Consider the following 288,358-nt stretch of genomic DNA (forward strand, 5'->3'; position numbering starts at 1 on the left):
TATAGCGCTTTTCTACCTTCAAGGTACTCAAAGCGCTTTGACAGTATTTCCACATTCACCCATTCACACACACATTCACACACTGATGGCGGGAGCTGCCATGCAAGGCGCTAACCAGCAGCCATCAGGAGCAAGGGTGAAGTGTCTTGCCCAAGGACACAACGGACGTGACTAGGATGGTAGAAGGTGGGGATTGAACCCCAGTAACCAGCAACCCTCCGATTGCTGGCCCGGCCACTCTACCAACTTCGCCACGCCGCCCCCCAATTCAGTTCTTACTTTGGGGACGACAAATTGCAGAACATTCATTGAACGAAGATTGTGACTTCCTTGTTTCTTTGTTAAAAGACAAGACAGATAAGATGGAGTGATACCCAGAATGGTTTTGTAGATGAAAACATACCAATGATTGAGGCGTCGAGCACATAAAGATGTCCAGTTAACCATTGAGTATAATACGCAATGGTGAGTAAGGGGAGCGCAGTTGGTGATAAATCTCAGTGCACCGTGGTACACACTATCCAGCTTGTGGAGACAACCAGCAGTAGCATTCATGTACAACACATCTCCATAGTCAATAACAGGTAAGAAAGTTGTTTCCACCAATTTCTGTTTCACAGTAAAAGAAAAGCAAGACTTGTTTCTATAATAAAATCCCAGTAAAAGTTTCAGTTTTTTTTACAACATACTGAATGTGCTCCTTAAAACTCAAGTGGTCATCAATTAAAAATCCCAAATATTTAAAAGCACATACTAACATAATTTGTTGCCCATTTCTTGTTAAAATGTTCTCACACAGTGCTGATCTTACAGTTTTTGATGTGGTAAAGAACATATACTTTGTTTTCTCTGCATTTAAAACCAGTTGAAGATAGCAAAGTTGTTCTTGTACTCTGTCAAATGCATGTTGTAGATATTTAAAGGCCTCAGCAGGAGTGGGTGCTGTACTGTATAGTACATGACAGTATCATCAGCATAGAAATGGAAAGTTGAGTTCGGAATATTCTGTCCAAGATTATTTATGTAAATAGTGAATAATAATGGGCCCAACACAGAACCTTGAGGGACACCCTTTTTCACTTGCAGTACGTCCGAGGAAGAACCTTCTATCTGAACAGCCTGAGTTCTACTTGTGAGGTAATTTGCAAACCATCCAACTGCTTGCTGAGAAAAACCAATAGCTGAAAGACGTTTGATTAAAATGACATGATCAACAGTATCAAATGCCTTTGAAAAGTCAATAAAGAGGGACAGACAGCACTGCTTCTTGTCAAGAGCTTCAGTTACATCATTTATAAACTTCATAGCAGCAGTAACAGTACTGTGATTTCTGTGAAAACCTGACTGAAATGGTGACAGAATAAAGTTGGTTATTATTATGAACATACCATTTATTTGTAATGTTATATTTTAATTCTTACCAGGCTACATAATAGTAACAATAATGAAAATAATATTAATCATAAAATTATAATTATTACCTCTAAAATCAATACATGAATATAAAGTAATAACATTTTATCATAGGCACCTTTCAAGTCAAAGACAGCATGCAAGGTACACTAAAACATACACACCTGTATGTATATATATATATATATATATATATATATATATATATATATATATATATATATATATATATATATATATATATATATATATATATATATATATACACACACACTACCGTTCAAAAGTTTGGGGTCACCCAAACAATTTTGTGGAATAGCCTTCATTTCTAAGAACAAGAATAGACTGTCAAGTTTCAGATGAAAGTTCTCTTTTTCTGGCCATTTTGAGCGTTTAATTGACCCCACAAATGTGATGCTCCAGAAACTCAATCTGCTCAAAGGAAGGTCAGTTTTGTAGCTTCTGTAACAAGCTAAACTGTTTTCAGATGTGTGAACATGATTGCACAAGGGTTTTCTAATCATCCATTAGCCTTCTGAGCCAATGAGCAAACACATTGTATCATTAGAACACTGGAATGATAGTTGCTGGAAATGGGCCTCTATACACCTATGTAGATATTGCACCAAAAACCCGACATTTGCAGCTAGAATAGTCATTTACCACATTAGCAATGTATAGAGTGTATTTCTTTAAAGTTAAGACTAGTTTAAAGTTATCTTCATTGAAAAGTACAGTGCTTTTCCTTCAAAAATAAGGACATTTCAATGTGACCCCAAACTTTTGAACGGTAGTGTATATATATATATATATATATATATATATATATATATATATATATATATATATATATATATATATATATATATATATATATATATATATATATATATATATATATATATATATATATATATATATATATATATATACACCTATATATGCATATACATACCTATATTTATACATATGCACAAATGTACATACATACATACATACATATATGATACAGGTTGATTGGCATCGCTAAATTGACCCTAGTGTGTGAATGTGAATATTTTCCGTAGAAAATGGATGGATGGATATATAATATACATATATATATGGTGTATATATAAATATATATACTAGATATGTATTAATACATGGTATACATAGATTTTATAAATTACACACTAGTAGGATTATTAAACCATATACTATTTTTTTGAAATTATTATTTACATACATCACTTTTGAATCAATAATAAAAAATCCATATGCATGCTAAAACAACGGCAAAAGGTGTAATCGCAGCACATACTCTATATGAAAATTTAACTCAATTTCACATAAGAACAATTTCAAATAAATATTAAGTGTATATTCACTGCCAGAATGTATGTTAAAGGAATATTATCACAAATAGAAACAACACAGACATGGTTTTAACAATTGAGTGGACTAGCACATAGTTTTACTTCTGGATATACATTTATATATTCCATTGACAATATTTAACACACAAATTCCATAATAAAAGGAATCGACATATAAAAAAAAGGTCTGAAAACAATGTCAAACTGCAGCAAATACTGAAGGATATAACATAAGTTTGTTCAAGTTTTTCTATTGCTTGTGTTATCAATGTTTCCCCATAGGAGTAAAGTGTATTCTCCAGGTGAAATATAAAACTACAACAATAATCCTCAAGATTGTCTCCATCCATCTTCTGTATTTAGTGCTTCTCTTCTGCCAAGTTGGCCTCAGGGGAGTTTATGCCCCTCTATATGTCGACCCCTTAATCCTCTCTTTTCCTTTGATGCACACGGCAGGTCCAGGTTGGAATGTTTTGCAGTTATTGCAAATTGTTGTGTGCTTCACTTTCCTACAAGTTGCCCTTTTAAACGTTTTCTCAACCTGTTTTCCTCAAATACAGCCCATGAATCAGACTTGACCCGGAGGTCGGTTCAAAACTTGGGGACGACTAACCTCCTAAAAATACCCTAGAAGCACCAGAACACCTTTTTGCAGTGTATCCTAAAAAACATTGCAGAATACTCCCATTATAAAGAGATGCGATTAGTTAATTACAGTTAAATTTAGCATGTTATGGACCTGATCTACTAAAGGTTTGTTTTTATTAAAACACATGCCAACTTGATAGTGCACATGATTGCGTCTCTTAAAGGGTCTGTTTGCAACTTGCCTACAGTAACATTTTTCCAAGCAAAACATATAACAATAACACCATCGTGTTACAATTAGTGGTTTAACAGAACACATTTGTCTGTTTTTTACAATTACTAAATTTGTGTAGTAAAAAATGTTTACTGGTCCCATAAAAAAAAGATTGTTTTTTATTTCAATTTGCCATCATGTTGTTATAATGATAGAATATACACTACCGTTCAAAAGTTTGGGGTCACCCAAACAATTTTGTGGAATAGCCTTCATTTCTAAGAACAATAATAGACTGTCGAGTTTCAGATGAAAGTTCTCTTTTCCTGGCCATTTTGAGCGTTTAATTGACCCCACAAATGTGATGCTCCAGAAACTCAATCTGCTCAAAGGAAGGTCAGTTTTGTAGCTTCTGTAACAAGCTAAACTGCTTTCAGATGTGTGAACATGATTGCACAAGGTTGTTGTTTTCTAATCATCAATTAGCCTTCTGAGCCAATGAGCAAACACATTGCACCATTAGAACACTGGAGTGATAGTTTCTGGAAATGGGCCTCGATACACCTATGTAGATATTGCACCAAAAACCAGACATTTGCAGCTAGAATAGTCATTTACCACATTAGCAATGTATAGAGTGTATATCTTTAAAGTTAAGACTAGTTTAAAGTTATCTTCATTGAAAAGTACAGTGCTTTTCCTTCAAAAATAAGGACATTTCAATGTGACCCCAAACTTTTGAACGGTAGTGTACCTTCGATGACAGCTAATGCCAACTATCCAAATCGCTATCATTAACTGACTACACCCAAAGCTAATATGTGTGCATGTGTAACAGTAGGTTGTGCATAGTGTATACCGTTGCGTTCTAGAAGCCGTAAGGGATCGGGATATAACATGTAAACTGCATTGGAAAGTTAGCGCTTTCTAGACATCTATGTAAATGTTGCAAATAGCCCCTTTAGATGAAGAAAATAGAGAGTGCAATCCATTTAGCGTGTCTGTTTGCAGAATATATGCTGATTATTAGATGCAAGTATAATCATTTAACTCTCACAATATTATTTATCAAGACTTCAACTGTTCCGCTGCCGCTGTTTTGCATTTATATTTAGCACGTTTGAAATGTTCCTGCAAACTGGCACAGTTACGCACAAATGGCTGCAACAACAATGTAATGAGTTTAAATAAATATACCTCAAGTTGAGTACTTTTCTCAACATTTTGTAGGATGAATTAATTACAAGGGATGTAACGGTATTGTAGATACCGCGTTGTTGCGGTTTCAAAATCTGCAAAGAGTCCTGACCTGAACCCGATAGAACACCTTTGGGATGAATTAGAACGGAGACTGAAAGCCAGGCCTTCTCGACCAACATCAGTGTGTGACTTTAACAATGCGCTTTTGGAAGATAGGTCGAAAACTTCTATAAACACACTCTGCAACTTTGTGGAAAGCCTTCCCAGAAGAGTTGAAGCTGTAATAGCTGCAAAATGTGGACCGACATCATATAGAACCCTATGGGTTAGGAATGGGATCGCACTTCAAGTTCATATGTGAGTCAAGGAAGGTGGCCAAATACTTTTTGGCAATATCATGTATCTTTGGGCAGTTTATCCCATTCCTCTTTGCAGCAACTCTCAAACTCCATCAGGTTGGATGGGAATCATTATTTTTTATCCCGGATGTCTCCGTCTGTAGAATTCTGAGGACAAAAATGAATCATTTCCATTTTGGAATAAGGCTGTAACAAAATCTGGAAAAAGTGAAAACACTGTGAAGAATTTCCGGATGCACTGTCGGCGATCTCTTGCCTCGTATCTTAGCAGCAGGTCCTTAAACACAGCAGAACGCTCATGTCATTTAGAGGATAGTTAAAAAGTCGTGAAATATACTGTACTGAGGTAAAAGGGTTGAGACTGACAGTGAGTATTCTTCTTATTCAATGCCTCCAACGATGGTCTACACTTCCAGATCAGTGGTCCGTATATATTTTATGTGGAGCCGGCTGACCTTTCCGGGATCCAATTCTTCTGCAGAGGAGACACACGGCTTGACCATCATGGCTCAATGATGCGAGAGGTTAACACATACATGTAAGATATGCTTCTGCACACACTAAGAAAGTGAGGAAACAAACGGACCGCACTGTCAAACATGATAGTGTGCGCATCTGGGGAAAGGCTGCATAGACGATAATTTAGATAATACATTGGCTCTCTTGCAGGGGGAAAAAAGGGAAGAAACCCACTGAAATGGGCAATTTAATATCCCGCTCTATAACTCTGAACAGCAGTTTGCCTTATCTGCCTGGTCATGCAGGTAGCTGTGTTAGTGTGTGGACCGCATGTGTTCCCAGGGTGGTCGGTGATAAGGAAGAGAAGCTATAAAGTACGGAAACGTGACAGCGATACTAAAAGAGACGAGGGCGGTCCACTCGGCAAGACAAGGCGCCAGAAAAGATGAGAAATGCGTTTCATTTCTCTCAAACAGAAAGAGATAAAAACGAGTCCAGGGGGCTTACTTGTCAAAGGATATGCAAATATATTAACAAAAGGAAACACTTAAATATATTTTAATATCCCTGCCTTCACTGGTGGCTTGTACGACGTCATTTATTATTGGCTTGCTTAATGGGAATACATTATAATATGTTATCTTTTTGCCGTACTTCGTATACTCGTCCAAAATCTGTGATGTTGGCTATCGAGAACATTCAAACCCTTTATTTGTTAACTCAAACATATTGAAATTCAATGATTTGATGCATTTGCAAACCGCTAAGATTATTTACAAAGCAAACCATAACCGGCGGCTACCCAACACTGAACAAAAAATATTCTCAACAAGAGGAGAAATATAACCTCAGAGGAAAATCTAATTTCATTTGTATGCACGTTCAACACTTTAGCATATGAGTGTGCGGAATTAAATTATGGAATGGATTAAGCAAAGAAGTCAAACAAAGTACTAATATGACCCAGTCTTACTGTTCAAGCTACAAGTGTTTACAATGTACAAGGAAGAATTCTGAACAACATCTTGAATCCTATTAAACAAAAGATAATCTTATTCATCTCAGAATGTGAAATACAAATTATTTAACTATTAATATAGGACAACTTTATTTATCTATGTATTTAATAATTATTAACTTACTCATGTGTTTATTTATCTATTTACTTATTTATTTGTTCACTGTTGTGTTACAGATTGAAAACAATCATATGTGTTAAAAATTGCTATGAAACAAAAAGGGGTAGGAAGCTTGCTTCCTCCTACTTCTTTTCGGTCATGCTGTAATGAGAAACTGGATATATATGATGTATCATATTGTTATTGTATGCATGTTCGAAATAAATTAAACACAATACCATTAACCATGAGGGGTGTCAAAAAAAAAAAAGATTTTAGAATGAATCGCAATTCTTATTTGTAACGATTCTTAATCAATTAAAACAAATCAAAAAATAATTTAAAAAAAATATCGATGTATGTTTTTTTAAAAAAAATCTGTCCTGTCCAATGTTCCCTCTAATTGTTCATGTGTCTGAGCAAACACAAAAACTCCCTGAGCATTCAGTGGAGCACATGTGAGCAACATCACACATGGCAATACCAGCAGCACACCTGTCTCAAACCAATCTTTTATAATAACACTCAAATGAGAGGAGTCATTTTCATGAGATTGTTTTGTAATGTAAGTGAATTGGCCCACTTGTAATGAAAATAAAATAAATCTTGTTTTTCATAAGCTATGGATTAGTATTGTACAATATGTTTTGGTGGGGGTCCTGCTTTGGAAATCATTTGTACCCCTTTCAGAGATCACATTTAGTTCCCCTTAAACATCCTCAAGTTGCACAATGAAATGTAAGCATAGGATGAAGTGTGCATTCCTGTAACTTTCTCTAGTAACAGCATTCCATGATTAATATGAATAAATTAATGTTAATAATAAATGACAGCAGAATAAGCACACGTATGACTGAGGTGTCATAGTGTAACTTTGTGTGGTGTTTGATTTCTCCGACTTTTTGTGTGGCCATAAACGCACCAGTGGCTTAGTGTTATGCTTGTTGGTGACAGATGACAAGTTGGTTTTGGCCTGGTTTGTACGGCAGAAAATGACTAGTTTTTCGAGGTAGAAGTTTTTTACTCATGTTTTTGGTGTGGTTATGGCTGAATATAAACAGTTTTGCTCAATAAAGTGATCGATATAATTCCTGTCCTCGAAGCATCTCGATAGACGTTACAATAATTGAACGGTGTTCAATTGAACGGTGTTGACGAACACCGTTAGGGCCGCTTGTTGTCACTGTCACTCAGAGTTGCATTGCAAAATGACACAGAATAAATGTGTTTATTTTGTTTGGAATTCAGATGGGATTTGATTGTATTTGTATTTGCTGTGCGCAGAGGACGCTTGAGCAGTGCGCAATTGCGCAGGCGCGCACCTTAGAGGGAACGTTGGTCCTATCAAATTCAGTCAAATCAAAGTTTTGATGGAGATGCCCATATCTGCTGTAAAGATTTACTTTAGAAAAGAGACGTGTGGGATACATCTCTTGTTGCCTTATTTGTATTTAACTTTATAAAATGTTTAGGTAGAAACAAAACAATTTTTCTTTTAGATAACATAGAATGTTATCCATCCATCCATCTTCTCCTGTTTATCCAAAGTCGGGTCGCGGGGGCAGCAGCCTCAGCAGAGAGGCCCAGACTCCCCTCTCCCAAGCTACTTCGTCTACGTCAGCTCTTCCCGGGGGATCCCGAGGTGTTGCAAGGCGACCTGGGAGACATAGTCTCTCCACCATGTCCTAGGTCTTCCCCGTGGTCTCCTACCGGTCGGACGCTCCCAAAACACCTCCCAAGGGAGGCGTTCGAGGGGCATTCTGACTAGATGCCTGGACCATCTCACATGGCTCCTCTTGATGTGGCTCCTCTGAATGACAGCTTCTCACCCTATCTCTAAGGGAGAGCCCTGCCACCCGACGGAGAAAACTCATTTCGGCCGCTTGTACCCGTGATCTTGTCCTTTCGTTCATAACCAAACGCTCATGACCATAGGTGAGAATAGGGACGTAGATCGACCGGTATATTGAGAGCTGTGCCTTTCGGCTTAGCTCCTTCTTCATCCACGACGGACCGATACAGGGTCTGCAACACTGCAGATGCTGCACCGATCTGCGTGTTGATCTCACGATCCACTCTTACCTCACTCGTGAACAAGACCCCATGGTACTTGAACTCCTCCACTTGGGGCAAGATCTCCTCCCCAACCCGGAGATGGAACTCCTCCCTTTTCTGAGCGAGAACCATGCACTCAAACTTGTAAGTGCTGATTTTCATCCCAGTCGCTTCACACTCAGCTGCGAACCGATCCAGTGAGAGCTAAAGATCCTGGCCAGAATCCTGCAATCCTGCAGCCACCAAACCGGATCCTCTCAACGCCCTGACTGCGTCTAGAAATTCTGTCCATTTAAGTTGCAAAAAGAATCGGTGACAAAGGGCAGCCCTGGCGGAGTCCAAACCTCACTAGAAATGGGTCCGACTTACTGCCGGCAATGCGGACCAAGCCCTGACACTGATCATACAGGGATCGGACTGCCACAATCAGGTGGCCCGATACCCCATACTCTCTGAGCACTCTCCACAGGACTTACTGAGGGACACAGTCGAATGCCTTCTCCAAGTCTACAAAACACATATAGACTGGTTGGGCAAACTCGCATGCACCCTCAAGGATCCTGTCGAGTGTATAGAGTTGGTCCACAGTTCCACGACCAGGACAAAAACCACACTTCTCCTCCTAAATTCGAGTTTAAACTATCCAAAGTAGCCTCCTCTCCAGTACACCTTAATAGACTTTATTGGGAAGGCTGAGGAGTGTGATCCCACAATAATTGGAACACACCCTATGGTTCTACTTTTTAGATAGAGTAAGCACCACCCCAGTCTGCCAATCCAGAAGCACCGCCTCTGATGTCCACGCAATACTGCAGAATCTTGTTAACCATGACCTGTTTGTCAAAGCAATAGGTATAGGGTTCAAATCCCGGTCTAAGTTGATATGGCAAGGTATATACATTTATGTTTTAACTAATGATGTTAAAAAATTGTTTGCACACAAAAAGTATTACATTATTGAACAATTTATTTTCCATAAACTAATTTAAGTACTAAACATGCATTACATAAATTCAAGTTTGATTTTAAATATATATGTATACATAAAATTGTGACGAAAAATGGCGGGCCTCCAAATAAAATTCTCATTAGGGCCCCTTTTTAACCTGAAATGTCCCTGACTACAGAGGACAAGTAGGCAGGACTTTTCACCTTTGGTCGAAAGTCCCGCCCACTTGTCCTCTGTAGTGAACATTTTGACGTTTCACAAGCGAGGTCATAAATTTATAACAGATGGTCATGAATACAATTGTGACAAGAAGGGTATTCTATTTTCATTTCCTCAACTCTGTCCTGGCTGCTCAGTACCATACCTAGCAGACACAAGACATTAAAACAACGTTGGGAACTTGTTGAATTAGGTCCTGACATTGAGCAACTCAAACATAACGTTGAAACAACATGCTTTTTGACGACGTTTAATCAATGTTGGGTTCAGACGTTGATTTGACCATTGAAATTTGGTAATTTCCCAAACAATATTGTACAACGCAAATACAACGTTGGAACAACATGCTTTTTGACAACGTTTATTTGATGTCCGGTTGTGACGTTGATTTGACCATTGAAATTTGGTAATTTCCCAACTTACAACATGGATCCAACATTGGACATCAACGTTGTCCCAATTTACAAATACAACTATTTTGCAACCTGTTTCAAAGTCTGTTTTTTGAGGACAAGCATGTATAATCAACGTTGTATCAGTGCCGTGTGCCTACTGGGATAAATGCCAACAATAATGAAACAACATACTCTGGAAGATGTAACGTTCTAATGCAAAGAGACTCGCTCTTCACATGTTTTCAAAGCTAATGTTGTGTGTTATTGTATTCACATACATTATATATTTATTTTTACTAATAACAGTAGTTAACTCATTTTTACACTTTCGAGATCATTTTGAAAAAGTCAAAGACCTCTCTCTCCATCTTTCAAAATTGCGTCGCTGTCCGAGCGCCTAGGTACAATATGGACAAGCCAAAATAAAAATAACACTGATACTGGCTGCTCAGTACACTTTTTTTTCATTTTTCATTCCATTCATGTTTATTTCAAATATGTAGACAAAACAAAAACAACAAATTTTGAAAAAAAACAACAAAAAAGCCATTCAAGAATGAATAGCAAAAACAATAATAATAATAATAATAATAATAGTAATAATAAAAAGCAAAAGAAACAAGAAATGAAAATAAACATTAATGTAAACATATCCGAAAAGGAGTGAGAAGAAGTAAAAACTTATGTACTCCCACCCCTCTTATTACTTACTGTATGTTTAATAATAATCATAATAATAGTATATAAAAATGTTATGTCATATAAATACATATACATATATAAGTATGTACATATACATATATATATATATCTACAACACATATTTAACAAGTAACTATGAACAAGTAACTATGAATGTGACACAACAGCGTGTATACATAGTATACATATACATACAGATACAAACCTACTGACTCTTAGTGCAGTTCACTATATCCTGTGAACAATATATTTTTGTACATTCTTTTAAAAACATTGATGCTTGGACTTTGCTTATGTACTTCGCTCAGATTGTTCCACAACTTGACACCTGTGATGGAAATGCGAAAACTTTTCATGGTGGAATTTCTCATCTGAATTTTAAAATTGAGTTCTCTCCTCAAACTATGCCCCCCCTCACGTTCACTAAACATGTTTTGAGTGTTCAGTGGTAACAAATGGTTCCTAGCCCTGTACATAGTTATTGCTGTTTGATATGAGACAATGTCGGTGAATTTTAATAATTTAGACTGTAGAAATAGTGCATTGGTGTGTTCCAGATAGCCGACCTTGTGAATGGTCCTTACTGCTCTTTTTTGTAAAATGATTAGTGACTGTAACGAACTTTTGTAATTGTTACCCCAGACTTCAGTACAGTAGTTTAAGTATGGCAAGACTAAAGAACAGTAGAGAGTGTGGAGTGACTTATGATCCAGAACCTGCTTTGCTTTGTTTATGACTGCTATACTTCTTGCTACTTTGTATTTTACATGTGGGAAGTCTGGGCTTCCCTGCTTAGGCTGCTGCCCCCGCGATCCGACCTCGGATAAGCGGAGGAAGATGGATGGATGGATGGATGTGTAATATGTGCTTTCCAGCTGAGCTTGTCGTCAATTGTTACACCAAGGAATTTGATTTTGTGCACTTGCTCAATAGCCACCCCATCAATTTCTATATTTAACTGTGTGTTTAACCTGAACCTGCCAAAGAACATAAACTTGGTCTTGCTCACATTCAAAGACAATTTGTTCCAGTCAAACCATAATTTCAGTTTATACAACTCTTCATTTATGTTCTTTTGTAATGTATCTAGATCATCACCAGAGCAAAATACATTAGTGTCATCTGCGAAAAGTACCATAGACAGCAACTTGGATACTTGGCAAATATCATTTATGTACAGTATAAAAAGTTTTGGTCCCAATACTGACCCCTGGGGGACTCCACAAGCAATGTCCAAGCAATTTGAGCTATGGTTTCCCAGCTTCACAAACTGTTTCCGTCTGTCCAAATAGCTTTTTATCCAGTCTATTGCCATACCTCTTATACCAATTTTCTCCAGTTTATTAATTAATATATTGTGATTGATAATGTCAAAAGCTTTTCTGAGGTCAATGAAGATGCCAATTGCATATTGATGATTATCAATTGCGTCTGTGATTCTTTCAATGGATTCCATCAATGCCTGAGAAGTTGATCTTTTAGTTCTAAAACCATATTGACTCTCTGAGAGTACATTATATTTTTCCAGGAATGAATCTAATCTGCTATTAAATAGTTTCTCCAATATTTTTGAAAATGGAGGCAGTAGTGAGACAGGTCTGTAGTTTGTGAAGAGGTGTTTGCTCCCATTTTTATACAGTGGAATGACCTTTGCTATTTTCATTTGATTTGGAAATTAACCGGTTTGAAACAATAAATTGCATATGTGAGTAAGTGGCTTAGAAATCCCCTCAATGACCAGTTTGACCAATGACATGTCAATATCATTAAAATCTGTTGATTGTTTGTTTTTACAGTTTTTTACTATGTCCAATATTTCTTTCTCTTCGACTCTCTCAAAGAACATTGAGCATGGATTTCTCTTCACCAGATCCCCCATATGCTCTCCTTCCACCCCTCGATCCATAATTTTACTCTCTAGATCAGGGCCTACTTTAACAAAAAAGTGATTGAAGCGATCTGCCACCTCCTCCATATTGTAATTTTCAATATCATCTTCTTTTAAATATTTAGGTAAGCTGTTTTGTTTGACACCATCTCTTATTATACTGCTTAATATGTTCCATATCCCTTTTATATTATCTTTATTACGCTCTAGTTTATTCTTGTAGTATTCTTTCTTACTTATCCTTATAATACTGATGAACTTATTTTTATATTTTTTATATTTATCCTCAGCTTCTTTGGTTCTCTGTCTAATAAAATTCCTGTATAATGCATTGTTCTTTTTACAAGCATTTTGCAAACCTTTCGTTAACCATGGACAGTTATCATATGCTCTTGTTTTGTTGTATTCTTTGATTGGACAATGTTTATCATACTTTGACTTAAATATTTCCAAAAATATATTATAAGCACTGTCCACATCTTTTTCATTATACATCATATCCCAGTTCAGTGATACTAGATCCTGTATTAACATAGTAATTGATTTGTCTGTCTTTATTCGCCTAAATATTTTTTGTTTACCTGTCCTATTCTTATAAACATAATCAATTACCGTAAATACCGGCAGGTGGTCGGTAATATCGCAGACTAATAACCAGAGGTGTGGACTCGAGTCACATGACTTGGACTCGAGTCAGACTCGAGTCATGAATTTGATGACTTTAGACTCGACTTGACAAAATGTAAAGAGACTTGCAACTCGACTTAGACTTTAACATCAATGACTTGTGACTTCACTTGGACTTGAGCCTTTTGACTTGACATGACTTGCTACTTTCCCAAAAACCTAAAGCTTAAAAAGTTATTTGGGAGCGCTCCGTAGCTTTCATTTTGTACGTGTCTGTCTATCAGGGTGTGTGCTGCGTGTCAGTGTGTGTGCTCTCAGTACAACAGCCAATCAAATTAGATCTACATTGTTTTCATCACACAGCATTGATCCAATCAAATTGCAGGACAACCAATGAACAAGAGTTGTCAAACAACGTGCCAGTGAGAAAGATGTATACCAAAGTTGGTTTCGTTCGGGTATAAAAACTACGACTTGGTCAACGAATTGCCGTATGCAAATCACGCAGTTCGAATATTACAGACGGAGACGCAACAACTTCCAACTTCGTTCGACATTTGAAGTTGCACAAAGAAGGGTAAGTTTTGAATGTAAGATAACGTTTATTGGCTAAGTAACATGACTTTTATTTGCTGTGTAGTTAAATCAGTGAGGCTGTAAACTCACTGCTAACGTAATAACCATAGACATCTTATAAGGGTACACAGCATCGAGCGCTACTGCCTACTGGCGCAGAGGAGACGCGGGGCCGCCATCTTGGAGTGGTGATCCGCTCCACTCAGTGCAATTCATTTGGCAGGAGCAATGAACTGTCAACGCATTTAATTCATTTTACCTCACTGAATACCACTCATTTTCACGCGCTTTTTTGTCATACGTGTAGCTATGATAACGGACACATGTTTTATTATTCATAGTTTGCTTAACAGTAATAGAATATTCTTATACGCTATAAGTGACCAGACGTCCGAGATTAAAACTGGGAATATAATCCCAGAGAAGGGGGGAAAAAACGGTCAGATATTTTTAAATTGAAGAAACAATATGATTACGTTATATATACATGCTACATAAACAATGTATGAATACATTAGATATCTATATATCTTATAGACCATATCTCTGTTGCTGCAGCAGCAGAGAGTTTATTCTGTCATGACACTTTGTATTGATATTTTGTATTACATTCTTCCCTTAAATGATCATGTTTACAGTGATTGTTATATATGTATTTTTTATGTATGTCGCTTTGGATAAAAGCGTCTGCCAAATACTTAAACATATATAAACACCTGAAAGTCTTTATATCAGCTAAAACCACCAATCTGTTTCACTGGATTCAGAATAAAACCAAATTCTGTTTTACCCAACAATGTTAGTATTTGAATATTGTTACTTGAAGACTTATTCCTGGTTACAATTATACTGTTAAGAAAGTATTGTCTTATATTTTGCCTAAAATGAGAATGCATCATAATCAGTGGCGGCTGGTGAATTTTGTTTTAGGAGGGGCAGAAAGTTTGTAAACCAAACCCCTGTAGGGGCGTCATCCTCCCCCAGAAGATTTATTTGTGATTTTCACATACAAATATTGAAGATCTTTGCTCCTTCTCAACTCTGTGGTAATGTTATTTTCATAAAATACAACCAATAGTACATTAATGTTAAATCTTACTTGTGAAAAGTAATCCCCCGATTCCTATTTTCAACAGTCCGCTCATTTGAGCAGGAAAACGCTGAACACCAGCCCGGCATCTTTGTTTTCTACCTGTCAACTGTCAGTTTAGGCTGCTCGCCGGCTCCTCATCACCACTTCAAGATGCAAATTGCTCGCGTCACAGCAACCAATATTGTGTCTACTTATAAGATGTTTATGGTTATAACGTCATTTCAAACACGGCAATATGTTGCGTCCACTGCAGTTTGCTACCTTATTCATACTTTTTGTCAAGTGATTTTTTAAGCAGGGTTGCATGAGGTACCTAGACATAACGTTACGTTAGTCAATGTATCACACACAGTAACATAACGTTAGACGGCGGTCAGCAGCACCGCGTATTTTAGCCACCTACAAAAAGACAAACATAGTCAAATAAAGGTCACTTAAAATATATACTATATTAAGAATATGTGTACATATTGCATAGGGCCCTGACATCTAAAAAGTACAACTCTGTTCATTGTTATGTTCATGTATTTGTTATGTTTTTCATGTGTACGCACACATCAACACACATACAGTATGAGATGAGATCAATGAGATAAGGTAAGAACAGAATAGAAACTGCTGTGGAACTAGTTACAATGCAATATGCCATGGAAATACAATGTTAACACTTTTGTACAAATAAGTACAGTTGCACTTGTTTTTGCAAATGTGTTTATTCTGTAAAGGAATGAGTTAAATGTTTTAAATTGTTTAAACTATTAAAATGACTGGTTAATAGTGCTATTATGAATTGCAATGTCAGTACTATTTTCTTTCCTGCTATTTCAAATGCACTTGTTTTAATAAATAAATACAGCGGTTTAAAAGCATACACAATCTGTGTAAAAATATTAGTCTGTGGTTAAAAGGACTTGAAAGGACTCGAAACTCAAAATGCAGGACTTGTGACTTGACTTGAGACTTTCCAGTCTTGACTTTGGACTTGACTCGGGACTTGCCTGTCTTGACTCGGGACTTGACTCGAGACTTGAGGGCAAAGACTTGAGACTTACTTGTGACTTGCAAAGCAATGACTTGGTCCCACCTCTGCTAATAACCCACTTATTTTGTTATCAATTGGTAAATATGTTGTCTATGAGAGTGGCACTATGAGATGTAATTCTACTGGGTCTAGTGATTGAAGGAAGTAGGCACATACTGTGTATTGTATTTATAAAATCCTCTGTGCTTTTATGATTGCTATGTTTCAATATATCTATGTTAGTATCTCCACATATAAATATATTTTTATTACCTATTCCTGAGAACATGCCTCCCATCCAGTCCTTAAAAGTATCAATACTTGAATCGGACGCCCTGTTTACACAACTGATTAGCATCTTTTTTTTGTTTTCCATGCAGATCTCAAATGTAATGCATTCGAGAAGGTTATCAACCACCTGTGACATAGCCTCTACAATCTTGAAATTTAAATTTGTATCCACATAAATTGCTACTCCTCCTCCACCCTTGTTAATTCTGTTTTTATAAGTAAGTTCATAGCCATCCATCTCAAAGTCCATTCCCCTTTCCTTGTTGAACCAAGTTTCAGATATTGCTATGATATTGAATGGTTGTGAGAATGAGTACAAATAGTTCTTAATGGATTTAAAGTTTGTATATAGACTTCTACTGTTAATGTGAATAATAGATAACTTCCCATCTGCTTAGATGTTGTGATTATACTGTTCAGTAGTGTAGTATTTACAAGAGTTATTAATGTTGGAAAATACATTTATATCTGGGTCAATGTCCAGTTCCAAGTCCAGTGTGTTGTGCTCATAGTGATCCAATGTGTTAAATTCAGTAAATTGTTCATAGTCCATTATCCGCTGATTTAGATGACTGTCGTCACCCATTGTAGCGAAAGTCATATTGTTGTGTGACATGGTGTGTTGTTACCTTAGTTCAGTTAGACCAGAATGCCAGTCCCTTTGGCTCTTCCCTACTGGTACTTGTCTAACTCCTCCATGCTTCTGATGAGTACCACTTTTGCATTCATTCCGTTCAACTTCACAAAGATCTTGCAACTTGTGGTCCAAGTATTCTGTATTTTCCCCTGCTTCCTGAGGTAGCGTGCCTTTTTTGCAATGTCTGCGTTGTGCTTTGTTAAGTGCTCGTTCAGAAAGATGTTTGAGCCCTTTAACTTTCTCCCCTGGCTCAGTAGTGCGGTCTTGTGCTTTCGGTTTACAAACCTTATGATGACAGCTGGTTTGTCATTGCTGTCGTTGTTTCTCCTGGGCAGGGTATGGCAAGCCTCGATGGTGTTACAGTCCAGTGTGATTCCTTTGGACTGTAGAAAGGTAGCCACTTGTTGCTCCGTTGAGATATCCAGCTCACCGCCGGCGGTCACCGCCCGCGCATATGACCGGGGTTTTATGTGGAGACCCGATACAATCACATCATTTATCCTGCTGTATTGCTCCAAAGCTTGGACCCTGCTCTCCAAAAAGTCGAGTCGTTTGTCCTTCTCGGCGTTCTGGATCCGCAGCGTCTTCACTTCCGCAACCAGCTCCATGATCGTTTTCTGCTGTTTACTCACAACAGCCATCTCCTCCGTCAGAAAGTCAAGCGACTTTCTAATTTCGTCGATGTCCTCCTTGTTCTTCTTGGTTCCCATGTTGCTTACCACTCGGACACTGGCTTAGAGACGAGCCGCCCGAGGGTAACACGTTAGCAGTGTTTGTAGCAAAAGTTTAGCAGCTCGGTAGCTTGTTGTAAAAAGTAGTAGCCTTGTGTAGGCAAAGTCCACACAAACTACACTAGTCCAGCACACTCACTTGACCATGCATTGGCGGTTCCAAAGCACAATATCCAATTGTAGAAACAGGAAAAAAAAATGGTTAAGCTGAGAAATCCGCAAGGACGCTCTGCCGCGTGCTGCTGCTGCGTGCTGCCTGCCCCATGACCCTGAGACGGTTTTAAGTTAAGGCAACACGATTTTAAATGTTTTTAAGTATAATTGTTTTTTCTTTACCACACTTTTGTCACACTTTAAAATGCCTAAATTGTTTAAGTAATAACCATCCTGCCCCAACTTCGCTATTTGTCATCCTTAAGTACAGTTTTATAGTTGTTATTATCAAGATTCAGTATGTGATATAACAATAACAATATAACAGTATAGAGAATTTTTAAATGCAAAAAAAGAAATGCATGAGCATATAAAGTATGTATATTATGTGAAAAGAAACAGCTGCAAAAACACCACCAAAGTGTAAAAAATGAGGTTGAAAAATGACAAATGAAGTTTGATTGACTCACCGTGAAGAACAGTGATTAACTTATCGACACTTTAATGATAAAAGTGGGTTTAATGGTGTCTTTAAAGCAGTAATACTCACACCCAACTTTCTGTCTGCTACTCACAAGTACACTTTTTGTTGTTTTTACATTTACCTATTAACAGTTGTTAATTTCTCTTTATGATAATGGTTTAGATTTATATAGCGCATTTCCAGACACTCAAAGCACTTTACAGTGAGAACTGAGAAGCACATTCACATGGTGGTAAGCTACATTTGTAGGCACAGCTGCCCTGCATGTCTGCCAATTTGCTCCTATGGTCTCTCCGATCACCACCAAACATTCATACACCAGTGTGTGCGGCACTGGGTAGTAAGGTGGGTAAAGTGTCTTGCTCAAGACACCTAGAAGCTGGATTCGTACCAGGCACCCTCAAGTTTCTGGATGTATTTGACAAAACAAAAAATAGTGCAGCAGGGACGTGCACAGGAAGATATTGGGAAAGATATTCAGCATGGAGGTACAAAGCAGAAAGTAACATGATCCAGTCCAGAGGACAGGGCTGGCGTAAGAAGCAGCCTTATTGGCAAACAGGGACAGGTGAGGGAGCCAGCACTCAGAGTAAAGAGATGATGACCAACAGGAAGTGGTCTATGAGGTCATGACAATCGTGATACTGGTTAACTTATTTGTACATGTTTATAATTATTGTTACACTTTTATGATCATTAGACATTTAAAAAAAAATAGATCACCCCTTGGAAATAAATACCTGTACTGTATTTTCAATGGGAAACAATATGTCTAATAGGGCAGAAATAGGTCTAAAATAGATACAATTATGTATGCAGTATGTTCCTAGCATGCGGAAGAACAGGAAGAAGCAGCGCGCAGGCAAGAGAGTATTTAAGGTCCAAATGTACACAATCCAAAATAGAGTGCAGCAGGGAAGTGTGATTACATGCACAAGCAAAATAACAGAAAACAGTAGACGTCAAGCAGAATGTAATGCTTGAAGCAAACCCTCGCCGGCAGCGAGGCGAGCCTACATAGGGACATGATTATGATTGGGCACAGGTGCGAGTCCTAATAAACAAACAAAGGCTGTATTGTTCAATCAGCGCTACTACCAATCAAAGGTTTATTTCGGCCGAAACTGAATTAAACCTTAAACACAGAAAAACCACACACTAAGGCAGGGGTCGGCAACCCAAAATGTTGAAAGAGCCATATTGGACCAAAAATACAAAAACAAATCTGTCTGGAGCCGCAAAAAATTAAAAGCCATATTACATACAGATAGTGTGTCATGAGATATAAATTGAATTAAGATGACTTAAAGGAAACCAAATGACCTCAAATATAGCTACAAATGAGGCATAATGATGCAATATGTACATATAGCTAGCCTAAATAGCATGTTAGCATCGATTAGCTAGCATTAATGCAGTGACCAAATATGTCTGAATAGCACTCCACACAAGTCAATAACATCAACAAAACTCACCTTTGTGCCTTCACGCACAACGTTAACAGTGTGGTGGACAAAATGAGACAGAAAAAGAAGTGGCATAAAACACGTCCTAGAAAGTCGGAGAAAGTTATACATTTAAACAAACTGCGGTGAGTTCAAGGACCGCCAAAATCAGTCGGACAAAACGGCGCTCGCCAAATACTCCAATCAGTGAGGCATGTTTAATATAAACAGTGTGATTTATAACAATTAGGGAGGTTTGTGTGATGTTTGTCCTCCTACAGAAACCATATTAAAACAAAAAATATATTTTTCCCCCTCATCTTTTTCCATTTTTCATACATTTTTGAAAAAGCTCCAGAGAGCCACTAGGGCGGCGCTAAAGAGCCGCATGCGGCTCTAGAGCCGCGGGTTGCCGACCCCTGCACTAAGGCTTGAAAGTTTGCATGTTACGTAAGCTTCTCTTTATTGGCCTTTGAGAAATGTGTTAAACTATGATTTTGTGAACTAATGTGACGCCTCCCTCAGGCTCTCCCTCAGAGGGTACATGCCAAATATAGCTTCATAGACCATTTTTGGGGAAACTAACTCAATACAGCTGATTAAAAAAAATATAAACACACATTAGGTCAGACCTTCAGTTTGCGACTAAGCACAGATCCTTTATTAAACATCTCCAAAATAGCTTACTATTCTGAAAAAAACTCCAGATAATGATCACTGCTTTAAATTGAAAGAGTCCTTAATCTTTATTTTGGTAACACTTTAGTATGGGGAACATATACAACATTAATTAGTTGCTTATTAAAGTAACAAATACTTAATTTAGAGTTATTTGGACACTAGGGAAACATATAAGGGTTTGGGTTAGGGTTACTAATAAGCAATAATTCTGAGGTTATTGAGGGAAGACTCTTAGTTAATGGCTTACTGGTTGTATAATAAGGTCATGCACGATAAGGCATTAATAAGTACTTAATAATGACTAATAAAAAGCCAATATGTTACTAATTTGCATGTTAATAAGCCACTAATACGTGTTCCCAATACTAAAGTGTTACCTTTTTTGTTTTTTTACTAGGCCAGCACCTGAAGTGTATTAAACCAGTGGTCCCCAACCACCGGGCCGCGGCCCGGTACCGGTCCGTGGACCGATTGGTACCGGGCCGCGGCCGCACAAGACGTTAAAAAATAAACTAAAAAAATAAAATATGTTTTTATTTTTTTATTAAATCAACATAAAAAACACAATATATACATTATATATCAATATAAATCAATACAGTCTGCAGTGATACAGTCCGTAAGCACACATGATTGTAAAAAAAATAAATAAATACATTTTTTTACTACCCCTCCCCCCACCACCCCACCCCCCCACCCGGTCCGTGGGACAAATTTTCAAGCATTGACCGGTCCGCAAGTACAAAAAGGTTGGGGACCACTGTATTAAACAAATAAAGTATATTCAAGGTAAGCCAGTAGGTGACACTGTTCTCTATAAAGATCTTTAACTTTCCTGGGTGACTTTCTCCTCTAAAATATTCTAAGCAGAAGGGACAGTGATGGGCAGTACCTCATCATGTTGTATTCTTTTTTCCCCAAGACACTAATTGTCTCTTAACATGATTGAGGTCTGATTAGAGAATTCAACTTCCAGACAAGGCCACTGAGATGACACCAAAATACCACCACTTGTGTGTGTGTGTGTGTGTGTGTGTGTGTGTGTGTGTGTGTGTGTGTGTGTGTGTGTGTGTGTGTGTGTGTGTGTGTGTGTGTGTGTGTGTTACCTCGATTTAATTTGGTCCTGATTTACTCAGGTGGTGCACTGTGTTGCCATGTTATTTGGACTTATGCATCAAGGGTAATGAGAGTTGCACGCCACTGCTATCTGCGGGGTAGGCGGACATGGTGATGACTTTGAAAAGCCCTTCAGCAAGTAGACACCTTACGCCAGTGTTTTTCAACCACTGTGCCGCGGCACACTAGTGTGCCGTGAGATACAGTCTGGTGTGCCGTGGGAGATTATCTAATTTCACCTAATTGGGTTAAAAACATTTTTGAAAACCAGTAATTATAATCCGCAAATAATGTGCCGTTGTTGAGTTTCTGTGCAGTCTAGAGCTCGGCAGAGTAACCGTATAATACTCTTCCATATCAGTAAGTGGCAGCAGGTAGCTAATTGCTTTGTAGATGTCGGGAACATGGTTTGTCGTGATTACAATATGCAGACGACAGCGGGAGGCAGTGTGCAGGTAAAAAGGTATCTATCGCTTAAACCAAAAATAAACAAAAGGCGAGTGCCGCTAAGAAAAGGCATTGCAGTTTAGGGATGGCTATGCAGAACGAAACTAAAACTGAACTTGCTGCAAAGTAAACAAAACAGAATGCTGGACGACAGCAAAGACTTACAGCACGTGGAGCAGACGGCGTCCACAAAGTACATCTGTACATGACATCCATCCATCCATCCATCTTCTTCCGCTTATCCGAGGTCGGGTCGCGGGGGATAGTCTTCCCAACGTGTCCTGGGTCTTTCCCGTGGCCTCTTACCAGTCGGACGTGCCCGAAACACCTCCCTTGGGAGGCGTTCGGGTGGCATCCTGACCAGATGCCCGAACCACCTCATCTGGCTCCCCTAGATTTGGAGGAGCAGCGGCTTTACTTTGAGCTCCTCCCGGATGACAGAGCTTCTCACCCTATCTCTAAGGGAGAGCCCCGCCACCCGGTGTAGGAAACTCATTTCGGTCGCTTGTACCTGTGATCTTGTCCTTTCGGTCATAACCCAAAGCTCATGACCATAGGTGAGGATGGGATCGTAGATCGACCGGTAAATTGAGAGCTTTGCCTTCCGGCTCAGCTCCTTCTTCACCACAACGGATCGATACAGCGTCCGCATTACTGAAGACGCCGCACCGATCCGCCTGTCGATCTCACGATCCACTCTTCCCTCACTCGTGAACAAGACTCTGAGGTACTTGAACTCCTCCAATTGGGGCCAGATCTCCTCCCCAACCCGGAGATGGCACTCCACTCTTTTCCGGGCGAGAACCATGGACTCGGACTTGGAGGTGCTGATTCTCATCCCAGTCACTTCACACTCGGCTGCGAACCGATCCAGTGAGAGCTGAAGATCTTGGCCAGATGAAGCCATCAGGACCACATCCTCTGCAAAAAGCAGATACCTAATCCTGCAGCCACCAAACCAGATACCTTCAACGCCCTAACTGCGCCTAGAAATTCTGTCCATAAAAGTTATGAACAGAATCGGTAACAAAGGACAGCCTTGGCGGAGTGCAACCCTCACTGGAAACGGGTCCGACTTACTGCCGGCAATGCGTACCAAGCTCTGACACTGATCATACAGGGAGCGGACCGCCACAATCAGACAGTCGGATACCCCATACTCTCTGAGCACTCCCCACAGGACTTCCCGGGGTACACGGTCGAATGCCTTCTCCAAATCCACAAAGCACATGTAGCTTTGTGGATTTGGAGAAGGCATTCAACCGTACATGACATGACAATCAACAATGTCCCCACAAAGAAAGATAGCATCCGCACAACTTAAATGGTTTTTATTGCCAAAACAAAGCAAGTGCGGGGAATAGCCTTCAAGGAAGACATGAAACTGCTACAGGAAAATACCAACAAAACAGGAAAAGAAACCGAAATAGGAGCGCAAGACAAGAACTAAAACACGACACAGAAAAAAACGTCAAAAGAAGTCACAGCGTGATGTGACAGGTCGTGACAGTAGACCTACTTTGAGACAAGAGTCAAAGTGAAGCATTGTTGGTTATGGTTTGAATTCATATCCACACTTTGCGAAAACAACTTTTTATTGTCAATATCGGCTGTTGAGTTTCATTGTTCAATGATTTCTGCTGGTTGTGTGCCTCAGGATTTTTTCAATGAAGAAAATGTGCCTTGGCTCAGAAACGGTTGCAAAACACTGTCCTACGCAGCTAATTGAGCCATCGGGTGAGTAGAATGCATTCACTGGGGGACACCTCCTTGATAGTGTGTATCTATACCTGCAATGCCAGCCACTGCCAATAGGAGGTGCCCTGTACATTTCACCTGTGTCAGCAGAAGAAGAAATATGCCCACTTCTGTCACTTAATGGCCAATTGTAGATCTACTTTTCGTCATTAGAGGTAAATTTTGCAAATACAACCATATTTATTTCGAATGGTACTGAAACTAATCAAATAACAGGTTAAGGAGCGATGAATGGTGCATTTTGGCTGCTTATTGGTGACAAACATGGCGGATGCTATAGTTAGCTTGTTTGCTAGCTTGTTAGCTAACTATAGCTAACACAAATATGGGAGAGTTTAAAAAACATATATTTGGGGTTAAAACGATCTCCTTTCCACACAAGTATAGTTTCAAAACTGTCTATGTCTACACACAAACACATACACCTGCTGTCATGCACATTTTGTCCGATCAGAAGCCTGAAAAAAGCAGCAATATCTGTCTTGGTGGCATTACACCTCCTATTATGTTTATTTTGATCGACTTTAGACGTACAATGACACGTACGTTATCTTTTTCACGCCTATGCTGCTGAAACCCAACAGTCATAGAATTATAACATGTTCATCAACATGGTGATGTATTACATGTGCTGTGAAGTGTACATTATGTTACACCTTTCCTGCTTCCGGCTCCCAGACCATAGTCGAGGAGCGCAGGGGAGACGGTCCTCCAGGGCCGATGTACTTCGGGGGTAACACCCTTCACTTTACCCGGCAGTGGGTCTTTACAGCTCCGGACTCCAGGGTGAATGACGAGGCCGGCGGTTTGTTGCAACTTTGTGACTTTTATTGGTGTCTTGCACACAGCCATCCACCAAGCTACTAGCACCTATACGCACTCACTGTTACCGCTCCCTCACTTCTCTCGCCCACTCACTCACTGACGTCACTTACCTCGCATGCTGTCATATCTTAAAGGGCCACACACACACACACACACACGCTACTCTCATAACAATTATTTCTAAAATCAGCGCGCACTAACGAAACCCTTTTGCATGTTTAAGTACCAATATAAAGTGCACGGACGCACGTATACCGTTGTAAAACTCTCGTGGAATTACAGAGCATTTAATCATGAATATACGTAGTTATATAGTACATGTGTAATGAAGTGTATATTGTCTTTAACATCAGTACACACTACAAGGAGGACACTATTTTTTTTTAGTTGCTTAGTCGCTTTTTACGTACGAGCACGGTCTATCTACAAAAATGGAAGCAAGACACGTAAGTTAACTTCATATTTTGTTGTTAAATAAGGACTAAAAACATAAGATAACGTGGCACCTTTCTTATGACAAAGAGCGAGGTTCGACAGCGATCGTATCCAAAACAGCTGACCGTCATTACCGCCGGCGAGAGTGTCGCAAAACCCATTTTGATGTGTCTTTTTATTAATATTGAGTGAAAATGACAACATGTTTACGTTCAAACATACAGTAATTCCTCTTATAGTGTGTTTAACCCTTGTGTGGTGTTCATATTGTTGTTACTCAGCCAGTGTTTGTGGGTCTGATGGACCCGTTGCATTTTGTGGCTTTTAATGCCTCACAATCAAACACTTTTATGTTAAAATACTGACTTATCCCAAAAAATATCTGTAATGAAGTGCTTCGAGAGGCTGGTAAAGGAATACATTGTCTCCAGACCTCCCCCCACATTCGACCCATACCAGTTTGCTTATCGCCCTAACCGCTCCACAGAGGACGCCATCTCCTCTGCACTCCACCTGAGCTTAGCACATCTGGAAGGAAAGGACACACACGTGCGGATGTTGTTTCTGGACTTCAACTCTGCATTCAACACCATCATCCCGCAGCACTTGGTGAGCAAACTGGCCCCCCTTGGATTCAGTACCCCTCTATGCAACTGGCTGCTTGAATTCCTCACAGACAGACCCCAGTCTGTGAGAGTGGGCAACAACACCTCCAATGCCATCTCCCTGAGCACCGGCTCCCCCCAGGGCTGCGTCCTGAGTCCGCTGCTGTTCACGTTGATGACCCATGACTGCTGCGCCAGGTCCACTACTAACCACATTGTGAAGTATGCGGACGACACGACAGTAGTGGGCCTCATCCGTGACAACAACGACATGGACTACAGGGAGGAGGTGAAACATCTGGTTGACTGGTGCAGAACCAACAACCTGGTCCTGAACGTCGACAAGACCAAGGAGATCGTCGACTTCAGGAAGCACCAGTCCAGCCACGCTCCACTCTTCAGCAACGGCACAGCGGTGGAGATGGTAAGCAGCACCAAGTTCCTGGGGGTGCCGATAACTGACAATATGACCTGGTCCCTACACAACGGAGCTCTTGTAAAAAGAGCTCAGCAGCGCATGCACTTTTTGCGTCGGATGAAAAGAGCACAACTCCCTCCCCCCGTTCTCACCACATTCTACAGAGGCACTATAAAGATCCTACTGACCAACAGCATCTCTGTCTGGACTGGAGCCTGCAGTGCCTCAGACTGGAAGTCTCTGCAGAGAGTGGTGAGAACAGCGGAAAAGATCATCAGGACTCCTCTTCCTCCTATCCAGGAGATTGCAAAAAGCCGCTGCCTGACCAGGGCTCAGAAAATCTGCAGAGACTCCTCCCAACCCCACCAAGGACTGTTTTCACTGCTGGACTCTAGAAAGAGGTTCCGCAGCCTCTGTAGCAGAACCTCCAGGTTCTGTAACAGCTTCTTCCCTCAGGCCGTAAGACTCTTGAACGCATCATAATAATCCCCTCAATTCCCCCCAAAAATGGATGAACTCGCTGGAATATAAAGACAATATAACATACATCCATAAACGTAGATGCATATGCAAAAGTGCAATATATTTATCTTTACAGTAATCTATTTATTTATATCTGCACCTTATCGCTTTTTTTATCCTGCCCTGCCAACCAGCTAATGCAACGAAATTTCGTTCTTATCTGTACTGTAAAGTTCAAATTTGAACGACAATAAAAAGTAAGTCTAAGTCTAAGACCCACAAACGCTGGCTGAGTAACAACAATATGAACGTTGCATGGACATTTCAGTTTCTGCATCCCACAGGGATTCTTCTTTTGTGTTTCTGCACCTGCGGTTCCCACACAAGGTTGCAACATTGTTCGTCAACGCTGTCTGCTCTCATTTTGTCGCACATTTGACCCTCTGATGTTCTGTGTATCTACACTCTGTCCTCCCCGTTTAGGCCTGCTCTGTGTGTGTGTGTGTGTGTGTGTGTGTGTGTGTGTGTGTGTGTGTGTGTGTGTGTGTGTGTGTGTGTGTGTGTGTGTGTGTGTGTGTGTGTGTGTGTGTGTGTGTGGGCGTGTGGTACACAGAACATCAATTTCCACACTTCTATTAGCCCCGGGTCCAGTGAACCCCGGACATCTTATATGTAATAGAAATGTGTAGGGGGGGTGTATGGTGTGTGTTCATTAAATATGTATTCTGATATATGTTCTTCACAGAAAATGAGCCAAAGCCAGTGAGTCTCAGTTTGAAAAATTAATTAATTGTATCATTTTTCTTTTAATAAAAATCGAAAACGGGTCCCACAGACCCGAACACCACACAAGGGTTAAAGGCAGCAAGGCAGTGTTGTTGAGTTTGGAAATGACAGCGCACAACCGTGACGTCATCACACGTTTCCGTTTGGGCCGTGTACACGCACACGCTAAGCGGAGAGTTTTGGAACTCTACACCTTGGCCAGCGTTTGCAAAAGCCTGCGTTTTTAAAGACAAAAGTAGGCGTCTGCTTGTGGACAAGAGGCCTAAACGCAGAGATTGATCTGCCGTTTCTTTTCTTCTCTCCTCTTCTCCCCTGTCCCTTGCGAGGGGGAGTTGCATAGGTCCGGTGGCCATGGATGAAGTGCTGGCTGTCCAGAGTCGGGACCCCGGGTGGACCACTAGCCTGTGCATCGGTTGGGGACATCTCTGCGCTGCTGACCCGTCTCCGCTCGGGATGGTTTCCTGTTGGCCCCGCTGTGGACTGGACTCCCGCTGATGTGTTGGATCCACTGTGGACTGGACTTTCACAATGTTATGTCAGACCCACTCGACATCCGTTGCTTTCGGTCTCCCCTAGAGGGGGGGGGTTACCCACATATGCGGTCCTCTCCAAGGTTTCTCATAGTCATTCACCGACGTCCCACTGGGGTGAGTTTTTCCTTGCCCGTATGTGGGCTCTTTACCGAGGATGTCGTTGTGGCTTGTACAGCCCTTTGAGACACTTGTGATTTAGGGCTATATAAATAAACATTGATTGATTGATTGATTGAGATAAGTATGCATTTATTAAGTATCTGTGTTCGTGTGGACATGGCCTAATTGTGAACTTCACTTGTTATAGACAGTAAACATTGAAGTAAGGGCATTGTTTGCGTATTTGAACATGTATTCATTTATTTATTTATTTACAGATTTATTTACAGACAGACATTGTATTTCATTATTGTTTCTTTTGTTAATATCAGAGTAATCCCTAGAAGCACACACGTACAATACAATACATTTCAAAATTTACCCACCAATTACCCATTTACAATTTCATTTATAAATAAAAAAGTAATCTTTAAATCCACCAAATCAGTCCACATATCCTGTTATTCAAATTTGATTAAAAGGTTGCATCTTGAAGATCTGCGATAATCTCATACAGAGGTCAAGACCAAAATTATGCGACGAATGTGAATTCCTCAACCATAATGGGTGTGTTAAATGTACTAAGCATAACGTTGCGATAAATTTAGCTTAAAACGCTTTTTGAAAATGTTTAAAAAATGTAATTTTTTATAGAGCTATCGTTCTCATTCCAGGTCATATGGCCTCTATATGCTATAATAAAGCTTTTACACTTTAGCTGACAATGTTTCCCTCTTTACAAAGGTTTATTTCTAGTGTTATATCTATGAGAAGTAGTGGTCACTGAAATGAGCTGGCATTTGAATAAGATCATTTTGGTAGCATGTCATTGTTGTGGAATTACAATCAAAACTGTTATTGCGCTTTTCTAGTTTGGCACTTTTCGATGAATGCCAATTCCATAACTACTGTTAGTGAACAATGTTTTTAGCCTTTCTGTAGTGATGGGACCAAATGTGCCAAGGCTTCCAGGCGCGTGTCGAGTAATGGAGGGGGCGTTTCCGCTAAGCGCGTATCAAGGCTTGCTTCATTTAGGGGAAGAGCCGGAAATGATGGTGTGAAGCCTCGTTGCTAAGTAGTACCACGTGACCGCTTCGGGACACAGTTTAGCCTTGCAGCCCGCTTGTACCACGTGACCGTTTCGAGACGCGGTTCAGATTTTCCGGGAGATTCGACAACTCATAATTCGCCCAAGCTCCATTTAAAATGTGAGCTTTTTGAGACTTGTGGTCAGTTCGAAATATGGATAGAGAATAAAAATAGGTTTAAAAATGCCGCTAAAATAAAAAAGGACTACAACCTTCCATTTAATGAATATTTAATGACCATTTTGTATTGGGGATGTCATCAGAACTTTGATAGTACATTGGTTTGTGACTTTTTTTTCCACAAGACGTGGGTTCGATTCTTGGCAGCGTCAGTTTTCAAATGTGTTTATCACTGTAAACATTACTTTTATTAAAGTCAAGCATTCTGTATTTATTATTTTTAACCAGCTACCAGAAATCAATAGCTGATGATAGATGATAGTTTACTATCAATTATTACTCCCAAAAATGTATTGTCATTTCCGATTTCAATTTGGGTACCATCAATACGTATTTTCTGTTCGGACGTTATATTGCGATTTCCAAACATCACTATCTTAGTTTTATTTTTATTCAAGGATAATTTATTTGTGTCCATCCATTTTTTACTATGTTTAGTTCTGTGTTTACTGTATTTATGAGCTCATTACAGTCATCACTACTGTCGAATTTTGTGTCGTCTGCAAACAGTATACATTTCAGTACTTTGGATGTATTAAACATATCATTAATATACACATTAAACAGTTTTGGCCCCAGCACAGAGCCTTGGGGGACACCACAAGCAACATATCATTAATATACACATTAAACAGTTTTGGCCCCAGCACAGAGCCTTGGGGGACACCACAAGCAATTCCAAGAGTATCTGATAAATATTGACCCATTTTTACAAACTGTACTTTTCCTGTTAAATAACTTTTTAACCAGTCTCCAGCCAGCCCCCTAATTCCATATCTTTCCATCTTATCTAGTAGAATTTAATGATTAATGGTATCAAAGGCTTTTTTTTTAGATCAATAATGATACCAACTGCATATCTTTTATGCTCCAGTGCATTAGTAATTTCTTCAATGGCTTCAGTTATCGCCATTGAGGTGGTTCTTTTGGACCTAAAGCCACACTGACCGTCATTGATTATATCATGTTTCTCAGAAACGATTCAAGTCGAGAATGAATTAGTTTATCTAAGATTTTTGACAAATTATGTGGTTAAGATGCAGCTGTTTGTAATCATACATTTGACCAGTAGGTAGAGTCTTGTGCACTGCATGCACTGAAGCTTCGAGAAATTCTCAAACCAATTGGTTCAAGTGGTTCAATGCCTCATGAGGCTTCATCTGGCCATAAACTACCTTTTGGTATTGCTGCCAACAATGCATTGTGGGATATACTTCAGCCCAAAATCCGAAGCCCTCTATAGCAGTGTTTCTTACCCAAAGGGCCCATTGTTGAGCCGCGATCGTAGCCTAGAGGGCCGCCAAAAAATCTTTTTCTCAGCTGTGGTCTGTATGGCCTGCAGCGGTACTTATTAGTAATACAACTTTCCACCACTTGTGGCAGTAATGACATTTTCAAACAAACAGAAGAAGTCTTAAGCTGAAGTCAGAAGTGTTTTAAGTGCAAAAATTATGACAAAAGAGGTGAAGCTGTATTTTCATTTGCACTTACATTTATTGACAGTTTAGTTAAGAAACATTATTTATTACTAATTTAGTTTATTTTTAGCACTACAATTGTATATTTATTTTTCATCTGTGATTTATGAGTCCCTTTGCATGCAGTATATTTGGTTAGTACTTGTTTTTCCAATCAGCCAGACCTAAGCCTAATGTGTTGAATAAATAATATTGGTGATTAACACGTGGTTTCATATCATTTGAAAAAGATGTAAACTGCAAGTAGATTAGATATAATTATATAATATGATTAAAATCAAGAGTAACAATACTAATTCGGTGTTAATATATGAGTGGGCAGTGGAAAAGTTGGGCCCTAATGTCACAAAGGTTAAGAACCCCTGCTCTATCGTAACCTGTAATATGCCTTTTAAAAAGAAAAAATGACTTTCAGATAATAAACATTGTATAAAAACAACACATAATAATGTACTACAAATGACTACAGTATTTTTTAAAAGTAATATAATAGATCTTTTTGTTGACATTTTCTGCTGGCGTTGGACTCATTCTGCTTCAGGATGATGCAGACTACGTGGAATTGCTTCGCCAAGTTGGCGACATGTTCGCTCATGTTTTTGATGATTTATTTTTTAATTCAATGCATAGCATCCACTTCTTCTTCTCCACACTGTCCTTCACACTCACTTTATTCGTTCCCCAAAAAAGGTTAGCGAGTAAGACCAGATGCTTTGGGTGGATCTAATGGGGTTCACTGTGACATTTGCCATGCCAGCTAATGGTGGGGATGCTTGTAACTCAACGTTTTGCTTCCAACTTAAAACGTAAAATATAGCCCTAACATTTTTAAGTTGGGGTACTCTTCATTCAAGGTACCACTGTACTTCCTTTTGAATTCTATACTAAAATTGTCATTGTTGCTGATCAATGTCATAATCAAACTCTACATGCAATCTATATCCATTGATTAGGATTTTCCTTTTTTTGTTGCAATATATTTATAAATGTTTTCATTGAGTAATATTTTGCCGCCTTTTGCAGCATGATTTGATAATGTGAAAGAGGAAGACGACGGAGTCACTATCCTGAAGGTCTTTGTTGGAGCACTGGTAAGAGAGTACTGTCACAATATTACATCCTAGTGCAGGGGTCGGCAACCCAAAATGTTGAAAGAGCCATATTGGACCAAAAAAAACAAAAACAAATCTGTCTGGAGCCGCAAAAAATTAAAAGCCATATTACATGTGTCATGAGATATACATTTAATTAAGAGGACTTAAAGGAAACTAAATTAGCTCAAATATAGCTACAAATTAGGCATAATGATGCAATATGTACATATAGCTAGCCTAAATAGCATGTTAGCATCGATTAGCTTGCAGTCATGCAGTGACCAAATATGTCTGATTAGCACTTCACACAAGTCAATAACATCAACAAAACTCACCTTTGTGCACTCATGTACAAGGTTAAAAGTGTGGTGGACAAAATGAGACAGAAAAAGAAGTGGCATAAAACACGTCCTAGAAAGTCGGAGAAAGTTATGCATGTAAACAGACTATACGGTGAGTTCAAGGACCGCCAAAATAAGTAGGACAAAACGGCGCTCACCAAATACTTGAATCAGTGAAGCATATTTAATATAAACAGTGTGATTTATAACAATTACGGAGGTTTGTGTCATGTTTGTCCTCCTACAGAAACCATACTAAAACAAAAAAATTGATTTTTTTTCCCCCTCATCTTTTTCCATTCTTCATACATTTTTGAAAAATCTCCAGAGAGCCACTAGGGCGGCGCTAAAGAGCCGCATGCGGCTCTAGAGCCGCGGGTTGCCGACCCCCGTCCTAGTGTTATCTTAAATTATTTTTTGAAAAAATATAATACCTACGATACATTTTACACATAGTAGACTATTGGTTATTGATCCTAAAATGTTGTGAGGCGACCGTTAAAAATATTGATCATACATATTGCATACATTATAACAACCCTTGGTGAAACTGATGTGTGCATGTTCAGCACAATAGAAAATAAAATGATGCATTAATGTTGTCAGCTGATACCACCAATTAGAAAAAAACATTTAAAAGGGTTAGAACTATTGGCGGTGTTAAGTTCTCAGTTATGCATATCATAGCAGAGGGAATGGTTTTATAAGGAAGGACATCCATACCTTTTTTAAAATGTTTTTATTATTAAATATTTGGACCAGCACGATGATTGAATTGGCTCTATTTGTAAAGCCCTTGCTCATAAATACAATATAACAGGACTGTGTTTGAATGTAGCTCGTCGTTTCAATCGTGGTATAATAGATGGCTTTGTAACTGCTGCTTTAACACACATCATACACTCCGGCCTGGCAGAGAATGTGTTAGATAGATAGAAAGTACTTTATTGATTCCTTCAGGAGAGTTCCCTCAGGAAAAAAAAAACAAACACAAAAAAAAAACCTTGATACGTGTTGCAAACGTATCAACTTTGTAGCTATATTCAGCAAGTATTCAGACCCATCTAGCTTGACTTTTATTTTTTTAAAAGGACTCGTGACACATTTAGTGACTTTTCATGGGTTATTGGACACTTTTGTGAAACATGCGCAGCCTCACAACTTTGTCCAATGCCCGCAACGTCCCCGCACTTTATGGTCATCTGCGTCATTTTCGGTAAGCAAATTTGTCTCTGAGCGGCGCTCAAACGCGCAAGTCAATTGTCTAATCAGAATTTATATTTTCTTCTTGTGTAGAAAACGCAGGTACCGCAACATGTTACAATATATTAAGTTTCAATTGCTTAAAGGGCACAATTGTCGTCCAGTTTCAGTTCCTGTCTATAGCGTTAAGTCTTTTGAGTAATGTGGTATATAAACATTTAACAACACACCACCGTCCTCACTTCCTTGTTTACATTTATTCAACCTTTATTTATCCAGGTTAAGACAAGTAAGAACATGTATTTATTTGTAATGCCAACTTAGCAAAGAGGTGGCATTTACATGTTAGAGATGTTGACGTGTGATGATAATCTCTCATCATCTCTCTTTGATCAACACAATTTACTGTAATAGATCTCTCTCAACAGTTCACAGATGCTCTTTATGTGCGAGGGTAAATTAGTTGGCACATAAATGAATTATTAAGATGGATCAGTTTCGAGCATAAAATAAACATGGAGAGAGTCTGCAACTTTTGGACACCTATGGTGGTAATTTCTGTAATTATTACTATTATTAGTTATAAATAATTAAACTAGTACATTAATTTGACAATGAGGTCTGAGTGTGTGCTTGTACTGCCTCTACTATAGTGTCTATTTTTTAGGTATAAAACCAACAGTTTTTGTTTTCTAATTTTTGTTGTGCTTTTTGAGATTAAGGTTACAATGAACACTTAAAATTCTTAAAATCACAAGTTATTGAAAAAATAAGCCTAAAAACATCACAACTTTTTTGCAATTTATTGAAAAAGTTTCCACAATCGCAAAAATAGCCTGTAAAACCCCAGATGGACGGCTTATTGCTCACTTTTTGTCTCCTACAGCATCCATAAAAATGACATACACATATGCCATGGCCAATTATGCAACTAGATGTCAACATGTCTTTCTGTCATGCCATTCTGTTAGCTAAAGTACAGCTGTGGACACTGATTGGTGAAGGTTTAACAACATAGGATAAGGCACAAAACTCTAGAAGTGTTCTTTTAGAAAGATACAAAAACATTTAAATGCACCGATGGTTCCACTAATGGATCTCTTTATGCTTACTATCCATCAGGATTGATTTAGAATACGTGAACCTCAGATGAACCACTTTGTTGTGACTAACAAGAAACGCTTGATGGGTTTTTTTAGGCAATTAAAGACCAATTGACAACAAAAATGTAGAGACATTGTCAGAGAAACTACTTAATAGCACTATAAAAAGTTTATCTGGCAGAAGGTAAGTGTGGAGAAAACATCTGACAGCCCAAAGCAGTGTTTCCCTAACTGTGGTTCTGGACCTCAAATAGGTCAAGGGTAGGGATGTCCGATAATGGCTTTTTGCTGATATCCGATATTACGATATTGTCCAACTCTTTAATTGCCGATACCGATATCAACCGATACCAATATCAACCGATACCAATATATGCAGTCGTGGAATTAACACATTATTATGCCTAATTTGGACAACCAGGTATGGTGAAGATAAGGTCCTTTTAAAAAAAATAAAAAAAATAAAATAAGATAAATAAATTAAAAACATTTTCTTGAATAAAAAAGAAAGTAAAACAATATACAAACAGTTACATAGAAACTAGTAATTAATGAAAATGAGTAAAATTAACTGTTAAATGTAGGAACCAGAATATTAATAACAGAAAGAAACAACCCTTTTGTGTGAATGAGTGAATGGGGGAGGGTTTTTTTGGGGGGTTGGTGCACTAATTGTAAGTACATCTTGTGTTTTTTATGTTGATTTAATAAAAAAAAACAAAAAAAATAAAAAATTAAAAAACGATACTTATAATAAAAAAACGATACCGATAATTTCCGATATTACATTTTAAAGCATTTATCGGCCGATAATATCGGCCTGCCCTTGACATCTCTAGTCAAGGGTAATTTTTTATTGAGTCATCACACATTTCTTCAGCAATAGGTCTTATGTTTCATTTCTTTATGTACAGTATATCGCCATATGTGATGTATTTTAGTCAATAAGTTCAGGGATGAACTATGGAGACATAAAACACTAAGTAAATAACCATGTACAGTAGGTACCACTGTAATGTTGCCTCATTCTTGTGAGATTCTTGCGTGTGACTGAGGCATTAAGGAGTAGGACGACCCAGGACTAGCTGCAGTGTGTTCAAACAACCACCAGGTATCATCTCTTTCTCTTTCGGACTTTTTAGGTCTTATCAGGTCGGTAGTGCTTTCTTTAATCACGCTTAAAGTGAAAATTGAGGCAAAATTAAACCGGTAACATCTGTACTGGTATGTTTTCTTGTGAAGTGAAGTGAATTATATTTATATAGCGCTTTTCTCTAGTGACTCAAAGCGCTTTACATAGTGAAACCCAATATCTAAGTTACATTTAAACCAGTGTGGGTGGCACTGGGAGCAGGTGGGTAAAGTGTCTTGCCCAAGGGCACAACAGCAGTGACAAGGATGGCGGAAGCAGGGATTGAACCTGCAACCCTCAAGTTGCTGGCACGGCCGCTCTACCAACCGAGCTATACCGCCCCTATTTCTTCAAAATACACTCGAAACAACATTTGACACAATCCGCAAGGCAAAAAAGATGTCAATGTGCTCCATTACATTTATTTTTGATTAAACAATGCAAACCAAAATGTGTAAAATGGGATTCAAGACACCTCCAAACACATTACAGTGGTACCTCAATTTTCGTACATCCCACTCTTTGCAGGATTAGTTTTCCGACGAAAATGTTTGCCACACTTTGCCCCAGTGTTTGAATACCGTCTCAGTTATCATATAGCCAAATACTGCGTTTAGCTACCTAGTCTGTTTGCCCGTGTATTATGATGGTCACTTATCCATTTAATTTATTTTTATTTTTTTCATTTATTTATTTATTTCAGGCAATGACATAAAAAAGTACAAAGTTGACAAAAGGTAATGTATAGTATGTAATGCATGATTGTCCAGTTTTGCCTGAAAGGGAGTGGGAAGAAGATAATTTATTTAATCCCACCCCCAGTTCTCCATTCAGTGATTATTCACATGAGTTTCACTCTTACTTTGTTCAAGGATTATAACACAGATGTTGTATCATAGTGGCATTACCACAGGTAACAATAATTATTACACTGTAACAATAATTTGTATCAACAATGTAGGAATAATGAATATACCAACAATGGTAATAGACAACAAAGCAATAATGGTAATAGACAACATAGCAATAGTGGTAAGGAAACATTGAGCACATGTTAACACTTTGAGACAGAGTACAGCAGCAGGTCAAATTAAAGACCCTCATCTCTATATTTGAACCAGACCCCATGTTTGTATAATAGTTTAAATCCATCAATAGTTTGGCATTGTTTGTGTAGTAAGTCCAGTTTGTTCCATAGTTTTACCCCGCATACAGACACACAAAAACGCTTACGAGTGGTTTGACTCATTTGCATCTGGATGTAAAACTATTTATTCTCTACAAATGTGGTTTGGATTTATATTTTTAGATGTCTGGAACAGACTATCTGGGTTTGTGTTATTTTTTTCTGGGACAAATTGCTGTGGCCGGACATTTTGGAACGGATTACAAATGAAAACCGAGGTATCACCATATGTACATGTCAATTTTTACTAGTAATAGAATCAGAGATGGGTACAGAATTCACTACTTTTATAGGTTCAGTCGGTGCTACCATGTACCGATTTATGCGAAACGAATGGTGTTTGGATACATTTGTTGCACGTGATGCCTCGTCTGGTTGCAGACTCAGCACTGGCTCAAGCATTTGGCAGGCAAACAGGGGTACTCGAGGCCTCTGGGTAATTTTGCATTTTTTCATGCAAAGAAAGCAAGTATGCCTGATAGAAAGTGCCTAAAAGTTGAGCTCCGCTTTTCCCAAAATGTGCTAGCTCGATGCTAATTTTCATTGGGTATGCCATATTTATGCTAACAATCAGCATTAGTTATCCAAATTTGGCAATCAAAACTACTACTAAGATGCAGGTTAGATTCAAACAGCTGGTGTGTAATAAGTATCATACTTACAGTATAAACACTTTGTAGGGCTCCGCAAAATACACGAAATTCAGCTTGATGGCAAAAGACTACTTCCTGAGTATGGCAACACACACAAGGACACTAAGTAAATAACCATGTACAGTAGGTACCACTGTAATGTTGCCTCATTCTTGTGAGATTCTTGCGTGTGACTGAGGCATTAAGGAGTAGGACGACCCAGGACTAGCTGCAGTGTGTTCAAACAACCACCAGGTATCATCTCTTTCTCTTTCGGACTTTTTAGGTCTTATCAGGTCGGTAGTGCTTTCTTTACTCACGCTTAAAGTGAAAATTGAGGCAAAATTAAACCGGTAACATCTGTACCGGTATGTTTTCTTGTGAAGTGAAGTGAATTATATTTATATAGCGCTTTTCTCTAGTGACTCAAAGCGCTTTACATAGTGAAACCCAATAAGATGCAGGTTAGATTCAAACAGCTGGTGTGTAATAAGTATCATACTTACAGTACAAACACTTTGTAGGGCTCCGCAAAATACACGAAATTCAGCTTGATGGCAAAAGACTACTTCCTGACTATGGCAACACACACAAGGACAAACTGAAATGAATGCATACTTGCAAATGAGACGTAGAAGTGTAAAATAACAAGATACATATAACTGGACAGCACAGTTATTATTATTAGTTCACTGTTAAATGTTACATAAAAAATAGGCGTTACTATTAAACCAATTAACACAAGACACTTGCGTAAGTACCAAAAATTGGTACCGTTGAGTACTGGCATGGATTCCGAGCTACCGGAAATTGGTTCTGTATCGGTTCAAAAGAGAAAGGTTCCCATCCTCAAATGGGATTAACGATGGAAAGATTCGCCCTTCCTTATCTGTAACATCCTATGTGTTGCAACAAGTATGTCTTACGTCGTCAAGCTGAAAGGAAATAAATACATGGCAGTAAAAAAGTGAAGGTGCATTGTTGTATGTAAGTTTAAGGTCAGTGAAGCGCACCCTAACTTGGCCTCTCCCTGAACTCCTTATTTCGACATCAATATTACCAGGCAGACGATTTTTCCGGGAATCCTCCACTGACTTGAGACAAATTAGCTTTGCAAGTGTCGTGTAACCTCCTGGACTTGAGGCTGCTGGAAGAGTAATTACTGCAAAGAACCCTTCACGGCCCCGCATGCTGAACTTTATCCCTGAGGCTGTAAAAGGGGTCAAGTTGGATTTTTTTTTCTTCTACCTGAAAATGACATCAATGCAGTCTAGTTTGGACAGAGGTTGTCTGATGGCTGAAGCTCACGTTGATCTGTTTATAAACCTGCATTCCCATACACAACACAACTATACAATAATGAGAGCCATTGAACTTTTTGTGACAGTATCACTTTTAGATTATGCTTTTACAAGTTTGCGATTGCAAGCACTTTGCATTAAATCTTAAGACAACATTGGAAGTGTTGACTTGGGTTGAGTACCATGGCCAATTTTTCAAATGGTTTCGATTTCACTTTGTAAGGTTCTAAATCGATTAATCACAATTCAATTTGATTCGATCTGCACTTAAATATTGAAAATGTCTCAAATTTGTTCCAGAATACAATTGTATTTATTTATTGTATTTCTCCTCATCATAAACAACTTTGGACAGTTCAAGCTTTCTCAAAAGAACATTTTTGAAATAAGGAATTGCAAGTAAAAATGTACATGTATTGGAACATTCCATTGCTATAAATTGCATCAAAATATTTTTTGTTCATGTGCAAAATATTACCACGAAATATGCAAGGTATTCTTCTGGGACTCTTATTTTGTTAGCATATTCAAGCAATATGGTGCACAACCGACCACTTTGCGGCCTGAGCTCCGATCAGCTGCCTCAACAATAGAGGCATGGACCATGGTCCACTCAGACTCAATATCTAGCACCTCTCTAATAACATGTTCAAAGTTATCCCGGAGGTGGGAATTGAAATACTCTCTGATGGGAGACGCTGCCAGACGTTCCCAGCAGACCCTCATTATACGTTTGGGCCTGCCAGGTCTGTCCATCATCTTCCCCCAGCATCGCACCCGACTCACCACCAGGTGGTAATCGGTTAAAAGCTCCACCCCTCCATTTCTTCTGAGTGTCCAAAACATGAGACCGCAGATCCGATGATACAACCACAAAGTCAACCATCAAACTGCGGCCCAGGGTGTCCTGATGCCAGGTGCACATATGGACAACATTATGTTTGAACATGGTGTTTGTTATGGACAATCTGTGACGAGTACAAAAGTCCAATATCAAAACACATGGTATTTTTATTTAAAAACATGGTATTTTTATTTAAAAAATGTTTTTGTCTTAAAGAAATACAATCATGTGTGCTTACGGACTGTATCCCTGCAGACTGTATTGATCTATATTGATATATGATATATATATATTGTGTTTTTTATGTTAACAAAAAAAAAAATAAAAAAAAAAAAAAAATATATTTTTTTATTTTTTTTTATTTCTTGTGCGGCCAGGTACTAATCGGTCCATGAACCGGTACCGGGCTGGGGCCCGGTGGTTGGGGACCACTGGTAAAGGACAGCTGTACATGCATTTTTAGCATATCATATCAATAAGCTGTGCAGGTGCTGGTTCTAATATTGTAGCAAGCTATTGTTGCTGGTTATGAATCACATTAGCATACACATCTTTTTGTTGTTAAAACGATTTGCGCTTTGCACTCATATTTGCGAGTAATCACTGACATCTCCCGCACACTGAAACATGTCAATGTGAATGTTGATGAAATTTCCCCCTACTGCCTTGTGATAGAGAATGGCTTATTGTGTGTTTGAATTGGGCTTCAGAAAGGAATTCAAAATAAAGGACACACAGGCATCCTTTTGCAATTTTGATATTTGCCGAGTTACTTCAGCATGCTCTGTGATGCTGAATGCTTAAAAAAAACAATCCCACTGCAGCACAGTAGTTTGTTAGCATGTGTATCTCTCTCTAGTAAAGCCTTCCCCCTTTGGCGTAGATCCATCTAATTAGGACAAAAGGTAGATGCATGTTAATTAATCACAGTTTTATGTTTTCAAGGGATTGATGAATTTCCCCACAACATGTGCCTTAATTAAAGCCTGAAAGACATGTCTTGTTGAAGTTTGTGTCGTCACTTGCAACTACACCCTCTCCCCACCTCAATCTACCAACATACAGAAGGGGGTTACATGTTATATTTAGATTTCACAGTTAGTTAATTAATCCCACAAATTTTGTCAATCTTATTGATTATTGACATGGTTTATATTCTGACAACCATAATATCTTTTTCATTAGATTTTGTAAGGGGCAAAAACAAAGATGTTTTTGACTACAAGAATAAAGTCAAAAGCTTGAAGTCATAGGTCGTATTTTTCATACTACTTGGTGGTCTTCCGAAAATTAAGTCCTATGTTTAAAAAAAAAAAAAATACACTCTTAAATATGCAGTATTGCCAAAACTCCACAAACACACACTTTTTTTTTTTTTTTACTGCCGCCCAACTATTTACACGTAAAAAACAATTGCATGTAAACAAAAAAAAACGATTTGCAAATATATAAAAACAATTTCCTGCAAGTAAAAAAAAACAATTTGATAATATAAAAACAATTTTTGTCAAGTTAGAACTTTTGGCAGTAATATTTCACCCTGCGCGTCATCGGGAAAACAAGCCCAACCTGTAAGTTAACCTTTATGTTTCCCCTCTCTTTTGTCTGCCATTTTATTGTGCTCCCCACCCTGCTTCTTCTTCTTTGTTATTTTTGGCAGACATCGGCAAATAACAGCAGCTCTGACGGCCTTAAATTGACTCGGCAGCCACCTGTCGTTGTATAGTGAGAATTGCGGGTGCTCTGAGTGCAAGTGTGTGGGTCGCACAGGGTGGAATATTACTGCCAAAAGGGTGGAATATTATTTCCAAAAGTTTTAACTTCAAGAAAATTGTTTTTATAGTTTTAAATCATTTTTAATTGAAGAATAATGTTTTAGTTTGTTTATCCTTTTTTAATCTAAGTAAATATTTTTTATACTTGCAGAAAATAGTTTGTATACCTGTGAAACAATTTTTAATTGAAGAAACCATTTTAATTGTGAATTCATTAATAATTAATAAAGTTTAATATTCCCAGAGAGAAAAAAATATGGCAATCTTACAAGAATTTGAAAGAGAGTCAGCACTCGCATCCTCAAGACCGCCAACCTCAGCCTTCACCAACGCCAGACCGGACACAGCCCCATTGTAGTCCGCGCCATAGTTCCTTCTTTTTCTCTATCCTCTTGTTTTGGGGCATTCATCCTCCGCTGTTGCCATTTCTAATACAAAGTAGCGTACAGTTCGAACTTATATCTGTCAGTGGACTCAATATGGAAGTGCTAAGAACTACCGGTACAACAAAGATGACGGGGAGAAGACACTGTCGAAATAGAGCCACGTAAATATAGGGTGACACAAAAAAAGCGTTCATCACCTTAACTTAAATAACTTTTGAAATAATTAATCAATTATTTTTATTTTTCAGATTTACCAAGAATTAATGTTCTAAAAGTTTAGACAATTTCAACTTCGAGATGCCATGGACTACTAAACAAAAGACATTTATAGTTGAGGCTTATTTTCGGCAGAATTCTATCCACGCGGCTCAATTGCAATTCAAAGAACGGTTTGGATGTCGTGAATTTCCTGCCCACACAATGATCTACAGATGGGTCAACAAGTTCCGAACCCATAGGACTGTTAATAACCTCAATCCTAAAGATACTAACAGACAATCACATTCTGGACGACCAAAATCATCAAGGACACCACAGAACGTTGATGCAGTCAGAGACTCTGTTGTTCGCAGCCCACGCAAGTCTGTGCGTCGACAAAGTCAAAAGCTTGGAATGAACCGGGAGTCTGTGCGGAGAATTTTGATCGCAGATCTCGACCTCTATCCTTACAGGATACAGATTAAACAAAAGCTTACACCTGCCGACATGAGTAAACGAGTGATCATGTGCCAGTGGTTTTGCGATAAGATTGTCGCTGCGCCAGACTTCCTTGACAATGTCTGGTTTTCGGATGAGGCACATTTTCTGCTGTCAGGTCATGTGAACTCTAAGAACAACATCTTCTGGGGTAGCACACCCCCTGAGTACTGTCTGCAAAGGCATTTACACTCTGTCAAGTGCACTGCATGGGTCGCCATCTCCAAACATGGCATCATTGGACCATTCTGGTTCGAGGACGACAACGAGCGGTTTGTGACAATCAACACCGAGCGATATGTTCAGGTGCTTGGCAAATTCTGGACAGCACTTGGTCGACGAAGAGGGGTCGTCAGTGACCTCCAGTGGTTCCAGCACGATGGTGCCACCCCCCACACCTCAAACGAATCATTGGCATGGCTGCAGCATCGTTTCCCTGACCGACTGATCAGCCGCAGGTGTGACCCGGAGTGGTCGCCGCATTCACCGGATTTGAACGCCCCAGATTTTTATCTGTGGGGATACCTTAAGGACAGGGTGTATGGCAACAACCCCCAGACTATCCGTGATCTGAAGGCAGCAATCACAGCAGCAATAAGAGCGATCCCAAGGGAAGAATGTGGGAGGGTCATCGAGAACTTTGCCCGCCGGATCCAAATGTGCTTGCAGCAACGGGGAGCTCATTTAGAGCACATTTTTTGAGTGCCAGTTAAACAAAGAGTTTTTGTGGTGCAGACTTGAAACTTTAGAGATGTCTGCTACATACACTTAACCTAATGTAGCTGAATTTTTGTGTTAATCTAAATAACATTTTGGAAGTTATTAGATTTTTATTGATGAACGTTTTGTAAGACCGCCCACTAAACGGCACATCCTGAAGAGATGGTCAGAAAGCGGCTTGAAGATGTTCTGTAAAACACAATTTATGCAACATTTTGACTAAAGAATAATCATTACATGTTATTTAGACCACATGGAAGTGTTTATAATCCTTATAAACCAGAATCGACCCGCTCATCGGCACTGTGCCTTATAATCCAGTGCTCCCCACGGTCCAGAAAATATGGTATTTTAAATTATCTTTACAACATATCTGAAAAAGACAGAAACGAAGCTAATTTATTTAATCCTACCACTTTTCCACTTCATAGCAATTACTAACACATATGTTAACTTCCTGGTTTCAATTTGTAACACAATTTACCTCAATTTTTTCTAAATGGTGAGATTGATATGAAATGTATGCTTTCTAAATATGGCAAACATTTAAATAGAACTGATACTGTGATCGATCCTTTACATAACGTATAAGTGAGACCTTTTTCAAGAGAGCTGACAATTTATTCCTCAATGCTCTTCTCAACGTATTATAGTGTTCTATTTGCGTGGAATTTTGGCAGAGATATATTTTCTGTCATTTTCATGTCCGTCCATTTGTGTCGTGTTGAAATTTGATTGAATCGCGGAACATAAAAACTTTTTGCGTTCCTTTTAATGAGCCCATGCATGCTGCCAGTATTAGGAATGGAATGAATGCAGGAATGCCAGGAAATAAGAACAAAAACTAGAATTCCCAGCAAAAAATAAAAGTTATGACAAAAAGAGACATGCTGTTGGCGAGAGAGTGTGTGTGGATATTGTGTCAGCTGGTATAATAATTTATTATTTTTTAATTGACCGATACCAATAAAAGAAGGCCGATGTTGAAATACATCGAAATGCGAAATATTGGCACTAATAATCAGTCCATAATTGGTCGATCCCTATTTCCTACTCTAGTGTAGCTGCCTCTGTCTGATAAGTGTTTTTCTTCCTATAGGAAATATGCTAATGCAGGAGAAGCAGCACTCTGCAGAGTAATTCTTATTAAGCAACGTTTAAATGCAGGGGCACACCAGCAGTGACTTAAAATCCTTCAAACAGAATAGATAGTGTTGAAGTTTGACCAAAGACAAAATGTCGGAAGATGTAGAGTTCTACTGAACGGACTACAAATCTTGCCGTTTTGTTCAAATCACAGCAGAACGTCGGGGCACCTAGGGTATTCGGTTTTAGTACCCATTAAATCTAGTCATCGAGAAATTAGGACCACAATGACACCCTGAAGGTCGTCTTTTGTTTCATCCATCCTTGTGACAATACTGAATAAGATGCTGTCCTTTCTGCTCTAATGCAATCTTCATTATGACTGGTCAAAAAGGCATATGGAAATTGTCAAACCGTATAATGAAATCCCAGAAAATGTTAGCAAACTAATTGGATTTTATCATTCGTTCATGCTGTGATTTACTTGCATGTTTTATCTTGTCATGGCCTTATTGAAGCCAATAGTTATCTTGTTCCTCTTCTTAATTTGACCCTGCAAATCTAATGGTGTGGAAAATGGATGAAAATAAAATGTTTTAAAAAATATTTAGTCTGGGTTTGTGTCATTTTATATGTGCGCACAAGTTAAGTAAAAGTAATTTGAGCAGTTTTTGGAAAAAAAGGTGTCTCTCTGCACACTTCAGCTAGCATAAAAGTTCTGATTCTGCAAGCGTTTTGCTTTTCCTTAAACTAAAATAAAAAAAACATACATATTAGGTTTTCATACACCCCCTATAATAATGCTCCATCTTTTTGTATTATCATACGGCTAAACATCGCGCTTAACAAAGTTGGCCCTCATATTGTTCCTCTGAATCGATTGCCCAAACAAAGCATCCCAAGAATTAATCACTCAGTCTCTCTACTTCTTTTATTCAAGTCGAACTGCTAAATAAGCCACTGTGGGGCAAAAGAAAGTGCCAGCACTTTGACGAAGAAGGTATGAAACAATTCTGAAAAAAAATGCAGCACAATATGAAGGTACCCTCTCCCCTATGTTCCCCCACTCTTCACTCTAGGGCTGAAACTAACGAATAAATTGATAATCGACTAGTCACTGAGAATCTTAATAATTAATTGACTAATCGGATTATTAAGCGTGCAACTATACAGTGGCTTTGATTTAGCCATTGGCTTTTAAATGTACAGTATGTAGCAGAAACATATTTTGAGATCAGTACTGTCAAATAGTTACATATTTCAATCGGATTAACCACATTTTTGTATTTTGATTAATTGTGATTAATCACAGTAAATGACTTGAGGGAAAATAACTTAAAGGCCTTCATATTTTGACATAAATGCAATCTTATTGTCAGAATATCATACACGTGAATGGACATTCATTTATTGATACAATTAAATTTCATGATTTCATTTATTTGTTCAAAACTTGCTAACAGTTTTATGTAAAGTCCAATTGGGGTATATTTTGAAGCACAATTTGCCAGCGAGAACACAAGTCAGTCTCCTCACTATGCATTGACCTGATTACTGGCCACAAAGCAACCTACTATGCCTTTCAGGTAACCATCCGCAGTTAACGTTATGTTAAATCAATTGTGCAATTAGTCTGCGTTTTTACATGTTTAATGCAATAATGTTTTGTGATTAATCGTATGAGTTAAATGGTTAAATTTCACAGCCCTACTTAAAATACATAATTTTTTAATCAGAACCCAGTGTTTCCCATACATTCACAACGTCAAAAAAATAATACTATTTTTTCTACTTGTAGCGACCCTAAATTTATATATATATAAAATAAAATACAAAAATTAAAAAAATGTTTTTTTATTTTTTTAAGTTTTCGAGATACAACAGGATAACACTACACCTTTCAGGTGTTATGTGCTGCCATCTCCTTTCTATCATGTTCCACAAAATATCGACTAAGTTATTTGTTTTAAAATATATAGAATTTGTTTAAAAGCTTAAAACAATAGTGATGCTAATTTTCTTTAGCCTGTCAATGGGGCTAATGTTTTCATTATGCTCCCCTCACCTCCCAGGGGGTGAACAAGGGGATTGGTCAAATGCAGAGGACAAATTTCACCACACCTAGTGTGTGTGTGGCAATCATTGGTACTTTAACTTTAACTTTAAATTAAGCCAGAGGCATGAGGGCCAACCTTTATTCTGTATAGTTGTATTCCTTTTTTTTCCAGTTTATCGCAACTACATTGTTGATTAAATAGGATTCTTACATGTCTGTGCACTTCATGTGTAAGCTAATTTACTTTTCTTTGTGTGATTAGTCTTAGAGTATCTTGATTGCATACTGTGTAGACTATCAATAAGCACACTGTTGAAAGTTTAATCATCTCTAATATAAAGGACTGTTTGCCTATCTGCAAGACTACATTTCAACAATCAGGGAGTGCGGAATAATATATGTAAATAAACCAGTATTGTACAAAGTGCAGCCTATGTTACATTGTAGTAATAAAGTATGCAGGGACTATTAAAAAACACAGCATAATTATATGATAACAACAGGCACGGTGGAAGAGGGGTTAGTGCGTCTGCCTCACAATACAAAGGTCCTGAGTAGTCGTGAGTTCAATCCCAGCCTCGGGATCTTTCTGTGTGGAGTTTGCATGTTCTCCCCGTGACTGCGTGGGTTCCCTCCGGGTACTTCGGCTTCCTCCCACCTCCAAAGACATGCACCTGGGGATAGGTTGATTGGCAACACTAAATTGGCCCTAGTGTGTGAATGTGAGTGTGAATGTTGTCTGTCTATCTGTGTTGGCCCTGCGATGAGGTGGCGACTTGTCCAGGGTGTACCCCGCCTTCCGCCCGATTGTAGCTGAGATAGGCTTCAGCGCCCCCCGCGACCCCGAAGGGAATAAGCGGTAGAAAATGGATGGATGGATGGAACAAAGTAACAGTAAAAAGATATGCTGATACTTACAACATACATTAATCTTTGACTATATACACAGTATAACATTTCTTTGTCAGGATTACCCCTGACAGCTTGGACTCGATCACTAATCAGAGGGCTTTATTAGCCAGCCTTACTGTTTAGTTGGAGCTGGATCTTTGTTAATGTTTGCTTAAAGGCCTATTGAAACCCACTACTACCAACCACGCAGTCTGATAGTTTATATATCAATGATGAAATCTTAACATCATAACACATGCCAATACGGCCGGGTTAATTTATAAAGTGACATTTTAAATTTGCCGCTAAACTTCCGGTTCGAAACGCCTCTGAGGATGACGTATGCGCGTGACGTAGCCCGGCGAACACGGGTGTGCCTTCCACATTGAAGCCAATACGAAAAAGCTCTGTTTTCATTTCATAATTCCACAGTATTCTGGACATCTGTGTTCGTGAATCTGTTGCAATCATGTTCATTGCATTATGGAGAAGGAAGCTGAGCAAGCAAAGAAGAAAGTTGTCGGTGCGAAATGGACGTATTTTTCGAACGTAGTCAGCAACAACAGTACACAGCCGGCACTTCTTTGTTTACATTCCCGAAAGATGCAGTCAAGATGGAAGAACTCGGATAACAGAGACTCTAACCAGGAGGACTTTTGACTTCGATACACAGACGCCTGTAGAGAACTGGGACAACACAGACTCTTACCAGGATTACTTTGATTTGGATGACAAAGACGCAGACGTGCTACCGTGAGTATGCAGCTTTGGCTTCTAAACATTTGATCGCTTGACCGTATGTGCGCAACTTTTTTTTGCGTATGTACGTAACTTTTTAAAAATATATAAGCTTTATGAACCTTGGGTTAGGTGAACGGTCTTTTGGGCTGAGTGATTGTGTGTGTTGATCAGGTGTTTGAATTGTATTGGCGTGTTCTATGGAGCTAGGAGCTAGCAGAGGAGCTAGGAGCTAGCGTAACAAACACGCAGGTGTTTTTATGCAGGACTAATTTGTGGCATATTAAATATAAGCCTGGTTGTGTTGTGGCTAATAGAGTATATATATGTCTTGTGTTTATTTACTGTTGTAGTCATTCCCAGCTGAATATCAGGTCACCCCCGGCTCTCACAGCATCTTCCCTATCTGAATAGCTTCAACTCCCCACTAGTCCTTCACTTGCACTTTACTCATCCACAAATCTTTCATCCTCGCTCAAATTAATGGGGAAATTGTCGCTTTCTCGGTCCGAATCTCTCTCACTTCATGCGGCCATCATTGTAAACAATAGGGAACTTTGCGTATATGTTCAACTGACTACGTCACGCTACTTCCGGTAGGGGCAAGCCTTTTTTTTTTCTTTATCGTCGTTGTTCTATACTAAATCCTTTCAGCAAAAATATGGCAATATCGCGAAATGATCAAGTATGACACATAGAATAGATCTGCTATCCCCGTTTAAATAAAAAAAAATCATTTCAGTAGGCCTTTAACCTGGGCTTTGCTCAAACAATGCCATTCCTTGCTAATGACATTATGCTATGCCATGCTACATGTGCACCTCCTCGCCGCACTCTCCTTGTGTTTTTTGGGCCTTTAAAATGTAATTCTTATGTGGACGTCGTCTCCTGTTTCCGCATTTTGTGGTCACGCCAACTCCGCCATGAGGAAAAGTAATAGTTATAGTCATTTTGACACAACCAATTGCCGGCCTGTGGGAAACACTGACCCATGTATGTAGACAAACTATTTTATTTGGCTATATGAGCTGAGGTTAAGGCTAAAAAAGTATTGGAATTCAACCATAATGTCATATTTCATGTTTTTTCATTGTATGCCAACAAGTCAACAAGTAATTAATCTTTTTATCTGCACAAAACAATAAAATAATTTGTGTTCAAGCACCAACATCTACAATTACATTCTCGCAAGAAGTAGTTTGTAGCATACATAAACAACAATGGATGGATATGACATATCCCATTTAAAAACATGGATCCCTTAAGTAGCTCTCCACCTTACCCCTCAGAGAGCTGCAACTACAGCCCCCTTTTTGCATTTTAAATGCCGCTGGAAACGCGTCACGCTTTAGGAATCTTCCGACGTCATATGGCAACTGTTGGCTGTGGTTCAATTTTATGACAATTGATGCAGGGGTTTAACTGTAAAGCTTCAAGTCTTGTTGAAAGCTTTCCTCCATTTCTGATTCCCATGGCATCCTAACGAATAAACACAACATGGTTTTCCAATTCGGGCTGAATAATGAGTCAAGGCGGGCTGCTTTTGTCTTGCTTATATTGTACATGAAAGTGTTTGACACAATTCTTTCTATTTCTGTATTATGTATTATGAAGTCGAGGTTTCAGGGAATGAAAGAAAAAACTGGTACTGTGATAAATAGTACTTTAACACTATGAGTTACAGAGGTGAAGTGAGTGTAAGTGTGTCTTCAAGGTTTGTACTTTAGGGGGCTTGTTTTTTAGATGGTGGGAGCTGGGAATTAGCGGGAGCGGGTTGGTAGGGAATACCAGGAGCCAAGTCATAGGAAAAAAGTGGGCGTACAAAAACTGGTGGTACGACTCTATATGATAACAATCATAGGGCTACAATTCATAAAAAACAACTTTAACTTCACTGTGTAGGAAGCGTGCTGGTAGTTGGGGGGCAGTGCCCCTTATATATATAATGGTAGGGGAAACACCAGCTAAACCCAAATGTGATCCAGATAACAAGTACTAAATAGTGTGTGCAAACTATACAATTGTGTGTACTATTAGTGGGCGTGTTGCGGGTGATTTATACAAAGTCTGCACATACAGTTGATAGCAAGTGCAAATGTGGTGAATATGGTCCTGCTTTTGAGTGTATACCGGCTATTACCATGGATACACTTATTTCCCTCCACATTTATGGCACTACATTGTCCAACCTGTGTTGTTTTCTCATTTTGTTTACATGCAGCATACAAATATAATAATACTAATAATAATAGTAATAATAATAATGGATTACATTTTTGCACACAGCACAGTGTGACAGGGGTTATTTAGTGTGCCTCACAATATGAAGGTCCTGGGTTCGATCCTGAGGTCAGGATACTTCTGTTTGGAGTGTGCATGTCCTCCCTGTGACTGCGTGGGTTCCCTCCGGTTACTCCGGCTTCCTCCCAACTCCGAAGACATGCACCTGGGGATAGGTTGATTAGCAACACTAAATGGACCCTAGTTTGTGAATGTGAGTGTAAGCAGTTGTCTGTCTATCTGTGTATTGGTCCTGCGATGAGGTGGCGACTTGTCCAGGGTGCACCCCGCCTTCCGCCCGTGTACAGCCTGGACAGGCTCCAGCACCCCCCACGACCCTGTAAGGGACAAGCGGTAGAAAATGGATGGATGGATGGATAGCGCTTTTCTAGACCAGTGGTTCTCCAATGGGGGTACGCGTACCCCTGGGGGTACTTGAAGGTATGCCAAGGGGTACGTGAGATTTTTTTTTAATATTCTAAAAATAGCAACAATTCAAAAATTCTTTATAAATATAAATAAAAACCTATCTTTTTATCCAAATAGTTCAAGAAAGACCACTACAAATGAGCAATATTTTGCACTGTTATACAATTTAATAAATCAGAAACTGATGACATAGTGCTGTATTTTACTTCTTTATCTCTTTTTTTCAACCAAAAATGCTTTGCTCTGATTAGGGGGTACTTGAATTAAAAACAATTTCACAGGGGGTACATCACTGAAAAAAGGTTGAGAACCACTGTTCTAGACACTTAACAGAGAAATGAGAACACATTATTGTTTTCACTCCACATTCACACTTTATGGGGATAAGGTACATTTGTAGCTACGGCTACCTTGGTTTAGACTCACAGAAGCCTATGGCCCCTCCGACCACCACCAAACATTCATTTACATTCATACACCAGTGTGAGCAGCACTGGAAGCAAAGGGGGGTGAAATGTCTCGCCCAAGGACACAACGGCCATGTCTAGGAGGCAGAAACTAGAATCCAACCTGGAACCCTCAAGTTACTGGCACGGCGTCTCTATAATCTGAGCCTTAATATGCACCACTTTTTCTGTGCAGTATTCGAAGTGTGATCTAGAAAGCAGAACGCATGGTGCGCTCTAGGAGGCGCTGCTGTGTTGTGCTGGTCAGAGCCGTGTAGAGAGAGGGTTTGGATAAGGTGGTTTCAGACGATCTCCTCAATGATTGCTCAAAAGGTCACTCAGGTGACTTCAGAGCACCATGAATGCTACAAACTTTGATGCCGGCCTTATGCTGCACTGCACTTCCTCACTGGACATTTCTTTTTTTGAAGAGTTTTTCGCCGTTTAAACATGCCGTGTTGTGTGCTGGTTGGGGGCTAACAAAGCCGATGGGCTCACACCTGTATGGCTGTAACCTGTATCCTCTGAAGACCTATTTTCTCGATTGTAAAGACACGATTTGAGACAACTATTTGACCAGAAGCCACATATGGCTGCATAAGTGGTGACACCGTTCTCTCTACACGAGTGGCTCCCGAACACAGACGTTGATTTCATTTTTGGAGGGTTATCTAATCTTGCCAAGGAAAGTTTGTAGCAGGTGGAAGCTTAAAAGCGGTTCTCCGCTGAGGTGGCTTGTTTTGGGACTGTGAGTAAAAACTTAATTGGAATCCCTAATAAGTTAAAGTTAAAGGCCTACTGAAACCCACTACTACTGACCACGCAGTCTGATAGTTTATATATCAATGATGAAATCTTAACATTGCAACACATGCCAATACGGCCGGGTTAACTTATAAATTGCCATTTTAAATTTCCCGCCACACTTCCGGTTGAAAACGTCTAGATATGATGACGTATGCGCGTGACGGAATCAGTTGATGCGAAAGTATTGGTACCCCATTGAATACAATACAAAAAAGCTCTGTTTTCATTTCAAAATTCCACAGTATTCTGGACATCTGTGTTGGTGAATCTTTTGCAATTTGTTTAATGAACAATGGAGACTGCAAAGAAGAAAGTTATAGGTGGGATCGGTGTATTAGCGGCGGACTACAGCAACACAACCAGGAGGACTTTGAGATGGATAGCAGACGTGCTAGCCGCCGAACTCACCTTAACTTCCTTTGTCTCCGGGCCGCCGACCGTATCTGTGATCGGGTGAAGTCCTTCGTTGCACCGTCGATCGCTGGAACGCTGGTGAGCACGGGTGTTGATGAGCAGATGAGGGCTGGCTGGCGTAGGTGGATAGCTAATGTTTTTACCATAGCTCTGTGAGGTCCGGTTGCTAAGTTAGCTTCAATGGCGTCATTAGCAACAGCATTGCTAACCTTCGCCAGGCTGGAAAGCATTAACCGTGTGTTTACATGTCCCTTGTTTAATAGTATTGTTGATCTTCTGTCTGTCCTTCCAGTCAGGGATTTATTTATTTTGTTTCTATATGCAGTTAAGCACGATGCTATCACGTTAGCTACGTAGCTAAAGTGTTTCGTCAATGTATTGTCGTGGAGATAAAAGTCACTGTGAATGTCCATTTCTCGTTCTCCACTCTCATTTTCAAGAGGATATAGTATCCGAGGTGGTTTAAAATACAAATCCGTGATCCACAATAGAAAAAGGAGAGAGTGTGGAATCCAATGAGCCAGCTTGTACCTAAGTTACGGTCAGAGCGAAAAAAGATATGTCTTGCACTGCATTCTAGTAATTCACTCTAATGTTCCTCATCCACGAATCTTTCATCCTCGCTCAAATTAATAGGGTAATCGTCGCTTTCTCTGTCCGAATCGCTCTAGCTGCATTGAAAACAATAGGAAAATGTGAGGAGCCTTTCAATCGACTACGTCACGCTACTTCCAGTAGGGGCAAGGCTTTTTTTTATCAGATACCAAAAGTTGCGATCTTTATCGTCGTTGTTCTCTACTAAATCCTTTCAGCAAAAATATGGCAATATCGCGAAATGATTAAGTATGACACATAGAATGGGTCTGCTATCCCCGTTTAAATAAAAAAAAATCATTTCAGTAGGCCTTTAAAGTACCCATGATTGTCACACACACACTAGGTGTGGCGAAATTATTCTCTGCATTTGACCCATCACCCTTGTTCACCTCCTGGGAGGTGAGGGGAGCAGTGAGCAGCAGCGGTGGCCACACCCAGGGAATAATTTTTGCTGATTAAACCCCCAATTCCAACCCTTGATGCTGAGTGTCAAGCATGGAGGGGATGGGTCCTATTTTTATAGTCTTTGGTATGACTCGGCAGGGGATGGAACTCACGACCTACCGATCTCAGTTATTTATTTATCTGCGAGTCTGCCAAATATCTTTTAAATTGATCGATTCGCAGACTGAATTTTTGGACTCACCGAGTGCCTTTTTGTTTGTCTTGTTTTTCACAAATTGAGTTGCTGGTCCAAAGCTATTGAGGATTTTAGAAAAATTAGGGTAATACGTTTATTTTTGGTCGGCATGATGTGCTTTGCGCCGGTGGGAGCATATTAGAGAGCCAGCTGGTGCAGAGTGCATCAAATACGGCTACTAAATTGCCCCAAAATTATACTTTGACATAAAAAAAATCATGTTTTATAGTAAGTTAATAAGCTGGAGTATGTTTATAACTAAATTTAGACTTACAATTTTGGTTGATTTTGTTAGGAAAACTATTTGTGACGTGAAAACCAAGTTAAGTGGCGGGAATACTTCCAAACTGAGGAAGCACCTAACCAGCTCGATTTGTTGTACTGTGCTTTGTAATGTTAATGTAAAAGTTTTGCTTCACTTTCATTTGTAGTTTAATACTTTTGAAAACAAATTAATTGATCTTTATTTTAACTCCATCCTCTTTTGCTCATTTATTTTTAACTTAATTGCCTCCATGGACCCCCATCACATATTTTCCGGATGGAAAAAGAAGGAAGTACATAGAGCAGGGATTTATTTCGTGCAATACTAAGAAAATAACACTGCATTGTTGTAGTTAAATGTTATTATGTTGAATACATTTGCAAATCAATTGCAAACATGTTACTATACAAATAATTGGATATTGTTTTGATATATTTGATGATCAATTAATAAAGATAATTTTTTTACATTTAAACATTTTAAGATTGTAATACACAAACATTGTACTAATGGTGTTCATACACTATTTGTGATATATGCACCTAAAGAAATGCTAGTACAGTAGTGAAGGAATATGGGGTGCGGGAATTTTCTGGCTGGCTGAAATATTGTGTATATTCTTTTATAACATGTTCTGGTCGAGTCTTCAATTAAAATGATTAGCAGGCTGAATATTAGATTTAAACATTGCCATGCAGCAATATGACGACCATTAACTTGTACAACATGTAAAGTACAGAATATCATAAGCATTTACTCAGGTAGAAATATCACATATTACAGCTGGGATAGGCTTTAGCCCCCCGTAACCCTGAAAGGCACAAACGGTAGAAAATGAATGGATGGATATTACCAAACATATTTGACAATCAAAGCATGATCATAGCAAGCCACATTTTGTGTTATTTAAGCATAAAACTGTTATCTAAACATGGAAGTGTAGCACCTCATCTGAATGCAAGTGCTCCTAAAGCAGAAATACAAAGTACATTCTACAAAATACAAAATCTGGCAAGACACCAACACATTGTAGGCAATTTTTTAACATGAATTTTCATTCAATCGTGTTTTGTCCTTTTTGTGTTGAGCTGTTTAAAAATGTGTTTAAAACACATTTCGCTAAAGCAAATTAATTGTCCAGTCATGGTGTTAAAACTTGAAAATGATCCGTGTCGCTTACACATATTATTGATGCAAAAATATATACATATATCTGCGATTAATCTCGATTAATTATGAGTTAACTATGAACAAAATGCGATTAAGCGCTATTAAATAATTTAATCGTTTGACAGCCCTAGTTTTATTACATGCAAACCTTCAGTAGATTAAGCCCCTCCTGTTCAAATGATGTAATTAATAATGACAGTTTAGATCAAGGGATTTTAAAGAGTGAGGTGGGCCTACCCAGGGAGGAGGTAGAGCAATCTTAGAAAAATAAAGTTATAACAATTTTAAAACCTGCTAACTTCTGTAATTTTGTAATAACGCATATTACCGTGAGAGTGTAAAAGTCTGCGGTGAGCGTAAACTCCACAAAATATGCTCCAGGAATGTCGTTTTTTGGGTAGTAGAAGAGGCCCCTAATTGGGCCACACTTCAAAAAACACACTAAGCTGGGTTTTAACAGAATCCTTTGGAATGGTGCAAAAGTGAAGTGAAGTGAATTATATTTTTATATAGCGCTTTTCTCTAGTGACTCAAAGCGCTTTTACATAGTAAAACCCAATATCTAAGTTACATTTAAACTAGTGTGGGTGGCACTGGGAGCAGGTGGGTAAAGTGTCTTGCCCAAGGACACTACGGCAGTGACTAGGATGGCGGAAGGGGGGATCGAACCTTGAACCCTCAAGTTGCTGACACGCCCACTCTACCAACCGAGCTATACCGCCCCTCAAAAATGTCTAATAAAATCTTATCACAGTTTCTTAATCTAAAACCTCACCATGACTGTTTCCGTTGGTTCTTGCCCTAACTAAAATGTATACAACTGTTAAAACCACAAGTCAAACTATCAAAAGTTTTCCTGCGTGTTTCATTTATGAATAGCTGTACTAATGTCAAGATAAAACAACATGTCAATCTCTTATAATGACTTCACATGAAAGCCTTTCCATGACTTAGTTCATCAGTGTGAATAAGCAGCTGCAGCAGAAATAATTTAAGGCTGAAGATTAAACTCTAAAGCATATATTAATTTATTGGCTGCCAAGCTACTGGGAGTTGCACACAGTGACATTGAAAAAAGCTTTTATCCTGATCTCTATGATAGCCACACGTGTTGAGTGGCACTGTTTTAAACATTGCTGCCTCCAGCCAGCCTATGCAGCATTAAAAATACTGCATTGCTTCTGTTATGTATATACAGCAAATTTTCACATTTGTTTTTGCCACATGGACTTATTTAGTCAATTGAATGTTATCTGACATAGCCTACAGCAAGTCTTGAAATTGAAGGAAAAACATATATATACTGAATCCATATAAAGGAGACTTCTCACTGCATATTGTTATTAAAAGATGCATTGCTCTTCTGCTATCTATATCATGTGCCCTGCAGCCTTAATCATTTCCCCTAAAATCTATTTTATTGGCCTGCAGAGTCACACAAGGCTTTATCTAATCAAACCTGTAGCTTTTCTTTTTTCCAACATACTAATCTACACAAAGGGTCAAAGTTTAGACCACTAGCCATTAACTGCTGTCCTCTATTGATATGGATAGGACAGTCTGATAATTGGCAAATGCAACATTGGGAAAACAAAAACTCATGTAAATAGATGTCCTGCAGTGGTTGATAAATGTGACAACAAAGCTAGTCACGGTGCTAAAATGGACTATAACCCACAAGGTTGAATGTAATATATAATGTAGGTGTTGGACCAATAAGCAATATGGTTGGCAAATGAGCAACCAACGGTGGTTTTTGGACGTCACCCATATAATATCAGATTGGAACCTCTGCTGACCGGATACAAGAAATAATACCGTTTAGTACTCCATTTTTCCAATGGATAAACATGTACTGTAAGATCAGTGGTCAGGTGCTTTTTGTATTGTGCAGTGAAAAAGGGCTATATGGTTAGCAATTACTAGTTGATACTCTGGTCCAACTGTTTAGTACTCCATTTGTCCAATGAAAATGCATGTATATACACTTTTGTATTGTGCACTAGAAAAGGGCCATATGCTTAGCATTTCGTTTGATACTTTGCTCTGACATTACTGGGCCGTGGTATGACATTCATTTTTAAAAAGTCTAATTTCAATGTTTTTGCCTGCACACCAGCAATCTTTCAAACGAGGACCATAGAATAATACAGCCATATGTGTGTTTACGCCCCAAATAGCAATCAGGAGATTATTCTTGCGTTCTTGCTAAGTGATCATTACCGTACTCTCCAGACGGACTTCAGCTCTTTTCTGAGGCCTGTTATCACCATATAAATAGCCAGTAAGCGATAATGGGGAGCCATCGTAATGCAATGACTGCCTGCGAGTGTGATGGCAGCCAGTACGGTGCGTACGGCTGTCACGGATCTGCCGCCTATGATGATGGAAGGGTACTCGGCATGTACTGTCATTGCATGTTGACCACTTAAATGGCCGATCATTATGTATGCTGATGGCCTACAGCAGTTGCCATAAAGGGACACTGAATGACTCACACTCTGCCACCTGGCTTAGGGTCAGAACCAACAATTGCATTAGTTTGTTCGTGAGCTCTTGCTTTTGAAGGCACATTTCTATATTATTGTGGGGCCGACCATTGGACAGAACTTTCTGTAAATGATGTAATGTTTTTTAAAGGGGAACTGCACTTTTTTAGGGGAATTTGCCCATCATCCACAATCCCTATGTGAGACAGGAGCACACGTCTTTACCTTTTTTGAGCGTTCTAAAAAGTTAAAATGCTGCTCATAAAAAGCAGCTAACAATGCAGGTAATATGAATACAATATATTCAGCTTACAAAGCCCCCTAAAACACATCCAAAAATGTCCAACACTGTTTTATATACATGCTGTACATTTATATGTAATGTAGTAACAGGTACATTCATGATAACATATTTACAGTATTTTATTATATAAGCATTACCAAAACTTTTTTGTTGGGTGCATATATTTCTAAATGTTTCAAAAAAGGACATTAAACAGTGACTTACACTGTCTGCTCTCACTGGGATGCAACTGATGGGATGGTTGTATCTTTCATAACGCGTGCTCTTCTTGAGCTTTAAATCGTCACCCCTCAGATAAAAAAATGCTTCCTCGCAATGTTGCGGTCATCTTATGCTGTGTTCCATTTTTTGAGTGCCATAATGTATCAAGTTTGTAGTGTTTGTATTTACAAAGTTGACCACATTTGATGCTGCAACCTCCTGATATACATGTGAGATGCATGATTTACAATCTAGCAATCAGGTGAGTAGTGGTTAGTGCTTGTGCCTCACAGCCAGAAGGTCCTGGGTGCAATTCTGTCTTTCGGTGTGGAGTTTCCACCTCCAAAGACATGCACCTAGGGAAAGGCTGATAGGCAACACTAAATTTGTTCTAGTTTATGAATGTGAGTGTGAATGGTTTTGTCTATTTTTTGTGTTGGTGGCAACTTGTCCATATTACAGCATTGACTAATATTGGTACATTGATGCACATATTTACAATACTTGACTATTCCGACCACACATAAATAAGACATACGTAAGTCAACTTATTGCGGTCCAAAAGAGTAAATTAAAATGTGGAAGGCTTTACTCCGAATGTTGAAATAAACTCTGGGCACAAAGCCGTCTACAAAGGCTGGATATATGGCTCTCCCTCGGGGCAAAGAACACAGATAATTGAGGTCTCATTTTAACACAAATATATATCACTGCTGTGACACCAGCTTGACATGTTGTTTTTAAACTAATAAATAAAACTATACTTACATTCTAAATTTGCTCTTTCTGCTCCGCATAGTGCAACCATGTTGAAAATAATTTTCAGGGATTCGAAGGACACTTGGAGCTTTTTTGAATTGGGACATCCTTTGTGCACGGCGATGACGTCAGCACCCCAAAAATGCGCACAGCAAAGGATACAGCCACCGAATTGAGACACAGCTAGTATGTGAGCAAGCCAACGTGTCACCATGTCAGAAAAGTAGTTCCTACAATAACAAAGTTGCTCTAGTTTGGTTAATAGGCAGGTCAGGGAATATAAATGTGCCGTTGTTGGCGGCTTTTCAATTTTTGTTTTATAGGCCGAATAGATCAATTTAATTTAGCTCTATTTTTAGCTGCCTCGTACTCGCAGTATTTTAATATTTAGAACGCACAGAAATGCGAAAATTGTGTGTCGTTGTCTCACATAACAATTGTAATCGATGGGAAATATAAAATCAAAAACGTGCAATTCCCCTTTAAAATACAAACAACTTAACTGAATCAGCAATGCCTTTTTTTCTCAATTGCTTCAAGATCAATATACAACCAATTTCACACAATAAACAGAATTCTTAATCCATATTCAATGGTGACTTGTATCTCCGAAAAACACAAGGAGGTAAGGTTTTTATTCGCATAGTATTTGTTAGCGGAGATGTATTGTAATTTCCGGACTATAAGCCGCACCTGACTATAAACCGCACCAGCTAAATTTAGCGGAAAATACAGATTGCTCCATATATAAGCCGCACCCGACTATAAGCCGCAGGGTTTTGATGTGTAATTACCGTAGTATATAGGGGTTCCTGCTACCACGGAGGGGATTGCCGGGACAGAGATGACTGTTTGGGAACGCAAAGCGTCCCATTTATTAACTATAAATCTTTCAATCATTCAATCAAACTTTCACATCTTTGACATGGCGAACAGCATTCGTGCAGAGTACAAACAATACAACGGTGCAAAGTAATACAAAGTGCTCGCATGTACGTTATCAAAATAACCAGCCTACCGGTATATGAAAAGTCAGTCTTTAATCATTGTGTCATCGTCTTCCTCCTGCGTACTAAAACCACCGAAATCTTCTTCGTCGGTGATGGAGAAGAAGAGGCCGTATATAAGCCGCACCGTTGTATAAGCCGCAGGGACCAGAACGAGGGTAAAAAGTAGCGGCTTATAGTCCGGAAATTACGATAATTTTTGTTACGAATACATCACAAAGTTGCACTGGTATGAAACCCTAAAGTTTGACACCATAAGGGCTATTAACTTAAAATGTCTCACATACAGTATCTCAATGCACTCGATAAAACTCTTAGGGCCTGATCTTCTAAAGGTTTGCGTGTATTAAAACACGTGCAAACTTGATAGCACGCGCAAAGCTGATCTACTAAGGTTGTGTGCATAGGATTATGTTTCTTAAAGAGACGATTACATTGCATCTCTTCGTACGTACTCTTGTCAACATACTGTATATAGACTTTCCAAAATAAAAATATTAGACATATTGTCTATTCAGCAATATCATTTTGTAATTTTATAGGTGCTGGAAGACTTAAGGGACTGATTAAAACAAATTAAGTGGATGTATTTTGATGTCTGCTGGCGTTTTTTTAATGACGTTTGTTTTGTCATATGTGTAAAAACAACTTTAATAAACAAAATACATTTTCTTGCGTCTGGAACATGCAATGGACACCTGCAGTAAGTGCCAGCATTTTCCATGAACACACCTTCAACATGCTAAAAAAGTAGGTTTTGATGTGGATGCACAGCAGGACTGCTGTAGGGCTTCCATGGAGCACTAAAAAGCATTAAAAGTAAAAAAAAATGAACGCCTCAAATGGAATTAAAATGCATTAAATGTGATGCCCAGAGGCATTAAATATGTAATACAATCGTAGGACTTAGCCGATAGGTACTACGTCAATCCATCAAACGATAAATGAAAATTAATTTAAGAGCGTGGCGGTCATTGACAAAATTGTAATTGTAAATCTGTGAGTATATTTTCTTCGTCTCTGGCTTTAAAACTGAATACAAGAGGTCCGAAAGCAAGAAAAGGGCTGCGTCATCATAGCCGCCACTCCGCTGGATGGCAAAATCAACACACATGAGCTAACCTGGCTAACATTAGCAACTGTCGTGCTACTACAGAACGATATATAAATTCTCAGATGCAACAGTCTTGCAAGCCAATTCTAATTCAAGAGATTAGTTTATGTAAATTTTTCAACTATTTAAGATTATCATTTTTAATAAACATTTGCGGTTGAACGTGGGCATTATTTTTTTTTTAAGTGGCATTAAAAATGGCGTGAAAAAGCGTTGAATTACACTAAACATGGCGGTATGGCGTAGTGGGTAGAGCAGCCGTGCCAGAAACTAAAGGGTTGCAGGTTCGCTCCCCGCCTCTTGACATCCAAATCGCTGCCGTTGTGTCCTTGGGCGGGACACTTCACCCTTACCCCGGTGCCGCTCACACTGGTGAATAATGATGATGAATGAATGATAGGCGGTGGTCGGAGGGGCCGTAGGCGCAAACTGGCAGCCTCGCTTCCGTCAGTCTAGCTCAGGGCAGCTGTGGCTACAAATGTAGCTTACCACCACCAGGTGTGAATGAATGATGGGTTCCCACTTCTCTGTGAGCGCTTTGAGTATCTAATAATAGAAAAGCGCGATATAAAATCTAATCCATTATTATTATTATTAAACGCAACACTTTTGTTTGTGCTCCCATTTTTCATGAGTTGAACTCAAAGATCTAAAATTCATACTATATACACACAAGACCTATTCCTCTCAAATATTGTTTACAAATCTATCTAAATCTGTGTTAGTGAACATTTCTTCTTTGCCAAGATAATATATCCCACCTCACAAGTGTGGCATATCAATATGCTGATTAAAGAGCATGATTATTGCACAGCTGTGCCTTAGGCTGCCCGCATTAAAAAGGCCACTCTGAAATGTGCGGTTTTATCACACAGCACAATGCCACAGATGTCGCAAGTTTTGAGGGAGCTCATGTTAATTTCTCTACCGGAAGCTGTCTCCAAAGGAGTTATAGGGAATTTGGCAGTACACACAACCGCAGACCACGTGTAACCACACCAGCCCAGGAACTCCACATCCAGCAGGTGCACCTCCATGATCGTCTGAGACCAGCCACCCGGACAGCTGCTGCAATAATTGGTTTGCATAACCAAAGAATGTCTGCACAAACTGCAAGAAACCGTCTCAGGGAAGCTCATGCTTGTGGTCCTCATCGGGTTTCGACCTGACTGCAGTTTGTCGTCTTAATGCTCACATTCGATGGCATCTGACACATTGGAGGGGTGTTATTTTCATGGATGGATCCCGGTTTTCACTGTTCAGGGCAGATGGCAGTCAGAGTGCGTTGCGTCGTGTGGGAGAGCGGTTTGCTGATGTCAATTTGTGAACCAAGTGGCCTATGGTGGGGGTGGGGTTATGACATGGACAGGTGTATGTTATAGACATAGGAAGCTGTAGAAACCTAAAATGCCCTAAAAAAAAAGTGGTACGTGTCTGCTGCATGTTTCAAAACAGAACAAAACGTCACAGGTAGGAACATGAGGATATGAATGTGCAGTAAATAAGTGTCATCCCCTTGACAGATATTGTTTTTGTTTTGCTGGGTGTCTAGCCACCCTCCCCATCAAGTTGATGGGGGAGCCAGTTTAGTCGCCGACGACTCGACCATGGAATAGGTAGTACCAGTTTACATGTTGCCAGTAGCACTCTCTTGAGCGACCTGACTATAAAGGGCGGATGAGCACAAGAGTGCCAACGGCCATCTAGCAAGTTCCAGTACACCAACCTTTAAGCATGACTACCCCCAGGACCCAAGAAACCCACCTACCAGGAGTAAACTAGTCATGATGAAAAGTTTGGGAGAAGGAAGACAACCCTAACAGAAAACAAGACCTCAACGGCTGAACAGGCAACTGTGAGGGCGAATGAAGGCTGCAACAGACTATAGAAGTGCCGTTTGGCTTGGTTCTTCATGCCACGGAATCCACTTCTTAATCTGCCAAGTGCTGTGTGTTTGACGAAGCGCAACTTCAGATACATAAAAAAAAAGTCACGCGCAGGCGTCCATCACCTCATCTCATCTCATTTATGTCATCTATATCATCATACCACACTACAAGTCTGTCGGCGATCAAGAATTGGCAATGGGGGCAGGCTCGTGAGGCTGGGATCCCCTAGTCAGAATTGACACGTACAGTGGGAACATTTTGCTATAATGTCATTCTTGCTTCTGGATTCGAAGTGAAGAAGCAAGTTGGTCAGCGGTGTTCTGACTGAGCAGTCCTATTTAGGATCCACTCTGCTCACCCAATTTTGGGAGGGGGCTAGAAAAGTTGCCCTAAACATAGTTTCACTTAGCCTACTCTGCTTGGGACGCCGCGCCCAGGGAAGCACCACCCAAGCGGTAGGAAAAAGAAGGATATTTACAAGAATATGAAACTTGGAACTTGGAATATACGAACGTTAATGGACAACGAAAAGTCAGGCAGACCAGAGAAAAGAACAGCTTTTGTGGCAAGAGAACTTCAGAAGTTCAATTTTGATATTGTTGCTCTCCAAGAGACCAGGAGAGCGGAAGAAGGCCAGTTGAGGGAAGAACAGGGCAACTACACTTTCTTTTGGAAAGGAAAAGCAGCAGACCAACCCAGAACACACAGGGTAGGATTTGCCATTAGAAATGAACTACTTGGTCAACTGACAAAAAAGCCCATGGGTATAAATGAAAGACTTATGACTAAGAATCAGCCTAAAACACAACCAACATGCTACTCTCATAAGTGCATATGCCCCAACTCTAGGTGCTGAAGAAGAAACTAAGGAGGCTTTCTATGCGGAGTTTGATGAGCTCATCTCTACAACACCACAACACGATAAACGTATTATTCTTGGTGATTTCAATGCAACAGTTGGAAAAGATCACAATATATGGGAGGGTGTAATTGGACATAATGGTGTAGGTAAAGCCAATGCAAATGGGGCCTTACTTCTGACCAAATGTGCGGAACACAGTTTGATAGTCACCAACACCATCTTTAGACAAAGGAATTCCGTGAAAGTGTCTTGGCAACACCCAATATCAAAGCACTGGCACTTGATTGACTATATTATAGTGAGGAAGAGGGACCAGCAATATGTGCTTCATACCATAGCTGTAACTCGGGCAGATGAGTGCTGGTCAGATCACAGATTGATTGCATCAGTTACGAGGCTAAAACTAAAGGCTCGAAGAAAATTTCACAACAAACCACAAAGCAAAAAATACAATGTTGAATGTCTAAAGGAAGATGAGCATGCCATGGAACTACAAAGAAATCTGGAAGAAACAATACCCAACAAATCCCCTTACAAACATCACAGAACACTGGGAGCAATTAAAGGTAGCAATCAGAAAAGCATGCGTTAACTCAATTGGGTACAAAACCAGGAAACATGAGGACTGGTTTGACCAAAACAACACATAACTGCAACAGCTCATGAATAGAAAAAGGGAAGCTTTCATACAACTTAAGAATGACCCTAACTCCATTTTAAAGAAAAATCAGTATCAAGAAATCAAAAGTGATGTACAACAAACGGTGGGAGGCATGAAAAATAAATGGTGGCAGTCAAAGACTGAAGAAATACAACTCTTAGCTGATAACAACAATTGCAAGGCATTCTTTACAGCGACAAAATAGATATATGAACCATCTATACAAGGTCAGGTGCCCCTCAAAAGCAAAGACGGGGGTACCATTCTGAAGACCAACAAAGAAATCAATGCACAGTGGCGAGAGCATTTTGAAGAACTGCTGAACCAACAAACTGTCTATAACAGGGATGTCCTCAATGCCATACCCCAACAGACCATCAAAATGGACCTAGGAGACTTACCAACCCTGGAAGAAATGAAGAAATCCATCTCACGAATGAAAGCTGGCAAAGCGGCAGGCCCAGACTGAAATTCCAATTGAAATATTTAAGCATGGTGGAAACAAACTACAAGAACATCTATATCAAATTATACTAAAAATTTGGAGCGAGGAAGAAATACCACCAGAGCTAAAGAATGCCAACATTGTGAAGATATACAAGGGAAAGGGTGATAGAGCAGAATGTGGCAATTACAGAGGCATATCACTACTCAGTACTGCCGGTAAGGTCCTGTCAGGAATCCTCAACACAAGACTTCAGACCATTGCTGAGGACATACTCCCAGAATCTCAATCCGGCTGTAGACCAAACAGAAGAACAACTGACATGATATTCTCAGTGAGACAACTCCAAGAAAAATGCATTGAACAAAATAGGCCCCTCTGTATGGCGTTTATTGACCTCACAAAAGCATTTGACACTGTCTCCAGGAAACTACTTTGGGAATTACTGGCAAGATCAGGATGTCCTCCAAAATTCATCAGGGCGGCGTGGCGAAGTTGGTAGAGAGGCCGTGCCAGCAATTGGAGGGTTGCTGGTTACTGGGGTTCAATCCCCACCTTCTACCGTCCTAGTCACGTTCGTTGTGCTCCTTAAGGGTGTTGGTTAGTGCCTTGCATGGCAGCTCCCGCCATCAGTGTGTGAATGTGTGAATGTGGAAATAGTGTCAAAGCGCTTTGAGTACCTTGAAGGTAGAAAGGCGCTATACAAGTATAACCCATTTATCATTTATTTATAATCAGTATAGTCCGATTGATGCATGACAATATGACAGCTACAGTACTTGGGAATGGCCATGATTCTGCTCCTTTTGAAGTAAAAACTGGAGTAAAACAGGGATGTTTGAAAGCCCCGACACTGTTCTCCGTCTTTATCTCTGTTGTGATCCACATTGCATATTCACGAATACCAGCTGAGCTATTTCAAATTGCATTTCGGCTAGATAGAAAACTGTTCAACCTGAGGAAGCTGCAAGCCAGAACAAAAGTTTCAAGGTCCACAGTGGTATGATTTCAATATGCCGATGATAATGCAATAGCGGCCCAGAGTGCAGAAGATTTGCAAGTAATACTGGATGCATTTAACTATGCATACACACAACTTGGACTTAAAATAAATGCAAAGAAAACACAAGTACTCTACCAACCATCGCCTAGGGACATCGTCCTGCAACCACCAGCAATAAAGATAGAAGAAGTGGCTCTTGAAAATGTAGAAAGCTTCACATACCTTGGTAGTATAATGTCTTCAAATGCTAACATTGATGCAGAAGTCAATCACAGAATCAGGCAAGCTGCTGCAGCCTTTGGAAAGCTTAAGACTCGAGTGTTCCAAAATCATGACATCAGGCTAGATACAAAAATCAAAGTGTTCAGAGCAATTGTTATAACAACTTTGCTATATGGTTCAGAGGCATGGACAGCATATCAAAGACACATCAAAGCACTTGAAAGGTTTCAGCAGCGATGTATATGCCAGATGATGAATATTAAGTGGCAAGATATGAGAACAAACATCAGTGTACTTGAACAGGCCATGCTTCCCAGTGTAGAGAGTACAATTGTTAAATACCAACTACGATGGACAGGGCATGTCATACGGATGAATGATGACAGACTGCCAAAACAGAGGTTGTACTGTCAGCTAAATGAAGGGAAAAGAAATGTTGGTGGGCAGAGAAAACGCTACAAGGATTGCTTAAAGAAGACTTTGAAACAATGTGAAATAGATACTACATATTGGGAAGACCTAGCAAAAGACAGAATAACATGGAGAACTGCAGTCAGTGAAGGAGTGACAAAGTATGAGGAGAAAAGAACATCTATGATACTTGAAAAAAGGAGGAGGAGACTGGAAAGAAGAGTCATGCCAAAATGTATATTACCACCTGGTCTGATCTGTCCCATATGCGGCAGAAACTTCAAAGCTCATATTGGCTTGTACAGTCACTACAGAGCACATCATTCTTAGGGACGATTGGCCCCTATCTTCTAACAGAAGAGGAGCCAGCAAGCAAGAAAATAAGTGTCTCCATGGTGAAAGCTGCATAGTACACACAAATACCACATTTAAATAAGGCGACCTGCACCATTTGTATATTTGTTATCAATTGTACACATAGTCTTGGTTGGTCACACTCAACATGCCCAGTCATAGTACACTCAAATTTATATTTTGCTCACGCTGTTTAGCACTTGATATTTGGATCTTAGTTGATCGGGTCCATGTTATAATTTGAGCGTAATCACAATGTAAATGTGTACACAATACTCGGGGATCTACACACAACATTTGAGCAAGACTGATTGAAAAACATGGCCGCTATCAAGAAATAGGGATTTGCAGAGACATGGGCGTGAATTGGCAAGTTATTCACTATAAATGGGGAGTCCTGACCAATAAAAAAACAATTCCTGTTTGTTGCAAAGCCAGGAATGTATTTTTTACTTTTCATAGTTCGACCTTAGTGGCTGCAAGACTGCAAATGGGCAATGGTTTCGTCATGAGTCGAGCTCTTCCAAAAGTTTGGTGAAAATTTGTACTGAAAAGTAGTGTTTGTATAATTATACGTGAATACATACACAATTTAGCCTTGTTGAATTTATAAGCTCCCTGATTGCTCTTGTTTGTATGCAGCATTATGTGCAATAAAAAATAGCATAGTTAGGACATAATCTTTTAGCACCCATTTACATGGTCCTTAAGTTTGACGATTGCACTTGCCTGAAAAATGATGCTCAACGTTATTTTTTTCTTTTTAAACAAACCCCCAAAAATTATATATCACATAGAGCAGCTATAAGAACATCACGGTCATAAATCAAATAGTTCTGGCATGCATATCAAATAAGAGCAAACCTGAAGTGAATATTAAATAAATCTCGGATCACAGAAAAGGCCATAACTCTTAATCACTATCATTGTCTCATGTGTAATGAAAGGATGTTAGTAGATGATGGATGGCATCTCATACTGCAGCGCAGACAATAGATTTTCTCAGGGAAAAAAAGATAGTTATTAGAAAGTCTACATTGGATCTACCAATGTGTTTGATCAACCAATTTTCACAACCAATGTGATAATTTTATTTGGTCCCAGTGCTTGAAAACATGCGTATTTGAGGCAAATCTGTCATGTTACATCACACATTACATGTGTTACCTATCACGTCGGTCTGGACCTATCAGGAGCTTGTGTAGGAGCAGGGAAACATAATCGTTTCATCACTCATGTCAAAACGCACAAAACATAATATGAAAAATAATGAAACAAATCTGAATGAAGAAAAATCTACTTTGTCATGATTGTTATTGCTTTCTTTTTATGGCAAGGCATGTTTGTAATAATATATTTTTCCAACCATAGGGCACACCAGATTATAAGGCGCACTGTCGATGAACTGGTCTAAGTTTAAGTCTATTTTCATACAAAAGGCAGACCAGATTAGGCGCATTAAAAGGGTCGGTAACACTTTAGTATGGGGAACATATTCACCAATAATTAATTGCTTATTAACATGCAAATTAGTAACATATTGGCTCTTAATTAGTCATTATTAAGTACTTATTAATGCCTTATTCTGCATGGCCTTATTATACAACAACCCTAACCCTCTAACCTTTACCCTAACCCTCTAACCCTAACCCTAAACCTAACCCTAACCAAATAACTCTAAATTAAGTCTTTTTTACTTAGAATATGTTCCCCTAGTGTCCAAATAACTCTTAATTAAGTCTTTGCTACTTAGAATATGTTCCCCATACTAAAGTGTTACAAAAGGGTCATATTTTGAATAGGGATGGGATTCAAAAACTAAACACCTCAGGGTATTTTGGTTCTTGTTTTTAACTGTTCCCATTATATAAATTCCTTGGAATCGCTTGCCATTTTATAAAACGATTCCCTTAACAATTTTTGCGGGCGACATGCAATATGGCGACACAGCGCTACAAAGTTTGCCGACATATTACAAGTAAAAAATGCAACAGCGCCGTTTGTAATAATTGCAAGGTAGCTATTTCATCAAGGATGCTGAAACATTTGAAGACACAGAATACAATAAATTTAAATAAATGTTGCGGTTTAGAACTGCGCCTGGTGTAAATACAAAAGGTACTAATACCGCCTCTAATGTTAACTATTACCTGTTGAATTAAAATGAATGCTTTTTTATTTAGATAAGCAAGAGGAGACATATTCTGACTGGTTTCGAGGCGGGCAGTAATAGCTTCAGTTCACGTCTGCCGCTAGCTTTCACCGCGACAGGGAAAGACAGTTGTCACCGAGCAGTGACTAAATTTGTGGTCAAAAGCTTGCACATAATTGCCACAGTAGATGCTCCTTTGGTATGTGAATGTTCAATTGTAGTCAGAGAAAAGTTGAATGTTTTCCTCCAACCACATTTTCACTCAGTCATTATATTATACAGGTGGAACTCATAAAATTAGAATATTGTGTAAAAGTCCGTTCATGTCAGCAATTTCACTTCAAATGTGAAACTAATACGTGATATTAACGCGTTATATTTTCTGAGATATACAATTGACTATTTCATAAGCAGTAAGAAATAATCATCAACATTGCATCAAAAGAAGGCTTGAAATATGTTGTGTTGCGCGTTATGAGCCTATGTCATATATTAGTTTCACTTTGTAAATCTAAACAAACCTTTGCACAATATTCAATTTTATTTAGATTCACCAGTATATTTTCTAGAGTAATGATAGATCAGTGGTTCTTAACCTGGGTTCGATCGTACCCTCTGGGTTCGGGGAGTAGGCCTCAGGGGTTCGGCGGAGCCTCCGCCGCCGAGGTCAAGACACACCCAACTCATCGTGTAAATAAAAACTTCTCCCTATCGTCGTATAATGGATACCCCCAAACAATGTTCCCTCTAATTTCCGATCTGATTTGCAGGTGTGTAATTTGTTGTGGTTCATGCACAGTTCATTTGGTGCACCAGTAAAAAACATATAACATTTTTCTTGAATTTGAAAAAAATAAGTTTTTATCTTTTACTAAAGAAGGGTTCGGTGAATGTGCATATGAAACTGGCGGGGTTCCGAACCTCCAACAAGGTTAAGAACCACTGTGATAGTTTCTTAAGTTTCGAAAATGTTACTAAATGTCACATTCTTGTGTAATTTTCATGTTCAATTTTGTTAAATTCTATAGAAGAATATTTATTTCTTATACTTATTTTATTTTAATTTTTCTAGGCTATGTGCCTCTTAAGACCTCACGGTTGGCTTTGTAGGGTCATGCTACCTCTAACTGAACAAAATTGATGCTAATCCACCTTTTTGTTATTTTTCTTTTCCAAATAAGAACCGATAAAGAACCAAATCGTTAAGCACTTTTTTGTGGTCTACATAAAATGTAATGGTGTTTTTTTTGGGTCAAAATGTTGCATAAATTAGGTTTTACAGACCATCTTCAAGCTGCTTTCTGACCGTCTCTTTAGGATTCCCCGTTTTGTGGGCGGTTTTATTTACTTGTACCGGTAGTTTTAGCGCTTCCTCAGCGAGTCTACTGACAGATATAAGTTAGAACTGTACGCTACTTTGTATTAGAAATGGCAACAGCGGAGGATGTTAAAGATATGGATTTCTGTTTGTACTCGCCAGCTTTAAGCGGCTCTTTGAGGCGCTCAAAGTGAACCACCCAACATTATGATCATACAACAAAAACATCTGAATGAAACTCTTATTTTTATTGATTAGATATGTAACGGAGAGTCTTGAAAGGTGGCTGCTGATGTGTAAACTTACTATGAAGAAAAGACGTAACTCGGGAGATGGGAGGTACTTTTGTTTGTAAATTTCCCCAAACCCACACTGTTGTCAAGTGTGCTAGAAAAACATAGAACACAATTCCGGCGTTCACAATAAAATTGCTGTGTGTTACATTTAATCTGGCGGCAACTGACTGAACAAATAGGAACCCAGGAAGAATAACTTACATATTTACAGTTGATATTTTGCACAAGAAGAAATAATACCTTAATGCAATTTGCAGTCATGATATGATGCGATACACTTTCACTTGGAATTATTTTCTTCATTTAAAATTGCATTTATGGTGAAGAATAAAAACAAAGTGCAATACCAGCCCTAATTAGGACATGGAATCAGAGCAATTCCATAAATCTACTTTGCAAAATTTGCTCAGTAGCTAAAATCCAATTCCTGCTTACTTTTATAATGAACCAAAGGTGATCGGTGATATTTTGTTGCATGAGATTCAATCACGGGTTTATACATTTTGCTAGAGCATTGGTTATTTTTAAATTGTTTAAATAGTTATCTAAATATTATTATAAAAGAACAATAAAAGACTAAACATGTACTGTTTTTATAGTTCAAACACTTGTATACGTGTAGATTGAGTTTTATACATGGCGTCACATTTTATGAAAGCATGAACGATTGTGTGCGTTTGGTGTTGCATTTGTCCATGATCCTCATTTTTCTCTGTCAGTATTGTTGCCTAGTGACAGCACAGCTATTTCGAACACACACACACACACACACACACACACACACACACACACACACACACACACACACACACACACACACACACACACACACACTGTATTTTAGTACTTGTGTGACTAATTATTTCATTTTCAACAGATGGACGGTCCTGTCTGTTAGGTTATTTTTTCCCCTGCCTTGCCTTTCTCATCAATACATGCATACTTTTTAAAATCATACAACATTTGAGCACAGCTCGGGCTCCCTGTTGGAGTCACCTGGCACAGTCGACCCACAATGTGGCCTTCACAGTACCCTTCTTCCTTCACACACGTGACATGCATGCTGCGAATTGATGAGCTCATTCTGCCACTGCAGAACACAGGTCTTTTTTTTTTTTTTTTAACCATGTTCATATTCTGCACATTTGCAACCGTACTGGAGATCTCAACATGTTATGTATAAGAAAAATGCAAGCTAGGTAGGATAAAATACAGCAGTAGCTTGGTTTTAGTTAGCAGTCCTCTGCAAAATGTCAGACGAAAACCGAATTGTACGAAAGTTGAAACAATCATTCTCATAAAATGTAATTCTAATCTAATTTATTTGATTATTTGGTAGACATGCTCGTTAAAAAAAACACAGTCACTATTGCCTGAAATTCTTTGTTGGGCACCCAAGTCTGTGGAATCATACCCAGGCAAACAAGCTTATTATATTTTTGTTGAATCATATGACCAGTGGGTCGTACGAAAACAGAGGTACCACTGTAGTTGTGGAAAATAAATGTATATTTTTTTAATTTTCATAACTTTAGATGCATTCCAAAAAGGTCTTTTTTTTCAAAAACATACAAAAACCACTTGTAGCTCATGAAAATGTCTTGTAATTCCCATGTATTTCATTTTAAATAATATAGGTGATCCTTTTTTGCTGTACATTTCTTTTAACTTTAAGTTACCGTAATGTGTTTTTCATGAAATTCTCTTTAATAAAATGTTCTAGTCTACTCTTAGTGTATATGTTTTAAACATGCATGAATAAATGTCAAGTAACGGTAATGTTAAGTAAGGTCGATAAGAACTCATTAAATGGGAATCGCCCTTTTTTTGGAATATTGTCTATCATTCACAATCTATAAGACAAGAACACAAACGTCTTTCTCTTTTTTATGCATTCTTAATTGTGACTAAATGCTAGCAAGAGCCAGCTGACAATGTAATGGCAATTTGATCTATTCTGTCATGTCTGTGTTGATCATGTTTTTGTTTGGCCATGTGCTGTTTGTTTTTTGGACACTTTTTAGTTCCTGGTTGTTCACTCTCTTGTTTTGTCACCATAGCAACCCATTAGTTCTCACCTGTCATGTCACGCACCTGTTTCACGCTTTGAGTCACGTGCAAGTATTTGTTTCATTAGTCAAGTTTGTACTTCCGCCTTGAGCGCGCTTTTTGTTCCTTTGTTAGTGTAAAATAAAAAATGTACTCACATTCACGTCTTGCCCGAGCCAACTTTCCGTTGCATTCTGGGAAAACAAACCCCAAGGACCAAGTCCTGACATATTCCTCCTAAAAAGCCAAGTTAAAAACCTCCAACAATGTGTTTAAATGCTGTATGTATTGTATTAACAGGCACATTCAATAATAACATGTCATATTAACTGTATTTTGGTCATTTTAAGCATTTTTAGGTGCATTGATTTCCATCTACTACTATCATGACTAGGGTCGTAACTAGGATTTGACAAATGCAGAGGTTGAAAAAATTGGTTGTCCAAGAGGAACTATGAAAGGCTGAAATCATGGGTATCACAACACCATATAATTTATATTCCTTTGAGCAACACAATGAATTTCCAGAATGACTGAAGGTTTAATTGAGCTATAACTTTCACTCATCTAACATCTTTGATAATCAGCATGATTTTGTAACAGTCCAATTTTTTTTATTAATATCCTGAAGATTACCATATTAAACAATTTTAACATCATTAAAACGTAAATTTAAAAAAAACATACCAAATGTTCAACCACGACCAGGGTTCGAAGCCAAGATCTTCTGCTTTGCACTGCAAGTACTAATGACGACCGCCACGGAGCCACCGGAAGACATTTTCTTCTAATAATCTAATCAGTGACAGAGCATGACGTGGGCAGGAATACGTTTCGGGTAAAATATTATATGAAATGCATTGTGATTCAATAATTTACATTTTAACGTGCTTCTTCATGCAAAATGCATGAAGAAGCCCTACGTAGAGTGTGTGTTCTGCATTTAGGGCGGGGCGGCACCTGACTGACCCGACGACAGCATTAAATCAACATTGTTTCACATCAATTTAATTCAGGTGAAAGCAATGCAGAGAATAATTTCGCCACACCTAGTGTGTGTGTGACAATCATTGGTGCTTTAACTTTTAACAATAGTTATAACAGTATGATTTAATGTTAAAGGCCTACTGAAATATTTGTTTTATTTAAACGGGGATAGCAGATCCATTCTATGTGTCATACTTGTTCATTTCGCGATATTGCCATATTTTTGCTGAAAGGATTTAGTAGAGAACAACGACGATAAAGTTTGCAACTTTTGGTCGCTGATAAAAAAAAAGCCTTGCCCCTACCGGAAGTAGCGTGACGTCACAAGCTGGAGTGCTGCTCACATTTCCCTATTGTTTACACCAGCAGCGGGAGCGATTCGGACCGAGAAAGCGACGATTACCCAATTAATTTGAGCGAGGATGAAAGATTTGTGGATGAGGAACGTGAGAGTAAAGGACTAGAGTGCAGTGCAGGACGTATCTTTTTTCGCTCTGACCGTAACTTAGTTACAAGGGTCCATTGGATTCCACACTTTCTCCTTTTTCTATTTTGGATCACTGATTTGTATTTTAAACCACCTCGGATACTATATCCTCTTGAAAATGAGAGTCGAGAACGCAAAATGGACATTCACAGTGACTTGTATCTCCACGACAATACATCGGCGAAGCTCTTTAGCTACGGACCTCACGTGATAGCATCGTGCTTAAATGCAGATAGAAACAAAATAAATAAACCCCTGACTGGAAGGGTGGACTGAAAATCAACAATACTATTAAACCATGGACCTGTAAATACACGGTTAATGCTTTCCAGGCTGGCGAAGCTTAACAGTGCTGTTGCTAACGACGCCATTGAAGCTAACTTAGCAACGGGAACTCACTGAGCTATGATAAAAACATTAGCGCTCCACCTACGCCAGCCAGCCTTCATCTGCTCATCAACACCCGTGCTCACCTGCGTTCCAGCGATCGACGGAAGGACGAAGGACTTCACCCGATCCTCCGTGCGGTCGGCGGCTAGCGTCGGCTAGCGCATCTGCTATCCAAGTCAAAGTCCTCCTGGTTGTGTTGCTACAGCTAGCCGCTAATACACCGATCCCACCTACAACTTTCTTCTTTGCAGTCTTCTTTGTTCATTAAACAAATTGCAAAAGATTCACCAACACAGATGTCCAGAATACTGTGGAATTTTGAGATGAAAACAGAGCTTTTTTGTATTGGATTCAATGGTGTCCGAATACTTCCGTTTAACTATTGACGTCACGCGCATACGTCATCATACATAGACGTTTTCAACCGGAAGTTTAGCGGGAAATTTAAAATTGCACTTTATAAGTTAACCCGGCCGTATTGGCATGTGTTGCAATGTTAAGATTTCATCATTGATATATAAACTATCAGACTGCGTGGTCGGTAGTAGTGGGTTTCAGTAGGCCTTTAACCTTATGTTGACAGCACATTTCAGATCGGGTAATGTTTAAAGTAAAAGTGGACTTCTTTGCGTTACGTTGTTGGAGTTGTAACGGCCCGTGCATGACCAAAGATCCTATATTGAAAGAGGATGATTTTCGCATGGTTTTGTACAGCACACACGACGTCCTGAGACAAAGTACATTTACAGTCAGTCATATCATCATCCTTGAGGACATGACCTCGGTGTCCTCAATGGTAGTTACGGTCATGACAAACTTAATGAGGGCCAACAAAAAAATGGAAAAATTATTATCCAGAACCTTATCTTTTTTAAGCCTGACTATATGGAGGATGAGCTACAAGTTTTAGACGCTGGGCGTCAAAAGGTTATGATACAATGAAACACTAAGCATCATGTAGCAGTATTGCGTCCAAGGAATACAAACCACAAACATAATAAAACAAGCATTTATAGTTCAAAGTCTGCTCTCCTTGGGATGTCGGTTGATGGATGTTTATCTCTTTCAGCACATACTTGTCTTCTCCGTTTAGATGATTAATTTATCATAATCCTCTCTCCTTAGGTAATTACTGCTGGGAGCAAACAGCCGTCTTGCCGTATCTTCCTCGCAGTGTCTTGGGTTCTAAGTCCAATTTCAAAGTTTATGAACTTCTTAGCTAATATCCACAACCTTCTACGATACAAGTGAGAAGCATGATTTTTATAACCTTTCACAAACTTTTACCAACTCAGAGGGTAAAAGTAGTTCCTCGGTGTTAGCTCTTGTCATAACAATGTTGCTAATACTTGGTTAATATGCAGGCCACGGCATGTAAATGGAGTATTGTTGGCGATTTTTGGAGGTTTTTTTTTAGGTCTTTGTAGGCAGAATAGATGACTGCCATTAGCTTCATTGTTAGCTATTAGAGATGCGCGGTTTGCGGACACAACCGCGGACTCCGCGGATAATCCACGGGTCGGGCGGATGCATGACGAAATTTTTTTATTTTAAATAGATTCGGGCGGGTGGCGGTTGAACCAATTCAGAAAAAAAAAATACATACCGTATTTTTCTGACTATAAGTCGCAGTTTTTTTCATAGTTTGGCTATGGGTGCGACGTATACTCCGAAGCGACTTATGTGTGAAATTATTAACACATTTTTGTAAAATATCAAATAATATTATTTATCTCATTCGCGTCAGCGACGAAGCAAATGGCGGCCATCGTCACACACACGCCAACCAATAAGAATTTGGCGGGGGCGGGTCATGGCAGAGACGCATTGTGGGTTTTGCAATGCTAACTGCTATATGCTATACGCTACTGCCGGAGCTATTAAAATGGACCACATCAACGTTGGCAGTAACTTATAAAAACCGAGAAGGACTGAACTATAATGGCACCGAAAAGGAAATCATATACTGCAGATTACAAGCTGGACGTAGTGAAATATGCAGCAGAAAACAGCGATCGAGCAGCAGAAAGAAAGGACGCGGGGGGAGGTTTTTGTATGGGGGAAGAAATTTGGCGTGACAGCTGCAGCAGTGCCTGATGAATAATTGCCTGTTTCAAAGAGTGCTGCTCGTTTTTCGTATGTGGGTAACAACATTTAACTATGTATTTTTTGGCACGCATTGAATGTTTCTGCTGCATTAGATCAGTCTCCTTTCTGCCTTGCATCGTCTATATTAGATATATAACAACGGGTGGGTGGCGGGCGGTTGTGGTTTTGATAAAATGTTAGTTCGGGTGGATGGCGGGTGGATGGCGGGTGGATGACGACTTTTGTGATGCGGTTGCGGATGAAATAATTGCCTATCCGCGCATCTCTATTAGCTATCTAGTTTGAGCCGTATTTTATAATAATAATAATAATACATTTTATTTATAAGGCGCCTTTCTGGGCACTCAAGGACACCGTACAAGATCGAAACAATAAAATCAAATTGGATAAAAACAACAATAATAACAACAACAAAGATAGAGAAGAAAAGATGATTACAATGAATAAGCAGTCAGGAATAGGTGTGTTTTGAGTCTTGATTTGAGGAGGGATATTGAGTCCAAGTTTCGAAGGTCTGGTGGCAATGACTTTCAAAGATGTGGGGCAGAGCGGCTGAAAGCTCGGGCACCCATGGTGGACAGTTTAAATAAAGGGACAGTCAGATGGATGGATGAAGAGGATCTTAGGGAACATGAGGGCGTGGCGACATGGATCAGGTCAGAGAGATAAGATGGAGAGAGGTTATGGATGGCTTTGAAAGTGAGGAGAATTATTTTAAAGTGGATACAATGTATTTTACCATTTAAAATTCACAAAGAAGAGAGACATATGTCTTCTTGTCTCACATGGGGATTGTGAGTCCCTTTTAAATATTGTGGTGAGATAGTTACTAATAAAGGTGTTTAGATGGGATCTGAAATCATGGAAAACTACCATAAGTACATTAAGAATGGTAGCCAATGTATTGCTAATCAAGTCTTCTTTACAATTCATGGCTTTTTATGCACTCAGAACAGACTCCTTTTAAAAGACTAGCTATGAAACGTCCCTTTAATACTGTGGAGCTCCATGTACTCGATGAGCAATCACATTGTTATAGCCTACAGCTGCTGGATCCCCCCCTTCATCATAGTAAGGCACGTGGCGCAGAGCAGGCGGATTTTAAAACTGGTGAAACTGTAATGGAAATGTGATGAAACAGAGACGACGGCAAGGCGAGAACAAAACAAGCGCAGTCAAAAGGATTTGCGAGAGAACAAGAGTGGCACACATGAAAAGATAATGAGGGGAACAAAACAAAAAAAAAGACTTGCTAAGATTTTTTGGGTTGGCTCTTTGCTGCTGTGGTTGAGGAGAAAAAAACGTTAAAAAAAAAACATTTCCAGCAGGCAGAGACCCAACATGCATGTTGTAGCACACATGATTTAAAGTGACAATTTCAAAACAATAAATTAAATGATAAAGAAGGCCAAAGAGAACGAGATCCACATCGACACAGCAGGCCCATTAATGTAGATCACTATGGGTTGGCCCTTTTCCACCAAAGGTCCGGGAACTTTAAGTTCCTGCAACCGCTAATTTCTAGAAATATAGGTTCCTGTAGAAGTGTGTGGTTTGTGTTTCCACCGCATTTCACAGTTCAGGGTAGTTTATACAGTATGTAGGTGTGGTTTCGTATATTTCTACACTGATAGCATGTAAATCAGGGGTCTCAGACACACGTACCGCGTGCCAATTGCGGCCCGCGAGACGTTATTTTGCGGCCCGCACCTTAATATGAAAATGTAATGTTAGTGCGGCCCGCAAGTTTTATATGAATGGCACTTGACAGCGTCACACTTGCCAACCCTCCCGTATTTCAGGGTGTGCCGTGATGGCACTGCCGTTAGCGTCCTCTACAACCTGTACTAACAGCGTGACAGCCCAGTCACATGTTGTATTTGGCTTCTGTAGATACACGTAAGTGACTGCAAGGCATACTTGATCAACAGACATACAGGTCACACTGAGTTTATATGACGCCAGATAACACTGCGGGAGCCGTCACTTTTTTGCGCTCGCTATAACGGTACTTTCCGGCGACCGTTGTGTTGCTGTAGGGAGGAAAAGCGGAACGACACACATTGTGGAAATAACATTATTCTCCGTGCGTCGGCTAATTACAAATATATTCCACAACACCAAACATGTCTTTTTCAAAGCCTGCAGTGAAGAGAAAGGTTAGCGATGAGCAAAAACAATTCCAGGAAAAGTGGGAGATGCAATATTCCTTTGTTGAGCACATGGGCACCCCGACGTGTCTTATTTGCACAGAGAAAGTTGCGGTGCACAAGGAATACACTTTGAAACGTCATTATACAACTAGACATGCTGAGGAGTATGCAAAATACCAGGGAGATGAGAGAGTGATCCGGGTTGCAAATTTTAAAACCAGTCTACTGAGGCAACAAGATTTCTTCAAGAAAGCAACCGAAAAGAGCAATGCAGCAGTCAAAGCTAGCTACACGGTGAGTGAGATGGTTGCTAGGGCGGGAAAGCCATTCAAAGAAGGTAACATTCATTAAAAAGTGCATGTTAGATTTTTTTTAAGAAATCTTTTCTTGCAGCCCAGCCTCACCCAGTTTTTGCATCCAGTGGCCCCCAGGTAAATTGAGTTTGAGACCCCTGATGTAAATAAACAGACAACCTTAGGTAATTTATTTTACTAAAGTGCAAGTAAATTAAATACAAAGCAATAATATACAAAACAATATGATTTAAAAACAAATAAAAAGTTCATAAAAAGTCAGGCTTTTTGTCCTCAGTGTCTAAGAGTCAAAGAGTCGTCCTCTCAGTGAATGATGAATTAATGGTGGTCAGGTGAGTTCATACGGTCCATTTCAACTTGAGTTGAGGCTAATAACGACACACATGGAGTGTCACTGACGATTTTTTACAACAAGTAACAAACTAAAAGGTGAACACTTGACGTGATTTACCTTTGTTCCACTCGTGTACTGCCTCCTTTATTTCAAATGTATCCAAAAAAGTCTCAGAGTAATAAACAACTGAGATAGTTGCTTCGAATCTGGCTTCATACTCCTCCTCTGTAAATACGTTTAAAAGAGTCCGTCCACTTCTTGTCACTTTGCGTATTGAAATTAAGTTTGTAAAAAAAATAATAAACATCATTAAACTGCATTTTGTTTAAAGACTGTAACATAGTAAAGACACTACTAGATAGTTCCACTTATCAGCGTTCTTCAGCACAAAGATGCCCCACAAAAGTTCCTGCAAGTCGAAAGTTCCTTTCGTTATTGTTTTCTTTGTTGTCAAGTATGTTGTAATAGAAATACACAAGAAATAAGAAATAAAAAAGTCGTCCTCACATACTCCGTAATGGTGGTTGTGTGTTCTTAAAATAAGTTTTAGGAATGCCCCCATTATTGGGACTGGAGCAGCCCAGGCGTCATGGGCCGTGGTCACCTGCAAAGTAAGCCGTGCCCACCCTGGGCTGGAAGGTGTTTATTTTATTTATTTATTTATTTTACATCCGAGCAGGAAAATAATAGGACGATATTTAATGAAAACAAGGGCCAAAAAGGTTGACATAAATTAAATGGTAAATGGGTTATACTTGTATAGCGCTTTTCTACCTTCAAGGTACTCAAAGCGCTTTGACACTATTTCCACATTCACCCATTCACACAGTCATTCACACACTGATGGTGGGAGCTGCAATGCAAGGCCCTAATCACGACCCAACAGGAGCAAGGGTGAAGTGTCTTGCTCAAGGACACAACGGACGTGACTAGGATGGCAGAAGCTGGGGATTGAACCAGGAACCCTCAAGTTGCTTGCACGGCCGCTCTACTAACTAATTAAACGTAATCCAATCATGTTTATTTTTGTCTTGTCGATGGGTGGGACAAGTTCGGAGTATATCCAATCACAGCTCTATAATGGCGTACATTGAAAGAGGGGCAGGAGTTAGTTATTAATGATTCTGCGGCAGTTTGGAGAAGTCTAAGGGCCCTTACGAACTATAAGCCCAAAATCCCCCAGGCCCTGAATGACCGGACTCTCGCTCAGGGCCTCAACACACATTACTGTCGTCATGAACGGCCTTCAGCTCATCAAAGCCATGCTCCCCCCACCATCACCCTCCCCACCAATTCCAGCACTTCATTAAAGGAGTTAAAGGACTCAAGGACTCCAAGGACATCACAGGACTCCAAAAACATCATAGGACTGTAAAGGCCCTCTCCATCAAAGAAGAGGATGTACGCCAGCAGTTCTTGAAGCTGAATACGTGGAAGGCCCCCGGGCCGGATGGTGTCTCCCCCTCCACTCTCAGACACTGTGCGGACCAGCTGGCTCCTGTCTTCACTGACATTTTTAACACCTCTCTGGAGCTATGCCGCGTGCCGTCCTGCTTTAAGACCTCCACCATTGTCCCTGTCCCCAAGAAAGCACGGATCACAGGACTAAATGACTACAGGCCGGTCGCGCTGACGTCTGTGGTCATGAAGTCCTTTGAGCGCTTGGTCCTGCCCCACCTCAAGGACATCACCGCCCCCCTCCTGGACCCACTGCAGTTCGCCCACAGAGCTAACAGGTCTGTGGATGATGCAGTGAACCTGGCCCTCCACTTCATCCTGGAGCATCTGGACTCCCCAGGAACCTACGCTAGGATCCTGTTTGTGGACTTCAGCTCTGCCTTCAACACCATCCTCCCTGGACTGCTACAAGACAAGCTCTACCAGCTCAGCGTGCCCGACTCCCTCTGCAGTTGGATCAATGACTTCCTGACAGACCGGAGACAGCACGTGCGGCTGGGGAAGATTGTCTCGGACAGTCGAACCACAAACACTGGTACTCCTCAGGGCTGTGTACTCTCCCCCTGGCTCTTCTCCCTGTATACAAACTGCTGCACCTCCAGTCACCAATCCGTAAAACTGCTCAAGTTTGCAAATGACACCACCCTCATCGGGCTCATCTCGAATGGCGATGAGTCCGCCTACAGGAGAGAGGTGGACCGGCTGACGTCCTGGTGCAGCCTCAACAACCTGGAGCTGAACGCCCAGAAAACAGTGGAGATGATCATGGACTTCAGGAAAGTCACAGCCCCACCATCCCCCCTCACCCTGATTGACTCTCCCACCCCCGTCCCCATTGTGGACTCCTTCCGTTTCTTGGGCACCACCATCACCCAGGACCTCAAGTGGGAGCCGACCATCAGCTCCCTCATCAAGAAGGCACAGCAGAGGCTGTACTTCCTGCGGCAGCTGAGGAAACTTAAGGTGCCGACTGAGATGCTGGTGCAGTTTTACTCAGCCATCATAGAGTCCATCCTGACCTCCTCCATCACAGTGTGGTTCCCCGGTGCCACAGTCCAGGATAAGAATAGACTGCAGCGCATCGTACGTGCTGCTGAGAAGGTGATTGGCTGCACGCTCCCATCCCTCCATGACTTGTTCTCCTCCAGGACCAGGAGGCGTGTGGGTCGGATCACAGCTGACTCTTCTCACCCTGGACACAAACTATTTTCCCCTCTCCCCTCAGGCAGGAGACTACGCTCCATCCAGACCTACACCTCCCACCACCTGAACAGTTTTTTCCCCTCTGCCATCAGGCAAATGAACAATAACTCCTAACAGTTGCATTCCTTCTAAGTCTATCTGATAGCTCAGTTACAGCTCTTTTTATTACCAAATATGTGTTATATGTGTTTTATGTTGCACGATTGCACCAAGAAAAATTCCTAGTTTGTGAACCCGTTCTCAAACAATGGCAATAAAACTATTCTGATTCTGATTCTGATTCTGATTATGAAGGACGGCCAATCAAATGCTTTTTCTCTCCCGATTAGGAAGTCAGTAGTTCTCGCCAAAAACAAAACCAAAATGTGTGGCTTTTACATTGTTCCACATTGTAATATGTGTACACCTGGGATAAAGTGAAGAGGACTCATTTGAATTTTACTCCTATGGTGCCATCAGCAGGCAAGTCATCGATCGTGACATCACAACTGTAAGTTAAATCAGTCAATCATCCTTCAGCCCTTAATCACAAATGCCTCAAAGGGCTGCACAAACCACAGTGACATCCTCGGCTCTCACCCCACATCCGGGCAAGAAAAAACTCAACCCATAGGGAACAATGAGAAACCTTGAAGGTGACTGCAGATGTGGGGTGCATGCAGGTGATCAGACTTACAACAAACTAACCATACATTACTTAAAATCACCAATCAATCAAAGTTTATTTATATAGCCCTAAATCACGAGTGCCTCAAAGGGCTGCACAAGCCACAGCGACATCCTCGGCTCAGATCCCACATCACGGCAAGAAACTATTACTGTAGCTCTGGAGTTTTTCCACAAATGGTGAAAGACTCAGAAAAGATTTGAGAAAATGAAATCAGTGAAGTAAAGACACGTTCAACCTCACAGTACTCTGGTTGCTGCTATTTCGACCTATGGGTGGAGAAAAAAAAATGTGCCCGCCTTATTCCATTTGACAATCATATTACTCAGAAGATTTGGAGCTTAGTGAGAAAATGAACCCGGAAAAAGAGATGACCTCGACTGTGTGGTGCTTATTACAATGCCATGAAGAACTATCCTTTAAGAGCATTACCAAGTTCTAGGAGCTCAGAACTGTGGTTGTGAAATATGAAGGTTTCTTTGTTCTCAACAGATGGTCTTCTTTGCATTTTTGAGGGATTCACAAGTTAAAGTATATAATCTATAAACATATATTGCATTTGTTTTTGGTCATGAGTTGGTATTATTTTCTTTGTCGACGTCTTTCTGGGAGTGTTGCTGACGGAACCAGTGGCGTTCTAAGCCCAGTCCAGTTGTTATTAATATTTTTTCAGACTTTACAGACTATAAATTAGCCAGATTATCTGTAGTCCTGAAACAGAAAAAACAGGAACACAGAAAAAAAAAAAGACAATATAAATTTTAAAACATACAAATAAATAAATAAAAAATACAATTTGTGAAAGTGATGACTCGACTGGAAATCCTCATGCCATAGTTTAGGATGCTTTGTAAAAGTTCAGAAAGTGTGACATTCTCAAGTATTTATTGGGAGGCTATTCCAAAAACTACTTCCTTGGACTGACAGAACTGTCCAAAGGTTGTTTTTCTGTTGGGGGTGGAAAGGTTTTCTCTGGAGGAGGCTCTGGTGCCAAAACCTGTATCCGTCCTCATTAATGTACAGTATGTGTTAGGTGGGTTGGGGGGCTATTCCATAAACAACTTCAAAATGAATACAATTGTCAAAAAGAAAAATTGTATATGTTACTTCAAATTTAAAACAGCATTTCCATGCGTTTTAATATTGCATTCCAGTTAGTAACCAGGCAAAAAGTATGACACCGGTATCATCTTTTATGTAGATGATATTCAGTCATTTTGCAATAAATCAGACTAGAATCATATTAAGTTTGTTAAGGATTAATTTGGCATTGATTTTACCCAATTTGTAGAGAAACTGTAGATTTAATCTTGTCTACAATATAGTTTAAAGCTACATCGCTCGATATTGCTTTGTCGCTTTACTTTGCATTAACGTACACTACCGTTCAAAAGTTTGGGGTCACATTGAAATGTCCTTATTTTTGAAGGAAAAGCACTGTACTTTTCAATGAAGATAACTTTAAACTAGTCTTAACTTTAAAGAAATACACTCTATACATTGCTAATGTGGTAAATGACTATTCTAGCTGCAAATGTCTGGTTTTTGGTGCAATATCTACATAGGTGTAAAGAGGCCCATTTCCAGCAACTATCACTCCAGTGTTCTAATGGTACAATGTGTTTGCTCATTGGCTCAGAAGGCTAATTGATGATTAGAAAACCCTTGTGCAATCATGTTCACACATCTGAAAACAGTTTAGCTCGTTACAGAAGCTACAAAACTGACCTTATTTTGAGCAGATTGAGTTTCTGGAGCATCACATTTGTGGGGTCAATTAAAAGCTCAAAATGGCCAGAAGAAGAGAACTTTCATCTGAAACTCGACAGTCTATTCTTGTTCTTAGAAATGAAGGCTATTCCACAAAATTGTTTGGGTGACCCCAAACTTTTGAACGGTAGTGTACGTCTTCTTCAAATAATTTAAATTTTTAATTGAACATGAAAAAATGTGGTCATTGTTGAATCAACTGAATATTTTGCAAGGTGTATTTGCGTGGAACAGCATCAACAATAAGTGGCTTTAACTTCTGTATATTTGGTGTTTTCAGATAATAAAAACATACTAGATATGAAGAAAATATTTATATGAAATGCGGTTTGCAGTAATTAAAATGTACAAATGGAACTGTATACAATATTTATTGATGATGTTATCATTTCCATGTTTTTTTTTTCATTGTAGAGACAGACATTGGCTTTTACAGGGAATACCTTGGAGGCAGAGCTGGTACAGTTCTGAGTTCCTGGGAATGTTTCTGTGAGGGTCACATACAAAGATTTGTTCGAGGTGGATGGTGTTGAGAAGGTAAGAAGGATTGACGCCGCTCGGATTAAAAGTAGTCCAGGGCAGCACGAGTCTAAGGCTTCTTCTGTGAGTGTGTGCAAAAGTACACTGTCACCAAGATGAGTCATTTAGGCTTTTAGGCTGTCAGTCTGTCTTTCTCCTCTAGAGACCATTCCAAAACATTTCCACAAGCCTTAAGAGCCGTTTTTAAATCCATTGACAACCACAAAGAATCTTCTTTTTTTTTTTCCTTTTTTTTTTACAAGGGTTTCTGAAAGGCTTTCAAGAGCATACATGTTAATCCGCTTTCAGAGCCCCTTAAGGACAATATACAGTAGTCACTTTGTATAGTATAAATATGTGAAATTTAAATTTACAAGGTTTTGCCAAAGAGCAGTCTTTGCATTTTTTTTTTTTACACAAGTATAAAAATATATGAAACAAAAATGCTGTGAAGTACAAAGACATATTAAAGTGTTTGAACTTGAAGTAGACCTTACTTACATGCCAGTTGCCAGTGTACTCTGAGAAGGAAATACATACAAATGAAAAGATAAATATGCACAGTGCACTCTCACTAAAACATACTCCTTGTGATCTTACATTCACTAATAACTACTACCAATTATTACAAAGCAGTATTAGGGCAGCACTGAAAAGTTACAACATGAGGAAAACATAACAACTGTAAAATTAAGGGAATTAATTAAAAACATTTTCTCAAGAAAAAAAGCAATAATATTAGAAAAAAAAGATCAGCGCTCGTAATATCACATAATGTTTTCTCGAAAAAAAATACCATTTATTCTTGGAATTCGGTGATACTCTAGTAATATTATGACTACTGTCATAATATGATTAAGGTTTCCTTTTCAGTGTGGCCCTACTACTCCTTCGTAAATAATGATGACTAAAATTGAACATATTTAAAATGGCTGATGTTTTTTGTTTAGATTGAAACCGTAACGTATACTTAGTGTACCGTATGTAGTAAAACACTTGTAAACAATATTAACGGTGATACAACACAAATCTTCCACAGAAACATCTTAAACAAGTTCTCTGTCCTTGAAGTTTTTTGTGTGTAATTGTTATATTTTCAGTAGTGTGCATCGCCGTGACCTGAGATGATTCAAATTCGGGGCTACTGCTTGTGAGTGAAAACAAGGTACAGTTTTGTTTAGCTAATTCCTGGTGCAACAAATACTGCAAAACAAAAAAAAAACATGTTAGCTGCAAAATAATATATTCTACATTCATTATTACATGTTTGGCAAAACCAACCAAAATAGTTTGGAACAAAAAGTGATCAAGTGACACTGTAAAATATACTATGTACATTTTTTCCCACATCAGCCTATGCATTGTTCTTATGATAAAATATAAATTACACTGGGATTCTCATATTGTTCAGTTCTGTAGAAAGCTCACAATCATGTATTTATTCACAACAATTACATATTCCAATTGATTAGTAAGGTTATATCTGATATTTACATACTTAGCTAGAATTGACTTTAGGAACATTATCTCAAATGGGCGTTAAAATCATATTTACCTATATAAAACATAATTTTCTCGGATACAACTTAATATGATATATATATTTTTTTCCTTACTTATACAATAAACTCATTTATCAAAGATAAAGGTATGTGTTGTTTTAAACGACAAACAAAAAACAGCAAAACGTCTGTGTGCAAATGTCAGTGGCTTCCATAGCACAAGGTCATGACCCTGATGATTGCATGTAAACATCAGGTCCAAGGCTGCCAGGTTGAAACTGAATTTTCTCGAGTTGAAATTATATCATAGAAACAAGTGAGTGATCGAAATGATTTTACTAATTAGTCATTTATAGACAGAGCATCGTGGCTATGTTTTTGTAGACACCTGAAATATTAAAGGCCTACTGAAAGCCACTACTACCGACCACGCAGTCTGATAGTTTATATATCAATGATGAAATCTTAACATTGCAACACATGCCAATACGGCCGGGTTAACTTATAAAGTGCAATTTTAAATTTCCCGGGGAACTTCTGGTTGAAAACGTCTATGTATGATGACGTTTGCGCGTGACGTCAATGGTTGAAACGGAAGTATTGGGACACATTGTATCACAATACAAACAGCTCTGTTTTCATCGCAAAATTCCACAGTATTCTGGACATCTGTGTTGGTGAATCTTTTGCAATTTGTTTAATGAACAATGGAGACTGCAAAGAATAAAGCTGTAGGTGGGATCGGTGTATTAGCGGCTGGCTGCAGCAACACAACCAGGAGGACTTAGTTGGATAGCAGACGCGCTATCCGACGCTAGCCGCCGACCGCATCGATGATCGGGTGAAGTCCTTCGTCGCGCCGTCGATCGCTGGAACGCAGGTGAGCACGGGTGTTGATGAGCAGATGAGGGCTAGCGTAGGTGGAGCGCTAATGTTTTTATCATAGCTCTGACGAGGTCCCGTAGCTAAGTTAGCTTCAATGGCATCGTTAGCAACAGCATTGCTAGGCTTCGACAGGCGGCACAGCATTAACCGTGTGGTTACATGTCCAGTGTTTGGTTCGGTGTCTCCTGATAGTAGTATTGTTGATCTTCTGTCTATCCTTCCAGTCAGGAGCTTATTTCTTTTGTTTCTATCTGCATTTTAGCACGATACTATCACGTTAGCTCTGTAGCTAAAGTGCTTCACTGATGTATTGTCGTGGAGATAAAGGTCACTGTGAATGTCCATTTTGCGTTCTCGACTCTCATTTTCAAGAGGATCTAGTATCCGAGGTGGTTTAAAATACAGATCCGTGATCTACAATAGAAAAAGGAGAAAGTGTGGAATCCAATGAGCCCTTTTACCTAAGTTATGGTCAGAGCGAAAAAAGATACGTCCTCCACTGCACTCTAGTCCTTCACTCTTACGTTCCTCATCCACAAATCTTTAATCCTCGCTCAAATTAATGGGGGAATCGTCGCTTTCTCGGTCCGAATCGCTCTCGCTGCTGGTGTAAACAATGGGGAAATGTGAGGAGCCCTTCAACCTCCGACGTCACGCTACTTTCGGTACAGGCAAGGCTTTTTTTATCAGCGACCAAAAGTTGCGAACTTTATCGTCGATGTTCTCTACTAAATCCTTTCAGCAAAAATATGGTAATATCGCGAAATGATCAAGTATGACACATAGAATGGATCTGCTATTCCCGTTTGAATAAAAAAATAATAATTTCAGTAGGCCTTTAAGTGGTCATAGGGTTGTGCGATATAGACAATATATGATTCAAATTATATACATTTGGTGGACGATAGAGCTTTTAATAATACGGTGATAATGCATGTTGATGGCACATTCTATCTGTGTCCCGTAGATTTGACAGCAACAAGGGAACGACCGCATCCTCAACGCAATGTAGCATCTTTGCTAAAGAGCTGGCGGCTATTGTCCCTCCACAGTTAAAAAGCCGCGTCCTCGAGGCAATGTAGCGGCCAACTAGACATCACCTCCATTGTAGTAAATCATGTAAATTCCTTATACTCCATAGTATATAGCAGGGGTCACCAACCTTTTTGAAACCAAGAGCTACTTCTTGGGTAGTGATTAATGCGAAGGGCTACCAGTTTGATACACACTTAAATAAATTGCCAGAAATAGCCAATTTGCTCAATTTACCTTTAACTCTATGTTATTATTAATAATTAATTATATTTACACTTAATTGAACGCTTTAAAAGAGGAGAAAACACGAAAAAAATGACTATTACATTTTGAAACATAGTTTATCTTCAATTTCGACTCTTTAAAAATTCAAAATTCAACCGAAAAAAAGAAGAGAAAAACAAGCTAATTCGAATCTTTTTGAAAAAATTTAAAAAATAATTTATGGAACATCATAAGTAATTTTTCCTGATTAAGATTCATTTTATAATTTTGATGACATGTTTTAAATAGGTTAAAATCCAATCTACACTTTGTTAGAATATATAACAAATTGGACCAACCGATGAGGTGGCGACTTGTCCAGGGTGTACCCCGCCTTCCGCCCGATTGTAGCTGAGATAGGCTCCAGCGCCCCCGCGACCCCAAAGGGAATAAGCGGTAGAAAATGGATGGATGGATGGATGGATGGACCAAGCTATATTTCTAACAAAGACAAATCATTATTTCTTCTAGATTTTCCAGAACAACAATTTTAAAATAAATTCAAAAGACTTTGAAATAAGATTTAAATTTGATTCTACAGATTTTCTAGATTTGCCAGAATAATTTTTTTGAATTTTAATCATAATAAGTTTGAAGAAATATTTCTCAAATATTCTTCATCGAAAAAACAGAAGCTAAAATGAAGAATTAAATTAAAATGTATTTATTATTCTTTACAATAAAAAAAATAAATTTACTTGAACATTGATTTAAATTGTCAAGAAAGAAGAGGAAGGAATTTAAAAGGTAAAAAGGTATATGTGTTTAAAAATCCTGTATTTTTTCTCTAAAATTGTCTTTCTGAAAGTTATAAGAAGCAAAGTAAAAAAATTAATGAATTTATTCAAACAAGTGAAGACCAAGTCTTTAAAATATTTTCTTGGATTTTCAAATTCTATTTGAGTTTTGTCTCTCTTAGAATTAAAAATGTCGAGCAAAGCGAGACCAGCTTGCTAGTAAATAAATACAATTTAAAAAATAGAGGCAGCTCACTGGTAAGTGCTGCTATTTGAGCTATTTTTAGAACAGGCCAGCGGGCTACTCATCTGGTCCTTACGGGCTACCTGGTGCCCGCGGGCACCGCGTTGGTGACCCCTGGTATATAGTGTCGGAGGATACAATAAGTATATTATCTGCATACGGTTAGATCAAGATTTTACTATCTCAAAATAGTTTTTTTCACCTATGTTATTGTTTACAAACTCAGGAAAGCTTTAAGTGCAAAAAAACAACGGATTTAAGTCAGAGCCAATAGAATTTGTTGCTTATGTTTAGTTATTTTTGAAGTATTGGGTTTATTTTGCTCAAAATATTGTATGTAATGGAAGTGAATAAGGATATTTAATTTGTATTGTCGCACTGCCATCCTCTGTGTTTTCTATCTGATTATGATTGTGTTTAAATTCACAGGTGTGAGCATTGGTATGGCCAATACTGCCCCTGTAACTGCTTTGTATTGGGTCATACCCAAAGGTGTCATATTGTAATATCCACTCAACAGAATAATAAGATATTGTTACATTTTAACAGAATAGTGAATAGAACCATGTAGCTTTCCAACAGAAAGCAACCGGCTATTAACAGTAAATAATAATACAAGTGTTAGTGCATACATCGGCTGCCAAATTATTAGGCTTTGTAACTTGTTTTGAAATAGTTACATTAATATTGTTATCGCAGTGGGCTCCAAATCATATCACAAAATAGATTTTAGGCCACATCGCCCAACCCTAGTAGTCACTGAGACAAAATAAATGTTCATCTTCTGTGTTTTAGGTAAACACGGGAAATGTATTTGTTAGTTTTTCTGACTCTATGAAAAACCAACATACATAAACATACAAAATTCCCCTGAAAACACAAAGTAGGATGATGTGTCCGTTACAGAACATAAACAGCTAGATTTTCTAAAATCTGATATTGACTGTAGCCATTAAAACAGACCGTATACCTTTGCCAAGTCAAAGGGTCAAAGTCTACATTGTGGATTGAAATGTCAGTTTTGGAAGGTATTTGGGTTTTACTTTTATATTTCAAATTCTACATCAACAAACTACATTTTTTTTGTATTAAAGCCCCACTGAGGTATTTAATTAGCGAACAAATGGAAGTAAATAGAAAAAACAAAACATTCTCAAATATTTGAAATAACCTTTTTGGTTTTAATTGTATATTATTTAAAAGAAAATGTTAACATGTTTAATTATTCACGTTCTACTGAAGTTCCAGTTAATTAGAGCCTTACAGTATACCGGCGTTGTACCAATGGTGCAGCCTCTATGGCTTTTAGCATTTTGTGTGCAAAACGTTTATATACAATTTCCCTTTGTAAATGCGAAAGGACACTGAAATGTATATTTTTAAATTATATTATTTTCAACTTACTGTTCTTATAATGACCTGATTGAAACACAGCCTTGTCAGCAAGAGGAATACATCATTTTAGGAATGGATATAATGAGCTAAGGTTTGTGCTTTTATGTATGTGTGCAAAGCTAATTTCTTTACTTATTAGTACATCTAGTATGCAGTTGTTTGTCTTTACAGAAATATTACTGGATGAATTTCTCTTTGGCCCAGTTTACACTGCAAGTGTCACAGATCGGATATTCTTTGCCAGTCTAGACGCTCCGAATTGCTTAAAATCTGAAACCGATTGTAATCTGATCTTTCCAAATGTGACTTTAGTCTAAACAACAATGCGACCAGAATTGGACTTTTACGTCATCATTGGGCACGCTACGTCATTCCTGTGCACTAAAAAAGACGCTGCCCTTCAGCAAAAGTGGATATGTCATCACAACATCCGGTTTCGCTGAGCAAAGTATTTTCTCTGTAGCCAAATTTTCGGTGCATCATGCGTCAATAATGCGCAAATTATAAACTATATTTAATATATATATATATATATATATATATATATATATATATATATATATATATATATATATATATATATATATATATATATATATATATATATATATATATATATATATATATATATATATATAAAATATACTTTGATTCCAAAGAAATAGCAATTGTTGAAGGACTGAAATTGACGCGTACGCAGTAGCGTATTTGCATGTTGCGTATATTACGTAAGTTGTTGAAAAATAAAGTTAACGTAGATCCACGCTGATGTCAGTGTTTCCTGTACTTAACAGCCATAAAAAAACTTGGAACCCTCCCAAATATATTACACTATATATATCCATTCATACATTTTATAACTTTAATTTATTTTCACGTAAAAAAAAACCAAACTCGTTTTTTAAGGTGTGGCGACTTTTATTTTGCAAAGTAGTAGTAGTAGCAACTTCTTTGTTCATTTACGGAATCCGGTTTACTTCCATTGTTTTTACTTTATCGAACTGCGCATGGAAGTGACGTTGGGGCCACATTGGGGCCTGTGCGCGTTTATACTGGAGTCTGATAAAGACCACATTTTACTTGCAGTGTAACCAGTCAGCTGATGAAAAAAAATCAGATTTGGGCTACTTTGGCCTACAGTGTAAACTTAGTCAAATGTCACTAAATCAATACAACTTCCAATGCTTATTCATAACTGTGTTATTATTGTATTAGTCAAATGATAAATAAAGAGTGTCCGAAAAATAGTATTTACAATATGTTAGAATAAATTATTAACATAAAAATTGTATTAGTATTCATCTCAGATGACCTGATACATTTAAACGTGTATATAGTTTGGCAATAACATACTGTACTGCAAATATAGTTAATACAAAAAAAGTATGAAAAACCAATATGTGTCAATTCTAAAAAAAAATATTTTAGAACAGGCACCTTTTGTTTTATCTTCCCTCTATAAGGTTTTCATGTGTAAGTCAGCAAAATGTGGCATTCCAAGACATGATGTATCCGGTCCTGGACGTAGTGTCAGTCCAGTTTTACAAGACACAAACATAAATACTTAAATTAAACACATATAAGACATTTTGAAGTTATTTTTCTTTCTGCAGTCCTCCTTTTTAGTTGACATAGTAAAGCCAGTAAATGATGTTGAAGAAGGAAAAGACCGTTGGGAAGATCATCCTCGACCATTTGTCTATGGAGTTGACATCAGTCAAGTCTGGTATGTTGATCTTTAGCTGCGAGGTGCGCCTCCTTAGTCGACTCTTCTTCTGAGTCATGTGGCGCTCCAATGTGTTTCGGCCAAAGTTATGGCGGGCCAGCCCTGCTTTGCGGTACTGCAGGGTGGAGCTGTCGTACGTTAGCATGGTGTTCCGGGGGTCGTTCAGACCCAGGGCCAGCTCTGTAATCCCCATGTCGTTCTTGATGTCGAGAGTGCTCAGCAAGATGTTTTCATGTTGGTCCATCTGTTTAGGGAAACATCAAGTTTGCTTCTGGTCAATCAGTATAATGCAGTGGTTCTTAAACTGGGTTCCATCAAACCCTAGGGGTTCGGTGAGTCAGCCTCAGGGGTTCGACGGAGCCTCCGCCGCAGAGGTCAAGACACACCCGACTCATCATGTAAATAAAAACTTCTCTGTATCGGCTTTATGGATACGGCAACAGCAGAAGTCAGACTGATTTGCAGGTGTGTCATTTGTTGTGAGTTCATGCACTGTGTTGGTTTTGTTCTTTGAACAAAGTGATGTTGATGCACGGTTCATTTTGTGCACCAGTAAAAATACATAACTTTGTCTTGAATTTGAAATGTTTTGAAATTTATTTTTCACTAAAGAAGGGTACGGTGAATGCACATATGAAACTGGTGGGGTTCGATATCTCAAACAAGGTTAAGAACCACTGGTATAATGCAACAGTCTGTTCTTACAGTGAGACGAATAAGCATTATCTGGCCAATTTTGAGGGATTAATAAAATATTTGTGGGGTCTGAAACTTTGCTAAGCGATCGCCACAAAATATTGCGGATTTGGAGCAGGGATGTTTTAATCAGGGTTTAATGCTCACGATTCCGATCATCCATAAGTAATATTGGCCAATATCAATTTTAAAATGTTTTCATATACACTATATTGCCAAAAGTATTTGGCCACCCATCCAAATGATCAGAATCAGGTGTCCTAATCACTTGGCCAGGCCACAGGTGTATAAAATCAAGCACTTTGGCACAGAGACTGTTTCTACAAACATTTGTGAAAGAATGGGCCGCTCTCAGGAGCTCAGTGATTTCCAGCGTGGAACTGTCATAGGATGCCACCTGTTTAACAAATCCAGTGTTGAAATGTCCTTTCTCCTAAATCAGGGGTCGGCAACCCGCGGCTCTAGAGCCGCATGCGGCTCTTTAGCGCCGCCCTAGTGGCTCTCTGAAGCTTTTTCAAAAATGTATGAAAAATGGAAAAAGATGAGGGGAAAAAAAAAAAGTTTTTGTTTTAATATGGTTTCTGTAGGAGGACAAACATGACACAAACCTCCCTAATTGTTATAAAGCACACTGTTTATATTAAACATGCTTCACTGACTCGAGTATTTGGCGAGCGCCGTTTTGTCCTACTAATTTTGGCGGTCCTTGAACTCACCGTAGTGTATAACTTTCTCCGACTTTTTAGGACGTGTTTTATGCCACTTCTTTTTCCGTCTCATTTTGTCCACCAAACCTTTAACGTTGTGCGTGAATACACAAAGGTGAGTTTTGTTGATGTTATTGACTTGTGTGGAGTGCTAATCGGGCATATTTGGTCACTGCATGACTTGCAAGCTAATCGATGCTAACATGCTATTTAGGCTAGCTATATGTACATATTGCACCATTATGCCTCATTTGTAGCTATATTTGAGCTCATTTAGTTTCCTTTAAGTCATCTCAATTCAATGTATATCTCATGACACACTATCTGTATGTAATATCTTCTAATTTGTTGCGGCTCCAGACAGATTTGTTTTTGTATTTTTGCTCCAATATGGCTCTTTCAACATTTTGGGTTGCCGACCCCTGTCCTAAATATTCCAAAGTCAACTGTTGGCTTTATTATAACAAAATGGAACAGCAACTCAGCCACGAAGTGGTAGGCCACGTAAACTGACAGAGAGGGGTCAGCAGATGCTGAAGCGCATAGTGCAAAGAGGTCGCCGACTTTCTGCACAGTCAGTTGCTACAGAGCTCCAAACTTCATGTGACCTTCCAATTAGCCCACGTACAGTACGCTGAGAGCTTCATGGAATGGATTTCCATGGCCGAGCAGCTGCATCTAAGGCATACATCACCAAGTTCAATGCAAAGCGTCGGATGCAGTGGTGTAGAGCAGAGAAAACACGTTCTCTGGAGTGATGAATCACACTTTTCCATCTGGCAATCTGATGGACGAGACTTGGTTTGGAGTTTGCCAGGAAAACGGTATATTTCGGACTGCATTGTGCAGAGTGTGAAATTTGGTTGAGGAGGAATTATGGTGTGGGGTTGTTTTTCAGGAGCTGGGCTAGGCCCCTTAGTTCCAGTGAAAGGAATTTTGAATGCTCCAGGATACCAAAACATTTTGGACAATTCCATGCTTCCAACCTTGTGGGAACAGTTTAGAGCGGGCCCCTCCTCTTCCAACATGACTGTGCACCAGTGCACAAAGCAAGGTTCATAAAGACATGGATGACAGAGTCTGGTGTGAATGAACTTGACTGGCCTGCACAGAGTCCTGGCCTGAACCCGATAGAACAGTTTTGGGATGAATTAGAACGGAGACTGAGAGCCAGGCCTTCTCGACCAACATCAGTGTGTGACCTCACCAATGCGCTTTTGGAAGAATGGTCGAAAATTCCTATAAACACACTCCGCAACCTTGTGGACAGCCTTCCCAGAAGAGTTGAAGCTGTATTAGCTGCAAAAGGTGGACCGACATCATATTGAACCCTATGGGTTAGGAATGGGATGGCACTTCAAGTTCATATGTGAGTCAAGGCAGGTGGCCAAATACTTTTGGCAATATAGTGTATTTATAGTGAGTGCTAGTGACAATTTAAAAATATCAACACAGTTTTTAAACTAGTTCCTTAGTTCTCTTTTATTACATAAAATTATTTGATCGAACAAAGTCAATAGTACACAATAAATAAAGTAAAGTAAAACTACTACCTGTTACTCATTTAAATCATTTAGGGTTTGCCCTTTGTACTTCTGTGTCCAGAAAAGTATTCTCTAAATTTGTAAACATTAACAAAAACAACAACAAAAAAAAAGATTTTGAGAAAATTAAAATATCAACCTTATACTTTTAGTATCGATCATAAACTGGTACGACCATTGGTATCGACACCAGCCATATATTTACAGTGCTGACACACCAACAGTTGCTATTATATTATCCTCTCTATAGACTCTTATCAATCTATTTGTTAATTTCCTATAATAGCTGCTTACTTTCTGCGATAACGTGGTTCCATCTACACTCATTAAAGTTAACTAAGCACTTATATATTGGACTTCTTCATCGCTAGCTTAGTGGTTAGCTTTACTATTAGCATGCCTGCTTATAGATTGCTCTCGGTGTGTAACATGTTTTTGCCTCGTCCTCCAGTGATAGTTAAACTTAAGATATTAAGAAATTTGGTTTATTTCCTGTAATGGAGGTGTTTCTTTTTTTAGCTTAGGGGGCGGGTCTACACTGTGTATGGAAACACATAATTAGCTGCCGGCCGCTTGTAAGCTAAGGGACTAAAAATAAAATGTGTCAGCCACCATCGGCATTAATAGGCAATGGCAATCATGTACTTTGTCACGAAAAATCGTCCGATACATCAATCGGCACATCCCTAATTATCTGAACTTTAATCAAATTCAAAGTATCTTTATTTATTTTATTACTTTCTCTCTCTGTTAAATAAAGCTACCAACCACTTATGCACTGTCTATGTGTTTGTAAGTAGGCAAAATTCAGCCGAGCATTACATAACCGTTTGATGAACATAAATGCTCAATTGTTCATATGAAAATATGAAAATTAAAATGTATATTAGCTTAGTGTGACTTAGGCAAAAAGTACTTTGCAGGTGTATACTATCTGTCTTACATAAAGAGCTAAGTTGTTTTTACACTGATATTTACGACATCAAGCGGCCCATAAAATAAAACAGTCAGTCGAGCTGAGCTACTGCATCGTTTTCTATTACCTTATTCTTCTGGTCCCCAAGTCCAATGGCGGCGTCGTCCATAAAAATGGGCTCCCACATTGAGTCATGACCATCGAGTTCCCTTTGTTTCATCCTCGTGTACAAGGTGTCATCTCGGCCGACGACATTGCCCACCAGCCACTGGAAGCGCACATGATCACCGTGGTTACCTACCGATTACTGGGATAATTTAGCTTGTGCAGGTGGCAACAACATGCAGTTTATGCAATAATTATTACTTAAATTCACAGGTAACGACACCGGCTACAGTATACAAATCACTTCTTAGAAGATTATTTTCTTTGATTTGACAGGACTAATAGGCCATTTTAACTACCGCGCACATGTGACGGTGGCTTTTTGGGGTTCAGATTATGCAAAAGCTCATGCAATGCCATTGTTACACTCCAGAAATTGGGAAAGTCTAAAAGTCCATGTGTATTTCAAAACGTTGACTGGGATCTACCCAAGATGGAGTAGTCTGATGTCACACAAAAATGGTGGTGACCATAAAGACACAAACTATCAGTAGTTTTCTCAAATTCTAAAATTGCTTTTAAATTAAAGCAAAAATAACAAAGCAAATACTCTGTGAATTGGTATGCTAAGATATGTTTTTTTTATTTACATCCAACTTTTGTTTGCCTGAGAGGCGTTTACTGCATATGGTGTAGACGTCCAATATGTTGTTTGTAATTTAGTGATTCCTCACATGTTTTTATTGATATTACAATAATTATTTTGGGTCACTTGTGGGTTTTTTTTGGTGGATCTCAGAATGTCACTGCCCATCTTACTTTGTTTGGATCCATCCTCATCTTTTCATTGTTGGCTGTAGCCGTTTTCTCTGCAGCCCTCTTCTGACGCTGAGGACCCTTTCCGAAGAAGATGTAGTTGACCAGCGCGTACTCCAGGAGGGCCAGAAACACAAAGACGAAGCATCCCATGAGGTACATGTCAATAGCTTTGACATATGGAATTTTGGGGAGGGTTTCCCTCAGATGGGTGTTGATGGTAGTCATGGTCAGCACCGTGGTAATACCTGAAAAAAAAAAAATCATCACAGTAAAAAAACTGAGGATTTGCAAAGATTGGAAAATAAATTTATTCCAACAAGACCTTGTGGTTGCCTATTTATCTCTTCAGTCTTACCTAAACAACTTTAGTCCTTGCATTGGGGGATTTGCTAATAATACGCTTTGTTTAATTGAAATGTCAAACTTGGTCTTGTTCATTAGCAAAGAAGTATAACTGAGAAAAGTTGTAGTTGCTTTCAAAGGTTCTAGAGATGTTTTTTAGTTAGATTGATCTTGCATTGAAATGATCTTCCAGGCTTATGAATGGAATTGAGAATCCCCATAGTTTTATATGCAGTATGTTACAATGTTGTCCTATGACCATCAGTTAACAATCACCAAATTAATAGACATCTGCCACAGAGCTTCCAGCTGACCATCACCCAAAAAAAGAACAATCTGCAAACAAATAGGTTAATGCTGAAAATCAATGTCAGAATAAAGCTCCCTGAATCTCATATAACTTGAGGGGTGACTAAACGTTTTGCCAACTCTGCTGACCCGTTTCCATTATGAGTCATTACCTTTTTTCTTTTCATTAAATCCCCTAAATGCCCCTGACCACCACCCAAGCCCCAAATCACTAAATGCAGCTCAGTCTTCAATCAGCGAAATTGCCTTGTCGACTAGAGCGAGGAATGGGTGGATGGATGGATGGATGGATGAAGCTGACTAGGGCCGTGTCAGGTCAAAAGAAGATAGGGAGCACTCAGTAAACAGGTGGAGTAAGCTAGGAACCACTTAAGAAGTGTTTTGGTTTACATAATCGAGTCTGACGGTAGAAAGCCTAGCGAAGTTGAGAAAAAATAGCTATGATATCCATTTTAATGCTGTATTTTTTGGGTGTCTATTAAAACGTGGGATTTTTTTAAAGTCTAGATTAAGGGTCCTCAATCACATTTTCCAAGAGACATAATTTATTTCAGCAATCACTGAAATATTATTTTAGTGAATATAATCATAATGACACATTAGTATGTTATTTACCTTAATTGATTTGAACACAGGTATCCTTGTTCAGAGAGCAAGCATCATTACCCATTACCCAGCTGGCTTGCATATGATGTCACATCCGTTTTTCTTCTTCGCGGCTTAATTCACACAATGGTCAAGCAGCTTGAGCGTAGCATTAAGACAAGTGAGTGTGAGTGTAGAGTTTGAGGAGACAATTTCATATTACTGTTCTATTCTTGAGTGATACAATCATTCAAATAGAGTACGGAAAGAAGTGGTTCAATAATTTTATAAAGTCAGGGAAAAAACTAAAGTGCGTCGAAGGAAAGGCTCTTAAAGATAATCACTTTCATCATCTTGTGGAACACAATCAGACTGTGCTCGTGTCTGCAGTGATCACTTTGTAAAATGTTTGTTTGAACATTTGATTTGTTTGAGAAACTTACTGTGATGCAATTTGAAATATTTGCACTGATGCAGGTAAATTAACCATTGCCTAATGGGACTCTAGAGCATCACCTGAAACCCGGAAGTGCCTCTAGGTCACCTGATAGCAACCCAGCTATGAGCCACTCTCAATTATTTTCCTTTATTATTTACCTATCTTTGGTAAAAAATGTATGGTTTAATTTTTTAAATTTCATTTTGAGCCAAAATTGTCATGAAATTGCATGTTTGTATGAGCCTGGGTGATAGTCAATAAATAATTAATCAAAAGATAAATGAAAATAAACGCAATTACTTTGCCGGCATCAAAATATTGCCAAATTGTTTGTTTTTATCATCTCTCGCTTCCAAACAGGGTGCAAGAAGGTTCACTCTGTGCGTCGCTCACAACCTGACGGCAATTATTAATTAGCAGAATTGAATAAACAGAGTGAACCCTTTTTGTCAGTCAGCCACAATCTTTGTCCATCAACAAAATGCAAACAAACCAGTATGCCAAATTTGTTGGAAAGTGATGGCAAAAAAAAGACACCAAAACAAATCACGATGAACGCAAAAGAGCTAAAAGAAAACCATCCGACACAAACTTTCCAATTGGGGAACATATTTGTAGATATATCAATACAATTTAGCCACATGACTGTTTGACAAACATTATTACAGGCATTGTCGAGGAACATCTTGCAAAATTTCAACTGAATGAGCATGAGAATGTTGTTTTATTTGGTGGTTCCAGCATAGGATTTACTTACCGAGAGCCACTCTGGCGGCAGACGCATCATAGTTGATCCAAAAGGAGACCCAGGAGAGAATGGTGATGAGGATTGAAGGCATGTATGTTTGCAGGATAAAGTACCCGATGTTTCTCTTCAGCTTAAAACTCAAAGACAGGCGTGGGTACGATCCTACAAGGAAGGAAGAGTCAGTGCTTCATCATCCAATCTATCTTAAAGTAGGCGGGTCTGTTTTTGGAGTTGTCATGTTCAAGTGTTTCGGATACGCTCGTCTTAGATTGTTAAAGTGAGAATCAGTGACAGTCATGATACAGCAAATACAAGGTTTTGGATGGAAAACAACAGCATGCTTTTAAGAAATTGGATGTATTTTGGTCACCAGTGTCTTAACTGAAATACACTATATTGCCAAAAGTATTTGGCCACCTGCCTTGACTCACGTATGAACTTAAAGTGCCATCCCATTCCTAACCCATAGGGTTCAATATGATGTCGGTCCACCTTTTGCAGCTATTACAGCCTCAACTCTTCTGGGAAGGCTGTCCACAAGGTTGTGGAGTGTGTTTATAGGAATTTTCGACCATTCTTCCAAAAGCGCATTGGTGAGGTCACACACTGATGTTGGTTGAGAAGGCCTGGCTCTCAGTCTCCATTCTAATTCATCCCAAAGGTGTTCTATCGGGTTCAGGTCAGGACTCTGTGCAGGCCAGTCAAGTTCATCCACGCTAGACTCTGTCATCCATGTCTTTTTGGACCTTGCTTTGTGCACTGGTGCACAGTCATGTTGGAAGAGGAAGGGGCCCGCTCCAAACTGTTTCCACAAGGTTGGGAGCATAGAATTGTCCAAAATGTTTTGGTATCCTGGAGCATTCAAAGTTCCTTTCACTGGAACTAAGGGGCCAAGCCCAACTCCTGAAAAACAACCCCACACCATAATTCTTCCTCCACCATATTTCACACTCTGCACAATGCAGTCCGAAATGTACCGTTCTCTATGCAACCTCCAAACCTAGATTTGTCCATCAGATTACCAGATGGAAAAGCGTGATTGATCACTCCAGAGAAGGCATCTCCACTGCTCTAGAGTCTAGTGGGGACGTGCATTACACCACTGCATCCGACGCTTTGCATTGGACTTGGTGATGTATGGCTTAGATGCAGCTACCGGCCATGGAAACTGTTGCGTCGGGACCAGTTCTTCCTCCAAGGGAATTTATCATACTGGTCAATCCCATGTTCTTTTGGATGACATATTTGCTGAGTAAGAAGGATCACCAGTACAGAATATTATCAAGCTTTACTGAAATTTCAGGAGAACAACCTAGACTCATGCAATCGTACCGGCTTCCCAAGTTGTTCTAACACTCATACGGAAGAGACTACTTCTTGAATCTGCAAACAGCTCCCACCCTCCCCAGAAAGACATACAGGCTCATTGTTCATCTACAGATAAGATATAAGGGAGTACTCCAAGGACACATTCCAAGTCGTCAAGGTTAACACACACAGTTTACTTGCGGACAAATAGAAAGAGAACAAATGGAAAAACACTAGCTGTTTTCAAATATGACTATGAATAGAAATAAATAACTCTTGCATATATATATATATATATATATACATATATATATATATATATATATATATATATATATATATATATATATATATATATATATATATATACTGTACATTCTTCACAAAACCCATTCCATGAAGCTCTCTGCGTACTGTACGTGGGCTAATTGGAAGGTCACATGAAGTTTAGAGCTCTGTAGCAACTGACTGTGCAGAAAGTCTGTGCACTATGTGCTTCAGCATCCACTGACCCCTCTCCGCCAGTTTACGGGGCCTACCACTTGGTGGCTGAGTTGCTGTTGTTCCAAAACTCTTCCATTTTCTTATAATAAAGCCGACAGTTGACTTTGGAATATTTAGGAGCGAGGAAATTTCACAACTGGATTTGTTGCGCAGGTAGCATCCTATGACAGTTCCACGCTGGAAATCACTGAGCCCCTGAGAGCGGCCCATGCTTTCACAAATGTTTGTAGAAACAGTCTCCATGCCTACGTGCTTGATTTTATACACCTGTGGCCGGGCCAAGTGATTAGGACACCTGATTCTGATCATTTGGATGGGTGGCCAAATACTTTTGGCAATATAGTGTATAACTACCAGTACATGGAAAAATGTTGCACAAAAGGCCTGACAAGAGCATCACAATCAAACTGAGTTGCAATTTACTTAAACGTCATGCAGATACAGCAAAGAGCTGAAGGGACTAGATTAAATTAAACACCATTAAGAGTATGTGAGACCATGGCATGGCTCCCCTATTTAATTCAGCTAAGTTAAGCATGAGTCACGGTAAGTTTAAGTTAATACGGTAAGAAAACACTGTAAGTTAGAAATTACACAACAAAGTATGTGTTATTCATGAGATGAAATGACATTGGCTCTCCTTGGTTTTAAACTTGACACTTTGGATTGGATAAATGCCCAAGAACACACAGGATGCTGATGTTTGCAGCTTCGAGCCATCTCAGGGTCACTCCTTCCTCTCTGCCTTTGACAGCGTATTAAAAGGGAATCCCCCCGCCTCACCTTAAATTCCAGTAATGGAACCAACACAAACATTTATATAAATTGAGTTATGTTGCATTGTAACCCTTTTACATAGGACAGGTAACTATTGACTGTGCTAGTATTATTATTCTCATTCATTGCTCGGGCTACCTCGGAAAAAAGCAGAACAGCTGTCCTGTTTACACATTGCATGCTTGCACAACCGACTCATGAATATGAAAGTGTGTAAGACATGAATATTTAATTGTATCACAACACTCTTTTTGTTTATTGCTTTTAAATAAGTCATGGTGTCTTACGTCTCAGAGGGTAGCCCTTGATATAAACTCTGTATGAATGTTTTCATCCTGACATGGTATAGTACAAGCAATTAGTGGATTTTTTTATTTATTTTCTCAGATCCATACATGCAACCACTAAAGGGAATGTCCCTGCTTGCATAATAAGGATGTTCAGAAGTAGCAAAAAGCTGCATTACAATCATTATTTATAGCGCTATTACTTTTTAATCATGCAACAAACTGCATTGGTTCTGGCGGTACTGCATCAGTAGTGTCTCTCAAATCAAAAATGTATCCATACATCCATCCATCCATTTTCTACCGCTTGTTCCCTTCGGGGGCGCTGGAGCCTATCTCAGCTACAATACAATCAACCTAAAATCTTTCTCGATCACTGAATCTACTGTTTTACCCGTCAGGTATTACAGTGTTACTATTTTCATTATTGCTCATGCCGTTCAGACTCATCACCTGTGGAGAAGACAACGTTCTTGGAGATGAGCTTGTGATCCACAATGGAGAACTGTGGCAGTTCAATCCTGTCCACCCCCGTCACAGCGTTGTTGCCGCCCCGCCAGTAGAACTCGATGTCGTCTGTCGTATAACCATCTGAGAAAGGGTACAAAGGTCAGGAATTACTCTAAGTACATTTTTAGACCCTTTTTGTATGTGAAATCAGTGTTTATTATGCCTTTCATCCCATATGAAATTCTGTCCTCACAATTTTTGAAATTTTTAACATATTTTTACATTGTCTCCTTGTTGGGAGAGTTCACTCAAATATCAACACTGTCTATTCATTTGAACATTTAGAGGTCAATTAGGCATTTTCCGTAATGAGACATTCCAATTAAATATGAACATTGTCCCTTTGTTGGGACAATGTGGTTATTTCCCTTATCTGGACCTTTGCAGTATATTCTGGCATTGCCTCCTTATTGAGACATTCCAATTACCGTAAGTTCTGGGCTGAGGAGCACACCTAAAAATAAGCCGCACCCACCTAATTTTTGGACAAATTTAATTTGTACATATATCGGCTGCACAAGTTTATTAGCCACAGGTGTACACATTGAAGCATGAAATATTTACACAGGCACTTGCGTTCATTCACAGTTGTAACAAGTCAGTGCCTGTTACAGTGCATACAGTAGCCTACCAGTCGTCGTCTTTGTCACGCAGCGGTCTGGCCTTTCGGGGTGTGGGGATGGCGCGGGTAATTGTCGTTATGTGCGGTGGGATTTTCCTTCTTTGATGGCCTGGTCGATCGGCTTTGGGGCTGCGTTGTAAGCATTTTGTCGCGTCTTACCCATGACGGAGAGTCCATAATGCACTAAATGGCGGACTGAATGATTGTGAGAGTATGTTTGGTTTAATGTGAACTATTTCATTGGTCGACCTTAACCGGTTCCGCAATTTCATTGGTCTGATGTGACAAGGCTGAACAAAACGTATTGGCTTATAATCCGGAAAGCATGATAAATATGAACATCGTCCCTTTATCGGGACATTTAAGAGCTAATTACCGTAATTTCCGGACTATAAGCCACACCTGACTATAAGCCGCACCAGCTAAATTTAGGGGAAAATACAGATTGCTCCATATATAAGCCGCACCCGACTATAAGCCGCAGGGTTTTGATGTGTAATTACTGTAGTATATAGGGGTTCCTGCTACCACGGAGGGGATTGTCGGGACAGAGATGACTGGGAACGCAAAGCGTCCCATTTATTAACAATAAATCTTTCAATCATTCAATCAAACTTTCACATCTTTGACATGGCGAACAGCATTCGTGCAGAGTACAAATAATACAACGGTGCAAAGTAATACAAAGTGCTCGCCTGTACGTTATCAAAATAACCAGCCTACCGGTATATGAAAAGTCAGTCTTTAATCATTGTGTCATCGTCTTCCTCCTGCGTACTAAAACCACCGAAATCCTCTTCGTCGGTGTCGGAGAAGAACAGGCCGTAAATAAGCCGCACCCTTGTATAAGCCGCAGGGACCAGAACGAGGGGAAAAAGTAGCGGCTTATAGTCCGGAAATTACGGTATATATTTCCCCGATTTTAAAATTTTCAGGTTTCCCTTCTTTAAACCTTTGCCAAAAATTTCCCTGATCAGGATTAGAGATGTCCAATAATATCAGCCTGCCGATATTATCGGCCGATAAATGCTTTAAAATGTAATATCGGAAATTATCGGTATCTGTTTTTTATTATCTCTATCGTTTTTTTGTTTGTTTTTTTTTAATTAAAATTTTAAATCAACATAAAAAACACAAGATACACTTACAATTAGTGCACCAACCCAAAAAACCTCCCTCCCCCATTTACACTCATTCACACTCATTCACACAAAAGGGTTGTTTCTTTCTGTTATTAATATTCTGGTTCCTACATTATATATCAATATAGATCAATACAGTCTGCAAGGGATACAGTCCGTAAGCACGCATGATTGTGCGTGCTGCTGGTCCACTAATAGTACTAACCTTTAACAGTTAATTTTACTCATTTTCATTAATTACTAGTTTCTATGTAACTGTTTTTATATTGTTTTACTTTCTTTTCGATTTTATATATTTTTTTAAAAAGGACCTTATCTTCACCATACCTGATTGTCCAAATTAGGCATAATAATGTGTTAATTCCACGACTGTATATATCGGTATCGGTTGATATCAGTATTGGTAATTAAGAGTTGGACAATATCGAAATATCGGACATCGGCAAAAAGACATTATCGGACATCCCTAATCAGTATATGTGAAGCAAATTTGGACAATTCACATAGTGGTGCCTTGCTGTCAAATTAGTGACATTTCCTTCTGTAGGACTATTTGCACACATTTTGACAATTGAAATTACTTAAGGTAATTTCCGGACAATAACAACATTTTGAACCCTGCGCTTTATACAGTCCTGCTGCCAATATATGGATTGTTCCCCGGTTCAAAAGCTTCACATGCCGCCTTGTCACATCAGACGAATGAAATTGCATAGGGGGTCAAGGTGGACCAATGAAATTGTTCACATTAAATCAAACACCCTCACACGATCATTAAATCAGCCATTTAGCGCTTTATGCACTCATTCTCGTCATGGAGAAGAAACGACAAAATGCACCCGACACAGCTCCATAGCCGAATACGATCGACCGGGCCATTGAAAAAGGAAAAAGCTGACAAAGGGAATGGAAACCCACCACCACGAATGGGCCGGACTGTAGTTGTTTTAGCACGCAGCAGGAGAAGGATGAAGACCATGCCGTGTTACAGGCATTATCTTTTGTTAAATATGTAAATAAACTCAAAAGCCTGTGTAAATATGTTTTTGTCAGCTTATGGAGTTGTGCGGCTAATATATGTACAAAATAAAATGTGTCCAAATATTGGGTGGGTGCTGTTTATATGTAGGTGCGCTCTATACCCCATTAATTACGGTGCATGATTTGCCCCAAATAAATACTTTAAAAGAAAATTTAAATGACTAACTGTTTTTTCAGTCTTGGCAAGTCTCATTTAGGGTTTATGTACTTAAATAATCTAATATACCACTTTTAGCTTTGCATATGTTGACCATGATTTCAAACATCCACCTTTGACCTACTCCCGAACAAAGCATGGACTAATGCCTTGATGCTTCTATTTAAATGAATTATGGAAAAGCTCAATAAATAATGAAGTAATGTTAAACATACAACATTACTTATGTATAGTAGCAGAGGAAACCCCTTTACTGTGTGTATGCGTGTATGCATGCAATATATGGACTAAATCTATGAGTCAGCCTATTATGCTTTGTCCCACGTGAGACTAAATTATTAACACAGCAAGACAAAAATGACTAAATAACTGAACATGGCATCCATTTTCATCACAAGTAGACTCTGTGAAAGGGGCAACAGTACATTAATATTCATCTGAACCAAAGTTATTCCCACTTTTGCTCTCATTTTGGCCAAATCAGTGGAGACATGGGCAGCAAAGTGGCCAGCTGGCCCAAGTAATAAATCATTGAGTAACATGCTACCCTAGTTACATCTGAGGACAAATGCTGGTTAAAAAAAAAAAAGCAATAAAAAATTCTCATTAGACCGTGGAAGCTGGTCCTGTGCATGCGGAGGGTGGTTTATTATTGAAGCCCTGCAGAAATTACATGCAATTCAGTTAAAACCATGTAGAAAGTGTGCGCATATACAGCACACTCACTCAGCAATGCAGTTTAAAACAACCGCACTACAATTAATCCTTCTTTCACGAGGATTATACTGTAAGGTTCTGCACAATGCACTTCCTCATGATAAATGAATATACACTAGTTTCGTGCATCATAAAACCCATATGATAAGTGATATTGTTATATCATGTAACCTTATTGTATGTTTGCGTGTGTTACTATTCTGAATGGTGGCGATAAGGAGCTTTAGCAGCTAGAAAAGGACAGTATGAATATGTTCAGTATGCACGTGGTCATTTGTCTCTTTTCTACCTCACCGCTGTTCCATCCGTGCCGCCTGCTCACCTTAATTAAATTTAGACTGACCTATTTAGTTGGAATGAATTATTAAACCTGACTCCTCATTGGGTGCTTTGAACACCCTCACACGCTTACTGACACAACGTCTCTTGTTCCTCTTGATGAGAGCCTTACTTGCTGCCCGCTCCATTTGAGTGTACCCCCTCAATGTGCAGTACTGTTCCGTTTAATCTCGTCCTCAGCAGCTACCTGCTTGACTCTCTGATTGTATGTGATCAACCTAAAGCTAATCAATCTTATTTGTGTAGCCTTAATTTACATGAAAACTCATCTCGAGTCACTTTCCATACAAAGCAGGTCTGGAATGACTAATGAGTTCTTAATTTGGCGACAAAGGCAAGGAAAAAACTCCCAAGGTCAAAGGCTCAGCTAGTCCACATGTATTTGTTATTCTTAAATTTCTATAAGGCAGCACGGTAGGATAGTGGTTAGTGCATGTGCCTCACAATAACAAGGTCCTGGATTCGATCCCCGCGTTCGGGGTCTTTCTGTGTGGAGTTCTCATGTTCTCCTCGCGACTGCGTGGGTTCCCTCTGTGTACTCCAGCTTCCTACCACCTCCAAAGACATGCACCTGGGGATAGGTTGATTGGCAACACTAAATTGGCCCTAGTGTGTGAATGTGAGTGTGAATGTTGTCTGTCTATCTGTGTTGGCCCTGTGATGAGGTGGCGACTTGTCCAGGGTTTACCCCGTTTTCCGCCCGAATGCAGTTGAGATAGGCTTCAGCACCCCCCGCAACCCAAAGGGACAAGCGGTAGAAAATTGATGGATAGATGGAAATTTCTAGAATTAAATTAATTTTTGTAAACACAGGCAATTGTTGGGATAAAGTCAATTATTACACTTTTTTTTTTTTTTTTTTTGTCCTGTCCAGCTTCTCAGGCAAATCATATAGTAGATGCCCATATCGGCTGTTCAGATTTACTTTACAAAAGAGAAGTGTAGGATACTTCTCTTGTTGCCTTATTTGTATTTGGCTTTATTAAATGTATTTATATTATCATTTATTACTCTGATTTCAGACATTTTTTTTAAGGGTGTCCCAAAACAACTTTTTCACTTTTGATACAATACTGATATTGAAGCCTTGATTATTGGCTAGTACCAATATTTATCTGATATGATATCAGCACCAATCATGCGTAATTTAATTATTTTGTAGTGTGGAAAATTCTAAGTTTATGTTCAAGTAAAATTAATTAGAGGACAATGCTAGGTATGAAAATCAGTAACACTTTTATTATTAACTATAGGGAATGGACTTATGCTGTCTTTAAGTTGAATCATACTGCTAATTGTTTTTTTGCCGACACCTAGTGGCCACGGTTGATTCAATTAATTCAGCTCACGACACAGTAAGTTGGATGATGCAGACACGTTTGTTACTGGATACCTTCTAATATGCTTTTGCCTTGAAAACTTTGCATCTAAGTAATATGCAACTACACTTGTTTTGACAAATGGCATGTTTTCGACTGCAATATTGTTCAATTGGGGACACTTCTTATGTATGTCTAGCTTGTGCGTTAGTGTGTGCTTAGCTGTTGTTTAGCTGCTAGCTAACCTATGTCTAATCATGTTCATCTTTTGTTAGTGACTTCACTCAAACACAAGAAAACACCAACCTTGTTAACTTATTGAAGGACATTTAACTGTTAACTGGCTTTGACAAGTAAACACAGCTTATAGCAGAGATTTTAAATGCAAGCCGATTTAATCCGATCTTTTTGCTGTTATCAGTCCGATATCTGATATCAATATCATCAGTCCGATATCTGATATCAATACCGTCATCCCTACTGTTTATGTGTTTTCTTCTCATGTGTCCTGGCTGAAAATTACTCTAAATTCCCTTCAAGTGAATGCAGATGAATGCTGATGGTGAGACAAAACCCTGTAAAACCCATTATTATTGGAAAAGAAAACAAGTATTTCCTGACAGTACAAAAGCTTGGTTTTCCAAAATCTGGAAGCGCCAGCATGCCAATATTAAAGTAAAATGTTCACAATTCCATCTGTGGAAATAGCAGTACAATAATAGGGCTTTTTTAAATGGGGACTTTGGCTTATCTCCCTGTCTGTATCTGACTTCAGGCGTTTTATCAGCCCTATAAAATGATGTCTTTGTTGATTTGTTTTAATGGTCAAAGGAGGATATTGCAGTGCGATAAAATACTGGCTGGCAGTTTATATTTTATACAGATTGTCGCAAAGGTACCTTCAGTTTTCAAAACTTACTAGGGACACTTGTAGGTGTGCTTTTGGACGACTATTTGAAATAAAAAAATAGTCTGTTAATTTCTGTCAATAAACCTTTTATTAGTCACACCTTTTTTTGGAAGTGACATTTGAACATTCATCGCTAATAAGCTAATACCAAGAAGTAAAAACCTTAAATGTGACAAAGGTGAGTCAGAGATGTATCTCACACATGTATTCCTATCTTCCATACAGGCTTACAACAATGATACAAACCACCTTAACTTTTATATTTTGAATATGATTTGTGACTTCTGGTATATATTTGTCTTTATTTCCTAACATCCTTATTGTGGCCCTTCATTTGGAATGTGTGTTCAAAAATAAAAACAAAAAAAGATACAGCCAAAAACCAAAAAAAGCTAAGGAGTTAAAACTTAATGCATGGATTGCATATCAAATCCACTTAAGAGTGTTTTGAGATAAGAGCAGTACCTCGGCTATTTGTTATGCTTCAAGTTACAAGCAAAAATTTGACTTACAAGCTTCCCCGTCATTAATTGGCATATTAAATGTCACAGCGAACACCGTAAGATCTGCCCAAAACACCTGGTCTTCCTCACTATTGCATAAACAAACCGCTCTAAATCGACCATTTTGTTTTCCAACCATGGGAAAAAAAAGTGGGTGTGAAGGACAGTGCTAAAAAGAAGAATTAGATTATATTTATTGAATTAAAAAATGAAATCATCAAAAAAACACGATAGCTCGTATTTGAGAGTATCACTGCTAGTCTGCGCCATACTGAAGCAGCATGAGTTTAACAGCAGGCAAGGATGTTAAACAATATCTTTACATTGGACATTTATCTATGAAAATATGGATCAGCTGCTGTTCGACATGGAAGCAGCCGAAAGGAGATAAAGTGGAACCTCGATTCGCGAATGTTCTTTTCGGTCTACAAACATTAAGATAGAGCTAAATATGCCTCGTGTGCGACCAATGTCTTGGTGTACCATTATTTCATTCATTTATTTATTCTTTATTTTATTTCATTTTGTTTGCCGTCAGATGTTCTACGGGGGCTGCCCTTTTGAGGACAACACTTCCTATAAAACACCATTTTGTAGAGGCGCGCCCCAGACGTCACATCTTGTTTACGTTTTGCTCGGAGTACTGTACTCGCCTAGCAGTGCCGCTAAGGGGACATGGATTGGCTCACATGTATGGCAAAAACAAATCCACAATTTCAACAATTATCAAAAAGGAGGTTTTAATGGTTGCTGACTTTGCCAATAGAGTTAAATACAGTATCTTCGCAAGGACGGAGAGAATGTGCAAGCCAATGTAGATAAGCTATTCCTAGTGTAGTGAAATGACAAGCAAGATAGCCGGCGATATCATTCCTGAGGTTATCATTTGAGAGATGGCTTGCCATTTATATGGCGACTTCATGTCACAAAGTAAGCATGCTGAACAATTTAAGGCGAGCTGTGGGTGTTTGGAAACTTTTAAAAAAAGAGGAGCCGTCTTTTGCAGCGCCGGGTGCAGCATGGCGAGACTGCTCGGACAACGCAGACTCTTCAACTTGGATGTTTTTCGTGAAGTGGGATTTCAACCAATCTTTTTAATTGCCTGCTCAGTGGCCTTGTGGTTAGAGTGTCCGCCCTGAGATCGGTAAGTCGTGAGTTCAAACCCTGGCCGAGTCATACCAAAGACTATAAAAAATGGGACCCATTACCTCCCTGCTTGGCACTGAGCATCAGGGGTTCGAATTGGGGGTTAAATCACCAAAATGATTCCCGAACGTGGCCACCGCTGCTGCTCACTGCTCATCTCACCTCCCAGGTGGTGGAACAAGGGGGTGGGTCAAATGCAGAGGTACATTTCACCACACCTAGTGTGTGTGTGTGTGACTATCAGTGGTACTTTAACTTTAACTGTGATAAGACCAGATTTTTTGGGGAAAAAGAAGCCAGAGGAGACCTTTATGACAGCGAAAGAGAATGCAGTAGCCCTAGTGGGACACAAACCGATGAAGGGCCGCCTCACACTGCTAGATTGTGCTAACACTAGCGGTGGCTGGAAGGTGACGCTATGCTTGTTTACCTATCCTAGACTGTTTAACATACAGTATGTCACAAATATTCAAAGTCACAAGGCAAAAGGGTTTTCCTGTTTTTTTTTTTTTACTGTAACAACATGTTTGGTAACATTTTGAAGCGCACCAAAGGGAATTTTGTGTGTGTGCGGACGGATTGACAGTTAAGTTGGCAAAAAAAAAAAAGGGATAGTTCAGCCATTTCCCACTTATATTATTTTGAAACATACACATAATATAAACACATTATAGTGTCTTCAAAGTGTGAATTGTATGATATAAAATAGGGACCTTTGTCGAGTCTAGAACTAATTATTCATGTTTACATTGTTTCTTATGGGGAAATCTGTTTCACTTGACGAACGTTTCGGTCGGCAAACCATGTTCAAGAACCAATTAAGTTTGTGGATCGAGGTTGCACTGTATCATAGAAGTCCACGCTCCAAGGTAGATGCTGTACATTATTATTACGTTATTTCGTAAAACTACTGTAATTGTTTGTAGTACATTCTATTGTATTGTTTTATACAATATTTCCTATTTAGCAGTGTTTTAAGGAATGTTGCATGTTAAAATCATGCTGTTTTGGGGGTACAAGCACCAATTGATTTCAATTATTTCAATTGGAGACGTTGATTTGAGCACAGTCTTACAGAGGTTAGCAGGTGTGCCTCACAGTAAGAAGGTCCTGGGTTTGAGCGTTCATGTTCTCCCTGTGACTGCGAGGGTTCCCTCCGAGTACTCCCGCTTTCTCCCAACTCCAAGACATGCACCTGGGGATAGGTTGATTGGCAACACTAAATGGGCCCTAGTGTGTGAATGTGAGTGTGAATGTTGTCTGTCTATCTGTGTTGGCCCTGTGATGAGGTAGCGACTTGACCCGAGTGCAGCTGGGATAGGCTGAAAATGGATGGATGGATGGAATTGAGATACAAATTTAGACTTAGACTTAGACTTCCTTAAAGGCCTACTGAAATGAGATTTTGTTATTTAAACAGGGATAGCAGATCCATTCTATGTGTTATACTTGATAATTTCGTGATTTTGCCATATTTTTGCTGAAAGGATTTAGTAGAGAACATCAACGATAAAGTTTGCAACCTTTGGTCGCTGATAAAAAAAGCCTTGCCTGTACCGGAAGTAGCGTGACGTCACAGGTTGTGGAGCTCCTCACATCTGCACATTGTTTTCAATCATGGACGCCAGCAGCGTGAGCAATTCGGACTGAGAAAGCGACGATTACCCCATTAATTTGAGCGAGGATGAAAGATTTGTGGATGAGGAAAGTGAAAGTGAAGCATTAGAGGGCAGTGGAAGCGATTCAGATAGGGAAGATGCTGTGAGAGGCAGGTGGGACCTGATATTCAGCTGGGAATGACTAAAACAGTAAATAAACATAAGACATATATATACTCTATTAGCCACAACACAACCAGGCTTATATTTAATATGCCACAAATTAATCCGCATAAGAAACACCTCCCCCTTCGTGTCCATATAACCCACCAATACAACTCAAACACCCGCACAACACACTCAATCCCACAGCCCAAAGTACCGTGAACTTCCGCAAAGTTCATACAGCACATATATTTCCCCAAAGTTACGTACGTGACATGCACATAGCGGCACGCACGTACGGGCAAGCGATCAAATGTTTGGAAGAAAGCTGCGTACTCACGGTAGCGCGTCTGCTATCCAACTCAAAGTCCTCCTGGTTGTGTTGCTGTAGCCAGCCGCTAATACACCGATCCCACCTACAGCTTTCTTCTTTGCTGTCTTCATTGTCCATTAAACAAATTGCAAAAGATTCACCAACACAGATGTCCAGAATATTGTGGAATTTTGTGATGAAAACAGACGCTGTTTGTATTGGGACACAATAGTGTCCCAATACTTCCGCACAATCCGTGACGTCACGCGCAAACGTCATCATACCGAGACGTTTTCAGCCGGATATTTCCCGGGAAATTTAAAATTGCACTTTATAAGTTAACCCAGCTGTATTGGCATGTGTTGCAATGTTAAGATTTCATCATTGATATATAAACTATCAGACTGCGTGGTCGGTAGTAGTGGGTTTCAGTAGGCCTTTAATTGTCATTCAAATTTTAACTTTACAGTACAGATCAATCAATCAATCAATCAATCAATGTTTATTTATATAGCCCTAAATCACAATAAGAATGGAATTGTGTTGCATTAGCTCATTGTAGTGCAGGATAAAACTGCAAAAAGGTGCAGAGTGTTTGCATTTACAAAAGAATGTGCAGATACAAATAAATAAATGATTCTACAGATAAATATATTGCACTTTTGCATATGCATCTACGTTTACGGATGTCTGTTATATTGTCTTTATGAGGGGAATTGAGGGGATTATAATGATGCGTTCAAGAGACTTATGGCCTGAGGGAAGAAGCTGTTACAGAACCTGGAGGTTCTGCTACGGAGGCTGCGGAACCTCTTTCCAGAGTCCAGCAGTGTAAACAGTTCTTGGTGGGGGTGGGAGGAGTATCTACTGATTTTCTGAGCCCTGGTCAGGCGGCGGCTTTTTGCGATCTCCCGGATAGGAAGAAGAGGAGTCCTGATGATGATGATCAAATGGTTTGAGTTGAGTGCACCGTCACAGAACCAATTAAGCTCGTAAGCAGATGCACATTTCCCCCCAAAACACTTGGTAAATTTGGGATTTCGCCTGTGCAGTGTCCACTGTAGCTTACTGTAACCAAGTCAGCAGAACATGCAGTACTGTGATTGCCCACAGGGGGCATTTGTTTTATTCAAACACATTTGTGTTATTATTGTTCTTCACAACTTGAAAACATTGTTCTGGAAGTTCAATGTCATTTCAATAGAAGAGAGAATTTGATGTGTAAATTGGCTCTCAAATAGTCCTTCATGCCTGGCTGCAGCGGTAGACGACCTGTGACATTCATTTACCGGAACTGAAAGCACACGTTTAAAATGAAACAAACAGTTTGCATTTTGGTTCAGCGCAGATGAATGCACGCTCGGTCACATTCAAAGCAGCAAAATAAAGCACCTTAACCACTAACCGCCTTCTTTCCAACACTCCCCTGAGAGCTGAGAGGGCTCAACTTGAGGATTCAATCTTGATTCCGCGCAGTTCAAAGTGACTTTAATGTTAATCCAGGCCTCCAATTAAAAGTGCCTCCTGTATTTCTGCAGCGTGGAGAAAGGCTGCAGCTGGCTGCATGCCCAGGCGAGCACGAAACATCTAAAGATAAGAAAATAACGAAATAAATAAGCCATCGATAGCAGTAGCGAGAGAGTGGAAGTGGCTTCCTCCATATGATGTGGGTCGTTGGTGCAGAAAATATAACTATTACTTGGTAGGGAAACATTAATGCAATGATGCTTTCATTTTGATGGTAGAGCAGTCTTGGTGTGCTCTGGCGGTATACACAGAAATACTGTGGCTGTGTGACTCCATTTGCGAGTCACCTTTGCCTGTCTGCGTACTTTAAATTGTAACGCACTGAAGAGCCCTCTGCAATCGCACATGTGCTAAAGCTAATCAGAAAGACAAAATGTAGTTTCCAGCGTTAAACGGATGAGTGACCCTACACTTTTCATGATTTATTAATAAGGTGTGCAACTGCTATACTCGCTAAGTCAATGTGACATCTTTTAACAGCTTCCTGTTGTAGTCGGGGCACCCGAATAACAGCGTACAGTACAATGGTGTTTTGTAACACAGTGACCGAGAACAAAAGGGGTTAAAAACGTGTTTCAATTATAGATGCAACGGCATTCCCTTGTCCTGATGTAAAGTCAACTACTCGAGTCATAGATTACACACACATCATTGACAAACTGAACAAATGCAACGCAAATAGCCTGGCAAAACAAGGGTATTTCCTTTGTTTGGGTTGAAATAAGCTATACAAATAAATGTTATAAAAATGAGTAGCTCTCAGACATTTTTTGTCATGATCCGTTGCCCGATATTTCCTTAGTTGTTTAGTTCTGTTTCAGCACCCTTGTTTGTTTTCTTTGTTGCCATGGGTGCTGATTTTTGTCACCTGCCTCTGATTAATGGTTGGGACGCTCACCTGCTCCTGGTCATTAATCAGAGAGTTATTTATTCCTGCCTCGCACCACACTCTGCCTGGCTGTCTTATTCGCAACACGCGACAGTTACGTTGGTGTTATTTTTTATTTGAGTTTAGAATTACTAGCTTCTTGCTCCATTTTTAGCTAGTCTGTTTGCTAAGCTTTGCTGTAGTTTCTCGTGCCATACGCACGTCTTCCTTTTTTCGTATTCTTGTCCTGCTTATTTTGAATAAATCATCCTTCTTACCTGCACACTGCTTCCGGACGTCCTTCTGCATCTTAGGGAAACGAGTACCGCAAAATCACGCGACCCCGACGTGACCATACTTATTTTGTAAAAGTAGTTCTTGGAAGAAAAAATATGGGACCATCTTTCGCTAAGGTATTCAGAAATGTCAAATAATACCAGAAAAAGTTATCAAATTAGTTGCTGGTCGTTTTTTTTAACATGATAATCCTGAGGGTCTGTATACTCTGTATACAACATTAACAAAGTTGCTAAATTGGCAACACTGATCCCTCCTGCTTCATCCTCTTATTCTCTGGCAGACCATGTGCTGATGTGGTGTGATTAAAAGCAGAGTTACAATGCCATCTACAGTGCAGAGTTGTAACGACAAGCTACATTCATGTGTTTATGAGCAAGGGTGAACAAGTAGCGCCGTTAATGTGTGGGAAACACTGGTCCACTATAATTCTAAAAAAAAAAGTCCTATTTGTTGAGATGTACAGTAAATTCCGAACTATAAGCCGCTACTTTTTTCCTACGCTACGTTTAGCGCTTTCAACCAAAAGTACAAGGGCCGTTCTGTCTTCTATACATCCATAGCATTTCTAATCATATCACTTTCTGTTCCTAAATCCGAGCAACATTTGTAAGTTTTACAATACAACTAAAACTTTTCGTACCTACCAAACCGTCCAAAATGTGATGTCTGTAGGAGTGTTTTCATGTATATTTGTATGCGCTATTGTAATGCAATGCTAACACGTTTACGAGTGTCTGTGTTAGTACTATCAACTTACAATGGCATTCTGTTTGTATGCTTCCAGTTTTGTAAATTCACCAAACATCACTGTGGACTTATTGAGTCTGTTAAGCTGATTTGGAGAGCAAGCATCCCCAGCTAGTGGTTGCATGACGATGACTTCTGTTTTGTTTGATCAGCCATTTTACTGCTGTGTTACAAGCACCGTTTGGAAACAATTAGAGTATGTAAATAAAGATTTACAAAATCTTTCTGTGTAAATAACTCATTTCACTACGTATGTGCGGCTTATAGTTTGCTGCTGCTAATTTATGGAAAAATATGTTTTTCTTCCAACATTTAGTGGGTGCGGCTTATCTCTCGGTGCACTCTATGGTCCGGAAAATACGGTAAATACACCGGAAACAATGATTTTAAAGGGCAACCTTCAAACACAAAATTACGAATCTGAAAAAGGTAAGGATTACTTACAACTTTCAATCTCTAGTGTGCAGTTCTGCTCATCCAGTGGGTACCTTCTGAGGTCCATCATGCAAGCTGCAGTGGTCGTGATTCTGAAAAATCATAAAAACAAACAAAACCAGTAAACATATACATAACTAAATATCTAACTCCTTTATTCTGCACTTCATCCAGCTATATAATCACTCCCCATACAGCAATAGATAATATTTGTCTATTACCTGACCACTTCTATGTTAGCTATCTCTCTTTGTTTATAATGTATATTTTCTTCAGGATCTACTCTCTATTTTATGCTGCCCTTTTTTTTGCTGCAGCTGTTACATATACCGTAATATTGTACATGGTAAGTAGGATTTGTTATATATTGTATATCTTATATAAAAATATAATATTATATATCCGTATAAATTATATACTGTATATATAATATGTAAATAAGACATATATGTTATATTTTATATTGCTACTATGGTACATTTTTAGCCAATGTATACCTTTTTGTTTTCACCCTCTTTTTGTGCCCTTGTGTTCATTATCCTTTCCATCCTTTGTAACTGAGCTATTGTGTGGAACAATTTCCCTTGTGGATCAATACCGTTTGTCTAAGTCTAAGTCTAATAAGTTTGATTTTGAGCAAAACAGATTTGCTCCCCTTGTTTTACCGTTTTAACCCTATTTTAAAGCATAGTCAGATGCAATTTAAAATACACTAAATTAAAATATTTCCGGTGGTCCTTTGGCGACTGAGTGATTAGTATTAGACAGATGTCAAATCTCCCTGTTATTTTGATGACAAAAAAAGAAAAGACAATTGTTGTAGGGCCAACTGAAACCTGCTTTAAACTGCAGGTCTTAGGGAGTTAGGTTTATCACTCTGTGGATAAGAGAAAAAGGATCAATAAATCTAAAGAGATAGCTATCTTCATTTCAAGGTAGATGGCCTCTTAGAGATTGATACAGATTGACACTCAGCTTCAGGGAAAGTGGACAGTGAGACAAAAGGGTGATCCCTGCAGCTCAACTGTCTTGACTCCCTAAGATAGGATCTGCTTGATGGATGAAGTCATGAACCAACATTGTAATAATACTCCACCCATATCATACTATGTGTATGACTGTTGCTATGGTCGCCATCACGTCACTGCGGAACAAAGACCCCCATATAGGTGGACGAAGTCATGATGATGACAAGCGCCAACCATGAGTCAGTCGATAAGCTTGTGTTGTCCACCGGGCTTTGTAAGGGGAACATAAGGATGCAGCTGTGAGTAATAGCCTTCCATTCTTTTCCTGGCTCGGCTCTTGTGTGCAAACTTGACTCCCGCTGCGTTGCATGGTGGGTAATCGTGTAGGCACACCTGACAACACAGATAAATGTTTGCCAGTGGAGAAGCTCATTCGGAGTCCAAGTGCAGAGATAATCACCTTGTGAGTTTCTCTGCCGACAGCCGGACTCCTTCTTCCAGGATTGAGAATTGTCATTTAATCTAGAAATTATGTGAAATCCAGCACTGGTGGAAAACTACCATACTCTACTGTTTGCTTCCATCCATCCATTATTTACCGCTTGTCCCTCTTGGGGTCGCGGTGGAGCCTATCCCACTTTCCAATGGAAATTAGGGATTTGTGTCGTTTACATTTTAGCCATGGGGTCTGCAATGCGTGGCTTTCGAGCAGCAAGTGGCTCTTTGGCATCACCACCCTGGAGCTTTTTTTAAAAAAATATGAAAATGTAAAAAAAAGATGAGGTAAACAATGATAATTTTGTTTTAATATGGTTTCTGTAGGAGGACAAACATGACACAAACCTTCCTAATTGTTAGAAATCCCACTGTTTATATTAAACATGCTTCACTAATGATATTATTTGGTGCGCGCCATTTTTTCCTGATTTCGGAAGTCCTTGAACGCACCGTAGTTTGTTTACATCTACAACTTTCCTTGATGCTGCCACAGAAAGACGTGTTTTATGCCACTTCTTCTTTGTCTCTATTTTTCCATCCAACTTGTTATGCTGTGCATGAACCCACAAAGGTGAGCTTTGTTGTTGTTATTGACTTGTGTGGAGTGCTAATCAGACATATTTGGTCACTGCATGACTGCAAGCTAATCGATGCTAACATGCTATTTATGATAGCATATGATACATAATGCATCAGCATGCCTTGTATTTTAGGTATATTTTAAGTCATTTTATTTGTAGTTTTCGTTTCCTTCAACTTGAACACACATATTTACTTTTGGCCTTTCTAAGCCAGTCATTTCCAGGAGTTATCTCACCCTCCGAAAAGCCTCCGTTTTAGTAATAGTTTCCAATGTTGTAAAAATGTGTAGAATTAATATTGCATTTCAACGTTTCACCGGCTTCCTCCCACCTCCAAAGACATGCACCTGGGGATAGGTTGATTGGCAACACTAAATTGGCCTTAGTGTGTGAATGTTGTCTGTCTATCTGTGTTGACCCAGTGATGAGGTGGTGACTTGTCCAGGGTGTACCCCGCCTACTGCCCGAATGCAGCTGGGATAGGCTCCAGCACCCCCGCGACCCCAAAAGGGACAAGTGGTAGAATTTGGATGGATGGATGGATGTCAACGAAGATTTGCATTAGGCTGCGGCACATAATCATTTTGATAGTAGTCTAATATAGCTAATATAGACACTTACATCATGTGTTGCCTTCATTTTAACACTTATATAAGGCTTTACATTTTTTGCGGCTCCAGACAGTTTTTTTTTTTTTGTATTTTTGGTCCAATATGGCTCTTTCAACATTTTGGGTTGCCGACCCCTGTTTTAGCCAATGCTAGCAGCAGTGCACTTTTTTTAAAATGACACCGGTGCTTAAACTGTCCCCAGACAATACTTAAAAATGGAAAAATGTCATGTTTGTAAAACAAACAATGTTTTTTAATTATTTAAAGAACTTTCTGGCATTAAAGTTGAACAGACAGCTAATTGAAATACATTATTTATAACAATTAGATGATAAATAAGTGATACATTTAACAAAAATAAATACAACACCCAACAAATTGTTCTAATTATTGCAGAACATAAAAAAAATACAAAACACGACCAGTTTGTACTGTAATGTTGATGCTCAAATTTTCGGAGGTTGGTGAATGCACGTTGCTCACCGTAAATACTATTGGTGCATAATGAGGACGTGCTGAGTTGTGGTGGTGGCTACATATGGTGGCCACAGACATACAGGATATATTAAACACTTCACAGATTGGGCAGATCATACATGAAGCTTCCCGCCATCTTGTAACAGTCATTGGTCAGGACTTTAGCAGCAATATCCTATCACTGCGTATAACTTACGCAAATTTATATTTTTTTTAAATATTTTTGACATGAATCATATCATGCAACGTTATGGATTTTATTTTATTTCGAACTTGCATACAGTAACAAAATGGTACCTCACATATTATTTATTCACTTAACTGCTCTAAAGAAAGACCGTCACCATTTATCCATCTATCCATTTCTCTCGGGGTCGCGGAGGAGGCTGGAGCCTATCCCAGCTGCACTTGGGGAGGGAAGTTTAATTAAATTAATTTAATTTCCTCTCCATTACTGCTACTGTAAGTGTGCTACACCCATCCATCCGTTTTTGTACATTGATAACAATAAATCAATACTATGATTCTTGACAGCCATGAGTGATTAGGTTATAAAACACATCGCTGTCACATTGACTTGTACTGGTTGACAGGGCAGTAATGACTGCCGTAAGATGGCAGCAGCGCTGACGCAGCACAGCAGTGGACGAATTAGATCGGTTTTACAATGTGTTTTATGGCAATTCCAACTTTGACCACAGTGTCAGTTGCTATGTAGAACAGCACTTTCCATCATTTTCAGCAGACTGCATTGCAAAATGATTAACCCCCCCCCACCTTCCTCTCACGCGAGATCCACCCAGGAATGGGACCATGTGAATCCCTTCCCTACTGTACATTACTTACAAGACATTTGTTGCCCAAAAACACATTCAAGCAATGGTTTAAACTACACAAAAAAGTAGAGATGTCCAATAATATTGGACTGCCGATATTATCGGCCAATAAATGCTTTAAAATGTAATATCGGAAATTATCGGTACCGGTTTCAAAAAGTAAAATTTTAGACTTTTTAAAACGCCGCTGTGTACACGGACGTAGGGAGAAGTACAGAGCGCCAATAAACCTTAAAGGCACTGCCTTTGCGTGCCGTCCCAGTTACATAATATCTTCCGCTTTTCACACATACAAGTGAATGCAATGCATACTTGCTCAACAGCCATACAGGTCACACTGAGGTTGACCGTATAAACAACTTTAACACTGTTACAAATATGCGCCACACTGTGAACCCACACCAAACAAGAATGACCTGTTGTTTGCTATATTTTTGCAAAGACTTTCAAAATGTACACTTAATTCCTACTATACTTATCATCACCAAGTTTTGAGCAAATCAATGACTTGCAGTTTAGTAAGACATTTAAAAAAAACATTTATTCATGAAATTCCAATATTTCAAATATTACGGTATTGTATTAAGCATTTTTTTTAATGCAAGGAAATAACCTGTGATTAATCACAGTTCAAGAGTGTAATTAATCTGATTAAAAGATGAATCACTTTACAGCCCTAGTTAAAATATATAAACTAAATTAATAAAGACTAAGTTTCTTAACTAAACTATTAGTTCAGTTCAGTTTCAGTTTATTTCGAACATGCATACGATAAAATGTAATGCATTACATATTTCCAGTTGTTTCATTAAAGCACATCCACAAAGGAGTAGGAAGAAGCTGATCTTATTTAATCCTACCCCTTTTCATACCATGGCAATTGTATCACATGTCCTTGTTCTCTGTAACAGAAGAGTGATAATATATAATAATATACCATAGTAAATAAAGAAAAATTTAAATACATAAATAATCTTTATCTAAAATAAGGGGTTCAAGATAATTCATCATAATTATTGTTCTGTGTACTTTGTGAACAAATGTAGTTTGAACAGTCTCTTAAACTGAATCATTTTGGTGCTTTGTTTGATTTTTTTAGTTAATCCATCAATTGACTCAATTTCACAAACGGATGAAAAGTGCAGATGAAAATTCAGCTTCACCACTTTAGTCATATTTTTTTGCACTTAAAAAACTTCCCAATGACTTTAGCTCCAGAATTATTCTGTTTGATAGTGTCACTACTGCCACAATTAGTGAAAAAGTGTATTACAACCGAGTAGCGCTGCGGCCCATATGGACCACAGCTAAGAAAAACATTTTTTTGGCGGCCCTCTAGGGGACGCTTGCAGCCCAACAACGGACCGCTGCCCTATAGTGAACAAACACTTGGCTACATGATTCCTTATACTGTAATTTGAATAAACAAATACTCTTTGAATCAGTAGTGTAGATCAACTGTTTGGATTCTGTATCAAGCCATACATTTACACTTGTATCACTGTGCTGTATAAAATACATCCATCCCTGTCAAGTGTAAAGTATACCGGTATAAGTGCAATTGCCTAGTGTACCAATACTATTGTATGGTATTGTTGTCCGTCCCAAAAAACCCACTCGCAGACAACAAGCTATTGTATTTTTGTATTACACACCTTAGGCTTGGTAAATAAAGGCTGTTTGGACGTGACAGGGCTGGGTGGGTTTTTCGTTCCTCGTCTCCCGTCTTTATCAGCATTTCTACCTTCCGCCTGGATTTGCGACTGGTGATGAAGTGTGTAACCAAGGAGTAAATTGCTCCTTGTGTTCTGGCAAATCTCTGATGTTGGTGTAGAGATGGAAGTCAGCGGCGTGTAACTGAGGGCCTTTGGCAGCGTCTTTGGGAAGACGAGCCAGGTGAGGTAAAGGTTATCATCGTGTCAATATGACACAGCAGCTTTGCATTGATGGTGTTCGCTAAAATGTTTACCTCCGGCAAGTTTATGAGTGAGTGAGTGAGTAGTTTAGCAAAGCAACTCAACAAGTTATGGCCAGTTTTTAATGCAACTTTTAGGAATTGTCCAAAATGAGATAAGGAACAACTGACTACATTTTGGGCCTTATCCGGATAATTTCTGCTGCGTAACCTTACATTCACGCCTCCGTGTCTTTGTGTATGCTAATGGTCTAGTAGAGACAAAAAAGGTCTCACTCGTTTTTTTTTACTACTATCGATAACTCAAAATGTTATGGCCACATTTTGAATAAACTTTCTGGACATGTCAGAAATTGGATAAGGCATCACCGTCTGAATTGAGGACTTTTTTACTAACGGGAGGTAGGGCCAGGCAGAGGTCTGCATTTTCCGAGTGCTTTTCTAGTTTGCTTATGTTCTAGTTTTTCTTGTGGTATATGTTTACATTCACAGTGGTACTGAAACTTAGGAGTGTTTTGAGATAAGAGCTCTCTGTCGGCTAATTGTTGTGCTTTACGTTGCAAACAAAAAATTAGTTACAAGAATGGCCATTAGTTGGACATTATTTTGATTTACTACCATAGGAAGGAACAAAGTTAGTGGGAAGGACAGTGCTGAGAAAAAGAAGCAGTTGACATTTATTGAATAAAAGAACATTTAAAAAATCACATATCACAGTTAGTCTGCACAGTAGACTAACTGTGATAAAGCAGAATAAGTATAACGCCAGACAAGAATGTTAAAATCATATCTAAAAGGCGATCATGATTAACTGCATTTAATTTAGATAATGAGTCATATATTAGAACAGTGGTTCTTAACCTGGGTTCGATCGAACCCTAGGGGTTCGGTGAGTCGGGCTCAGGGGTTCGGCGTAGGTCAAAACACAGCCCGACTCATCGTGTAAATAAAAACTTCTCCCTATCGGCGTATTACGGATACGGCAACAGCAGAAGTCACACTGATTTGCAGGTGTGTAATTTGTTGTGAGTTTATGCGCTGTGTTGGTTTTGTTCTTTGAACAAGGTGATGTTCATGCACGGTTCATTTTGTGCACCAGTAAAAAAACATGGTAACACCTTAGTATGGGGAACATATTCACCATTAATTAGTTGCTTATTAACATGCAAATTAGTAACATATTGGCTCTTAACTAGTCATTATTAAATACTTATTAATGCCTTATTCGGCATGGCCTTATTATAACCCTAACCCTCTAACCCTGGCCCTAACCCTCTAACCCTAACCTTAACTAAATAACTCTAAATTAAGTCTTTGTTACTTAGATTATGTTCCCCTAGTGTCCAAAAAACTTAAAATTAAGTCTTTGTTACTTCGAATATGTTCCCCATATTAAAGTGTCACCAAAAACATATAACTTTGTCTTGAATTTGAAAAAAAAAAAAAAAAAAGTTTCACTAAAGAAGGGTTCGGTGAATGCGCATATGAAACTGGTGGGGTTCGGTACCTCCAACAAGGTTAGGACCACTGTATTCGAATATGGGATCCATTATTACAATTTGTTTTAACTATTAAATGAACCTACAATCTGACTTATTTTTTCTTTGTGGAAAATATTGGACATACTATGTTGTCAAGCTTATGAGATGTGAAGCAAGTGTAAGCCACTGTGACATTAATGTTAATTTTTTTAACGTTTTTATTTTGTTTTTTATAAATGGCTGTGATGATTATGTCAATGAGGGATTTCTAATCACTGCTATGTTGGAAATCACATTAATATTGATACTGTTGTTGATATTATTAATTTTTGTTTGACTACGTTTGGATTGTTTTGTGTCATGTTTGTGTGTCCTCTCAATTGCTCTGGTGATTGCTTTTCTAAATGTTGCTGGGCCGGATTTGGTTTTTGAATTGGAATTGTATTATTATGGTATCATTGTGTATTATTTTGTTGGATTGATTAATTAAAAAATAAAATAAAAAAGGTGAACATATCTCTATGGAACTATGGAAATGTTGCTGATGGTGTGTTTGACAGCGGAGCAACTGGAAGGAGATACCATAGAAGTACACTCTCCAATGTAATTATTATGACATTATTACAAATTACCGAAGTTGTTAGTACTTCATTCAATATTTGTTTTTCATACAATAAAAAGCATGTTAAAATTGTGTTTTTTTGGGTGGGGCAGGAGCACCCAAAACAGTTCAATTAATTTAAATGAGAAACGAGTGTTTTTGTCACAGAACGTCATTTGACGTCTTAGTGTAATAACTATGCTACACATGGAGAAAACAAATCGAAATGATATCAATTAAACCAGGGATCTTGACAATAGCCTTTTAAATAATCCCCATGCTTGCTTGCTGTGACTGCCTGAGGATGTCACTAACCACACCAGCTGAGCTCCATATGTTAGAGTGACACGATGGGCCTCAATATTCTACACTTTGTTTGCATGGAAGACACTACTGAGGTCGTGTTGGGGCCAACTAGCCTCTCGTGCTTCCGTCTGTCTTTTAACATTGAGCACACATATGTACAAATATTGAGATTTTGTTTGGATCGCATGGGCCAACACAGATAGACAGACAACATTCACACTCACATTCACACACTAGGGCCAATTTAGTGTTGCCAATCAACCTATCATATATAAATATATATATATATATATATATTTGATACTTACAGCATGTCTATAAAACATTGATGGAGGGTTTTGAAGTTGCTTTAGACGGCTTTGAAGGCAACATTGGTGACTCCCATTAGCTGCAGTGCTAGCCGCAACTTGCTACCTTTTTTTTATCTTTAGAATCCTAAAAATAAAAAAAAAAGACATGTGTTCTTGTCTCTCATATTGATTGTGAATAATAGGCACAATTCCAGTTCCCCTTTAAGCTGATGCTATTCATTAACACTTACATTAATATAACTGAGAAACAGACATAATAATGTGTCTTTATTTGGACTTTAAGTATTTATTATTAATATTTGTATTGCCTTCTCTTACGAAATTGGTGGTCAGCAAATGTAACTGTTCAGAAGTAATTGCAATACAATCAGTGAGGCTGCATGTTTGTTATTCTTCATCAGCACACACGATGCTCATATTCGCCATCTTAAAACTGCAAACCATACCGGAACCCATTAAGGATGTAATACATTGTTGTTTTAAAGGGGAACTGCACTATTTTTTGGAACTTTGCCCATAGTTCACAATCGTTATGAAGGACATGACGACGGATATATATATTTTTTAATGCATTCTATCTTGTAAATAAACAAATTATAGTCCTCTTACCAATGGGAGGTTCTATATTCCACTCATAAAAGCCACCAAATATCCATCCAAAAACCGCCAACAATACTCCATTTACATTTTGTGACTTGAATATTAACCAAGTGTTAGTGATATTGTTATTATAAACGCTAACGCAGACAAACTATTTATAGCGGCGCCGTGTTCACAAATGTATGTGCCTATATTGACATCATCGAGTAGTGAGCTGCTTCCTTGCTTGTGGAAGTTCATTCATAAGTCATTAATCATGCCTCTCACCTGGATAGTAGAAAGACAAGGACACAATCCGACAAGTTGGTACACTTTGACAGACAATTTAGACCCGGGAATGGCTAGAACGACACTAAAAGATGCTTGGTTCCACCCCCTTTTTTTGCGAGAATTCTGAGTCATTCTTCAACTAAACGGGAATATAACGAGATTCTATCAGTCAGGCGTCCTATTGACAGCAGACATTGTACAGTAAGTGATGTTTTATTATGTTTGTTGGCTCTAATGAAGTCTGTAGTGAGTAATACTCAATTATGTTGTTGGGGGGGAAAAGCGAAAGTCATGATGCGTATGCTTAAAATGAGCAAAATACGTATATGATAAGTGTTGATATTAATGTGCCCGTTACTACATTACATATATACTTACAGTGTTTATATAAAATTTTAATGGAGGTGTTTGGATGATTTAAGGTCCTTTTTAGGCAGAACAGAGTGACTCCTATAGGCTCCATTGTAAGCTGACTTTGGATTGCGTTTATTTAATAGTTAGAATGCATTAAAAATAAGAAAAATATATGTGTTATTGTCTTACATAAGCATTGTGAATGATAGGCAATATTCCAAAAAAAGTGCAGTTCCCTTTAAATTAACAGAACTGCTAAAACAAGCTTAACATGTTTGTGTTTCTAATACAGTACCAGAGTTCTAAACCATAATTGTATTAACTGTATTAAATGGGCTGTAAAATGCTTAATTTAACATTATTTTTTGCACAGTATGGTTACATTCTATTAGCTTTTAGTGGCTTTCTTGCAAAATTAATTGCTCAAATTGTGGCTTTAGGCCGATAAGATGATACACAACAAAGTAATAAGGCACGGGCCAAACAACTAGACTATGTAATCCCTCTATGAATACTAGACTTCAATGCATGCTAAAGATGTATTATTGATTAACTCGAGGAACACTTTCGTACTGTCATTTATTCATCGTAAGCCCCGCTGTACGTTTGAGCCCTGTGCAGGAAATTTAAGTGTAAATGAATGTCTTTTCATCTCCATTGGATTGCTCATAAATTGTTCAAAAGCAAAAAAGATGAAAGATGAAATTAGATGGAAGTAGCTTTCCTCTAAAGCTACTTGCAACAAGGATTTTGAAGTATACTCTTTTTTCTGCAATGTTTCCTAAAGATAGAGAGTAATCAAATTTAGATTTCCGCAAGTTGTTGCAGAACAAACTCGTTCTTAATAATTATCATTACTCTGCTTTTTAAAGTCAATTTCTACTATTTACTGTCCAATTAAAGATTTTGACAATTATTTAAATAACAGTGCGGTGTAAATGCAAGTCACGCATATTAGATGTGAAAGCTTTTGTGCTGTTTTCCTTTAAACCACATTAATGAATCTCTGGTATGAATTTGCAGTTCAATGGCAAACACAGGAAGTAAGCGTGTGAATATTCATCATGTGTTTATTCTTTGTTGGCGCTCGATTCCACTCTTCTTATCTGCTTCAATGGACTTGACACATCCAATTACATTTCCATTGAAGAGTCTCATAATGAAAAATCACATCCAAACAACGCTTACGACAATTTATGTACGGTACACAACCTCATCAAAGTATGATTATTGTGTGTGTGTGTGAGGTATTAAAAAGTGATATTGATGTACAGCAAGGGTGTCCAAACTTTTTCCACTGAGGGCCGCACACGGAAAAATTAAAGCATGCGGGGGCCATTTTGATATTTTTAATTTTCAAACCATAACAAAATATATGGATTTTGTTTGTTTTTTACCTTTAGGGCTCCCGGGGACCATAAAGCGTCTAAGTCATTAAAATGTTAAAAACAAGTCAAATTATAATTTTTTTATTTATATAACGCTTACAGTAAATCTGTACAATACATCAACTTCAGGTTGATACAAAGTTTAAAAAAACTTTGCCTTTTCAGTCAAACACAACTTATTTTTTTATAATAAAACTAAAATATGCAGTATTTCCCCCACTGCCCAAAACATTCAGAAAGCAAAGTTTGATGTGAAGTAATTAGAGCCTTAAAAATATCAATAATGCAGGACACCATTGATTTTAATTCATTATTATTTTTGAGTAATCACAGTGAAAAGATAAATAAAATCCCATTAAATATATTTGGGATCCAAAAGGTGCCCCACTCAGAAAGTGATACATTTTTAGTATTTTTTTTTTACTTTCAACACTTAAGTTACGAGCTGAACTTCAGATATACCTGTCGATTTTACGTTTGAACTATTATTTTGTTTGTTTTATGCTCTTTTGTCAAATAAAATGTTGATGTTTTTGTATGGCAACCACACAATATATGCAATATTTCCCACATAAAACATTTTAAAGTGAAATATTTGAAATAATTGGAGCCTTGAATAGGTCAATAATTCATTATAACATTGATTTTTTTTTTTTTTTGGAGCAATGGCAAAAAAAAAAAAGAAAGATAGACAAAAGAAAAAAAAAGCCCGCATGGTAGCTTTGTGTCAACATAGCAACTTGTCCTAGTTAGATTTCACCTCATTCCACTTTTTTAAATGTTTTTTTAATTTTTGCAATAGCATTTCCAGAATGTGTGGCGGGCCGGTAAACAATTAGCTGCGGGCCGCAAATGGCCCCCGGGCCGCACTTTGGATACTCCTGATGTACAGTATATACTGTAGGGATGTCACGATACTATCATTTCATTATTCGATACCTATACATTTAAATGATTCTCGATACTTATTCAATGGTAAAATAAGTAAACCAGTTGTGTTCAAAGTTTGGCCAAACGTCAGAAGACTGTCTCTAAGCTGTGTGTTCTTAGCACTGATGTGCTTGATAAAGGTTAGGTTGCACACTTCAAGAGGTTTTCTACACGCTATGATAATGCACACTCCCTAGGCTTGTGGCCGCTTTCACTTTAATGGTGAATACTTTCCTGACCACTTGTGTTGAATTACGGAATAAATGCATGATGTAAGATACAACTCTGTTTCACTTTTAATATATGCCTCCACTCGCTAAATATAGTGACAAAGTTGCTAAAGTGCATCCCGGATCATTTCTATGTCTTATTCTCTGGCAAAATTAGGGCAAACCAGATATCCGCATTCGTGACGGGCGTCCACGAATAAGTAGATACACTATATTGCCAAAAGTATTTGGCCACCTGCCTTTACTCACATATGAACTTACAAGTGCCACGCCATGGAATTGTCCAAAATGTTTTGGTATCCTGAAGCATTTAAAGTTCCTTTCATTGGAACTAAGGGGCCAAGCCCAACTCCTGAAAAAAAAAACCACACCATAATTCCTCCTCCACCAAATTTCACACTCGGCACAATGCAGTCCGAAATGTAGCGTTCTCCTGGCAACCTCCAAACCCAGAGTGATCCATCAGATTGCCAGATGGAAAAGCGTGATTCATCAATCCAGAGAAGGCGTCTCCACTGGTCTAGAGTCCAGTGGTGACGTGCTTTACACCACTGCATCCCACGCTTTGCATTAGACTTGGTGATGTATGGCTTAGATGCAGCTGCTCGGCCATGGAAACCCATTCCATGAAGCTCTCTGCGTACCGTACGTGGGCTAATTTGAAGGTCACATGAAGTTTGGAGCTCTGTAGCAACTGACTGTGCAGAAAGTCTGTGCACTATGCGCTTCAGCATCCGCTGACCCCTCTCTGTCAGTTTACGTGGCCTACCACTTGGTGGCTGAGTTGCTGTTGTTCCCAAACTCTTCACTTTTCTTATAATAAAGTTGACTTTGGAATATTTAGGAGCGAGGACATTTCACGAGTGGATTTGTTGCACAGGTGGCATCCTATGACAGTTCCACGCTGGAAATCACTGAGAGCGGCCCATTCTTTCACAAATGTTTGTAGAAACTGTCTCCATGCCTAAGTGATTGATTTTACCATGTGATAAGGACACCTGATTCTCATCATTTGGATGGGTGGCCAAATACTTTTGGCAATATAGTGTATACGGCAATTTTTTTTAAAGAAGAGGACTGAAGTAGCTTGCCAAATAAACAGTGCTTTACAGTATTCAGAATAAATGACACTGAAAAAAACAAATATTGATGGGGTTTTTTTTGTATTAATATCAACTTGGTATCAAAGTATCAATATTTTTGACAACCCTAACAGTATATATGAATTAACAGCCCTACATTATTGTTTTTAGGTTTGTCTTAAAGGTGAACTGAATTTGGCCTATCTTTCACAATCACAATGAGAGACAAGAACACACAGGTCTTTTTTGGGGGGGAGGATTTTTTTTTTTAAAGATGATTAAAAAAACGCTTGGAAGATGCGGCTAATGGCCGGGAGTCACCATTGTAGCCTTCAAAATGCTCTAAAACAACTTCAAAACCCTCCATCAACGTTTTATATCAATCAATCAATCAATCAATGTTTATTTATATAGCCCTAAATCACAAGTGTCTCAAAGGGCTTTACAAGCCACAACGACATCCTCGGTACAGAGCCCACATACGGGCAAGGAAAAACTCACCCCAGTGGGACGTCGGTGAATGACTATGAGAAACCTTGGAGAGGACCGCATATGTGGGTAACCCCCCCCCCCCCCTCTAGGGGGGGGGTTACACATATACACACTGCAAGTCTATTTATAACGGAATAAAAGACATGTTCATAACAATATGTAATATTTACAATATTTACCGTATTTTGGTCATTTTAATCTGATGGAACTAATTCTTCGGCGCATTTATTTCCGTTACCATAGCAGCTAATCATGGCAAACTTGGTAACAAACAAAGAAAACGACTATTTTTGGACAATGAGGGTTCACAACCTTATCTTTTTGAATCCGGATTTATGGAGGATGAACTACTGCTTCTCGAAGCCAGCACGAAGGAAGAGTGAGACGTTGGAGTAGACGGAAGCCGAGAGAGTGAGGTGAAAACGAAACAAAGCTGCAAAATGTGGAACTTGAAGCCAGGCTATTTCGACATAAATGGCGCCTTACCCATAATTAACCGGAAAAAACGTCCCTGGCCAGCTGGACCAAACAGACAACTGTCCATCGAGTGAGTCACACTTTATATTGATCATGTTACACGCTGCATGTCACGCGTGTATCGTGACGGACAGCATACTTTGTCGAGCTAGCTGTGTACAAATAAAACATGTATTGTGGGCTAATACTTTACAGGTACTGTAATATGATTATTCATGTTTTTCAGTCAGTACAAATCGGTGTCTTATCGCATTGTGTTGTGCATTACAAACTCAAATGTGTTTCGTGTTGACATAGAAGCTAGCTTATCTCTGGCAGTAGTGAGCTTCTACGGCTAATACCGTAGCATGCCGATGTGATAGTACGCTAGAAAAAGAGTTCCTCAGTGTTAGCTCTTACAATAATTACGTCATTACAGTTTGGTTATTATACAGGTTACAGAACATAAATTAAGTATTGTCGATGGTTTTTGAATCCATCTTTAAAGTGATTTATGGGTAGAATTGATTCCTCCCATTACCTACATTGTTAGCCCCCAAGAACAAGCTGATTTTTATGTTAGAAAGCGTAAAAAAATACTTTTTGTCTTCTTGTCTCTTATATTGGTTGTGAATGATAGGCAAAATGAAAAAAGTGCAGTTCCCCTTTAAGACTTTCAGAATATGTTCAAATCTGATTAACCTTTTGATTAAAGTCAATAAATAAATACACATTCTAAGTATTGATTGGTGTATTAACCTAAATTAAATAGGTAGTATACATTTATACAAAATAAAATACTGTGTAGAATAATGCTTTGTATGAACAAATTGCCTTCCAAACTATGATGCTCAGTTTTACAGAATAGGTTCAAGGTTGTCAACATCCTTTTCTGTAAATAGTAGATGCAATACTCATTTGTTAAAGCAGTGAAACAATTTTAACGTTATATTTATCTGTGATATCTAGACTTTGATTTTTTTTTTAAATTGAAGTTGACACCAGTTACCAAAATAATGTCTTGTTTTTTTTCAGAACTTTGTTATTCATTTGTCCAAAAAAATAAGCTAATACAGTCTTAATAGTGTTTTATTTGTTGTCCGATTTGTATTGTTGTTATCTCATTAGTTTACATACTGTAAATGTAGTCTGTCTATCTGTATTGGCCCTGCAATGAGATGGCGAATTGTCCAGGGTCTTCCGCCCGAGTGCAGCTGGGATAGGCTCCAGCACCCCCCACAACCCCAAGAGGTACAAGCAGTAGACAATGGATGAATGGATGGACATATTGTATACACTGGTACCTCGAGTTTAATTGGTTCTATGACGCAGCTCGTACCTCAAAAAACTTGTATTGTGAAAGAGAGTTGCCCATTGAAACTGAATGAAATACATTTAATTGGTGCTTGCCCCCTCAAAAAAGCCCCAATTTTGAAATGTTATGTCCCTTTTAAAAATTAAAAATAAACTTTTAGATAGGAAATATCGTATAACAACAGGTAACTAATATATATATATATATTTATATATATATATATATATATATATATATATATATATATATATATGTATATGTAAGGACGTAAGGATATACCAATTTTATTTCACCGTAATTGTCACTAAAATTATTATCATGATCATTGCTATATTGTTGAATGCGTTCAAAAAGTACATAAGCACACGCATAAATCTTTTGACCAAGTTATTTTTTAAATAACTAAAATAGACACATTGCTCGAAAACCCACTATTTTGTGTGTTTTATGTTTCTTATGCTTCACTGACAGAGTTTTAGTCTTAGTATTGTATCTGTTTTAATGGCTAAGCTTTTGTTGTTTAAAGTATTGGTTAGCACTTTAGCACTTTAGGATGTATTTGAATGAAAAGTGTGTAACATTATTCATTATTTCTGGTCACAATTGTGGCATCCTACTTTGTTCAGCGGTCTTTGAACGCACCATAAAAACACCTCTCTCTTCTACCCGTCTCTCTTGTATTCCTCTTGAGTGTAGCTGGGTTGCAATCACGTGACCTAGAGGCACAGCCGGGCACTTCCGGGTTTCAGGCGATGGTCTACAGCAGACCTACGCAAATTAAGGCCAGCAGCTTTTCAATCTGGTCAGCCGGACATTCCCAAAATCTTTTTTTTTTATCTTTAAAGGCCTACTGAAACCCACTACTACCGACCACGCAGTCTGATAGTTTATATATCAATGATGAAATCTTAACATTATAACACATGCCAATACGGCCGGGTTAACTTATAAAGTGACATTTTAAATTTGCCGCTAAACTTCCGGTTCGAAACGCCTCTGAGGATGACGTATGCGCGTGACGTAGACCGGCGAACACGGGTATGCCTTCCACATTGAAGCCAATACGAAAAAGCTCTGTTTTCATTTCATAATTCCACAGTATTCTGGACATCTGTGTTCGTGAATCTGTTTCAATCATGTTCATTGCATTATGAAGAAGGAAGCTGAGCAAGCAAAGAAGAAAGTTGTGGACGTATTTTTCGAACGTAGTCAGCCACAACAGTACACAGCCGGCGCTTCTTTGTTTACATTCCCGAAAGATGCAGTCAAGATGGAAGAACTCGGATAACAGAGACTCTAACCAGGAGGACTTTTGACTTCGATACACAGACGCCTGTAGAGAACTGGGACAACACAGACTCTTACCAGGATTACTTTGATTTGGATGACAAAGACGCAGACATGCTACTGTGAGTATGCAGCTTTGGCTTTTTTTTGCGTATGTACGTAAATTTTTTAAAATATATAAGCTTTATGAACCTTGGGTTAGGTGAACGGTCTTTTGGGCTGAGTGATTGTGTGTGTTGATCATGTCTTTGAATTGTATTGGCGTGTTCTATGGAGCTAGGAGCTAGCAGAGGAGCTAGGAGCTAGCATAACAAACACGCAGGTGTTATTATGCAGGATTAATTTGTGGCATATTAAATATAAGCCTGGTTGTGTTGTGGCTAATAGAGTATATATATGACTTGTGTTTATTTACTGTTGTAGTCATTCCCAGCTGAATATCAGGTACCATGAGTATGCAGCCTTGGCTGCTAAACATTCGATAACTTGACCGTAAGTGCGCGTCACGTACGTAACTTTTTAAAAATATATAAGCTTTATGAACCTTGGGTTAGGTAAACGGTCTTTTGGGCTGAGTGATTGTGTGTGTTGATCAGGTGTTTGAATTGTATTGGCGTGTTCTATGGAGCTAGGAGCTAGCAGAGGAGCTAGGAGCTAGCATAACAAACACGCAGGTGTTTTTATGCAGGATTAATTTGTGGCATATTAAATATAAGCCTGGTTGTGTTGTGGCTAATAGAGTATATATATGTCTTGTGTTTATTTACTGTTGTAGTCATTCCCAGCTGAATATCAGGTCACCCCCGGCTCTCACAGCATCTTCCCTATCTGAATAGCTTCAACTCCCCACTAGTCCTTCACTTGCACTTTACTCATCCACAAATCTTTCATCCTCGCTCAAATTAATGGGGAAATTGTCGCTTTCTCGGTCCGAATCTCTCTCACTTCATGCGGCCATCATTGTAAACAATAGGGAACTTTGTGTATATGTTCAACTGACTACGTCACGCTACTTCCGGTAGGTGCAAGCCTTTTTTTTTATCAGATACCAAAAGTTGCAATCGTTATCGTCGTTGTTCTATACTAAATCCTTTCAGCAAAAATATGGCAATATCGCGAAATGATCAAGTATGACACATAGAATAGATCTGCTATCCCCGTTTAAATAAAAAAAATTCATTTCAGTAGGCCTTTAAGGTGGAAAGTGTAGCTGCCATTATGATGTGCAGTCATGTTTTGTAATGACCGTAAGTCTTGAACTATACAAAGTATTTCAATGGTTGGAATCTGCACTTTTGAATGATATACCAGTTACTATGGTCATCTAATTAGTCACTATGGTAATCTAATTAGTTACTATGGTCATCTAATGAGTTACTATGGTAATCTACGTCACAGCAGCTTAGACGAGGCACCAAGCAGTGTGGGTGGGGAGCGTTTCCACAGACGCGGAAGGAGATTTTCACAACAAAGTTCTAAAGCTTAGTGATGTATCAGATATATCATATTGTAGGTGGGTTTATTGTGTACCCTTCGCGTTCATATTTCACTGTTTGTTGCAATTTTGTTGAGTTTCACTTGATTGTAAAATATGTCGATCGAAAGGGGGTGTGACGTTCATATGTTGTCAATATTCAGTGTTTTATCGTTCATAGAAAAATTAAAAATGATTTTACGTTTTTTAAGGCGGTCTGTCATAACGTTTCTAGCATTCAATCAGACATTATTGTGAGGTTTTGTATTAGTGTCCCTAAAAATAGATACAGACACATTTTTTTCTCTAAATGTGACCCCCGAGTCAAAATAATTGCCCAGGCTTGGTCTAGAGCCCCATACGGCTATTGTTTATTTACTTGAATCAGTGCATATTTGGGTGTATTTTGAAAGGTTTAGAGGCAAATATAAAAGTGATCATGAAAAAAAGATTTAAAATGGGATGGAGTTGATTTTCACACTCTTAACCTTCGTCTTGTGTTAGGGTCAGCACCGACCCGTTTTAGTTTTTGAATGCATAAAAGAACCACATAAATTTATTTTTTTGCATCAAGGCTTTTTGACTTTGTCAGGAACCTCTATTTCAACAAAATAAAACTTCTTTTTTTCCCCACTAAATTATAAAATGCTCTGGTTGAAATTATGACCTTGGTGTTGTTAGGGTCGGTTTCGACCCAGTTATAAAAATAAGATTATAAAGCAATAATTAGAGCCAAAACTGAACACACTGACAGCCAGCTCCTCTCCCAATCATGTGAGCTTTAGGGGATTCTCATTTTACCTTGTTATCCAGTACTAAAACAAACAAAGACGGGCATGTCCATACATGGGAGGTCAATTCAGTATAGAGTTGATGACTTGCAGAGTGCACATCTCCAATTTGCAGCATGCAAAAATGAAAAAAAGATTTACAGTGAGAGAAGTTCTGGATAATATATTTGGTGAAAATGAGGTAGAGGACACAGAGACAATTAGGAGTATCATCCAGAAGACACAGACACATCTTATGAGTCTGATGAGGAGGCCACCGGTGGTGAGAAGAAGGACAAGAACTTCTCAGGAGGAAACTTACCAAGGTGGGCACAGTGAAGAATAATAAACCTTAGCTGCCTGCTGAAATCTTGCAGGTGAAGGACAGGGCTCTGCTTTCCTCAACGTTTGCTTTTACAGACACCGCCACTGTTGTCTCATATTGTCCAAAAAAAACAACGGAATGTGATACTTATGTCTACTCTTCACAAAGATGCAGCTGTGTCATCAGGAAGTGACAAAAAGTCCACAATTATCCTCGACTATAACAAAAACAAAGAAGGAGTGGACAACCTGGACAAGCTGACTGCTACTTACACTTGCCAGCGAATGACCAGGAGATGGCCAATGGTTGTGTTTTACAACATCCTCGATGTGTAATGCATTTGTGTTGTGGACCCACATCCACCAAGGGTGGAACTCAACCAAAAAAAACAAGCGGAGCATGTTTCTTGAGGAGCTGGGAAATTCCCTTGTCAAGCCACACATTGAGCAAAGGGTACGGGTGCCCCGAGACCCAGACGCTGCAGCCTTGGTCAGACAGCTGCAGAGCTAGCCTAGCACTCCGTCCACTTCATCAGCAACACAAAGAGCATCCGCGCCAGCATCCTCCTCAGCCAGCTCTGCCTCAACACCAACCAAAACAGCCACAGCCACAACCCCACTCAGGCCACCTGATTCTCAAAGAAAGAGGTGTCAGGTCTGCCCAAGCAGTAAGGACAGAAAGACAAACGTATTGTGCTTCAACTGCAAGAAATATCTCTGCAAAGAACACACTAAAAGTGTCACTTTTTGCCACACATGCATCTAAACACACACATACACATGCAAGTTCTTGCACACAGAGACTTTTACTCTGATTTTGTTTTTTATTAGTTTTGGAACTAGTAATCTATTTCTATTGGTTTGATTTGCTTGATTGGTTGTTGTTTCTTTGACCTTGAAGTTCTGTTGCTGAAAAAAATAATTTTTAGCCTTTTTCTTGAAGTAAATATATATGGGTCGAAATTGACCCGTAACACCATAGAGGTTACTATAGTTAAAATTATTAAAATGAAAAAATAAATAAAACAAATTTATTTAAGAGATATGTTCTAATACCCCTCAGTAATAGTCAGGTAACACAAAAATCTTTTATTTATTTATACGATTTTCTTGAGGTTCATTTTACCATTTTTTAAAATTGAAATCGAGGGGTATACTGACAAAAAAAAGGCCCAATGGCCCACACCAAAAATATTAAAACCAATATTTTCATGGATAAAGAAGCCTAACCAGGTAACCAAGAGATGAGAAACAAATTGGATGATAGATAATTGTTTTTAGTGTATTTTACAGCTGATTTAAGACACGGGTCAAAACCGACCCGTTAACATAAGAGATGGTAACAGAACACTAACACAAGAGGAAGGTTAAGAAAAATATATATTTATTAAAGATTTTAACCGTTTATCATCTGCTGGCTAAGACCTCACTTTGTTTGACTATCACAGTGTTTAGAGAAGAAAATATTGGAGGCGCATCATGTCTTTACATCTGGAGGGGTCCACAAATTAAACAATAATCTGTAAAACACAAAGTTGGACTTAATCCGTCAGTCTACCCCAGGGCAGCTGTGGCTACGAAAGTAGCTTACCACCACCAGGTGTGAATGAATGATGGGTTTTTAACATGTAAAGCGACTTTGGGTACTTAGAAAAGCGCTATATAAATCCCAGGTATTAATCGTGCATCGCTAAGTACCGTATTTGATTGACATAACGAGTTCCACGCTGCTGTGATTGTGACGCTAATGAGAAAAAAGATACGTTTGTTTGCAGTTGATTTCCTGCTAGATATATTAGTTTCATTTCCAATTCTTGTCTGCAGTTGTTTTTATGGTGTGAAGTTCATACTGTGTCTCATTATTTAGCTATAGATGTCCCTGTTGTTCAGCAATGTTTGCTAGCGATATCAAGATTCCCGTTCAGGCTACGACAAAATGTATTCATCTAGTTTATCAATGATATTGAGGATATTTTCTTGATGCAAACGGATAGCACCGACGACGCTATAATGTGGTCATCCGTGTCGAATAAAGCACTTGGCTTTCCTGCACAACAACAACAACAACAGCTTAGCTTTTAATTTATATTATGAAAATCGAGAACAAAAATACGTTCGATTAGACCAACAATCAAAATATTTCTTAGTAAGACTTAACACGACGTTAGTTTATTTTCACAACCAGGTCTTTGTAGTTATATTTAGGCATGGCGACCACAATTGGATTTCTTAATGGGGTAAGACGGTATCCTCTTGTTTTAATGTTAGCATATAAGTTATTGAGCTGGCGCCAGTCAGTCCGTGAGTCGACCAAAACCCAGTTATCAAACATGTTCTTTGGATAATTTGAATTTAAAACGGTAATAATACGGTGACCTCCGGGAGTTTTACCACAGTTACCATTTGTATGTTAATTGTTACACCCTCAATATATAGTGTTTATATAATGTATGACTTAAACAACTGAGGATGGTATTCTACAGTGTAACATTTCCCTCTAAGAGTTACCCAACACACGCACATCATAACCCGGTTGTTTGGCAACCTAATGCAATGGGAAGCCAAGACTGGAGTTTGTTGTGTCACATAATAAAGCTATTATCCGGTGAGAAATGGCAAAGCTGTTCTGTCTTAATGGTACTCAAAGTCATTTACTGTATAATATTTCCTCTCATTTACATAAACATAAATAAACTGATGGTGGAAGAAGTACCAATACCATGCAAAGTCCTGGCAAGCTTAAACATGGCCTCTATTAATATTTTACACTTATATTTTTTTTTTAGTTTCATAACCACTGTCCAATTATCATTCACTGTATTTAATGAATTCATAGCAGATACATAAGTGTGTATTAGGGGGCTAGTACAGTGCTTGTGTTGTCTTGTAACAGCAACTTACTGATCTCCTGACCCAGTTCTGGCCATCCTACTCACTTGATATTGAGTGTCAAGGGTGATGGATTTCTTCCCCCCAATTTCCTCCTAATCCCCCCCTTCATCCAAAGTAATATTTTGTGCCGACTTTTGTCACAACTTGGGCTCATCGCAGGCAAGCAAATCCCAGCGATTCTGGGTATTTCATTTGCATATTGGGATTTGGTGGCTTCGAGGCCGATACAGTAGGTCACGCGCTTTAACTCGAATGACACGAAATGACGCAGGGATGATGCGTCCTGTTTGAGGTCTATTTCAGTATAATCTAACCCTATTTCAGTATAATCTAACCCCAATGCAGAGAGTAGATTGGTTTAGTTGACACTCTGTCTTGCTGGACGTATCACATCAATATTTGTAATCAACTTATAAACATCACCTGTGTTTCTTTGCGGTTCTAATTATTGTTCCGTTTCCTCAACATGACTGGCTTTTATTTGTTGTCTGTCCAGTTATCTTAATACTTATCATTTTGCCCCATTTAGTGGCCAAAATGATCAGTCAGAATGTTTTGAGTTTGCAATTTGGGAAAAAAATACTTCAGGTTTGTTTGCACTCAGATGCATGGGTATGTCTTATTGTTTTCCGATCGATTGGCCAATTGTCTTGAAAAAATATGGGATTGCCATTGCCAATTAATGCCTTTTAGTGCCAATCACAAACGGCAATCCCCTCTGGCTGATGCTGCATTGCTTGTTAGTCTCCTGGCTAACAAGCCGCTAGCAGCTAATTGTGTGTCTCCCTATTTTCCAAACGGTGCTTGTAACAAGGCAGTAAAACGGCTGATCAAACAAAACAGAGATCATCGTCATGGATCCACTAGATGTCCAATCAGCTATACAGACTCAATAACTCCACACTGACGTTTTGGGGAATTTACAGAGGATTTTGTGAAAATGAATGCAGACACAGACACTCGTAAACGTGTTAGCATATTAGCTAATGCTAACGACATTATGATAGCACGTACAAATATGCATAAAAACACTCCTGCAGACATTTCACATGGGACTTTTTTTTTTTATTAATTAAAAACAGTTTTAGTTATACTGTAAAACTTACTAATGATGCTTTGAGTGATGAAAGAAGAATCCATACGAATAAAAATGCTATGGACAGCGAGAAGACCGAACACCTCTGCTACTTGCTGTTGTTAAAAGCACCAAATGGAAGGACACTGCATCACCTGCAGTGAGCGAATTCGTCCAAAAGATGGCGCCATAGCACAAACAGTAAAACACCCTCTCTGTGTTTTTGCTTTTTTTGTATATATATGAATGTATTTCTATTACGGCCGTCAGCAAAGAAAAATACATGAATTAGTGTTTTATAAGACGGAGGGTTCAAAATGTAGGAAAAAAGTAGTGGCTTATAGTCTGGAATTTACATTACTTTTTGCTTTTGTTTGGTTATTGTGTACTATTTACTTTGTTTTGAACAAACAATTGTATTTAATAAAACCTAATAAAGAACCAGTTTAAATATTGTGTTGTTATTGTTAAACTATCAATAGCACTCACCATAAATATGATTACAAAAATTAAGTTAAAACGTGATTGGTATTGTTTTTTTTTTGGGTGGGGGGGTGGGTTGGTGTCCTGTCCAACCTCTCAGACAAATCATATAGTTGATGTATATGCCCATATTTGCTGTACAGATTTACTTTACAAAAGAGAAGTGTAGGATACTTCTCTTGTTGCCTTATTTGTATTTGATTTTATTTAGTGGGTTTATATTATTATTTGGCGCAGCCGGACAATAGCAGGAGGGGATAGAAAGAAGAAGAAAAAGGAAGACAGAGGGGGAAATTAGAATGGAAATTGATTGACATTGGTATTGGGTGATCTCACTCATTAATGATCAGTATCTGAATCGGAATCGTCAGCATACAAATCCTAGATCGGAACATCCCCACAAATGCTTGTTCCTTGGAAGTAGATCAGTGGTAACTGTAGGTTAGGGGCAGCATTGGCAGTGCCCCACCTATTCTCTAGATCAGTGATCCTCAACAGGCGGACCGCGGTCCATGTCCGGACCCAGCGACGTGTCCGTCCGGACCCAGCACGAATTATAGTAAAAAAAATGTTTATTTTTTTAAATAATTATAATAATTATAAAAAAATATAATAATTGTATTTATCTTTGAATTATCGCTAGCGCAAGTCAACGTTCTTTGTTGTTTTTAGTCAAATATCTCCATGTTTCGTTTACACTTCTCCGTGTCTCACTCTCAGAGAACGCCACTCTGATTGGCTGCGGAATCAGCCAATCAGAGTATGGGTTGTCATCTCTATCACAACGACGCGCTGATAGGCTGTTACCACCTGGGTCATACAGCGCTCATGCCACATGCATGGAACCTTTCGCTGCAGGCATACAGTTGTCTCGTATCGCTACTTCGCTAACTGTTCACTCGTCAGTCACTGAATGTGAATCAAATCACAATGGCATGCTCCAAGTTGACTCAGGCTGGTAGGAGAAAGGTGGACAGGGAAAACCGACGTTTCAAGGAAGAATGGACAGAGCAATATGTTTTCATCCTACCTACTGCGAGTACCAAACCAATGTGTCTAATATGCAACAGTACTGTTGCTCTGGTGAAAAGTGAAAATCTGAAACGTCCCTATCTGAAAGAGCACCGCAAATTTGAAGAGACATTTCCTCATGATTCAGAGCTAAGAAAAAAAGAGATCACGAGGCTGAAAAAGTCATATGAAACATCAAGCAAGATTTTTGTTAAATCTATGACACAACAACAAATAGCAACAGAGTGCTCACTCAGAGTGGCATGGGTTTTGGGTAAACACAAGAAGCCTTTCTCTGGTGCAGAAATAATTAAATAATGCTTGACTGAAGTGATGGGTGCCATGTTAAAAGGCAAAGAAAAGGAGGAAATGACAGCTAAAATAAATCAAATCCCACTCTCTGATGCCACAGCTACCAGACGTACTGAAACATTTATTTTATTTCAGTTCTTATTTATTTTTGTTTCAAAGAAAATCTTTAATGTATTTTTATGGATATTTATTTTATTTTTGTTAATTTTAAGAAAATGTTAAACTACTACCTACCTCCTGCCAGGGGCGCCGCTAGGGATTTTGGGCCCCATGAAAAGAATCTTTACAGAGCCCCCTGTATTATAATTTCATCATCATTAGGGGCCTCTATGGGCCCCCCTCCATCATGGGCCCCTAGAATCCGTCTCCTTTACCCCCCCTTTTCGGCGCCCCAGCCTCCTGCTACTATATAAGTTTGACCGATAATAAACAGACCCAGCCTGTTTCAAAATAACATTTGTGGACCTTCAAGATTTGTACTTGAGGACCCCTGCTCTGGATTTTCTGTCTTTGGGTATTTGATACTTGATACCAGAGGTGTGGACTCGAGTCACATGACTTGGACTCGAGTCAGACTCGAGTCATGAATTTGATGACTTTAGACTCGACTTAACAAAATGTAAAAACACTTGCAACTCGACTTAGACTTTAACATCAATGACTTGTGACTTCACTTGGACTTGAGCCTTTTGACTTGACATGACTTGCTACTTTCCCCAAAATCCAAAGATTAAAAAGTTATTCAGAAGCGCTCCGTATCTTTCATTTTGTACGTGTCTGGCAGCGTGTTGTTCCTGTCAGTACAACAGCCAACCAAATTACATCTACGTTATTTTCGTCCCTCAACATTCATCCAATCAGATTGCAGGACAACCAATGAAGAAGAAATGCCAAACAACGCGCCAGTGATGAAAAATGAAGCCTAAAATAGTTTCGTTTGGGTATTAAAACTACGAGTTGTCAACTAAAAACGAATTCCAGTATGCAAAGCATGCGGTTCGAATATTACAGACAGAGACGCAACAACTTCCAACTTCGTTCGACATTAGAAGATGCACAAAGAAGGGTAAGTTTTGATTGTAAACTAACGTTTATTGGCTAAGTAACGTAACTTTTATTTGCTGTGTAGTTAAATCAGTGAGGCTGTAAACTCACTGCTAACGTTATAACCATAGACATCTTATAAGTAGACGCAGCATCGAGCGCTACTGCCTACTGGCGCAGACGAGACGCTGGGCCGCCATCTTGGAGTGGTGATCCGCTCCACTCAGTGCAATTCATTTGGCAGGAGCAATGAACTGTCAGCGCATTTAATTCATCTTACCTCACTGGATACCACTGATTTTCACCCGCTTTTTTGTCATACGTGTAGTTATGAAAAAGGACACATGTTTTGGCATGTTTTATTATAAATAGTTTGCTTAACAGTAATAGAATATTCTCATATGCTATAAGTGACCAGATGTCCGAGATCAAAACTGAGAATATAATCCCAGAGAAGGGGGAAAAAAATGGTCAGCTATTTTTAAATTTAAAAAACTATATGATTAGGTTATATATACATGCGTATATCCTACATAAACAATGTATGAATACATTATATATCTATATATCTTAAAGACTGTATCTCTGTTGCTGCAGCAGCAGAGAGTTTATTCTGTTTTGACACTTTGTATTGATATTTTGTATTACATTCTTCCCTTAAATGATCATGTTTACAGTGATTGTTTTATATGGATTGTAGATGTATGTCGCTTTGGATAAAAGCGTCTGCCAAATACTTCAACATAAACATATATAAACACCTGAAAGTCTTTATATCAGCTAAAACCACCAATCTGTTTCACTGGATTCAGAATAAAAGCAAATTATGTCTTACCCAACAATGTTAGTATTTGAATATTGTTACTTGAAGACTTATTCCTGGTTACAATTATACTGTTAAGAAAGTATTGTCTTATATTTTGCCTAAAATGAGAATGCATCATAATCAGTGGTGGCTGGTGAATTTTTTTTAGGTGGGGCTGAAAGTTTGTATACCAAACCCCTGTAGGGCCGTCTTCCTCCCCCAGAAGATTTTTTTGTGATTTTCACATACAAATATTGAAGATTGTTGCTCCTTCTCAACTCTGTGGTAATATTATTTTCACAAAATACAACCAATAGTACGTTAATGTTAAATCTTACTTGTGAAAAGTAATCCCCCGATTCTTATTTTCAACAGTCCGCTCATTTGAGCAGGAAAACACTGAACAGCAGCCCGGCATCTTTGTTTTCTACCTGTCAACTGTCAGTTTAGGCTGCTCGCCGGCTTCTCATTACCACTTCAAGATGGCGGCCAAATTGATCGCGTCACAGCAGTCAATGCTGCGTCTACTAATAAGATGTCTATGGTTATAACGTCATTGCAAACACAGCAATCTGTTGCATCCACTGCAGTTCACTACCTTATTCATACTTATTGTTAATGTTTTTTTTTAAGCAGGGTTGCATGAGGTACCTATACATAACGTTACGTTAGTCAATGTATCACACACAGTAACGTAACGTTAGACGGCGGTCAGCAGCACCGCGTATTTTAGCCACCTACAAAAAGACAAACCTAGTCAAATAAAGGTCAGTTAAAATGTATACTATATTAAGAATATGTGTACATATTGCATAGGGCCCTGACATCTAAAAAGTATAACTCTGTTTATTGTTGTGTTCATGTATTTGTTATGTTTTTCATGTGTACGCACACATAAACACACATACCATATGAGATGAGATCAATGAGATAAGGTAAGAACAGGATAAAAACTGCTGTGGAACTAGTTACAATGCAATATGCCATGGAAATACAATGTTAACACTTTTGTGCAAATAAGTACAGTTGCACTTGTTTTTTCAAATGTGTTTATTCTGTAAAGGAATGAGTTAAATATTTAAAATGACTGGTTAATATAGTGCTATTATGAAGTGCTATGTCAGCACCATTTTTTTTCCTGGAACTTAAAATGCACTTGTTTTAATAAATAAATACAGTTTTTTAAAAGCATACACAATCAGTGTAAATATATTAGTCTGTGGTTAAAAGGACTTGAAATGACTCAAAACTCAAAATGCAGGACTTGGGACTTGACTTGAGACTTTCCAGTCTTGACTTTGGACTTGACTTGGGACTTGCCTGTCTTGACTCTGGACTTGACTCGAGACTTGAGGGCAAAGACTTGAGACTTACTTGTGACTTACAAAACAATAACTTGGTCCCACCTCTGCTTGATACTGAGTAGTGATTCGAATGATCTCTCTCATGATGCAGTACTTCTAATTTGTATGTCTGTGCAAATGCTCGAACATGAATTTGTCCGATGTTTTAATCTTCAAAATGTGCTTAGGCGAGGGGAGTGAAGTAGACAATGCTTCAGCGCAGCAGGGAGCGCTCACACCGGCAAACAAATGACACTTTCGATGTCAAATTGGCCCTGGTTGGTGCACATAAATAGAGACATAGCGTTACAATCGGGGGACTTATGGCTGCTTGGAAATTTTCATGCACTTAAGCTTCAACTCTTCATCTTTCTTTTGCAAGTTTTTCTGAAATTTGCATAGAATTACACACTGATTGATTTGACCAATGCATACACTATAGGTGTTAAAAAATGAAATGTCCTTGCAGAGTCCTACCAATAAATGTGGCAGGCCGGTGGGCGAGTAATGGAGACAAACAGCAGACGTACGTATCTAATCCTCTCTTCGACATTCTCTAATTCCTCAGTCTCCCTCAACAGCGCCAATGCGTTACCATAATAGCCATAAAGATGTTACAGTTTTCAATAACAGTTTTATGGCGTTTTGACTGTCAGAGGGCTATTTTAGAAAAATGAACTGATGAGACATCAGCGCGGTGCGCAAAGTGCACCGTCATCATGGCGACTGTAGAGGATTGGAAGTCAGTCAATTGGTTATTTTATTTTTTTTGTATTGTAATATTTAATTCATTTGTCATTAAAAAGCTAAGACTTAGTGTCTTTCGGTCAGTTTTTACACCTGAATTTATGTATCTTTTTTTTAATTTTCTGTATTGTTTCTTTATTTACTTGTTTACATTTTTTTACATGCTTTTCTTTCTTTTTACTCTTCTTTCCTCAATGCATTAGCAATTTATTTATTATTACAAATTTGTGACATTTAAACACATGACGTGAACAAACTATCAGTAATTTCTGGGCCATAGAGAAGAGTTCAGATTGAATTAGCTCTATTTCTTCCTATTCCTTCTCGAGCATTTTGAATTGAGCAAATGTAACCATTTAGGATGCAGAAGTAAAGTGATTTATATTTATATAGCACTTTTCTCTAGCGACTCAAAGCGCTTTACATAGTGAAACCCATTATTTCAGTTAATTTTAAACCAGTGACACAGTAGTTGCACAATAACTCCTTTTTTAAGCTGTTACCGTAAACGTATTTATTAAGGGTGCACACACAAAAAAAGATCCACAAACAACTTACGATTCCTATTAATCCCGATTTTAAATTAAAATCTAATTTTTTAAAAATAGATAATAAAAAAAAAAAGAAGTTCATTATTCTATTTTTGTATTAGTTTTCAGGCCATCTCCATTCTAACCTGTTTTGAAAAAGTTTTATAATATGTAAGGCATGTAATTGATGTATTATAATTATTATACCAAATCAACAATTGATTCGGAATCAAATCATCGCCCAAGAAATTGGAAACGGATCGGATTGTTAAGTGCCCAGAGATTCACACCCCTAGAATCACTATCTACTATTTTTTAGATTTAAATTTAACTGTCGTTTGTTTGTGTAGTTTCTTTGGGACAGCTTTTTTTGCAGCACTGGCTTTTTCGTAGGATTTTACAACACTGTTGTTGCAATGTCTGCTGGCCTTTTAGGCGGTTGACAAGGTTTGAAGTGTAGAAGTGCAATGTTTTTTTCCCTTCTCGCCGAGATTTTTCATATCATTTGGTGCAAATAGCACACAAAATGTCTTCTTCTGAAACAGTCTCGAAGCCCCACACTATCGACATTGTGTTTGTTTACAGTAATCTCAGGGGAAGTTTACGACTGGCCATTTACAACACTTAGGACAGTGGTTCTTAACCTGGGTTCGACCGAACCCTAGGGGTTCGGCGGAGCCTCTGCCGCGGAGGTCAAGACACACCCGACTCATCGTGTAAATAAAAACTTCTCCCTATCGGCGTATTATGGATACCTCCAAGCAATGTTCCCTCTAATTTTCCATCTGATTTGCAGGTGTGTAATTTGTTGTGAGTTTATGCACTGTGTTGGTTTTGTTCTTTGAACAAGGTGATGTTCATGCACGGTTCATTTTGTGCACCAGTAAAAAAACATATAACTTTGTCTTGAATTTGACATTTAAAAAAATATTGTTCACTAAAGAAGAGTTCGGTGAATGCGCATATGAAACTGGTGGGGTTCGGTACCTCCAACATGGTTAAGATCCACTGACTTAGGAGAAAGGGAGCGCTTCATCTGCTCACCCTAACCCACCTGCAGCACACTACAGCAAATCTTGCCTCATTGGAATGTTTTTTTTATTTTTTTTATTTTGATTCATCATAGGTATTTTCTTTTATGTTATTGGATCTATCAATAATTTAAATGTAAAAATAACAGACTAATTAAATGCCCTGATGTCAGTAGGAAATTGATAACAGGGTGGAAGTACGCTGTATAACTAAAGGTTTGCTGAATTAAATTAATTTCAGTTCAGGCTTGACTTTTTTTTTAGTTTTCAGGCTTTTCCAGACATTTTTAGTCCTAGTATAAATTATGCAAAAACTTAACCAAAGCGAAAAGCACTAAACAAGCATGTGTCGGTTATGTGTCCTTGATGAAGGGCCATGATCAGATCACTTCATCAGTCTTCTATTATTGGTATTCTTATTAGCTTTGAGGCAGGATTACACTTCGCGTCAATAACCTCATCTGGCACTAATGAGTTAATTACTGGGCCGAGAGAAAGTGTCGAGTCAATGTTCTGAAAAATAAAACTGACAAAAGTTGTGGTGTGGGCATGAACGAAAGCTCACCTCAAACCGTAGAGCACGGTGCCATCCGGGTGCAGTCGGATCATCCTGTTTTTCACAGTGACACCGTGGACGAACGACTTCTTGTCGTTGAGGAAGTAGGTGTCAGGCACCCAGAGCTGGTCGGCCACGCGGTTATCTAAGGTCAGGTTGAGGGGGATCTCCGAATAGGACAAGCGCTTATCTCGCCAGGCCTGCTGGAAGTACATCGTCAGTGTGTAGTCCTGTTAGAATGGGAGTGACAAAGCAGGGAGTGGAAGAAAAACGAAAGGGTAGAAAGTCAAAGGAAAGTACGAGAGAAGGATGGATAGGGGGGACATATAAAAATTAAAAAAAGACAGGGTTACTCTTAAAAGCGAGCATTTTACACTGCTGCTCTGTGATACTTTTACATGGCCAGCTCTCATTTTAGAACCACACAGCGCTTCAATATTAGATGAAGCCCACTTTAAATGCAAGTGGAACAGCACAAGTACAAAGCAGAGGAGCTGTCAGTACAAAGCTGAGGGATATGCCTTCTCCTTTCAGAGCGATGTGAAGAAGACACCATGAAGTGTGCTTCAATACAGTATATTGTACTGGATATATAATAGAGAGTTATATTGTACAATAGGTATTTTTATGTCGTTCTACGATACACAGTGGGTTCTGGGCCCCGCCCCCAGGAAACACAGTTAGAAAAAAAAAAAATCACAATTCTACTCAAAAGAACAGCAACAATGCAAATTATTCATCCTGTGTTCAATAGCACATCTCCTTTGAGTGTAACAGAGGCCAGTCATCTTCAAAAATAGTGGTGGCAATTTGGGTGATTGCCTGCGTTTTTAGCCCAGTAATCAGCACACTCGTCTCTCACACCGGCAATCTGGGTTCGCGCCCCATTCTGAGCAGTCGGGGAAAAAAACAAGGGGGACGAGAGGAAGCATACACAATCGCCACACGAAGCAGAGCTGCCTGTGATTGACAGCTATCAACAACAGTCATTGTATTTCGCCATCAAAATCGAGGGGCCCCCCTGGGTTCAACCCAGGTACGATCGTGCATTAAGGCAGCCCTGACGATACATGTTGTAATATCACACAGCACTACTGTATGTTAGACAGCAGAACCTCCGAACTGGAGCAACATGCTTTCCAGACACCAATAATTGAATACAAGTCCATAACCCGATGAACGATAGTGCCATCTGAGCTTCCCTTGCATGTTTCAGAGAGAGTTTTCTTTGGCTTCATTTTAAATTCCAAATAAAATCCAAAGTCAAACAGTTTGCATTCTAGTTCAATCAATCAATCAATCAATGTTTACTTATATAGCCCTAAATCACGAGTGTCTTAAAGGGCTGCACAAGCCACAGCGACATCCTCGGCTCAGATCCCACATCAGGGCAAGAAAAAACTCAACCCAAAGGGATGACAATGAGAAACCTTGGAGGGAGAAATGGACGTCGAGTGGATCTAGCATAATATTGTGGAGTCCAGTCCATAGTGGATCTAACAAAATATTGTGAGAGTCCAGTCCATAGTGGATCTAACATAATATTGTGAGAGTCCAGTCCATAGTGGATCTAAAATAATATTGTGAGAGTCCAGTCCATAGTGGATCTAACCTAATATTGTGAGAGTCCAGTCCATAGTGGATCTAACATAATATTGTGAGAGTCCAGTCCATAGTGGATCTAAAATAATATTGTGAGAGTCCAGTCCATAGTGGATCTAACCTAATAGTGTGAGAGTCCAGTCCATAGTGGATCTAACATAATATTGTGAGAGTCCAGTCCATAGTGGATCTAACATAATAGTGTGAGAGTCTAGTCCATAGTGGATCTAACATAATAGTGTGAGAGTCCAGTCCATAGTGGATCTAACATAATATTGTGAGAGTCCAGTCCACAGTGGATCTAACATACTATTGTGAGAGTCCAGTCCATAGTGGATCTAACATAATAGTGTGAGAGTCCAGTCCATAGTGGATCTAACATAATATTGTGAGAGTCCAGTCCATAGTGGATCTAACATAATAGTGTGAGAGTCCAGTCCATAGTGGATCTAACACAATAGTGTGATAGTCCAGTCCATAGTGGATCTAACATAACAGTGTGAGAGTCCAGTCCATAGTGCATCTAACATAATAGTGTGAGAGTCCAGTCCATAGTGGATCTAACATAATATTGTGAGAGTCCAATCCATAGCGGATCTAACATAATAGTGTGAGAGTCCAGTCCAAAGTGGATCTAACATAATAGTGTGAGAGTCCAGTCCATAGTGGATCTAAAATAATATTGTGAGAGTCCAGTCCATAGTGGATCTAACATAATATTGTGAGAGTCCAGTCCATAGTGGATCTAACATAATATTGTGAGAGTCCAGTCCATAGTGGATCTAACATAATAGTGTGAGAGTCCAGTCCATAGTGGATCTAACATAATAGTGTTAGAGTCCAGTCCATAGTGGATCTAACATAATAGTGTGAGAGTCCAGTCCATAGTGGATCTAACATAATAGTGTGAGAGTCCAGTCCATAGTGGATCTAACATAATATGTATGACTACAACTGATGCAGTGGACACAAATCAAACACCCACTCCGGGATGCTATGACTTGTTTTTTTTTAAATAACAATCGTAAGTGTAAAAAGAAGTTGAAGCTAGTGAATGTCATTGTGTCAAAATTATTTTTTTTAAACTACCAAATACAGACCAAACACATTTACCGGCAAACGTATGTTACCATCCATCTATCCATTTTCTTCCGCTTGTCCCTCTCGGGTTAGCGGAGGGGCTAGAGCCTATCCGAGCTGCACTCGGGCAGAAGGCCAAGTCACCACCTCATCAGAGGGCCAACACAGATAGACAGACAACATTCACACTCGGACCAACACAGATCATTTACAATCACATTCACACACGAGGGCCAATTCAGTGTTGCCAATCGCTTATCCATTAGAAACTTATACAAAAATGTTTGTATAAAGTTAAAGTTAAAGTCTCAACGATAGGTCACACACACACTAGATGTGGTGGAATCATCTTCTGCATTTGACCCATCCCCATGTCCACCCCCTAGGAGGTGAGGGGAGCAGTGAGCAGTAGCGGTGGCTGCGCTCGGGAATCATTTTGGTGATTTAACCCCCAATCCCAACCCTTGATGCTGAGTGTCAAGCAGGGAGGCAATGGGTCCCATTTTTATAGTCTTTGGTATGACTCGGCCAGGGTTTTTAGACTGAAAGTCTCTGCAGAGAGTGGTGAGGACGGCGGAACTGCCTCCTATCCAGGAAATCGCAAAAAGCCGCTGCCTGACCAGGGCTCAGAAAATCTGTAGACACTCCTCCCACCCCCACCAAGGACGGTTTTCACTGCTGGACTCTAGAAAGAGGTTCCGCAACCTCCGTAGCTGAACCTCCAGGTTCTGAAACAGCTTCTTCCCTCAGACCATCAGACTCTTGAACGCATCAAAATAATTCCCTCAATTCGCTCACCCACAAAACGGATTAACTCGCTGGAATATAAAGACAATATAACATACATCCATAAACGTGGATGCATATGAAAAAGTGCAATATATTTATCTGTACAGTAATCTATTTATTTATATCTGCACGTTATTGCTCTTTTATCTTGCACTACAACGAGCTAATGCAACAAAATTGTGTTCTTATCTGTACTGTAAAGTTCCAATTTGAATGACAATAAAAGGAAGTCTAAGTCTAAGGTTTGAACTCACGACCTTCCGGTCTCAGGGTGGACCCTCTAACCACAAGGCCACTGAGCAGGTTTGTTTATATTTTACGAATACAAATTGATACAAACATGTTGAACGGATAGCGTTCATGGCTCTAAGTCACGGCTGTCTGGTACATAACAAAATACTGACAAAATGTCCAGTCTTAACTAGTAATTCACACCCTTTTCTTTCTCAACACACTGAGAGGTTGAGTAAAAACTGTACAAGTGAAATAAATAAAAAAAACACGAGATGAATGTTCCTTGTATTACATGTTCTTACATTTTGCAGACCCACTCATGTATCTTGGAGGATACGTCAACTTATACGCTGTACATGTCTTCTAGGTAGAGACAAACATGACAAATCCATGTATCCGTGATGTAAGTGCTACATGTTGTCTGTTAGCTTCATGTGGTAAGCTGTCATGTTCTGAGATGAGAGACATCCCTCGGCAATACATAAAACGTAGCCAGGCGCTATGAAATAGTCACAATTTGTCAAAATGTATCATATTTGTAAGAGTTTCAAGGAATGAAATGTGTTCCCAAAGGTTGCATGGCCTCAGTCGTTACAACATTGATTTGGGATTAAGGCATGATGAATGTATTTTTTAAGAATGTTCGTAGCAGAAACCAGATACAAGTGCTGAGTGGAGCACCAAAGTAACATTTGTACACACGTACAACACTTAAGACCTTCAGTATATCAGTATGTGGAATTAAATTATGGAATGGATTAAGCAAATAAATCAAACAATGTACTAATATGATCCACTTCAAGAAACTCTTCAAACTTAAAGGCCTACTGAAACCCACCACTACCGACCATGCAGTCTGATAGTTTATATATCAATGATGAAATCTTAACATTGCAACACATGCCAATACGGCCGGGTTAACTTATAAAGTGCAATTTTAAATTTCCCGCGAAACTTCCGGTTGAAAACGTCTATGTATGATGACGTATGCGCGTGAAATCAATCGTTGAAACGGAAGTATTCGGACACCATTGTATCCAATACAAAAAGCTCTGTTTTCATCGCAAAATTCCACAGTATTCTGGACATCTGTGTTGGTGAATCTGTTGCAATTTGTTTAATGAACAATGAAGACTGCAAAGAAGAAAGCTGTAGGTGGGATCGGTGTATTAGCGGCTGGCTGCAGCAACACAACCAGGAGGACTTTGACTTGGATAGCAGACGCGCTATCCGACGCTAGCCGCCGACCATATAGATCAGGGGTCGGCAACCCGCGGCTCCGGAGCCGCATGCGGCTCTTTGACCACTCTGATGCGGCTCAGCTACATACTTGCCGACCCCCCGATTTTCCCAGGAGACTTATGGATCTCAGTGTCTCTCATAAATAACTCCCAGGGAAGAAATAATCCTATTTAGACTATAAATACTAGATAAAGGGCGTGCCCTGATTGCACTGCAGTAATTGTCCTCTATAGCATTTACATACAGCGTGCCAGTCCAGCCGCATGTTGCATGTTGTTATTAATCGCACAAACAGGAGACAGCAAAGCATACTTACTCATCAGCCACACAGCTTACACTGACGGTAGCCGTATCAAACAACTTTAACATTGTTACGTTACAAATATGCGCCACACTGTGAACCCACACCAAAAAAGAATGAAAAACACATTTCTGGAGAACATCTGCACTGTAACACAACATAAACACAACACAACCATTACCCAGAATCCCATGCAGTCCTAACTCTTCCGGTCTAGATTATACACCCCGCTACCACAACCCCCCCACACATCAACCCCCCCCCCTCTCCTTGCGTTGGTTGAGCGGAAGAGTTAGTGCTGCATGGGATTCTGGGTATTGGTACCGTCAGTGTAAGATGTGTATTGGTACCGTCAGTGTCAGATGTGTATTGGTACCGTCAGTGTAAGATGTGTGGTTGCTGAACTAGTACGGAAGAGTTAGTGCTGCATGGGATTCTGGGTATTGGCACCGTCAGTGTAAGATGTGTGGTTGCTGAGGTAGCACGCCTTGCTGTCACTTACGTGTGGTCAAGCAGGTACACTGTTAGGGCAGACTGTAGAGGGCGGTGTCATCACGCTCTGATATTCGGGAGTCTCCCGGGGGAAAAATGAGAGGATTGGCAAGTATGACGCTATCAAGCGCCATTCATTCAAAACTCGCGGGCTGCACTAACATCAAATGTCCACAGTAAAGTGCGTGCCGGTGCGTGTGTCGGAGACCCCTGGTTAATATAGCACAAAGCATTAAGCTCTGTATGCAGTGTTTTTCTTTTTAAATTGTAAATTTTTTTTGTGGCTCCCATCACTTTCTTTAATTTGTGAAACTTGCCAAAATGGCTCTTTGAGTGGTAAAGGTTGCCGACCCCTGATATAGATGATCGGGTGAAGTCCTTCGTCGCTCCGTCGATCGCTGGAACGCAGGTGAGCACGGGTGTTGATGAGCAGATGAGGGCTGGATAGCTAATGTTTTTATCATAGCTCTAACGAGGTCCCGTAGCTAAGTTAGCTTCAATGGCGTCGTTAGCAACAGCATTGTTAAGCTTCGCCAGGCTGGAAAGTATTAACCGTGTAGTTACAGGTCCATGGTTTAATAGTATTGTTGATTTTCTGTCTATCCTTCCAGTCAGGGGTTTATTTATTTTGTTTCTATCTGCACTTAAGCCCGATGCTATCACGTTAGCTCTGTAGCTAAAGTGCTTCGCCGATGTATTGTCGTGGAGATAAAAGTCACTGTGAATGTCCATTTCGCGTTCTCGACTCTCATTTTCAAGAGGATATAGTATTCGAGGTGGTTTAAAATACAAATCTGTGACCCACAATAGAAAAAGGAGAAAGTGTCGAATCCAATGAGCCAGCTTGTACCTAAGTTACGGTCAGAGCGAAAAAAGATACGTCCTGCACTGCACTCTAGTCCTTCACTCTCACGTTCCTCATCCAAAAATCTTTCATCCTCGCTCAAATTACTGGGGTAATCGTTGCTTTCTCAGTCCGAATCGCTCTCGCTGCTGGTGTAAACAATGGGGAAATGTGAGGAGCCTTTCAACCTGCGACGTCACGCTACTTCCGGTACAGGCAAGGCTCTTTTTATCAGCGACCAAAAGTTGCATACTTTATCGTCAATGTTCTCTACTAAATCCTTTCAGCAAAAATATGGCAATATCACGAAATGATCAAGTACGACACATAGAATGGATCTGCTATCCCCGTTTAAATAAATAAAAATCATTTCAGTAGGCCTTTAAAGTGTTTACAAAGTACAAAGAAGAAGAACCATGATAAACATTCTGAATGTATCTCATCCATCCATTCATTTTCAAAATAATCCTACTCATCTCACCATATGAAATATAACTTACTTCACCAATTATTATTTATGTATTAATTTATTTTTATTGTTATTACTTATGGAGTATATTGTGAATAAATTGAAAACAGGAAGTGAACAAAAGTTTTAGCAACTGCTATTTAAAGGAAAAGGTGCAGGATTAAATAAGCTCTGCTTCTTCCTATTCGTTTTCGAACATGTTGAATAGAGAAACTGGAAATTGTGATGTATCGGCGGGCGGTATAGCTCGGTTGGTAGAGTGGCCGTGCCATCAACCTGAGGGTTGCAGGTTCGATCCCCGCTTCCGCCATCCTAGTCACTGCCGTTGTGTCCTTGGGCAAGACACTTTACCCACCTGCTCCCAGTGCCACCCACACTGGTTTAAATGTAACTTAGATATTGGGTTTTCACTATGTAAAGCGCTTTGAGTCACTAGAGAAAAGCGCTATATAAATATAATTCACTTCACTTCATCATGTTGTATGCATGCATGTTCGAAATAAACTCAACTCAACAAAAGTAAAGGTTGTTTTAAATAATAACTTTGTTGGGTTTGCAAAATGCAGTGTTGGGTCCCTTTGTCGGAAGAAAATGAGCTCTGCTTTTTTCCAACTCCAACTCCTTTTCCTACTCCTTAATGTTGGATTGTGCAAGTGTAAACGTGACATGTAACATGTTAACCATGTCCAAAACAAATAAACCATTACCGAAATGTTGTAATGTCGATGCTCAAATTCACCAAGTTGACACAAACAGCATGTCAATACACTTGCAATCCTCTCATCTTTTCTACCTTGGGAGTCAATTGTTCCTCACTTGTCACTGGACTGCTTTCATGTCTCTTTCAATTGTTGAGTTGTACTGAGAGAGATGATATATTTTCTGTAAACTTCCGACGCGCATGAAAACATACAAAGCCGAAACTTTTTAATAGTTCATAAACAAACAGAGGAACTCCTTTTTCATCTCCTGTGAAATTCTCTCATGATGAATCTAGGACACCATCAGCCCCCACAATCATTCAGGAGAAACTTCCGATATGACTACAACAAGTCTTACATAAACTTGCTTTTTCAAGGAACTTTTTTTTTTGTTTTGTTTTGTCATGACTGACCTACCCACATCCTGGCAAAGGGACTTGAACATGCATTTTTTAACATGCCTGGAAGATATGAATGTGATATTCCGCAGCACCTTTGGGATTTGGATGTTGCCTGGAGGTGTTTAGATAGCAGTAAAAAAAAATGTCCACACATCCAATTGGACTTAATTGCCACATTATATTATGAAATCAATCCTTTGCCTCAGAATTCTTACTTTTGGCACAGTCATGAAAAAAAATACATTTTTCAAAATAAATGTTATGTTTGCATGTGGTCACATCTGATATGACTTGGGAGAAAATAGGTCTTCTCTCGTTCTCTCCTTTTTGGCTCCCACTTGCACCAACTTATCGACTGCACGTGATGCTTTCGCAACACTTCCCTTTCCAGTCGACAGTTATATAACAACGCGCACTGGTACACTGGAGTGCAGCACGTGTGGGTGAAGGCAAGGCATTAAACAATCTTAAATCTTGAAATCTCTGCCGTCCAAAACAGAGCATCAAACTCACATTTAGATATGCAAGTAATCTTTAAAATGGATAACATACACTACTGATTATTGTACATGTGAGTCTCCTTAACAGATGTCTATACTGTACTGTGCTGTCCAGTTGTTATATGTAGTTTTCTTACCACATTTCTGAGTCTCATTTGCAAGTATTATAGTAGAGTTTGCATGGTAGTAGTGGGTTGGTAGAGAGGCTGTGCCAGCAACTTGAGGGTTCCATGTTCAATCCCCGCTTCTGCCATCGTGTCCTTGGGCAAGACACTTTTCCAACCTGCTCCCAGTGCCAACCACACTGTTTTTATATACTGTATATAATTGTATTTTTAATTTTTTAAATTTTTTAATTTTTTTTTTTTTTTTTTATTTTTTTTTTACCAGACTGGTTTAAACATGTAACTTAGATATTGGGTTTCACAATGTAAAGTGCTTTGAATCAATAGAGAAAAGTGCTATGTAAATATAATTAACTTCACTTCAGTAGTATATAGACCAGGGGTCACCAACGTGGTGCCCGCGGGCACCAGGTAGCCCGTAAGGACCAGATGAGTAGCCCACTGGCCTGTTCTAAAAATAGCTCAAATAGCAGCACTTACCAGTGAGCTGCCTCTATTTTTTTAAATTGTATTTATTTACTAGCATGCTGGTCTCGCTTTGCTCGACATTTTTAATTCTAAGAGAGACAAAACTCAAATAGAATTTGAAAATCCAAGAAAATATTTTAAAGACTTGGTCTTCACTTGTTTAAATTAATTCATTATTTTTTTACTTTGCTTCTTATAACTTTCAGAAAGACAATTTTAGAGAAAAAATACAACCTTAAAAATGATTTTAGGATTTTTAAACACATATACCTTTTTACCTTTTAAATTCATTCCTCTTCTTTCCTGACAATTTAAATCAATGTTCAAGTAAATTTATTTTTTATTGTAAAGAATAATAAATACATTTTAATTTAATTCTTCATTTTAGCTTCTGTTTTTTCGACGAAGAATATTTGTGAAATAGTTCTTCAAACTTATTATGATTAAAATTCAAAAAAAATTATTCTGGCAAATCTAGAAAATCTGTAGAATCAAATGTAAATCTTATTTCAAAGCCTTTTGAATTTCTTTGAAAAAATTTTGTTCTGGAAAATCTAGAAGAAATAATGATTTGTCTTTGTTAGAAATATAGCTTGGTCCAATTTGTTATATATTCTAACAAAGTGCAGATTGGATTTTAACCTATTTAAAACATGTCATCAAAATTCTAAAATTAATCTTAAACAGGAAAAATTACTAATGATGTTCCATAAATTATTTTTTTAAATTTTTTCAAAAAGATTCGAATTAGCTAGTTTTTCTCTTCTTTTTTTCGGTTGAATTTTGAATTTTAAAGAGTCGAAATTGAAGATAGACTATGTTTCAAAATGTAATTGTCATTTTTTTGTGTTTTCTCCTCTTTTAAACCATTCAATTAAGTGTAAATATAATTAATTATTAATAATAACATAGAGTTAAAGGTAAATTGAGCAAATTGGCTATTTCTGGCAATTTATTTAAGTGTGTATCAAACTGGTAGCCCTTCGCATTAATCAGTACCCAAGAAATAGCTCTTGGTTTCAAAAAGGTTGGTGACCCCTGATATAGACTATAGTGTGTTGCCTCGTCAGGGAGTAGTCTTTGCCTTTAAAGGGGAACTGCACTTTTTGAGGGATTTTTAAGTTAAAGTTAAAGTCCCAACAATTGTCACACACACACTGGGTGTGGTGAAATGTGTCCTCTGCATTTGACCCATCCCCATGTTCCACCCCCTGGGAGGTGAGGGGAGCAGTGAGCAGCAGCGTGCGCCGCACTCGGGAATCATTTGGTGATTTAAGCCCCAATTCCAACCCTTGATGCTGAGTGCCAAGCAGGGAGGCAATGGGTCCCATTTTGTGTAGTCTTTGGTATGACTTGGCCGGGGTTTGAACTCACGACTTCCCAGTCTCAGGGCGGACACTCTAACCACAAGGCCACTGAGCTGCCTATCAAATAAAAGAGACAAGAAGACACATGTTTTTTGGGGGTTCCTTTTGCATTTTCATTTGTAATAATCGGCTCGTTCTAGTATGCTGGCACTGCAGCTTAGGGGAACAATCCATTTAGTCTCTAAGTCACTCTGAAAATGCCTCCAAAAAACGCCAACAAAGCTTAAGTTACGTTCCATAACCTGTATAATAACCAAGCTGTGGCGACATTGTTATTGTAAGACGGAAAACAGAGGAACTCTTTTCTAGCGTAGTAACACATCGCCTAGCGTTTGTGTCAGCACCCGAATCTCGTTTCAGTTTATAATGCACAAGATAATGCAATACGACACCAATCTGTACTGACTGAAAAAACAGGGACAATCATATTACAGTATCTGTAAAGTATTAGCCCACATTTCATGTTCTGTTTTTACACAGCTAGCGGGGCAGTGTATGTACTGTAGTTGTAATAAGAAGCACAATGTGCCACATGTATCATGATCAATATTGGGTCAAGCTGGCAGAGGATGTTTTTTCCCTGTTGATTTTGGGTACCCACACCATTTATGTCGCCATAGCTTGGCTTCAAGTTCCACATTTACACCGTCAAGTCATGCCGACCTCACTCTCTCGGCTTCCGTCTGCGCCAGCATTTTACCCTCTATAACCCTCTGTAACCTCTAACCCGTCTATAACCAGCAGTTCATCCTCTGTATGTTCAGCTTCAAAAAGATACGGTTGTGAATCCTTATTTGGCCAATACAAGTCGTCTTTGTTGTCTGTTACCAAGTCGATTAGAACACAAACGCATTTGTTTGTTGTCGGAAGTCGAAGTGCGCTTTGGAAATAGGTTCTGGTATTGCTTAAAATGACCAAAATATGATAAATATTGTACATGTTAAAATATTGTTTTGTGTGTATTACTAAATTATAGGTATATATTTGCAGTGTTTGTATAAAACGTTGATAGAGGGTTTTGAAGTTGTTTTAGAGGTCTTTGAAGGCTACAAGGATGACTCCCATTAGCCGCATCTTGCAAGCGTGTTTGTTAATCACCTTTAGAATCCTAAAAAAAAAAACATGTTCTTGTCTCTCATGATTGTGAACGACAGGAAACATTTTTTTTAAAAGGTGCAGTTTCCCTTTAAGTTGAATTTGCCAGTCTAGTCTATTGTTGAGCCCAACAAAGCCTTTATACTGTAAGTATTGTACGTACTACACTTTTCCTGTGTGATTGTAACGTGCATCTTAGTTGTAGTTTTTATTATCAAATTTGTAGGTGTTGAAAACGCCATACAAAATCGCTAATGCTAATCAGTAACATGTATATTGCAAAGCCAAAGTAATTTAGCATCAAGCTAGCGTCTTTTGAAAAAGTTGAGCCTTACTTCACGTTTGAGCGTTTTCCATCATGGGCAGTTTGGCTGAGTCCTGAGTGCTGCTTGAGTGATTGTTTCCTTGCCAAGTGTTTGATACAGTCTAGTCTGAAACCGGATGTGAAGTCACCAGCAACAAAGGTATCGAAATATGGCACCGTTTGATTTTACGTGAATCGATACCCGGTAGTTCAGATGGAATTTGGTCGGTACCTGTAAAAGTACCAAATTCGGTACACATCCCTACGCTCGACAACACAACAATACACTTTGCTTTCATTCTAATGAAGTTTGTGAGCATTTTTAGCCTTGTGGTTAGAGTGTCCGCCCTGAGATCGGTAGGTCGTGAGTTCAGACCCCGGCCGAGTCATACCAAAAACTATAAAACTGGGACCCATTACCTCCCTGCTTGGCACTCAGCATCAAAGGTTGGAATTGGGGGTTAAATCACCAAAATGATTCCCGAGCGCGGCCACCACTGCTGCTCACTGCTCCCCTCACCTCCCAGAGGGTGGAACAAGGGGATGGGTCAAATGCAGAGGGTAATTTTACCACACCTAGTGTGCGTGTGACTATCAGTGGTACTTTAATTTTAACTTATTTTAGTGTGAGAACATTAAAAAATGTGCAACAGCCTGAAAAAAAAAAGTATTTCCTTGGTACATAAACTTGCTAGGCTTATTCTAGCTTCATGGCTTCATTGTCACAATTTGTTTTTAGTACTTTTATGAAAAAAAAACACATTTTTATCGAGTAACTCCCCTGCGGAGCACAGACCTCTACCAAGGTCGAACAATAACTGCTTAACTAGTTTGATTGAAAAAATATATACAGTACATATTATATACCACACTGTAGTAATTACTCCAGTGCTGTAGGTGGCAGTAATGCGTATTATAGCTGCAACACAATCAAGCTTTTGTCACCGCCTTTTTGCAGTATCTACTTTTAGCTCTCTGCCCTCGACTACCTCGGCCTATCCACCTGGGGCCGTACTTATCAAGCTTCTTAGAGTGCCATTTTACACTTAAGTCCTGAGAATTTGCGAAATTTAGTCCTACTCTCAAACTTAAGAATAAAAGCTTTTTATCAACGTTCTTAAGTCTAAGAATCACTCCTACTCTCCACGATATTTAAGAGACCTTCAGAGGTGTCTTAAGTGGTTAGGAGTTGCCAGCAGGGGATGGCACTGAGGCGAGAGAGACGTGCGCGAACGTTCAGGGAACGGAACAATGTTTTTTTTTTTTTTTATGACGAGCAGCTGATCAAACGGTATCGTTTAGACAGAGCGGATATTATTTTTGTCACAGATTTAATACTTTTCGATTCCTTGTTGATTTCTGCATGTGTCTGCAGTGGGCTAGTATATATGGAGCCACCCACACCAGTTTTAAATTAGTTGCCTAATTAATGAATTCGGAAGAAAATGTTATGACAGTAGCGTATGTGTGTGGCCGTGAGGTGAGTGACGTCAGTGAGTGTGTGGGCGAGAGAAGAGAGGGAGCGGTAGCGTGAGTGCCGGCGGGGACTAGTTTGTTTTGTATTATTTTGTAGTTTATTGTCAAAATATACACTCCCATTGTCCACTTAAATATTTCCAAGATATTTCTTTATTCTTAGACGAGGGATTCCCTTCCGTGATTGGTCATTTCTATGGACACAGAAATGACGTCACCTAAAATTCCGTTTACGGCACATAGTAATGTCGTAATTCAGCTCTGAGTGTGACACTTAAGATTCAGTCCTACACTTCGCTGAAAGTGTGAGTAAGACGCTTGATAACTAACTTTTAAGTGCAGCTTTCAGCGAAGAATTTATTTACTCTTAAGTCAACTCTTAGCAGACTTCTTAGGAGTAATTCTAAGAAGCTTGATAAGTACGGCCCCTGTTCTCTGCAAAGTTTTACAAATATTAAAAGATTGTTTGTGCGTTATTATTCTAATTAGGTATGCAACATCAAAACATAGTTCTTAATTGCCATGAATTTACCATGAATTGATTTACGTGGACCCCGACTTAAACAAGTTGAAAAACTTATTCGGGTGTTACCATTTAGTGGTCAATTGTACGGAATATGTACTGAACTGTGCAGTCTACTAATAAAAGTTTCAATCAATCAATCAAAAAGCCTACTATTGTCATTGTAGTGCCTTGCTTTCCATAACTCGTGACGACAATAGACCCCGGACGCCAGAATTTGCAACCCATGTTTTTGTGAAGACTTCCTGGCATACGCACAATGCAGCCTCCCACATTGCGTCCACTTTTTTATTTTTCAAATAGAGTATTCGTCTTCAATAGACAACCGACAATCTTTGTTGAGTAGAGTGGGTGTTGCTGCATAAGTGGGGCAGACTTTTAAATATTTCCATTGTCATTCCCCAGAGGCTTTTCTTGCAGCCTTTGAGGATGCTTGATTTGTGGGAAGGGCTCAGCGGAGGCGACACCGCGGCTTCCCCCGAAAAACTTTCCTAAAAGCCGACTGTCGTGTGCCTCGTCTCTCTGTGGGAGGAGGCTCTAAATTACCGTAGCGACTGTAGACGCTGTGTGCGCGCGCACGGAAGTGGAAGGGAGGCTGTCATAATAACAGTGGTAATGAGCATCACTGTAGAAACTATGTGAGCTGAGACGCGGCAAAAGAGCGATGCGGGGAAGGACGGTAATTTATGAACATGTCATGGCAAGGCGATAAAAAGCAATGTTTAAATTGTCTACACCAGTGATTCTCAAACTCTAGTACGCGGGATCCATCTAGTGGTTGGCCGTAGAATTACTTGATTAAAGTAAAGTGTTTCATTCTCCTATATTGAAACACAGTGTTACTGTTCAAACTGTGTGCAATGTCCCAGTGGCCAAAATTATTAAATATACTTGTTAAATAAAACATCTGCCTTGTTTTTATTGAATACTTAGGCCTGCACTGCAAAAAAGTCAGTGTTCAAAAACAAGAAAAAAAAAATACAAAAATGAGGGGTATTTTATTTGAACTAAGCAAAATTATCTGCCAATAGAACAAGAAAATTTGGCTTGTCAAGACTTTCCAAAACAAGTAAAATTAGCTCACCTCAATGAACCCATAAATACCTTAAAATAAGTATATTCTCACTAATAACAAGTGCACTTTTCTTGATAGAAAAAAAAGAGACCTTTTTGCTCAATATGTTGAAAAATATTCCTAAATTAAGTAAATGCTAGTGCCATTATCTTGACATAATGATATGCGCTCGGCATCATTTTTTTTTTTTTCATGCTTGAAGTAAGAAATTATTACTTTAAAAATGTAGTTTTATACTTGTGAGTGTTGATGACACAGCTTTGCATCAGTTGATATTCTAGTTTCAAGCATGTTTTACTCAATATAGGTCATACAATCTCAGCAACAAGCTGTAACATCTTACTGAGATAATTTAGGACCAAAACCCTTAAAACAAGTAAAACACTAACATAAAATCTGCTTAGTGAGAATAATTATCTTATCAGACAGAAAATAAGCAAATATTACCCTTATTTGAGATATTTAATCTTACTTAGATTTCAGTTTTTGCAGTGTACTACTCTACTTTATATTTAATGTTGGTAGTTATGGTGGTCCTTGGAGAGCCATGTGTTTTCTGAGGTGGTAATTGGTGAAAAAGGTTTGGTAAACACTGGTTTACGCTATATAAATGTGTACAAAATATGAAAATCCAGAACCAATCAGCACGTTCCATAGCATTGTTTCATTTGTTCACTCCAGAAATGATTACACTTTATATAAGTTTAAATTGGGGTGTGTTGTTTTTCAATGAGGAACGACGTTAATGTTTCTTGTTTTCATGTTAGCATTTAAGCTAGCGAGCTGGTGAATTTATCAAGATGCAGTTATCAATATAGTTTTTTCGATAATTCATTAAAAACGGTAATACTCACCGTCGAGAGTTTTACCGCGGTTATCATTACTACCGTTTATCGCAGGGGTAAGGAACCTATGACTCTCGAGCCAGATGTGGTTCCTTTGATGACTGCATCTGGCTCTCCGATAAATCTTGGCTGACATTGCTTAACACGATAAGTAATGAATAATTCCGCTGGTAATCACTGTGTTAAAAAAAATTACGTTCAAAATATAAAACATTCTTATGCATTTTAATCCATCCATCCGTTTTCTACCGCACCTGTTCAAGAAGTCGCATTAATGGTAAGAATAATTTTATTTATTATTGGTTAGCTTCAGAATAACAATGTTATTAAAAAGAATAAGAGACATACCGTATATTACCAAATAGTAGCTCGGGCGTTTATTTCACAAAATCGATTTTGGAGGCAGGCGTTTAAAGAAGCAGGGGGTTATTTACACAAGGCTTTTGTTTAATTTTGCACCAGCCTGCACCAAGCCATTATTTGGTTACAATGGTTACTGTCCAGTATTTTTTTTTCGTACAAAAAACTTTAAATATAAAAGCTTGTATACATACAAACACAAAAACAAGAGATCAACATGAGGTAGGCTATCAAAAGACAAGAGATCAACAAGGCCTCAACATGGCAGTAGTGCAACAATTGTCAAATAGAATACCAATACTAAAAACAAATACACTTTTTAAATAAAGCAGCCTAACGGGAAAAATACAACTATGGTACCAAGTACTAAAGTATAAAACCCACCATCAAAACAGAACAATAATACTGTCACTTAAATAAAATAAAGGCTACAGTACTCCAAGTTTTAAATAAAGCAGCATACAGGAAAAATAAAATGATGGTACCAAGTACTAAAACCATCAAAACAATAATACTGCAGCAAACGCAACCCCAGTAGCATTTGAATCTAAATTATGCAAATAACAGCCCATGGGCGGCTATTTGGACATAGGCGGTTATTAGGAAGAGGCGTTTAATTCACAAAATGGGGTCAGACCCCGGGCGGTTATTTGCCCAAGGGCGTTTATTTGGTAATATACGGTATTATACTCTAAAAATGTTGGTGTTACTTAAAAATGCACGCATTTAGTTGTATTCAGTGTTAAAAAATATTATATGGCTCTCACGGAAATATATTTGAAAATATTTGGCTTTCATGGCTCTCTCAGCCAAAAAGGTTCCCGACCCCTGGTTTATAGTTATATCCCTACTCGCTCTCAAATAGAAAAAAAGTATACCAATTGACTGTGTAGCTATATACCAGGCTCATTTTTTTTTAACACAGCAACATTCACCAGCTTTGTATGGGCACTGTGACACTTGCCCCTGATGCAAAATTGTCAATGCAACTAATAATATAATACAATTATGTAAAATTATGTAAAAATTGGTTGCACAAGGGATACAAGTTTTCATTTTAGGAGAAGAAATGTGGTATATTACAAAAATAACCCTGTTATTTTTTTTTATTTTTCTTGCCCTGATGTGGGATCCGAGCCGAGGATGTTGTTGTGGCTTGAGCAGCCCTTTGAGACACTTGTGATTTAGGGCTATTTACTGTAAGTAAACATTGATTTATTAAATGATTGATTTTGAAATAAAATATTGTGAGAATAAATGTGTAATTTTATCGGAAGAAAAGTGTAATATTTTGTATGTATTATAGAAAAAAAAAATGTGGGACAATAAATTAAACTGTATTGTATAATATCACACAAAGTAATGGAGTAGTTATGAGAAAATTGTCATCATGATGCAACAGATAGTAAAACAATATATGTACTAATTGACTGTAGACTGAGTATACAAGGGCCCCGTTCTCAGGCCCCTTTTTTCAAACACAGCATCATTCACCTTTATTCACTGCTTTATTGGGGCACTGTGACACACATTTGTCACTGCACCTAATATACTAATATGTATGTTGGCATGGTCAAATCTGACACGGGACTGCTATTCTGACCAAAAATGATCAGTATTTTCTCACATATTTCACTATTGGCTTATGTATGAACTTCTATCTGGACAGTTTCTATCGAAGCCATGAAAATGAAAAGCAAATCCCGGCTGCCCACTTTAACCTCAGTTAACCTTCTGGGGCCGTACTTATCAAGCTTCTTAGAATTACTCCTAAGAAGTCTGCTAAGAGTTGACTTAAGAGTAAATAAATTATTCGCTGAAAGCTGCACTTAAAAGTTAGTTATCAAGCGTCTTACTCACACTTTCAGCGAAGTGTAGGACTGAATCTTAAGTGTCACACTCAGAGCTGAATTACGACATTACTATGTGCCGTAAACGGAATTTTAGGTGACGTCATTTCTGTGTCCATAGAAATGACCAATCACGGAAGGGAATCCGTTGTCTAACAATAAAGAAATATCTTGGAAATATTTAAGTGGACAATGGGAGTGTATATTTTGACAATAAACTACAAAATAATACAAAACCAACTAGTCCCCGCTCCCTCTCTTCTATCGCCCACACACTCACTGACGTCACTCACCTCACGGCCACACACATACGCTACTGTCATAACATCTTCTTTCCAATTCATTAATTAGGCAACTAATTTGAAACTGGTGTGGGTGGCTCTATATATACTAGCCCACTGCAGACACATGCAGAAATCAACAAGGAATCGAAAAGTATTAAATCTGTGACAAAAATAATACCCGCTCTGTCTAAACGATACCGTTTGATCAGCTGCTCGTCATCAAAAAAAAAAAAAACATTGTTCCGTTCCCTGAACGTTCGCGCACGTCTCTCTCGCCTCAGTGCCATCCCCTGCTGGCAACTCCTAACCACTTAAGACACCTCTGAAGGTCTCTTAAATATCGTGGAGAGTAGGAGTGATTCTTAGACTTAAGAACATTGATAAAAAGCTTTTATTCTTAAGTTTGAGAGTAGGACTAAATTTCGCAAATTCTCAGGACTTAAGTGTAAAATGGCACTCTAAGAAGCTTGATAAGTACGGCCCCTGGTCCTCTAAGTGGCGTCGTCCACTAATCCTTCACACCTGATCGCCAACCTCATGGCTGCTTTTGGTCTGGAAATAATTCATATTCAAGTTATTCACAGGATATGTGACTTGTTTCAAGCCCCCCACCACCCGCTCTAAGCCGTACATTGTTGCTTTTGGCCTCATTTTCGAATGACTTGCACTGCCCGGGGAAAAACACAATAAGTCTTTACAAAGTGCATGACAAAGTACTTTGTTTAGACAGGAGGATTTACACAAGAAGACCATTTTGTGACAATGAGGTTTTTGTCAAAACTTTTTTCAAGCCGTTGTTATTGTGTCTTTTTATTTTCACAATTTACTTCCTTCAGGCTTGTGATTGGCTAGAATTGTGTGAAGGTCGGTGACTGTGGTTATTGCGCAATCTGTTGTTGTGTTGGCATATGACAGCGACCATGTTTTTGGGGAACAAAACAAATATGTATCACAAACACTCATTTGTAATATATACAGTAGGGAAGGGATTCAAATGTCCCCATTCCTGGGTGGATCTTGCGTAAGAGGATATGGGGGCAATGCAGTCTGCTGAATATGATGGAAAGCGCCACTCTACATAGCAACTGACGCTGTGGTCAAAGTTGGAATTGGCACAAAACTTATTTTAAGATATTTAACACTCTAAAGGACAACGTAGCGCGGTTGGGAGAGTGGTTGTGCCACCCTGTTGACGGTTCCTGGTTCAATCCCCAGCTTCTACCAACCTAGTCACGTCCGTCGTGTCCTTGAGCAAGACACTTTACCCTTGCTCCTGATGGGTCGTGGTTAGCGCCTTGCATAGCAGCTCCCGTCATCAGTGTGTGGTTGTGTGTGTGAATGGGTGAATGTGGTAATAGCGTCAAAGCACTTTGAGTACCGAATTTTCCGCACTATAAGGCGCACCTTCAATGAATGGCCCATTTTAAAATGTTGTTCATATATAAGGTGCACCGCACTATAAGGCGCATAGAATAGACGCTACAGTAGAGGCTGGGGTTACTTTATGCATCCCGTAGTTGCGAGACCTGTTGTGGCTCAATATTGGTCCATAGATAAGGCGCACCGGATTATAAGGCGCACTGTCAGCTTTTGAGAAAATTGGAGGTTTTTAGGTGCGCCTTATAGTGCGGAAAATACGGTACCTTGAAGGTAGAAAAGCGCTATACAAGTATAACCCATGAGGTGGATTGTTTCATGTGTCAGGTAAAACGCGACAAATGGGGCCATATGAATCCCCTTCCTACTGTATATTAGTGTTGTTTTTTAATCAGATTAATCACACTTTTGAATTGTATTTAATCAAAGTAAATTACTTGCTTTTAAATCTTAAATTACACCAATATCTTGACACAAATACAATTCCATTGTCAGAAAGTCATACACAAACATTTTTTATACACGTACTTTACTCTAAAACTTGGTGAGCAAATCATCTAAAGGCATACTTTGAAGCAAAATGTGTGACAGAGCACAACAGTCGGAGTCTTCTCACTTATCTCAGGCATATGCCTTGACCTGATCACTGACCGTATCATTAATGACTGATTAATCTGCACTGACACATGATTAATGTGTTAATTATTGGGTGAATAAACACATGCGTTAACTGCTCTGTATTAATTAGAAAAATTGCGGGTATACATTATTTTTGTCTTGTTTAGTGTAAAAGTGCTTTACAACCAAAACAACATGCAGTATTTATGGCTATGCATGGATCCCTCCCATTTATTAGCTCATTGTGGATTCATTCTTTATGCACTCATTGTCCTTTTCACACACACATGCGGACGCTTTTTCCGCAAACACCCGCCCAGCACTAACTAACACGGGCAATGAAAATATACCTGTCCTGATCTCACATGACATTTATAAATAATTAGTTTCTGGCATTTTGTTGTATTTCCTGTCCAGCGTTCTTATTTTTTTATTCCTGCTTGTTGTTTGCCATCACTTGCCCCTTTACCTGTCGCTGATTGGCAACCAGGACACATTTTGCCCTGCTTGCCAATCAGTATACTTTTAATTGCCAAACCTGTCCTCCAGATGGGGCTAGATGGATGTGCTAATACCGCTATGCTGCATAGCTTTCCCTGCATTTCCTGAGACTCCTTTGCCTTTTTGTGGACTCCCCCACTGCAGTGTTTTTCAACCTTTTCTGAGCAAAGGCACATTTTTTTCATTGAAAAAATCCAGAGGCACACCACCAGCAGAAATCATTGAAAAATGAAACTCAGCAGCCGATATTGACAATTAAAAAGTCGTTCTCGCAATTGTTGGATATGACTTTAAACCATAACCAACCAGGCATCAATATAGCTCTTGTCTCAAAGTAGATGTACTGTCACGACCTGTCACATCACGCCGTTACTTATTTGGAGTTGTTTGCTGTTTTCCTGTGTGTAGTGTTTTAGTTCTTGTCTTGCGCTCCTATTTTGGTGGATTTTCCGGTTTTGTTGGTATTTTCCTGCAGCAGTTCATGTCTTCCTTGAACGCTATTCCCCGCACCTGCTTTGTTTTCGCAATCAAGACTATTTAAGTTGTGTGAATGCTATCTTTCTTTGTGGGGACATTGTTGATTGTCATGTACGGATGTACTTTGTGGACGCAGTCTGGTCCACGTACTGTAAGTCTTTGCTGTCATTCAGCATTCTGTTTTTGTTTACTTTGCAGCCGGTTCAGTTTTAGTTTTGTTCTGCATAGCCATCCCTAAGCTTCAATGCCTTTTCTTAGCGGCACTCGCCTTTTGTTTATTTTTGGTTTAAGCGTTAGATACCTTTTTACCTGCACGCTGCCTCCCGCTGTCGTCTGCATATTGTGATACAAAACAATTAACTACCTGCTGCCACCTACTGATATGGAAGAGTATTACACGGTTACTCTGCCGAGCTCTAGTCAGCACTGACACTCAACTACGGCACAATATTTGCGGATTATAATTACTGATGTGCAACAAATGTTTTTAACCCAATTAGGTGAAATTACATAATCTCCCACGGCCCACCAGACTGTATCTCATGGTGTGCCGCGGCACAGTGGTTCAAAAACACTGCCCTGCTGCACAATGTTTTTGTTATTAGGTACATTTTACCTGCACTTATCCTTCCGTCTCTGCATTCTAGGGTCATAAACATACACCACCGTGACACGAAACATAACAATACAGGGAATGTTGCCGTCATAGTCTTATCAATAATGGAGCAGGAAAGGGATGGCCATATGTTTTTCGAAGCTCTCTGTCATTCATTAATTGACATTTTAGATTGTATTTTACATACATTCATGGCAAGAGATCAGGTAAAGAGCGGCAAAATAAGCAAGTGTTTTACAACGTCCCTCGTCTCTTCAAGGCTCATTTGTTACGTAAGAACCATTTCTTTTCACCACTTTGGCTCCAATGTCACAGGATCCCTGTGAGGATGGAGCTAAGACAAGTTTTTCACTCAACATGTGAGATTCAATTTACCATTGGAGGTGACCTTTACTCTCGCAGGTTGATTGGAACATGCTTGTGCAAAGATACGTTTTGCTAGAAGAGAGACCTTTCTGGTCAAATCAAGAGGAAAGGAAGGCTAAAAACAAAAACAAAACGAGCAGAATTTGGTTTGATGTGAGTAGCGGTGATGTTGGAGCTCTGCGGGGAAAATAAGGACCACTTAGTTTACACATGTCTTTCTTCTTTGCTTAAAGCCTGATTTCCATTTGAGAGGCACAGAATGGAGCGGTAGGCTTGTTATGGAGGTTTACAAGAGGGTAAATGAAAGGCGTCCAAAAGCTCAGCAGAGCGGCGATGCAAATTGCTGTTATTCTCACAGCTCGCCACTTCCGTCCGGTATCTGATTTCGGCACCAGCGGTGACCTCAGTCTGATGTTTACGCTTGCCGCTTTTGGCCCTCTTATCATCTCTCCCATCGCTCTGTGTCCCTTTTTTAGTCACCCCCACTTCAACTTTCCGTCCATCTCCATCAAAGTCGCATTTATTTGCAGACAATACATATGCACTAATGTGTGACTCCAATCACGTCTTCCCCCATTGTGTTGCACTAGAAACAGGCTGCAGATGGCAGCATAACAGCAGCTCTTTAAATAATCCTGACATGCACACACAGGATGGTGACTTCTGTCAGCACACCTCTAATTTTGTCATTGGTCGCGTCTCTCTCGTGCAAATATACACTATATTGCCAAAAGTATTAGGCCACCCATCCAAATGATCAAAATCAGGTGTCCTATTCACTTGGCCCGGTGTATATAATCAAGCACTTAGGCATGGAGACTGTTTCTACAAACATTTGTGAAAGAATGGGCCACTCTCAGTGATTTCCAGCATGGAACTGTCATAGGATGCCACCTGTGCAACAAGTCCAGTCGTGAAATTTCCTCGCTCCTAAATATTCCAAAGTCAACTTTGTTATAAGAAAAGTGAAGAGTTGGGAACAACAGCAAGTCAGCCACCAAGTGGTAGGCCACGTAAACTGGCAGAGAGGGGTCAGCGGATGCTGAAGCACATAGTGCAAAGACTTTCTGCACAGTCAGTTGCTACAGCTTCCAATTAGCCCACGTACAGTACGCAGAGAGCTTCATGGAATGGGTTTTCATGGCCGAGCAGCTGCATCTAAGCCTCACATCACCAAGTCCAATGCAAAGCGTGGGATGCAGTGGTGTAAAGCACGTCGCCACTGGACTTTAGAGCAGTGGAGACGCCTTCTCTGGAGTGATGAATCACGCTTTTCTACCTGGCAATCTGATAGACGAGTCTGGGCTTAGAGGTTGCCAGGAGAACACTACATTTCGGACTGCAAATTGCAGAGTGTGAAATTTGGTGGAGGAGGAATTATGGTGTGGGGTTGTTTTTCAGGAGTTGGGCTTGGCCCCTTAGTTCCAGCGAAAGGAACTTTGAATGCTCCAGGAAAACATTTTGGACAACTCCATGGGATGGCACTTCAAGTTCATATGTGAGAAAAGGCAGGTGGCCAAATACTTCTGGCAATATAGTGTATCTCTCACCGCACACACACACAGGCTTTCTCTACCTTTTTTTTACTGTCCTTGCATGCATCCAAACACCGGGGTGGACACTGCCAGGCCAGTAAACAGGTTCCCGACCCCTCTCTTAAGTTTTTAGTATATTCCTGACTTTGCCGTTGTTGATTGTGTTGGAACATTTTCTACAGGGTTAATTTGCATACTTGCCAATCCTCCCGAATTTCCCAGGAGACTCCCGAATTTCAGTGCCTCTCCCGAAAATCTCCCGGTTTCAACCATTCTCCCGAATTTCTCCCGATTTCCAGCCGGACTTAAGGCACGCCCCCTCCAGGTCCGTGCGAGACTGAGTGAGGACAGCCTGTCGTCACGTCCGCTTGGCCAACCAAAAAGTAACCACAGAACTCTATACCGTTCTGTGGCCACTCTCCCAACTTCGCCACGCCGTTCCCCAGGGTGCGCAATACAACGTAAACCGTTGGCCAACCAAAAAGTAACCACAGAACACTATACCATTCTGTGGTTACTTTTTGGTTACCAATACAACGTAAACCGTTGGCCAACCAAAAATTAACCACAGAACACTGTACTGTTCTGTGGTTACTTTTTGGTTGGCCAACAGTTTACGTTGTATTGCGCACCCTGGGGGACGGCGTGGCGAAGTTGGGAGAGTGGCCGTGCCAGCAATCTGAGGGTTACTGGTTCAATCCCCACCTTCTACCATCCTAGTCACGTCCGTTGTGTCCTTGAGCAAGACACTTCACCCTTGCTCCTGATGGGTGCTGGTTAGCGCCTTGCATGGCAGCTCCCGCCATCAGTGTGTGAATGTGTGTGTGAATGGGTGAATGTGGAAATAGTGTCAAAGCGCTTTGAGTTCCTTAATAAAAAAGGTAGAAAAGCGCTTTACAAGTACAACCCATTTACCATTTACCCTGACGGCAAGTGTGGGAGTCGGTTCTGAAGTATGAAGTAAAGAGACGTGATTTTGGCACCTCGCCTGGTTATTGAATCCAACCCAGAATATTACACTGCCCATACCTACGCTCCTTCAAAGGCTGTGCTACTGGCTGAAAAGCATTGCACTTTCAAATACAACAATGAGTAGAGAGGAGTGTTATGTGTGTATATGTGTAAATAAATGAACACTGAAATTCAAGTATTTATTTTATTTATATGTATATATATATATATATATATATATATATATATATATATATATATATATATATATATATATATATATATATATATATATAAAGCTAAAATTCACTGAAAGTTAAGTATTTATTGTATTTATATATATATACATAGATATGTATATATAAGAAATACTTGAATTTCAGTGAATTCTAGCTATAAATATACTCCTCCCCCTTTAACCCCCCCCCCCCCCCCCCCCACTCGACCCCGCCCACCTCAACCCCAACCCCCCCAAATCTCCCGAATTTGGAGGTCTCAAGGTTGGCAAGTATGTTAATGTGTCTTGCTTGTGATTGGCTAAAGTGGCGGGACGCTCGATGTTGTATGTAGGGATGTGCAAATGTGCCAAAATCGTCCGATTTTTCGGGAAAAAGTACTTAATCGCCATTGACGATGAATGCCTTTTAATGTTGATCACAAACGCTGATCCATCTGGCTGACACTGTATTTTATTTTTTTGTCTTCCGGCCAAGAAACGGCTAGGAGCTAATTGTCCATACACAGTGAGGAGCTACTCTCTAAAGCAGAACTGCACTTTTTTGGGAATTTTAAATATACACGGCACAATAATTTAAAAACGCATCACAACGTTTGTTTTTTATCTCTTCATAACTGAATATTACTCAGTGCAGACTTCATGTGAGCCCACAAACCTAATACAACATCACTTACTGTACAATGCCTGCTGTCATTAGGATACTGACTGCTGGGATGTTCATATATTCTCATTTAGGTGAAGAATGTCTCATCCTTACAAGGAAACGTGGGGGCGTCTTTATGTGTTGTTCTGGCCATTTCCTGGTCCTACATGGCTGTCAAAGTGTACCAACTTGTCGGAATACCTACTCAGACTTCTTCTGTCCAGGTGAGATGCATGATTTATGATATAGAATAAACTTACAGGGAGCAAATAAGCGAGGAAGCAGCAGAACACTCGACGATGTAAACATAGGGACACACATTAGTGATCACGGCGTTGCTATAAACAGTTTGTCTGGGTTAGCGCTTATAATAACAATATCGCTAATACTTGGTTGATATTAAAGTCATAAAATGTAAATAGAGTATTGTTGGCGGTTTTTTAATAGTTATTTATTGGATTTTATGGGTGAAGTAGTGGAGGTCCCGTTGGCTCCGCTGTAAGCGGACTTTTGTTTACGTGTCTTTCATAATGATAGTGACGATAGGCACAATTCCCAAAAGAGTGCAGTTCCCCTTTCAACTAATAATCATCACCTTCATTTAAGCAAATATACTGCATTTCTCAGTATCTTAAGTATCATTATCAAAAACCATTATCATTGGAGGAAGAAGCTAAACATGTTACACACCGAGAGCTGATAGCCTAGCTAATTGCTAAGCCAGCTTTAAGCAACACCAATATCCAGTAAGTGTTGTGTAACTTTGAGGAAGTGTAGATGAAACCCCCTTACAGCAGAAAGTAAGCCGCTATTATAAAATTAACAAGAACATTAATTAGAGTTAGAGAGAGGATAATATGCAGTATCAACATGTTGGTGTGTCAGCATTGTCACAGTCAGTACACGACTCGTAAAAGGAGGGTAGGTTTGATCTATTAATTGGTGGTATCGATACAATGAGTAATATCAATATACTGTATGATCGGTATTAGAATGATTAGATTAATATTCGTATTTACTCAAAATGGCGACTTGTCCAGGGTGTACACTGCCTTCCACCTGAGTGCAGCTGGGATAGGCTCCAGTCCCCAGTGATCCCGAGAGGGACAAGCGGTGGGAAATAGATGGAAGGCTTTTTTAAGTTGTTTTTGTTAATGTTTACAAACTCACTAAATTTCCTGAACACTAGAGGGCTCTGAGGACAAACACCAAATGATTTAAATAAGTAGCAGACAGCAGTTTTTGATTTTGGTCAATGATTGTGTACTATTGACTTTGTTTTACTTTTTTATTAATTCATTTTCATCTTTCTTTATTCAACCAGGTAAAAACTCATTGAGATTAAAATATATTTTGCAAGAGATAGTGACCCGGCCAAGAGGGCGGCAAAAACATGTTTCATAAATACAAAGAACGACAACAAAAAACAGGAGCAGTCACACACTTTAGTTAAAAGTACAAATTAATTACAAGACACACATACAAAATAAGCAATAGGAAAAATAAAATGCATCCATCCATTCACGTTCTACTGCTTCTCCCTCTCGGGGTCGTGGGGGTACTGGAGCCTATCCCAGCTGCACTCGGGCGGAAAGTGCGGTACACCCTGGACAAGTAGCCACCTCATCACAGGGCCAACACAGATAGACAGCATTCACACTCACTTTCAATACAAACTATTTAAAAACGAGTACAGTGCCCAATAGAAACAGTTTCTCAATCCTTTAAAATGACCGGAAATTCCCCCAAAGTGATCCGTTCAGGTAACCTGAAATCCGGTATTAGTATAGTACCGCGGTACTAATGAATCATATTCGGTACTATACCGCCTCTGAAAAGTACCAATCCGCAGGACGAGGAATAGCTAAACATGCTTCACTACACACCGTAGCTCACCGGCGTCAGAATGTAAACAAACGCCACTGGTGGAGCTACACCTAACATCTACTGTAATGAAACCAAGTACAGGAGTGTATCTAGTAGATACTACTATGGTTACGTCGATGTTTTTTGGCATCACAACATCCTCTTTTGTTTTTGTTTTATTTATATTATGTTTATAAACTCAGAAAATATGTCCCTGGACACATGAGGTCTTTGAATATGACCAATGTATGATCCTGTAATGACTTGGTATCGGATTGATACCCAAATTTTTGGTATCATCCAAAACTAATGTAAAGTATCAAACAACAGAAGAATAAGTGATTATTACATTTTGACAGAAGTGTAGATAGAACATGTTAAAAGAGAAAGTAAGCAGATATTAACAGTAAATGAACAAGTAGATTAATAATTCATTGTCTACCACTTGTCCTTAATAATGTTGACAAAATAATAGAATGATAATTGACACAAAATGTTACTGCATATGTCAGCAGACTAAATAAGGAGCCTTTGTTTGCTTACTTACTACTAAAAGACAAGTTGTCTAGTACGTTCACTATTTTATTTAAGGACAAACTTGCAATAAGAAACATATGATTAGTGCACTGTAAGATTTTGTGTTAAAATAAAGCCAATTATGGTACCGGTACCAAAATGTTGGTATCGGGACAACACTAATATATATATATATATATATATATATATATATATATATATATATATATATATATATATATATATATATATATATATATATATATATATATATATATATGTACAGTGTATATATATATATATATATGTTTATACAGGCCCGGCCCTAACCAATCTGGCGCCCTAGGCAAGATTTTAGGTGGCGCCCCCCCACATCGGCAGTGAAGTGTATATACTCACAAGAAACCGAATAGCTTTGTCTTTGACCTTTTTTTTTACTTAATGAAAGCAAATTAACAATCAGAATTGTCAACAATATAAAAAAAAACTATGGATAAATAAATGAATACAAAAAATAAAAAATGAATATATGAAATACAATATTTTTTACATACATAAACACAAAATAAAACGTGTCAACAAGTTACATAAAATAAATTAAAAATACAATATAAATAAGGCACTGCACAAAACAAGATATCAAACCAGTAAGACTTTAACAACTATATTACAAAAAAAGGGGATCCTACAGAGTTCTCTATTTGTGCTTTTTAATATTACATTAACTAGAATGACTTACAAATTACTGTACACCAGGGAATACTGTAATTACCTAACGTTACATTATTATTTTCCATAACAATTTAGCCCCCTCCACAATATTAACCCAACGTTGAAACAGAACTAGCTATTTATTGATTAGGAATAGCCGAATCATGTAACATTAGCTTAATGCTAAAAAGCCAGGTTACTATCACATTCTGTAACAGACAAATAATTTCATGTAGGCTAACGTTACCTACCTGCTACCTCTGTCTTTTTCTCGTTTCTCCTCCTCTTCTTTTCTCTTTTTTCTTCCCTGGGCACCTGACAGTTTTGGCCGTTTTGACATCTTGTGTTGATTTTTTTATGTGGTGACGTCCAAAAAGAGTCATGATACGGGAAGGGAGGGGGCGCACCGTGCGGGGGGAGGGGGGGGGGCGTAATGTTGTAACAAATAATATTTCTATTAAATAGGCTTTACTTTGCATTTTAATTAACGTGGGATTATTTTATGTATTTAGAAATAATAGTACCAACTTTTTTTTTTTTTTTTTTCCTCCAACATTTGTGGCACTGGCGTGGCGCCCCCTGATGGACGGCGCCCTTAGCATTTGCCTATACGGCCTATGCCATGGGCCGGCCCTGTGTTTATATATATAATTTATCAAGAAAATCTGAAGACTGACAAAAATTGACAGTTTGCTGTTGCATACAAAGTGCAATGGTGGACAAGGTTCTGAAGGTCCTCAAACAATTGTATGTAATAAAAGAGAATAAGAAAGAAGTTGAAGTATTGTGTTGATATTGTTAAACTGTCAATAACACTCACTATAAATAAATGTTAAACATTCGAAGTAGGTTATTGGTATTGGTATCGGCTGATCTCACTCATGGATGATTGGTATCGGAAGGGGCAGTATAAAACCCTGATCGGAAAAAAAAAACTAACATTTGATGAATGAATCTCAAAGGACATGGACAAGTGTGAGTAATGTTGTTTGTATAAAGAGTACATTTTCTGTATTATATTTCATACTGACAACATATTTTACACCTGGGATTGCATACTACAGCATTAAATCGGTTTTGTCAGTCACTCTGAACAGGGGTCATCTGTCAGTGATCCTCTTTCAAAAGTGCCACCAGGTTGTTGTCATGCAATCACCATTAGTTACCCTTAAAAGAGTCATGTCTCCCTTTAACCAAAGCATCTCGACACATCAGCCTCAACAGATCCTCTCTACTATATGCTTTCTGTCTTCCCCCCTTGAACCTGCGGGAGAAGGAAATGTAATCCCACCACCAATCATCCACATATCCAAAGCTACACTCCATCATCCACCTTCTTTCTTAGAAAAAAAGCCCTCCGACAACAAGTGACTTTCAATTTCCTGTCCCGCACTGTCCTTTTGCCGGCAGCGACGGGCTATGAGGAGCTTGGCAGAGGGCACAGCTTCTCCAAAAGAGGCCTAATAATAAACATGGCAGCCCCTGCAGAGCTGAGTGACATATATTCCCTGTCTCCCCGCCGCTGAATATGGAGGCCTTAATATTCAAGAGATGTAGGTGGAACAGCTTGTGCACCGCATGCAGTCAGTCTGCAACACACGTGCACACTTTCTAGCGGGAGGTTTTACACAAATATATCAGCATAACCAATGTGGTTTGGTTAGGCATTGATACATTTAACATGATTTCTGGTACAATTTTGACTATTTTCTTTTCCTGTTGCAATGTTATGTATTGTGAATCATAATCCACTAAAATTCTCGTCCATTGCCACATCGCACTTTAAAGTTTGCCATATATTTTTTTTAAGGCATATTCTACATATTTTATATTTATCATTACTATGGTAGTAATGGCCACTCGATGAGACCAAACCAATCAGAACGCGTATTGTGGCCACTGATTAGCTCAGCCTCAGGCAGCATTACTGTAATATTGGATTAAACGAGTGGGAAGGTAATCATGTGGTGGTTATTTAAGGTTTAAAAGGCTCTCATGCTGTTAAAATTAATATACAGAAGGTCATAAACAGGTGTTGTATGCTCTAGCTATGCAAATATTTGATTTGTCATTCATTAATTGCCACTTCACAGAAATGTATTTACTACAGTCAGGCCTGAAACCAATTAATAGCAATAAACAATGGTTTAGTGTAGTTCTCTTTTTGCTCACGTTACTCTTGGTATTTGATGTATTTCTTAATGCAGCATTCTTTATAAAAGACCATAAATAAATGTTACCTGTATTAATTGGCCATAAAATGCATATGCATGTCATGAAATAAAGAAGCTAAACAATAACAATAATGGTAAAAATTAAAATAACTACATTGGCCCATTACGATACTTTAGGTTTATATATGCTAATGTAATTAATTTAAGGATAATGTTAAACATTCGAAGTAGGTTATTGGTATTGGTATCGGCTGATCTCACTCATGGATGATTGGTATCGGAAGGGGCAGTATAAAACCCTGATCGGGAAAAAAAAGCTAACATTTGATGAATGAATCTCAAAGGACATGGACAAGTGTGAGTAATGTTGTTTGTATAAAGAGTACATTTTCTGTATTATATTTCATACTGACAACATATTTTACACCTGGGATTGCATACTACAGCATTAAATCGGTTTTGTCAGTCACTCTGAACAGGGGTCATCTGTCAGTGATCCTCTTTCAAAAGTGCCACCAGGTTGTTGTCATGCAATCACCATTAGTTACCCTTAAAAGAGTCATGAATAATTGGTAATTTTATGAAATGTTAAGCAATTTATATTGTAAAAAAAACACTTACAGCCAGACATACACTGATATTTGAATGGCAAATAATGATACAAACATGTCCAGATCTGTAAAGGTTATGTCTGTGCACACCAGACAGCAACTAGACTAATTAAATTCTCACTGCATACTCCTTGCAAATGGAGAGGAGGGAAATCAAGCATTTTGTGAGCGGGTCAAGCTTATTAAATTGGATTCATCATAAGGGCATAACCTTAAGCACTGAAACACAATGTAATGTCCTCTCCTTGGGTATGTGTTTACTTGTTCTTGGCTCCCTTTTCATCACAACACTTTCCCTCTTCTTTATACTATCTCCATTTCCCTATGTGACTCTTTCATCATTTACTTTGGCTTGGACATCACTTTCCGTTGCCAAAGGTGAATCAAATATAGAGGAACCATTGTGTTTTTCTCTTCCCCTGAAGCAGGGATGCTTGGTTTAGCCGGTTGGCAGCTGTGCAGCTTAACGGACGACATACAATTTATTAGAGTCAATTGGGGCATCTGAAAGCCCTTTTTGTGTCCCAAGAGAGGAATAGTGGAGTTAGAGGCCATTCAGAGAGAAGGGAGACAGGCGAGGACAAGGCAGATTATTAGTGAGGGATTATAAATGCCCTTAAATCCCGATGGAAGATGCATGAGAAGTTGACAAACGATATGTACTAGAATGACTCAATTGGTAAGCAATCAACGAAATGAAGTGAGGTGTGGATTTTTGGGGCATATGTGTGTTGCTAAAGCTTTAGTAACACACATGTTCTGTACTGTGGCCTCTAGGAGTAACACCTACTGTACATTACGGTCAATTGATGACTGGGGCATGTCAATTAACTGCAACCGGTGGGGACTCTGAAGATCTGGGGAAGGTGGAGTTACCCCTTAATCACCCATTGCTCCCAGGTTCGCTCTGACCCGGAGAGATAGTTCCTGTCAAGGTCCCAGCTATGGGTAAATGGTGAAATGCATTTTGACAGCATGGATGCACCTCAAGATCCCTCTTATGGACAACGGTGGACCTTAATGTTGGTGCTGTGTCCCGACCTACCTCCAGTCATCTTGATTTTGTCTTGCCCCTGGTCCCAGATAGGGAGGGACAAGAGAGTGAGGCTGACCCATGCGCAACTCTACCTCACTTCTACCCCTTCTCCAATCCTCAGCAGTGGCGGACAAACACTTTTTACTAAGAGATCCAGCATCTTAAAGAGGTGTGATGAACATTTTGAGGGATAGGTTGATTGGCGACACTAAATTGGTCCTAGTGTGAGTGTGAGTGTGAATATTGTCTGTCTATCTGTGTTGGCCCTGCGACGAGGTGACGACTTGTCCAGGGTGTGCCCCACTTTCTATGCTCCAGCACCCCCGCAACCCAGAGAGCGTCAAGCGGTAGAAAATGGATGTATGGATGAATTAATTAAGAATCGGAATGAGTAAGAATCGCGATTCGGGTGTGAATCAATGTTTTTGTGCACCCCTAATGTTCACTTTTTGGCAACCCAGCTGAAATACTAAACCCTTCCCTGTTGCAAGTGTTAAAGACCCTCGGAGAAAATGAGAAGGAACAGTGGAAGGACCATTCACCACATGTCATTAATGCATACAACTGCACAAAACATGAGGCTACTGGCTTCCCCCCTATTGTTGTATGGCAGACACCCCCGTTTCCCTGTTGGCCTTCTCTTTGAGCTCATGATTGATGAAAAAGTCGATAGTCAAAGAGGATATGTTGAGAAATGGGCTAGAAACATGAGTGAGGCATACCGATTGCTATCTTAAAACGTCAACAATCAAGTGCGAAGGGGAGCGAAGATTATGATAAGAGATGCAGAGGAGTGCCTCTTCACATTTTAAAACACCCACAGTATTATACATCTGTTGGAAACAGTTATTTTGATATTTGAATGTTGTGATTTTTGAGTTGATAAAAAATAATTGTTCCAATAGGGGAGGGGGTATTAGTTTGTACAAGATAGGTTTATGAGTATGTTATTCTCATGTGTCAGGAGCCAATTTTGTTTGTTGGGGGAGTATGTGATTCCTTCACAAAACAAAGAAAACAATCTGAAATATACACTACCGTTCAAAAGTTTGGGGTCACACTGAAATATCCTTATTTTTGAAAGAAAAGCACTGTACTTTTCAATGAAGATAACTTTAAACTAGTCTTAAATTTAAAGAAATACACTCTATACATTGCTAATGTGGTAAATGACTAATCTAGCTGCAAATGTCTGGTTTTTGGTGCAATATCTACATAGGTGTATGGAGGCCCATTTCCAGCAACTATCACTCCAGTGTTCTAATGGTACAATGTGTTTGCTCATTGGCTCAGAAGGCTAATTGATGATTAGAAAACCCTTGTGCAATCATGTTCACACATCTGAAAACAGTTTAGCTCGTTACAGAAGCTACAAAACTGACCTTCCTTTGAGCAGATTGACTTTCTGGAGCATCACATTTGTGGGGTCAATTAAACGCTCAAAATGGCCAGAAAATGAGAACTTTCATCTGAAACTCGACAGTCTATTCTTGTTCTTAGAAATGAAGGCTATTCCACAAAATTGTTTGGGTGACCCCAAACTTTTGAACGGTAGTGTATATACCTGTATATACTGTATATGTTCTTACGTTTTTATGCCATGATTTTACCAGTCCAGCCCACTTGCGAATAGATTTTCCTCCATGCGGCCCTTGAGCTAAAATTAACAAGGGGATGGGTCAAATGCAGAGAGTAATTTCACCACACCTAGTATGTGTGTGACAATACTTTAAAAACATCAAACAAGATAAAGATTTTGCATTTTGGATGAACATGAATTGGATTTTTGTGTTTATCTGGAAAAATACAAATCCATAGAAGGAAAACAGCACAAAATCATTTTTGGGGGGGCAATATTCTAATGAAAAGCAACCCTTTTTTGTTTGCTTTCAAATCTGCCATATATAGTAAAAATCGAAAAACGTAGTTTTTTGATTTGCGTTTCAGAATGGGAAAAAGAATGAACGGAAGGTACACGGAACAATTGACTTTGTCGTTTGACAGCACTAGTTTTTATATTTATATAATTATTAGACATCACAACAGAATGGTTCCGATTTTTTTAGTCACACGTTTGCTTGACCACTTCTTGCTAGGCAGGATTCACGGAGCATCATCACTTGCGCCCCATTGGCTCATGGTTGTGTTTTAATGGAAAACTGTATTTTGATATCCACATGTATTCCAAGTTTGCAATTGAATCACTGATCAGTATTAAATATTGACTCAAATGTTCCTTCTCTTTCACATAGTAAATTCTTGGCACTAGTGAGCGTGAGGAGAAAAACAAATAGAGCAGTGGGCCGGCGGACTCAAACAGACGGCCGGCCGATTAACCCGCTTTGATTTGTAACTCTCGTCTAATCTGCCTCGCAGGCCAAAACCCCGACCTTCGTGTCACCACGCAAGGCGAGAGGAACACGTGGACACAGCCGCCAGTGGACACGGCAAAGAAGAGGACAACTGCAATGTGGTGTCCATGCCAAAAGCTGCAGGGCGTTGTTGAACTGCTTAAACGTGCATCATTCACTGTCACGGGAACAAGTGACTCAGACACCTCACTGGTGAGTTTGTTTAACCTGGAGGGACTTCTTCATGTGTTTCTTCAAATAGTGACCTCCACTCTTAATAATGTCTCAATTAATATCTTGGTCATCAAATACTTCATTTGTATCGCCAGGATGTTGTAGCTAACCAAAACAGCAGCACCTATCGAACCAAGGAAAATATATGACAGGTTGCCACTAAAAACTTAACACATTCCTTGTGTATTTGTTCCTCTAAATACAGAAGCTTTACTATTGAAAGAGACATGCAGTTGAATAAAAACAAGACAAGTTGTTAAAATATTTCACTTTTATGTCTACACTTTCAGTTTTGCCTGTGCTGCATTCAAGTGTGCTTTCCCTACAGTCAGCACAATGGAATAGTGAAAGTCTTTAATAAAATAATTGTAATGCATCTTAAGCATAGATTTATTTATTTTTTTGATAATTTATCCATCAATTGCATGTAAAAATGATACAGCACCTGTTTGTATAGTACAGCATATTTATTTGCACAACATTGAAATAAAGAATCCCATGTGGGTGAACAAGACATGGGTTATTTATAGCGTTATGTAAATGCCATCCACCCAGAGGATATTCCCTACCATCGTCACTACACATCACTTCCAGGCTTTAATAAATTGAGAAAAAATGTAAAAGTCATGAATAAAGGGCAGAAGAAAAATATATTTCATTCATCATAGCTGGTTTACTTGATTCAATCTTAATGTTGATTTCCTACAATCAATTAATTGTGTTTTAAATTAAATATATAACAATTTGAATAAATAACAATATATATTGATTGTTGAAGTTAAAAGTTAAAAGTCCCAACGATTGTCACACACGCACTGGGTGTGGTGAAATGTGTCCTATGCATTTGACCCATTCCCCTGTTCACCCCCTGGGAGGTGAGGGGAGCAGTGAACAGCAGCGTACGCCACGCTCGGGAATCATGTGGTGATTTAAACCCCAATTCCAACCCTTGATGCTGAGTGCCGATCAGGGAGGCAATGGGTCCCATTTTTATAGTCTTTAGTATGACTCTGCCGGGGTTTGAACTCACAACCTTCCAGTCTCAGGGCGGACACTCTAACCACAAGGCCACTGAGCTGCTGATTGGGGCCACTATCCTCATTTAGCTTTGGATGTTTGTTTGGATTAAATCAAATTGATGTTTCTCAAGGACGTTTTTTCTACATTACAATGTGTTGATTCCATTGAACTCTCATAGAGGAAAAGTTGGTGCTAACAATAGAAATGGAAGTTACTTGTACTGCGATATTATCGTAATATTTTGCAAAAACACCGCAAATATCACAACACAGCGATTTTGCGATCATGCACATTAAGCCTACAACAAATACACTTATATTTAAATTAAAATTAAGTAATACATTATATTATTTAGTATAAGACAGAAGTACCAGTGGTATTGTAGTACCTTTATATTTAAATTACAATTAAGTAATACATTATTTAAAGTACTACAATACCACTGGTACTTCTGTCTTATCTGATAGTTATGCAATCTGATGGAGGTGAATTGATACTGCACAATAGACATAGCGATGCATTATTTTGCAGTATTTTGCTTTTGATAACAATAAATATGATACAACCATTAGCTTACAAACAAAAAATTGCATATACGCCGCATTCTTTTGTTTATTGAGTATGGCTGCAAAAAAAGCAAAGGAAACGTTGCGAGTGTCAGCATTTAGATAAAGAAGTTTAATACCACTACGGAATTCTTGGAAGAACTAAATTAACTAAATTACGAAAGTAGTGTCCGTCCCGAGTTACCCCAAGTTGCAGGGGGAGGTTTAAGAGAGGCACAGTACAGGAAGTGGGCACGGCCAGTGTGTGTTATGAAGATTGCAATAAAGTTCAAATGAGCAACTTTAACGGCTCTAATCATCCACTCTTGAAGGTTAAGTTTGAAACAAACTAGAGTGAAATCTCTCTCCTCCCTTGTTAAATGTTAATTCATCCATTGAACTTGTCGCTTAAATTTATTTGGCATTGGTTTCTGTGTGTAAAATTATGATCATTATCATAAAATAAACTATATTGCCAAAAGTATTTGGCCACCCATCCAAATAATGAGAATCAGGTGTCCTAATCACTTGGCCTGGCCACAGGTGTATAAAATCAAGCACTTAGGCATAGAGACTGTTTCTACAAACATTTGTGAAAGAATGGGCCGCCCTCAGGGGCTCAGAGATTCCCAGTATGGAACTGTCATAGGATGCTGTTGTGAAATTTCCTCGCTCCTAAATATTCTGGGTTTGGAAGTTGCCAGGAAAATGGTACATTTCGGACGGCATTGTGCTGAATCTGAAATTTGGTGGAGGAGGAATTATGGTGTGGGGTTGTTTTTCAGCAGTTGGGTTTGGCCCCTTAGTTCCAGTTTCAATGCTCCAGGACAGGATACCAAAAACATTTTGGAAAATTCCATGCTCCCAACCTTGTGGGAACAGTTTGGAGTGGGCCCCTTCCTCTTCCAACATGACCAGTGCACAAAGCAAGGTCCATAAAGACATAGTTAAACTATGGAATTCTCTTTACAATGAGATAAAAGACTGTAAAAATATATTCCAATTGAAAAAAATATATAAAGACAGTACAATAAGATCATATGGACAGCCATAAGTGTTTCCATTTTGCTTTATATTTATTATTTTACTTATTTTTTTGTCTGGTTTTGCATTTGTTTTGTATCATCCCGTTAGGTGTATATTTGTTTTTTATGTTCGGTTTGTACTTCATGAAGTTTTGCACTTGTTGTGTTTTTTTGTGTGTTTTTTGTTTGTTTTTATTATATTTGGATGTATTTGTTTGGTTTGTATGCTATCCATTAAGTAAGACTGCGTATTATGTTGAAGTGGGCAGGAAAATATAAGATTTTCTTCATCCTGTTCCTTCTCAGGCATTGGTGTGTAAATGTGTGTTTAATTGCTGAGGTTTAACTGTCTATTGATCAAAGATGCACATCAATGAAGGAGATAAATAAAAAATGAATGAATGAATGGATGACAGGGTCTGGTGTGGATGAACTTGACTGGCCTGCACAGAGTCCTGACCTGAACCCGATAGAACACCTTTGGGATGAACATCAGTGTGTGACCTCACCAATGCGCTTTTGGAAGAATGGTTAAAAATTCCTATAAACACACTCCGTAACCTTTTGGACAGCCTTCCCAGAAGGGTTGAAGCTATAATAGTTGCAAAAGGTGGACCGACATCATATTGAACCCTATGGGTTAGTAATGGGATGGCACTTCAAGTTCATATGTGAGTCAAGGCAGGTGGCCAAATGCTTTTGGCAATATAGTGTATATTTGGGTGTATGTGGATTTAAATGAATACTTATGGTAAAACAAAAATGTTTTGGATGATTCAGTTTTGTCCGACCTTTTTTTTAAACAAAAATGCATAGTACTGTAAAAAAAATCTTACGACGCCACCTCCCACATAAATGTTCTTGTAATACCAGAGCGCGGTTTTTTTTTTGGTTGTTGGTTAAAAAACAACAACTAAATTCTGTCTGTATCCGGAAAATCAAATGTCACAGAGCCACAAGGAGGCCAAAGTGTTGTCAAGTAAGCGTGATGTGCCTGTGACAGAATAGTGCAGTCAAGCTTGTGTGGTGACAGACAGTCTGTGAAGGTGTCAGTCACCCAGGCACCTCCTGCAATGTTTTCACCTGCGAAAAACAACTTCTCCATTGAGGTAAGCGGATCACTAGATAAAAGTCCTCCCAAGCTTTATAGTCTCCCAAAATGTCAAGGCTCAGTCCCTTCTGCCTGGCTGGTGACATGCAGCTTGTTTTACATACCAGGGAAGTGTTTGTTACGCCGGGTATAAAAAGCTATGCATCATCATGTATGCTTTCTCTCTATCGCACCTTGTTGACGGAAGACAGTCAATTTGCAGCATGAATTGGGTTGCATGGAGTGAACACAAGATGACTGTAAAGGCTGTAATATGCATGCCAGACCAGTAGTTGGCGATAGCGCTCATATTTGTCATTTAAAACTACAGTTTTTTGGTTTTTTTTTAGAGAAATACACTTAGACTTGATACAAATATAAAGGTATCTTAGTTCAAATAGTACAGACCTTAAAAAGAAAAAAATATATTTACATGTTGGTAAAAAAAAGTAAAAACAATAATAAACAAAACAAAGTATAATGCTTAAGAGTGTTTTAGACTTAGACTTAGACTTCCTTTTTATTGTCTTTGAAATTTGAACTTTACAGCACAGATAAGAACAACATTTTGTTGCATTAGCTCATGGTAGTGCAGGATAAAAGAGCAATAAGGTGCATATATAAATAAATAGATTACTGTACAGATAAATATATTGCACTTTTGCATATGCATCCACGTTTATGGATGTATGTTAGATTGTCTTTATATTACAGCGAGTTAATCCGTTTTGAGGGGGAATTTAGGGGCTTATTATGATGCGTTCAAGAGTCTTATGGCCTGAGGGAAGAAGCTGTTACAGAACCTGCAAGTTCTGCTACGGAGGTTTGGTGGGTGTGGGAGGAGTCTCTGCAGATTTTCTGAGCCCTGGTCAGGCAGCGGCTTTTTGCGATCTTCTAGATAGGAGGAAGAGGAATCCTGATGATTTTTTCCGCCGTCCTCACCACTCTCTGCAGAGACTTTCAGTCTGAGGCACTGCAGGCTCCAGTCCAGACAGAGATGCAGTTGGTCAGTAGGCTCTCTATAGTGCCTCTGGTGGTGAGAACGGGGGGAGGGAGCTGTGCTCTTTTCATCCGACGCAAAAAGTGCATGCGCTGCTGAGCTCTTTTTACAAGAGCTCCGGTGTGTAGGGACCAGGTCATATTGTCAGTTATCTGCACCCCCAGGAACTTGGTGCTGCTTACGATCTCCACTGCTGTGCCGTTGGATACGGAGTTTTGAGATAAGAGCTGTCTCTTGGCTAATTGTTATCCTTTAAGTTGCAATATAAAGTTGATGTAGCAAATGTCACAGTGAACCCTGTAAGATCCGCCCAAAACATCTGGGGCCGTACTTATCAAGCTTCTTAGAGTGCCATTTTACACTTAAGTCCTGAGAATTTGCGAAATTTAGTCCTACTCTCAAACTTAAGAATAAGAGCTTTTTATCAACGTTCTTAAGTCTAAGAATCACTCCTACTCTCCACGATATTTAAGAGACCTTCAGAGGTGTCTTAAGTGGTTAGGAGTTGCCAGCAGGGGATGGCACTGAGGCGAGAGAGACGTGCGCAAACATTCAGGGAGCGGAACGATGTTCTGGATTTGTTTGATGACGAGCAGCTGATCAAACGGTATCGTTTAGACAGAGCGGGTATTATTTTTGTCACAGATTTAATACTTTTCGATTCCATGTTGATTTCTGCATGTGGCTGAAGTGGGCTAGTATATATAGAGCCACCCACATCAGTTTCAAATTAGTTGCCTAATTAATGAAAATGTTATGACAGTAGCGTATGTGTGTGGCCGTGAGGTGAGTGACGTCAGTGAGTGTGTGGGCGACAGAAGAGAGGGAGCGGTAGCGTGAGTGCCGGCGGGGACTAGTTTGTTTTGTATTATTTTGTAGTTTATTGTCAAAATATACACTCCCATTGTCCACTTAAATATTTCCAAGATATTTCTTTATTCTTAGACAACGGATTCCCTTCCGTGATTGGTCATTTCTATGGACACAGAAATGACGTCACCTAAAATTCCATTTACGGCACATAGTAATGTCGTAATTCAGCTCTGAGTGTGACACTTACGATTCAGTCCTACACTTCGCTGAAAGTGTGAGTAAGACGCTTGATAACTAACTTTTAAGTGCAGCTTTCAGCGAAGAATTTATTTACTCTTAAGTCAACTCTTAGCAGACTTCTTAGGAGTAATTCTGAGAAGCTTGATAAGTACGGCCCCTGGTCTTACCCGCTAGCAGCTCGATATAGACATAACTTTGTTTGTCTAACTATGGGAAAGAAGAACGTGAGTGTGGAGGACAGCGCTGATAAGAAGAAGCGGGTGATACTCATTGAATTAAAGAAAGAAACGTGTAGCAGACTTGGCGAAGCAGTTCAAGCGTGTCACTGCTGGTCTGCACCATATTGAAGCATAATGTTAACATGACATTGAAGGAGCCGACATTTATCCATGAAAATATAGAAAAGCTGCTGATGTTTGACGTAGAATCAACTAAAAGGAAGTCCATGCTCCGAGATAGATGTTTTCACATTACTTCATAAAACGTCTGTAGTTGTTAGTAGTACATGCTATTGTATTGTTGTTATACAATATTGCTTATCTAAAAGTTAGCTTTTCTTTTTAAAAGGCTTGTTAAATGTTTTTTTTCAATACATTTTAATAGAAGAAGTTGATTTGAGATACAAGTGTTTTAAGTTAAGAGCTCCATCACAGAACCAATTAAGCTTGTAAGTTAAGGTACTACTGTACACTTGTGAGAACATACTTTGAATCATTTTCTTTCTCATATATTATATCTCAGAGAGGACCTGTTAAAGAAACGATGGCTGAAGTGGACAATTGATTTGGGGAAAAAATATATATAATTAAATACCCTTTTGACGATAAGTGGGTGAAACAAAAATTACTTTGGTTAAGACTATTGTGTATAAAGTTTGTGATGTCGGGAGGATTTCGAATAAAGACCCTCATGGAACTAATATGTCTAACCTGTCACTTGATTGGTTTAATTATTGATGCAATAGTCTGTATAGTCTATGCAAACTAATACAATTGATCAAATATTCACCATAGGAAGGTTTTAAGCTTCAGAAGAATCCCATTGTTGTATTGATTTCAATGACATTAAATTACATTTGAGTCTGTTCTTCAACTATTACGGTACCGATTCAAGTCCTCGATGAACCAAAAACCCGTTTGTCACTGCTTTGTCCGTTACGTAACCCAAACATTGACTTTGCTGCAGGCCCTGAGTGGAGACGACAGGAGGCGGTGGTGAGGCTTTGTGGGACACAGGGAGATGGTACATGTCCTCAATACACATCGTCAGCTTCACGTACATGATGATGCATATGCTTAATGGCTTAATACAGACTGGTGTTGCTACAATCACTGCTACAGTAATGACTTCAACAACTTTTGAGTGCAGTGGAATGTGGAGATCATTAATAGTTGGACAGGGTATATTTGAATTGGGTGGGACACATTTCTTGTAAACTTTATATTTTAAATTTCAAACATATTCACACCTTTTTAGTCACTGTAAAACCATTTGTGAGGGATAGATGGACTCTGGGACACTACACTTTGTTTTTATACCGACACTAAAGAAATAGAGTATATGTAGTTTTAAAAAAAATATGAGTAGATGGTCATAAAGTGGGGATTTTATTTGTTATGTGCAACTTAACGCTGTTTTTCATTTTTTCTGTTTTTAATCCATAATTGTTTTTTAAAGATTATTTTATAAATGCATTAATTAATTAGTGTATTGTTTTCAAATATACCTAATATAGTTTACTCATTTTTGTTTTACTATTTTAGGTAAATTAAAGGAATTTATTGTGCATTAAATGGGCCTGTAAATAGTCATATTTTAGAATATTAATGAATGTATTTCTATACTTTTTTTCATGTATTCATTTGTTTTCATGTTAATACTACATTATATTTTAAATGAATGTAAATTTGTTCTCATTAATTCTTGTTGTTTGTTGTTCATAGATTTATTTTGTAAGGTGATCATGGTTTTAAACTATTTCATTTGTAATTATATTTATCTATAACTATATTTTTTCATTATTGACAATATGATAATACAAGTGGGTTTATTATTTTGAGTATACGTGGATGCAATTATAGATTATATATATTGTAATAATTTACTGAATATAGTTATATAGTGAGGTGATTTTGTATTTTATTGTTCATATAATCAGATAATCAGATTATTAAATCCAAGTAATATTGCAGGACATTTTCATCCTTTGCTTTTTCCTGCATTTTTCCCCTTAAACATGTTTTTTTCCTGCTCCTCTTGGACACACAAAATGTTTATTCTTTTTATTTTTATATTACTAATGTTTTTTTTTTTTTTAGAAATGATAATTTTGTATTGGAGAATTGGATATGCAATTTTTTTGTATTTATTTATTTTTATTTATTTTTTTGTTGTGTCCGAAATAAAATTAAATAAAAATATTTAAATCAGGTTGAAAAATATATTAAATTATTGCCTGCATTTTTCCCCTTAAACATGTTTTTCTTTCCTGCTCATCTTGGAAACACAAAATGTTTATTTAAAAAAATATATATATCTTAATGTTACTATTGATTTAGGTTTATTTTTTTTATTGTTTAGAAATTATAATTTTGTATTGGATAATTGGAAATGCTATTTTTTATTATGTATTTTGTAGATCAAAAGTTTTTTGTTTTGTTTTGTTGTGTCCGAAATAAAATAAAATAAAAATATTTTAATGAGGTTGAAGAATATATTTAATTATTGCCTACATTTTTTGTATTATAAGGCGATGGTTTTATCAAACTATAACTTCTAATAAATACAACACACTCAGAAACAACAACATGTATCCCATCCAGCATTGAATGTAATAATGCTACTTCCTGTCAGAAAAATGAAGTCTGTGAGGCTCACTTAATATTATTTTAAAGCTCTCAGGTGCAGATGAGATATTACATGGCGGGTAAGTGGCTCCAGAATTTCCCCTCCCTTTTATTATCATATGGCAAGCAATAATCTCCTCAGGCCTTTTCCAGCCAACATCCATAATAATATCTCCGTGTGAAAGATTGTATGGGTCCTGTGTGTATCCCACCAGAGCTCTCCTTTGCTCAACTGAACAATCAGACACTAAAATAGTCGTGAAAGATGAGACATTTGCATGGCTTTTCACGGCAAAAAATATGAATATTCTTTCTCTGCCCACAGAGTTGCCAGGCCACCTGTCCAGGGTTGAATATCTAACATGACATTGGCAATCAGAGTGTGTGTCTCTCTTTGTATGTGCACCACTAAGTCATGCACAGTGAACTCAGAGCAGCACGAGGTGCATGACCTTCCCCACAACACTGGCACCACTCTTGGCTTTTCTGCATGGTAACTCAACTCTCTCTAGCAACTCTACTATCTCTCTCTCCCACACAAACAGAAGTGTTTACATGTGACCCCTAGGTCTTACACACTCGCATGTATGTTCACCCTTCCAGCCTCTGACACCAACCACTGACCTCATCGTTCTACGTGTGGACGACGAGAAGCATTTCAAGCGTTTTTTTTCCACACACTTTCGGCTAATTTATCAATGCTGTACTTTGAGGCGAGGAAGGTGGGTATTGTGGTAAGGCCTTGAGACCACAATAGAGGACCAATAATGTCAGACTGCAGGATAACACTAAAAGTTGGGGAATTCTTGACTCATTGACACTAGATTGTGTTTTCATTTTGTATGTTTGTTGGTAGAATATACAGGTATTCAAACCTGGACACTTCCCATCTGAATTAATGGAAATAATTTAGAAAAGTAATTATATTTATTTTTCTTAATTTGTTTTATTATATTCTCTATTGCATATTGCATATTTTATAAATGTGTGACTTAAATTAAGCATTTTCAAGCATAACAAATGCTAAATGAACTCGAAATATCACTACTACAGTCGCATTTGGCCATTAGATGAAACTATGGCTCTTAAAGTACAAAACCCACAACCAGTGAAGTTGGCACGTTGTGTAAATCGTAAATAAAAACAGAATACATTGATTTGCAAATCTTTTTCAACTTATATTCAATTTGATTTTGATTTTTTTGATTTTTATTAAGGATCCCCATTAGCCGGTTGCCTCAACAACCCACTCGTCTTCCTGGGGTCCACAATTCAATACAATTACAAGTAAAAGCATATAATTATAACTACACAATACAGAACAAAATTAAAAAATAAAAGCATCAATAAGAAAACAAGTAAACAATTTACAGTCACAGAATAATAATTACCATATAAATATAACTACACAATATAAAACCAAACAAATCATCAACGAGCAAACTAATTTAAAAACTGAGATAAAATATTACTTTCTTTTTAAAAACCAGTTTACTTTCAATGCCGGTGAGAATTTGAGGCAGGTTATTCCAGAGCGAAAGAGATCTGTAAATAAAAGATTTCCGCAAAGCATTCTTCCTGGGACGAGGGAGTACAAAATGCCCCTCACTGGACGCCCTGGTATTATGATTATGTATAGTGCTACTGTGAACTATTTGGGCCATGAGAAAATCAGGAGTTTTACTACCGGTTACTAATTGAATAGACTGCAAAGACAAGATATTTAATGTTCGAACTGAGAAACTTAATGTTTGGGGGGAAATAATCATTAACTTAGAATTTAATGGCAGCAACACATTGCAAAAAAGTTGGCACAAGGGCATTTTTACTACTGTGTTACATGGCCTTTCCTTTTAACAACACTCAGTAAATGTCTGGGAACTGAGGAGACACATTTTTTCAGGTGGAATTCTTTCCCATTCTTGCTTGATGTACAGCTTAATTTGTTCAACAGTCTGCGTTGTCGTATTTGACGCTTCATATCTTCAATGGGAGACAAGTCTGGACTACAGGCAGGCCAGTCTAGTACCCGCACTCGTTTACTATGAAGCCACGCTGTTGTAACACATGCAACATGTGGCTTGGCATTGTCTTGTTGAAATAAGCCGGGGTGTCCATGAAAAAGATGTTTACATGCCATGACATTATGTTCTTTACAAGTGACCACGACTGTATATATATATATATATATATATATATATATATATATATATATATATATATATATATATATATATATATATATATATATATATATATATATATATATATATATATATATATATATATATACACGAATAAAAAATTTTTTTTTATGAAGAATTATTATTATTAGGAATTTTCAAGCAAAAACCTGGTTAAAAATATTTAATATCTACATTACAGTAGTATTGGCCACTGGATGAGACCAAACCACTCAGAGCGCACTGTTCTAATGACTAAAGCGTGTTATTTTGTGTCTTGAGGGCTCTCATTATCTTGAAAAACGTACGTAGAAGGTCGTTAACAGGTTTTCTATGCTCTAGCTGTGAACATATGTTGTTAATAATTAATGATTCCAACTTTGCAGAAATGTATTTGTTGCGTGCATGTCTGAAACCAATTAACAGCAATAATGAGGGATTCTTTTTTTTCTCTCCCCCAAACCAGAACATGTTCGCTTTAAATTAAAGCCCAGCAGAATATATATTATTATTTTGATGACATGTATTAGAATACCTGCAGCAATTATGCAATTTGTGATGTCCTTTCAATGCTTGCTTTTTGGTGGTACATTGCTTCAAGTCAGCCTATAAACATGTTACTTTTTTGGGGGGCTAACTTCTTTTTACACTTACTCTGGAGTATGACATGCACAAGACGGTGACAGTTCAAACGGATTATGTACATTTTTATGGAGAACGATATTTTAAAAGTTTACTTTGTATCTTTAACATGTACAATACAGTCCACTAATTAGCATGACGAGGTGTATTACTGTATACTTTGTAAAAATGGAGGACACCTTACCTAACAACTGCTCCTCATAGGAGGATATTTGGTGGACCTACAGCACGGGTGTGCATTCTAAAAATACTATTGAAAAAAGAGCAAACAGAAGAAATGTAACAAGAAGAGGTTGCAATGTTTACTCGAATAACACAAAGCTGTCACGCAGGCTATATTTTTCTTTACAGCTGCCGTTGCTCTAAAAACAATAATAATCCAAATCAATGTTGTTATGAATTATTGACCTATTCAAGGCTCCAGTTACTTCACATGAAATATCCCACTTGAAAATATTGTTTGGGAAAAATATTGCATATTTTATATGTTTACCATATAAAAAACAAAGGGTTTTTTGGACGAGAAGGGCATTAAAAAAATAAAAATAAAAACGTATAATCGACAGATAGATCTAAAGTTTATCTAGAGACTTAAGTGTTAAAAGTTTAAAAAAAATGCATGACTTATTTTTAACAGTTTTATTAGTGGGTCCTTTTTGGATCCCAAGAATTTCAGCTGGATTTGTATTTTTTATTTTTTTTTAACCCTTAGATGCACACATGAGGTCAAAGTGTCCGCCCTGAGATCGGTAGGTTGGAGTTCAAATCCCAGCCGAGTCATACCAAAGACTATAAAAATGGGACCCATAACCTCCCTGCTTGGCACTCAGCAACAAAGGGTTGGAGTTGGGGGTTAAATCACCAAAATGATTCCCGGGCGCGGCGCCGCTGCTGCCCACTGCTCCCCAAGGGGATGGGACAAATGCAAAGGACAAATTTCACCACATCTAGTGTGTGTGTGACAATCATTGGTACTTTAATCTTTAATCTTAATAAAAACATGACCCCACGCAGTTCCTATTGAATCTTCTATGAACCTTTAATTCAAAGCAACTCTGATTGTCTCACTTGCACATCTGACGTCAGCGGTGTCACCACCCAGGGGATCACTACCCATGTTTGACCACTTAAGGAAGAGTAGGGTCGTGATACAAAAACTGCAATTTCTTAAAATGAATGCAAAATAAATACAAATGCAAATGGCCTCATGTCACAAACATGTTTTATGAGGAATACCTGGAATATGAATGGATCAAAACAACAACCCGGTTAACTGCAAAAACGCATTTATTTTAATTGAGGTCATTTTTGACCGAGTGCAGGTCTTGGTAGGTTGTGCATCCGAGGGTTAAAAAACCGCCATTTCAAAAAAAAAAATAACACATTCAAATCAATGTTGTTATGACTTATTGACCTATTTAAGACTCCAATTATTTCACATCAAATATTTCACTTTGAACATTTTTTTTATGGGGACGGGGGATATTGCACATTAAAAAAAAACAGGGCTTTCTTTGACAAAAGGGCCATAAAACATAAAGAACACTTGAGATCAACAGACAGACCTGAAGTTGAAGAGATTTAGGCATCGAAAAATAATAATAATAATAAAAATAATATTTGACTTATTTTTAACATTTTTATAGCGGGTGCCCGGCACCATAATTGAGGGGAGCCCTGAAGGTATGTTATACAGTACAGGCCAAAAGTTTGGACACACCTTCTCATTCAATGCGTTTTCTTTAATTTCATGACTATTTACATTGAATATTGTCACTGAAGGCATCAAAACTATGAATGAACACAAGTGGAGTTATGTACTTACCAAAAAAAGGTGAAATAACGGAAAACATGTTTTATATTCTAGTTTTGTCAAAATAGCCACCTTTTGCTCTGATTACTTTTTCGCACACTCTTGGCATTCTCTTGATGAGCTTCAAGAGGTAGTCACCGGAAACGATTTTCACTTCACAGGTGTGCTTGAAGTTCATCGAGAGAATGCCAAGAGTGTGCAAAGCAGTAATCAGAGCAAAAGGTGGCTATTTTGAAGAAACTAGAATACAAAAAATGTTTTCCGTTATTTCACCTTTCACCTGTGTTCATTCATAGTTTTGGTGCCTTCAGTGACAATTTACAATGTAAATAGTCATGCAAATAAAGAAAATGCATTGAATCAGAAGGTGTGTCCAAACTTTTGGTCTGTATGTATGTATATATATATATATATATATATATATATATATATATATATATATATATATATATATATATATATATATATATATATATATATATATATATATATATATATATATATATATATATATATATATATATATATATATATATATATATATATATATATATATATTACGGGTGTGGGAAAAAATCGATTCGAATTCGAATTGTGATTCTCATGTTTTGCGATTCAGAATCGGTTCTCATTTTTAAAAAATCGATTTTTTTTATTATTTATTTAAAAAAAAATGTGCCTTTATTTTTATTTTATTTTTTATTAATCAATCCAACAAAACAATACACAGCAATACCATAACAATGCAATCCAAATCCAAAACCAAACCAGACCCAGCAACACTCAGAACTGCAATAAACAGAGCAATTGAGAGGAGACACAAACACGACACAGAACAAACCAAAAGTAGTAAAACAAAAATGAATATTATCAACAACAGTATAAATATTAGTTACAATTTCAACATAACAGTGATTAAAAATCCCTCATTGACATTGTCATTGGACATTTATAAAAATTAAAAAAAAGAACAATAGTGTCACAGTGGCTTACACTTGCATCGCATCTCATAAGCTTGACAACACACTGTGTCCAATATTTTCACAAAGATAAAATGAATCATATTTTTGGTTCATTTAATAGTTAAAACAAATTTACATTATTGCAATCAGTTGATAAAACATTGTCCTTTACAATTATAAAAGCTTTTTACAAAAATCTACTACTCTGCTTGCATGTCAGCAGACTGGGGTAGATCCTGCTGAAATCCTATGTATTGAATGAATAGAGAATCGTTTTGAATCGGGAAAAAATCGTTTTTGAATCGAGAATCGTGTTGAATTGAAAAAAAAATCGATTTTGAATCGAATCGTGACCCCAAGAATTGATATTGAATCGAATCGTGGAACACCCAAAGATTCACAGCCCTAATATATATATATATATATATATATATATATATATATATATATATATATATATATATATATATATATACATATATATATATATATATATATATATATATATATATATATATATATATATATATATATATATATATATATATATATACATACACACACATATTTTGAAAATGACCCCCGCATGCTTTAATTTTTCGTTGTGCGGCCCTCAGTGGAAATAGATTGGACACCCCTGACCTAGAGTACAACTAAATTCCGTTTCCTATCGGCTCATTATAGCATGTGTGCATGAGTACACTTGCAGTGTGTACACTTGCGCTCCTCCCTCTTGATGAAATGAATTTCACACTATATTGCACCCAAATTTAAACTTCAACACAGTTCCCTCGTGCAATGATGTGGTCAGTGAAGTCAAACTATTTAACAGAAATTGCTTGCAAGTGGATAATTAGGCCTCCTATTCAGCACTGGTGTTTAATTCCTGTTTGATGTTCTTTTTGCAGCCCTATTTAGACTCCCAGTGACACGTTTAGAATGAACCTATACGTGTCATGTATGTGCAGGTCGGCAGGTGGTAAACAGACATGGCGTCATCTGTCGTCTCCCCCTCCCTCCCCCCTCCTCCATCACATCTCCGCTCATGCAAACACGAGTCCGCACGTGCACGAACACATCAGCGACAACATGAGCAATAAAAAAAAGCCTTTGGGGTTTTTTTTCTTGCTGCTGCCAAAAATATTCTCCATGACATGGACAAAAACGTGAGTCACGTTTTTCAGCATTCACAATAAAAACTACAGTAAGCGGCAACCCGAGAAAAGGCACACGCGGGTGCTATTATGATATTTGTCTTTTTGCTTGAGGAGAAAAACTACAGCATCATGAGTGACCTTTCTGTGAAGAGTTGGCTGCAGTTCCCTCGACTCAACACTAGAAGGTGCACTTGTATGGAGCAAAATCTCCCACATTGGCTTTCCACTTGTCTCACTAATTCCAGGAAAATAATGCAAACATTATATTAGCAACTACATTTTGTCAACACTGCAATATGAAGCATGTTAACACCTTCAATGACTATGATAACAATGCATATATTCCAATGTACACATTAGTGCAAGCATGCATGCTTTTAAACTGAGCTACCAATGCAAAAAGTAGGGGTTCCCCCCCTCTGTGTTGTTGTTTTGTTTTTTTGGTTGTTTTTTTTAGGACATCCCCCCTTTCCCCCACCCACCCTTCCATCTCCCCCTCCCCCTGGCAGGATAATTAGCTCAGACTGACAGACAACTTACCATATTGACTTCTGACACCATGTCTATGCTGGCGATGTCTATGTTCATCCCCACTCCCACTGGTGGACCTGGGAAGGGTGCAAATCAAATCAAAATAAAAAAATTTAAAATAAAATAAAAACAAGCAGATGCAGTAATAAGATCACTATTCCAATGTACGGTATTTGGTGCAAAAAAAAAAAAAAAAAAGTTGTTTTAATTCAATGTGCATTCATTTTAGGACTGGTGCACAGTGGAAATCTGCAACATTTCAATGCATGCACAAATATCCCACTATAGCATGCGTTGGGCAACAAAAGTGAGTAAAAAGGGGATAAACAAGCAAGGGATGCATGTATTTACCTCCAAAATCTGGCCTCAATCGTATATCATAACCCTTCAACAGTCTATCCACCGTCTCTTTAACCAAAGGCATATTGCTCGGATCATTCACACCGACACTGTGGAGGAGCACACACACACACGCACGCACACGCACACACACATACACAATTAAAGAGATTAAGGTGGCAAAAAAAACAAAAAACATGTTTACCCTGGACCACAAAGTGTCATCTCCTTGCTGGTCCAGGGGAAGGAAAAGAAGGAGTGGGAGCATCCTTACCTTTGTGCGCACACCACGGCCACTACGAGAGGGAGCACCTCGGCACAAAAACACCATCTTCTTCTTCTTAACATGTTCTCCTTCTTATGGCGTCGGTTGCCAAGCCCCTCTCTTTTTTATTTAAAACAAAAAAAAAAAAAAGAGAGAGAAGACAAGACGAGCCACAACTTATTCTTGCCAGTGCGGTAATTCCAATGCCGGGCGCATGCGCAGTCCGCCACTACAACGTGAAGACTGGTGAGGATGAGGATGGGGAGGATGATGATGATGATGATGATGATGATGATGATGATGCCCGTGTCAGAGTGGGGTAGTGTATACACAAGAAGCCGCGGGTGGAGTTTTTAAAGAGTGCGTGTGCGTGTGCGTGTGCGTGTGTGTGTGTTGGGGGGGTCAAGAGTCACTCATGAGTATCTCAGTTAGAGTGTGATGGACTGTGAAGAGATGGATGTCGGTTCGATTCCCAAAGAAATGAGAAGGGGCACTTTTGCAAGTTAAACAGAAGTACTTCCAATATCCGAGGATATGTAAAAAAAAAAAAATGTAGCATAATATGTGCATTTGCATACACTGGACACTTGATTAGGTACACAGCTCCAACATAATCTGCATCCGTTTTTTTGTTGGTGTTGTTTTTTAATGGCCACTTTGCCTTAATTTCGTGATTGCGTTGTTTGTTTGTCTTTTAGTTTTTTTTTGGTTTTTTTTGCCCATCCAAAATATTAAACACCTCCACCCAGTACATCAATAGTGTCCGCACAAGTCAAGCTCAACTAAGTATGGACAATATTAAGGTTGTTTACTAAATAGAAAGGGATTTATAGGACAAAAGGGCGCCCCCCCCCCCCCCAAAAAAAAAAAAAAAATCAGGCAAAATAAATGTATTTATTTATTTACAGACAGACATAGTTTTGTATTTCATTATTGTTTCTTTTGTTAATATCAGTTCTGCAAAAAGGTCATCCCAAGGAGCACACAGCTTATGGACAGGGACCCACAGTTAAAATATACACCATCATATACTATACAAAATACAGTACAATACAATACATTTCAAAATCTACCCACCAAATATCCATTTACAATTTCATTTATAAATAAAAAATAAATATTTAAATCCACCAAATCAGTCTCAATATCCTATTATTCAAATTTGATTAAAAGGTTGCATCTTGAAGATCTGTGATAATCTCATGCAGAGGTCAAGACCAAAATGATGCGACACATGTGAATTCCTCAAAATAAATGATACTACTAATCGCCAACAAAAGTATACTGATTGGGTAGTTACACAAATATAATACTGATTGAAAAATAAAATATTAAATAAAAATGTTGCTATCCTTAGAAATAAATCACTGATTCATAAAATAAAATTGTATTATATCAATGTAACTTTACAAGTATTATTGCGTGAAATCAAGTATTACACAAAAATAAAGCAAGGTCCAGCAAGCACAAGACATTGATACAACGTTGATTATACATACATGTCCTTTAGAAATGACTTTGAAACAATGTTGCAAAATAGTTGTATGTATGTATATTGTACAATTGGGAATTGACCAAATTCAATGGTCAAATCAACGTCACAACCTGACATTGAATAAACGTTGTCAAAAAGCACGTTGTTTCAACATTGTTTTCAAATCAAATCAAATCAAATCAAATCAACTTTATTTATAAAGCACGTTTAAAATTTACCACAGGGGTAGCCAAAGTGCTGCACAATGGGCAGGTTAAAAGATAATACGAGTACCGAGCAAACACAACACAACACTAACAGAACACGATAAAAAATAAATAAATAAAATAAATAAATAAAGCATAAAAACAGGTTCACAGCAGGTGTATTATGGGGCGCCATTGCAGGATGGATATCACTCAGTGTTAAAAGCCATGGAATAAAAGTATGTTTTTAAGAGAGATTTAAAAACAGGAAGAGAGGAGGCTTGTCTAACACTCAGAGGTAGGTCGTTCCAGAGCTTGGGAGCAGCAGCGGCGAAAGCTCTGTCACCTCTAAGCTTCAGCCTTGTGTCAGGGACCGTTAGTAGCAGCTGATCGGCTGATCTTAGGGATCGGGTGGGGCAGTAAGGCTGAAGGAGGTCGGAGAGATATGTTGGCGCGAGATTGTTTAGACCTTAGTATTGGTGTTGTAGAATATTGGTTGGAAAATGACCAAAACTCAATGGTCAAATCCAATGTCAGAAACCAACATTGATTAAACCAAGAGTCAAACGTATGGCCCGCGGCCCGGATCAGGCCAGTAGACAGGTTTTATTCGGCCCGCGGGATGAGTTTGCTAAGTATAAAAATTAGCCAAAATATTTGAATGAAATATACTGCTGTTCTAAATGTGCCCACTAGATGTCGCAATAGCAATTCTTTGTATCTTTGTAGATGATGCTACATATGTAAAAAAAAAAATAAACCACATGATGTTAGTACACCAGTCAAGGAAAATTAGCAAACTACATACCGTAATTTGATTTTGATATATTTTTTTTTATCTTGATAGATTGAAAATGAACACCAATGAGTAGACTGATGAACATTATCACATAATGTATTCAGAAAGTATAAATAACGACAAATAAAGATAGAATATTACTAACCACAACATGTAAATGTAAAAAAAAAAACAACAACATTATGATTTGTACATTATTAGAATGTGCTTGTTTTTTGTAGGTGGCGACTTGTCCAGGGTGTACCCCGCCTACCGCCCGAATGCAGCTGAGATAGGCTCCAGCACCCCCCGCGACCCCGAAATGGTCAAGCGGTAGAAAATGGATGGATGGATGGATGGATGGATGGGCTTGTTCTATGTTTAAACAAAGAAAACAATTTGATGTTGTCTTTGTATTTAAGTGATCGTGCCGTGATTTTACCAGTCCGGCCCACCGGGGAGTAGATTTCTCTGCATGTGGCCCCCGATCTAAAATGAGTTTGACACCCCTGGATTAAACATTGTCGAAAAGCATGTTGTTTCAACGTTATGTTTGAGTTGCTCAAAGATAGGACCTAATTCAACAAGTTTAAAACACGTTTTAATGACTTGTGCTTGCTGGGGTGATGAGAGCGATGATGCCAAAATGATAACATGAGAGACACCTATCTGGACGTGCCCCCCTTTTGCGCATGCGTATGAATCAAAGTAATTGTGCACAAAAAAAACGTTCACGTTGAGTACAACCACTACACTAAATAACGTTTTATGCTTTTATTTTGTCATTCAATATACACGTTTTCACACTACAAAACTATTAAGCAATCTAATACACGGTTTATAAGGTCATGTTTTCACGTGAAGATGTCGAATATCATCTGTGGCAATTATGGCCTGTTAGGAGCAAAATAACTTAATAAATCATGCACTTGATCATTTGTAGTGTGAAACTTGTATATGAAAGACAGAAAAAAAGACATAGCATTATGTAGTGCAGGGATTGCACTCACGTAAGATGTATTCTATGTGCATGTTGCGCAGAAGCAGTGGGTGCATGGATGCCAATGTGGAGCACGTCTCGCCAGAACACTTGTTGCCGTAATGCATACTGCAACCACACTGATTGACATATTGTTCAATGAATGCATTTAATATAAGTACACACATTGATAGTTTGCATACAATATTTGCTACTCATTGTAGCTGCCACATTGACATGTTATTTCATATTTACATTAGACACAGTTCTTTGTAGATATTCATAGTTCTGTTTGAAAATTGAGCTTTGCTATTGCGTCTTATTGACTTCCCGCGAGCACCGCCAGTGCATCAATGGCATTTATGGTATTGATGGCCTTGCATCCATGCAGGCCTGTGTAAAGTGCACGCAGCATGTCTTAACACTAGGAGAGGAACACTAGCAGTGCAGCGAGCGCCTGGGGCTGGGAGGCAGGATACATGTAAGAGCAGCAGTATGGGCAAGCGAGACTGGCACACACGCACTGCTGAGCATGGACACACGCCACTCTGGAAAGTCACAGTGCATTGGTCGAAGATGCCAGATCCTTTTTTTTTTTTAACGATAGAGATGTAAATAACGATGCACTGGAAAGGGGATTAAACAATTCTGAGTACGACCTGAAGGGGTCACTGTGTTTAAAATGCAGTCTTGAGTTAAATGACATGCAGTTTGTTATTTACAGTCCAAATGGGTGCATTTATCAGGCTAAATTGCAAGCTGGAAGCTGCAGTTTAGGTTTTGATTACATGTGAAAAATAATCATGCTAGTTTAGAGAAAAATCTACAGAAGAGCTGCAGTACATCACCAAAGTGTGTCTTTGGTAAAGATAATGATGCTCAGTTTAGGTTAACAAAGCGGGATTAATTTTTATCACGGCTGTCGATGAACTGATTGTATTATTGTTATTTTTCAAATGTAAATAATACAACCATACAATAAAGACTTGTGTATTGCTTTTATTTGGTCTGTCCTTGGTAAATTATTTTTTGCTAAAAAGGAATGAGGAACAATAAATTGAATATTTTCATAGCTATAGCATACAAAACATGTTTACAACTTTGTAAATATGATTTTTTTTTAATTATGAGAGGCCTCTAGGCATGAAATAACATCAACATAGTCACCTGTACGTCCGTTAAAGCCAACACAGTAACGCTGTCTAAGGCCGAGCCAATCAGTGGCGACGATACTGAACGGTGTGCTCTGATTGGTTTGGTCTCACCTCTCGGCAAAAGTGTAGTATTGATCATTTTAGATCATGTAAACATATAGAATATAATATACGCATTGTTTGTATAATTGTATGTGTACATATATTAGGGCTGCAAATCTTTGGGTGTCCCACGATTCGATTCAATATCGATTCTTGGGGTCACGATTCGATTCAAAATCGATTTTTTTCGATTCAACGCGATTCTCGATTCAAAAACGATATTTTCCCGATTCAAAACGCTTTTCTATCCATTCAATACATAGGATTTCAGCAGGATCTACCCCAGTCTGCTGACATGCAAGCAGAGTAGTAGATTTTTGTAAAAAGCTTTTATAATTGTAAAGGACAATGTTTTATCAACTGATTGCAATAATGTAAATTTGTTTTAACTATTAAATGAACCAAAAATATGACTTATTTTATCTTTGTGAAAATATTGGACACAGTGTGTTGTCAAGCTTATGAGATGCGATGCAAGTGTAAGCCACTGTGACACTATTGTTTGTTTTGTTTTTTTATAAATGTCTAATGATAATGTCAATGAGGGATTTTTAATCACTGCTATGTTGAAATTGTAACTAATATTGATACTGTTGTTGATAATATTCATTTTTGTTTCACTACTTTTGGTTTGTGTCTCCTCTCAATTGCTCTGTTTATTGCAGTTCTGAGTGTTGCTGGGTCGGGTTTGGTTTTGAATTGGATTGCATTGTTATGGTATTGCTGTGTATTGTTTTGTTGGATTGATTAATTTTTAAAAAATGCAAAAAATAAATACAAAAAAAAGGAAAAATAAAAAAAATAAAAATAGATTTTTTAAAAATGAGAATCGATTCTGAATTGCACAACGTGAGAATCGCGATTCGAATTCGAATCGATTTTTTCCCACACCCATAATATATATCGTGCCTATCTTGCCGATTATATTGTACCGTATGTCCCGGCAAGAAATCTGCGTTCAAAGAACTCCGGCTTATTAGTGATTCCCAGAGCCCAAAAAAAGTCTGCGGGCTATGGAGCGTTTTCTATTCGGGCTCCAATACTATGGAATGCCCTCCCAGTAAAAGTTAGAGATGCTACCTCAGTAGAAGCATTTAAGTCTCATCTTAAAACGCATTTGTATACTCTAGCCTTTAAATAGACTCCCTTTTTAGACCAGTTGATCTGCCGTTTCTTTTCTTTTCTTTTCTACTCTGCTCCCAACCCGGGGTGGACAGCTAGCCTGTCCATCAGATGGGGACATCTCTACGCTGCTGACCCGTCTCCACTCGGGATGGTTCCTGCTGGCCCCACTATGGACTGGACTTTCGCTGATGTGTTGGACTTTCACAATATTATGTCAGACCCACTCGACATCCATTGCTTTCCGTCTCCCCTAGAAGGGGGGGGGTTACCCACATATGCGGTCCTCTCTAAGGTTTCTCATAGTCATTCACATTGACGTCCCACTGGGGTGAGTTTTCCTTGCCCGTATGTGGGCTCTGTACCGAGGATGTCGTTGTGGCTTGTACAGCCCTTTGAGACACTTGTGATTTAGGGCTATATAAATAAACATTGATTGATTGATATATATATATATATATATATATATATATATATATATATATATATATATATATATATATATATATATATATATATATATATATATATATATTGTGTGTATATATGTATATATAACAGTGTGTATATATATTTGTGTGTGTGTGTATGTATATATATATATATATATATATATATATATATATATATATATATATATATATATATATATATATATATATATATATATATATATATATATATATATATATATATATATATATATATATACGTTAGGTCAGGACAAAACACAGAGGCTATTTAATCCCTACAAGCCTGTTTCGCAGCTTTCCCTGTTCTCTGTGAAACAGGCTTGTAAGAATAAAATAGCCTCTGTGTTTTAGATTCTTAAAACACTAAAGTGCTGTAATAGAGATGATCTTATAGTAGTTTTTTTTGCAGAAGGTACTTAAAAAAAGCAGAGTGCTTCTCTAACTCTGACACGATAAATAGATTAATATCAAATGTCTACTGTAGAGGACACTGGTTCCAAACATACAAAATAAATCTAAAATGGAAGGAAGAAGTCCGCCCCCCTGGATTCTAGCTTTCTGGAAATGTGGCCCTGGAAACAACTTTGTTGAATATCCCTGGTGTGGACTGTTTCTGCCCGTTAGCAGATTGTTGTTTTCCTTTGTGTTACACATCGTTCAACTCCAGTGGTTTATGACAGACACTCGTTCATTTCACAAATTCGTACCTCACACTAGACAGAGTTCAAGTCAGGGATTCCAACAAGTAATCTTGTTTCTGTGGTCAGGAAAACTCCAAAAATCAAAAAATCTTACGTTGCCAAAGAAAAGTCCCTCACATGTTTCTGCATCTTTGCATTAAGATGAATAGAAGTCTTTTCTGAGCCACCAAGCTGTCCCGCCAGGGCAAAGGCAACATCCATCCTACTACAAAATGTTGCGTTTGCAATTGTGTTTGCTGGCGGCAAAACCAAGACGTCTTTGTTTGAATTAGCACATGTTTGTGAGCACATAGATGACAGCACATTGTCTAAAGTCGCATTGTTTGCTGCCGGTTATAAATAGCCCAGATGAAAATAAACTCACATTCTGTCAAAGATTGTCACGGCGACAATGACTGCAGTGCCACGCAACGTCTTCTTTGTTGGAACTTTCTTTACTGTGCACATGTGATTACTGTACACAGACTTGTGCGTACAAACAAAAACAACATTAATCAGACTTGCACTTGCTTACAATACACTTCATGTATTAACAACGTAGCATTGAGGCAGTGGTGCCTTTGGATGGCCCTAAACAAGATGTTGTAGTCTTTAATATTACTTACATATTATTATTAGGGTCCTAAAGGGCCCTCACCCACCCTAAACCTAAAGTCACCCACCCCCCCTCACATACTAAGTATTTTTACAAGCACTAAAAAGCACGTTTGACTTAATTTCGTTCAAACAAGCTTTTAAAACGGGCAGCATGTAGCTTGCTACGTCTGTAAGATGTGGTATGGAAAAAAAACTTCAATCTCCACTCCTTCTTCATGTTTTAGCAATTTTTTATGCTTTTTTTACGCCCTGTCTTTAACTTTTACTCGGATACCAATTTTCAGTCAAAGAAAATGATATGTAATAGTTTGTTGACAGTGTGAGGGGAAGTGATTTATATTTATATAGCACGTTTCTCAAGAGACTCAAAGCGCTTTACATAATGAAATCAATGATGTACATCTTTAAGTTACATTCAAACCAGTGTGGGTGGTACTGGGAGCAGGTGGGTGAAGTGTCTTGCCCAAGGACACATCGGCAGTGACTAGGATGGCGGAAGAGGGGATCAAACCTGGAACCTTCACGTTACGCCACGCCACGTTATTTTCCGTGTAATAATCATTACTAAATAATAAATAAAGAAGTAATAACAATATTATATCAAAATATATTAACAACATCTAAGCTGCATTGGAACAAAGAGTGTTGACACGTGTCATTGTGAAACAAAGAACTATCAAAAAACTAACATAAAGTTTGAAACATTTTCAATCCAAAGAGGCCTCGAACATTACACCAACTGTTTTGTCAGAGCTCTTGAAAGGACTAGCTGTGTGAGTGTTTGGCTTTTTATTTGGTTTTTATATTTGCAGCACCTTTGCCAATTTGAAAGTAAAACAATAAAAGTAAATGCATTTAATTGTCTACAAGACAACAATGCCAGAAGATAATTATATGTTTACAAATACAAAAAATACTATTAACATTCCAAACTACATTACACATTCAGTTCGCGCCATGTGCTTCTCTTTAGTACTTTTTTTGAATGTATATCTGCCTACTACTCCTCTTCTGACATGTTAACTTGGGTAACTATAAACATTTGATGTACCTTTTATGTAACTTTGTTCAGCATGTTGTAAACAAACTCACCATTACAGTACCATTTAATGAGAATATTTGTGTAAAATATGAGGGGAGACAATGTTCCACTGCCGTGGTTCCAAAATGTCTGCAATTTTTGGGACCATGAACAGGTCAGGTTCTTAGTTATGACTTTTATTTTCCAGTTTATCAGGCACTGTTCATGTGATTCTCTCCACCCACTCCATCGTGCACATTTGTGCTTGTTTCCTTACTTAAATCTCGCAGAAGCTGTTGTTCCAACGCTGCCAAATAGACTGATAAACCAGCGAAGCCTTTGTTATATATACTCACCGCAGCCAGGCAAGCTGGGAAGGTGTGAAAAGATTTACTTTGCAACGCCTTGTGGAGTTCACGCCTGGTCTGGATGCAGCAGGCTCTATATCTGTCTTTCAATACATCCACTTACTGCATCATCAATCTATATACAGTACATCTACATTGTCTGTCAATCTACAATAAATCTACACTGCTTATCTTTCTGTCTTTCCTTTGGCAGACACTTAAATGCAAGCAAATACACTCTTCTCTTGTCTGAATGCTTGCTTGGAAACCCAATTTTAGTCACGTCACGTCACGTCACAGAAACAAACAAAACAACAAAATCAAAAACAAAAATCTAGTTTTTCTGTATAATTATTATATATTACTATCATTTAATAATAATAATAATTAATGAACAACATATTCCACCATTATTCACTTATTTATGTAGTACTAAATACATTAAATGGCAGATCCCTGTGCTTTTAGTATAAATTGAAAGAAAAGAAAATGGTCTGTGATTATTAACATTCTTTTGGTACCATACATACAAATAGTAATAATAATAAATACAAATACATTACAGTAAATACAGTACAGGCCAAACGTTTGGATACACCTTCTCCTCATTCAATGTGCTTTCTTTATTTTTATGACCATTTAAATTGTAGATTGTCATTGAAGGCATCAAAACTATGAATGAACACATGTGGGGTTATGTACTTAACAAAAATAGGAGAAATAACTGAAAACATGTTTTATATTCTAGTTTCTTCAAAATAGCCACCCTTGGCTCTGATTACTGCTTTGCACATTCTAGGCATTCTCTCGACTTGCTTGTGCAGCCCTTTGAGACATTTGTGATTAAGACTTATGTACTGTAAGTAAACTTTGATTGATTAAAGCAAATTTTAATTATGCATGATTTGGATTACTCATGATTAATCCAAATTCCGAAAAGTGATTAATCCTATTAAATAAAAAACAACAACAACATTTGACAGCCCTAGTTAAAATACATTGGTGATATGACTATGATTTAGTATTATTGTACATACATACAAATAAAATAAAATACATTCAAATACTGTTCACAAATACTCATTTTTTGATACATTTTTAAATGACTAAATATGTAAAATATAATAGGATAATATCAAGACATTGTGAGTTTTTGTACACTATTAAAAATAAAAAGGTTTATCTTTCACTTATTTTTTCCGGAATAATAAAAACATAAAAGTTAACACTTGCATTTTTTAAACATGTTTTTTAATATATTATAATTATTTATTTTGTTGATTACTGTTTTATTCAAATGTTGTCCGATTGTTGTTAAACGAGGCTTACATCATCGCATTGCTGTTGGGTTTAAAGATCGATATTATACGCACAGCAGGCCCTTGAAGTGATGATGGGATACTTTCATCAGCAATTACGCTCATGAATTTTTCATGGTAGATCCATAACCTACTGTGTGCTGCGTTCACTAGCTGCTCTCCTCCCATTGTTGTTCACCTCAGAAGAGAAATTAGCACATACGCTACATTTAGCATCAAAAGAGCCCTTGATGTGTGATGGAGTTTTTTTTTTCTTTCTTTTTAAATGGCCGTTCAGGAGCTACAGTACACCTGTTCCAGGAATAATGTCAGGTTCAGGGCTCTGAAGCGGATATAAACAGGATAAACCAAGCCTGTCTTACAAGCTTTATGCCTTATTACCTTTTCTCCTCCAGAGGGGGCGCCACCTGCTACCGCTGCAAGGTCGTTATGTCCTTCAGGCAGCAGATTGTTGGCCAAGTCTTCGCCCACCATGATGGTCGTTGGTCTTTTCAACTGAGTGATGACAGGAGTGTGGTCTTTGGACACAGTTGGACCTGCTGGCAAAGGAGGGGACCAGGATGAGGACGTGAGCGTGCACCTGCCAAACACTTTCTGGCTTCACGCGTGTGATGATTTAGAAGGCCACACATGAGGATGTTGGCTCCTTTCTCCAGCGTCCTTCCACGTCACCACTTGCAGGCCATGAAGGTGAAGTCAGTTGTTGTTTTTTTAATATAAAATGGAACTTTCAGTCATTCAACAAGAAATAGTGCAAATGAACGTTCAGTGTGCAACACAACTGATCCTCATTTTGATAATCCTAGAACTGATTAGTTATAGCAAACAAAATGCTAACATGAGTGTAATCGTGGGACAAAAATTAAGCTTTTGCCATCCAGAGATAAGCACGAACAGTCAGTCCCTCCAGGATTTAACAGTCTTTTTTTTCTATTATTGTTTTGGTCTAAAACAGTGGTCCCCAACCACCAGTACCGGTCCGTGGATCGATTGCTACCAGGCCGCACAAGAATAAAAAAATTAAAATAATACTTTTTTTTATTTTAATTTTATTAAATCAACATAAAAAACACAAGCTACACTTACAATTAGTGCACCAACACAAAAAACCTCCCTCCCCCATTTACACTCATTCACACAAAAGGTTTTGTTTCTTTCTGTTATTAATATTTATGGTTCCTACATTATATATCAATATAGATCAATACAGTCTGAAGGGATACAGTCCGTAAGCACACATGATAGTATTTTTTTATGACAAAAAAAAAAAATCCCATTGAGATCAAAGATCTCTTTTCCAAGGGAGACCTGGCCAAGAGGGCAGCAGCAAGGTTACATTTAAAACAGTAAATCATAAAATCAAGCTGCTATTGATGATGTCCCTAACACACAAGTCAATAGAGTCCCAGACTTCTTTAAAAAAGCGAGGGGGGACTGGGTCTGTCTTTGCGGTCGTTACGTTAGATTACCTGACAAAATAAACCATAACAATATGTCTAGTGAATATGTTTTTAAACATACATAATTCACATATACTCACATACATACATACACACATACATAGGTACCTACGCTCCCACATACATATACAAATACAGTACATATTTACACACTCAAAGTTCGTACATCCAGACGCACATTCATTATACAAACATACACCTACACATACTGTACATATACATTCACTGTACAAACACACATACACATACTGTACATATACATTCACTGTACAAACACACACACTGTATACACATACTGTACATACACACTCACTGTACAAACACATATACACATACTGTACATATACATTCACTGTACAAACACACATACTGTACATATACATTCACTGTACAAACACACACATACACATACTATACATATACATTCACTGTACAAACACACATATACACATACTGTACATATACATTCACTGTACAAACACACATACACATACTGTACATATACATTCACTGTACAAACACAGATATACACATACTGTACATATACAAGTACATATGCACACATACACTCATGCACATAATCACGTTTCATCAAACATATATTAATGTTGTTGCCCTAGGGTAAACTGGGTATAACACATGGCACTCTGACAAAGCTTAACCTATTATTACTATAACAATCTACAAGGTTAATGTAGGTTGCTTCTCTTTCTTCCCCTCCAATTTTCTGCATTCTTTCAAATCTCAAGTTATCATTACGTATATGCATTGTGTCATGTCTGTGATTATGTTTTGTTTTAGTCATGTTCGGATTTGGTTTTGGACTTTTTGTGCACTTTATTTGTCACCATAGCAACCATTAGTTTCACCTAGTTCACATTGTCATGTCACGCACCTGTTCACCTGTCTTGTCACGCACCTGTTTTCACTGATCACGTCACTATTTAAATCTGTCTGTTTCTGTTGTTCGTGCTGGCGTCCTCACACATTCACACTCCTGCCACTCTGATGATCCATGCTGCTCTTTTTCATGTTTTTGCTCATAGCAAGTAAGTTTTGTTTATTAAGACCACAGTTAGTGTTTTTGTTTCTTTGTTCATAGTTTTTGTGCCCACGTGCATGTCTTGTGTTTCTTAGTCAAGTTTGTATTTCCGCCTTTGTGCGCGCCTTTTGTTTGCTTCCTTTTTTTTGTAGTTTATTAGTGTTAAAAAATAAATAATGTATTTAAATTCACGCCTTGCCCACGCCAATTTTCCTTTGCCTTCCGGAGAAGCAAACCCCAAGAATCAAGTCATGACAGTAGGACGCCAGCAGAAGAGTTTCTCCGCAAGAAAATTGGACAATTTTGACGAGGCAGCGTGGGAGGTCCTCCGCGCGATGGAGGAAGAGACGCTGCGTTATTCCTCCGGGAAGCGCAGAGACCTGATGTGGGGGCCAGATGGAAATCTGGTGCCATTGAGCTCCAGTTGGTCCGAGGACGGCGCTGCGTCACCGCAGTCCCGGAAGCGCCGCTCCAGACCAAGGACATCAGGGAAGGCGAGCGGACAGCATGCGGCACTGCCGCAGGCTCCTCCCACTCCGGGCGGAAGCAGGTTGCTGCCAGCTCCGCAGCTCCAAAATGACATCACAAACCAGGATTTTTTTTTTCTGAACTCTTTTTTTTTTTATCACCCGCCCCCAGCAAAAGACTCTAAGTCCAAGATAGAGCATTATCAGGACATGTTTTTACAAATTAGAGCATATCAGTCACAGTCACCCAGTTTTCATGCCCCGGCCCCCAGGACTCAAGTCACGCCCAAATCAAGAAACAATTCTTTTTTTTCACCCACAAAAGCCCAGGTGGGGGGGAAGGAAAGACTTTTTGGACAGTTTGGAGGGGAAGATTCTGCCCCCCTCCTGACCTCCCTCCACCCACCCCAAAAGACGGTTCCAGACCGCAGGGAGCGCGTCTGGGATCCGCTCCTTGAGGGGGGGGCTAGGGCTGGGGACTGTTCAGGTGGGGTCGTTCTTCGGTTTGCCAAGCCACAGCCTCGAGCTCGGCCACCACCACCTGAATTTCGTCACGCCAAGCCACAGCCACCAGCACGGCCGCCACCACCAGTCTTTCGACCGGCCAAGCCACAGCCTCCAGCTAGGCCACCTCCACCTGCACCACGCCAAGCTCCACCACGACAAGCTCCACGCCAAGCGCCACCAGTCGCAGCTCCACGCCATGCGCCACCAGTCGCAGCTCCACTCCAAGCGCCACCAGTCGCAACTCCACGCCAAGCGCCACCCGTGGTAGCTCCACACCAAGTTCCGCTACCTGCTCCACGACGCCAAGTGCCGCCAGTCGCAGCTTCACGACGCCAAGTGCCGCCAGTCGCAGCTTCACGACGCCAAGTGCCGCCAGTCGCAGCTCCACGACGCCAAGTGCCGCCAGTCGCAGCTCCACGACGCCAAGTGCCGCCAGTCGCAGCTCCACGACGCCAAGACCCCTCAAGCCAAGACCAAGTCCAAGACCCCTCAAGCCAAGACCAAGTCCAAGACCCCTCAAGCCAAGACCAAGTCCAAGACCCCTCAAGCCAAGACCAAGACCCCTCACGCCAAGTCCAAGACCCCTCAAGCCAAGTCCAAGACACACCACCCCAAGACACACCACCCAAAGACCAAGACTGCCAAGACCAACACCAAGACTACCAAGACTGCCAAGACCAACACCAAGACTACCAAGACCAACACCAAGACTGCCAAGACCAAGACTGCCAAGACCAACACCAAGACCAAGACCAAGACCCACGCTGCCAAGACCAAGACCCATGCTGCCAGGACACGCCACGCCAAGCTTTGCATTCCGACGCACCACGCCAAGCTTCGTCATCTGCGACTGCCACGTCGACGAAGCGCCTGCCTTCTCGTCGGCCATGGATGTGGCCAGTCCATGGGCGTCCGCCACGCTAGGTACGCAGACCTCCTCGTCGGCCACGAATGTGGCCACTACCTGGTCGGCCGCCACGCCAAGTGCGCCCACCTCCCCGTCGGCCATGGATATGGCCATTCCCGGGTCGCCCACCTCGTCAGGTACAGCGGCGGTCTACGCGTCGCCGCCACCTGATCCTGCCCCGGTGGATTTGGGGACACCTGGTCTGGCGACCCACCGCCATGTCCCCCTCCCGCCCTCCCATGACTCTCGATCCTGCCTTGTTTTGTTTGTTTTGGACATCTGGAATCTGTCCGTAAGTGGGGGGCTCTGTCATGTCTGTGATAATGTTTTGTTTTAGTCATGTTCGGATTTGGTTTTGGACTTTTTGTGCACTTTATTTGTCACCATAGCAACCATTAGTTTCACCTGGTTCACATTGTCATGTCACGCACCTGTTCACCTGTCTTGTCACGCACCTGTTTTCACTGATCACGTCACTATTTAAATCTGTCTGTTTCTGTTGTTCGTCATGGCGTCCTCACACATTCACACTCTGATGATCCATGCTGCTCATTTTCATGTTTTTTCATGCCAAGTAAGTTTTGTTTGTTAAGACCACAGTTAGTGTTGTTGTTTCTTTGTTCATAGTTTTTGTGCCCACGTGCATGTCTTTTGTTTCTTAGTCAAGTTGTATTTCCGCCTTTGTGCGCGCCATTTGTTTGCTTCCTTTTTGTTGTAGTTTATTAGTGTTAAACAATAAATCATGTATTTAAATTCACGCCTTGCCCACGCCAATTTTCCTTTGCCTTCCGGAGAAGCAAAACCCAAGAACCCAGTCTTGACATATTGTTGCATTTGAACAACTGTATTGTTGATAATAAACGTAAAGTATTGGTATTGTTCTTTATCAATAGCGCTATTTCTATTGGTATTTGTATTGCTCCATTTTTAGTGTAATAATGCTCATTGTCATTTCTGTATTATTTTTTATTTTCGCTAACTGCTTATTTGCTATTATTTTTACCATCATATTTGTACATATCGTATTTGCTGATGTTGCTCTATTGTTGTTGTTGTTGTTGTTGTTGTTGTTGTTGTTGTTTTTGTCTCTCTGTCTAATCCATCTCTTGTCCCCACAATATCCCCCTCTGTCTTCCTTTTTTTCCTCTTTCTATCCCCTCCTGCTCCGGCCGGCCGCACCAAATGATAATATAAATGCATTTAATAAAGTCAAATACAAATAAGGCAACAAGAGAAGTATCCTACACTTCTCTTTTGTAAAGTAAATCTGAACAGCCGATATGGGCATCTACATCAACTATATGATTTGCCTGAGAAGCTGGGCAGGACAAAAAAAAAAAAAAAACATACTCCAGCTCATAAACTTACAATCAAACATGCTTTTATTTCGTCAAAATATAACTTTGCGGCCGTATTTGTTGCACTCCGCTGTATACATTCCTGCAGTGTTTAGTGACCAGCAGGCAGAAAAAAATACACAGAAGGACCAAAAAAATCTTACCACCATCATTTTGCAAAAATCTTCATTTATTTTGGACCATCAATTACAGAAAAATTGTGACTTTTGTGTGAAGTATGTCAACTGTGGAGGCTGCCTCCAATTGTGCCTCAAATAAATACAAAAAAATATATATATTTGGTATTTGTGGTAGCAGATACTATTCAGGAGCAATCATATTTTTTTCAGAACACAGTGTTTGAATTATTTTACTAAAAATACAATTCAAGCACTGTGACTGTGAAATAAATACTGGATACTGGACACTGCAGGTGAAGTGCCCTATATTCCTGGTATTTCTTGTAAAGGAATTCGATATAAATTAATTATGGATACAAACAACTCAGCAAGTGAACAACAATTAATGGCCAATGCATCATTCACATCCTATTTGAATAAAGTGCAACCAATACTTTAAGTTGAATTAACAAGAGGAACCCATTTTCAACATTCAAGCACATTTCAATAAAAGTAGAATAACCAACATTTTAACAGTATAATTACCTACTAAATCTACTGTTACGGAAGTCGGTGCGTTGCCTAACTTGCTTGTCTGTGAAGGATTTTAATATTTGTTTATGCTATCTACATACATTGCTAGCATACACATACACCTAATGATATGAGTATATTGATTTTCCCATCATATTTCTGTATGCAAACTATCATATATGTTTTATAATTTATCATTAGGTACTACTGTAAATGGTTAGTTTTAAAGTAACACTTATAAAGGGACACACAATAGAGCCCTGACACGAGGATGTGAGGTATTTGCGAGTGGAAATAATCATTAAGATAAGGCAGCGGAGGAGCAGTTACCGGACTCAGATGGGACAAAGACAACCCAAACTCCTTTTGGAAAAGAATATCAGACATTTTGTGAAGGAGCCAGAGGAAGCAGGATGTCTCTCTTTACCTACTTGTGGCCATGAGGGAATTGTATTTCTTTGCTTCAAACAATCACACTGTAAAATAAATCCAAGATAGTGAATCTAAAAATTGACGACTTGGTGAGCTTTATTAGAGGATAAACAAACAAACAAAAGTTCTCCTCCCTTCAATTTGGTGACCCCGACCTGATCTCTAAAAGCCGCAGTTCAGGTAAGCTGAAACTTTCTTTTTAGAATTCTGCATATTGGCATTTTTAAATTTGAGGGTGCGAGAAGTCTGTCAAAATGTGTATTTTAATTTTGTATCGATTCATGGATATTAATGACATTGCAGTGTAACTGCTTGAACCTTTCTTTGTGTTTACAATCGTGTTAATCTTTTCTCTAATTTAGTTGAGTTGCATTCTGTGTTAGGCGATGCTAAAAGAACTGAGAAATATATCAAGTTAAACAAGGCCTTGATAGAAACATAGTCTAAATTTAAAATAGTTTAACTGTGGTTAAGTTTTACAAAATGTCGTCTTTTGCCAGTTGTTTTTTTCTCCACGGGGCATTTTAAACACATTTGATAAAACCAAGGATGGTAAAGGGAAGAAGACATTTAGAATTAAAGTAAATATGGAAGTGTGTCTGACTGTCTGTTATCTGGCAAATGGTTGAATACAAATCAGGTGTTCACTTTCATGTGGTGGAAAATGAGGATATGTGTGATATCAAATCAAAATAAATCTAAACGGAAGAAAGCATGTTGTAAAAAAATATATACAGTGCAAGGATGGTTGGAGTTATCATTATGAACATCAAACATTAGCGGTAGCTGAAGCAACATTTAGCAGCTGAAGGAGTTGTAGTTGTTTAAATGCAAATACCTAAGACACAGGGTTGGTATAGCAGAGGGAAGGTAAACCTGACAGGTACAGTAAGGATACAGGTGATTACCTTCCTGCTATGATGCCAGTGCAATAAATATGAACCATGTTGAATCTGATTTGAGTATACAAGAACTAATGGAGATGCAGGAATTTAGGTCGAATTAAGAAATATCATAATGAAGTTGAAAAGGTGTTAAAGGAGGTTAAGGGGTTTGACTTGATTCAGGTAAGATTACGGTTTCCACAAAATCAATACATCTGCTTGAATAAACCAATATTGTAGAACTACAGTACATAAATCGAAGGTCAAGAAAGACAAATAAATCCATAGAACGTCTTTCAAAACAAATACTCTGGCCAAATGATGTAAATAGGAAATATTGATTGTTAGACTACCTTACCAATCGCATCTATTTAAAAAAAAATAAACAAATAAATGCTATGATGGGAAGGGCTGCTTTTAAGTTTATATTACATTTTTGAGGTAAAACCAATAAGATGACCTGTAGTTGGTTCAGCATTGCCAAAATACAGTCTTAAGAGTGCTAATTAGCATAATTTCTGTACCACTAAGGTTGATGCATCGGCATTGCACAGAAAGGAGTTACAGTAGTAAGGGGGAATGATACGCGGTAACAGTGAAGAAACGCTGATTGGGTGCGTGCAAGTCACTATGTGAAAGCTAGATATCAATTAGACATACTAAAGATATCATTGTGAGCAATGAGTTGACATATTCAGGGTGCCGTCGTGTCTCTTTCCAAAATCAGCTGTCCATATTGCACTTTAGCATACACTTGTGTCGTTTAGGACAGTGGTCCCCAACCTTTTTTGCACCACTAGTAATGTAGGCATTATTTTCAGGGACCGGCTTTCCACTTGTGCCAGATAAATACAGCAAAAATAAGTGCATGAAAAATACCACTCACTATAACGCTGAATTAGTGGGAGCCCTGGGCTTGTTTCTTTGAAATGAAATGCAGATGGAAATCAGCCTTTGGCTACAATATGTCACATTCATATTTGATATGTTCATTAATGTGCATTGTATCATGTCACAAAGTTATAACAAATATAACAAATGGCAACTTACAATGGGGAGTTTTATTGTACATCTATAAACAAGCTTATTGGTGTGTCTAGTGCAGTGTTTTTCAACCTTTTTTGAGCCAAGGCACATTTTTTGCGTTGAAAAAATCCGGAGGCACACCCCCAGCAGACATCATTAAAAAACGAAACTCAGTTGACAGCAAAGAGTCGTTGTTGCAATTGTTGGATATGACTTTAAACCATAACCAAGCATGCATCTCTATAGCTCTTGTCTCAAAGTAGGTGTACTGTCACCTCCTGTCACATCACACCCTGACTTATTTTGAGTTTTTTGCTGTTTTCCTGTGTGGAGTGTTTTAGTTCTTGTCTTGCGCTCCTATTTTGGTGGCTTTTTCTCTCTTTTTTGTTATTTTCCTGTAGCAGCTTCATGTCTTCCTTTGAGCGATATTTCCCGCATCTACTTTGTTTTAGCAATAAAGACTATTTCAGTTGTTTTTATCCTTCTTTGTGGGGACATTGTTGATTGTCATGTCATGTTCGGATGTACTTTGTCTAATCTCCACAGTAAGTCTTTGCTGTCGTCCAGCATTCTGATTTTGTTTACTTTGTAGCCAGTTCAGTTTTAATTTTGTTCTGCATAGCCTTCCCTAAGCTTCAATGCCTTTTCTTAGAGGCACTCACCTTTTGTTTATTTTTGGTTTAAGCATTAGACACCTTTTTTTTACCTGCAAGCTACCTCCCGCTGTTTCCGACATCTAGAAAGCAATTAGCTACCGGCTGCCACCTACTGATATGGAAGAGTATTACACGGTTACTCTGCAGAGGTCTACACTGCAAAAACTGAAATCTAAGTAAGATTAAATATCTCAAATAAGGGTGATATTTGCTTATTTTATAATTCTTCTCACTAAGCAGATTTTATGTTAGAGTGTTTTACTTGTTTTAAGTGTTTTGGTCCTAAATGATCTCAGTAAGATATTACAGCTTGTTGCTGAGATTTGATGACCTATATTGAGTAAAACATGCTTGAAACTAGAATATCAACTTTTGCGAAGCTGTGTCATCAACACTCACAAGTATAAAACTACTTTTTTAAAGTAATCATTTCTTACTTCAAGCATGAAAAAAAAATCATGATGCCGAGCGCATATCATTATGTCAAGATAATGGCACTAACATATTTTTCAACATATTGAGCAGAAAGGTCTCTTTTTTTTCTACCAAGAAAAGTGCACTTGTTATTAGTGAGAATATACTTATTTTAAGGTATTTTTGGGTTCATTGAGGTTAGCTAATTTTACTTGTTTTGGAAAGTCTTGACAAGCCGAATTTTCTTGTTCTATTGGCAGATAATTTTGCTTAGTTCAAATAAAATAAAATACCCCTAATTTTATTTATTTTTTCTTGTTTTTGAACACTGACTTTTTGCTGTGTAGACAGCACCAACACTCAACAACAACACATCATTTTCAGACTATATTTACTGGTTCGCATGAAATATTTTCACGGCACACCAGACTGTATCCCATGGCACACTAGTGTGCCGCGGCACAGTGGTTGAAAAACACTGGTCTAGTGGGACAGGCGAAAGGTAAGTCAGAGAAAATGCAGTAATTTATAAATTATTTTATGTTTCTCTGCGGCACGGTAGCAAATGCGTCACGGACCGGTACCGGTACCCGGATTGGTGGTTGGGGACCACTGGTTTAGGACACACCTTGCAAAAGAACATATAGGCTAACTGTATGTATGTATGTCCAAAAAACTACTGTAAGGAGAGAGTTTAGGCCTGCTGTGAAGTAAGATAATAAATAAATACAATCAAATAAGATTTTTATTTATTTTTTAAATCACAAAGGAGTGGCTATATGCCTGTTTTATCAAAAAAGTAAAAATAAATAAAACAATTACAAAGAAGTGGCTATTAACCTGTTGTATTAAAACAATAACTGCCGCAAAGGAGTGGCTATAAGCCTGTTGGGCAGTGAATCATTTTAAGAAAATAGCATTGCATGTGACTATTGTGCCAAGGAGTAAACTACGGAGAGAGATTAAAATCCGTAATGTGGTTTTAAAGACCGTTTCAGCACGTCACGCCGAGCACTAAGAGAGAAAAGTGGCATAGCATACTGTGTTTAATCCCATAGTATGTCTTTGTGTTGTTTTTTTAATTTGTATTGTTTGTGTATTGTTTGTGCTTAGGGGACCTTCCAATGGGAGGACAAACCTTTTTGCTCCATAACTGGCTAAGGGAGCGTAGATGTAAAGTAACCAGGACACACATGTAGGAAAACATGAAAAGACAGTAGAAACAAATACAAGTAGGTGTCATGTTTAGTACAGAGCTCAGCTTTTTGGCATCTGGCATATTGACTTTTTTTTTAAATTATTAATTAAAAGGGACAAGCGGTAGAAAATGGATGTATGGATGTCAATGTTTTGATCAGATAGCATAACATTGGATGTGCATATGAATAAGATCCTATTCATGTAAACACACATTCACATGTACACTTTCAAATCTTCTGAACTTTTTGCTTATGATGTTAGTTATAATAGTTTGTAATACTTTTCTTTTCAAATATGATGAATGAAGACTTAGTGTAAGTTTATTCGGACACATTTTATGCAATTTGTTTTACGTTACACATCACACATTAATAAAGGTATTGAAGACTCATTTGAAGTTTCAGTACATTAGCAGTCGTCTCACGCATAATTTTGGTCTGGGCATAGGAGGGTCATCCTGGTGCACATTAAAGTTATTCAGTACTATTTTTTATATCAATGATTCCATTCCTCACGTGTCTTTCTCTAAAGAGGCAGTGATGAATAGAATAATCGGTTTTACCTCGTGTGTGTGTGACAACCATGGGTACTTTAACTTTAACTTTTTAGCTATCTTGTGGTTCATTAAAAATGCATACACATATTTTTAATGCATTAAAATGTAAACAATTTGGGAAAAGCAAATTATGGGGCAACATTTGAGAAAAGAAAGACGTGACTTTTAAAAAATGTTAAAAGTTTTTCTGTTTGTTTTTTTTCCAAAAGAAAAGAAAATAAGTGAAATGTTTCTTTAAAAAAATATTCATTAGGATTTGGGAGATCACATTGTTTGGAGCACATAATTTTAAAACAGAATGTGCTAAGAACATTAAAAGCACTGCTTGTAAGTACGACCTGACTATGACTACACACTTGCAAAGGACAATTTATGACAAACTCGTATGAAAAGAACAGACAAATCTTCTCAGAATGTGTTTTCTTTTTTGTTTCCAACAGTGCCTCGGTGACTCAGAGTAGACTATGACTTTGATCACACACCTCCGTCCTTTCTCTCCCAAAAACAACTGCATCCTGATTCAACAACCTGGAAGATGACAAGTCCAATATCATTTAGCATGCCATTTTTTTCAGTCCTAGTTTCACCAAGACGTGAAGAAGATCCATCACATTAACTGTATTCTGATAGCTAGAGGTTCACTTCCAGAGGTGCATCGTTACTTGTGTCTAGATGGGTGCTATCAAGCACCCTGTGAGTCATTAATGATGACAAGGTGGTCACCATGAGTGGCACAATAGTGTGAGCAGGGTGGCCATAACAGTATGTTAAGACAAGTTGTCCAATTTCCTTAGACCATTGTTTTTCAACCACTGTGCCAACCACTAAATATATATATATATATAGTCGAGGTTACTGTGGTTTATCCGTTATACAGTGCTCAATACCGGGGTATAGCGGAATTTACGTTAGGTCAGGAAAAAACACAGAGGCTATTTTATCCCTACAAGCCTGTTTCGCAGGTTTCTCTGCTCTGATAAAGATTACATGTTACTTATAATTTAAACAGTCAGCTGTAAAAAAACAAAAAACAGATTTGGTCCACTTGGCCTGTATTGTGACAATTTTTAACGATACACACTGATTTTCAGACTTTGGAACACATTTATTTATAAACTATAGGACTGAGTTACTTACCATGCAGCCATGATGGGAAAAAATGCAATGTCACTTCCTGGTCAAAAATGTAGGGGTGTGGCCTAAATTTAGAATCAGCCACGCCTCTAAAACTCTTGCGTTTCAGTAGTGACATAAAAACTAGGGACATGATTTTTTGAGCACAGTTTTTTAATTAAAAAAATAAACCTACAATAAATCTATGTCTTTCAACCTATGTTTAAATTTAATCAAAAATATATTTTAAATTCCACAATTGAAGTAAATCTAAACAATGTTTTAAGCTGTATTCTCCTAAATTGAAATTTAGGTGTCACCACTGGGGACAGCTACTTCTCAATAGAAAGTATTCTATAAAAGATGATTTTCTATTTATTTATATTATCACTATCTCAATTAATATCCTGGGTTCAACGGATCGTAATATAAAGCAAGTGTTTGAATACTTATGTGTTTTATTAAACCCTTTTTTTAGTTAAGGGACAGCATTTCGTTTTAATTCGGTAGAATGCCCCATATATATATATATATATATATATATATATATATATATATATATATATATATATATATATATATATATATATATATATATATATATAGAATACTTTCTATTGAGAAGTAGCTGTCCCCAGTATATGCTATATATATATATATATATATATATATATATATATATATATATATATATATATATATATATATATATATAGCGTCCCATTTCTCTGTTGCCTCTCTCCTCTAGCATAAAATATGTCTACTTACCAGTGATGGGCAAGCTACTCAGAAAAGTAGTAAGTAGTAAGCTAAGCAACAAGTTACTCTCGATTAAATGTAGCTAAGCTACAGGGGAAGCTATTCCCGGAGAATTGTAGCAAGCTACACGACAAGCTACATGGCAATAGTAGCTTGCTACATCAAAGCTACATTTAACAGCATTTATATTGTTGGGCCCACATGTATAATATTAATGTTAATGTAACAGAGAGTGTACAAATGGACCCAATAAGGGTCTATTACTATTAACTGTCATTTGGCTGGGGACACTCTACAACTACCTGTAGGGGTCCCCGAAAAAAAAAAAGACTTGTGTGTTGTTTGGGAACAGTTGGTAATGGTTATGTGCAGTAAAACTTTTCATGAACTCAACTCACCTTAATGTGTGTTCCTAAATGTGTGTTTGACGTCTTAGATGACGAGAGCAGTTATGATTTTGATTTACAGAGTAAACAACTATAAACTAAGGTTTATGGCATTGTTTTCTCTAAACAAATACATGTGTCTAAATATGGCCGACTCCCTCATCGTCATGTGACGTCATCTGTTATGATTTTGCTTCCTGGTTTTGATGACCCGCCTTATCTTGCCTCTGATTGGCCAGTCCGTAATGTTTCTCACTAACCTTAGCCAATTGTGACTCATCATACAAACACCAACCAATCATCATGGATTTTCTCCTCATGTATGGATGTTCTCATTCATCCAGGTCATTGTATTTTCCCCATATTTTTTGGCCTGGATTCGCAGTCCATTTTCTCTCTTTGTAGCTTGTAGCTTTTATTCAAGCTACCTCGCTACATGGGTGTAAAAGTAGCTAAGCTACAGGAAAAGCTACTTGTAGTTAGGCTATGTAGCTTAGCTACATGTAGCTTGTTACTGCCCATCACTGCTACTTACCACAAAAAGTATGAAATATTGTTTTTAGCAATTCCCATAAAACGGCTCCAAATCTAAGCTACTTAGTTAGCAAGCGATTAGTGTGCTGCATGAAAATAAAGCACACCTGCTCCAACTTTGACGTGATATTAAAGCAATTGGTGTTTTTTGTCCCCAGGTTCAGCGGTTACCAACTTGCATGCTTTTAAGGTGAATAAATCCAACAAACCAGGTGTCATCTTTACTGGTTCCTTGTACTAATTAGTTCACCCCAGTTTGAAAGCACATCGCAGTTAAACTAGCACGCCTGCGGGGCGAGTGACTTTAATTTGACATCAATTGCTCCTCTCGTCCTTGAGCAGTAACCATGGCGACTTAAGCATACACCTCACATCTTACACGGAGGAGGGCCGTCTTTATGTGCAACCGTTGGCAATTCCTGCAGAAACCATCAGATAAATGATCTGCACATGCATGGCTTCTCACCTGCACTAGCTGGGAGATGTAAACGCACAATATGCACACCTTTTGCGCCCTCAGCATTCTGATGCTTTGGTGTCATGTGTGAATTTTACTGTATTACACTCCAATAGTCACTCAAAATATAACAAATTAAAACTTTTTGATTTCCTGTCATTTTGATGTGAAATTGCTTAAAATTATTATATGTTTGTATACTCTGAAATCAAGTAGAGTTTTCCTGAAATTTCAATACATGGTTATACAATACCCCTAAAAATTAATTATATAAATACAGTAGGGTTGTCCCGATACCAATATTCTGGTACCGGTACCAAAATGTATTTCGATACTTTTCGATACTATTCTAAATAAAGGGGACCACAAAAAATGGCATTATTGGCTTTATTTTAACAAAAAATCTTAAAGTACATTAAAAATATGTTTCTTATTGCAAGTTTGTCCTTAAATACAATAGTGAACATACTAAACAACTTGTCTTTTAGTACTAAGTAAGCAAACAAAGGCTCCTAATTTGTCTGCTGACATACACAGCAACATATTGTGTCATTTCTCGTTCTATTATTTTGTCAAAATTATGAGGGACAAGCTGTAAAAATAAATTATTAATCCACATGTTCATTTATTGTTGAAATCTGGCTATTTTCTGTTTCAACATGTTCTATCTACACTTCTGTTAAAATGTAATAATCACAAAATCTTCTGTTGTTACTTTACATTAGATTTGGATGATACCACAAATTTAGGTATCGATCCGATACCAAGTATTTTTTTGGGTTTTTTGGTTTTTTTTGTCCCGTCCAGCTTCTCAGGCAAATCATAGTTGATGTAGATGCCCATATTGGCTGTTCAGATTTACTTTACAAAAGAGAAGTGTAGGATACTTCTCTTGTTGCCTAATTTGTATTTGACTTTATTAAATGTATTTATATTATCATTTGGTGCAGCCGGGCCGGAGCAGGAGGGGATAGAAAGAAAAAATAAGGACGACAGAGGGGGAAATTGTGGGGACAAGAGGGGGATTAGACAGAGAGACAAAAACAACAACAGCAAACACAACAATAACAACAACAACAACAACAAATAAAGCAACATCAGCAAATACGATATGTACAAATATGATAGTAAAAGAGATAGCAAATAAGCAGTTCGCGAAAATAAAAAATAATACAGAAATGATAATGAGCATTATTACACTACAGATGGAACAATACAAATACCAATAGAAATAGCGCTATTGATAATGAACAATACCAAAAATGTACCTCTATTATCAACAATACAGTTGTTCAAATGCAACAATACATATACGTAATGATAACTAGAGATACGAAAGAATTCAGAAAAATGGAGGGGAAGAAAGAGAAGCAACCTATATTAACCTTGTAGATTGTTATAGTAACAATAGGTTAAGCTTTTTCAGTGTGCCATGTGTTACCCAGTTTACCCCAGGGCAACAACGTTAATATATGTTTGATGAAACGTGATTATGTGCATGAGTGTATGTATGTATATGTACTTGTATATGTACAGAATGTGTATGTGTGCTTGTACAGTGAATGTATGTATACAGTATGTGTATGAGTATGTTTGTACAGTGAATGCGCGTGTGGATGTACGAACTTTGAGTATATAGGTATGTACTGTATTATAGTACATAAACTATAATACATATAGTGTATATATATATATATATATATATATATATATATATATATATATATATATATATATATATATATATATATATATATATATATATATATATATATATATATATATATATATATATATATATATATATATATATATATATATATATATATATGTATGTGGGAGCGTAGGTAACTATGTATGTATGTATGTGAGTATATGTGTATTTGTATGTACAATATATTTGACTTCCAGTGTGTGTGGGAGCCAGAGTACGGCCCCAGCCACCCAGAGAGTCCAACCCACAAACAGCAGGTTTGGCGCCCAGGGAACCAGGGACCACCGGCCCCACGCAGCCAGGCCGGCCAGCGACAAGTACCCCAGAGCCAGGCCCACCGTGCCACCCGTAGGAGCCAGCAGTAGGCCGCAGACAGACGCACCCGGCAGAGGACAAGGCACGAGAGAAGCAGGGGACAGTCAGACCTCAAGCCAGCGAGAGACCACACCCCACACGGGCAGAAAGGCGGGACGCCCCACTCGGGAGGACCAGAGACTCCCCACAAGCCCCCCCCCCCCCCCCCCCCCGCAGCCCGCCCGCCCCCGGCCACCCCACCCAAGTCAGCCGCCGCAGGACCTCCACGCATGGGGCCACGGGGACCACCCACCCCACCCGCAGGGACCCCAACGATGGAGATGGAACAACCAGCAACCGCCCTGTCGAGTTCCTCCCCTGAGGGGGAAAATAAAATATAATATTAATAAAATATATTAAACAAATAGATACATAAATAAATAAATAAATAAATAAATAGTAATAATAATAATTATTATTATTTTACATATATATTTAAAAAAAAAAAAATACAAATTAAAAGAAGATCATAGACATGCTGACACACAAGGTCACTACCCCAGCAGCTGGCCGATTCGCAGCATCTCGGAATACCTTAAAGCACCAAGCTACCACGATAGATGCGGGGACTAGACCCAACAGGCCCCAACCAAGACGGGCACCCGGAAAGGATGAACGGTGGGACCCAGGAGCTCCAGACACGCAGTCCGGATTGAGTAGCCTGAGGCACCGACCCCTGCCTGACAATCAGGCCCTGAGCGTACCCCCAGAAATATACATACATACATATATACATATACATACACATATATATATATATATAGTACATATATATACTTATGTATACACACATACTCATATATACATATATATACACATATAAATATTTAAAAAAAAATATATATATATATATATATATATATATATATATATATATATATATATATATATATATATATATATATATATATATATATATATATATATATATATATTGAACACTGCTGACTGCGGATGGAGGTTAGCTACCAGCTAGCTAGCCATGTCGTAAAGCACATCTTCCTGAGGGCGTTTCAGTGTTATAACTTCACCTTTATCTTTAGTTTTTAAGCCAAAATGTGTCCGTTTTCCCTTTTCTGTCTACACACCTTGTCTGCTAGTAAGTACTCTGTGATTGTGCGCTGCCGAACATGCTCTTCTTTTTGTAAAACCAGCAATGTCATGACGTGACGATGCGCTGCCATGCCCGTAAAAAAAAATAAATGGTGAACCGGTACTTTTCAAACAGAGTATAGTACCGTTTTTGATTCATTAGTACCGCAATGGCATACTATACAACCTTAATCTACTGTTTATTTGCTTAGGCTTTGGCACAATAATCATGCATAGTAAAATAAACACTAAATAAGTATAATGCTTATTGTTTAGTACACTAAATACAATACATACATAATAGAGTAAAAATATTAATATGTAATTTATAGTATATTATAATAAATACATTATGTACATAATAACATTACAAAAACATGCAGTTTATAGTATAATATGATGAAAAAAATCTGTACATATGTAAATATTTGAGAGTACAAAAATAAATACAATATATACATGAATACAAGTATTACAAAAAATTAAATCAAGTATTGACTAGGGCCATATTGCTCTTCAGTAGAAAAAGCTGCGCAATTTTGTGGATTTTGGCCGCATGGCATTATGTCACTCGACATAAATCTGTCACTATACATACCATAACCTAAGATCCACAGTCTGGGTGCAGCAACCCTGAAATGTGCGCGTTCTCTGTCGAATCTCGGCTTGCGCGTATTCTCCCATCGACTTTGGTGATCTCGCCCCTACGCCCTCTGAGGCTGCAAAAGGTCCAGCACCCCTGGAAGGCGAAACGTTATATTGCACTTGAAATTTGGATGCAGTGTACACCACACATAATAAAACGACAGAAGAAACCTCCGGAGAGCTATCAAATCTATTCTGATTGCTTCATTTGGAGACAACTGGAAGCATCCATTGAGATGAGGACAAAAGGACCATACTGCTACTCTGAATGAACTATCAAAAATCAAAATGCACATTGTTACCGGCTGTGTCCCTGCGTTAATGGAAATGAAGGAGAGCACAACCACAGCATAAATTGCAAGGTAACATTTGGCCAAACGGAACTCTGAACATCAAATATCATTAAACAACATCAGGGTGGTTAGAATAAAAATTAAAACAATTTTCATCTACGGATTACAAGCGGTAGAAAATGGATGGATGGATGGGGAAATATTCACATCCAGCTAGGAAGAAGAGGCTGTTCTAGTGAGGCCTAAATGGATATGGCGTTTTTAATTTCAAAGTGTTATAATGGAATTCAATGGCGTTCACAAGTGTTGGTAAAACTCCATGATCCAAAAGCCATCAATAGTAATTTTCGACTTACACTCTTGGATGGAGAAAAAGGATATAAGAAACGTGCGTACCTTTAAGCGCATAAAAAAATAAAAAAAAAAGGTGCAAAAATGTGAATAAGGCCCTTGGTAAGGTTTACTACAATAATCACACATAATAGAACAACTTTTTTTTTTTTTAAATACATACATATGATAATAATAATGATGATAATATTAATGATAATAATACTAATACAAATACTTATTCTAATAAAAATAATATGAAGTGATATAACATAATAAATATACTACAGTACAAAAAACTAATACGTATCATGTATGGCAGTGGTCCCCAACCTGTTTGTAACTGCGGACCGGTCAACACTTGAAAATTTGTCCCACGGACCGGGGTGGGGGGTGATTTGTATTTATTTTTTTGTCATAAAAAAATACAATCATGTGTGCTTACGGACTGTATCCCTGCAGACTGTATTGATCTATATTGATATATAATGTAGGAACCAGAAATATTAATAACAGAAAGAAACAATCTTTTTGTGCGAATGAGTGTGAATGAGTGTGAATGAGTGTAAATGGGGGAGGGAGGTTTTTGGGGTTGGTGCACTAATTGTAAGTGTATCTTGTGTTTTTTATGTTGATTTAATTTAAAAAAAAAAAAAAAAAAAAGTATTGTGCGGCCCGGTACCAATCGATCCACGGATTGTTACCGGGCCATGGCCCTGTGGTTGGGGACCACTGATGTATAGTATATTATAATGAATATATACATAATACATTGAAAATAAATAAATAAATATATTATATAGTATTAGCATTGGACGGGTTAACAAATGTCTTTGCTTGAAGATGTCAAGAAATGCTGACTCACTGTACGATCATTACAAACTTTAATGATCACATTAATTTTTGACGCACACACACAAGTGAAAGCCACACATGTCACACTGAGGGTGTCCATATAAACAACATTAACACAGTCACAAACATGCACCCCACTGTGAACCCAAACCAAACAAGAACGACAAACACATTTCGGGAGAACATCCGCACTGCAACACAACATAAACACAACAGAACAAATACCCAGAATCCTTTGCAGCACTAACTCTTCCGGGACGTTACAGTATTATATTATGACCCAATATATACATGAATGAAATACAGAAAACTAGAACACCTGTTGACTTTGTAAGTCTTTACTACAATAATCATTCATAATTAAATTTAAATAAAATAAATATATTTTATAATATAATAAATACAGTATGATATATAGGCCTACATAATATACTGTAATAAACTAAATACATTTATTATATAATATAATGTAATAAATAGATTACATACATGAATGAAAATAATATAAAACACTAAAATTAAGTTTAATTTTATCATAATAAAATAAAACACAATGTTGAATTTTTTAAACTTTAGTGCAATAACCATGGTGAAAATGTGTTGTATTAAGTAAAACAAACCCTAAAAATTAAAGATCGACTTTATAAAAATAAATACATATACAATTTAGAAAAAAACAAATTAATGAAAATACAATGACATCGATGTCCGGATTTTAGTAAAATAATCGCCATAACGAAACAACTGATACTGGCAATATCTTGAAGGTTGTACTCTACCTTCATAAATCCAAAAGACAGTACTCTGTGTATAACATAACATTATACAGTACATACAGTACATACAGTACATACAGCCCATCTTTAATATTCACTGCAGCTTGTGTTCTGTCTGCTTTGCATAGTTTCACTGGGAGATGCTGGCTGCCAGAGAGCAGTTCAACTTTCTTTTTTTTTTTTTTGTACTTTTTACTGAAATTTGTAGGTCAGCTGAGTCCACACAGAAAAGTTTTCTACCAGAAGTAAGGGCGAAGAATTGATTGGCAGTCATGCAAATGGCAACACGGCTACTACTTCCACTCTGCTGTAATGCATTTTTATCCACGTATGCAAATATCCTGTATGCTTCATACATTTTTAATGAAGCACATTATTCTTGCTGTTTGCATCTGCACTCGAAATGCACTGCAAACCAGAAACCGAAAACAAACCATCCTGAACGCTGGTTGATCTGATTGCTAAACAATGTTTCCCATGAGAAACCATGGACATAGAAATAATCTGTTCCAGGGTCAAACCGTTACCATACAAAACAAACACCAATTTGAATGATCCTTTACAAATATTGCAGCTCTGTTCATATACGTGTAAACTTAACCTTTGTTATGAATAAAACAGTTCAAATAGTGACCAAAAGAATTGGGACACCACTTACCCCTGAACGTGCTTTCACTTTATTCACACGGAGTAAGTGTTGCAAAAAACACATGGATTAGTAAATGACTACAATATGCTAAAGTGTTGCACAACGTAATTTGTACCATCTGTCCATCAAAAAGCTAAAAACACAAAACAAAACAAAAGTTCCAGATTGTGGATATGTATTATGACAGATATTGAAAGGTATTCAACAAACAGGAATTAAACTAATACATGTCATGTCCAGAAGAGGACCCCGGTGACCCGTATCCGGGCGATGGAAACATAAATCCTTTATTATAGTCTCTTCATAGTAGTCTTTGAGCTGCTCTTTGTCTGGTCCCTCACCAAGGTCCTGTTTGTCGTGGGAGACCCTCCCCCTGGTACGGTCTCCCGGACAACATTGCTCCTAAGATCGTTTTATCATTAAACATCACAGTAATAACTATTTGCTTTGTCAGCTATAAGACAAAGCTGATATAGCTTTAAATAAGGTTAGCTTGGCTTAGCACATCTTGACCTACAGTACATTGGTTTTGGCATGTTTATTGATACAAATTAAAAACAGATGAAGAATATCAAAGTGGCTTCTATGTAATTATTAATTAGTCCAGGAATTCTTAACCTTTTTGACCATTTGTTTCACTATACAGACGGGACCAGGGCCACTCAATTATTACCACTAAATTAGTCATCTTAAAGGCCTACTGAAACCCACTACTACCGACCACGCAGTCTGACAGTTTATATATCAATGATGAAATCGTAACATTGCAACACATGCCAATACGGCCGGGTTAACTTATAAAGTGCAATTTAAAATTTCCTGCGAAACCTCCGGTTAAAAAAGGTCTATGTATGATGACGTATGCGCGTGACATCAATCGTTGAAACGGAAGTATTCGGACACCATTGGATACAATACAAAAAGCTCTGTTCTCATCGCAAAATTCCACAGTATTCTGGACATCTGTGTTGGTGAATCTTTTGCAATTTGTTTAATGAACAATGAAGACTGCAAAGAAGAAAGCTGTAGGTGGGATCGGTGTATTAGCGGCTGGCTGCAGCAACACAACCAGGAGGACTTTGACTTAGATAGCAGACCGCACCGATGATCGGGTGAAGTCCTTCGTCGCGCCGTCGATCGCTGGAACGCAGGTGAGCACGGGTGTTGATGAGCAGATGAGGGCTGGCTGGCGTAGGTGGATAGCTAATGTTTTTAGCATAGCTCTGTGAGGTCCCGTAGCTAAGTTAGCTTCAATGGCGTCGTTAGCAACAGCATTGTTAAGCTTCGCCAGGCTGGAAAAAATTAACCGTGTAGTTACAGGTCCATGGTTTAATAGTATTGTTGATTTTCTGTCTATCCTTCCAGTCAGGGGTTTATTTCTTTTGTTTCTATCTGCAGTTAAGCCCGATGCTATCACGTTATCTCCGTAGCTAAAGTGCTTCGTCAATGTATTGTCGTGGAGATAAAAGTCACTGTGAATGTCCATTTCGCTTTCTCGACTCTCATTTTCAAGAGGGTATAGTATCCGAGGTGGTTTAAAATACAAATCCGTGATCCACAATAGAAAAAGAAGAAAGTGTGGAATCCAATGAGCCCTTGTACCTAAGTTACGGTCAGAACGGAAAAATATACGTCCTGCACTGCACTCTAGTCCTTCACTCTCACGTTCCTCATCCACGAATCTTTCATCCTCGCTCAAATTAATGGGGTAATCGTCGCTTTCTCGGTCCGAATCGCTCTCGCTGCTGGTGTAAACAATGGGGAAATGTGAGGAGCCTTTCAACCTGCGACGTCACGCTACTTCCGGTACAGGCAAGGCTTTTTTTATCAGCGACCAAAAGTTGCGAACTTTATCGTCGATGTTCTCTACTAAATCCTTTCAGCAAAAATATGGCAATATCGCGAAATGATCAACTATGACACATAGAATGGATCTGCTATCCCCGTTTAAATAAAAAAAATTCATTTCAGTAGGCCTTTAATCTCGATTTTAATCGTACAGTTTACAGTTTAACCGGTTAACAACCCTGTCAATTGATATGAGACCACGTGTTAATCACAAAGATTATTATCAAGGATTAGGTCAGGCTGATTACAAAAATAAATACTAATCAAATATACTGTAAAAGAAGAGACTCAAAAAAACTGATGAAAAAAAATCCATACAATTACGCAGTGCTAATATATATTCTAACTAAATCAATAATGAATAATAATATTGATACTATATGTTTATTAAATGAACTATCAATACAATGTAAGTGCAAATGAAAATAAAGCTTCACCACTTTAGTCATATTGTTTGCGCTTAAGAAAATTCTTTATGACTTTAGCTCCAGACTTCTTCTGAATGTTTGAGATTGTCATGTTTTGGCGGCCCTCCAGGGAGCGCTTGCGGCCCAACAATAAGAAACACTGGTTTAGACAACTCATAACATGCTAAAGTCTGCATGTGTAATGATTACTGAAAAGTTGCTTCTTTGTGAGCTCTTTGCGAGATACTTGTCGCAGTCCAGTCAAGCGAAAGGTTAGCCAAGAAAGTGCAGCCTTTTTCTTTCTAAATCAACTTTTACTTTATCTCGCTAGAAGGTTCTGTCTCCATGGCAACTGTGTCTGCCATTTCTCCTGATGTACAATCCATTGGAGGTGTTTAGAGTGCATGCGCACACATGTAATTTTCTTAAACCTTCTAAGTCATCAAACAAAAGTAAAAGCAAGCTGAGCAAAATAAACGTGCTTGAGTTTTACTACTTGACCCCGAAGGGAATAAGCGGTAGAAAATGGATGGATGGATAGTTGTACTCATTCTGCACTAAGAAAGGCTGTAAAAGAAAACTCAAGTCCATATCGCATATTTTCAATTGAAAGGTTCATGCATGAGTTTTTCTTTTACAGCCTTTTTTTTTACACATATATATATATATATATATATATATATATATATATATATATATATATATATATATATATATATATATATATATATATATATATATTCAGATTATCGCAGTTTGGTCGATGTCTGATTTCTTTGATTCCAGCTTCGAAGTTCTTCTTTTTTTTTGTGGCACCAAAATCCTCAGTTTTTTGTTGGTTTAGCTTCCATTGTGCCTTCCATCTTCCACGGGTTCTTGTCGTGAAGTTCTTTCAAGTGACAAAAAAAGTTGCTGCAGTTACATTAGCAACAGCTCAGATGTAAAATTATTTTATAAAAATGTAAGAATTATATAGCACAGTAGACATTTTATGTCATATTTTTATATACATACAGTTATATCACGCAGCATGAGTTACAATTTAGGTTCCCAATTAGGGGTAGCAGTTTAAATTTGGGTTTCCAATTTAGGGTTTAATTTTAGAGGGAGAGTTTCACACTGGGGATTGGATTTTGAGTTACAGTTTAAAATTACGGTTTTAATTTAGGGTTAGGGTTTCAATTTAGTCAACGAGTTTAAATTTAGAGTAGGAGTTTCACTTTAGGGTTTAGGTTTCGAGTTAGGGTTCAGAATTAGTATTATGGTTTCAAGTTAAGGTTTCAGGTTTCCAGTTTTGGGTTTCAAATTACGAAATTGGTTTAAATTTTTCCATACCGATTAACTGTGTTTCAATTTAGGGTTTTAAATTGGAGTAAGAGTTTCTTTTCAGGGATTGGGTTTTGGGTTACGGTTTGAAATTAGGGTAATGGTTATAATTCAGGGTTATGGTTTAAAATTAGTGAATAGGTTTTAGTTTTGGGTTTCAATTTAGAGTGAGGTTGGCTCTCGAGTTAGGGTTCCAATTTAGGGTTTTAATTCAATGTTAAGGTTTCCATTTATTGATAGGGTTTTTATTCAGGATTTTGTCCTAGTGCCCAATTTTTTATCAGCAAACACTGTAAGGGCCAGTATTGTATAAAACACTATCAAAATAAAAACTAATAATATGACTGGGATCTGAACACTGTTCAGACAGCAACAACATTACTCATTGAACTATCAGCCATTCAAATGTGATTCCTCCATTAATGATTTGTTTTCTGTACAACTGCATAGTCTTATTATCTCAGAGATTGTTGGTGGGTCTTAAAGGTGGTTTGAATTTCTGAGTTTTCCTCAACAGCCATAACCAATAGGCACAAGACATTGATACAACGTTGATTATACATACATCTTTATACATACATCTCCTTTAAAACTGACTTTGAAACAACGTTGCAAAATAGTTGTATTTGTAAATTGAGACAATGTTGATGTCCACCGTTGGATCCAAGTTGTTGGTTAGGAAACAACCAAATTTCAATGGTCAAATCAACGTCACAACCTGACATTGAATAAACGTTGTTGTATGTATGTCAGGGGTGTCCAGAGTGCGGCCCGCAGCTAATTGTTTACCGGCCCGCCACACATTCTGCAAAAATTGCAAAATTGATAATATTGCAAAAATTTAAAAAAACATTAAAAAAAAAGTGGAATAAAGTGAAATCTAACAAGAAAAAGTTGCAATGTTGACACAAAGCTGCCATGCAGGCTGTTTTTTTTTTCTTTTGTCTTTGTTTATTTTTCTTTTTTTTTGGCATTACTAAAAAAAAAAAAAAAAAAGACTAAAAATCTATGTTATAATGAATTATTACTTAAAAAATATCACTTTAAAATGTTTTAAGTGGAAAAAATATTGCATATATTGTGTGGTTGCCATAAAAAAAACATCAAAGTTTTATTTGACAAAAGAGCATAATACAAACAAAATAATAGTTCAAACGTAAAATCGACAGATATATCTGAAGTAATTTAAGTGTTAAAAGTTAAAAAAAAAATAATAAAAATGTATCACTTTATGAGTGGGGGACCTTTTGGATCCCAAATATATTTAGTAGGATTGTATTTAACATTTCACTGATTACTCAAAAATATGAAATAATTAAAATCAATGGTGTCCTGCATTTTTGATCTTTTGGGGCTCTAATTACTAAATAATGCATATTTCAGTTTTACTATAAAAAACAAAGTATAGCATAAAACCTTTTTTTTTTTTTTTTACTTTATATCAACCTGAAGTTGATAAAGAGATTTACTGTAAGCGTTAAATAAAAAATAATAATAATTTGACTTATTTTTTACATTTTAATGACTGAGACCCTTTATGGTCCCCGGGAGCCCTAAAGGTTAAAAAAAAAAAATCAATATATTTTGTTAAGGTTTGAAAATGAAAAATATCAAAATGGCCCCCGCATGCTTAAATTTTTCCGTGTACGGCCCTCAGTGGAAAAAGTTTGGACACCCTTGATGTATGTTGTTTCAACGTTGTATTCGTGTTGTAGAATATTGACTGGGAAATGACCAAAATTCAATGGTCAGATCAACGTCAGTACCTAACATTGAATAAGCATGTTGTTCCATGGTTAGGTTTGAGTTGCTCAACGTCAGGACCTAATTCAACAAGTTCTCAACATGGTTTAAATGTCTTGTGCCTGCTGGGTATCCAGTCTCTTCCATTGATGTCCCAAATGTTCAAAGTTTAGACACACACACACACGCACACATTCTGAGTTTCTCCTACTGTAAGTGGTTACCATAGCGACCACGCGTTGAAGCTGATGAAGTACAGTTGGTCCATTTCACGTGGGTGCCGGTGTGTATTTATAGAAGCAGTGAGCGCTACGTGGTCAAAAATAATACACATGTGTTGCGTTGTGCTTTTGTGAGTCATTGCGACCACTTTGAACTACAAAATGTGCGCTTTATAGAGTTGAAAAATAAACCATTTGTGTTCCGACTCCAATCTGCTTGCGTTGCATCAAATGACGACTGCATATCATGACATGCTTAATTAAATCGCCTTTTTGGAGAATTATGAACTAATTACAATCATTTGATTTCCGAAGCATGTCCCCTTATCTCGCACTGGTAATTGTACTTCCCTAAATGGACATAATTGAAAAGCGTCCCAGCATTCCATTGTTCCCATGGAGGCACGCGTACAGTAGCTCCGTGCCATCCATCATTATCACGCCGCCTCTCATCTCCACGCTCACCTTCTAAGTCTTAATGAATGCTTCTGCTGATTACATCCTGCAGAAAGTAGAGTTTGCCAAATAATGGCCTCCCATTAATTACAACTGTTCACTCAAAACAGGCTTTGTAAGACTAAGAAAATGAGCCCAGTTACAGGGAACGGATGAATGAGACCAAGCAGGATGATGATCATGAAAACATACAAGGTGATCAATACGACTGGATTATTTATTAGAGTAGCAATGCAGTGGCTCCACACCACTCTTAGGCTGCTGTTTATTCACGGAGACATTAATTTCAAACAAAAACATTTGCAATTTGACCATAAAATATATTTGTTCAGATGCTGTCCAATTGGAAACAATTGAAGTAATAATAACCTGTTCCAGGGTCAGCAACTCAGATTCAATTCTTTCCAATTTTGGGGTGATGATTTGATTCAGAATTGATTCTTGATTCAATACAATTCTTAATTCCATCAAATTCTTGCAATATATTACAGTATTTGGTATAAAAATCATCATAAAACCTTTTCAAAACTGGTTACGTTACAAAAGATCCTTTTGGCTGCTGACGTGTATATACGTGCAGCAAATTAGTACAGAGATGGCCTAAAACAGTGTTTCTTAACCATAGCGGTCAATTGTTGGGCCGCGAGCATTTCCTAGAGGGCTACCAAAAAATATCTATTTCATCAGCTGTGGTAAGTAAGAGTCGCATGTCGACCGAACAAGAAGCTAAAGTCACAGAAAAGTTTCTTGAGCGCAAAAATTAGTGGTAAAGCCGTATTTTCATTTGCACTTACATTTTATTGACAGTTTATTTAGAATACATATATTATTATTATTTACTATTAATTTAGTTGGAATACTGCTTAATTGTTCTTTATTTTTTTACATGAGTCCCTACTTTTGCTGGATTTTTTATTATTATTTATTTTTGTAATCAGCTTGACCTAAGTCTTGATAATAATCTCTACGATTGTCACATGAGTTAAATGGTCAAAAAGGTTAAGAACGCCTGCCTAAAAAAAGTACTTTTAAAAGTTGATTTTTAAAAAAATATATAAATAAAAATTACATATTAAAAAATATATATTCATATATATATATATATATATATATATATATTTGTACAGTTGTATGTATGTATATTTTTTAATCAAAATCGATTTTTTAAGATGATTAATCGATTTAATTTAAGATTAAATACGAATCATGATTCGGATATGAGTCGATTTTTTTGGGGGGCACCACTAGTATTAATGCTTTTGACCACGCTTCTTCTGTTTTTGAGAAACATTACTGACACTGTTGACACAGAAAAAAGCCAAAGAAAATGCAAAATACCCGTAATATTGACTCTGCACGGAGCTCTGGAGAATTGTGCACGTTAACGTCGCAAGTTAGCGCCATCTTTAAAATCCGTGCAATGTTCGGAATGAATAAATAAAAGCCCCCAAAAAGCCAGAGAAAAAGTAAAACACATGAATGACTAGAGATGGGTACCTTCCACATTCGAACAGATATGGGAGCAATTACCTATACCTAGGAATTTTCCCCGGTACTTATGGGTACCTATTTTTAGTACTTTTCTCAATGCTTATGTGTTAATAAATGTTTTTTTTGTTTACCGTTCAACAGTGAGCTAATAATGAAAACCATGTTGTCCAGTTGTTATATCTTGTTTTCTTACACTTCTGAGTACTATTTGCAAGTATTATTAATATTTGCATTGCATTTGCATACAGTTGAAATTCCAAAGCTTTTGAAGGCTGAGTCCACTCTAAGTGCTTTTGTTTCAATGCCAAGTGTTTGAGCTGGGCGAGTCTGCAACCGCACACAGCATAATATGGTACCGTTTTATCTTACGCGAATCGATACCTGGTTGTACCGACGGAATTCGGTGGGTGCCTATAAAAGTACCAAATTCGGTACTTGGATGCTCGTTTAACGGAACATTATGTACTGTATGCTAATGTCTCATCTGTACATCAACCATAGCATCCGTCCAACTTTTGGAATACGTGTGGCTGAAAAAAGCCCCTAAAAGCAAAAGACACAAGTGGTGCTGATGCTTCAGTGAGGTACAGTATTCTGTCGTGCAGGAGCAACTCCAACATCCTTGCACTAAAAGTAACACTTGCGCACAGCCTCTCTGCACGCGGCGCATACTTATTTTGCACGTGCAACGTTCCACCCTTCTGGTACTTAGGGGTGGGCATTGTATGCAATGCCCCTCCTTTCTAATTGGTGACTTCAAAAGGCTATTGTCTCCTGGTCAGAGCCAATCCAAAGGAACATTTGCTATCGAACTGAGTGCCTTTTGAAAACGAGCAGTCTTTTGTGTCTAAAATTTAGACACAATTTACCATTATATTATCTCTAATGATGCTTAAAAACGATTCAAAACACAAATTTGATCACAATCACGACTCTGGCACAATGACATCAGAGCAATGAGTACACACGCCCAGAGTGAGGTTTTACACACAAGTATTTTGGCATCGTTTAGATGCATTGCCACACCAATCCCCAGAATTCATCGTCGTTCGAAACATACGGTCTTAAGTCAAACTTGAAATTGTACGAGGCAGAACAAAAAATATATCTTAAATCACGTGAGAACAAACGATAGCATCAACGTTGTTAGCTAAGTGATTTCGCATCACCTACTTTAGAGATCACATACAATTGGTGGAGCAGTCTGGACACCTCCTGTGTTAAAGGAACTGTTTGCAACTAACTCACAGTTACACTTTTCAAAGCAAAACATGTAACAACAACATTGGCTGGCTGATGTTACCATTAGTGGTTTAACAGAACACATTTGTTAGACAATTGTCTATATTTTTCACAATTACAAAGTTTATGTAATAAAAAAAGTTCCCGGTCCGAATAAAATGATTGGTGTTTACTGCTGTCACTCACCCCGGTAACGTCAACGTACACGCAGGGAGCGTGTGCACACAAACTAAAGCACTCCAAGAGAAGCGACAAACAATTTGCAGTCATGTTATTATTGTGATATAATATGCATTTACTGATAGCTAGCACTTACTTTCCAAATCAGTATCATTAGCTAACAACACGCAGAGCTAATGCCTGTGCATGTGTTACGTACGTGCGTAGTTACTTTATTACGTCCTAGAAGCCGTAAGAGGGCTGGAATAAAAAAGACAATATAACAAGTGAAAAAGTGCAATATATTTATCTGTACAGTAATCTATTTAGTTATTTATATATATTTATATACTTTATATTTATTTATTTTATATATATATATTTATATATTATTTATATATATTTATTTATTTATATATGCACCTTATTGCTTTTTTATCCTGCACTACCATGAGCTTATGTAACGAAATTCCGTTCTTATCTGTGCTGTAATGTTCAAATTTGAATGACAATAAAAAGGAAGTCTAAGTCTAAGTCTAAGTCTAAGTCTAAAATATACTGTTTAAAATACATTGGAAAGTTAGCGCCCTCGAGGCATCTGTGTAAATGTTGCAAACAGTTCCTTTAAAGGGGAACGGCACTTTTTGGTGGAGTTTTGCCTATCAAACACAATCATTATAGAAGACATGGCGACGGATGTATTTTTTTTAATGCATTCTAACTCGTAAATAAACGTAAATAAAAGTCCTCTTACAGTGGAGCCATTAGGAGGTCCTCTATTCCGCCCAGAAAACCCAATAAAAAAAAATCCAAAAAGGGCCAACAACACTCCATTTACATTTCATGACTTGAATATTAACCGAGTATTAGTGATATTGTTATTATAACGCAGACAAACTATTTATAGCGGCGCTGTGATCGCTACCTTGTGTGCCAATGTTGACATCATCGGCTGGTGAGCTGCTTCCTCGCTTCCTTGCTTGTGGAAGTTTATTGTAGATCCTAAATCATGCCTCTCACCTGGATAGTAGAAGGATGAGGACGTATTCCGACTAGTTGGTACAATTTGACAACCAATGTGCCCGTTACTACATTACATGTATACTTACAACATGTACATGCTCAGTGGCCTAGTGGTTAGAGTGTCCGCCCTAAGATCGGTAGGTTGTGAGTTCAAACACGAAGACTATAAAAATGGGACCCATTAGCTCCCAGCATCAAGGGTTGGAATTGGGGGTTAAATCACCAAAATTATTGCCGAGCGCTCCCAGGGTGTGGAACAAGGGGATGGGTCAAACCACACCTAGTGTGTGTGTGACTATCAGTGGTACTTTAACTTTTTAACTTTAACTTGATATACAACCTTAACCTTGGGTGTTTTTCAAGGGCTTTTATAAGTTGAATAGAGCTCCATTGTAAGCAGACTTGTATTTACTATTTAGAATGCATAAAAAAAGAAAAACATAGGTTTTTTTTGTCTTACATAATGATTGTTAATAATAGGCAAAAATTCCAAGGAAAAGTGCAGTTCCCCTTTAAGTTACCATTAGAATTGGCGGTACTGTTGCTATTTAGAGTATTTTCGTGTTTATTCTCATAATGCCAACACGGTTTCCATTGGTTCCCACAAATATGAATGTTAAATTGTTTGCTACTTTGATGTAACATACAGTGTTCACATTGAATTTAGAAAGCGACAATTTGTAAATAATGTGTGTCCAAGCCTAAAAAGCAAATATGAATATAGTCTGTGGGTGTGGCGTTGAAGCTAAAAGCACTTAAATTGGATCAGACAGTAATGCTATGTTTTTTCCAGGTCCTGTTCAGTTCCAAAATATAGTTTTATGACATATTAATAAACAAGGCAAACTTTATTCATTCATCAAACCCAAGACATCTTTCATAATAAATGTGTCCGCAGTGATTCACTTTTGATTGCTCGTTATTTAAAGAATAGTTTTGGGATTGTTACATAAAGTGATTAAATGTGACATTGCGTAATCAGCAGTCTCTGCATTTGAATGCCGTCAGAAGACCATCCTATCCTATATTTCTCTCTCGCTCACACTGCCTCACACATTAATTTTTGATAACAAATGACTGTGATAGCGGTCGGAATGAAAAAGCAATGCGGCGCTGAAATAAAGCCGCTGGTTGATCAATAAAAAGGCGTGTAAATGTCAGATGTTGGTTTCATGTATTGTTTAATGCGCTCAGAACTACTGCATGATGATGTTGCATTATTAAAGGTGCAGTACACAATCTTAGGTACTGTACGCTGTACACAAGATGGAAAATACCACCTTAACAAATAATGCTTATCACTGATGATATTGTTGTATCCCTAAAATTCATTTTGGAAATTAAGTGTTTAGTTCCCCCAAGCATAGTAACATATATTGCCATAACATAGAAATGCAGTATATTCTACAAAAATCAATGGTAAGGAAGACAAAATACATGTGCTTCAAATATGCATCACAAAGGGAACAAACATCCCAGACATGACACATTTTGTAACCCAGAACCAAGGTCTTGGACAACCTTTTTTAACTTGACCAATACATGTTTTTAAAAATATACTATCAATCAATCAATCAATGTTTATTTATATAGCCCTAAATCACAAGTGTCTCAAAGGGCTGCACAAGCCACGACGACATCCTCGGTTCAGAGCCCACTAATACTTGGTTAATATTCAAGTCACGAAATGTAAATTGAGTATTGTGGGCACTTTTTTTAATAGTTATTTATCTGATTTTATGGGCAAAATAGAGGAGCTCCCATTGGCTCTGCTGAAAGTGGACTTCTATTTATGTTTAATATTTAGAATGCATAAAATAAAAATCCATCCAACGTCTTGTCTTTCATAATGAGTGTGAACGACAGGCAAAATTCCCAAAAAAGTGCTTTTAAACACAATACCTAGATTATATTTTGCATTTTTAAATATTTTAGAATTATAACTGTTTTTTTTTTAGATATAGTCTTAGTATAGCGCTAAAGGATGTGCGATATGGTCTAAAATATATAACGCGATACATGTGGTAGCCTCTTTTGGCAAAGATATATGTCTCAATATTAATTATAATAGAACTATTTCAAAACTATTATCAATCTACTTGCTAATTTACTGGTAATATTTGGTTACTTTCTGTTGTAACATTTGTGTTAAAATGTACATATTCTTCTCTTGTTTGGAAACTTTACATTAGTTTTGAGCGATACTAGAAATTGGAGGATCGATCCAATACCAAGTAGTGACAGGAGCAGTGTTGATCATACCAAGGCTGATACTGATCTTTAAAAAAATCAAGATCATTGAAAGATTCCATTTTTGATCTCAATTATAATCAGACAATCAATCAGACTTTATTTATATAGCCTTTAGTAACAATTGCCTTGAAGGCCTAAAACCACAACACCATCCCCTGATCTAAACCCGCATCCGGGCAAGGAAAAACTCCAAAAGCCCAACATGGGAAAAAAGAAGAAACCTTTGGAAGGGACAAAACACAGAATGGTGGCGTAATAAAATATACATTTTTAAAATTATTTTATTGTTAGTTATTATTGCATGCAAAAGTTGCAATAAAGTCAACAATTATTTGAAGAAAAAAAAAGTCAATAGCGAAAAATTTTAAAATACTGGTAAATGATTTCCCGAATTGGTAAACTAACAAAAATGACAAAGAACACATTTGTAATGATAATGAAATATCGATCTAATCCCTGCAGTATCGTCCATATACTGATACTATACTTACTGACAATATTTGTATCAATTCGCCCATCTCTGTTTACATCCAAGAGATCTATTTTAGCGGTTAGCTATGCTTTTTTGTATCCTCCTTTTGTCCTGTTGGGCTTTAAAAGAAGCGGAAAGAATAAGAATGATAACAAAAGAGCAGTCAAAAAAGGAATAGAATAGAATGGAATATAATAGCGTTTTATTGTCATTATTACAGTGAACAGGTTCAAAGAACAAGGGAATTGGAGCAGATCTCCTAAGGTGCATACACAATAATATAGTAATATAAATAGTAAAAAAGATAAAAAAGAAGATATATATCTATATAAATGTAAATATCCACACACATGCACATATCCATACATATGCATATATATAGTGATGAAAAATAACTCAGGATGCACACAAAAGGTGTGGAGAAATAGAAATTGCCCTCGAAAGGAGTGGAGATGAAACAGATAACACTACACGGCAGCGCCGGGTCAGAGCCACAGCAACAAGAAGCGTGAGCGTAGCCAAAGCAGAGGAGATAAACTTGACTGGAAGGAACAAGAACTCATCAGGAACCCACTGGCGCCAAGTGAATGTACTGGAGAGCTTAGGTAGTCAGGAGAAAATGGGTAACAGGTCTGCGCGAAGGTAGCTCGCCCCGTGACCCAAAAACCAGGCACTGCAACATAAAGCAAGTCTTATTCGTTTAGTCTGGAGCCAGAAGATGTTTAAAGAGGACACGATGTATAAACTTAAAAACAGAAGTATTTATTCCCTATTGGATACAATTCTAATATTCAAATTTGCGGGACACAGCTTGAACGCGTCGTCAACATGCATTATCACGATGTGATGATAGCATTAAAAGCTATATCGTCAGCCAAATTGATATCTTTTATGTCATATATCGTCTATAACGCGCAACCCTAATAGAGCTAGACTAGAGTTTTGCAACTTTCCCGTTTTATCCTCCTTTATGTTTTGGTGTACTGAACTCACTATGCTGTCCCTTCAAACACTGTAATGAGCATCTCATGTATTTATTTGAAAAAAAAAAAAAAATTTGGCAAATCATATTGTTGCTGTAGATGCCCATATCTGCTGTACAAGATGCACTTTACAGAAGAGAAGTGTGGGATACTGTTGCCTTATGTCATGAACATTTCAAAGTGAAGCGCGTGCCAGTCAATTCTCCACAGAGGCGCTAGGGGCAGTGTTTTACGGTGAGTCAACCAGGACACGGGGAGTAACAAAGAAACATGCAAAAAAAAAAAACAGGATAGGAAAGGAACGTGCCAGTATGTTAAAGACAACTGTATATGTACTGTTACCTTCAATTTAGTGGGCAAACAGGTTTTGATGTGAATGACAGACCTCATGACACATGACAGTCCATGTTTACATCTGAATTGCACATTAAACAAATGCACAGCTTCTATTGCACTATATATATATATATATATATATATATATATATATATATATATATATATATATATATATATATATATATATATATATATATATATATATATATATTATATTTTTTTTTTAACTTTTTATTCTACTTTTAAACGCAATTTTACACTACTTCTACAGGGAAACGTGTTTTTTTACTGTGTAAAGCCAAAAAACTTGGAATTGAATTGAATGTTCTGGCTTCAGTGGGGTTTGACTTGGTGGAAATGGGCACAAATGGCTTTTTTGATGCAGAAGGTTGCTGACTCCTGCATTTGATAGTATGTTATGTTCATATGAGTGTTATGGATTAAAAAAAAAATCGCCAACACTAAACTTACCTTTGTTTCCTGTAAGTATTTTTATGTATTTTGTTAATGTTGTTTCTTTTTAATCAAGCTCTTGTATCCGTGTAATATCTCATGAGATTGTGCTCCTAATGTTGTGGCCATCATACAGTAGACTTGTTATTGTGTCATTTTTATTCTAAATAATAACACATTGTTGGACATTTGTGGGGGAAAAGGGCTATAATAAAAACAGTCACAATGTAAGAGTCATACCATGTAAATATTAGGTACTATACTCATAGGTGGATTAATGACCGGGCCTACCGGGCCCAGGCCCAGGGGGCCAGAGGCCCCAAGGGGCCAGGCCAACTTGGCCCCGCGGCCGCGACCCAAGCAAAACTACTTTTGCAAAAATAATAATCTTAAGCCCCAAGGGGCCAGGCCAACTTGGCCCCGCGGCCATGATCCATAGAGGGTAAGAGGCCCCAAGGGGCCAGGTCAACTTGGCCCCGCGGCCGCGACCCACAGAGGGCCAGAGGCCCCAAGGGGCCAGGCCAACATGGCCCCGCGGCCATGATCCATAGACGGTCAGAGGCCCCAAGGGGCCAGGCCAACTTGGCCCCGCGGCCACGATCCATAGAGGGTCAGAGGCCCCAGGGGGCCAGGTCAACTTGGCCCCGCGGCCACGATCCATAGACGGTCAGAGGCCCCAAGGGGCCAGGCCAACTTGGCCCCGCGGCCACGACCCACAGAAGGCCAGAGGCCCCAAAGGGCCAGGCCAACTTGGCCCCGCGGCCGCGAGCCACAGAAGGCCAGAGGCCCCAAGGGGCCAGGTCAACTTGGCCCCGCGGCCACGATCCATAGAGGGTAAGAGGCCCCAAGGGGCCAGGTCAACTTGGCCCCGCGGCCGCGACCCACAGAGGGCCTGAGGTCCTAAGGGGTCAGGCCAACTTGGCCCCGCGGCCATGATCCATAGAGGGCCAGAGGCCCCGAGGGGTCAGGCCAACTTGGCCCCGATCCATAGAGGGTCAGAGGCCCCAAGGGGCCAGGCCAACTTGGCCCCGCGGCCACGACCCACAGAGGCCCCAAGGGGCCAGGCAAAATTGGCCCCGCGGCCATGATCCACAGAGGGCCAGAGGCTCTCAATCATTATTATCAAAGCTAATTCTCAAATTGGATGGATCACACAACCTCACTCACATATTCTTTATCAATTATTAAAGGTTGTTTCTGAATTTTGATCACAGAACTTAATGCAAATATTCTTGATTGATTGACAAAGCTCATTCTCAAATTTTGATTACACAACCTTACTCTGACAAATTATCATTATCAAAAAGCTCTATCTCGAATTTGGATCACAGAATCTCACTCAAGTATTCTTAGCTGTGCCCCTCCCCCATCAAGTCTTTCATAAACCGGTCTGTTCTTTTAGAATCTCCTCATTTGGTATTTTGAACTCGTGAGAGACTGCTCAAAATTTGGTTTCCTTTCCCTCAGTTCAGACTCAGAGATAATTTGAAATCATTCAACAAGAAGTTTAACGCGCGCACACACACACACACACACACTTGAGTTGAGCATTACTTGGAAATTCTTATATTTTCCATTTTGCTGTTATTATCAGCATCTTCCCATTTTGTCCTTTTCTTTCGAGAAAGTTTACAGTCTGACATTTGTCACTGCTGTCAGTTAATAACTTTTTGGTCTTTGACCCATTTTGTCATTTTCTCGATTCGATCGTCACTGACCACTCTCTCCTGTCTGGCAGACATCGTTGCTGCCATCATAGCTAGCAAGCTGCCTGCAGCGGGTCATCCCTATGTTCCCCGTCCCTATGTTACCCGGGTCCTATGTTCCCCTCTACCGGGGAACTAAGGACCCTTTTTAAAAAAAAGTGTTGTACGTTCCCCGCTGCGGGGAACGTACAACACTTTTTCCAGAAAAGGGTTCTATGTTCCCCGCTGCTTCCAATGCGCGACTAAGTAAGACGCACGCAGACACGCATGACAGAGACGCGTTTAAGTTGTCGAAGGAAGGAAGTTCGCGTTTGAGTTGCTCTATCTGCTGCCGCACGCCCTGTGACAGGTTAGGTTTAGGGATGGTTTTGGTCAGGGCACAATTTCGCCAAAAAAGTGCTCCACAACGCCCTGTGACAGGTTAGGTTTAGGGATAGTTTTGGTCAGGGCACAATTTCGCCAAAAAAAAGTGCTCCACAACGCCCTGTGACAGGTTAGGTTTAGGGATGGTTTTGGTCAGGGCACAATTTCGCAATTTCGCCAGATACAATGCAGGGAACATAGGACCCTTTTTTAGAAAAAGGGTCCTAAGTTCCCCGGTCGCATACAAAGACCCAGGAACAACCGGGGAACATAGGACCCGGGGAACATAGGACCCGGGGAACATAGGCACGCTCCCGCCTGCAGATAGCAACATTTTGGTGTCCTTTGGGAAAATATTTAGAAAGAAGACAAAAGTACACACAGTTGTACAATTATTATCTTTATGATCTTTTTTTTGTTAGTTTCTCTGTTACTGTGTGTGGCCAATTAAGCGACTTTTGGCCATACCTGGCTGGTGACATTTAGCGACTTTCTGGTTGATGTTAAGATTAATAATAGCAACAGTTCTCTTCATCTTAATGCAATTTATTGTGTCTGTCTCTCCACATTTTGCCATTAGGTACTTTGAGCTCTTGTTGGTCAGTCACTCTAAGGTACATTGTTGCTGCCATCATAGCTAGCAAGCTGCCTGCAGATAGCGACATTTTGGTGTCCTTTGAGAAATATTAAGAAAGAAGACAAAAGTACAAGACATTGTACGATTACTATCTTTTTAAAATTATTTGTTTCACTGTGTGATTGACCGACTTTGCCGCTAGATTTCGCGTCTTTTGGCCATACCTGGCTAGCGACTAAAAACATCATTTAGCGACTTTTTGGTTGTGAAGATAAGTGGTAAAAGCAGATCTTCCTGTTGGTCTTCCCACATTTTGCCATTTGGTACTTTGCACTCTTCTTGGTCACTCCAAGGCATTTGTCCCTGCCTTCAGCTAGTCACTTGGCTCTTTTGGAATATATTTCACTGTAATTGGCTCTCTCTCTCTCTTTCTCCTCAGTACAAATCAGCCTGTTCCCTTGCCATTCATCACTGACCACTCTGCTCTCCTGTCTGTCAGACATTATTGCTGCTTGCAGATAGCTTGGGGTCCTTAGAGAAAATATCAGAAGAGAAAAGTACACAGTTATCTAAATTATCTTTTTTATTCAGTCAGTCCTTCAGTGAGTCCCAGTGTGTTGGCGATTAAGCAACGTTGGCATTCAATTAGCGACTTTTGGCCATACATGGCTGGCGACTCAAAAAACTAGAAAAAAAGTACAAAAAGTTGTACAATTAATATCTTTATTATCCTTAATTCCCCTGAATCCTAGAGTGTGTTGCAATTAAGCAACTTTGCTGCTAGGTTTAGCGACTCTTGTTTTGGGCATACCTGGCTAGCGACTACAAACATTATTCAGCAACTTTTTGGCTGTTAAGATTAACGTTAATAAATTAAATCCTAATACAATTTATTGTGTTGGTCTCGCCATCTTGCTATTAGGTACTTTGAATTCTTGTTGGTCTCTGCTAAGGTATCTGGCTGTTGTCTTTGCCTTCAGTTAGTCACTTGGCTCTGGAATATATTTAACTGTACTTGGCTCTCTCTTTCTCCTCAGTACAAATCAGTCTGTTCCCTTGCCATTTAGACATTTTCTTGATTGGATCATCACTGACCACTCTGCTCTCCTGCTGTCTATCAGACATTGTTGCTCCCATCATAGCTAGCAAGCTGCCTTGGTGTCCTTTGTGAAAATATTTAGATAGAAGACTAAAGTGCACAAAGGTGTACAATTATTATCTTTTCAAAATATTTGTTTCACTGTCAGTGTGATTGACCGACTTTGCCGCTAGATTTCGCGTCTTTTGGCCATACCTGGCTAGCGACTGAAAACATCATTTAGCAACTTTTTGGTTGTGAAGATAAGAGGTAAAAGCAGATCTGCCTGTTGGTCTTTCCACATTTTGCCATTTGGTACTTTGCACTCTTGTTGGTCACTCCAAGGCATTTGTCCCTGCCTTCAGCTAGTCACTTGGCTCTTTTGGAATATATTTCACTGTAATTGGCTCTCTCTCTCTTTCTCCTCAGTACAAATCAGTCTGTTCCCTTGCCATTTAGACATTTTCTTGATTCGATCATCACTGACCACTCTGCTCTCCTGCTGTCTATCAGACGAATCAGTTGATTCTCTGCTCTCAATTGTCTATGCTAGTAAGCTGTTATTCTCTGCTTTGGAGTGTTGATGCTGGGTTGCTAGTTTTCTAAATCACCTCACACACTTGAAGGAAGCAGCACCGATCATAAACACACAAACAAACTCACACACACACACACACACACACACACACACACACACACACACACACACACACACACACACACACACACACATAGTTGGTTTATCTGTTGTGATAGGCAAAGAGCCAATGTGCAAAGAAAGAAGGGAAATATGGATCATAAACGTTTAAGTGGAGGAGCTAGAAAAAAAATTCAGCAAGAAAAGAAAAAAAAGGAATCAGTTTTACTTGAGAGTGTTCCAAATATCTCCAGCTTCTTCAGTACAAAGACATCTGCTGAAAGCAATTCTATAAATGCTACTGCAAATTCAGCTAAGGTTAGCAATGCACCTGAGCTAGCATGTAGCTCCCAAGATCCTGAGACCACTACAAGTGTAGACACTGAACCAAATGCTTCTGATGCTTATGATTCAACCAATTCAGCAGTAGCCAGTTGCTCGGATGAATGTGAGGTCACTGCACCTCTGGACAGCATAGAAAATGAGCTGAATCTTTCTTCAACACCATCTACAGTGACAACTCTACCTAGTGATCCCGCTAAATGGGCTGAGACCCTCACTGAGTCAATGAAGGAAGTTCTTATTCAAAGAGGTGCAAAATCATTTCACAACCGTCACAGCCATTATCCAGCTTCTGTGAGGAACAGTGGGCTAGGAGGCAAAACCCGATGCCTAAACAATGAACATTTTACTTCACACTTGCCCAATGGACAACGAGTACAAAGAGAGTGGCTGATGTACTCTCCCTCTACTGGTAATGTTTACTGCTTTGCATGCAAACTGTTTTCCCCAAAAACGCATTCTTTTGTGACAGGCTATTGTGATTGGAAACACTCAGAAAGATTTGGTGAACATGAGCGAAGTGCTGAGCACATAACCTGCATGCAAGCAGTCTTGAACCGCGCCAAAGGTGCCACAGTTGATGCAGACCTGTTCAAACAGTTTCAGGCAGAGAGCAGCTATTGGAGGCAGGTGTTACAAAGAGTTGTTGCAGTCATTAAATTCCTTGCAGAAAGGGGCCTTGCATTTAGGGGTAAAAATGAATCGTTAGGGTCTCCTCTCAATGGGAACTACCTTGGTATTCTGGAGGTCCTGGCTGAATTTGATCCCTTTCTAAAGGATCACATCAGAAAGTTTGGGCAGATGGGTCGAGGTAATACCTCATATCTGTCCTCCACCATTTGTGAGGAATTCATTGAATTGATGGGTGCAAAAACCAAACAGGCTATAGCAGATGAACTGCAAGCAAGCAAATACTACTCTATCATTGTGGATTCAACCCCAGATTTATCTCATGTGGACCAATTGACATTCATATTCCGTTTTGTTAGCAAAGAGGGCAGTGTTGTTGAACGCTTTGTGGGTTTTGAGCCCATTACTAGCCATACAGGTGAAAGTTTGGCTAACTGTGTCATGTCTGTGTTGGAAAATCTAGGGTTAGAGCTGTCAAATTGCAGGGGGCAGGCTTATGATAATGCCAGCAACATGTCAGGGAGGTATAATGGGTTGCAGGCTCACTTAAAGAAAAGCAACCCATTAATACACTATATTCCATGTGCAGCTCACTCTTTGAATTTGGTGGGAGTCAACAGCATTGACAGATGTGGAAATGAAGTCTCTAAGTATTTTGACTTGATTCAGTCTATTTACAACTTCACAACTGCATCCACACACCGATGGGACAGGGTATTTGGCAATTCCAACATAGATCTCACACTTAAAGCTTTATCCAACACGCGTTGGAGTTGCCGTGCAGAATCTACCAAAGCACTGTGGCAGAACTACAGTAAAATAAAAGCAGCACTACAGGTTATTTCCACTGATGACACAGAGAAACGAGACACACGAACTGAAGCTGACAGTCTAGTGCGGAAGCTGGATTCACTTGAGATGGCCTTCATGGCAGGCTTTTGGGACACTGTTCTGTCCAGATTTCAGGCCACAAGTCTGCAACTTCAAAAAGCAGACATGGACCTTGGTACAGCAGTTAGATTGCTGGAATCTCTGCGCACCTTTGTTCTCTCCCAAAGAGATCTATTTGATCATTTTGAGCAGAAAGCCTTAAACATGTTGGGTGGCACCCCATCTTACAGGGCTGAACGGACGAGGAAACGTAAAAAGTTTGCTGATGAATCAGCATCCCCAGATGTTGTGCTTGAGGGAAGGCAACTGTTTCAAATAGAGACATTTATTGCCTCTATTGATCAACTGAGTTCAAGCCTTAATCACCGTCTGGAGGCCTACAAACATCTGAACAATTTGTTCAGTGTCCTTTTCTCTTTGGATACAGAGTCCAATGCTTCAGTCCTTCACAAGGCCAAGATTCTCACTGAATCATACCCATCTGACCTCAATGAAAGTCTTGGACAGGAGCTTATACAGTTCAAATCTTTTATACAGCTCAACAACACTGATGAGGAGAGGACCCCTTCAGGACTGCTCAAAACAATAATACATTTTGGACTACAGCCTACGTTTCCTAATACATACATTGCGCTACAGATTTTTCTCACTCTACCGGTCAGTAACTGTGAGGGAGAACGCTCATTCTCTCTTTTGTCAAGAGTAAAAAATGAGCTGCGCACAAGAATGACTCAGAAAAGATTAAATGCGTTATCTCTAATGGCAATTGAGAGTGAGCTGACAAGAGAGTTGGACTTCAATGATGTGGTGGATGATTTTGCAAAATTGAAAGCACGAAAGAAACCCCTTGCTTAAAGGTGCACTGTGTAAGATTTTTAGGTTATTTCCAGAATTCACCCATTCACTAATGTTAGGCTACCTGTTTTCATGAATACTTACCACCACCATAAAATTCTAAGTATCCATTATGACTTGGAGAATTGCACTTTTGCCATTTCTGGGAAGTGTCACCTGGATTGTGAAGATAGGATTGACTTTAGGCAGAAGCTTGGTGCTTTCTCTGGCAAACTGAACCTCAAGCTTCATTCTCTGCAGCTTTGCATTCTTGTGCAGACTTTCATCCACAAGGAACTTTTCAACTTCCCCACTATCGTGAAGGGGCCATCAAAAGATTTCAGTGTGTCCAGCATGTCTAGTCTCTTACTCTCCTTTCTTTGAGCCATCTCTTGTTTCTCATCTGCCCTACTCTCGAATTTTGCCTTCATGAATTTACTCCAGTTGAGTTCAACCTCCCTTTTTGCTTGTGCTGCTGCCTTGAAACCTCTGAAGCTCCTGGCTCTTCTGTAAAATTATTGACCTATTGACTGCGTTCAGTGTGCCCAACTTCTTCAGTTTGTAGTCCACCTTGCCACATTGTCTCTCCATCCCAATGTTGTGCACAGGGGTGCCATCAATGTTACTAGCCTGTTCACTGACAGGGTCCATTGGGAAGGTCTCCTCATCCATCCTCTGCCTGGCCAGGACAGTCTTCAGATGGGGCAGCATGAGATCTGTCAGCTGCTTCACTTCATCCAAGTATTCGGCAGCCACGTCTGACACTGAGTTCAGGACATGTCCAGTGCCTGTCCAGCCACTATAGCATTCTTGGAAATGGGCTATCTTGACCTGCATGCAGCCCTTGTACCATGAACTGGCCTACACCTTTCTTTGTGGTGCTCTCCGATGCATGTTATCATTTTACCTTTCTCCTTCTCCTCAAGCTTAACCACAAATAGATACAGACTTTGAGCCTCAATTTGCTGCACAGCTGCCGTTATGCCAATGTGTTTTCCTAAGATATTATTTTATTTTTAATGATAGAAGGGAGGAAAAGGGGGCAAAAATCATGTCCGATTTAGTTTTTTGGGTGGGTTGGGGGGTTTATTTCATGATAGCTACCAACTTCCAATACATAATATCTCTCAAATGACCCAATGCACCATCACTGAAGTGGGCGTAATCATTTTCAAAAATGTTTATTTTTAGGCCATTTATCCCCTCCCCCTGTGTCTGTGTGAAACCTGTGCTTGTCAGTGTCTGTGTGGTATACCTAATAGTGTGTGTGCAGTATGTGCACTCTTCTGTACAGTACAGTGTGCATGTCTGTTCACAGTATACAGTATTTCTTGCATAGTGCGTGCGTGTGTGTGCGCCAACACGCGCGGGGGGTTGAGGGGCCAAGACCATGTCAGGCCCAGGGGGCCAAAATTTCTTAATCCGCCCCTGACTATACTTTGTAGTTTACCCATACTGGAGTTTATTGTAAGTGTACCTAATTACGTGTCCAATTAGTTCTTTGGCGTTCATGGGTTTGTTTCCTGTACATTTTAGGGTCATTGAAGAACTGCGTCAAAAAATAACATCTTCTATTAGGACTGTGAAAAATACAGGAATCAATCTCAAAACAAGCATCGCATTATGCATATACAGTTGCAGATTATTCACATAATTGGTCTCTTTTTTAGATTGATTTAAATTATGTTCACAATTAATTTACTGCGATTGATCCGGAGTAATCCAATTCAAAAATGGGATTATTCTGATTTAAAAAAACAATCTTTTGACAGAACATCCACATTCATCCACCGCAATATTCTTGTGTTTTGCATCTCTCCCATATACTGTAGGAGTTGACACAAAATACCATTGCAAGTGTACCTAATGAAGTGTCCAATTAGTTATTTGGCATTCATGGGTGTGTTTCATGTACATTTTAGGGTCATTGAAGAAGTGCGTCAAAAATTTAAATGTTCTATTACGGCTGTGAAAAATACAGGTTCATGTAATTAATCACAAAAAAGCATCACATTATGCTCGTACAGTTGCAGATTAATCACATAATTGGTCTCTTTTTTGGGTTAATTTAAATCATGTTCACAATTAATTGACTGTGATTAATCAGGAGTAATCCAATTCAAAAATGTGATTAATCTGATTTTTTTTAAAAAAATCTTTTGACAGGACGTTCACATTCACCCACCACAATATTATTGTTTCTTTGCATCTCTCCTAGTCATACCAAAGACTGTAAAAATGGGACCCATTACCTCCCTGCTTGGCACTCAGCATCAAGAGTTGGAATTGGGGGTTAAATCCACAATATGATTCCAGAGCGTGGCCACTGCTGCTGCTCATTGCTCCCCTCACCTCCCAGGGGGTGGAACAAGGGGATGTGTCAAATGTAGCGGGTAATTTCACCACACCTAGTGTGCGTGTGACTATCAGTGGTACTTTAACTTTATATACTGTAGGAGTTGACACAAAATATCATTGCAAATGTACCTAATGAAGTGTCCAATTAGTTATTTGGCTTTCATGGGTTTGTTTCCTGTACATTTTAGGGTCATTGAAGAACTGTGTCAAAAATTGACATTTTCTATTACGGCTGTGAAAAATACCGCAATTAATCACAAAAAAACATCCCATTATGCATGTACAGTTGCAGATTAATCACATAATTGTTCTCTTTTTTGGGTTGATTTAAATTATGTTCACAGTTAATTGACTGCGATTAATCAGGAGTAATCCAATTCAAAAATGGGATCATTTTGATTTAAAAAAAAAACGATCTTTTGACTGGACGTTAACATTCACCCACCATATTATTGTTTCTTTGCATCTCTCCCAGTCATACCAAAGACTGTAAAAATGGGACCCATTACCTCCCTGATTGGCACTCAGCATCAAGGGTTGGAATTGGGGGTTGAATCCACAACATAATTCCAGAGCGTGGCCACCGCTGCTGCTCATTGCTCCCCTCACCTCCCAGGGGGTGGAACAAGGGGATGGGTCGAATGCAGCGGGTAATTTCACCACACCTAGTGTGTGTGTGACTATCAGTGGTACTTTAACTTTATATACTGTAGGAGTTGACACAAAATACCATTGCAAGAGTACCTAATGAAGTGTCCAATTAGTTATTTGGCATTCATGGGTTTGTTTCATGTACATTTTAGGGTCATTGAAGAACTGTGTCAAAAATGAACATTTTCTATTACGGCTGTGAAAAATACAGTAATTAATCACAAAAAAAACATCACACTATGCATGTACAGTTGCAGATTAATCACATAATTAGTCTCTTTGTGAGTGTGAATGTTGTCTGTCTATCTGTGTTGGCCATGCAATGAGGTGGCGACTTGTCCAGGGTGTACCCCGCCTTCCGCCTGATTGTAGCTGAGATAGGCTCCAGCGCCCCCCGCTACCCCGAAGGGAATAAGCGGTAGAAAATGGATGGATGGATGTTAGGTTAATTTAAATTATGTTCACAATTAATTGACTGTGATTAATCAGGAGTAATCAAATTCAAAAATGTGATTAATCTTTTTTTTTTTTTAAACATTCACATTCACCCACCACAATATTATTGTTTCTTTGCATCTCTCCCATATACTGTAGGAGTTGACACAAAATACCATTGCAAGTGTACCTAATGAAGTGTCCAATTAGTTATTTGGCATTCATGGGTTTGTTTCACTGCGATGAGGTGGGGACTTGTCCAGGGTGTACCCCGCCTTCCGCCCGATTGTAGCTGAGATAGGCTCCAGCGCCCCCCGCGACCCCGAAGGGAATACGCGGTAGAAAATGGATGGATGGATGGGTTTGTTTCATGTACATTTTAGGGTCATTGAACAACTTCGTCAAAAATTTACATTTTCTATTACGGCTGTGAAAAATACAGTAATTAATCACCATAAAATCATCACACTATGTATGTACAGTTGCAGATTAATCACATAATTGGTCTCTTTTTTAGGTTAATTTAAATTATGTTCACAATTAATTGACTGTGATTAATCAGGAGTAATCAAATTCACAAATGTGATTAATCTGTTGTTTTTTTAAACATTCACATTCACCCACCACAATATTATTGTTTCTTTGCATCTCTCCCATATACTGTAGGAGTTGACACAAAATACCATTGCAAGTGTACCTAATGAAGTGTCCAATTAGTTATTTGGCATTCATGGGTTTGTTTCATGTACATTTTAGGGTCATTGAAAAACTGTGTCAAAAATGTACATTTTCTATTACGGCTGTGAAAAATACAGTAATTAATCACAAAAAAACCATCAAACTATGCATGTACAGTTGCAGATTAATCACATAATTGGTCCCTTTGTTAGGTTCAATTAAATTATGTTCACAATTAATTGACTGTGATTAATCAGGAGTAATCCAATTCAAAAATGTGATTAATCAGGTTTTTTTTTCAAACATTCACATTCACCCACCACAATATTATTGTTCCTTTGCATCTCTCCCATATACAGTACGAGTTGACACACAATACCATTGCAAGTGTACCAAATGAAGTGTCCAATTAGTTATTTGGCATTCATGGGTTTGTTTCATGTACATTTTAGGGTCATTGAAAAACTGTGTCAAAAATGTACATTTTCTATTATGGCTGTGAAAAATACAGTAATTAATCCCAAAAAAAAACATCACACTATGCATGTACAGTTGCAGATTAATCACATAATTGGTCCCTTTGTTAGGTTCAATTAAATTATGTTCACAATTAATTGACTGTGATTAATCAGGAGTAATCCAATTCAAAAATGTGATTAATCAGGTTTTTTTTTTCAAACATTCACATTCACCCACCACAATATTATTGTTTCTTTGCATCTCTCCCATATACTGTAGGAGTTGACACAAAATACCATTACAAGTGTACCTAATGAAGTGTCCAATTAGTTATTTGGCATTCATGGGTTTGTTTCATGTACATTTTAGGGTCATTGAAAAACTGTGTCAAAAATGTACATTTTCTATTACGGCTGTGAAAAATACAGTAATTAATCACAAAAAAAACATCAATTAAATTTATTAATCACATAATGGCGAAATTGGGAGAGTGGCCGTGCCAGCAATCGGAGGGTTGCCGGTTACTGGGGTTCAATCCCTACCATCCTAGTCACGTCTGTTGTGTCCTTGGGCAAGACACTTCACCCTTGCTCCTGATGGCTGCTGGTTAGCGCCTTGCATGGCAGCTGCCGCCATCAGTGTGTGAATGTGTGTGCGAAAGGGTGAATGTGGAAATACTGTCAACGCGCTTTGAGTACCTTGAAGGTAGAAAAGCGCTATACAAGTATAACCCATTTATTTTTTTTATTTGTTAGGTTAATTTAAATTATGTTCACAGTTAATTGACTGTGATTAATCAAAAATGTGATTAATCTGATTTTTTTTTTTTTAACTTTCACATTCACCCACCACAATATTATTGTTTCTCCCATATAATGTAGGAGTTAACGCAACATGCCATTTCAGGTGTACCTAAGAAGTGTCCATGTTGATACTTTGGACTTTTTTTCCCATTCACTTAAGCTGCAGCCTCTCCCAGCAATGTTACAGCATGACGCAATAACATTCCCATGTACCTAATGTTAGGTCCAGTCTATGTTTATCAAGGGTATTATTTTATTGTATTTTATTTTATTTTTTCATTCCCCTTGCAAAATTCAATTCCCCTCCCCTTCTCGCGTGTCCATCCAACGCACTCCACTCTTAAAACTCCTCTTTTTTTTTCTAACTGAGCGGTTGAGGCTGAGTCTGGCGCGCTGGAGAGGAAGTCAAATCGTGCTGGACTGGATTGACGCGCCATGCTGTAGCTCGCTTTATCTCAAGAAGAAGAAGAAGAAGAAGAAGAAGAAGAAGAAGAAGAAGAAGAAGAAGAAGAAGAAGAAGAAGAAGAAGAAGAAGAAGAAGAAGGAGAAAACATGTCCACATGCGATGATGGCATTTTTGTTTTTGCTTAGGATTTCTACTTCTTTCATTTGAATTCCTGCAAGGCATGGCTTTCTTTTTTGCGTGCTTCTTTCTGTCTTGGTGAGTCGCAAACTCTGCTTTGGACTTTTTTTTTCTTTTTCTACACACGACCTTATTTTTTTTTTTTTTTCATCAACTACGTTATGATTAGTAATATTTTTGCGCCCATGTGCTTTAGTTACAGTGTTTGGGGGAGTCAGCACAGTGAGAGCAGCATCTATTTGGACAACATCACGCGTATATTGGACAGATTACTGGACGGCTATGACAACAGGCTGCGACCTGGATTTGGAGGTATGTTTTAATCACATATACGCTTGATATATACACAGTTGCATATAAATACAACAATTCTGGGATAATATTTGTATTAGTGTTAAAGAGTGGAGTCTTGTTCTCTGAAAGTGCACACAATGTACTGCTGCTGTGCTCTATACAATGAAGTTCATGTAAGTACTAATATAGTGCAAACACACTTTATTGATGTATAAAATACATGTTTTAGTTGTACATTTTGTATTTTATTTATTCATCCTTAATGTTTTAACAATATTTTACAGGTATACAGAATGTGTCAAAATAGGATTAATATTTAATGTGTATTAAATTCATTAAATGTATTTATTTTAAAGGTTTATGTCAACATTATAAACTTTTAAGTACCTATAATTTTTTTTTTTTTGGCATATTCTATTGTATTTTTTGAATTAAGGGAATTAGCCGAGCACATGACCCACTCCTAGATCACAGAATGTAAAAAAAAATAAAAATACTATATTATTTGTAATTTTCTAATATATTTTTTACATTATATTATAATTTTTTATTGAAGTGTCTGTGTTTGTTCAATAGGTCATGTCAGATACTATACAAATAAATTATATTATTTATTTTTCTTTTAATGTGTACATTTTTTTTTACATTTTATGTTTTATTGATGTTTTTGTCTCTTAAAAAAATCACTTATTTTTTATATGTCCTGTTAAATAATAGAAAAATAAATAACATGTTATTTTAACTTTTTAAATGTATTTTTTACATATGATTAATTTCTATTGACATTTTTGTGCTCCAAACAAAAATAACAAAATACATGTTTTATTATACATATTTTTATTTCAGGCATTTATATTTTAAAATATTTGTATTATTTTAATTAATGAAAACATAGTCAATACAAATACCTATTTTGTTTATGTGTACATTATTTAATTATATGTTATTTATATATTTAAATGCATATTTTTTTTTTTTTAATTTTTTTTCAATTAATAAAAAAGAGAGGTTTTTTTATGCAACATTAAAATGACAATACAACTTATCCCGTGCTGTAGGTCCAGTCACAGAAGTCAAAACAGACATCTTTGTCACCAGCTTTGGACCTGTTTCAGATGTTGAGATGGTATGTAAACAAGCTCCCACCAAGGTTGATTTGCTGCTTGTCATGCACATGCGTGTGTGTCTGTGTGTGTCATTGTGCGTAGACATAAGAGCAAATGTTCACCATTTCTTTTTTTCCCCTGGTATAACTCAAGTCCTGGCTCTCCCAGCCTTCATTATTACAGCATTTGGGCAGGATGTCATTAGTGCAGCTTAGTCGGAGTTTAATCTGGCTGACAATCCCCCCCTCCAAGCCCCTGTCGTTGGAGAAGGAGAGATGTGGCTGATGTTGGGGACGGGATAGGCTGCATTATGGCTGCCCCTGACATGGGATAGGCCAGTGAACGAGTGCTATAGGTCTGTTGAACGTGATGCTCTTCAAGGCTTTAGGCTTTTCATGTGCTTTCTAATGCCTGCTTGGACTCAAAGTGTGATGGTGGCGGATCTATTCAGAAAGGCATGGGGCAACGAGGCCGTCCTGTTTGACCTCAAAGCGTCCAGGATTGACTCTTATTTAAGGCTGACTAGCTGGAAGCTTACAGTAATGGCGTACACTTTATTTACTGGCGGAGACATCGCAATATGATTAAGTGCATTGGGTTTTGAGGAAGTTTAAGTTGCCAAAATATCAAAAACAGTTAGCAGTATGTTGCAGTGCAGTTCCAAAAAGGCAGCATATTTGATTAAGTATCATATTAAAGTATATTTGTGCAACTAATAAGGTATTTAGGGTTTTTTGGGGGGCAAGGAATCAAATTTGGTGACAGAAGTGGGATCAACCAAACCCATCCTACAATAAACAATACAATAATTACTTGAAAAAAAAAATCCAAAATACATTTATATTACAAGAACATGACATTATTGTGGTATTTTCTTCCAATAAATTGTAATTAAAATAAGGGAATAAGCGGTAGAAAATGGATGGATGGATGGATGGATATATATATATATATATATATATATATTTATTTTTTTTGTCAATTATATATATATATATATATATATATATATATATATATATATATATATATATATATATATATATATATATATATATATATATAATACAAAAATATATATATATATATATATATATATATATATATATATATATATATATATATATATATATATATATACACATATACAGTCGCGATCAAAAGTTTATATACACTTGTAAAGATTAAGATTAAGATTAAGATTAAAGTACCAATGATTGTCACACACACACTAGATGTGGCGAAATTTGTCCTCTGCATTTGTCCCATCCCCTTGGGGAGCAGTGGGCAGCAGCGGCGCCGTGCCCGGGAATCATTTTGGTGATTTAACCCCCAACTCCAACCCTTTGTTGCTGAGTGCCAAGCAGGGAGGTTATGGGTCCTATTTTTATAGTCTTTGGTATGACTCGGCTGGGATTTGAACTCCAACCTACCGATCTCAGGGCGGACACTCTAACCACTAGGAACATAAAGTCATGGCTGTCTTGAGTTTCCAATAATTTCTACAACTCTTATTTTTTTGTGATAGAGTGATTGGAGCACATACTTGTTGGTCACAAAAAAAAATTCATGAAGTTTGGTTCTTTTATTAGTTTATTATGGGTCTACTGAAAATGTGACCAAATATGCTGGGTCAAAAGTATACATACAGCAATGTTAATATTTGGTTACATGTCCCTTGGCAAGTTTCACTGCAATAAGGCGCTTTTGGTAGCCATCCACAAGCTTCTGGCAAGCTTCTGGTTGAATGTTTGACCGCTCCTCTTGACAAAATTGGTGCAGTTCACCTAAATGTGTTGGTTCTCTGACATGGACTTTTTTCTTTAGCATTGTCCACACATTTAAGTCAGGACTTGGAATGGCCATTCTAAAACCTTAATTCTAGCCTGATTTAGCCATTCCTTCACCACTTTTGACGTGTGTTTGGGGTCATTGTCCTGTTGTAACACCCAACTGCGCCCAAGACCCAACCTCCGGGATGATGATTTTAGGTTGGCCTGAAAAATGTGGAGGTAATCCTCCTTTTTCATTGTCCCATTTACTCTCTGTAAAGCACCAGTTCCATTGGCAGCAAAACAGGCCCAGAGCATAATACTACCACCAGGTAGGCATGGTGTTTCTGGGATTAAAGGCCTCACCTTTTCTCTTCCAAACATATTGCTGGGTATTGTGGCCAAACAGCTAAATTTTTGTTTCATCTGACACCACATGGACAAAGATAAGGAAAATTCTGTGGCCAGATGAAACAAATATTGAGCTGTTTGGCCACAATACCCAGCAATATGTTTGGAGGAGAAAAGGTGAGGCCTTTAATCCCAGGAACACATTCCTACATGGTGGTAGTAGTATTATGCTCTGGGTCGGTTTTGCTGCCAATGGAACTGGTGCTTTACAGAGAGTACATGGGACAATGAAAAAGGAGGATTACCTACAAATTCTTCAGGACAACCTAAAATCATCAGACCGTAGGTTGGGTCTTGGGCGCAGTTGGGTGTTCCAACAGGACAATGAGCTCAAACACACGTCAAAAGTGTTAAAGAAATGGCTAAATCAAGCTAAATTAAGGTTTTAGAATGCCTTTCCCAAAGTCCTGACTTAAACGTGTGGACAATGCTGAAGAAACAAGTCCATGTCAGAAAACCAACACATTTAGCTGAACTGCACCAACTTTTGACCACGACTGTATACTGTATATAGCATATGTAGTTCTTCTGTGGGGGAAAACAACCAATTTTGGTGACAGAAGTGGGATTAGTCAAACCCTTCCTACAATAAACAATACAATTATTACTCCCCAAAATCCTAATTATATTTATAATACATCAATGTTACATGTTTGTGATATTTTCTAATATTGCATTAATGAATATTAATATATTTTAATAAAATAAAAAATGTAATTCAATACATGTTATTTTATGTTTTTGAAAGGCAGCTTTTGTACAGATTGTTCATGCTTACACTACCGTTCAAAAGTTTGGGGTCACATTGAAATGTCCTTATTTTTGAAGGAAAAGCACTGTACTTTTCAATGAAGATAACTTTAAACTAGTCTTAACTTTAAAGAAACACACTCTATACATTGCTAATGTGGTAAATGACTATTCTAGCTGCAAATGTCTGGTTTTTGGTGCAATATCTACATAGGTGTATAGAGGCCCATTTCCAGCAACTATCACTCCAGTGTTCTAATGGTACAATGTGTTTGCTCATTGGCTCAGAAGGCTAATTGATGATTAGAAAACCCTTGTGCAATCATGTTCACACATCTGAAAACAGTTTAGCTCGTTACAGAAATTACAAAACTGACCTTCCTCTGAGCAGATTGAGTTTCTGGAGCATCACATTTGTGGGGTCAATTAAACGCTCAAAATGGCCAGAAAAAGAGAACTTTCATCTGAAACTCGACAGTCTATTCTTGTTCTTAGAAATGAAGGCTATTCCACAAAATTGTTTGGGTGACCCCAAACTTTTGAACGGTAGTGTATAACTTATAATAAGTGCAACAAATAAAGTAATACTAGTAGTAGTATTTTGGGGGGAAAAGAAAAAACTTTGGTGACAGAAATAGAATCAGTCCTCCCCTCACTACAATAAACACTGCAAATATTACACTTTTACACATTATACAAAATTAAACTTTAAATTAAAATTAAACTATATATATATATATATATATATATATATATATATATATATATATATATATATATATATATATATATATATATATATATATATATACATATATCATAATAGTATATACCAATACATTATACTTAAATAATGTTTGTGTGTGTATGCGTAATGTTTTGTGGACAGAGGTTCGTAAAGCAATGTTGACTATGGAAGAATAGTACAGTGTAAAAATGAAAATGAATAAATGTCACAGGCTGCCAACACACTACTCAGCAGGTACCTCACATGCTCGTCTCTGCAGATTAGCAGCATCATAGAGGTAGTAGTAAATAAATAGTATATCAATTTTATTCCAGGAATACACCATGGACGTGTTCTTCCGCCAAACATGGATTGACGAACGCTTGAAATTCGAAGGCCCCATAGAGATCCTGCGGCTCAACAACCTCATGGTCAGCAAGATCTGGACGCCGGACACATTTTTCCGCAACGGCAAGAGGTCGATCTCTCACAACATGACCACCCCCAACAAGCTGTTTCGCATCATGCAAAACGGAACCATCCTCTACACCATGAGGTAACACAGCCAAGACCAGAATAGAGTGTCGGTTAGAGTCTTGGAAAGCTAATCAAACAAAAAAAAAAGCGTCCAAAGAGGATGCACAGACATGCGTAAAGCCATTCCAAAATAAGATATGTGCCATCTGATTGTGAAAAAAGACACCTTTGGAAGCCAATTCAAACAAACTGCTTTGTTCCAAAAAACAGATATGCTGGATGATAACGTTTCCCCAGAGAGACGGGAGGGCACAAGCACATATTTCTGGAAAATAATTGGAACATCTTAATCTTCTTCATAAACCAATAATGAACTGTAAACGGCATCTGCTTTGGAATGGGAGCTGTCAATAAGTGCATTTAAACAAAGATGTATGTTTCAAAATCCAGATTATATTCCCCCAATTATGTGACTGCAGAATTATTGACGGTGGCTCTGTGATGCACATATCTGCAAATCTAAGTCTAAGTCTAAATCTACTGCAGGATTTACAGTTAAAACACAGAACAAAAACACAGAAGCTAACATACAGTATGAGAATCACAACTTTATAGGTTCAGGATGTTTTAAATAAACACTTTAGCTATACTTATGATGACATTTCTCTCTTCTCTGGATTTTTGGAGTTGCTGCTTGTTTGGATTTAAAGGCTATATTAACTGATTGACTGCTACTATTGTCACCCACTCCAAGGATAACATATCACCCAAAATTCTCCCAAGTTTAGAGGCGGCCTCATTTTTGGATTCAAATGTTGTAGTAATTCGGCATTAAGATGTCCACAAACCCCGGTGTTTTCCTGGCATCACGTTTCCCCCGATGTGGGGGGCTGTCACTTGGTTGGATTCACTTCATGACTGCGATTTTCAACAGCTCCCAGCGTTCTCGTGGGACCACATTTCTCCTGATTTTCCACTTGTTTGGATTTAAAGCCTTAAAGCAATGTATTAATGGACCTGTAGCGTCCAGATGACCAAAATTTCACTAACACGTTTTTGATATGCATATATTTCTGTCAGTCATTTCCCATAATATCAATTAGATTTTGAGTAATTGATAGATAACTAACTGTACTTGGATCACCCCCGCCCCTCTTTTCATAACCAGACCCAACATGCTGCCTCCTATTGGTGTGACGTCATCTACAGAGCTGGATCCCATTTCCCCACATAGACAGTGTAGATAAACTCCTATAAAACTATTATTTTGATCACTTAATTGCACGTTTTTGTCACCCATGGTCCATGATTATTTTAAAACTGATATGGTTAACATTATGAGCACAAAAGAAACATCTTGAATAAATCATCAGTAGAAGAGGACGCGAAATAAAATACTCGCTTGGTCTGTTCCATCTTGTCAATTTGATTAGAGAGGTCCAGACTTTCCTCATATTCTCATCAATTGCAAATGTTCTTTAGTTTTATTGCTACAATCTGTAACAACGCATCTGGCAGACATCTTTCAAATCATTGACAATAATAGTGTGATTTGACATGAAGATGCTACCAAAAAACAAACTATACAATATGAAATTGCCTCCAGTCTTCTGCAGATGACATCAGAAGGCTGATGCAAGCCTGCCCACATTTTGGAGCTAAAAGTGGGCGTTCCAAAATGTGCTAGAAACCCATTAGAAAACAAGCCTAAAATCCCTACTATGTCTATTTTGCAAGGAGACATCATTTTTAGGTCCAATGTTGTCAGCATTAGTGGGGCCCTATAACTGATTCAACGCTTGTTTTACCCCCACCAACTGCTGGTGGACTACCAAAGTTTCATTTCCTCAGTATTTCCTCGGATGTTGGTAGTTGGCACTTGTTGGGATTAAAAGTGTGCGTTACCCATTTCTACACAACTATTTGTATTAACTGCTGGTTTTCGTCTGTGATACAATTTCTCCTGATTTCTGGGGTTGCCACTTCTTTGGATACAAAGCATTAATTAATCAATTCACCGTCACCAGTTTCACCCACTCTCAGCATTCTCCCAAGATACCGCTTCTCCCCAAATTGTCTTCATTTTTGGGGTTGCTAATATTTTCAGAAACCGGGAACTAAATCACAATCAAAATAGTTATAATAGATTAAGAGCTGCAGTGTATAACCAAAGCGTATGAGACTGCATGAGGCCATTAAATAACATATTATCCAACTGTGAGGATCCTCATTTAAAACTGCACTAATGGCTTCCGCAGGAACAATGCATCAAATATGAATAAAAAAAACGCACTTCTCACAACTGTTCTCCATTCTGACAGATTAACTATAAATGCCGAGTGTCCCATGCGCCTGATGAACTTCCCGATGGACGGACACGCATGCCCACTCAAGTTTGGGAGCTGTGAGTTTTTGTTGTTATTTGTTTGTTGTGAAGGGTCTGTGACAGATGGTGCCTCTCTCAAATGATCAACGTGCCACCGACTGACTAACTGGCTGACAAGACGCCATTCATAGATGTCACTTTGACACAGGCAGCTCATTTGGGAAGCGAGTCTGCAGTCAATCAGTCAGGAAGTTTTTCATTAGCAAAGAATGTAATTCACATCCAGTCTTTCAGATTTCAGTAGAAATATCACGCTTCTACTTTAAAAGCACTTAAATCAATCGCTTTCCAAGGTTTAATAGTCTGTGGCATTCATTCTCCGCAGATGCCTACCCTGTCAGCGAGATCATGTACACGTGGAAGAAAGGTCCTCTGTCTTCCGTTGAGGTCCCTCAGGAGTCTTCCAGTCTCTTGCAATATGACCTCATCGGGCAAAAAGTGTCCACCGAAAGGCTGAAGTCTAACACAGGTGAGCTCAGGTCCTCAATGACAAGCAGTGACTATTAAAGGATTAGGATTGTAAGGTTAGGTCCTTCTGGGGAAGTTTTAAGGCACTACTTTATACAAGTTCTACCACTGGAGCTCTCCATTGTACAAATCTTAGGGTGTCTTATGTCCAAACCAATGTAAATGCATGAAAGGCACCAACATGTCCCATTACTCCTACTGTTACTGTTACTACTGTTACACCTACAGGAAGTGACCGGATAAGACAGACTCTGTATTGAGGACGGTCAGAACTGCAGTTATAAGGTCTATATTTTTCATTTTCATTTTTTTCATTTATTTATTTATTTCTGGCAATGACAAAAACGTACAAGTTGACAAAACATAATAATATAAATTAATATAGTGCATTATTGTCCAGTTTTGCCTGAAAGGGAGTGGGAAGAAGATAACTTATTTAATCCCACCCCCAGTTCTCCATTCAGTGATTATTCACATGAGTTTCACTCTCACTTTGTTCAAGGATTATAATACAGATGTTGTATCATAGTGGCATTACCATAGGTAACAATAATTATTACACTGTAAAAATCATTTGTATCAACAATGTAGGAATAATGAATATACCAACAATGGTAATAGACATCATAGTAATAATGGTAAGGAAACATTGAGCACATGTTACACTTTGAGACAGAGTACAGCAGCAGGTCAAATTAAAGACCCTCATCTCTATATTTGAACCAGACCCCATGTTTGCATAATAGTTTAAATCGATTAATAGTTTGGCATTGCTTGTGTTGTAAGTCCAGTGTGTTCCATAGTTTTACTCCGCATACAGACACACAAAAACGTTTACGAGTGGTTTGAGCTCTCGGCAATAAGAAATATCCAAAACCTCTCAAGTTATGAGCTTGCACTCGTCTTATAAAAATCACGGTACAGTGACACAGCGAAGCCAAAAAAGCACAAAAAGTACAAAAAAGTACAAAAAGTTGTACTAGCTTTGCACAAGGTAATTGCCAAACTCGACAGCCCCACTTCGAAAACAGCCAGACGCGCGCAAAACTGATATATCCCCCTTCATACTATATTGTTCACTTTTTTTGTGATAAACAGCTCCAAAAAAAGTGGATGGAACCCTGTGAAAAGTTGCTGTATGTGTGGAAGGGTAATTCAACAATGCCAGGACAGGACAATTCTGAATACTGCTACCCTGTTGTGTTAAAAACGATTCTCGCTTTTTGGCAGGTATTACATTATTCACACACAAATAATATATACAGTAAATATATATATATATATATATATATATATATATATATATATATATATATATATATATATATATATATATATATATATATATATGCACACATATACAGTATACTGTATATATACATACCAGTGGTGTGTCATCAGGGCCAGCAAGGCCTTCTCTGCTGGCCTAACATAACCAAAAATCATGATCATAATTAAAGATAAAAGTATTTTTTAATTTACTTTCCCTAAATATCTAAAAGTATTCATATTCTCTTCATGTCATATTATGCTCTTCCCAGCACTGTTGTTTTTAGGTTATAGAGTTTTTATCCAATCAGAATTCAGCTAGCTTATGTTGCCATGCTGTACGATATCTGCCCGAGGCCTTCAGAATCAACAATGCTGGCGTCCGTGCACTGTAAGTGAATGGACACAAGCATTTGACAGACAGTTGCGATAGCCAATCAGATCACGAGTTGTTGTCAGTAAGGCCTTCTAGCTGGCCTAAGGCAGATATATATTGTGATGTTATGAGCTAGGTAACATACGAACTCCATTACCCAGCATGCCACAGTAGTGAGGCGCATGCGCAGTAGGCCTGTGTAGGTTGTTGAATGTAGACAAGCCGGCAGCTGGATGTTTTTAATGAACACGATGTGGAGTAAACTTTAAGAACTCAGCCAACACGCCTTGTCTGCATCTTTTATGATTAGACAAGACAACACATATATTTGCAAGGCCATTTTCAAGAAGGATATTTAAAGAGAAACTACATCTTGTGAAACGAAGCTAGCTCAGCTGTCCAGGCGATGAAATGTGAGATCTGGGGCTGTACTTATCAAGCTTCTTAGAATTACTCCTAAGAAGTCTGCTACGAGTTGACTTAAGAGTAAATAAATTCTTCGCTGAAAGCTGCACTTAAAAGTTAGTTATCAAGCGTCTTACTCACACTTTCAGCGAAGTGTAGGACTGAATCTTAAGTGTCACACTCAGAGCTGAATTACGACATTACTATGTGCCGTAAACGGAATTTTAGGTGACGTCATTTCTGTGTCCATAGAAATTACCAATCACGGAAGGGAATCCGTTGTCTAAGAATAAAGAAATATCTTGGAAATATTTAAGTGGACAATGGGAGTGTATATTTTGACAATAAACTACAAAATAATACAAAACAAACTAGTCCCCGCCGGCACTCACGCTACCGCTCCCTCTCTTCTATCGCCCACACACTCACTGACGTCACTCACCTCACGGCCACACACATACGCTACTGTCATAACATTTTCTTTCCAATTCATTAATTAGGCAACTAATTTGAAACTGGTGTGGGTGGCTCTATATATACTAGCCCACTGCAGACACATGCAGAAATCAACAAGGAATCGAAAAGTATTAAATCTGTGACAAAAATAATATCCGCTCTGTCTAAACGATACCGTTTGATCAGCTGCTCGTCATCAAAAAAACAACAACATTGTTCCGTTCCCTGAACGTTCGCGCACGTCTCTCTCGCCTCAGTGCCATCCCCTGCTGGCAACTCCTAACCACTTAAGACACCTCTGAAGGCCTCTTAAATATCGTGGAGAGTAGGAGTGATTCTTGGACTTAAGAACGTTGATAAAAAGCTTTTATTCTTAAGTTTGAGAGTAGGACTAAATTTCGCAAATTCTCAGGACTTAAGTGTAAAATGGCACTCTAAGAAGCTTGATAAGTACGGCCCCAGATATTTTATTTCTTAATTTTTTCACGTTTAACATGTTTTTTGCAATTTTCATTTTGACAGTACCCCATACTATATATATATATATATATATATATATATATATATATATATATATATATATATATATATATATATATATATACTGTATATATATATATATATGTATTTATTTATATATATATATATATATATATATATATATATATATATATATATATATATATGTATACATATATATATATATATATATATATATATATATACGTATACATATATATATATATATATATATATATATACGTATACATATATATATATATATATATATATATATATATATATATATATATATATATATATATATATATATACTGTATATATATATATATATGTATTTATTTATATATATATATATATATATATATATATATATATATATATATGTATACATATATATATATATATATATATATATATATATATATATATATATATATATACGTATACATATATATATATATATATATATATATATATATATATACGTATACATATATATATATATATATATATATATATATATATATATATATATATATATATATATATATATATATATATATATATACGTATACATATATATATATATATATATATATATATATATATATATATATATATATATATATATATATATATGTATATATATATATATATATATATATATATATATATATATATATATATATATATATATATATATATATATATATATGTATACATATATATATATATAGGCAGCATTTTTGCAGGATCTCTGTATGAAAAGAGCTCATGAAACAGCATCAACTGCTCAACACAACTAATTTTAGCAAACCAACGAACAATTTAAACCAATATGAAAACAAGCGAACAGTCTGAGATCAGTGTATATGATGAATTATTTCATAAAACTTATGCGACAGACTTTGGACAACTGCATCCAAATGTACACTTACCCAGTCAACTTTCACATGCACTGTTATTTTTTGGAACGTCACGATACAACTTTTTCCACTTCCGATACAACACAGATATCGGAATATGTACATACTTGTATTGTTTTGTTTTTTGTTTTGTGGCATGCTAGAGGCCTGTTCAAGTAAAATTTGTCAAATGAGACAGAAGTCCAAACAAACACGCTCAACCCTCAGAGGTATGAATGGGTGCTTAATCCTCAGAAAAACATCTGTATACATTTTTTGTATAAAAAAACACAAACTTTTTTTTATTAAGCATCTGAAAAGGACTTATACTATCTTTAAGTCTTTAGTAGTTGTTTTTTTTTACCTTGGGGCCACAATATGTCATTAAATTAAGCTTATGAACTTAATAGGTCAGGTTGAATAATGCAGACACGTTTTTGTTACTAGATACATTCAAACACACTTCTAACTTGGAGACTTTGCATCTGTAAGTAATATGCAACTATGATTATTTGATACTTGTTTATATTGACAAATGTGTTTTAGACTCCGATATTGTTCCGTTAAGGACACTTATTACGTATGTCTAGCTTGTGCGCTATTGTGTGCTTAGCTGTTGTGTAGCTGCAAGCTCCTAATAGCCTATAACCTACCTTTTGTAAATGACTTCACTAAAATACAATAAAAAAAAAAAAACTTTGTGTGCTTATTGGAGGACATTTCGATGTTAATTGGTAAACACGCAACAGGACAGTTTGTATCGGAGCGCTTATGTGAGAGATTTTAGATGCCAGCCAATACAATCCGATACTTGCTTTCTTTGCTTATATCGGACCTACAGTATATCTGATATCAATAATGGGTTGGGAAACTCCTTGTTAATTGAGTCCAATTGCAGCCATGTAGAGATTGTAGTTATTTTGGGTAAGTCTTCAACCCAGAGTTTAAGGGGCTAAACAAACATGTTGCATCATTCCATGAATATGTTCAGCAGAAACAACTGATGCATTCTTTCCCAGGGGAATACGTCATCATGACCGTCCATTTCCATCTCCAAAGGAAAATGGGATTTTTCCTCATCCAGACCTACATTCCCTGTATCATGACGGTCATCTTGGCACAAGTCTCCTTCTGGATTAACAAGGAATCCGTCCCGGCTCGGACAGTTTTCGGTAAGAAACTTTGTTTCAGTTGTTGTTGCTTTCATCGTTATCAAAGTTTTGCTCAAAGTTGTTATCGCTTTTGCCATCTCCCATAAGTTGTTTTTCTTAAAGCATCCAAGAGTCAAATGGAAAAAAACAAAAAGAATGAATCCATCGATTTCAACACCCACAGTTTGACCCTGATGTGAGTGTAACTCTGTAAACTTTAAGCAACAATACTCTCCTCCATTTCTCAGCACATTCAAACCCATTTGGTTCCCAAATAAAAACCTAGCTCATGCAAACAAAGACGGACTGATTTTTTTTTTTTTAGAAGGTAACCTTTCTTCATTATCTCTATTCCTCCTCCACAGTGGTTGCGCTGAATTAATTGGGAATACATGTCCTTTTCTGAAATTGCTCATGCAAAAAAAAAATGAAGGGCTGAGAGGGGGAGGAGGATGTTTATACTTGGCCCGCTTATGAGCGCTCACAGGTTCCGCTCGCTCACATTACATTACGCTACACTTGCCACCGAGCTCTACCCTCAGGAGCGGAGATGAAACCGAAGGAAGGCTGAGGAATAAAGACGACAGAGACAAAGCAAAGGGAGAAGGGTGTGGAAGTGTTCCTATCCTATTTTAATCCCAGTCCCCCTCATGTTAAATCTCAACTGGAACTGTAGGTGATGGTTGCTCTGGGGCCGTACTTATCAAGCTTCTTAGAGTGCCATTTTACACTTAAGTCCTGAGAATTTGCGAAATTTAGTCCTACTCTCAAACTTAAGAATAAAAGCTTTTTATCAACGTTCTTAAGTATAAGAATCACTCCTACTCTCCACGATATTTAAGAGACCTTCAGAGGTGTCTTAAGTGGTTAGGAGTTGCCAGCAGGGGATGGCACTGAGGCGAGAGAGACGTGCGCGAACGTTCAGGGAACGGAACAACGTTGGTTTTTTTTTTATGACGAGCAGCTGATCAAACGGTATCGTTTAGACAGAGCGGATATTATTTTTGTCACAGATTTAATACTTTTGGATTCCTTGTTGATTTCTGCATGTGTCTGCAGTGGGCTAGTATATATAGAGCCACCCACACCAGTTTCAAATTAGTTGCCTAATTAATGAATTGGAAAGAAAATGTAGATCGGTAGGTTGGAGTTCAAATCCCAGCCGAGTCATACCAAAGACTATAAAAATGGGACCCATAACCTCCCTGCTTGGCACTCAGCATCAAGGGTTGGAGTTGGGGGTTAAATCACCAAAATGATTCCCAGGCGTGGCGCCGCTGCTGCCCACTGCTCCCCAAGGGGATGGGTCAAATGCAGAGGACAAATTTCACCACATCTAAGTGTGTGTGTGACAATCATTGGTACTTTAATCTTTAATCTTATGACAGTAGCGTATGTGTGTGGCCGTGAGGTGAGTGACGTCAGTGAGTGTGTGGGCGATAGAAGAGAGGGAGCGGTAGCGTGAGTGCCGGCGGGGACTAGTTTGTTTTGTATTATTTTGTAGTTTATTGTCAAAATATACACTCCCATTGTCCACTTAAATATTTCCAAGATATTTCTTTATTCTTAGACAACGGATTCCCTTCTGTGATTGGTCATTTCTATGGACACAGAAATGACGTCACCTAAAATTCCGTTTACGGCACATAGTAATGTCGTAATTCAGCTCTGAGTGTGACACTTAAGATTCAGTCCTACACTTCGCTGAAAGTGTGAGTAAGACGCTTGATAACTAACTTTTAAGTGCAGCTTTCAACGAAGAATTTATTTACTCTTAAGTCAACTCTTAGCAGACTTCTTAGGAGTAATTCTAAGAAGCTTGATAAGTACGGCCCCTGGTGTTTGGGAGGAAGCCAGGGCTGCAATGAGCTTGCATCGCCATCGTCATATTCTTCAGGAGGTTTTGGACAACATGCTGTCAAAAAGGAGAGCTGTAGAAACCAAGGATTACCTAATTTGGTTCTAAGACTGATGGTAATTAGGCTATGGGGCTGGGGTTTATACAGATAGATGCCCCACTCTAAACTTTTTGCTGGTTCAATGTCGGATGATTCGACTGCAAGGTTTATAGTCGAATCAGACTCCTCTGAATATTTTAAGACGCCTCTACTGGCTAGCGCACGGCTTCGAAGGGGCAAGCGTTTACAACAGGGTGTCCAAAGTGTGACCAGGGGACCATTTGCGGCCTGGAGCTATTTATTTTAACGGCCCGCGGCACATTCTAAAAATACTATAATAAAAAGAAAAGAAAAAAGTAAAAAAGTGGGATAAAAGAGAAGGCTGTTTTTTTCTTTAAAGCTGTTATTGCTCAAAAATAGTAATGAATATATAATGTTGTATATGTTGTGTGTTTAACATTTAAAAAACTAAGTTTTCTTTGACAAAAATAGCATAAAACATGAACAAATAATTATAACTTATAATCGACTGATAGATCTGAAGTTGATCTAGAGCAGTGGTCCCCAACCTTTTTGTACTTGCGGACCAGTCAACGCTTGAAAATTCGTCCCACTGACCGGGGGGGGTTTATGTTTTTTTGTATTTATTTATTTTTTTTTTGTCATAAAGAAATACAATCATGTGTGCTTACGGACTGTATCCCTGCAGACTATATTGATTTATATTGATATATAATGTATATATTGTGTTTTTTTATGTTGATTTAATTTAAAAAAATAAAATTAAATACAAAATTAAAAAATATTTTTATTTCTTGTGTGGCCGCGGCCCGGTACCAATCGGTCCACGGACCGGTACCGGGCCGCGGCCCGGTGGTTGGGGACCACTGATCTAGAGACTTTAATGTTAAAAGTAAAAAAAAAAAAAAAATTGTCACTTATTTTTAACATTTTTATGAGTTGGGCCCTTTTGAAAACCCAATAATTTTAGTTGGACTTAAAAAAAAAAATAAAAAAAACTTTATTAGCTTAAAAATAATAAAGATTTTAAATCAATGTAAAGTTATGAATTATTGACCTATTTGAGGCTCCATCAAATATTCCACTTAGAAAAAATATTTTGTGTTTTTGCCATAAAAAACAGGGTTTTGACAAAAAAGGGCATACATCATTAAAAACAAAAAATAACTTTGTAACATTAGATACACCTGAATTTGATCTAAAGAGTTAAGTGTTGGATTAAAAAAAAAATTATAATAATATCTGACTTATTTTAAAAAAAATTTATGACTGAGACCCTTCCTTGTCTCCGGGAACAAACTTGAGGGGAGCCCTTAAGGTTTAAATAAATATATATATATATATATATATATATATATATATATATATATATATATATATATATATATATATATATATATATATATATATATATATATATATATATATATATATATATATATATATATATATATATTGTATTGGTTTTGAAAATCAAAAATATCAGTGGGTGGCTCTCAGTGGAAAAAAGTTAGAACACCCCACACCCCAACTAAATAGGGACAGACTTCTCCCTTCACTATTAGTCTTATTTTGAAAACCAGCGTCCTCTGCAATGGGAATTTAGTTACAAATAGCCCCAAAAATCGCTTTCTTGAACAAAACACAAGAGTCAATGCAATGATCTGTCATACCGTAATAGTTCACCAAACGGCTCATCATAGATGAAAATGCAAATAATGTGTTTTAAAGCAGTGTTAGTGTCTCTGTGAGCAAGGCACTGTGATACTAAAAGTAGTTCCTCTGTGTTAGCTCTTACAATAACAATGTCGCTAAAGCTTGGTTAATATGCAGGTCACGGTATCTATTGCAGCGCTGTCGATGGTTTCTTCTTTTAAAGGGTTTTAGAAGCAAAATAGATGACTACCCATTACCTGCATTGTGAGCTGCCTCTTTCTAGCAGCGTTTTGCTATGTAAAAAGTGCAGAAAAGAGAAAGAGGTGTGTGTGTTTTTGTCTCATATCAGGATTGTGGTTGATGGGAAACATCCCTCCCAAAATATTGCAGTTCTACTTTAACCAAGTTTTTACTCCTTTTCCAATAAGTCACAACCGAAGGCTTAAGAAATGACAAGCAACTCTATGCATCAGTTAGGCTTGAATAGCTTAACACTGCAGTAATTCAGTGGTCGGTAATTTCTTGCTGTATGTGTCCAGGCTGTTTCTGTTGTTTGACCAGTTGTGTAGTTGTGTTGTGGTTAGTATGAGGGTTCTGCTGGCCCCTTATGGGACGTCTTACATCAAAGTTGTTGTTCCTAGAGGCTGAGCTGTACAGTAATTTAGTTTATTTGTGGTCCAAAGTTCCCAGCAGTCCAACATTGAGCTTTGATGCCAAAGTTCCTTCAGACAGTTAAAGGCTTTTGGTTAGACTAAGCCCTCCATTTGTGTGTGCACTGGTGGGAGGTGCATTTCAGAGATGGAGTAGACTTGAAGCTATATAACATGAACAAAGTACATTAAGGCCAACTGTATATTATGGACTGCATCGTCAACATCCACACTAAAAGCTTAAAGTCCCTTGAGCAAAAGTCTCCCAGACTTAATTGAGTGTATTCTAATTTGTACCTTGAGTTTTTTTTCCTCTTACAAAAGCCCATAAACGCCTCAAGCATTTCATTTCTGTCCCTTCTTTATAACATCAGCCCCCTCTGTCGCCCCCTCATTTCCTTTCTTTCTCCTGCCTCTCACTGCTACCCTGGCAGCCCCTTCTTCCATCCCCGTCAGCGTGCTTAAGCTTTAGACAGTCAGCATTGCTCATCAGAAGCGGGTGTACTTGTTTTTTTTGTTTTTTTTAAGGTTTCCTAACCAAAAGGGACATTATTATGTCACATTGGGTCCCTTCTAATTTCCTGTGCTACTAATGAAATGGGCACAGCCCGAATTTGGGGAAAGCCGAGGCAGCAGTTTCTTATTACTTTTTTGTCCTGCCGACTGTCATGATGAAACTCAATTAGGAATCTCATTTGCTAACAGTTCCCAAAAAGGGATGTTCAAAGTCAGCATTCTATTTGTCCAACCGAGAATACTCCTACCGCTACTGCTGTTATAAATAAATAATATGAATACATAATTTGAAAAAGACTTACAGTGGAACGTCGATTTACGAATGCCTCTTTTTGTGACTTTTTCAATTTACGTACGTTTAAATCAGGGGTCCCCAAACTTTTTGACTCCGGGGCCGCATTTGGGTAAAACAATTTGGCTGGGGGCTGCGCTATATATATATATATATATATATATATATATATATATATATATATATATATATATATATATATATATATATATATATATTATATATATATATATATATATATATTATATGTAAATGTGTGTGTGTGCGTGTGTGCATATATGTATATGTATATGTAAATGTGTGTGTATATATGTCTATGTATATGTATATGTCCATGTATATATATGTATATGTGTATATATGTATATATATATGTATATGTGTATATATGTATATGTGTCTATATTTGTGTATATATATATATATATATATATATATATATATATATATATATATATATATATATATAAATATATATGTATTCATACATATATATTCCTCGCGCACTAATTGACTTAAAGAGCGCACTTGTTGCATGTCACGTTATCGATAGTAAAATGCATTTTTAGACAATATGATTTGCCTGAGTGGCTAGGAGACGGTAGAAAAAGGACTAGTAAGCACAAATTAAAAAAAAAAAAAAAATAATACAAAAAAAATAAATAAAAGAAATACATTTTTTTTTTTTTTTTTTTTTTTTTAATTTTTTACTTGGGATTTCCTGCGGGCCGGATTTTGGACGCTGGGGGGCCGTATCCGACACGCGGGCCGTAGTTTGGGGACCCCTGGTTTAAATCGTGCCAAATATGCCTTTGTGTGTCGGCGTAGGAATGCTCCATTGATTTATTCATTCATTCATTCATTTATTTTGCATGCCGCTTGAAGCCATCAGTGGCTGCCATTTTGATGACATCACTTCCTGTACAGAAGGCCGCGACCATTTCGAAGAGCTTCGACGGCGAGCGGCACTTTTAACTTGCTTATTTCCACAAATGCCGTAACTTGCGTTGGTCAGACTTTGTGTGATAAAGAACACTTTGAATGTGTCCAAACTTAATTGTAATGACAATGAAAATAATGCCAAAGCGAACCTTTATGACAGCAAAGGAGAAGGCACTACCCGGACATAAGCCGATTAAAAATCACACTGCTCGTCTTTCACTCTGAAACTCCCAGAGTGTTCAACATTGCCACATAATTCGCAGACACAAGGAAAATTATTTTCATTTTTCTGTTTTTAATTGTGGCAACATGGTGGTTAACGTTTTGGAGCTCACCAATGAGACTTTTGTTTGCGTGTCCATCTTGAGATTTAAGCTTGCTGTAACGTTGTTGTGTTGTTTGCATAAAAAATAGATTGTTGAGCTATTACCCCCTTGTTATGTTGATATATATATATATATATATATATATATATATATATATATATATATATATATATATATATATATATATATATATATATATATATATATATATATATATATATATATATACCGTATTTTTCGGATTATAAGTCGCTCCGGAGTATACGTCGCACCGGCCAAAATGCATAATAAAGAAGGAAAAAAACATTTATACGTCGCACTCGAGTATAAGTCGCATTTTTGGGGGGAAATTTATTTGATAAAATCCAACACCAAGAATAGACATTTGAAAGGCAATTTAAAATAAATAAAGAATAGTGAACAACAGGCTGAATAAGTGTATGCCATATGACGCACAAATCACCAACTCAGAACGTGCCTGGTATGTTAACGTAACATATTATGGTAAGAGTCATTCAAATAAGTATAACATATGGAACATGCTATACGTTTACCAAAAAATCTGTCACTCCTGATCGCTAAATCCGATGAAATCTTCTTCCTCGTTGTCGCTCCTGGTATGTGCCACTTCCTTTCTTTCTGCTGCTCGATCGCCGTTTTCTGATGCATATTTCACTACGTCCAGCTTGTAATCTGCAGTATATGATTTCCTTTTCGGTGCCATTTTTGTTCAGCCCTTCTCAGTTTTTATAAGTTACCGCCAATGTTGAAATGAGCCATTTTAATAGCTACGGACATACCGTAGTAGCAGTTAGCATCCCATGACCCACAATGCACTTCTGCCATGACCAGCCCCCGCCGAATTCTTATTGTTTGACGTATGTGTGACGATTGCTGACATTTGCATCGTCTCTTACGCGAATGAGATAAAAAATATTATTTGATGTTTTACGGTAATGTGTTAATAATTTCACACATAAGTCGCTCTGGAGTATATGTCGCACCCCGGGCCAAACTATGAAAAAAACTGCGATTTATAATCCGAAAAATACGGTATATATACGCAATTTAACCCACACGCCACTCTTATTATTGTCATTCAATTTTGAACTTTGCAGTACAGATAAGAACAACATTTACCGTAATTTCCGGACTATAAGCCGCTACTTTTTCCCCTCGTTCTGGTCCCTGCGGCTTATACAAGGGTGCGGCTTATTTACGGCCTGTTCTTCTCCGACACCGACGAAGACGATTTCGGTGGTTTTAGTACGCAGGAGGAAGACGATGACACAATGATTAAAGACTGACTTTTCATATACCGGTAGGCTGGTTATTTTGATAACGTACAGGCGAGCACTTTGTATTACTTTGCACCGTTATATTATTTGTACTCTGCACGAATGCTGTTCGCCATGTCAAAGATGTGAAAGTTTGATTGAATGATTGAAAGATTTATTGTTAATACATGGGACGCTTTGCGTTCCCAAACAGTCATCTCTGTCCCGACAATCCCCTCCGTGGTAGCAGGAACCCCTATATACTACGGTAATTACACATCAAAACCCTGCGGCTTATAGTTGGGTGCGGCTTATATATGGAGCAATCTGTATTTTCCCCTAAATTTAGCTGGTGCGGCTTATAGTCAGGTGCGGCTTATAGTCCGGAAATTGCGGTAATTTCATTAGATCGTTGTAGTGCAGGATAAAAGAGCAGCATCAAGTATTTACATAAAGAATTAATTTGCAAATATTATATAGTGGACTTTGCATTCAGTTGCATAGAAAATGTTTTGGGGAAAGAATTGCATATTTTATGTTTTTTTCAGAAAAACAGGGTTTTTCTTTTTGCTACTAACTTAATACATACATCAGATTTTTACTGCTAAATGTGTATATATAATTCATACACACATACACCTTGGCCCCCCCGACACATTTTTTCTCTCAATGTGCCCCCCCCGAGTCAAAATATTTGCCCAGCTCTGTTTTTTACGGTGATCACTGACATTTAGTGGTGGTGCGGCTCGTCACCTGGAGTTTTGCTCGCAACCTAAAGCATAACAGTTAGCCGAGAGACAGCTCGTATGCCCAAAACTTGTATCCCTAAGATAACATTTATGTGTAATTTCCATTACATTGCTTACATTTTGTAAAAAAAATCAATATAATAATAATGGCATCAAGTGTAGATAGTAACCAGAACAGGGAAAAACATGGCTACCCATGCGTAACCTGACTCTTGCCAGATCCTTGTAGTTCGCTGAGCTCCACACAAGGATCTGGGCACGAGGGCAATGCAAACTCCTTCAAGACAGCAACAAATAATGAACCAATCAGGATCGCTGGGCGGGATTTCATAGATGTGACGTAGCGCCGAAGCGACTGTTTGATTCAAACAACAATGGCGGCTGTTCACAATGAAGCCTTTTATTTGCATATTTTCTTTGCACAAACAACATCGATTGTCTACTGACATTGCTGCGTTGTTTCAGTAAAAGTTCTCCAACTTTTCGCTCTATCGCTATCCAATATGTTGGCTGTTGTGTTTTGGATTTCCAATCAGCGTCACAGGTTGATTTGGATGTGAGTGGTTGAAGTGGCACGTCATTCAAAATAACGTACAAGTGGTTTATCCAATCACATACAATCATTTTTTTACAAGGCCCCGCCTTCTGAAATACATCTCCTTTTGAGAAGTCCCAGATCCTTGTGTGGAGCTCAGCGAACTACAAGGATCTGGCGAGAGTCAGGTTAACCCATGCCTACAATATGACTTATTCCTGACCTACTCCAAGTAAAATATTACATGTGCACATTTTGTAAAAGCCCTAAGGTTTTTTTTTTTGGTTTTTTTTGGCAGCTAAAGTTAGCTTTAATTTATTCACTGATGGCTGTTCGCTACAGGAAATCTATCGAGCCACCACGGCAACTTGTCTACGCGACATAGGAAATGCACTCCCTTAGCTAGTGCCTTAAGCTAGCGTGGTTAATCAGCAGGTCAAAAGTTTTTTTTGGCTTTATTTTTGTTTTAAAGTCAAATAGACCCATTTTAATTATTTTTACAATAATTAATGTTGGTTTTCGCAGCTTGCCGTAGTTCGAGTAACTCTGATTGATTGATCAAAATAACTAATGTCAGAGTCAGACCAAGCCATCGATCTACTGGGCCTACATTTAACCAACCACAGAAGACACCACACAATTTAAACCAATCAGAAACAACGTAAGGCGGGTTTTGGCGTCTCTCGTTCACGCACTTAAGCTGTGCGTTGTTTCTGATTGGTTTAAATTGCGTGGGGTCTGCCATGTTTGGTTAGGTTGTAGGCACACCTCAGATACGCACGCGCAGATTGTATTACACGCTCACAAATCAGGATGCGCACGCTCAAGTCGTATACGGCGGAAGTCTCGCAAAAGTCACAGCTGATTGAGGGTTCTTTCTGATTAGGGACAGACAGACAATTTAAAACACACGTACGCAAATCTGAATGCACACACTCGGATTGATACACATCCAGCCAGTCCATTTTCTACCACTTGTCCCTCTCTGGGTCGCGGGGGGTGCTGGACCCTATCCCAGCTGCATTTGGGCAGAAGTAGGGCTACACCCAATTGTATGCAATAAAATGAACTACTTTAAATATTGTGTTGATATTGTTGAACTGTCAATAGAATACAATTTACAGTTAATCCATATAATTGATATCGGTATCGGCCAAACTCACTTATGGATGATCGGTATTGGAATCAGCAGCATTAAGACCCTGATCGTTAACAGCCCTACTTATCATGTATGTTATCAAAGCTGCCAACTGCCAATTAAATTAAATCTAATTTAATATAATTGTATTTAATTAGATTCAATTCAATTCTTTGAATTGAATTTGATTATTTTTTGGGGAGGAAAAAATGTTTAAGTAAATAATAAAGTAAACAGCCTTCATGCAAAAATAAATGTTTTTTTTTATCTTTCAAATGCCAAAATTTCACTATCCATCTCTATTCTGCAGATAATTTAGCTTGTGTTATTGTGGTGCCAATTTGGCCACTGCATGGCTGATTGTGTCATGGACAGATTAGCTACCCCTGAAGTGACATTCTGGCACTCCACACTTAGCTCAAATGCCACCTGTCTTGACATTATGGTGATTCAATGAAACACAAATATAGTCACTGGAAAAAAAACAAAAAAACCTTATGTGCACCTAATTACATCAATCTGGTTACCGTGGTAACATGACAACAGCAGCATTTTCCTGTATGCAGGTATCACCACCGTGTTGACCATGACCACGCTCAGTATCAGCGCTCGCCACTCCCTCCCCAAAGTCTCCTACGCCACCGCCATGGACTGGTTCATCGCCGTTTGCTTCGCCTTCGTCTTCTCCGCCCTCATCGAGTTTGCGGCAGTCAACTACTTCTCCACGCTGCAAGCCAACCGGGAGCTGCGGAAGGCGGCGGCCATGAAGGCGGCCGCTCAAGAGGCCGCAGCTGCAGCTGCCACCCCAGCTGCCGCCGCAGGAAGTGATGGAGAGGTCTCCTTGGTAAGTGTCTTACTCACCGAAATTAGCGTGTGTCAATGTCCAATCAAACAGACAAATGTACAAATGTCAAGTGAAATGACATTAGAAAAGACAGTAGTCCTTTAACAGATTTATTTCATACATTATATTTTATATTTTACTCTGCCAATGGTGTTTGCTTAGATCGCCGTTTGTGTTAGTTAGCTAATTAATCAGCAGGATTACGCAAAAGCTTCACAGTTGAATTTTTCTATGGATTCTTTCTGCTCTGGGTGTGGTCATGACAGGCTTATTTTTGGAACTTTAAGTTACGTTTTTGTTAAAAAAAATGGTGAAAATGAGCAAAATTGTCTGAGGGCACTTGACCCTCAAGATAGTGCATGATATGCTGCGCCCTATAAAGTGGGTATAGTATGGTATGGTATCCAAAACTGTGAAATATATTTTTTACAGGGAAACAAAAGGTCAATTTCGTGTCGCTAAGCATCAACAAAAGCCAGACAAGAGCCAGATGTCTGTCAAATTATTTTGCTTGCCACAAGATTAGGGGTTAGTGCATGTACCTCACAATACGAAGGTCCTGAGTAGTCCTGGGTTCAATCCCGGGCTCGGGATCTTTCTGTGTGGAGTTTGCATGTTCTTCCCGTGACTGCGTGGGTTCCCTCCAGGTACTCCGGCTTCCTCCCACCTCCAAAGACATGCACCTGGGGATAGGTTGATTGGCAACACTAAATTGGCCCTAGTGTGTGAATGTGAGTGTGAATATTGTCTGTCTATCTGTGTTGGCCCTGTGATGAGGTGGCGACTTGTCCAGGGTGTACCCCGCCTTCCGCCCGAATGCATCTGAGATAGGCTCCAGCACCCTCCGCGACCCCAAAAGGGACAAGCGGTAGAAAATGGATGGATGCCACAAAATTACTACAATAGTCAAGACAGTATATGATATGCTGCTTGGTGGAATGTCTCCAAAACCGTAAAGTACATTTTTACAAGAAACAAAAGTTGTTGTTTTTTCAGCTAGACGTCGACAGAAAATGTGCCAGATGTCTGTCAAACAGTTTTGCTTGACACAAGTGTACTTTACTGACGCTGGAATAGTCAAGACAGTGCATGATATGCTGCTTGTTCGAGTGTTTCCAAAACTGTAAAATACAATTTACAGGAAACGCTTTTGTTTAGCTAAACGTCGACAGAAAATTAGCCAGATGTCTGTCAAACTATTTTGCTTGCCACAAGAGTACTTTAATGACGCTGGAGTAGTCAAGACAGTGCATGATATGCTGATTGCTCGAATGTCTCCCAAAACCGTAAAATATTTTTTTACGGGAAACAAAAGGGGACCTTTGTTTAGCTGAGCATCAACTAAAGACAAGCCAAATGTCTGTCAAACGGTTTTGATTGCCACAGGATTTCTTAAATGGCTCCAGAAGAGTCAAGATAGTGCATGATATGTTAGATCTACTATGGACTGGACTTTCACAATATTATGTCAGACCCACTCGACGTCCATTGCATCTGGTTTCCCCTAGAGGGGGGGGGTTTCTCATAGTCATTCACATCGACGTCCCATTGGGGTTGTGAGTTTTTCCTTGCCCTTATGTGGGCTCTGTACCGTGGATGTCGTTGTGGCTTGTGCAGCCCTTTGAGACACTTGTGATTTAGGGCTATATAAATAAACATTGATTGATTGATTGATTGATGATATGTTGCTTGCTGGAATATTTATAAAACCCTAAAATACTCTGTAACGGGGAAAAAAGGTGTTTAGCTGAGCATCAACAGAAGACGGACCAAATGTTTGTCAAACTGTTTACGAGGTAGGAGGATTACTTTAATGACGCTGAAATAGTCAAGATAGTGCAGTGTTTCCCACACATTCATGTATTTGTGGCGGCCCGCCACGAAAGAATTACGTCCGCCACAAATTAAAAAAAATAAAAAAATTACAAAAAATTAAGTTGTTTTTTTTTGTTGTCCTGTCCAGCTTCTCAGGCAAATCATATAGTTGATGTAGATGCCCATATAGGCTGTTCAGATTTACTTTACGAAAGAGAAGTGTAGGATACTTCTCTTGTTGCCTTATTTGTATTTGACCACTACTGTTTTCTGTTTATTTGTTACTGACTGTGGCAGGACGCCTCTGCCTCTGTTTCACTTTATGTTGCTAATATGGTTGTAGTGGTAGGCTAAAGTTAAATTATTTAGTATGCACTAATTAAAGGGGCAGAGCTTTAAGAGACATTTTAGCTTTTATATTTTATAAGATATATTTTGTGTAAGAACCACAATTAATAAATATATTTCAGTGAATAACTTATTGTTCAAATCTGTATATAAGTATGTACATAAAGTGTTGTAATTATATTGTAAAATGGATGGATGGATGGATGGATGGATGGATGGACGGACGTTTAAAACAAAACTGTTATTATTAATTAGTAAGTATACATTTTTTGAGCCTTTTTAGAGAAAATCATATCATTGTAGTAAATTATGCAAATGACTTGATGATGTCATGGTGACCACGCCCATAGCCACGCCCCCACCGCCACAGGTATCTTGGCAGTTTATGGGAAACACTGCAGTGCATGATTTGCTGCTTGCTTTTATTACACCAGATATTTTTTTTGGGGGGGGGAGCAAGAGGTGGCTGTTGTTTTGCCAAAAAAAACTATTTGTTAGCCAGGAAGAAAGATGTCAAATTAAGTTGCTTTGACATACATGTCATGGTGTTCTGTCACTTAATTCACTATTTTTGGAGGTGAAAAGAATGAATTATATGAAGATGTGCAGATAAGAAGGATATATTGGGCAGATTTCAATTGATGGGTTTGTGGTCAAGCACACTTAATTGTTCCGTTTGTCATAGGAATACATTGTTAGCATGTTTAACCCTCCTAAAAAAGAAACACAAAATGTTTTTTGTTTAGCTGCGTGCCAACACACATTTGTGTCACTCACTTCGCATTTGTTTGGTCATGACAGGCTTTTTTTTAAAGGAAAATCACAATTTGTAATAGTTTTTCCAGAAATGTACTGTTTGAGAGATTTGGAGCAGTAATGGCTGAGGTTGCTGGGCTGATGTCTTATGGTAAAATCAATGTTAGTGTACATTGGTATGGTTCCAAATGTTGCAGGAGGAGGGGAGAACGGGGTCGCTTGTCACACAGGCCAGTTGTCACACTCACTGCATCTCGCTTAGCTGCGGTTTACTGTACACCTTTCCAAAACTACGATCGGAGCTCTCCTACGTAGTCTTCCCTAGAGTAAGATGGCTGAACTTGAAGTGAGAGGACTTTTTCAGTTTTTCATGCAAAATTGTAATATTAGGCTTTTCAGAATTTGTCTTCTAGGCATTAAAATTTAATTGTGTTTGTTATCATCTAGCTAACTAGTTGTTACTAGGTTGTTTGGCTTGATGCTAGCAAAACATTCCAGTTGGGGTTGGTTCTCACGTATACATTGCCACATACAGTCGTGGTCAAAAGTTTACATACACTTGTAAAGAACATAATGTCACGACTGTCTTGAGTTTCTAATAATTTCTACAACTCTTATTTTTCTGTGATAGAGTGATTGGAGCACATACTTGTTGATCACAAAAAAATTCATGAAGTTTGGTTCTTTTATGAATTTATTATGGGTCTACTGAAAATGTGACCAAATCTGCTGGGTCAAAAGTATACATACAGCAATGTTAATATTTGGTTACATGTCCCTTGGCAAGTTTCACTGCAATAAGGCGCTTTTGGTAGCCATCCACAAGCTTCTGGCAAGCATTTGGTTGAATGTTTGACCACTCCTCTTGACAAAATTGGTGCAGTTCAGCTAAATGTGTTGGTTTTCTGACATTAACTTGTTTCTTCAGCATTGTCCACATGTTTAAGTCAGGACTTTGGGAAGGCCATTCTAAAACCTTAATTGTAGCCTGATTTGGCCATTCCTTTACCACTTTTGACGTGTTTTTGGGGTCATTGTCCTGTTGGAACACCCATCTGCGCCCAAGACCCAACCTTCAGGCTGATGATTTTAGGTTGTCCTGAAGCATTTGGAGGTAATCTTCCTTTTTTATTGTCCCATTTACTCTCTGTAAAGCACCAGTTCCATTGACAGTAAAACAGGCCCAGAGCATAATACTACCACCACCATGCTTGACGGGAGGAATGGTGTTCCTTGAATTAAAGGCCTCTCCTTTTCTCCTCCAAACATATTGCTGGGTATTGTGGCCCAACAGCTCAATTTGTGTTTCATCTGACATCACATGGCCAAAGATAAGACCTTCTGGAGTAAAGTTCTGTGGTCAGATAAGTGTATGCAAACTTTTGATCGCGACTGTATATATTCATACCTATCACATCTACAGTAGGCGGGATTTAAGGTGTGTTTTCTGTTCCTGTTATTTACTCACTTTTTGTTAAGATAGATTAAGTGATCTATTTGTCAACACACTTATACTTCTTCTGAA

The 288,358-nt window shown here is 38.4% G+C and overlaps 2 protein-coding genes and 1 long non-coding RNA gene across 6 annotated transcripts in view; 2 read left to right on the forward strand and 1 right to left on the reverse strand.

Annotated features, from left to right (window-relative positions):
* Positions 1-91,777: 91,777 nt before the first annotated feature.
* Positions 91,778-200,699, reverse strand: LOC133650935 (gamma-aminobutyric acid receptor subunit beta-2-like). 3 transcript variants are annotated; one of them, XM_062048721.1, is made up of 10 exons: positions 200,393-200,699; positions 200,131-200,228; positions 199,789-199,856; positions 148,674-148,894; positions 117,288-117,370; positions 103,373-103,510; positions 100,053-100,205; positions 97,621-97,865; positions 96,824-96,964; positions 91,778-93,077 (listed from the first exon to the last, which is right to left on the reverse strand). In XM_062048721.1, the coding sequence occupies exons 1-10, from the start codon at positions 200,464-200,466 to the stop codon at positions 92,730-92,732; spliced, it is 1,569 nt and encodes a 522-aa protein (XP_061904705.1). In that variant the 5' UTR covers positions 200,467-200,699; the 3' UTR covers positions 91,778-92,729. The 3 variants fall into 3 exon arrangements, with proteins under 3 accessions (XP_061904705.1, XP_061904704.1, XP_061904707.1); XM_062048720.1 differs by lacking the exon at positions 200,393-200,699 and having other exon boundaries at positions 200,131-200,327; XM_062048723.1 differs by lacking the exons at positions 100,053-100,205; positions 200,393-200,699 and having other exon boundaries at positions 200,131-200,327.
* LOC133650936 (uncharacterized) lies at positions 94,252-211,127 on the forward strand. 2 transcript variants are annotated; one of them, XR_009826339.1, is made up of 8 exons: positions 94,252-94,351; positions 97,662-97,773; positions 103,364-103,528; positions 174,506-174,637; positions 183,704-183,891; positions 192,817-192,984; positions 193,095-193,213; positions 211,052-211,127. It is a non-coding gene; the product is annotated as an uncharacterized LOC133650936 (long non-coding RNA). The 2 variants fall into 2 exon arrangements; XR_009826338.1 differs by lacking the exon at positions 174,506-174,637.
* Positions 211,128-259,404: 48,277 nt separating this feature from the next.
* Positions 259,405-288,358, forward strand: part of gabra6b (gamma-aminobutyric acid type A receptor subunit alpha6b) — a 76,688-nt gene continuing 47,734 nt past the window's right edge. The window contains exons 1-9 of the mRNA XM_062048718.1: positions 259,405-259,469; positions 259,518-259,673; positions 259,792-259,907; positions 260,948-261,015; positions 264,991-265,211; positions 267,454-267,536; positions 267,844-267,987; positions 272,939-273,091; positions 283,637-283,914. Coding sequence (XP_061904702.1) covers positions 259,639-259,673; positions 259,792-259,907; positions 260,948-261,015; positions 264,991-265,211; positions 267,454-267,536; positions 267,844-267,987; positions 272,939-273,091; positions 283,637-283,914 — 1,098 coding nt within the window. The 5' untranslated portion in view covers positions 259,405-259,469; positions 259,518-259,638. The remainder of the gene's footprint in view (positions 259,470-259,517; positions 259,674-259,791; positions 259,908-260,947; positions 261,016-264,990; positions 265,212-267,453; positions 267,537-267,843; positions 267,988-272,938; positions 273,092-283,636; positions 283,915-288,358) is intronic.

Source organism: Entelurus aequoreus, linkage group LG05 (genome assembly GCF_033978785.1).
Source record: "Entelurus aequoreus isolate RoL-2023_Sb linkage group LG05, RoL_Eaeq_v1.1, whole genome shotgun sequence".
Taxonomy (NCBI): Eukaryota; Metazoa; Chordata; class Actinopteri; order Syngnathiformes; family Syngnathidae; genus Entelurus; species Entelurus aequoreus.

Excerpts from the sequence above, each read along its gene's own strand:
- LOC133650935 (XM_062048720.1), bottom strand. The coding sequence starts at position 200,317 with ATGTTTTTTGTTTTTTTTGCCACCTTAATCTCTTTAATTGTGTATGTG. Across the intron at positions 148,895-199,788 it reads TGGTGTCAGAAGTCAATATG|GACTACACACTGACGATGTA; the intron begins GTAAGTTGTCTG and ends CCATTCTAACAG. Across the intron at positions 93,078-96,823 it reads TTGGGGACCAGAAGAATAAG|ATGGACCAACATGAAAACAT; the intron begins GTAATAGAAAAC and ends TTCCCTAAACAG.